General features: G+C 37.7%; 1 pseudogene; it reads right to left on the reverse strand.

The window, feature by feature from the left end:
• Positions 1 to 33,401: 33,401 nt before the first annotated feature.
• Positions 33,402 to 236,332, reverse strand: LOC140628418 (Y-box-binding protein 1-like; annotated as a pseudogene).
• Between the last annotated feature and the right edge of the window lie 52,026 nt (positions 236,333 to 288,358).

The following is a 288,358-nucleotide window of genomic DNA, read 5'->3' on the forward strand; positions in this document are numbered from 1 at the left end:
GATCAAGGGTTAATATCCAAGAGATATAAAGAACTCATACAACTCAACACTAAAAAACAAATAATACAGTTAAAAATGGGTAGAAAACATGAACAAACATTTCCCAAAAGAAGGCATCCAGATGGCCAACAGATACCTGAAAAGATGCTCCACTTCATATATCATCAGGGAAACGTAAATCAAAACCACAATGAGATATCACCTCACACCTGTCAGAATGGCTAAAATCAGAAACAAGAAATAATGAGTGTTGACAAAGATGTGGAGAAAAAGGAACCCTCCTACACTGTTGGTGGGAATGTAGACTGGTGTAGCCACTGTGAAGAAGGAATGGAGTTTCCTCAAAAAATTAAAAATAGAACTACCATGTGATCCAGTACTTCCACTAGTGAATATTTACCAAAGACTGCAAGAATACTAATTTGAAAAGATATATGAACTACTATTTTTTGAAGTATTATTTTCAATAGCCAGACTATGGAAACAGCCCAAGTGTCTATTGATAGATGAATGGATGCGCATACACACACACTGGAATATCACTCTATTAGAAAAGCAGAAATCTTGCTATTTGCAACAACATGGATGGATCTAGAGAGTATAATGCTAAGTGAAATAATTCAGAGAAAGACAAATACCATATAATTTTACTTGTGTGTAGGATTTAGGAAATAAAACAACTGAACAAAGAAAAAAGAGAAAAACCAAGAAACAGACTCTTATCTACAGAGAACAAACCTAAAGGAAGTGGGTAGGGGATAGGTGAAATACGTAAAAAGGTTTAAGAGTACACTTATCCTGATAAGCATCAAGTAGTGTATAGAATTGTTAAATCACTATATTGTACAACTGAAACTAACAATACTACATTAATGATGCTAGATTTAAAATAAAATTAAAAGGACTGATATAGAGGTGTGTAATAGGAGATGAATCTAGAAAGGTAGGTTGGAGATCTGAAGTTGGAAACTTTGAATAGTACACTATGGCATGTGGAATTCTGCAGTCTCTGAGAAATATTTTTCAGATGTTTATAATATATTTCAAACTTCTTAATGATTTGAAAGGATTGGGCTATCTTGAAACACTGTATTTTATCTTTTTTTTCTGGGATTATATCTCAAATTGTACTATAAATCAAGAGAGAAAGAATTATTTTACAAACATCTATTTTGCAGACAACCTTTCAGGAACATGGTATTCTTTAAATGATGTGAATTTAAAATATATTTTAAACTCAAATGTCTTTGAAATGAATCCACAGTTTTGGACTATACTTGCCATGGCTTCCCTTTTAGCAGAGATAATTGACAGTTAACTATATATTAAATAGACAAACTGTCAGCTTGGTACATGATGCCTTACCTCTGACAAACATCTTAAATTATGGTTGCAATTCTTAGGATCCAATGCAGTAATCAACCGTGTCAGTTGTTAGCTATGGCAGGAGAGGGCAATGTGAGTTAGTGGGATGGGGGTGGGGAGAGAATATGAATCACTGAACTACAAAGGAAAGGAACTGGATTCTGGTCTTGCTTTGATTCTGGCTAATTGTGTGATTTTGGAGGAGTCACTTTCCTTTTTTGTTCTTGAGCTTACCCAACTGCAAAATAAACATTTAATTGTAACATTATGTATGGCTTTATTTATGTTAACATTTTTCAACCAACACATCTTTATTTGTTGAGAGAAGATCCTGTTTCTTATGCCAATTTGTTTCTAGTGGGTTATTACCCTGATCACTTGGCCTATTTATTTGGTTCTGATTGGTAAGAACAAAAAAATAGTTATTTTTTTCTATGTAGTGCTTTATTGAAAATGACTCAATTCAGTTCCCAAGATAACTGTCCCCCATTTAGAAACTTTGTTCCAGTCTCCTCCTTATTTCTTTTTATTCATTCTGGTGGGTGATCTAATATACTCTTGCAAAAGATTTCTCAAATCTACATTTTTTAGTTTTGGCCAATTTTGTGAAGTTTGGATTTGAACTTCTAACACCTTTTGGGACATTTTCACTTACTTAGATATCCTGCAGGCACCTCAAACTCAAAAGGTCTCAGAATGAAGTACTCACCCCCAAACAATAAGAATGATGATACAAACAAAACCAAATATAGTTCTCTCCTTATTCCCTAACTCAGTGAATAGTACAGGAAGTACAACTTAACATCACTGGTATCTCCTTCATTTTCCCCAACCCTTAAACCTAATCAGTTACACATGCTTTACAACATCTCTCACTTCTTTCCTCTCCTTTCATCTCCTACTACTCCTGTCCTTAAATAGGCCTCAGTCACCTCTGGTCTGTTGCAGGAGCCCCCTGAATGGCTTTACTCTGTCTACTTCTGTCTGCACTCCACATGCCCATCAGAGTCATCTTGCTAAAGCACAGCTGTCATCATGTCACTCTCCTCTTCACAAACTGCCACTGCATTGTTCATAGAATAAAACCCAAACAACTCGACTTGGCATCTGAAGCCTTCCATAGTCTGGAGGCTTGAGCCTACATTTCCAGTCATTTTCCTCTTGTATCCTATTTTCTGTATTTGAAACCTATCCTATTCTTTCTTGCCTCTATACCTTTGTAGACATATTGCCTTCTACCTGCAATGTATTTCTCTCCAACTCTGCCTGATAAAATCCTTCCCATCCTTTAGCTTGTTATGTGTGCTTTCCTCAAATATTTTGAAATTCTTGGTTATGAAATTCTCTTTATTGATGATATTTCCTACTAGACTATTTACCTACTCCTGTTTATTACTCCATGCCAACCAGCCACAATGACTGTTCAGCTCTAATCCCACACCTCATGCCTATCACCAACAACTACTCATTGGCATTTCCCATCACCAGAAGTATCTACCAGACATTCCTACTGCAAGCAGCCATGCAAGCATCCATTAGCAGTGGCCACATCACTGGTTTCCCCTGGTACCAACTATATTTAGCACACTTCCTTGCTACCACCTTTCCCCTATTATGTCCTTAATTTTCTGGGCTGTTTTTGCTCATACTCATTCCTCTGCCTAGAGTACTTCCACTCTCTTGTCTCTCCCAGGCTCACTCTTCATCTAGATAATACCAACTCACCTTTCATTTCTCAGCTTAATCATTGGCCTCTCATAGTAAGTTAGAACCTCATTTTATTTGTCTTTTATTTTTCCTTCACAGACTATTACATATTTTAATCACTTAATTAATTGCCACCATTTAAGTTCTGTTAGGGTACATTTATATCTTGTTCACTACTGTATCCGTCAAGACCTAGCATAGTTCCTGGCCCATAATCCGTGTTCAAACAATATTTGTTGACTGACTGACAGGCTAGGTCACTCTTTATTCTTCAGCTAGTCCTTCAGAGTGTTCTGATGGTGTGAATTAAATTGAACTTTGAGGTATTTATTTTCCCATTGTCTCCCCACCCATTGGCCAGGGACCTGATATTCCCACTGTTCCTTACTCTTCTGTGTTGAGGCTTTACAGACACCTGTGAAATGCAAAACTAGTGGCCACTGATTATTACCAGCAAAAAGGACTTAGCCTAGATCAGAGCCCTTTGGGATGGACATTAGGCCATAGGTTATGATGGTAGGGGAGGACAGAACTTGGCAGAAAAATCCTACAGCATAAATTCTGGGGAGGGTGTGTGAGAGCAGTGCCCAAGCACTCAGTGCAAGGATATTGATGAACTAGGGTGGGAGTAGGGATGGAGAGAGGCAGTGATGCTATAAACCAGGCTCACTTAGCTTAAGTTAAGATATGTGTACATTATTTTGGTTTCTATATGGGAATTTATTGGCAAAAATTGGGGCTTTTTACGGGAAATAATTCTAACCTTTTATCAAATGACACTGTGAGATTTATAATTAGATAATAGTGGCTGTCTCCTGAGGGGACTGTCAGTTTGCAAATGATTCTCACCAGATTATGGTGAGATCAATAGGAGCTGAATAATTAAAATTCGATACTACTATGTCTCTCTCAATAACACTGTGGAGAATGATGTATGACAGATTTAATTGAATTTGTCAGACACCATGGCTACATGCATAGATCACGGGGGATATTTTTAGAGTTATGTATTTGATTTTCTGATGAAACTTGCAATAGGCCTTTTTAACATTTGAGGTTCCTCCTGAGCCTTGCACTATTGTGCTCTGGGAGTGTTGACAAGGCCAGGGAGCACTGACCTGACTTTGTGCCAAACGTCAAAAAGTCTAAACATAGTGGAAAGGCAGAAGTGGCTGCTAACTACACAGAAAAAGTTGATTTTAGGGGGTAAAATGTCCTAAAAGGCAAACCCCACTTTTTACTCCTAATAATTGTTTTCTCATAGCATTTTATTATTATCCACTGGAGAGAGAATTCTGGAATAACTCAAGTGACTTGAGTTCTAGTTCCAACTTTGACATGCACTAGATCTGTCACTTCCAAAAGTCACCCAAATCTCCCATATGCAGGACGATAGAGTGATGCCATCTGTTTACCTTTTCTCCCTTACAATATTATCAGGGACAAATAAAATAGGAAGTTTTAAAGTGCTTTGTAGACTGTGGTAGACTATGAACATGTAATGTGTTGCATATTATTTTTAACATTTTATTTTAACATTTGTTCATTCATCAATCCATTCATTTCCTTATCCATTTAATCATCCATCCACCATCAATTCAATGGACTTTTACTAAGTGTGAACTGTGCCAAGCTCTGCATAGTCCTTTTTGAGGGACGCCATGTCTAGTGACAGAACAAGCCAATATACGTTAAGTGCTATAAATTGCTACAGGTATTATAACAGAATCATGTACTGGTTGTGGGGCACAAATTAGGCCATGGTGATGACATCAGGAAAGGTTTGAAAGAGAAGTTAGCATGACATGAGTTGTGAATATTGGGTGTGAGTTCACCTGGCAGATGTGGGTGCAGAACATTTAAGGTAGAGGAAGCAGTATAAACAAAGGCACAAAAACATGGAATGTTCTAGTGTGCTTTGGCAACTCCAAATAGTTTGGTGTGTTTGGAGAGCTGAATCTGGAGAAGTAGGTGGGGTCGGTTCATGAAGTACTTTGTGCATCATTTGAGGGTACTGGATCTTTATGTCTAGTGAAGTGGGAAGCCACTGAGGGGCTTTAATTTAAGCAAGGGAGTGAAATAAAGAGATTTGCATTTGAATTAGAATCTTCAGCAGCAGTGTGGAGGGAGTATTAGAAGTGGCAGGGTAGAGACAGTAAGACCAGTTAGAAGCTTATTATGATGGTTCTAGGGAGCAATGCAGTGGTTCTGAATTACAGATTTAATCCCTACATGAATGATGACTTAGTCATTTCAGTGGAGACAATGGGAGGATTTTAGAAAAACTCCTCTTCTGTGACAACTTTTGAATTTCCTTCCAACTCTGGTTCTCTATCCATTATTCACAGTCTGAGATACTGGCTCTATCATTCTTCTATTTGCACAAATCAGAAACGTGCCCCCTTCTAACCCTTGACATCCAATAGTGCTGATTATACCTCCAAAGAACACAAAATAAGCAAGATTAGTATGAAAAGTGTTTGACAATCTTTTTTAAGCTGATGGGAAAAGATAGGATCCATTTTTGGTGCATTAAGTATCCTGGAGACAAGCCAGTTCTTTTTGTCTATTGAAGGTGATAGGGGGTAGTGATTTACAGAATCTTTTTTTTTTAAAGATTTAATTATTTATTTATTCATGAGAGACACACACACAGAGAGAGAGAGAGAGAGAGAGAGAGAGAGAGGCAGAGACACAGGCAGAGGGAGAAGCAGGCTCCATTCATGGAGCCCGACTTGGGACTCGATCCTGGGACTCCAGGATCACACCCTGGGCTGAAGGCGGCGCTAAACCGCTGTGCCACCAGGGCTGCCCTGATTTACAGAATCTTATATCCATACAACTTACTTTGCTTTCTCTTACAGTGTTGAGGTGGGCATGTTTCATCTATTTTTCATTATTATTTTGTTTTTTAAAGATTGTTTATTTTTATTTGAGAGAGAGAGAGAGAAAGAAGGGGCAGGGGGAGAGGGAGAGAGACTCCTCAAGCAGGCTTCCTGCTGAGTGTGGAGCCTGATGCAGGGCTTGTTCCCAGGACAAGCTGGATCATGACCTGAGCTGAAATCAAGAGGCGGTTGCTTAACCAACTGAGCCATTCAGGTGCTTCTCACTTATTTTTAAGTTTAGCAGACACTTTACTCTTTTAAAGAACTTTTTTCTGGTTTACTCACTGTTATGCTTAGGTGCCAAATGCGCTTTACTCATTATCTCATTTATGCTACCCAATTTTTTCTTTTCACAAATGTTTATGGAACTGGCATCTTAAAAACGTAGACAGCTGTGTACATAGTAGGATTTTGCAGACTCATAAGGTGTCAAAACTGGAAGGGACCTTAAGAATTATCTGTGCCAAGGCCCTCAAAACAATGTGGTCAGAAACACAAATCTGGATGAAAATCTCTCTCTTCTACCACACACAAGCTTTACAGATTTATACAAGTCACATAACTGCTCAGAACTAGTGTTCCTTATCTATAAAGTAGGCATTTTAATAACTGCTTTGGAAGATTAAGGGAATGATTGATATAAATAGCCTTGAGCACATTGTCTAACACATGGTAAGAGTCTATAAATTTTAGTTCCTTTGATCTTCCTCTCATTTTATTAATAAAGATACTGAAACTAAGAGAAAAGTGACTTCCCTGAGGTCAAATAGCTAGATAGAGCCCAAATTAGAACACAGGTTTTCTGTTTCCTCATTCATATTTGTAGTTATACTTAGAATCTCCCTGCTCTGGTGTAGGAACAGGTAGAGGGTGGAGGTTGGAAAGACTTTGTGTTGCTGGCCTAGGAGATAGGGACAGAGAGGAGGGAGGCGTGGAAGGGCAGGGAAGCCAGTGAAGACAGACTTCCCCTCCCTCCTAATTTTGCTAAGGGCTCTAAGGGCTGCTTTCATCCTAGAAAATGATGTGGTCTCATTTATCATTAATGATTTCTACTTATGAGTTTGTCTATTGTCAGCACACAGGGCTGCTAGAGATAGGGATACCCCTGATCCCTAGAGGACCTTCCTAGCAACATGTTGCATGCTAGGAGGAGTTAGCTGGAAGGAGCCATTAGCATCTGGGGAATAATTGGGAAATGACTGGATTCCTGAGATTGTTAGAAAAAGACCTATGAATGAATCCCCAACAATTAATAACAGCAGAACTTGACAGTTGTTTCAGAGTGAGCTGCTTTGAGGTCATTCAGATATTTTTTCCATATTTCAAATATAATGCCATTGGGAGACTGAAATTTATTTTAAGAGCCATTATTTACAGCTCAAAGCTACAACAAATGGCAGTGATGTTGGATGTTTCACATTTGGATACTCCTAAGGTTGTTGCTTTCAGACATTTATTGTCTACTCTGTTTACAAATATTTACTTTCATGAACATTATTGCACCATGGCTCAGTTCTTATTTTTCCAATATGAGCAGAGTCAGGGTTATGTCAGTAAACACAATAAAAAACACATCTTGATGTTGTTGACCATGAATCTCTGAGGTCTTAGGTGGAGTAGGCTCTCCTTAATTCACTTTGTTTGCCTACATAAAAGACTCTATTGTTATCCCTCCCTACCTCCTATCTCTCATCTTTTACTGGTGGATTGTAAAATATAGTTGATAACTTGATATCCTTCCTATAGCAAAGTAACAGCGTTGATTTATAGTTAATTAGAAAAGATGTGTCCTTTGAATTGTGTCTCTACTGGTGGGTCATGGGGTTTTTCTGAATCAATCATACTTTTTTTTGGTCGTCTTAGTATCCAGCCATAAATAACTGTCAGATAGCCAGGGTTAGAGTTTAGCCTGTGATTAGTGTTAGGGGCTCAATCTGGGGCCAGGGTTAGTTAGGTGCCAGGGGACACAGTGAAAATAACTGGATTGTTTACCATTGATGGAATGATTAGTTCAAATTGGCCCCAATTGGATTTTTCCTTAAACCCCAAATAACATATACTTACATGATCTGGCACCTGCCACATTCTACTTAGAGCACAACCTTGAGGGAAGAAAGCCAGAACTATAAGGTAGAGGGCAAAGGAAGAAGGAAAGGAAGGTCAGAAGCAAGCCTAGTCTAATTCAACACATAGGTCAGCTGTCACTGTGAGATGCCTGAGGACATCAGATCCTGTCAGGTGGACTACGCAGGAAATGAACATGAAGACTGAGAAATCTCAGAAACAAACCTCACATACTTCACGACTTTTTCTTTCACAACTTCTGTAGAATCTAGCAGTTCTGTCTGGTGGTATTTTAAAAGGAGGCATTTTAGAATATCACATGTGGAATGACATCTGTGATGTTTGTTTTCTCCATCCTTGAAACCATGGGCTACTTTTGGAGTGTTATCCACCTTGAGCAATCTCCTGGTCCCATTGGTAGTCAGGATCTTTGCATGTGAGTACTGATAATCTGGTCACGTAGCATGCTATTTAACCTGGAGGTCTGAGCCTGCTGCCAGGCCTCTCACTTGGGAGAGGACAAATCTTTCACTGGCTGCTGGATGTGATAATCAAAGAAGGTAAAAGGTCTCTGAGGAAAACCCTTTTAAAAGTATGCAACTTTAGTGTCACCACAGATGCCTACTGCAGCTTTGTAAAGAAAACAGTAAATGCCCTTGGTGTCTGCCAGGGGACATATGCTACAACACAGTTGTGATGGCAGCCAATTTTACAATGCTTTGGTGAAGAATTAGGCAGTACAAAAGGATTGTGGCTTAGGAATGCACTAAATAGTGGTTACCAAAACTATCCTAAAAGCTTGTTGAATATGGAAATGGCAGGGCCTTATGTGGAAATTTTGATTCATTCCATCTAGAATGGGACTGGGGAGCCTGTACATTTAACAAGTGCCTCAGGGAGTTCTGATGGTATTGATGCTCAAAACTGTTGCAGTAAGAATTCATTATTTCAAATTCTTGTATTGGGCTTTGTGGTCATTCAGATATGAGTTGAACTGAAACTTCTGTTGGGATCTGTGATGAGAGGGTCACGTTAGCAGTGGAACACTGCAAACAAGTTTAAAACATGGAGAACAGTTTACCTACATAGAATACCCTGATTCTAGGAGAAAGAAACGTTAGCAAGCACTGTCAGATTATTGCTTTTCGTACTAAAAATTACTACTCTGTGTACATTTCTGGTAAATTTTTTTCTTTCTTTGTAGTATATTCCATAAGGGCCTCTTATATACAATCATTTCTTTTCTAAATTTAGGCTAGTATATTTTAGCTTTTATTTATGAGAGAGAGAGAGCAAGTGAGTGAGCAAGCATGGGTAAGAGCAAGGGAGAGGGGCAAGCACCCTTCACACTGAGCATAGAGCCTGATATGAGGCTTGATCTCAGGACCCTGAGATGCTTAACTGACTGAGCCACCCAGGTGTCCCTCCCAGTTTAGGTTAATATTGAATGACAGAATAAAAATCTGCTTCTGGTTTTAAAAAAAAGTCCATAATTAGACTGACTGGATTGACTTCTTCACAGTATAGTAGAATTACAGGTAATGAAGTTGAGAGTATAAAGGGCAGATCAGTAGTTGAATTGAAGGAAAGATTGACTTCAAATAAAGGACTTTTGTGCATCTTGGTATAGAGATCTCTACTAATATCTGCCCCCGCCCCTAGCAAAATCCCATTTTTATCAAGCTCAAAGCATTAAAAGCCAGAAAAGAGGAAAGGAGAAAGGAGGGGTGGGAGTGAGAATGTAAGAGAGAAAGATAATCAAAGGGCTATCTTTTGAGTCTGAACAAGCTTCTGAGGTCTTTGGATTTTTTTGCTTTGGTGTTGTGGACTTCAACTTTCTCCAACACTGACTTCCTGTTACAGTCTAGACATAGGAAGGGGGTATATAGGAATATGGGAAAAGAGGAGCAGCCAGACCAAGCCCAGCAGATCCTCCATAGCCCATTCTTTAGCAGCATCCTGATATTGTCCCTGCACCTGTCCTGGGTGTAGTACTCTTCATATATGGTACCATAATCTGGTTTGCTGACTATTTCCCTGTCCATAAGCTAAAGCTTGCAGGCCCAATCAGCAATTTGTTTTGCATTTGGCAGGGGCAGCGGAGACTAATGTATATATAATTAGCTGGCAGCTAACTTAATTATATGAAATTGTGGTCCCAAAATAGAGAAGCCTGATTGAATAAAAACTAGGGAATTTGGGGACTTAAATAACATAAAGATTATGGAAGGGGCAGGTTGTGGGTTATAGATGATTGGGAAACTACCAAATTTCCTGATTCTCTTGTATCTCCACAAGTACGAGGAATACATAGCAAGGATGTGAGATAGATGGGGAAAATAGACTTTGGTTGTCTATCATAATTGAACAATAAAATTACATTTAGACAGAGAGGCTATAATGGTGCAGACATACATTGTGTAGTGCAGAGGAATAGGAGAGACTTATGAAATAAGGGCTCTGAGGATGGGGTAAACATATGGGCGGGACAATGAAAAGCTGATCTTTGCAGGATAGAAGTCTCATTTGAGGAAATAGATGAAGCTAGGATTGAGTTGGCAACGTGGGGGCATTTCATGGAAGAGAGTCTTGAATGCCGATCTGAGGAGTTTGGGCTTTGTACTGTAAATAAACAATAAATCAATGAAGGATTTTGAGAGAGGAATAACAATCTGGAGGTGGTGCCTTCAAAAGAACTAATCTTACAGCAGTCCATAGGATGGATCAAAGGAAGAGAACCTTAGAGGAAGGTAAAAGATCAATTACAATAAGACAGGATGAGGCCCTGGATCAGGGTGGCAATAGAGTTTGAGAAGCAAGTCATCAGACTGGGAAACAGACTCCGACTGATTGAATGCTCCCCTATGTCTTTCTGCCCCTCCTTTATATCACCTCATTCAGAAGAGGTAAGAGGCTATGGGCCAAATTTATCTCACTAGTGCATTTTTTAAAAGATTTTATTTATTTATTCATGAAAGACACACACACACACACACACACACAGAGAAAGAGAGAGAGAGGCAGAGACATGGGTAGAGGGAGAAGCAGGCTCCATGCAGGGAGCCCAATGTGGGACTTGATCCCGGGTCTCCAGGATCAGGCCCTGGGCTGAAGACGGCTTAAACTACCAAGCCACTCGGGCTGCTCTCACTAGTGCATTTTTGAAGCTCTTGTTAAACTCCTGAAAATCACACTGTGAAATGAGATGGCTACAGTGACCTTGTGGGAGAACATCCCTCTCTTGTATTGCCCGAGGGGCTTAAAGGTGATGTTCTAAATATTATATAAAATTCTGAAAGAATGGGACAAATGGTGGCCAATAAGCCTTGTGAGACAGTAACTACTGCTGAAACACAAGGTCATAGTCAGACCTTGGAGAAGCTAGAAATGAAGAAAGCAATTTAGCCTGGATTTATTTACAAGGTAGGTGTAATTGGAGACCATACAGACAAGAGCTAGGCTATAAATATAGATTTCATCCAGAAGCTATTTGATGACAATACTTGATATGCTGTGGGAATGAAGGGTTAAGAGGAAGAAGTCATTGTGGGTTTGGTCCTTTCAGAATTTGTGAGGCCCTCGCCTGATTGGCCAAATGTTCCTCTGCCCTTTCCAATACCTACATTGTGTCCCCACAGCGTGATAGCATCCTTAGTGTTCGTTTCATTCAGAAAAGTGACATATGGGATCCCTGGGTGGCGCAGCGGTTTGGCGCCTGCCTTTGGCCCAAGGCGCGATCCTGGAGACCCGGGATCGAATCCCACGTCAGGCTCCCGGTGCATGGAGCCTGCTTCTCCCTCTGCCTGTGTCTCTGCCTCTCTCTCTCTCTCTCTGTGACTATCATAAATAAAATTTAAAAAAATTAAAAAAAAAGTGACATATGCCCCTATTCCTGGGCTGCGAATTGAACATGGCACTAAAAATCCTCTTCCTCTGTCTATAAGTCCCTCCCATCATTAATCTGCCATGAGACCTGAAAATGTCCACTATGCAAGTCATTCTGTGAAGGAACACAGGGCCTTGTGAAAAGGTATGTTAAATTAAGAGGAGTTACTTCAATAGAGATTGTTTTTACTATCACCTTAGCATAGAGAGAACCTCAAGGGAATGGGGATATAGGGCAAGTAAGTTGTGGTAACCGGAAGCAGGAAAGTTTTGGGTGATGAGATAGTGTTGGGAAAAGACTCTCTGATATGCATGTAGGTGGTACTAGATAGGTAAGGGCCACTGCTGGGTGTGGAAAGATGAAGGATTTGCATCAACTTACATATGTTCCCAGATCAGCTCATAGAAGCCCCACAGCCAAGGAGCAGAAATCTTGAGAAAGTCTTAAGTTTGAGGTTTGGTAAGTGACAGTTTTCTATTGAGGGGAGGCTGGTGAAATGTGCTGTTTGATAGATATCTTGCCAGGCATTAGACTTTTGTGATAAGAGCGTTAATTCATATCATAACTATATGTTTCTGCTGGGATGAAAAATAACCTGCTAGACCTTAATGAAAGAGATTTACTAAAAAAAAAAAAAAAAAAAAAAGAAATTTACTAACTGTGAGACTAATATATGTGAATATACCTCCCCTAGATTCCTTTGTAGCACTAAGAAGTGGAACTGAGGGGAAATTTTAGACTGTGAACAATGTGAGAGCTCCTATTACCTGGCAGATTCAGCATTTGATAGATGTTTGTTGAATGAATGAATAAATGAACAAAATTCAAATTTAGTGAAGAAAGCACTAAATTTAAAGCTACAAGGTCTGAGTTCAAATTTCTGCACTGCTATTGCATCTGGGGATTTTTTTTCATTCTCTGGGCCTCATTTTCTTAATATTTAAAATGAGAATAATGATACTTGTCCTGCCTCCCTCACACAGTTATTCGAAAAATAGTATATACAAAGAAATTTTCATTTGGAGACCCCTAAAATAGAGGTGGCATGGGCTGATTAAGGATGGCTGTTTGGGTGCTTGCTAAGATAAAACTATCTCTGGAACTCCTTAATGGAAGGTCACTAGAGCTGCCCTCTGCCCCTGTAGGTGTATCTCCTACAAAGAAACCTCTGTGCTGTCCAAAATCCAGTCCTAAACTCCTATGCAATCAGTGTACTAATAAAATTCCTGTTCTGCCTGGCTAGCCTGCTTTCCTGAGTGACAGAGAGCCTGGGGAGCATTGTGGGCTTTGTATGCAACATCATGGGAAAACATCAGCCAGAAAGCTGTGCTGTGTCCTCTGTGGGCACAGTCATCCCTCCAGAGATGAGAAAGTCATCTCGGGATATTTTGTCGATATCCTCAACTGTCTTCATGATGACAGTGTCCCAAGGGAGAGAGTGGGAAGACAAGAATAAGAGAAGAATGGGTCCCTCTTTCTCTTTCTCTTCCTCTCCCCTCACCTTAGGATTCACAAGGAGCAGTTGATTTGACTTTTAATCAGTTTCCTCTTTGTGTCCTTCTTCTTTCATCTGACGTCTCACTCCTCACCTTGGGCTCTGCTCAGTTTATCTCAAAGGAAGCTCCCTCACATTCCCTTTCTTGGACAGATTGTACAGAGCCCCTATTTAAATGGATGCTTTGTTCTCAGGGTTAGGAGAGAGTATGTGGGATGATTTAAAAATCCTGCTCAGAGTCCTTGAGGAAGCAGAGTGGAGTAGTTTGCAGCAGTCAATAGGCTTGTTGTAAGCAGGCCATTGTGTGTTCCAGCACAGACTGCTGAAACAAATCAATTTCAATTTACTTGTCCAGCAAAAGGAGCCATTATTTAGAACTGAATGGCCAGAGCTCCCATAATATATTGTGAAAACTTATTGTAGTTTTTACTGAGAACTAGCTTATGATGAAATTATTTGTTTAGAAGCAAAGTGTAGATGTTTACAGAATATAAATTCTGGAGGTATTGATTAGAGGCGTTTGAAGAATGAGCCACATTTCTTTTCTGAATGTGGTGGCTGGGTGATATTCATCCGACATTGATATCAGAGTACACTGCTGGCTGGAAAGCTGGCAGGATCCTTATTGTGACAACAAGCACAATTAACACTAGGGGAGAGTGTTTGCTAGTTAGGGAGATACGATAGTTAAGGCTGAAGTTCATTCACCTTTAAAGAACGAGTTGGCTCATAAATTTGGCTCCCTTACATTTTCCTTTACAAGAATGTCTGCCCCTGCCTTTATATTTTATGTTAGCTGTATCGCTTTGTATATTACCAGTAAATTGTTGAAACTCCCTGTGAGAGTAACATTTAAGTCTTGATTCACTAAAGTTTTGTGTTTCTCTTTCTGCACAGTTTACATTGAAAACAACAATGCATTCGGTTTGAGATGTGGACATCTCAAATATACCTCTCCTCCAAATTGACTGATGATATATATGTTTTTTAATTTATCAAGTTTTTTTCTGTGCATCTTTTGTAACTTCTGATTACTGCTCCTTTGGAAAGTAGCTACAGTTTTTATTGTATATATATTGTGTTTTTCTGTTGAAGAATGTCTTTATACCTCTTCCACGAGGAGGTTTTCATGTTTTCTACAAAGTTCAGATATATTTACCTTTTGCCATCATTGGGGTCTAGCCAAACTTTGGATCCTGTTTAGTTGACTTCATTGGGTAGGACACTGGGCATAGTAATAACTGATGACAACTAAATACAAAACTCTTAGTATCTGGTGGTAACCTAGAGATTGATTTGCCTTACTTGTAGAATCCTGATTGTGCTCGCCTTTCTCAAGCAGTGGTCCCCATACTAGTTCCCTCAACTGTTCTTCTTGAGTGCTTTATCAATAGTACTTACATAGAACTTGAATTTAGTGAGGACTCAGATGTTTATTAAATGAATGAATGGAAGGATACTTCAAGGGCATAGAGGTAGACAATTTAATATACTAAATGAAACTAACGTAATAATGGAACAGTTATGACTTGGCATGCTCTTTTGCTCAGGTATAATATTGATATTGGTGGGAACTTTAGACACTGTAACTATCCCTAAGGTGGACCATAGCTGTTCTCAAGGTGGCAACAAGATAATATTCCATATGTAAATTACCTGTGTGTGATTCGGACTTGCCCTATTTTCAGGACTTGCCTTTATTTACATACGGACGTTGTTTTGGAAGGGGAATGGAAGGTGGGACAAATGAGCCAGAGTTCAGTCAATACTGGATAGTGAATACATACTCAAAAGCCATGTATTGGTAATCTAAGGTAAATTGGCTACTGTAAACTGTGCTGCTTAATGCTCCAGAAAAAGGCATGATTGATGTGATTCATATCAATTAGAATTTTCAAATCGTAAAGAGCAAGGACTCAGTCACACCATTTTAATATAATGCCAACACAAGTGGCTAATTAAGGCAGCTGAGTGAGCAGACATTGGTGGCAACCCAGTAAAACTGGATATTTGCAACCTATAGAACAATGAAACATAATTGAAAGCCCAGAAATAAGTCCATGCATATACAGTCAACTAATATTTGACAAAGAAGCTAAGGAATACTCAGTGAGGAATGTATAGTGTCTTCAATAAATGGTATTTGGAAAGCTGAATATTTACATGCAAAAGAATGAAATTGGACCCCTGTCTTATATCACTCACAAAAATGAATTCAAAACAGATTAAAGGCTTAAATGTAAGCCCTGAAACAGTAAAACTCCTAGAAGAAAACAGGGGAAAATTTCCTTGATATTTGTCTTGACAATGATTATTTGTATAGAACACCAAAAGTACAAGCAACAAAAGCAACAATAAATCAGTGGGACTACATCAAAACATTGCATTTACATCAAATGAAAAGTTTCGTTTTTTTTGCTTTTGTTTCTTTTGCCTTCCTGGATGTATCTTGCAAGAAGTTACTGTGGCCAAGTTCAAAAAGGGTGTTGCCTGTGTTCTCCTCTAGGATTTTGATGGAATCTTGTCTCACATTTAGATCTTTCATCCATTTTGAGTTTATCTCTGTGTATGGTGCAAGAGAGTGGTCTAGTTTCATTCTTCTGCATGTGGATGTCCAATTTTCCCAGCACCATTTATTGAAGAGACTGTCTTTCTTACAGTGGATAGTCTTTCCTCCTTTATCGAATATTAGTTGATATATATACAATTGCCTTCTCCACTTACTTTGCATTGGAAGAAATCCTTCAGATTTTACCATAATGAACACTCTTGCCAGGATCCACAATCTATTCCATGGCTAAATAATGACAATTACAATGATGGAGTAGGCCAAATAATGAACACAGGCCCCAAATATAGAATATGGATGCCTGTTTATTTTCTTCTATGGAACTATCAAGGTCCAGAATATTAACACAATAAAGTGTTGGGTATTGAGAATGGCAGTTTATAAGTCATCACAAGTCTCTGATAAATGATGAGTCTCATAAATGATAATAACAAAGTTCAATTTTCCTAACTGGAAAATTGTCTCCATGAGTCTTCAGTGTTGAAGGGAATGGGGATGGGTACCCTGGCAGAAAAGTTTCTGTCAGGAAGGCTGCACAATATATATCATGTGTTTCTTCTGGAAACGATCAGTTCTGGAATTGTATTTAATAGTGTGTATGTTTTTAACAGCTTTATTGAGATATAATTCACATACTATATAATTTAACCACTTAATGAGTACAGTTCTGTGTTTTTCAGTATATTCACAGGGTTGTGCAACCATCATCATAATCTAATATTAGAGAACACTTTTATCCTCCCCAAAATAGACCTTGTGCCTCATAGGGTCACTATTCTCCCATAAACTCTGCCTCTAAGCCCTAGGCAGTTATTAATCTACTTTTTGTCTCTTTAGATTTACCTATTCTAGATATTTCATATAAAAATCATTATACAGTATGTGATCTTTAGTTATTAGCTTTTTTCACTTGCCATATGGTTCATCTGGATTAGAGCTTATATCATACTTTATTCCTTTTTATTGTTGAATAAAATAAAATATTCAATTATATGGATATACTGCCTTTTATGTATACACTCATCAGTTGATGAACATTTAGGTTTTTTGTTTTCTAACTTTGGCTATTATGAAAAATACTGCTATGAATATTTGATTACAAGTTTTGGTGTTGATGTATGTTTTCATTTCTTTTGGGTATATAGCTAGAAGTGAAATTGGTGAGTCACTGGGTAATTCTGTATTTAACATTTGAGAAATTGCCAAACTGTTTTCCAAGCAGCAATACCATTTTTACATTATAACCAGCAATGGATGTGGGTTCCAATTTCCACATTGTCACCAAAACTTATCAGCTGCCTTTTTACTTTTAGCTATACCAGTAGTTGGGAAGTGGTATTTCATTATGGTTTTGATTTTCATTTCTCAGCAACTATTGATGTTGTTGTGGACTGAATGTATCCCCCCCCAAATTCACACATTGAAGGCCTAGCCCCTAACATTATGGTATTTGGAAATGGAGACCTTGGGAGGTGATTAGGGTTAAATGAGGTCACAAGTTTGTGGCCTTCATGATGGATTTCATGCCCTCATAAGAAGGTACCAGGGAGCTTTCTGTCTCTCTACATACATGCCCATGCATTTAAGAAAGGACATGTGAGGAAACAGCAAAATGGTGGCCATCTGCAAACCACAAAGAGAGCTCTTACCAGAATCTGGCCATGTTGGCATCTTGATCTTGGACTTCCCAAACTCCAGAACAATGAGAAATAAAGTTCTGTTGTTTAAGCCACCCAGTCTATGGTACTTTGTTATGGCAGCCTAAGCTAAGACAAAGATTGAGCATCTTTTCATATGCTTTTGGATCATTTATGTTTTCTGTGGAGAAATACCTGTTTATGTACTTTGCCCCTTTTTAAATTGGGTTGTTTTTTATTGTTGAGTTATACTAATAATTTATATATTTTATACACAGGTCTATTTCAGTTACATAATTTTCAGATATTTTCTCCCATTCTAAGAGTTGTCTTTTCAACTTTTTTCTTGAAATTAAAGTAATAGTTTATTTTTTTATTTTTTTACATTTATTAAAATTAAAATTTAATTTTTTAAAATTTAAATTTAATTAAAATTTAAATAAAATTTAAATTTAATAAAATTAAATTTAATTTAAAATAAAATTTAAATTCAACATATAGTATAAAACCCAGTGCTCATCCCATCAAGTGCCCTCCTTAGCGCCTGTCACCCAGTGTTTTTTAACTATCTTGATAATGTCCTTTGAAGCACAATGTTTTTAATTTTGAAAAAGTACAATTTATCAATTTTTTTGTTGTTGGTTATGTTTTTAGTGTCATATCTAAGATTTCATTGCCAAATCCAGGGCAATGAGGGTTAATCCCTATGCTTATTCTGAGAGTTTTATGGGATTTGTCTTTTATTCAGATCATTGATGATTTTGAATTAATTTTTATATATGATGCAAGGTAGTGGTCCAGCTTAATTTTTTTGAATGTGGCTATATAGCTGTCCTAGCACTATTGTTGAAGTGATTGTCTTTTCTCCAGTGTATTATCTTGGCACCTTTGGGTCAAAATAACCATAAATGTAAGGTATATTTCTGGGCTGTCATTTCTATTTCATTGATCAGTGTCTATCCTTTCCAATACCATACTCTTTTTAAAAACAGCTTTATTGATGTATAATTGATATACAAAGAATTGTACATATTTAATGTGTACAATTTGATGAGTTTAGATCTATGTACACACATATGATACCATCACCACAAAGTGATAGGCATATCCAACTCTTAGAGTTTTCTTGTGTCCTTGTTGTGTGTGTGTGTGTGTGTGTGTAGTGTATAAGAATACTTAACATGAGCTCTACCTCTTAACAAAATTTTAATTTTCTTAAAATTTTAATATTAGTTAAATTTAATTTCTTAATATTAGTTATAAGAACTATGTTATATAACAGATATCTAGAACTTATTCATCTACCACATATTAGTTATAAGAACTGTGTTATATAACAGATATGTAGAACTTATTCATCTACCACAATGGAATCTTTATACCCGTGTAATAACAATTCCCCATCACCCTCACTCCTAACACCTGGCAATCACTATTATATTCTCTGCTTCTATGAGACTTTGACTATTTTAGATACTTCATATACATGGAATCAAGCAGTATTTGTCCTTCTATGACTGACTTATTTAACTTAGTAGTGTCTGCAAAGTTCACCCATGTTGTTTCAAATGGCAATATTTCCTCCTTTTTGTGGCTGAATAATATTCCATTGCATGTATATGCCACATTTTCTTTATTTATTATCTGTTGATGGAGACCTGAGTTGTTTCTGTGTCTTAGTTATTATGAATAGCACTGCAATGAACATGGTAGTGCAGATATTCTCTTCAAGATACTAATTTTAATTCCTTTGGATATGTCCCAGAAGTGGGGCTTATTTATCCTTTGGATAAATCCCAGAAGTGGGCTTGCTGGTTCATATGGTAGTTTTAATTTTTGAAGAATCTCTATACTGTTGTCTATAGCTGATGCATTCCCAGCAGCAGTGTACAAGGGTTCCAATATTTCCACAATTTTATCAACACTTATCTTTTGGTTTTTAAATAATAGCCATCCTACTAGATGTGAGGTGATATTGCACTGTAGTTTTGATTTGTATTTCCCCAATAATTAATGATGTTGAGCATCATTTCATATACCGTTTGCCATTTGTATGTCTTCTTTTTAGTTTTTTTAGTTTTCTTTTTTTTTAGAGAGAGAGGGAGGGAGAGAATCCTAAGCAGGCTCCACACCCAGCATGGAGCCCAATGTGGAACTCAGTTTCACAACACTGAGATCATGACGTGACCCAAAATCAAGAGTTGGGCACTTAACCAACTGAGCCACCCAGGTCCTCCTCTATATATTCTTTAGAGAAATATCTGTTCAAGTCCTTTGCCTATTTTGAATCTTGTTATTTGCTTTTTTTGTTGTTATTGAGTTGTAGGAGTTCTTGATAGATTTTGTAAATTAACCCCTTATCAGATAGATGGTTTGCAAGTATTTTCTTCCTTTCTGTAGATTGTGTTTTCATTCTGTTGTTTCCTTTGCTGTGCAGAAGCTTAGTTTGATGAAGTCCCACTTATTTATATTTGCTTTTTTTTGCCTATGTTTTTGGTGTTATATCCAAAAAATTATTACAAGATCAGTGTTAAGAAGCTCTTCTATTATGTTTTATTCAAGGATTTATAGCTACTACTTTTACATTTAAGTTTTTTTTTATCCATTTTGAATCAAGTTTTGTATATGGCATAAGGTAGGGATCCAATTTCATTTTTTTCCTTGTGGATATCCAGTTTTCCCAATATAATTTATTAAACAAACTATCCTTTCCTCATTGAGTATTCTTGGTTTCCTTGTCAAATAATAGACTATCTTATCCCCCATTCCCCAAGGGTGTTTTCTTGGCACCCTTGTCAAAGATCACTTGACTCTATATGTGTTGGTTTATTTCTAGGCTCTCTATTTTGTTCTATTGGTTTATATATGTCTTTTTTAAAAGATTTTATTTATTCATGAGATACACACAGAGGGAGGCAGAGACAGGTAGAGGGGAGAAGCAGGTTCCCTGCAGAGAGCCCCACGTGGGACTCGATTCCAGGACCCTAGGATCACAACCTGAGCCAAAGGCAGACGTTCAACCACTGAGCCACCCAGGTGTCCCTATATGTCTGTCTTTATGCCAGACATATGTGGTATATACATGCAATTGAATATTATTCAGCCACAAAAGGAGGAAATATTGTCATTTGCAACAACATGGATGAACCTTGCAGACACTACTAAGTTAAATAAGTCAGTCATAGAAGGATAAATACTGCTTGATTTCATGTATATGAAGTATCTAAAATCAAAGTCTCATAGAAGCAGAGAATATAATAGTGATTGCCAGGGGTTAGGAGTGAAGGTGATAGGGAATTATTATTCAAAAGGTATAAAGAGCACCATGTTCTTTTAATTATATGCTCTTTTAATTACTATAGCTTTATAATATATTTTGAAATCAGGAAGTTTTATGCCTCAGACTTTGTTCTTTCTCAAGATCACTTTGTCTATTTTGGGTCTTTCGTGGTTCCACATGCATTTTAGGACTTAAAAAAATTCTATAAAAAATGCCACTGGGCTTCTGATAGCAATACCATTGAATTGGAATTGTTTATGGTAGTATGGAAATTTAAAAAATATTTAATTTTCCATTTAATGAACATGAGATGTCTTTCCATTTATTTGTGTCATCTTTAATTTCTTTCATCAATATTTTGTAGTTTTTAGTGGACAAGTCTTTTACTGGCTTCGTCAAATTTTTAAAAATAAATGTTATATTCTTTATGATGTTACTTATAAATTGGATAGTTTTCTTAAAATTGTTTTGAGTGGTTTGTTGCTAGTATTTTGTAACTTAATTTTTATATATCATTTTGCAACCTGCAACTTTACTGAACTTGTTTACTAGCTCTAAGAAGTTTTTTGCATTTTTTAGGGTTTTGTACATGTAGGATCATGTCATCTGCAAATAGATAATTATATTTCTTTTTTCCAGTTCAGGTTATTTTTATTTGATTTCTTCTTATCTATTTGTTTTGGCTTGAACCTCTAGTAAAGTGTTGGATAGAAGTGGGAAGAGCAGACATTCTTGTACTTTTCCTGATTTTAGGGGAAAGGTATTCAGTTTGTCATTATAACTTATTATATTAGCTGCACATTTTAGAAAGACCCTCTTGATCAGTTTGGGGCAATCAATCCCTTCTATTCTTGTATGATTAATGATTTTCCATGAAGGGTATTGGACTTCTGAAATGGTTTTCTGCATCTTTGAGGTGATCACGTGGATTTTGTCCTTTATTCTATTAAGTGGTGCATTACATAGGTTTTCATATGTTAAATAAACTTGCATTCTTGGGTTAAATCTCATTTGAGCATGATGTATAATCCTTTTTATATGTTACTGGATTTGCTTTGATAGTATTTTGCTGATGATGTTTGGGTCTATATGTATATCTATATCTATAGATATAGATATTGATAGATATTGGTTTCGGTATATATATATACTGGTTTATACTTCTTTAATGTTATGTTGCCTTGGATAACATGTAAGATCATGTCGTCTGCAAATAGATAATTCTATTTCTTTTTTCCAATTTAGATTATTTTTATTTAATTTCTTCTTATCTATTTGTTTTGGCTTGAACCTCTAGTAAAGTTTTGGTATCAATATAATGCTGGCTCCATTGAATTAGTTGAGACAAATTCTCTTCTCTTTTGTTTTTTGGAAGAACCTGTGAAGGATTGATATTTGTTTGATAATCCCAGTGAATCCATCTGGCCCTGGGCTTTTCTTTGTGGGAATTTTAAAAAATTGCTATTTCAGTTGCTTCACTTGTTATAGATCTATTCAGATTTTCTATTTATTTTTAAGTTTCAGTAGTTCATGTCTTTTTAGAAATTTATCAAATTCATGTAGGTTATCTAATTTGCTGGCATACAGTTGTTATAATCCTTTTGATTTCTGTAAGATCAGTAGTAATCTCCCCTCTTTTATTTCTCATTTTAGTAATTCTTTTTTTGTCTCAAGAGTACTTTAAAAATATTTTATTTATTTATTTATTTATTTATTTATTCATTCATTCATTCATTCGAGACACAGAGAGAGGCACACATATAGGTAGAGAAGCAGGGTCTCTGCAGGGAGCCTAATGCAGGACTTGACCCTGGGACCCGGGATCATGACCTGAGCCAAAGGTAGGCGCTCAACCACTGAGCCACCCAGGTACCCCAAGAGTACTTTTTAAATAATAGAAATTGGATATTTTATTAAATCAATGAAGAAAGATGATTCACTTACAATAATATTTATTTTAGTTATAATTAGAACTTTGTGGATATTCATTCTAACACAATATAGCATAGTTTATATATGGACTTTTAAAGGTGAAGACAAAGTATTTTTGCCTTTCTTTCCTGGTTACCTGAGGTTATGTGTGTCATCTAGATTCTCCTTGGTTGTTTGGACAAGTTTATAGATCCCCTTGTGGTTATGAAATATTTCTACATATTTGGGAACAGTTAGGAAATAAGGGACCTGGTACCTGCATTTGAGGGCTAAAGTAATTAGAAAGAAGATTATTTCAGAGACAGTGGTTACTATCATTTATTATTTCCATCTCACAAATTATAATAATGAGATCAAGGGAAGTAAAGTGACTTTTGCAAGATTTTATAGGAATTTACTGAGAAAAATGAAACTGGAACACAAGCCTTTTACATCTGTAATCACATAACCACAGTTAACTGCATGAATGTTTAGATAATGTATTCCCTGTCCATATTTCAGAAAGAAGAGAAGAGTGGATTTTGATGGACACCTAATAATATCTAACATACTCTGGTAGTTCAAATTAGGAAGGCAAGATAAAAGACATATGGAAGCAGTAGATAAAACAAGGAAAAAGAAGTCTTGATTAAATACTCCAGGATCCTCATAGAATTGTTATGAAAGCATGCATACAATAATAGCTATTATTCATTCAGGCACTTTAGTGCTTTCTATGAATTATCTTATTTGATGCATACAAATTTGTGAGATAGTTACTATTATTATCTACTTCTTAAACATAAGGAATATAAGGTCCAAAGAGATAGGCTACTTATCCAGTTTCACACAGTTCATAGAAAATGAGAGGATGGTTGTGAAGCCAGACCTGTCCAACTCTAATCACTGTGTGCTATTGTATTTTTCTGTATTTTAGTTATAATGCAGGAATGCAAATAAGTATTTGGTGAGAGATTACTTTTGGTTGAGATGCTTAGGGAAAGTTTTATAGAAGAGATAGGGATTGAGCTGTGCCTTGAAGAATGAGTGAGGTTGAAGTTGGAAGAATTTAGTTTTAGGGAATCATAGGGAGAAGAAGCTCATGAGAGCAAAAATTAGTAAGTAAAGAAATATTTGAGAGATAATGAGTGGAGTAAAGAAGTTTTACAGAGGAACATTGGAAAATGAGCCTGGAAAAATTGTGAAGATTTGAATGTTAGACTAAGGAGGACGGACTTGATTCTGTAGACGGTGGGGACAAATGAAGTACTTTGAGAGGGTGTCAACATTATGTTTTTACATATAGACAAGAAAAATTATTTGTGTAACTTGAATGCTAGAAACCCCACTCCTCCCTATTTCCTTACCACTTATAACTTCCTTACCCAACTACTGTATTTCTGAAATTCCAGTATTAGGGATTCACTCCTTAGGTTTATATCCTCTACTCTCTTTTGAAATGCAAACATTCTTAGAAAGAAGAGCATGTTATTAAGCTTTCAGTCGGAAGGTCTTCGTTAGCTCCTTTCATCCCTCAGAGTTGACGTTTTCCCAAAGAGTACAGAAAGTCTGAGCAGGAAGGAGGAAGGTTCTCTGGAGGAGAAAAGAAAGGGAGACTCTTGCCACAAAGCCTCTGCCTGCCTCTGGCTTTGATTACTAACCAATTAGATGACTGCACTTTCTCTTGAAGAGTAGACTAAGAGTTATGTTTTTCTCTCTGCACAAAGGTTTCCTTTTTTTTTCTTAAAGATTTTATTTACTTATTCGTGAGAGACATACAGAGAGAGGCAGAGACATAGACAGAGGGAGAAGCAGACTACCCGTGGGAAGCCTGTTGCCAGACTCAATCCCAGGACCCTAGGACCATGCCCTGCGCCAAAGGCAGACACTCAACCACTGAGCCACCCAGGCATCCCTGCATAAAGGTTTCCTTTGAGAATAAGTCACTATCCACTGTGAGAATCCAAATCCACAGATTGTCCTAATCTTTCTTTCTCTGACTCAGTTCTTAAATTTATTTGCTGTGTAATAGTCATAGAAATAATGCTTATGTCTTTGTATGAATGTATATACATGTATAGTCATCATTTCTATGGCCATATTTCTGTGCCCATGTTTCTATTTTGGGAGTATGTGTGAAAGTATTGCAAGGGTCTAATTAGTTAGCTCTCAACTTTGGTGCTGAGGTAGCTGAGAATTTCTCTCCATTGTTCTTTGAGTGGAAACAGCTCCTCTGCTAAGAGGGATCAGTTTTAGCTTGGAGAGGTAATGGCAGTAGTCACGGAGAAAAGGAGTGATGGGGTGGGATTGTGGGAGTTGGGGTGGATAGTGTGGAAGGAAGATCCTCAGATGTCTTAATCACAATGGGTAGACTACACTGGGAGAGAAGGGAAGGCAGAGTGAAAAAGGGCAATCAGGCAGGGAATTAGACTCTGACGTGTGTCCTCAGGACTCTATTCTAGGAAATAGGGATTTTACAGACCACAGACAGTGCCAGCTCTAAAAACACTGTGTGGTTCCACATGAAAGCCACTGTCTGTGACAGCAAATGCCATGCAGTAACTTTGGGTGACCTTTGAGTGTGTCTCTTGAGTGATAAACTTTAGTAGCTGTCTGAGCTTTTTTTTTTTTTTTTCTCAAATAAAATGTTCTGTTGAGAGAGTGAGAAAAAAAGAATGAATGAGATCTTGAAAACTTTTCTAGTCAAGGAGAGCTGGAGGGCTGGATTTGCTTTGCTAAAAGTTTCTCTATTTTTTTAAAAAAAGATTTTATTTATTTATTCATGAGAGACACACAGAATGAGAGAGAGGCAGAGACACAGGCAGAGAGAGAGAAGCAGGCTCCATGCAGGGAGCCTGACTTGGGACTCAATCCCGGGTCTCCAGGATCACGCCCTGGGCTGAAGATGGCGCTAAACCACTGAGCCACCCGGGCTGCCCTAAAACAGGTTCACAAATGGTAACTATCACTGAATGTGTTAGGGTTGAGAGAATGACAAGAGAGTGTTGTGTACTTAAAACAGCTCTATAGGCATGATCTGGGCAAATGCAAATGTCTCCTCAGTCCATAACAATTTCAGTTGGATTGTCCCCTCTCTTTTCTAGTTGCTGACTCACAATCACAGATTACCATCACTGAAGGAATGTTGCAGCTGTTCATAGGCTGATGGGGTAGATGTAATGGGTGGTGGTATAGGAAGGAGAGAGAAAGATGGCTGAGAATGTATCTATGAAGTGCTGGGATAAGGCAAGTCTTGGGAATCATGTGGCTTTTTTTTAATCCAATCTCACTAGGTGACCTGATAAGCTTTTTTTTTTTTTTTTTTTAAATCCCCCAGGCTAACTGGTCTCAGTTAGAGTTCACATTGTCCCAGGCTAGAGATTCTTTCTTAAGCCCTATGCCCTTGATTCCTAATTACGCCTTTGTTGTGCAGTATGAAGGTCTACAGAATACCTGGAATCTAAAATCTAGTACTTAGTCACTGGAATACATAAGCAAACCTACCTGGAACCTGGGAGGTGAGGAAAGAGCTAGTAGTAATCAAATGGATAATGATCTGTTAGGAAATTTTTGGCCAGCAATAGGATGTTATGAATCACATTTATTCAACCAGATTTTATTACAGTGAGACTAAATGCATACCTCATGCTGAGTTGCTGGGACATGTTCTTTTTTTTTTTTCCAAATTCATTCTCTGCACAGCTGTCAGAGTGATCTAGAACATAAATCAGATTATACCATAGTCTACATATAACCAATTTTCTTATATGTCATTCAAGGACTTTCATGACCTTGCCCCTGCCTATCTCTCCAGCCTCTTTTTAAACATGTTATGGCTCTTATTTAATACTACTTGGAGATGCTCAGCTACACCATTCTGTTTCACGTGTCCATGTCTTTCTTTATTCATTATGACCCCTCTACTTGGAATGCCTTTCCTACCTGTTAACTTTTTTTTTAAAGATTTTATTTATTCATGAGAGAGAGACACACACAGAGACAGAGGCATAGGCAGAGGAAGGAACAGGCTCCCCAGGGAGCCTGTTGTGGGACTGGATCCTAGGACCCTGGGATCATGACCTGAGCCAAAGGCAGATGCTCAACCACTGAGCCACTAAGGTTCTTTTTTCAAATAACATTCTTTGAACCCCCTTTCCCTTCTTCTGCTCTGATGGAACCATAAATTTACCTCTTTTACAAAGTCTTAGCCATATTATATTCAAATAATCTTTAAAATATTATCTCATTATATGTCTATCTGGAATGACCTAATGTGGGCCAGAGACTATGCTACAGAAATTTGAATTGAAACTTTGAGAAAGATCTTGCCTTTGCATGGCTAAATCAGTAATGTATGCTCAAGGATTATCTGGACCTATGCTTTTTTTTTTAATTCATTCATGAGACACACACACACACACACACACACACACACACACACAGAGGAGAGAGGCAGAGACACAGGCACAGAGAGAAGAAGCAGGCTCTCCTGCTTCCCTCAGGGAGCCAGATGTGGGTCTTGATCCTGAGACTCCAGGATCACGCCCTGGGCCAAAGGCAGGAGCTCAACCACTGAGCCACCCAGGCATCTCTGGAACTATGCTTTTTACCATATTGGTCCTCACGGTAGAGAAACTGGTTTGCAAAGAAAGAGGGATAAAAGTCCATTTACTTCGGTCCAGCTATATTTCTCTCAATGGTTCATATAAGATAATTCTATATTCTTTAATTAAGTCACCATTTATACTTAAGCTATTCAAGTGGGTTTCTGTGGTTTGCAACCAGAAGCATCCTAACCACTACAATATAGAACATGATAAGTGCAAGAAGACATTTGTTAAACTAGGCTCAAATGGGAAGTCTTGATTTCTGCCCTAGAGGATCTTCCTATCACTCTCCTTTGGGAAGAAAAAAACATATTCTGCATCAAACAATTGGAAAGCAGTGCATAGCACCATATCATCAAACCTTTATTCGTGGGACATAGACTGTTAGCACCATAAAAATGCAGAGAAAGTTTTGTTTAGGTAGGAGAGGAATTAACTAGGAAAGTTTCATGAAGGTGATAGAATTTGGCTTGGCCTTGAAAAATAGGTAGAGTTTGCCTTTGACCTATGGTGTTCCAAAAGAAAGATTCAATATATATGAATATATATGAATATATGATCCAAATAATTTCGACATCACTAGGGTAAAGATAGGGATCCCCAAATGGGCTAGATCTTGAGTGTCAGAAAGGCCTTCAAACAGAAATGATTTAATGCTGACTAGGCCTAATGGTGATGGATGATTTGGTATACCTTGGGAGAGGCCTTAGGAAGCCAAAAAAAAGGCTTTAGTTATTATTTTATTAACTTCTCTGTGTACCTGGAAGATTATCCTACTGATTCTTAATCTAAATGCTGGGACTAAATAATGGCAGTGGCTAGCTAGGCTTTGCTAACTCAGAATTGGTATCTCTGAGTTTGAAAGTCCCTCTGTAGAAAGAAAAGCTATTTTTGCTTTTCTTTTTTATCTGTCATTAGCTATGCTAGCCCCAATTCCTTCATGTGACCTGAAAGGATGGCATGGAATGCTTGCATGGGCACCAAATGGCTGGTTTGTTCACTGCTGTTAAATTGCATAGTCTATAAAGGCCATTTGCTTTGCCTTCCTTGCCACATGGATTTGAAACCTTAGATGTGAGAAAAAAAGGTCTGTTTGTCCTAGATTTGGCTGTGTCCCAGGGAGACAAAGTTTTATATAGCTTTTCAACCAGCAGCATGAAGGCTTATTAGATGTAAAAAAAACTATGCATTTGCTGTTCTTTCAGTGCAGTTAATGGAGTTACTACATATAAAAATCTTGATAATATTTTCTATTGCTCAGGAAAAAATTCTAAGTATGCAGGTATTACTATACTGTAAATAGTTTATACTCAAACACACACAATATGTGTTCAATTAACTTCAGACATTTAGTGTTTACTTTGTACTAGTTATGTGTTAGGTTTTAGAGGAAAAAGATAAGACAAAAATTCTTGCCTGGAGAATATTCACAGTATGGTAAATGCAATAAAAAGAAAAAGACATACAAAGTTTAGAATAAGCACAGAGGAAGCATGAAGGAACTTTAGGAAATCAGAGAAGACTTCTTTGAAGAGACACCTCTAGCTACTTTTTATGAGTGAGTGGGTATTCAATAGGTATACATGAAGGAGAAGAAGGGAGAAATAATTGATATGACAAGATCCATATATACAAAGGGGCACAGGATCCATATATACAAAGAGGCAAGAAGAAGTAGTAAGTTTTGTTACCAGAACTTTGTATTCAGATTGCTAGAGCATGAGCTGCAAAGGCTTATGTTAGTGAAGATGAGCCTGGAGAGGCATGCAGGAGCCCAATCATGAAGTAAAGTCATATATTCCTTTTTCACATGATAAAGAGCCAGTGATGGGATTTAAAAAATTTGGATTCATTTATTCATTCAGACTGTCAGCCAGTTAATAATTTTTTGAGCTACTACTACGTGCCAAACTCAGTCAGGCACTGTGAGTTTCTCTTGATGGAAGTGAGGAAGACAATTAAGGGAAAAACAAACATAAGTGTGATGAGTGTTCTGAAGGATAAGGGAAAAATGCTATGGGAGCTGATCTAGTCTAAGAGGTGTGGGTTGGGAAGAAGTGGTGAAATACTAGCAGAAGTTAAAAGCAAATGGGGAAGGGAAGAATATCAAAGAAATGAGGGATATATGTAAAATCCCTGAGGAAGGAGCTAATGAGATGTTTCAGGTAAATGAAGGTGTACTAGGATGGCTGAAATGTTAAGGGTCATGGGAAAGAGTAGCAGAAGAGTCTGAGTTGGTTTGTTAGTCTTTGTTTTGGAAGAGTTAGATTGGAAGATTATTCTAGCAGCAGGAAAGGGGATGGGTTGTAGGAGTAGAAACTGGAAGCATCAAATAAAAAGAATATTGTAGTAGTCCAAGGGAGATATGATAAGTAGCTGATTTAGGGTAATGGCAGTGGGAATGATGAGGAGAGAATGGAATGGGAAGTTTTTTTTTTGGTAATAGGGCAAATAGGACTTAATAACTGATTAAGTCTAAGGCTAAGAAAAAGTGGAAGATGACTTGGTTTTCTGATTTGGTTACTGGGGAAATGGTAGTCAACAACCAAGATACAGGGAATATAGTAGGTTGTTTCAACTCTTTATGGCTTCCAGTTGCTGCCTGATTGCAGGACTTTCACGTTCTTGTCTCACTCTGCTGGTCAGCATTGTGCCCTCTATCAAAAAACAAAGCATTTTTATTTAATTAAAAATAGCACACTACTGTAGTAAACTAATTCAAACAGCATAGAAGTGTATAAAAGGGAACTTAAAGTTTTCCTCTTCGTAACTCTTAGTCCAACTCCCCAAAGGTAACCTCTGTTAATATTTCCTTCTCAAAGTATTTTATGTGTCCATTAGCATATGTATATAGTCTTTGTAAATTTGAACAAATAGAATCCTGTAGACTTTTTTTGTACCTAGCTTTTTTTTCATTTTAATATGTCTTAAGAAATCATTCTGTATTAGGATATAGCTCATTTTTTTAAAAATGGCTGTTTAACACCATGGACATTTGGATACTTTTAGTTCTTTGTTCTTATTCTTTAGATATTTATTGAGGAACTACTCTGTGCAAGATATAACTTCTGCCTCTGTGAAGTAAATGGTCCAGTGGAGAACATGGTCATTAATTAAATTACAGAAATAAAGAATTGAGCCATGGTACGTGTTCCAAAGGTGTGATGAGAACCTGTAATAGGGCATTTGACCTAGTCAAGGGGACCAGGAAAGGCTCCCTTGAGGAATTCATACTTGAACTGACTCCTGAAAGTTGAGCAGGAGTTAACAGAGGGGAAAAGAATATTCTAGGTAGGATACAAAGGGTAGATGCATTTTAAAATTTTGGTATGCAACAGGAAATCCTTATTATCTAAGTATTCATTTTCTCAGCCCTCACAGTTACAAGATATTATGGAGAAGCAAAAGTCATTAGAGCACAACAATATTCTTTAGTTAATTGACCACTTAGGAAATGGTTTCTCAGCTAACACTCTCAGCGCTAGAGCCTATCCTTGCCTATCATATAAATATTTTAGACAGTCTATGCAATGAAAAGAGAGTACAAATCAAATGCAAAGTGAAATTTCAAATTTTTTAAAAGACAGAAGACTTACTGAGGTTGATGAAAGTGATAGAGATTTGCTTGACTTCCATAAATCCATTGGCAGGTGAGGACTTGGCAAAGTTAACTTTTGAGGAAAAGAACAAATTTACACAATGACAAGATAGGTAGAATAAAATAGGATAATTGGAATGTCAGGAATCAAGAGAAGTCATTGGGAAAATTGATTAAGCTCTTAAATATTTTGTAAAACTTACTCTTAATGATCCTGCTATGAAATAATGAGAAGGATGCCTTATTGTGCTATGATGCCATTTTTGTCAAAAAAGTCACAGCAAAGAAAGTCACAATTAACATTTGATTTATTTACTGTTTGAGGAATACATACATAGTTGCATTAAAACTTTCTTTAAAAAATAAGATGTAGTAGACTTTTGTAATTGTAATTTATTTTTAAAGATAAAATTCCAACTAAATAAAAAAAAACTATGATATTCTGGTTCTCATTTTAAGTAGATTTCCTTTAAGTGGCTCCCTTTCCAGTAGTGGTTATTCTTAGGTACATGACCTGCCTCTGTTGCCTAATTATTCTCCCCAGAGGTGGGACCAATTTGCATTTCTACTGACAGCCTATGAGAGTTATGAGAGTGCCTATTACTCTTCATCATGGTGAGCTTTTGAATTACTGAGAATCTAATGGCTGAAAAAGGCATCTTCATTGCTGTTTTTATTTATTTCGTTAATCATGAATAAGATTGAACATCTTTTCATGTGTTTAATGGTCATTTATATTTCTTTTTCTGAGAAATGCCTGTTACTATTCTTTGCCTGGTTTTCTTTGGGGTTGTTAATTTTTTAGTTATCGATTTGGAAACCCTTATTGCAAATGAAAGAACATATTTGTTTGTCTGTCATACATGCAGCAACACTTTTCCAGTCTCTTTTGTTTTTGACATTTTCAATAAAAAGTCTTATATTAATTGTAGTCAGTTTTGTCTTTTTGGGTGTTTGGTTTGGTTTGGTTCTGAATCCTGTTTAGAACGTGCTTCTATTTTTTTAAAGATTTATTTATTTATTCATGAGAGACACACAGAGAGTGACAGAGACACAGGCAGAGGGAGAAGCCGTCTTCTTGCAGGGAGCCCAATGTGGGACTTGATCCCAGGACCATGAGATCACGACCTGAGCCAAACGCAGATGCTCAACTGCTGAGCCACCCAGGCGTCCCTAGAAAGTGCTTCTAACTTCAGGTTTATAAATTAATCCCCCTATGTTTGCATTTAGTAATTTCATGGTTTTGTTTTTTATACTGTTGAAATCTTTGATCCATTGAGGATTTATTTTATTGAGGAAGAAATTCAATCTTTTTCTGAAACAGTCACATGTCCCAACATCAGTAATTGAATTATCTATACCTTCTTTGCTTATGTGAAATGCCACCTTTGTCATATGTATATCAGTCTAATTCTAGACTCTATTGGATTCCATTTATCTACCTATTTCTTCTTCATTATTAAACTTCATTATTAAACTCTTTTAGTCTTTGCAGCTTCATAATGCTCTTATACTCCTCTTTTAGAATCGTCCTGACTATTCTTGCCTTTTTTTTTTTTTTTGGTCTATCTCATCTCTCCTAAATGACAGAAATGTGTTAAGATCTACTCCTATTGTTTCTGGATATTTTTCCTTGCATTTTATGTAGTTTATGTTCTGTGTATTCTAATTGTGTTATTTGGCATATGAATATTTATGGCAGTTATATCCTTATTGTAGATGGTGTCCTTTATCAAAACATGATTTTATCCCCTTGAATTCAGTCTTCTCTGATATTAATATCATGACCTCTGCTTTCTTCTTTCATCATTTTTATGGTATATGTTTCATAATTCAGTAATGCTGTTTTGGTTTTCAATTTGTTTTCTTATCTCTGTAGTCCCCCTTTTTATTTTATTTTCCTAATTCCATTGTTTTATCATTTGTCTTTGATGTCTAATTTCAATGACTATGCTCTTGAAATTTTTCTTTAATGGGAAATGTTTACTTTAAGCATGGATTCATTATCTGTATTCCCTTCATTCCTCCTTTCTCTCCCTTGCTCTCTCCTAGTGTTTTTCTGGAGTTGTCATTCTATATCTTTTCATTTATTCATGTTTCACTAAAAGACTTATCCGAGAAATTCTATATATAGTGTTATGAATTCATTTCACTCAATTCTTACTTTGTGTCTCTCTCTTTTTTTAAAGATTTATTTATTTATTTATTCATTCATTCATGAGAGACAGAGAGAGAGAGAGAGAGAGAGAGAGAGGCAGAGACACAGGCAGAGGGAGAAGCAGGCTCCATGCAGGGAGCCCGACATGGGACTCAATCCCCGGACTCCAGGATTACACCCTGGGCCGAAGGCAGCGCTAAACTGCTGAGCCACCCAGGGATTCCCAACTTTGTGTCTCTTTAAAACCTTTGGCTTGACGATGAGGCATTGGATGTTTTAATCATATTTTGCTGACTGAAGGCAATCACAGTTAATGTATGTATCCCTACTTTCATGTCTGTAATTTTCTTCAAGTATCTATAATAAGATTTATTCCACCTAATTCAGTAATTCTCTACCCTCACTATGCACTAAAATCATCTGGGTAAACTTGTTTAACGTACCAGTGCGTGGGCCTTGCCTCTAAAGGTTTTGGCTCACCTTATCTGGGCTGATGCTGACAAAATGGCAATTTTAAGCAGATCCCCAGGTGGTTACTTGAATGCATAGTTAGAACTGGGAGCCATTGACTCAAGTGGCAGCACAATTTATTCCATGTAGATACCATTAGCTCCAGGTTGTCCTCTAACACAAGATAAGCCTAGAACCTTCCCTTCTAATAAATATAATCAATGCTAGGGGAAAAAAATATATGAAACCTTTGGGCTTGGCCATAGTACTTATTTAAATTTTTTTTAGAGGGAGAAAGAGTGTGAGGTGGGGAGGGGCAGAGGGAGAAGGAGAGAATCTTAAGCAAGCTCCACACCCACAATACAGCTCAATGCAGGGCTCCATCTCATACCCTGAGATCATGACCTGAGCTGAAATCAAGAGTTGAATATATGACTAACTGAGCTGCCCAGGTGCGCCTGGCCACAATACTTATCCTGTTTGCTTGTGGGGGAGGGGATTCATCACTGCATGTCCATGTGACTCTTCTTTCTGAGCTTCTCACTCCTCTGAATAATTTTGTCTTATTTAATTTCTTGTTTGTTTTCCATTCTGCCTACTCTCAGCTGTTGCTAGAAAAAAATAGCTGTGGGTGATTATGATTGCTTTGTCTTCTTACTCCAGCATCTGTCCTAGCCTACAAAAACCAAAATGAAGCTGCATAGACTTGCTTGTACTTTTTTCAGTATCCTGGCAAGATACTGAAGTAGTAAAGAGTGACTTCTCCTCTTGTGAAATTTTCAAATCTATTCCTTTCAATCTACTTTCAAGGGTTTTATCCACCCACATTCTCTCCACTGTACTAATTCATGGGATATAGGGGCTTGATGAAAGCTATATCAGATCTGAGAATCTTCTATTTCTCATTTCCCATGGCTGTAATTTTTCAAAGATTGTGGCATGAGTATGAGCCTTTTTTGTTTGATTGCTGCTTGTTTTTTTTTTTGTAATTTTTCTTTATTATTCTTTTTGTTAAAATTTTGGAATAGATTTTGTGTGAAAAAACCTTGTTCCACCATCTAACCCTGAGAGTTCATTTATGTTGTCTTATATATCTAGATTTGTTTGTTTAAGAAGTGCTACAGTCCATGGTCCTGTATTTCTACCTATTCCCATGGTCTAGGGGAGCCCAGAGCTTACATTTTTAATCTGTGATATGGTTAAGAGTACTTATTCCAGTACTAGAATGGCCCTGGTTTGTGAGGATTAGCCACTAGAGATTAAGTTAATAGTATAGAGAGTTCAATTTGTTATTCTGTTATCAAACATAGAAATATCTTATTGCCATATTTTCTAAGTGACTGTATAGGGATGTAAGACACAGAAATACTATCAGGAATTTCTCTGGGCAGAACAAATCTCAAAGATTTGATTTGGGAAGATGAGATATTTCAACTGACATTACAGTGCAGCATAATTCAGACCTGCCACAAGGGAGTTAGAAAAGGGTGAATCTCTCCTTCAAAAGAATTTTTGGACATCTGCTCAGTATGATTTTGATTTTGGGCAGTGATACTGGTTTGGTCATTTGGTCTCAAGGTTAATGTTTCTTGGTATTAGGTGACCAAAAGAGAGTTACATTACATGTTTAGTATGATTTTTTCCTTCGACAAATATTATTGGAAAGCTACTATATGTTAGGCACTATTCTAGAAACGGGATATATAGCAATTTTATCCTAGAGACACAACCTCTGCTCTTTTGGAGCTTATGGTCTAGTAGGGGTGATAGACAAAAACAGATGAATAAATAAAAAATACCATGTTTTTACTGGGTAGTGATCAGTGCTAGAAAACAGATAAAGGCAACTACAGAGATAGATTAGAGTGAAGTTGGGGCTACCCTAGAGAAAATGGTCAGGACAATCTCTCTGAGTAGATACCATTCAAGCAGGACTTGTTTAGGTGGCTGAGGTGTCACATAGGCAAGGATGCTCTATCAAAAAAGAAATGGATAGTTATATAAGTTTGTGAGATGCTACATGCTGTTTTATTCCTGGAGCTTTTAAATAAAGATTAATATAATAAAGGCTCTTGGAAGTTCTGCAGGAAAGAAATCACTTAACTTTGTATAGCTCAGTGTTTCTCAAGCTTACTTGATGACTTTTATCTGTGATTCACAGTCTAGGGAATGAGACATTTGTTTTGGGAAACACAGTATAAAGTTTGATACGATAGGCCATAGTAGATCCTAAATTCAGAGAAGTCCTTTAACTAATGACCAATAATTTAGAACCCATAATTACAGGAAAATCTGTGTTGAATCTTCCCTTCCCACTGGTCATTTGGTCTCAAGGTCATTTGCTCAACCCACTGAGCAAAAAGAGGCAAATGGCAATAAAACAGGCTGAGATAGAGGATATAAAAACATTGAGAATCATTTTAATTTTTTTATTGGAGTTCAATTTGCCAACATATAACAAACATAACAACCAGTACTCATCCCGCCAAGTGCCCACCTCAGTGCCCGTCACCCAGTCACCCAAACCCCCCGCCCACCTCCCTTTCCACTACCCCTTGTTCATTTCCCAGAGTTAGGTTTCTCTCATGTTTTGTCACCCTCACTGATATTTTCATGATTTTCTCTCCTTTCCTTTATTCCCTTTCACTAATTTTTATATTCCCCAAATGAATGAGACCATATAATGTTGTCCTTCTCCGATTGAATTATTTCACTCAGCATAATACCCTCCAGGTCCATCCACGTCGAAGCAAATGGTGGGTATTTGTTGTTTCTAATAGCTGAGTAATATTCCATTGTATACATAGACCACAACTTCTTTATCCATTCATCTTTCATTGGACACCGAGGCTCCTTCCACAGTTTTGCTATTGTGGACATTGCTGCTATACACATCGGGGTGCAGGTGTCCCGGCGTTTCACCGCCTCTGTATGTTTGGGGTAAATCCCCAGCAGTGCAATTGCTGGGTCGTAGGGCAGGTCTATTTTTAACTCTTTGAGGAACCTCCACACAGCTTTCCCGAGTGGCTGCACCAGTTCACATTCCCACCAACAGTGCAAGAGGGTTCCCCTTTCTCCACATCCTCTCCAACGTTTGTTGTTTCCTGTCTTGTTAACTTTCCCCATTCTCACTGGTGTGAGGGGGTATCTCATTGTGGTTTTGATTTGTATTTCCCTGATGGCCAGGGATGTGGAGCATTTTCTCATGTGCTTATTGGCCATGTGTATGTCTTCTTTGGTGAAATTTCCGTTCATGTCTTTTGTCCATTTCATGATTGCATTATTTGTTTCTTTGCTGTTGAGTTTACTAAGTTCTTTATAGATCTTGGATACTAGCCCTTTATCTGATAGGTCTTTGCAACTATCTTCTCCCATTCTGTAGGTTCTCTTTTAGTTTTCTTGACTGTTTCTTTCGCTGTGCAGAAGCTTTTGATCTTGATGAAGTTCCAATAATTCATTTTTGTTTTTGTTTCCCTTGCTTTCATGGATGTATCTTGCAAGAAGTTTCTGTGGCCAAGATCAAAAAGGGTGTTGCCTGTGTTCTCCTCTAGGATTCTTTTTTCCAATGGATAGTCTTTCCTGCTTTCATGAATATTAGTTGACCATAGAGTTGAGGGTCCACTTCTGGATTCTCTATTCTGTTCCATTGATCTATGTGTCTCTTTTTGTGCCATTACCACACTGTCTTAATGATCACAGCTTGGTAGTACAGCTTGAAATCTGTCATTGTGATGCCCCCAGCTCTGGTTTTCTTTTTCAATATTCCCCTGGCTATTCGGGGTCTTTTCTGATTCCACACAACTCTTAAGATGATTTGTTCCAACTCTCTGAAAGAAGTCCATGGTATTTTTTTTTTTGAAGTCCATGGTATTTTGATAGGGATTGCATTAAATGTGTAAATTGTCCTGGGTAGCATTGACATTTTCACAATATTAATTCTTCCAATCCATGAGCATGGAATATTTTTCCATCTCTTTGTGCCTTCCTCAATTTCTTTCAGAAGTGTTCTATACATCTTAGTGTATAGACCCTTCACGTCTTTGGTTAGGTTTATTCCTAGGTATCTTATGCTTTTGGGTGCAATTGTAAATGGGATTGACTCCTTAATTTTCTTTCTTCAGTCTCATTCTTAGTGCATAGAAATGCCACTGATGTCTGGGTATTGATTTTGTATCCTGCCACATTGCCAAATTGCTGAATGAGTTCCAGCCATCTTGGGGTGGAATCTTTTGGGTTTTCTAGGTACAGTATCATGTCATCTGCAAAGATGGAGAGTTTGACTTCTTTGCCAATTTGAATGCCTTTCATTTCTTTTTGCTGCCTGATTGCTGAGGCTAGGACTTCTAGTACTATGTTGAATAGCAGTGGTGAGAGTGGACATCCCTGTCTTGTTCCTGATCTTAGGGGAAAGGCTCCCAGTGTTTCCCCATTGAGAATGATATTTGCTTTGGGCTTTTCGTAGATGGCAATTAAGATGCTGAGGAATGTTCCCTATATCCCTACATTCTGAAGAGTTTTGATTAGGAATGGATGCTGTATTTTTTCAAATGCTTTCTCTGCATGTATTGAGAGGATCATATGGTTCTTGTTTTTTCTCTTGTTGATATGATCTATCACATTGGTTGCTTTACGAATGTAGAACCAGCCTTGCATCCCGGGGATAAATCCCACTTGGTCATGGTGAATAATCTTCTTAATGTACTGTTGGATCCTATTGGCTAGTATCTTATTGAGAATTTTTGTATCTGTGTTCATCAGGGATATTGTTCTATAATTCCCCCTTTTGGTAGGGTCTTTGTCTGGTTTTGGAATTAAGGTGATGCTGGCCTCATAGAATGAGTTTGGAAGTATTCCATCCCTTTTATCTTTCAGAACAGGTTTAGTAGAATAGGGGTTGTTTCTTCTTTAAACGTTTGATAGAATTCCCCTGGGAAGCCATCTGGCCCTGGATCTTGTGTCTTGGGAGGTTTTTGATGACTGCTTCAATTTCCTCCCTAGTTATCAGCCTGTTCATGTTTTCTATTTCTTCCTGTTCCGGTTTTGGTAGTTTGTGATTTTCCAGAAATGCGTCCATTTCTTCTCGATTGCCTAATTTATTGGCATATAGCTGCTCATAATAGGTTTTTAAAATCGTTTGTATTTCCTTGGTATTGGTAGTGATCTCTCCCTTTTCATTCTTGATTTTATTAATTTGAGTCTTTTCTCTCTTCTTTTTAATAAGGCTGGCTAATGGTTTATCTATCTTATTAATTCTTTCTTAGAACCAACTCTTGGTTTTGTGGATATGTTCCACAGTTCTTCTGGTCTCTATTTCATTGAGTTCTGCTCAAATCTTTATTGACTCTCTTTTTATGCTGGGTGTAGGGTCTATTTGTTGTTCTTTCTCCAGTTTCTTTAGGTGTGAGGTTGCTTTTGTATTTGAGTTCTTTCCAGTTTTTTGAGGGAGGCTTGTATCGGGATGTATTTCCCCCTCAGGGCTGCTTTTGCTGTGTCCCAAAGATTTTGAACGGTTGTGTCTTCATTCTCATTAGTTTCCAGGAATCTTTTTATTTCTTCTCTAATTTCCTGGTTGACCCTTTCATCTTTTAGCAGGATGGTCTTTAACCTCCACGTGTTTGAATTCCTTCCAAATTTCTTCTTGTGATTGAGTTCTAGTTTCAAAGCATGGTGGTCTGGAAATATGCAGGGGACAATCCCAAACTTTTGGTATCAGTTAAGACCTGATTTGTGACTCAGGATGTGGTCTATTCTGGAGAAAGTTCGATGCGCACTTGAGAAGACTGTGTATTCAGTTGCGTTTGGATGTAAAGTTCTGTAAATATCTGTGAAATCCATCAGGTCCAGTGTATTATTTAAAGCTCTTGTTTCTTTGGAGATGTTGTGCTTAGAAGATCTATCAATTACAGAAAGCGCCGTGTTCAGGTCTCCCAGTATAAGTCTATTATTATCTAAGAATGTCTTAACTTTGCTTATTAATTGATTGATATACTTGGCAGCTCCCACATTAGGGGCACAAATATTCATGATTGTGAGGTCCTCTTGTAGGATAGATCCTTTAAGTATGATATAGTGTCCCTCTTCTTCTCTTAGTACAGTCTTTGGGATAAACTTTATCTGATATGAGGATGGCTACCCCTGCTTTCTCTTGAGGACCATTTGAATGGTAAATGGTTCTCCAACCTTTTGTTTCCAGGCTGGGGGTGTCCTTAGGTCTAAAATGAGTCTCTTGTAGACAGCAAATAGATAGGTCTTGCTTTTTTATCCAGTCTGAAACTCTGCGTCTTTTGATGGGATCATCCTTATCTTCCTCATTGCCATCTCTCTAGGCTGTCTTTGGTGAGAAGGACCCCTACAGAATCGTGGTCTATAACCTCGGTCCATATTCTGTCTCACTGGTCTCCCTTGTTCTCTTGCACTCTGGTTGTCAGCACCTTGCATCACTTCTCCCTGCACAGGAGGGTTAGAATACTGTGGTAGATGACCATAGGGTCTCCGCATGTAGTAAGGTGGGAAACGTCTCCTGCGGTAGAGCCGGCGCTGTTGGGCCTGGCCTTCGGGAGCACTTTCCAATCTCTCGTTCTTTTCCCCACTCTCACTATTGTGGTAATTCTGCTGGTAATTGCGTGGAGGACCCTTGCAACATGGATAACATCTATGGTTACGGTCTGCTGTGTATTTATTGCCTTGCACTGGAACTCCACCAGGTCCTATAACATTTGCTGCCTCCTCACCCTTTTGTCCTTCAACAACATCAAACTCCACAGTCTCTCCATCTCCTACACTGTGAAGGTACTTCCAGGGGTTATTCTTCTTTATGGCAGTCAGGTGTACAAATACATCTTCCTTGGTATCATTCCTGTTGATGAAACCATATCCATTTCTTACATTGAACCATTTTACTGTTCCCAAACCTTCATTGCGATGAGCTTTTTGTCCCTGTCGGCAGGCACCGCCAATGTGAGGCTGCCCAGGGCACAGCTCCCTGTGCCGCTGCAGATGGTGCCAGGTTTGGTGTCTGCAGCACTGAGGGCAGGGGGGGCGGAGGGGGCAGTGGGCGACTGCTGAGTCTCGGCTTTGCTGCTCACGGTTGCAGTGATGGTGACTGGGGCGGCTGTGGCAGCTGCAGCTCCTCTCGGGGTATGATGGTAACTAGAGTGCACCTATACTTCTCAATGAGTTGACTTATAACCTTCTGCTTGAACCTTTCATTTCCTTTATATCTCGTTAGTTTCACCAGTACAATCCCCATCCTAGAGTATGGTAGAGTATCCTGTATATAGTTGGTTCTCAATAAGAGTGCATTTATTATTAAAGAATGACTAAATTAATGTGTATTGAATACATACTATAAAATGGAATATTAATGGAGTCATTCATAGCTAAAAGTGAGAGAATATATGTGAAAATGCTTAACACAGGGCCTGGTACTCAATACATGCTGTTTTTACAAAGTTTACTTTTTTTAGTCTAAAATGTATTAGAAACATACTTGATAGAAGAGAAGATGCAATCAGAACCTCAAGTTTAATTCCTAACATGATGAGTATTTTCTCCAAAATATTCCAAGACTAATCAGTAAAACCAGGAATCTTGCTATAGGAGTATGAGTAATCTATTTGGTCAGTACCTCAATTAAATTGAAGAAGATCAAATAATCAAATTAAGAACACTTTAGTGACTTATGTACACACACATACATAAATGAACATAAGGGATAGGATTACAAAGGAAAAAGAAAAAAAAGGGATAGGATTACCACCATGAATGTGGACTTAGAACGTAATAAACATGGTTTTCCTTCTTATGGAAAATAAAGATCTTAATATAAATCTGACATCTACATTCAGTTCCCCATATTCTCTTAGGAGGACAGAGTGCAAGCAGTGACCACCATTTGTGCAATGAAAGGGGAAAACGAAAAGTCAAGTGTTCTCTTTTGTCCAATTAGTTGTGGTTTCTGGAAAGAATAGAGATTATAGAGAAAGTAGAGCAAGGTGCAGCCAGGCCAAAGTTCAAACTGAGATATCACTATCATTTTGTTAAGAACAGTCATTTTATATTTGGAGTTTCTCAGACTCTAAAATGATATTCATGTATGTTTCTTCAAAGATCTGGATTTCCTATAGTATTTATTAAAATTTTAAGATAATATAACAATGTTGAAGCACCATAACTTATGTCCAGGTACTAAAATAAAACACCAAACCAGAGACAGATTTTCATGTCTGCTGATTCACTAAACTAATATTTTCATGACCCTAAGATAATGTTAGCTAGTTCCTTCCCTAGTTGTAAAACTGGAAAGATTGATGAGATAAACTTGATGCCTGACCTTGACATTTGTAAGAGTAAGTTAAGTTTAAAGCTTGTCAAAAGACTGACAGTTCCTCTTTAAAATCAATTTCCCAGAATATTAAATGATGTTTTATGCACAAGTGCATTTAATTTGATTTTTGCCATATCATAGAAATTACCAAGCATAGTGTTGGAATTTTTAGGTGGAAAAAAACCTTTCAATCTTTATTCTAAAGTTGAATTCTGAACCCCTGAGGATGGCTCCTTTTGAAATATCTTTCCAGTTATAAATGTATTAAAGGCTTTATTAATAAGTCTGCTTTGAAAGCATAAAATATCTTCCTCTGGCCTTGAATGTAGTGGGCTCTCAAAAAATATTGTTGAAGTGTGCTGTGACTTTGTCTCCTTTTGAAGATTTATTATAAGGGGAAACAATGAGGAAGACCTCTTGACTCCAAAAATTAGAGACTAAGAAGCTTTGACATAGCTTTCCTAGTACACAGTTCAATGGAAGAAGCAAGCTTGCCCTGGAAGAAACAATGCAGGATCTGGCAACTTGTAGCATCAGTGCCAGTATTGATGAACCAGAGGATTCTGAATGGCAGTGCTCCAGGGCTGAGACCTAGAGCCAAATTGGAAGTAAGGAACATAGGAGATGAGATGGGATCTAAAATAAACTAATGTTTGCCTTTTACCTTATTGTCATCCTTGGACCACTACATCAAAATCACCTGGGGAGTTGTTACAAAAAAGATTCCTGAGCTATACCCTAAATCTACTGAACCAGATTCTCGACTGGGGAAATACCTTGCAAATTGCAGTTTTAAGCAATCACCCTCAAGTGATTATTATGAATATCAAAGTTTCAGAACTACTAAACTGATACTTCTGCAAGTGGGCTAACATCCTAAGGTATAGCTCTTCCCAGGATTCTTTGCATTCGAAAAGGAGTTTAACCAACTATATATTCTATCATGAAGCAAAACCTGAAAATAGCAGCCAAGACTGTAGAAATATAGTTGCGTAGACACACAGGAGTGTGGAAAAAAACTTCAGCACCATAGGTTTTCTTCTTTCCATGCACAGAGCTTACATATTACCCAATGTATTTTCAAAGGCTTCTGCCCATTTCAGCAGAGTTCAGCACTGCATCAAAGTAGCCAGCACCAAGGTCACTTGGCCCCACCCACTTAGTGGTCATTTGGCAAAGCTTCTTGGAATCTATTTTGGAAAGAGGGGCTTAGGGTCATTTATGATTTCTAGTTAACTACAGATTAGGCAGAATCTAGATTCAACCTCCAATGTGAAAATATCTTTCTAAACTGTGATTACTTTTCTGTATCTGAAAGAAGTCTAGACTGGTTAATAGAGATGAATTCCTCCTTGAATACACAGAATTCTGCTGCGCCTCAGAGTCTCCTGAACATATCAATGGTCAAAAACACAAGACCATATCTGAATCAGAGATAGAAAACTGGGCTAAAGGGCACCTGGGTGGCTCTATCTGCCTTTTGGTTCAGGTTGTGGTCCCAAGATCCTAGGATCAAGTCCCCCATCTGGCTCCCTGTGGGAAGCCTGCTTCTCTGCCTGTCTCTGCCTCTCTCTGTCTTTCTCATGAATGAATAAATAAAATCTTTAAAAAGAAAAAGAAACCTGGACTAAATTATTCTAGCCCAATGAATTCCATGACAACATAGTTATTGGTTTTATTTTAATTAAAAGAATTCTGGGGAAGCGGGGCAATATGGTGGAAGAGTAGGGTCCCCAAGTCACCTGTCCCTACCAACTTACCTAGATAACTTACAAATCATCCTGAAAACCTACGAATTCGGCCTGAGATTTAAAGAGAGAACAGCTGGAACGCTACAGAGAGAAGAGTTCGCCCATCTATCAAGGTAGGAAGACGGGGAAAAAAATAATAAAACAGCATTCAGTGTGGGAGGGGGCCCCCATGAGGAGCTGGGCTAAAAGGGGTGGCAAGTGCCCCCAGGACAGGAAAGCCCAGCTCCAGAGAAGCAGGAAATTTACCAATCTTCCCCGATGGAAAGGCGCTTGCAGGGAGCTCGGACAGGAAGGATCCCAGGAGGGGCAGTGGAGCCCCCAGGTTCCCAGGGGCACTAACAGAGGAGGGGCGCCCCGGGGGAGAGCGCGCCACACCCCCGTGGGCCAAGCTCCCTGAAGTGCTGCAGCGCGCGCCCGGCAGGGCCCTGGGAGCAGCTCCGGCGGTGGCTCAGACGGTGGCTCCCTGCGGAGGGGGCTGCGTGACCTCAGTAGCACGATTCCAGCGGCGCAGGCCCTGAGCCCAAGGCACCGGAGGACACAGCCCAGGATCCGTTGCTCCCCTTGGGACAGGCGGAGGTGGGAAGGACACAGGGCAGCAAGGACGTTCTCCAAGGAAACAATCCACAAAAACAGGGACTGGATTCATATTATGATGACACTAAATTCATTTCTTTCAATAGTAACTCTGAACGTGAATGGGCTTAATGACTCCATCAAAAGGCACAGGGTTTCAGACTGGAAAAAAAAGTTTCTGTTTCCAGTTTCAGACTGGATGGACCTGGAGGGTATTATGCTGAGTGAAAGTCAATCGGAGAAGGACAAACATTATATGGTCTCATTCATTTGGGGAATATAAATAATAGTGAAAGGGAATAAAGGGGAAAGGAGAAAAAAATGAATGAAAATATCAGTAAGGGTGGCAAAACATGAGAGACTCCTAACTCTGGGAAATGAACAAGGGGTAGGGGAAGGGGAGGTGGGCAGGGGGTTTGGGTGACTGGGTGACGCCGGCACTGAGGGGGGCACTTGGCGGCGGGATGAGCACTGGATGTTTTGCTATGTGTTAGCAAATTGAACTCCAATAAAAGAATAATTAAAATTTAAAAGAAAGTATAGGTACACTTAAATGTACCAGGTATTAGTGTTGTGGAGTGTTTGTGTAAACCTTTGTTTAAAGCAAATACATGATTTTACATTTCCTGTCAGTTTCTGCTGTCTCACCTATCTTCACTCATATATCTACTCACAGTGGTTTACAGATTTTTTCTTTTTTGTAGTGAATTTTGTTAATATAGAATAAGTGGGCCCTGCAAAGCCCAGAAGGAGAACTTTGTGAGGTAGAAATAGGACTTTGGGCCATTTTTCAACAGGAAAGGATGGTCTGTCTTCACATTTTGCTTTAGTGCTCGATGGATATTTTCTCTATCACAAACACTGGAGTTGTGATTAGGAGTTAGTAGTCTGCAAAGTGAAACCCAACTGGGTTGCCGAGAGGCAGGCAACTGCAAAGGAAAGCTCAGGCAATTATGGATTTGCAAGAAGAATAAAAGGTTTCCCTAGTGGTTCAGGATTGTATAATCAAATCTGTGTCTGTCAATTGCTAGAGTCAGATAATGGATTTTGCCTAATCCATTATAATGGATTACATAATCTGAAACAGAGGACCTGTAAAACCCATTAAAAGGGATACTTGAGAGAATGAGCATGGTGCTATACAGACTTTGAAATTGCTTTTCATAAGTTATCTCCAAATAATCAAATCTAGGGAGGAGAGGAATGAAGCAGGAGGTGATAGGTATTTCGCTAAAGAAGAAAATAGGCATTTCTACTTTATTGTTTCTTCCCTGGAATAATGGTGATAATAATAGTAATTTAAAAAAAATCTAGCAGGAGATCTTCCCTCCACCACTCTCAAATGAAAAATCAATAGGTAATGTTTCCTAAAACCTCTACCTTTATTCAAACTCCCAAGTACAACCCCTCATCCCCTTCTGTCTTCTCTCTTCCTTGAACAGATTTTATTAAGGTAACTCTTATTTGGGTTGATGCTGATTTTCATTCCTTCTCTGGATTTTGCTACCTATGCAAAATAGATGTGAGACAGGCGCTATAGATAAGATGGTACCTGGTCTGTTTCTTATCTATTCAGAAGATGAACACATTTATGCTAATAAATGTGTGCATGAGACAGCCACACACTATCCTATAACTTATATCATTGGTTGTTCTGTGCCAAGGAAATTGTTATCTACAACCTATAGAGCCTCACTCTCTCAATCTAAACAAAACTTTTATGATAGCCATATTGGCAAAACATTGCTGACATAAATTTTATGTGGGGATAAAAATATGCTTGCAGGATGTGTAAATTTTATATGGATGTATAGATTTCAGAATTCAAATGTAGCAAATTGATGAGATGGCCAGGGAGAGCTGAATTTTCTTTTTTAAAAGGTGATAAAAATAACCCAAGGGCTACAGACTCAGATAAAAATAAATGCACTATATAATGTATTTGATTTAATTTATGATGTCTTTCCTGTGCCTATTCTTAACAGACTGGGGGTATAATGCCAGTAGGTCAGCAGAGGTGCTGTTGATCCCTTACCAAAAAAGACTCTTCCCCTCGGATGAGTGTAAGAGATGTAGTGGAACCTATGAAGCGCTGTCTTGATCTTCCTTTGAGTAAGGATGCATTGCTCTGCTACTGGGAGTGAGGTTAGAAAGACAGCCTCCAGCTGCAGAGGATCGCCTCACTCCAAGTCGCACTCCTTCCCAGATCATTCATATCCTATGGTGGATGTAAGAATGAAAAAGAATAAAAAGGCCTCTTATCTCAGTCCAATTTGGAACAACTCTGAATAGCCATCCTAGCTCCAGAGGCTCCAGAGTTCCCTGTGGAGACAGCCCAGTCATCCTTGAGCCTGCCTTGCAACTCCGTGTCTACCTCTCCCCTTCCTTTCAATTTCCTTTCTTTTACAAGTGTTGCTACCACAGGCACTTCTTAATAAACATCCTAGATGCTAAATTCTCAGTGTCTGCTTCCCTGGAAACACAATCTGGGACCTATGCCACATTATGACTTTTGTGGGTCCTGTGAACTTTTGCTTTCATTGGCCTCATTCTCCATATAAGAAATATTAAAAATAAGATCCTATGGCTATATTGGTATAAAGATGAATATGTTAATATTTTATGATAAAACTTTTTCTTCTACCTAAAAGTTCATGGTTTTCTTTTAATTCTGAAAGGACGAAAGGCAATTTTTTGGGCCTCAGGCACTGTGGCTATTGTGCCCAATGGGGTAGTCAGCCCTATCTCTGACAGGAGGCAATTATGCATCAAGCACATTAAAAGATTATGAAGTCTGGGAAGACTGCTTTTGTTGCTCTGTCTTCCAACCTTAGATCATCAGGCCCTTCAAATACCTCCTACTTTCCAGGGAAACCAACTAGCAGCTAGCCTTCATTTCGGAAAAGATCATTTGTAGTAAGATGTAAATGATGTAAAGCTGAGGTTTAATTATTTTAACTCTATAAAAAGGTAGTGGTGGATACTTACTTTGTATGACAGAATAGTTTTTGTTACCAGTTGTGTCATTTCCTTTCCACCCCCCATCTTTCTATGTCTACATTTGCTGCTGTTCTGTTAATGCTTCTTCTTTTTTTTTAAGATTCTGTTTATTCATGAGAGACACAGAGAGAGGCAGAGAGACAGGCAGAGGGAGAAGTAGGCTCCATGCAGGGAGCCCGATGCAGGACTGGATCCCAGGACTCCAGGACCACGTGCCAAAGGCAGGTGCTAAACCACTGAGCCATCTAGGGATCCCCAATGCTTCTTAAACATAGATTGAATCTCAAACCTGGAAGGCTCAGATGGCTCTTCTCCATAGCATTATCTATGTGTAGATGAGGTAGGGAGCAGTTGAAAGAGGAGTAAGGGCGGTGCCTAAAGTGAACTAGTTGTCTGCTTCCTCCCACCTCCTTCAAGCCTTTATTCCAGGTTGATCAGCTATCTCTTTTTGTTAAAGATTTAATTTATTTATTCATGAAAGACACACAGAACTACAGAGAGAGTCAGAGACATAGGCAGAGGAAGAAGCAGAAGCAGGCTCCATGCAAGGAGCCCAATGTGGGACTCGATCCCAGGACCCCGGGATCATGCCCTGAACCAAAGGCAGATGCTCAACTGCTGAGCCACCAACGTGTCCCATGGTTGATCAGCTATCTTCTCTTTTAGTTTACTTGGACACTAGAAGGTTCTTTTTATTTGTTTTAAACAATCTAGCAAACATATTTTTGAATGCCTGCTACATACCAAACTGCTTTGGGGTGTTTTATTTACATGATCTCAATTAGGTACAGTAGGATATCCTAGCTCAGCTTGATCTGGATAAATGATCTGACTGTATGCTGAGTCAGTGGCTCACATGGTTTCACAATGCATTAACTAAAGTGTATAGCAGGAAGAAGACCCAAGAGAAATAAGCTTCTCTTCTTAGGGGACTAGAGTCAGAGATAGAGAAGGGTTAAGGGTGAGGACATTATGCCTAGAAAGGCAACAGAGCACTGTAGCAAAGAGCATGGGCTCTGGAGTCAAGCTGCCAGAATTGGAATACTGGCTCTACCGTTTACTTGCTAAGTAACCTTGAGCAAATTACTTAACCTTTCTGTGCCTCTGTTGCCTTACATGTAAAATTGGGATGATAATAAGTACTAGCTTCATCAAATTGTAGAAAGTATTCAAAGTACCAATATATACAAAACATTTAAAACAGTATCTGACATATAGTAGGTGCCTCAAAACATGGAAACTAATGCTATTATGGTGTCTATTACCATCACTGACACTATGGACTGGCTTTATTTGCCCTGGTGGACCTGAAGAGTACAGACAGAAGCCGAAGGGGTTGTTTTTAGAAGGGTCTTTGTGAGATTTATTACCAGTAGCACTGTTCCAGGCTCAGATGACAAAATATAATATGCAGCTGGTGAGAGGGTGTTTGGCACCAGGAGGTGCCATTTGTTATATTAGTGGTTTTGCAGCTTTGTGAACACTAAGAAGTAGCTCCCTAATCAGGGAACTATACTCTTTTTTTTTTGAAGATTTATTTATTTGAGAAGGAGAGTGAGACAAGGGGCAATGGGAGAAAATCTCAAGCACATGCCCCTCTGAGCATGGACCCCAATGCAGGGCTTGATCCCATGACCCATGAGATCATGACCTGAGCCAAAACCAAGAGTCAATTGACTGAGCCACCTGGCACCCCATGCAAGCCACACCCTTATCTGGAATGTGCCTACATGAGTTCAGGAGATAGAGGTAGAAGTGACTCCTAAGTAGTGACAACAAATGATCAGGACAAAATCAAACTGTTTTGGCTTGCCAAGCTCCTTCCAACACTGTCTGCTCTATTTACATGACCCAATGTGATTAGGCCCAGAATCTTGGGTTGGGCAGGGAAAGGCAGCAGTCATTAGTCATCATCTGCTCAGAAACTGTTTGTGGGTGGATCAGATACTTGGCTGCATGGCCCTTTGCTTCCTGGGTACCAGACCCAGTGTAACCAGTGCTGTGGCTCACCTCTCGTGAGTCTCTATTTGGAAACCAATGTTTTCTGAAATTCCTTTACTGTTGAGACCTTGTCATAAACAGACTTATTAGGCAGACAATGGGGGATGAGGAGACCTCAGAGGGGGGGAAATGTAGGGGTCAGTGTTAATTTCAAACAAGCATCTTTGCCAAAATGAAATAATTACTGTATCTAGATAAAGCAGACTAAGTTGGAACAAGCAAATGTTCTTGGCAGGAAGTCAGTCACATGCTGCACACTTCAACTTATGGGCAGCTATGGACAGATTTAAAATATTTTTTGGCTTAATGTGATGTTGAATTATTGAACCCTGTTTTGTTAAACATTAATAATCCAAAAATACCAGCATGTGGATCACCAATTTGTTTGTATTGTTCTTAAATGATCCTTCTTTGTCAACTTTATTTTTCACAATCCATCATTACTAAAGTTCTCAGAAATTAGGGAGCTAGGCTTTTTTCCTATGATTTGCTACTAAGGACTTAGCTTGCCTATTTTCAATAAGACTGCCATAGTGACCTTGAATGAGTTTACAAGCAACAATTAACATGTTTCAGTTTCTTTTATTCTACAAACAAACTCTCTTCCTTCCTTCCCATAGTCCCATTCCTTCTTACTTGTTCTTCTCGTCCTAATTCCTTAGATCACATTCCTTGTCTCCACTTTTACACATCTAGTCCCTCTTCAGTCCACTAAAACCTGGTTTCTGCTGTCATTATCCTTGAAAACTACTCTTGCCAACATCAACACTCTCACTAGTCAATGCCATCCACTCATCACCTATGTGCTGATGATTCCTAGATCTATATTTTTAGTCTCAACATCTCCCTAAAATGTCAAGATTTTATATTCAATGGCCTGCCAGCATTTCCAGCTGGGAATCTCATAGACAATTCAAACGCTTTATGTTCGAAATGGAACTCATCATTTCCCCACTAAACCCATTTTTTCTTTTGATGTCTTTATTTTTTTACCCAATTGAAAAGTCATATTTTATCTTTATTTCACCATGCATCTAATAAATCACTATGTCTAGTTGACTTTATCAAATATTCTTTGGATTTGTCCTTTCTACTCTATCCTTACTGATGCTCTTCATTTTATCTTCATACTGCCACCTGCAAGATCCTTCATAATGAAATCTGATCTCGTCACTTCTATGGTTAAAACCATGCAAAACGTCTCCATTACCTACAGAATAAAGCTCAATCTACCAAATTTGGCATTTAAGGCCTTCCTAGATCTTATGCTGCCTACTTTTCCAGCCTTACTTTGGAAATGTTCTTCATTTCTTCCCTATACATTGCCCGTTTTTGCTTTTATACTTTGCATATACTGTCTACTTTGTCTAGAATGCTTTTATCTCCCTATACCTTCCTGGCCTGTATAATTTAACATATCTTTAACATTCAGCTTAGATCTATCTTCTTTAGGAAATAGTCCCTGTCTGCCCTCTCCATTCCCAGAGTAGGTTAATATGTCTTTTTTGTGGTCCATGATAGTGTAATTGTACACACGTCTCCCATCTTACCTCCTCTATTTAAGTATAATTCTTTGATTATAGGTCTGCTCCTTCCACTAGACTATGACCTCTTTAAGGTTAGGAGCCATGTATTGCTTACAGCTCTATCCTCAGCATTCATTGCCATCTCTAGCATCTAAAAAGGAATGCACTAAATGTTCAATATACAAATGAATGATGACAATAAACACTTATGATTTTATAGCATTGTTCTGTTTGTAAAGTTATTTGCCACATATTGTCTTATTTGAATTGATAGATTGAGTAAAAACAGCTATCCAAAAGGGAGGCAATGTAGCAGGACTAAGAGTTTAGGCTTTGCAATGATACAGCCCTAGCTTAAGTCCTGATTCCACCACTCACTAGGTATATGCTCTTGTGTTAAGTCACTTAACCTTTCAAAGTGTTGTTATCCTCATCCATAAAGATGGAATAACAGTAGTTCCTACTTCATAGAGTTGTTTTGAGGATTATATGAGATAGAGAGTTTATGCAAAAACACAGTGGTTCTATGTATATAGTAAATACCCAGCATTATTATTTGTTATGATTATGATTATTGCTATTATAATAATTATTCTTATCCCTCATCTTTTCCCTATCTGGCTTTTTCCTCTTGACATTTGAACTAGATTACCAGATACTATGTACAGCTCTTAGAACAGTTCCTAGCACATAGTAAGCATTCAAAGCGTGATGCCTATTATAATTATCCTAAAGCAATACTGTTCTCTATATGTGCTGGTTCAAACATAGGACAGAAGAAGAGTTGCTTTGGATTTTAAAGATTTTAAAGATATTTCTCTTTTGCCTTAGGCTGGAATAAAGTAATCAGTTATCTTGTTCAGGTCAACAGAGTCTAGACTATTATTTACTCCAAGTCATTGTCAAGTGCTAAGAAAGAAAAGTTTTCTCAAAGAATTAAGAAATGATGCCGCCCTAAAACTTAAATGCAAAATTGTCTTTATTTTCCTGAAGAAGCTTTAAAAAATCAATTTATTTATTTATTCATCAAGTAGTTATTGGATACTTACCATAGGTCAGGCATTGTGCTGAGAACTGTCCTCCGGGAGCTTAGGGTTTATAGCACAGACCTACTAAGTTAGAGTCTGTGTATGGACCCCAGATTTGAGAACTAGTATATACAGAGATGTATAGTCCCAAGAAAAAGATAGTGTAAACCATAGTTTTACAATGAACATTTAATATGGTCTTGAAAAGTCTTATGTAAATTGATTATCTCTTCTCCACTGATTGACAATGACATTTCAGAGCTAATTTATCTTCATTGCTGATTGATCTTTAGTGGACAAAGTTTTTCTTCCTTTTTTTTAAAAAAAGAATTGACTATGAATCTAACTCCATCAAGAATATTTAAAATGACAAAGAACAGAGCACCTGGGTGGCTCAGTCAGTTATGCATCTGGCTCTTGGTTTCAGCTCAGGTCATGATTCAGGATCCTGGGATGAAGCTCTGCATTGAGCTCTGCACTCAGTGGAGAGTGCGCTTGAGGATTCTTTCTCCCTCTCCCTCAGCCCCTCCTCCCTCCTCTCTCTCTAAAATAAATAAATAAATCTTTAAAAATATGTCAAGGCACTGAGGGAGGCACTTGATGGGATGAGCACTGGGTGTTATGCTATATGTTAGCAAATCGACCTCCAATAAAAAAATATACCAAAAAAATGTCAAAGAACATGTTGGGGAAAATGAATAGATGAGGAAGTCCTGTTTGGCCATACATTTGGGCACACATTATGGACTTCCCCAACTATTGCCATCACAATCCATCTATCCCTCACTGGTTTCATTTCTTCTTTTTATTTGATTTATTAGGTGCATAGTATAATCTATGTTTATCAAATTGAATGGTAGATAATGCCCTTGAGTCTCAGCTGATTCTGCTGCTGTTTCAGCAAAAACTTCAAAGAAAATAATCTTTCTGACCCCTTGGCCTCTTAAGGATGGAAAGCTCAGGCCTGATTATCTAACATATGAGCTACCCTGCCAACCCTTAATACTATAGCTAGTGGTCTGTCTTCCTGATAACACTGTATTACTATGTAAGTTGGGGTTCTGGACTGTAAGGAACACAAACACACTCAGGTTATATTAAACTAAAGGAGACATTTGCAAAGGACATCAGACACTCATATAATTGAAGGAAGGCTGGGAAACCAAGTTTGCAAAGAGCAAAACCTGAAAAAGCTGGAGTGAACACAGTGTCATAGCAGGAACCACTTAGGGCACTGCTGCTGCTGCTGCCACTACTTCTGCCACACTTGTTACCTTCTTTTTCCTTGTTTTTTTTTTTTTAATGAAAAATGCAATTCCTGATAAAACATCTGATTGGCTGAACTTGTCACATGACTGCTTCCTGGCTATATCAGAGGGCTGGTAGAAGCAGGACCAGGATCCCTGGATAATCATAGTGAGAGGTGGGGAATAAGAGGTGAAGCTAACAATTACTTTTCTGCTGAGCCTACTCATAATAGGGGAGAGATTTTTTTCCCCAAACTCGGACTCTAAGAGGACAGGAGATAGATTCCAGACAGCTTTTCTTCTGAACATACTCTAATTAGGCTTTTATACTCCCCTTTTTACTGAAATGATTTATTATGGTCACCAATAATAAATAAATTCCCAAACTCGGTAGTTAATTCTCAGTCCTCATCTTATTTGCCTTTTTAGCAGTATTTGTCATAGCTGATCATTCCTTCTTCCATGGAACAATTTATTCATCTGACTTCCAAGGTATAGATCGATTGTATTTTCTCTTTAGTCACTCATTAGCAATCTTCTTTGCTAGTTCTTCTTTATCTCTATGACTGGTAATTACTGGAGTGTTCTAGGCCCCATTCCTTGGGAATTCGAATACTCCCTAGATGATCTCCTCTAGTTTCATGATTTTGATAACCATCTCTACCCATAAATTTATATCCTTATCTTAGAGTCTTCCATGAAGCCCAGAGTCAAATTAGCTAACTACCTGGTATTAATTTTCACTTGGATTTCTAAAAGGCATCTTCAACTTAAAATATCCAAATATAACTCTTGATCTTGCTCAAAACTTTTCCCTCTTTCTCATTTCAGTAATTTCAGCTCCCATTAGAAATTTCATAACTTATGTTTAAAATATAGCCAGAATCTGACCACATCTCACCACCTCTACTGCTATCATCTTCATCCAAAGCACAATCCATTCTCACCTGGATTATCAAAAGAGCCTATTAATTGGTTTCTCTGCTTCCACCCTTCTGTATGGCCTATTCTCCTTACAACAGTCAATGTGATCTTCTTCGAACATAAGCCAAGTCATAGTACTCTTAGGGTTAAAATTTTTCAGTAGCTGAGTTACTTTTTTTTAATTTATTTATTTATTCATGAGAGACACAAAGAGAGGCAGAGACATAGGCAGAGGGAGAAGCAGGCTCCCTGTGGGGAGCCCGATGTGGGACTCGATCCAAGGACTCCAGGATCATGCCCTGAGCTGAAGGCAGATGCTCAACCACTGAGCCACCCAGGTGCCCCAGTAGCTAAGTTATTTGATCAAGGATTCTCACATAACACTGACTGGGAAGTCTCTAGACAGGTTATGGTACAGAATACTTGCTGCTTAACAAATCTGTTGCTTGGCAAATGGACACATGTTCTTAACAAATGGACTAGGCTCCAGAAAGGCTGATCTAATTCTTTGTTACATTGGTCAGAGAAGGTAAAGAATATACAAAGATATAAAAAATAGCCTTTCTTTTATATAATTGGGGCAGTGAAATGTGTTATGTGTCAGAGACCCAGAGTTTGAGGAGAAAAGGACCTCAGTAGAAATAGAGGTTATGGGGACAGCTGGGTGGTTCAGCAGTTGAGCCCTTTGGCTCAGGGTGTGATCCTAGTCTGGGGATGGAGTCCCGCATTGGGCTCCCTTTGAGAAGCCTGCTTCTTCCTCTGCCTATGTCTCTTCCTCTCTCTCTCTCTCTCTCTCTCTCTCTCTCTGTGTCCCTCATAAATAAATAAAATCTTTAAAAACAGAAATGGAGGTTATGGAAACTGTATAAACAGAATCATTACCAACTAATTAGAGAATTCTGAGAATGCAGAATTTCTGTCTTCGTTTACTCTGGGTTCATTTCCATCTTGAAATAGAACATGTTGCTGTGGAAAGATTCACAGAGGTCATGATATCCAGATGAATGACTAGAAGTAATCTAGCTGAAAATTTACTAAATTGAGTGCACTAACAAGGGCCAGTTGGGGCCTTTATGTTCTGAGTTTACATGTGTACAAGAAAATAATAGGGTTAAAGATAAGTTATGCAGGTCATCAGAGTAGCCACAATTATTGGCTGATGCTGAAAGGAACATGAAAGAAATAGAATTTTCAATAAAAATGTCTAATGAACTTCTTAATTTGAGAACTGAGTTTGGATTTAGAAGATGTGCTTATTATTGGGTGGCAAGCACATAGGCAGAAATGTAGATAATGATCCATACATCCAATATCTTGAGAAAAAGAACATGTGTGAACACAAGTGGGTGAGCAGACAAGACATATAGTAACATTGGAACAAATGATTTCAACAGATTAGGAAATTAAGTATACAGCTGGAAAGGAAAAATTGAATGGAACATTTGTGACACATTTCTGAGACTTTAATCAGGGTGTTACCTAGCTGATGTGTTCACATTAGAAGAGAAAGCTAGAAATTGCTTTTTCTTCTTTTTGATTTATAATGCAACCTGAATTGATTTCTGAATAAACTCCCCAAGAGGCAAGCCTGATAAAATTAATATTGAGGTCATTCACTGACATCAGAAAAAATATTGCTAATTGTTTCCTCATATGGTATCAGTGGGAGAGAAAAACCTTGTCGATGATTAGGTTTCAATAAAGAGAAGGCCACTGGATTTAAAGTGACAGCTTCATTTTTTTTTTTTTGTAGCAATGAAGCAAAGACCAAATAGAAGGAGAGAGCTGCAGATGTCTGTAGTGCATAAGGAGGGAAACAGAATAATTTAATTCTGATAATGGTACTGACTAGTACAACTCAATCTAATACATATTTATTGGGCATCTACTGTGTGATAGGCATCATGTTAGAGGCACCAGGGGATAAAAAAAATGACACAGCTCCTGACTCAAGCTGCTTGCAATTATACTAATGGTAGGGATAATAGCAAAACTAGTTAAATCTGTAGAGTTTATGTGTGACCTGAGGAGTACAAGTTATTGCTGCTGTGTGAACTAAAAGCAGCGTGTAACTGGCAGAAAAGAGGGGTTTCTTCCCACTGATTTCAGCCTGGAGCCTGTGGGGACTGACAGGGAAGATGATAAGGAAGAAACATTTCACGATGGTATGCAGATTGACCAGGCAGCAGTGATGGTATAGAGGTCCTGTGGGAATGTGCAGGAAGGTTGCTGTTTGTCAGTTGCCCAGGGGCATCACTACTCTTCCTGACCCTGAATTTGAGACAGATTGAGAGATCTGGAAGGGCTAGAGTTTCAGTAGACATTGGGATTGTTGTGTTTGTAATTGGGCCTCCCTCTTGTCATCATGCTCAAGGACTGCCTGACTGATTGCTAGCTTATTTCCCAAGGGAATTTTGTGAGGCCTATTGGCTGATACCTTTATTTTTATTTTATTTTTTATTTTGTAGTGCTATTGTGTCCTCAGGCTGATGGTTCTATAAACATTTGGTATATAAGATTTACCCTGTAAAACAGAAATGCAAAAAGTACAGACTCTTCAGAAGCAGAAGTCTTTGCAAATTGCTGTATGGTCATTTAAAATCATTTGTATCTATGTATTAAGGCAAGATTCCTAGTAGGTTGGTGAGTAGCTAGTCATTGTGCCTACTCATGGGTGCTTTCATATGTGTTGTCTATAGCCACTGTCTGTAGGATTGCCCAGGTTACCTTTTTGCTACCTACGGGTAGGTAGAAGATAATAAAGCTAGGGAAATATGATGAAGAAAAGCCAAAGGAAGAAAGAATAGGAGAGGACAAACAGCCCAGAAAGAATAAGGAAAATAAAAGAATATAAAAATTAGGAGCAAGTGATAAGGGAAGGTGGGGTGGTAGAGGTAGCAGTGTGTCTGGGGACATAATCATTTTAAATGGATAGCAGAGTCTTGGATTAAGAAAATAAATACAGGGAGCAAAGAGGGGAGAGGGGAAAACATGGAAGCTACTATGGGAATAAAGGAGATAGAGGCTTGATGATTACCTTGGAGTCTACAGACTAAGGCCCTAAGGCTGAGGTGAAATTGCTAGGTTTCCTTTGAGACCAACAACAGAATTGTAGGGCTCACATACAAACGCTTGAACAGCTCTAGGGATATTCTGATTCAGCTTGCCCATAATATGATTCTTGGATGACAGCTTTTATTCATTTGGGATATTATGCAAGTTCTCAAAAACCCTAGTATAATGGACAATGTTCCTTGATTGTGGCAAAAAATATGTGTCTGGTCCCCCAGGCAGCAGTAACCCTGTGCTGCATGCCAGTTCACAGAGTCAAGAGAGAATATTGTAAATTGCACTTTTGAACTTGGCCTCGCAGCGCTCATCCAGGCAGGCAGGCCAGACTGAAGTGAACATGAGTTCAGCAAAGGCGAATAATGATAAAAAATGTCATGTGCAAGTCTTCTCTGTCAATAACAAAGCTCATCTTTTTGTGCCAGCAAGACATTGCAAGCAGCCCACATTTCAAATTCAGTTAATCTCAAAATAATTCAAAAATCAAAGAGCTTATTCAACCATCAAGATATACCAGATTGACTCACTGTGTATTCATAGAAGAGACTCTGGGGGAGGGGAAGGGAAGACTCCAATATCAGAATCAGTCAAAGCAGCACTAGTTTTTCTTCAATTTAAATTGTTTTCAGACCATACAACTGTACTCTGAATACTAAGAAATATTGCCAAAGAATAGTTGATGATGGCATCATTTATATTCTCAACTAGGAGTAAAATATAGCACCTTGATCTCTGCAATTAAGTGGCCCTTGCCTCTACCTCACACTTGGGTGTTTCTATCTCACTGGTTTCTTCTTTTAGTTCTGAATTTCACACTCTGTCCCTACTACAGCTGCTGTGGCACAAAAAGCTAGTAGAGAGGTAGGCAGAGGCATCCGGTTTGCAATTTGTCACAATACTAATATCTTCAGAGTCGTGTGTGTGTGTGTGTGTGTGTGTGTAGTTAGCACTTTGGTTTGTTCCAATATTCCCCCTCCCTCGTTCTCTTAATTGTCTCTCTCTTAACAGAGGGGAAAGGGCTACTCTTACCTTAACTTGTTGAGCCTCATTTCCCTCATCTATAAAATATAGGCAAGCATCATACCATGCCAGATTCTCACTAAATATTAGCATTTACCCCTAAATTTATGCTTTCCTAGTTTTATGGAAGAGGAACTTGCAACTAAGAGAGGTAAAGGCATTTGCTTAAGGCCACAGGCCTGTAGATGGCAGAGTTGCCAGCTCTACAAATGTACCCCACTGTACTTTGCCTGTGAATGGCATGGGGGAGAAAACTGGCTTCCTTAGAAATTATTTTTCACAGAGGTGCCTGAGTGGCAGGCAATCAGTTAAGCATCCAACTCTTAAAAAAAAAAAAAAAAAAAAGCATCCAACTCTTGATTTTGGCTCAGGTCATGATCTCAAGGCCATAAGATTGAGCACTGGGTCAGGCTCCAAGCTCAGTGGGAAGGTTGCTTGAGATTCTCTCTCTGCCTTTCCCCCTGCTCCTCTCCTCACTTGCACAAGCCCTCCCTCTCTGAAATACATAAATCTTTAAAAATAAATTATTTTGTACAGTGTATGCCCACTACCATAGAGTAATTATTCAATTTTGATGTAAGACACAGAAGGAAAACTTGCCCAAAGAGTTAGAGGAAAATAGTTAATAATGTCTCCCTACCCTGAAAGGGGTGCTGAGGTTAAGGACTGTCCTCCACTCATTTCTTGCCTGCCTGCCTGCTTACCTACCTACCTACCTACCTGTCTTTCCTTCCTTCCTTCCTTCCTTCCTTCCTTCCTTCCTTCCTTCCTTCCTTCCTTCCTTCCTTCCTTCCTTCCTTCCTTTCCTTCCTTTAAAGATTTTATTTATTTATTCTTTTGAGAGAGAGAGAGAAAGAGAGACTCCCTGCTGAGTGCAAAGCAATACAAGTCCACAATCTCCTATCCACAATTAAAATCTGATGTCTGAAAACTGAGCTGTGTGTGTGTGTGTGTTTGTAAATTGGCACCCAAATTCATTTGACAGCAAAATCTTTCCTGGTCTGATTTATGAAGACTTTTATATTCTTTATTAATCTAATTTAGGGTGAATGTTTGTATCACTAGAAATGTATTAATGTATTTGATTATGGGATGCTGCTCCCAATCTTGCTGGGGTGCAATTTACGGTATATGCCCCATATTCTTTCTCAAATCTGAAAAATATTTCTAATTATGAAGTACTTATGGACCCAAAGGTTTTAGATGAGTAATTCTGGACCTATAAATACACATTTAGTACCTTCATATGCCAGGCATTGTGTGAGGTGCTGGGAATGTGATACGGGATGAGAATGATGATGATGCAACTAACACTTTTACAGTACTTGCTCCAAGCTGGGCACTATGAAGTGCTTGTGTGAAGCCTCTTATTTATCATTAATGCTTACAAAATCTTTTGTAGTGGAAATTATGTAAGCCATGCTTCCTACCCTCAAGAAGCTCATAGCCCTAGTAGGGTAATAGTAGCTCTGTGACAGATGCTAAAATAACTCTACAAGGAAAATGTATACACTTGAGCTGCTACTGCTGTCTTGGCCCAGATACCCTGTGGTATCTATTGCCACATACTGGTGTATAATGGAGCAAGAAAAGGCCCAGGACCATAAGGAGAGGAGGCAGAATTGATGGAAAATAAAAGGGTAAGGAAGAGGTGGCAGGGTGACCCAGTGATCCATGATGTATCAAAGGATACATTTAGGAACATAATGTCAGTCAGGTAGGGAATTGAAATGTCAGAATATGTTGCTTGCTATGAAGTTCTGGTCAAGAGCTTTTAATGTCCTAATATAGGTTACTGTGACAGGTAAGAGTTTATTGAACAGCCTGGCATGTTAGCTTTGGAAGAATTAGGGAGGAAGTATTTGAAGATTTCACCTCATATTTCTCAGCAATTCCTTCCAAAAGCATGATTTGAAATGAAACCTCAGGGCTCAAAATTTCCTAAAGGCAGGAGCCTTTAAACCTGTAGCCTAAGGATGGCTGCCCAACCCCTCCTAAGTGAGTATGGCTTTGCCCATGAGTATATTAGATAATGCTTTCCCAAATTGCTGGGCTGGGGTCAACTTTTGAAATATGAGAGAGAATCCAACCTGATGTAGCACCTGCCTGTTTCCAGTGGAACTTTCTTTTTAATTGCTCATACTTAATGTCAATCCTGATCCATGCTGTTCAGGTGACCATCAATTACAGATCTCCCCTGGCAGCAGGCCATGCTCCCTCTGCTCCCTTGGAGGTAATTGATGGGCTGAAGCGATTACCTCCCTTGGAGGTAAGCGATGGGCTGAAGCGATGTGCTATGCTACATCACAACCATCATTCCCATAACTAAGAATACATGAGCACACAAAGCATCCTTAGTTCTTAAATTGATAATTTTCATGAGCTGGCCAGACAGGGGTCATTTATATGTTTATTGCTCACATTTTTCTTTCCTCCCTAGGGCTAGGTACTTCAGCTGGTAGGGCCATTAGCCCCTTGTCCCTGCTGATGAGTTCCAGCTTGGGGCCTGGTTGTTTGTCAGAACAGAAGCCTCGAGCACACAGTAAGTAGTAGGACAGGACAGGCAGGGTGGGGAGGAGATATGAAAACTAGCAGTGTCCAATTGGTGAGACAGAGGCCTGAGGGCTGACCTAACTGTTGGCTATAGGAATGAGCTGAACTAGGCTGGTAGGAAGATAGAAGTAACAATTCTAATAACATTAATGGGGCAGCCTGGGTGGCTCAGTGGTTTAGCGCCACCTTCAGCCCAGGGCCTGATCCTGGAGACCAGGGATCGAGTCCCAGGTTGGGCTCCCTGCATGGAGCCTGCTTCTCCCTCTGCCTGTGTCTCTGCCTCTCTCTCTGTCTCTCACATAAATAAATAAAATCTTTTAAAAAATAACATCAATGGTGTTTATCATTATTGTTAGTTTTCTAATGGATATAATGACAACTAGCATTGCTTAAATACCTATCCTGTGCTAGCGGCTTTATGCTCGTTATTTCATTTAATGGTCTCAAGAACCCTGCATGGTATGACTCATCATCCCTAATTTACCCAACACTACACAGCTGAATTGTTACTGAGTCCAGGATTCAACCTCAGGTCTATTTCTGTCCAAAGCACATTCTCTTTTGACTGTCCATTCAGAAAAGGGTCATGCAATGGAGGTACTGTGCTTGAAATTCTCTGGAAGCAGAATTGGTTTGAGGGACAGACCAACCTGGTACCTGCCAAAGGCATCAGGCTACATTGGGTATTGCTGTAGCACTGGATAATTTGGAAGTGTGGAATTGACTCAGGTTTCCACATGTGAACCCATGTTATTGGTTGGTTATACACCATCCAAAGCAGACATAGGCTTTGAAAGAAAATAAAAACAATCCCTTACCAGGTTTAACATACATCCGTTAAATATTTTTGCATTATACAAGTTGCATGAAGTACCAGAAGCCTTGCCACCAATCCTCAGAAATGCCAGTTGCTTAAAGTGACAGCAGTTGAAAATCTGAAAAAGAATAATATATAGGCTAGTGTTGTATATAAGGAATTAGTGTTACTTTCCTCTCAAAATTTTAAATACTTTTAAAATTACTCACAATAAATTTTCTGGTCCCCAAAATTACATGTAATAAGTTAATTTGAACATAAAGAGGTATTTATTTAATTATTATCTATTTTATTAATAGATATCAGTCACATTTGTTTTTATATTTGTCTATACCATTTTCCTTTTTCTTCTTCCCTTTTGCTCTCTGTCCTCCTCCATCCAGCCTTTCCTCCCCACCACCCACTTCTTCCCCTGCCCTATCTCAGCAGTGTGCCTCAGTATTGTAGCCCCATTAGTAGTTGCTGAGCCTGCTTAATTCTTTGTGTGTATTACTTTGGGCATCTCCATTCTGGGAACTGGTGCAGTTTCCTGCCATGGCAGTGGAAAACCCATGCTGTCTGAATCTTACAGAAGATGAAGGGCCATCATCATGGAAAGAAAATGTATTCTCAGGAAAGGGGCCACCAGCTGCTCCAGTAGCTCCTCATAAAGCAAGGCTTTGATGATGTGAAAGAAAAATGTATGGCCTGTATGTTGCATCTTGAGGGTTTTCTTTCCTTCCTCCATTCTCACCCCAATTCCCCCAGAGATCTTGGCTTGTCAGTAGATGACACTCTTAAAATCCTTTTAGTCACCCATGTGGGTGGTACAACTGGCAAAATGTCAGGAAGTCTGTGTTAGCAATGTTAGCATCCTGATGTGACGCAGTGGCACTTAGTAAAGCCAAGGGACAGGAAGAAAAAGCAATTCTGGTAGCATGGAAAGTGAGAAAGATTGTAAAGAGCCCATACTTTGCAAAACTTATTGAGAATAGAATTATAAACGCTTAGTACTAAAGGACTCTTAGAAATCATTAATCTAACCCCCTGTTTGTATACAAACAGGAGGCTGAGGCTCAGATAGTAAAGAAGTTTATTAGACATATAAAATGAGTGTCTATGCCACAGTAGTCCCTAAACCCTGGTGTCCTAACTTCTAGAGGAGTGTTATTTCCCTACCTTCTGAACATGGACATTATACATGTCTGAAGGGAAGTGAGTGTAACTATCACCTGAAACAGCACCAATTAAAGCCCAGTCCCTTGAACTTCTTTCTATTTTGATATTCTCTGTTCTCCTTAGATCACACGTGATCTAAGTAAATCAATGATCTAGCTAGGAAATTACTTTGCTGTCAAGGATTATTCTAGAATCCAAGTATATAGGATTCAGACAAATGTAACTTTCCCTGCTTTTAAACTGTCATCTCTTAGTAAAAAAAAAAAAAGTATAGAGGGTTTAAACACAAATTGTCTGCTGGTATTTGCAATATTAATGGAATTGAAAAAAGCAATATTAATAAAGACAGTGGCACTTTGGACAGGGATCTGGCTCCACACTTATTGATTTGTCTCTGAGACCCTGCAGATAACAGGGGAAATGGCATTTATCTGACATGATCTTGTTTCATTGTTAAGGCTCTTTCCTCCATATGTTTTAGTTTGTTATATAAAGAGGACTAGGTACTTTTGGCTATTGTGTGGTTAACTATTTAAAAATTCATTTAGTGAATCATGATTGGTCTTTTAATTCCCAGCATTCATTGAAAAAATTCCAGGAGGAGTGTTTTGGGATTTTAGGTTCATTGAATAAAAAAAAAAAAAAAAAATCAGCTGGTAGGGAATTTAAGATTGAACTTTCCTAGGGCTTCATTTAGATAAGAGGACCAGAACCAAGACATGACTTGTTCAGGGTCAAACAATAAGTTAATGCCGAGTCAGGATTAGAACTCAGATCTTGTGATTCCTAGAACAGTTTGCTTCTTTTATTTTTTTTCTGGAGTTCAATTTGCCAAAACAAGCATATAACCCAGTGCTCATCCCGTCAAGTGCCCCCCTCAGTGCCCATCATCCAGTCACCCCAACCCCCTACCCAACTCCCTTTTCACTACCCCTTGTTCATTTCTCAGAGTTAGGAGTCTCTCATATTCTGTCATCCTCACTGATATTTTCACTGATTTTCTCCCCATTCCCCTTTATTCTCTTTCACTATTTTTTATATTCCCCAAATGAATGAGACCATATAATTTTTGTCCTTTTCCAATTGACTTACTTCACTCAGCATAATACCCTCCAGTTCCATCCACGTTAAAGCAAATGGTGGGTATTTGTCGTTTCTAATGGCTGAGTAATATTCCATTGTATACATAGACCACATCTTCTTTATCCATTCATCTTTCGATGGATACTGAAGCTCCTTCCACAGTTGGGCTATTGTGGACATTGCTGCTATAAACATTGGGGTGCAGGTGTTCCAGCACTTCACTGCCTCTGTATCTTTGGGGTAAATCCCCAGCAGTGCAATTGCTGGGTCATAGGGTAGCTCTATTTTTAACTCTTTGAGGAACCTCCACACAGTTTTCCAGAGTGGCTGCACCAGTTCACATTCCCACCAACAGTTGCAAGAGGTTTCCCCTTTCTCCACATCCTCTCCAACATTTGTTGTTTCCTGTCTTATTAGTTTTCCCCATTCTCACTGGTGTGAGGTGGTATCTCATTGCGGTTTTGATTTGTATTTCCCTGATGGCCAGGGATGCGGAGCATTTTCTCATGTGCTTGTTGGCCATGTGTATGTCTTCTTTGGTAAGATTTTTTGCATCCATGTTCATCAGGGATATTGGTCTATAATTCTCCTTTTTGGTGGGGTCTTTGGTTTTGGAATTGAGGTGATGCTGGCCTCATAGAACGAATTTGGAAGTACTCCATCTCTTTCTATCTTTCCAAACAGCTTTAGTAGAATAGGTATGGTTTCTTCTTTAAACTTTGATAGAATACCCCTGGGAAGCCATCGGGCCCTGGACTTTTGTGTCTTGGGAGGTTTTTGATGACTGTTTCAACTTCCTCCCTGGTTATTGGCCTGTTCAGGTTTTCTATTTCTTCCTGTTCCAGTTTTGGTAGTTTGTGGCTTTCCAGGAATGAGTCCATTTCTTCTAGATTGCCTAATTTCTTGGCGTATAGCTGTTCATAATATGTTTTTAAAATTGTTTGTATTTCCTTGGTGTTGGTAGTGATCTCTCCTTTCTCATTCATGATTTTATTAGAGTCTTCTCTGTCTTTTTTTTATTTTTTTATTTTTTATTTTTTCTTCTCTTTTCTTTCTTTCTTTTTTTTTTCTTTTTAATAAGGATGGCTAATGGTTTATCTATCTTATTAATTCTTTCAAAGAACCAACTCCTGGTTTTGTTGATCTGTTCCACAGTTCTTCTGGTCTCGATTTCGTTGAGTTCTGCTTGAATCTTTATTAACTCTCTTCTTCTGCTGGGTGTAGGATCTATTTGCTGTTTTTTCTATAGCTCCTTTATGTGTAAGGTTAGCTTTTATATTTGAGTTGTTTCCAGTTTTTGGATGGATGCTTGTATTGCGATGTATTTCCCCCTCAGGACTGCTTTTGCTGCATCCCAAAGATTTTGAATGGTTGTATCTTCATTCTCATTAGTTTCCATGAATCTTTTAAATTCTTCCTTAATTTCCTGGTTGACCCTTTCATCTTTTAGCAGGATGATCCTTAACCTCCACGTGTTTGAAGTCCTTCCAAACTTCTTGTTGTGCTTTAGTTCTAATTTCAAGGCATTATGGTCTGAGGATATGCAGGGGACGATCCCAATCTTTTGGTATCAGTTCAGACCCGATTTGTGACCCAGTATGTGGTCTATTCTGGAGAAAGTTCCATGTGCAGTTGAGAAGAATGTGTATTCAGTTGAGTTTGGATGTAAAGTTCTGTAGATATCTGTGAAATCCATCTGGTCCAGTGTATCATTTAAAGCTCTCGTTTCTTTGGAGATGTTGTGCTTAGAAGACCTATCGAGTATAGAAAGCGCTAGATTGAAGTCACCAAGTGTAAGTGTATTATTATCTAAGTATTTCTTCACTTTGCTTATTAATTGATTGATATATTTGGCAGCTCCCACATTCGGGGCATATATATTGAGGATTGTTAAGTCCTCTTGATGGATAGATCCTTTAAGTATGATATAGTGTCCCTCTTCATCTCTCACTACAGTCTTCGGGGTAAATTTTAGTTTATCTGATATAAGGATGGCTACCCCTGCTTTCTTTTGAGGACCATTTGAATGGTACATGGTTCTCCAACCTTTTATTTTCAGGCTGGAGGTGTCCTTCTGTCTAAAATGAGTCTCTTGTAGACAGCAAATAGATGGGTTTTGCTTTTTTATCCAGTCTGAAACCCTGCACCTTTTGATGGGGTCATTAAGCCCGTTCACGTTCAGAGTTACTATTGAAAGATATGAGTTTAGTGTCACCATGATATCTATTCAGTCCTTGTTTTTGTGGATCGTTCCATTGGACTTCTTCTTAAAGGGGAATTTTAAGAGTCACCCTTAAAATTTCTTGCAGAGCTGATTTGGAGGTCACATATTGTTTCAGTTCCTGCCTGTCTTGGAAGCTCTTTATCTCTCCTTCCATTCTGAATGAGAGCCTTGCTGGATAAAGTATTCTTGGTTGCATGTTCTTCTCATTTAGGACCCTGAATATATCCTGCCAGCCCTTTCTGGCCTGCCAGGTCTCTGTGGAGAGATCTGCCGTTACCCTAATACTCCTCCCCATAAAAGTCAGGGATTTCTTGTCTCTTGCTGCTTTAAGGATCTTCTCTTTATCTTTGGAATTTGCAAGCTTAACTATTAAATGTCGAGGTGTTGAACGGTTTTTATTGATTTTAGGGGGGGATCTCTGTATTTCCTGGATCTGAATGCCTGTTTGCCTTCCCAGATTAGGAAAGTTTTCAGGTATGATTTGTTCAAATACATATTCTGGACTTCTGTCCCTTTTGGCGCCCTCGGGAACCCCAATGAAACATAGGTTTTTCTTTCTCAGGCTGTCATTTATTTCCCTTAATCTATCCTTATGATCTTTTAATTGTTTGTCTCTTTTTTCCTCAGTTTCCCTCTTTGCCATCAACTTGTCTTCTATGTCACTCACTCGTTCTTCCACCTCGTTAACCCTCGTCGTTAGGACTTCTAGTTTGGATTGCATCTCATTCAATTGATTTTTAATTTCTGCCTGATTGGATCTATATTCTGCAGTCATGAGGTCTCTTGAGTCCTTTATGCTTTTTTCTAGAGCCACCAGTAGCTGTATAATAGTGCTTCTGAATTGGCTTTCTGACATTGAATTGTAATCCAGATTTTGTAACTCTGTGGGAGAGAGGACTGTTTCTGATTCTTTCTTTTGAGGTGAGGTTTTCCTTCTAGTCATTTTGCTCAGTGCAGAGTGGCCAGAAACAAGTTGTTATTGGGAAAAGGAGAAAAAGAGAGGAGAGAAAGAAGGAAAGAAAAGAGAAAAAGAAAAAAGGAAGAAAAAAGAAAAAAAGATAAGAAAAAGAGAAAGAAAAAGAAAGAAAGGAAAGGAAAGGGTGGGGGAAGCAAACAGAAATCAAAAACCAAGAAAAAAAAAGCCCCCCCCAAAAAAATAATCCCACACATGGGGGAGTATCTTCTGATTCTGTATACTTTAAGTCCCTTGATTTCCCCTGGAACTTGTCCGTCTAGCTGGTCTTCTGGGGGAGGTGCCTGTTGTGCTGATTTTCAGGTGTTAGAACTTGGGGGAGATGCTCAGCTCCCTGCCTGGTGCAGGGCTCAGTGTGGGTTGTTTACCCCGTGAGGCCCAAGGAGAAACAACCCCAGGGGCGGCGGCCAGCTCTGGAGTCCTGGATTCAGCTCCCACAGGAACTACAGAGCTCTCCATCTGCAGGGCCTGGAGGCTCCGGGGGCGGGGCCGCTGAAATGCTCAGCTCGGGGCAGGAGCGTCCTTGGGGTCCTGAGCCCTCCTGGCCTCTGCTTGTCCCGGGGAGAGGTCGGATCCTGGGCTGTGTCCCCCTGGCGCCCTGTGCTCCCGGGCCTGGGCTGTTGGATTCGGCTCCCGGCCAAGCAGCCCCCTCCATGCAGAGCCTCCACCCGAGCCCCTCTGAGCTGCTCCTGGGTCCAGCCATGCACGCGCTGCAGCCCTTAGGGAGCTCGGCGCACTCTCCCCGGGGCACAGGTGTCTGTTAGTGTCCCAGGGAGCCTGACGCATCCCCGCCCCTCCTAGTGTCCTGCTCTAACTCCCTGCAAGCCCCTTTCTGTCCAGGAAGATTGGTGAAGCTCCTGCTTCTCTGGGAAGGGGCTTTCCTGTCCTGGGGGCACTCGCCCAAACCTTCGCCCGGCTCCTCACATGGCCCCTCCCCCTTGGATGCCTTTTGTTTCTTTAATTCGGCTCCCCTCTCCGTCTTCCTACCTTGAGAGAAGTGCGAACTCTTCTCACTGTAGCATTCCAGCTGATTTTAAAGCTGATTCCTTTAAATCTCAGGCCGAATTCGTAGATTTTCAGGATGATTTGAAGGTTATCTACGTAATTTGGTGGGGACAGGTGATTTGGGGACCCGACTCTTCTGCCATCTTGCCCCTCCCCCCTAATTTCTTTTTGTGATTGAGTTCTAGTTTCAAATCATCATGGTCTGAAAATGTGCAGGGGACAATCCCAATCTTTTGGTATTGGTTAAGACCTGATTTGTGACCCAGGATGTGGTCTATTCTGGAGAAAGTTCAATATGCACTTGAGAAGACTGTGTATTCAGTTCCCTTTGGATATAAAGTTCTGTAAATATCTGTGAAATCCATCTGGTCCAGTGCATCATTTAAAGCTCTTGTTTCTTTGGAGATGTTGTGCTTAGAAGATCTATCAATTACAGAAAGCGCCGTGTTCAGGTCTCCCAGTATAAGTCTATTATTTTCTAAGTATGTCTTAACTTTGGTTATTAATTGATTGATTTACTTGGCAGCTCCCACATTAGGGGCATAAATATTCATTAATTTGAGGTCCTGTTTTTGGATAGATCCTTTAAGTATGATATAGTGTCCCTCTTCATTTCCTACTGCAGTCTGGGATAAAGTTTAATTTATCTGATATGAGGATGGCTACCCCCGCTTTCTTTTGAGGACCATTTGAATGGTAAATGGTTCTCCAGCCTTTTATTTTCAAGCTGGAGGTGTCCTTAGGTCTAAAATGAGTCTTTTGTAGACAGCAAATAGCTGGGCCTTGCTTTTTTATCCAGTCTGAAACCCTGTGCCTTTTGATGGGATCATTAAGCCCATTCACGTTCAGAGTTACTATTGAAAGATATGAATTTAGTGTCATCGTAATCTGTATTCAATCCCTGTTTCTGTGGATTGTTTCCTTGGACTTCCTCTTTCTTTTCCAGAGTCACCTTTAATATTTCTTACAGAGCTGGTTTGGTGGTCACATATTCTTTCAGTTTCTGTCTATTTTGGGAGCTCTTTATCTCTCCTTCTATTCTGGATGAGAGCCTTGCTGGATAAAGTATTGTTGGCTGCATGTTCTTCTCATTTTGGACCCTGAATATATCCTGCCAGCCTTTTCTGGCCTGCCAGGTCTCTGTGGAGAGGTCTGCTGTTAATCTAATACTTCTCCCCATAAAGTTTAGGGTTTTCTTGTCTCTTTCTGCTTTAAGGATCTTCTCTTCTCTTTGGAATTTCCAAGTTTCACTATGAGATGTCGAGGTGTTGAATGGTTTTCATTGATTTTAGGAAGGGATCTCTCTATCCTCTGGATCTGAATGCCTGTTTCCGTCCCCATATTAGGGAATTTATCAGCTATGATTTGTTCAAATGTGCTTTCTGGTCCTCTGTCCCTCTTGGCGCCCTCGGGAACCCCTATTAAAAGTTGATTTTTCCTTCTGAGGCTGTCCTTTACTTCCCTTAACCCTTCCTCATGGTCTTTTGTTTTTCTCTTTGTCCCTCAGCTTCCTTCCTTGCCATCAACTTGTCTTCTATGTCACTCACTCATTCTTCTACCTCATTATCCCTCATCTTTAGGACCTCTGGTTTGGATTGCATCTCATGTAATTGATTTTTAATTTCAGCCTGATTAGATCTAAATTCTGCAGTCATGAAGTCTCTTGATTCCTTTATGCTTTTTTCCAGAGTGACCAGTAGCTTTATAATTGTGCTTCTGAATTGGCTTTTTCACATCGAAGTGTAATCCAAATTCTGTAACTTTGTGGGAGAGAGTACTGTTTCTGATTCTTTCTTTTGTGGTGAGTTATTCTTTCTAGTCATTTTGCTCAGTGCAGAATGGCTAAAAACAAGTTGCACTGGAAAAAGGAAGAAAAAAAGAAAAAAGGGAAAACAAAGAAGCAAAGAACAAAAAACAAAAACAAAAAGAGAAAAAAAAATAAACAAAAAAACCCCAATACAACAACAACAACAACAAAAACCCAAGAGGTGTATCCTCTGATTCTTTATACTGTAAATCCTTCGACTTCTTCTGGAACTTTCCAGAGCTGCTTGACCAAGAACTTGCTCTTCCCCTGTCCTTCCAGCTGGTCTTCTGGCGGAGGGGCCTGCTGTGCTGATTCTCAGGTGTGTGAACCTGGGGAGCTGCCCCACCCCTTGCGAGGTACATGACTCAGTGGGACCTGTTTACCCCTTGGGGCCTCTGTTCCCTGGGTGCCCTGCTCAGTCCCAGGCATAGGGTGACACCATGAGGAACAACCCCACTGGTGGCGGCCAGGTCTCCAGTCCTGGAGTCAGCTCCTGCAGTAACTACGGCAGCTCACATTCCACAGGGGCCTGAATGTTCCGGGGGCAGGGGGCACTGATCTGCACAGCCTGGGGGTGCCTGACGGCAGGAGAGTCCTCGTTGTCCTGTGTCCTTCCACCCTCCACCTGTCCCAGAGGGAGCGCCAGATCCTGGGCTGTGTCCCCCGGCACCCTGGGCTCCTGGGCCTAGGCCGCCAGAATCACGCTCCCAGACCTGTGCAGCCCCCTCCGTGCGGAGCCTCCGCCTGAGCTGCTCCTGGGCCTGCCCGGCGCTCCAGCCCTTTACTGCGCTTGGCCTGCAGGGTGTGGGGCGCTCTTCCCGGGGCGCTCCTCCTCTGTTAGTGACCCCGGGAACCTGGGGGCTCCATTGCCCCTCCTGTGGTTCTGCCCAAGTTCCCTGGGAGTGCCTTTCTGTTCAGGAAGATTGGTAAAGTTCCTGCTTCTCTGGGGCTTGACTTTCCTGTCCTGGGGGGTACTTGCTGCCGGCCTTAGCCCGGCTCCTCGCGGGGGGGCCCCCTCCCCCTTGGATGCTTTTTATTTCTTTTTCCATCTTCCTACCTTGATAGAAGCGTGAACTCTTCTCACTCTGGCGTTCCAGCTGTTCTCTCTTTAAATCTCAGGCCGAATTCGTAGGTTTTCAGGATGATTTGAAAGTTATCTAGGTAATTTGGTGGGGACAGGTGGCTTGGGGACCCTACACCTCCACTATCTTGCTCTGTCCCCCAACAGTATGCTTCTTGATGCAAGGAAGTGTTTTTGTGATTTTTTGGTAATGGATTTTCACATCATAATTATTCTCAAAATATTCATTGGTTATGTGATTATATTCTATGATGCATTTCTGGAATACTTATTTAGCTCCAGATGCGGGCTTCAATCTTGTCTATTACCAACTTATTGCATGACATTAAGCAAGTCACTTAAGCTCTCTGTGTTTCCTTTCCCTCAGTGGTAAACTAATACCTGTCTCACTGAACTTACCAGATTCTTGGAAGTCTCAAACAAGATGGTGGATGGAAAGGTGTTTTGCAAAGTATAAAATGTTATACAGATGAAATTACAGTAGTATGAATCCCTTTAAAATACCTCTAGATAAGTTTTGCTTTCAGCAATGGAAGATTACTGGCTTTTAGGGCCATGACTTTTGTGAGTTCCAGGCACTTTGCCTTCATTAATTCTTTCCTCCATTAAAAATATTAAATTTCATTTTATAACTGAATTGGTATGATGATTAACATATTAATATTACATATGAAGACATTTTCTCCAATCTAAAAGTTTTCTGCTTTGATTTTAAAAGAAATTAAAGCATTTTATGGTCCCCTAAAAATATTGTGGGTCTTAGGCACAATCTCTACTGTGCCTAGTAAGTCTTGTCCTGCTGGTTTAGACCAGCCTTCCAACTGAGAACAACAAAAAAGTTGTTCAAAATATAAGTAATATTTATTTTAAGATTAAACAAGAGAAGAATTAGTATACCAACATCAAGAGAGAAACTCACAGAGATGACACATTTGGGGCCACATTTCTCATTAGCATATATCATGATTCCAAAAGTGCAGCTGAGAGGCTGAGAAATTGAGCAGAGTTTATAAATCCCAGGTTCTGTGGGACATAATTGAAGGTTAGGACCCATCAAAGAGAAGGGTGTCTGGTAAAGCCCTCAGTTTTGGGTTGACACTGAAGGGCAACATCATAGGTACAAGGGAAAACTGGAGATAGACCAGCCCTTAAAAAGACTGAAGCCTAGCATCTAGTCATTTTAATATCTGATTAGATTAAAATAATCTGGGGTTGTTAGTGCCCTTAGACTATTAATATCTGCCAAAAAACATATGTAAATTCTTTCTGGAGGAAGATAATATCATCAAAATCCTCAAATAAGTTTTATAATTTTCACACATGATGTCTTGGACATTCAGTCAAAAATAATAAGGCATAGAAAGGGATAAAACCTCAGGACCAAAATCAAACATAAACCACAGATAACAGAAACAGACCCACAGGAGCCCCAGATAATGTATTTGTCAGATACAGACTTTAATATTTTAAAGTATGATTTATAGGTTTAAAAAATAGAATGTCTACAGATGGGATGATTTGTTCTAGACTGGAGATGACTTACAGAAATCTTTGTGGATATGTAGGTAGATATTTGTCAGTTCGGAACATCTGCCCTATCCATACCCTATGTGTGGTTTTTATATTTTAGAAGCATGTGTGAGATGTTGCCATCCATGTGACGTTTGGTTTTCCACAGATGCTATGGCTTTCTTGAACGTTTAGGGTCCCATGTTCCTTTCCAGGTGTATACCGTAGTGCTCATTTTGATAAGCCCCCCCCCTTAAAAATTTAGAATTTAAGATCACTTGTAAAACACTGGACTTTGATTATTTTTGCATGTACAAATAGACAGTAAAACAAGATTGTAGGAGGAATGCCAGTCTACTTAAGAAATTAAACTCTTTATCTCAGATAAAGGGCTAGTGTCCAAGATCTATAAAGAACTTATCAAACCCAAAACCCAAAAAACAAATAACCCAATCAAGAAATGGGCAGAAGACATGAGCAGACATTTCTCCAAGGAAGACATACAAATGGCCAACAGTTACATGAAAAAATGCTCCACATCACTTGGCATCAGGGAAATACAAATCAAAACCACAATGAGATACCACCTCACACCAGTCAGAATGGCTAAAATTAACAAATCAGGAAACAAAATTATTGGCGAGGATGCAGAGAAAGGGGAACCCTCTTACACTGTTGGTGGGAGTGCAAGCTGGTATAGCCAATCTTGAAAACAGTATGGAGGTTCCTCAAGAAGTTAAAAATAGAGCTAGCTACCCTATGACCCAGAAATTACACTACTAGGTATTTACCCCAAAGATACAAATGTAGTGATCCAAAGGGGCATCTGCATCCTGATGTTTATAGCAGCAATGTCCACAATAGCCAAACAATGGAAAGAACAAAGATGTCATCCATTGACAGATGAATGGATAAAGAAGATGTGATAGATCGGGGTGTGTGTGTGTATGTGTATGGAACTGGAGGGTATTATGCTACGTGAAATAAATCAATCAGAGAAAAGACAATTATCATTATATGGTTTCACTCATATGAATATAAGAAACAATGCAGTGGGTCATAGAGGAAGGGAGGGGAAAATGGAATGGGAAGAAATCAGAAACCAGAAAGGCAAACCATGGGAAAGAAACTGAGGGTTACTGGAGAGGAGGTAGGTGGGGGGGATGGGGTAACTGGGTGACAGGCATTAAGGAGGGCATGTGATGTGATGAGCACTGGGTGTTATGTGCAACTGGTGAATTACTGAACTCTACATCTGAAACGAATGATGTACTATATATGTAGGCTAATTGAATTTAAATTTAAAAAAGAAATTTGAATTTCTTAAAAAAACAGTTCTTGAAAAGCAGCCTTTTTAATACTGACCTTCATACAAATAATATACCAATTACAAATGAGTCATATCTCTTAGTTAAAATTGGTCCAAGGGAGTCTTTTTACTAAAGCAGTTTATTAGAAGTTAGTTTACATTTAATACTTGGTAGAGTTTCGAAAAGGTAGACTTTACACAAATTTAGATTAATCCTTCTCCTAAATAATCTAATTTGGCAAAGCTTTATTTCTACAAAAGGCAACTCTAAATATCCCTTTTCTTGGATTCCTCCACTGGCCTTTTAACAAAACAGAAAGGATGAACATTATGTTTTAATAGGGTTCAGAATAAATGATAAATATTTTGAGATGTGGTTCCAATTATTCTTCTTAGGATGACTATTCATAGCTAAAGGAATATAATTTGCTTTTTCAGCTTGTTAGACATGAGTGAGCCAGAATGTTAGAAAGGAATTAAGCAGAGGAGAATTTAGAGTTATCACTTCAGAGACTGTTTCAACTGACTGAAATGAAACTATTTCCCATTTGACAAATGACCAAATGATACTCAGTGGACACTAGCAGCACAAGTTTGCCATTCCCCTCTCCTTTCTTCCTTTTACCTCCTCCTGCTTCCAACTTCTTCCTGTTTCTGGTTTTTGAGTTCTCCCTCATCAAGCTGTCCTTAGTTTGAATAATCCTTTTGCTTTCTGAATTATATGCCCTTTCACGGTGTTGTGGCCTCTGATAGGAAAAAAAATTAGCCCTAAGATATATTTCTATGGCTATTTTATTTCTCTCCCAGGAGGCTCACTCATTTTCCCATTGAATGCAACATGAGTACCACTATTCCAATTCAGAAGGAGACCATACCATTAATTCAGGAAGATCTGTATTTTCTGAGCTATTGCTATCTTTCATAAATCATATGCAACTACATTGCTGAAAGTACACTCAGACCTATTGTTAACTGGATATGATACAATTTAGCTCACTACCCTGTCTTCTGGCAAAAATGACCAAGAAATGAATAGCCTTTTACTGAGCATCATTTACATAAGGAATTCACATTAAGAATTAAAGGGAGATATAGAAGAAAGCACAGCAAGGGGTTCTGTCTGTATAGAAGTTTATGACCAAATAGAGGAGAGTGGATACATATAGGGAAATGCCATGAGGCCTTTGCTCTGCTCTATGTTTAGACCTCATCCCTTTAGCTCCCACTGTGCTTAACAGAGTGCCTGGTGTATTTTTGCCACTTAATAAGGGGAGAATTAAATACATTAAAGAAATGAATTAGTATGGGTACTAATTCAGCATAAAGCAATACATACTTCTGAGACAGAGCTCATCCAAGGGGAGTTAATGCAGTACTCATAAGGAGGCAGTGAAATTTGATGGCTCACTGACCCTCAATTCAGCAGTAGGTTTTACCCTTTGATGAAGTCATTTATTCTTTGAGAATATGATAAAATCTATTAACACTTGCTCTAGAAAAATACATGAATGCACATATATACTAACTTTTGAATGCAAGTTAGTCTTTTTGGACATTCCCTCAAAGTCCATAGTTCCCTGCTTAGGAACCCCTTGTCTATCAGGTGCCTATTATGAGTCAGGCACTGTATGCAGCATATACTGGGTGCTGTGAGAAATAATGACTTATTTTCTATTTCATTACTCTTTCTTAATTTTTCCTAGCACATGTCACAATCTGTCATTGTGGTTTTTATTTTATTTACACATTTATTATCAATCCCCCCACTAGAATATAAGTGCCACAAAGGTAAGTGAATTCTAACTGTTGTGTACACTGCTCTCTCCTCAGAATCTGAAACAGTGTTGGCAGACATTCTAAATTATTTGCTACATGGATGAGGGCTTCCTAAGCAGATGGAACAACTTGAACTAAGGCACAGAGGCACAAGAGAGTATGTGAAGACTATGAACAATTCAGCATACCTAGAAGATAAAATGTAAGAGTGAGTGTGATGGCAGATAAGACTGACAAAGAAAGAAGTGTACAGGTCATGGAGAACCTTGTTAAGGCACTTGTACTCTGTAGTTCCACTGTGGAGAGCAAATCCATATGGTCATTCATAGGGACATGATCCTAACTTCTAGGAAAAAAGCTAGGGGTGGAGTGGAACAGGGGACAAAGTAGGATAAAGGAAGTCCAATATAGTCTTAGGATGTTCTGTCATAGGGACCCTACAATTGCTCCTTGCCTGTGACTCTGGTTGGGGTCTCTAACTATTTTGGACTTAAGCTCTGTTAATAAGAATAATGATGATGCTAAAAGTAATAGTTGTGCCAGGTATTGTGAAGCTGTGTTCATAGATTTTTATCATTTCATCCTTTCAATTACCTTATGAAGGAGGTGCTATTGTATCATAATCCCATGATTTAGAAACGGACATTGTATCTCAGGTGAAGTAACTTCTACAGTGTCACACTTCAGCAAATGGAGGAGTAAGAATTTGACACTAGGCAGCCTGAATCCAGAGCCCAATTCTAACTAGTAACCTCCTAGTACTAGTTAGGAGGTTTCCTAGTACTAGACTTCTCTTTCTGCCCTCAGGCTCTGCCCCCTGATCTCAGACAAACTTAGCACGACATCACTGGGCTTCTTGTCCTTAATTTCCATCCTGTATGCCTTAACACTGGCATGTGGGCCTTTATGGCCAACTCCTGATCTGTTCTGTGAAAAAACAACATCACACGAAGCATAAGCAGATCCCTAACAACACTTACTACTGAATTCTCTAGAGGTGCTTTGAGTGGATTAGAAATTATCTGGGCCAAATCTTGCTTTCAAATAAGTATTGATGCTGTCACTTTAAGTGATTTGTTGACAGAAACAGTATCTTTGATTAGCTTGGTCTAGAGAAGACCTTTTCTGTTAAAGCATATACCAGCCTGTGTCAGGGAAAATAGTAACTGGAAGGTCTATGGAAATGTTTCATGATTCAGCCTACATCACAATGAATGTGTAAGGATATAACTATGATAACTATTGCCATTTCTGGGTTGCATACTGTTTACCATGTATTTTTATAGCATTTTTAATGTACTAACTTATTTAATCCATACAAGCTTATGAGATAAGTACCATTATTGTCTTCATTTTACGGATGAGGAAACTAGAACACAAAGAAGTTGTTTCAGCTGCTGAAAATAAAAAGCTAGTAACTTATCACTTCATATTCAACTACAATATGAATACAGACAAGTCTAGCTCCAAAGCCTATTATCTTAACTGGACAGGCTATTCTTTGCAGGGTGGTTTCGTCATGTTGTACAATGAATTTAAATTAAGCTACATGATGTGCATGGCATATTGCTAGGAAATGAATTGGGGTGTCTTCACATAATGTAAGAGATGATGGAAGCTTCAACTAGAGCACTGGAAATAGGTTTGGAATTCAGGGTCAGAAACAAATGACATTTTAGGGATAGAATTAGTAAAGTTTAGGCAAAATTTAGTGACTTTTTGATTGTATGTGGGCAGATGCATGTTTGGAGAGTGGAGGATTAAGGGAAGAATCAAAAATGACTTGGAAATTGTCAGCACCTATGACTAAGAAAATTATGGTCAAATTAACTGAGATGACTAGTAGGTACTTGAAAATCATGTCTGAAGCCCGGAAGAGGGATTAAGACTAGCAGCATAAGAAGGAATGAGCTCAGTTAGGTGAGGAGGATAGAGAAGATAAAGAAGCCAAGGAAAGAACTTTGAGAAACCGCTACATTTAGGGATTGGGCAGAATAAGAGGAGTCAGTGAAGAAGATTCAAAAGAAGTATATCGGGATTTAAGAGGAGAACTAAAGGAAGGTAGAAATTTATAAGTCTTGGGAGGAGTATATGGAGAATACTTGCCAGATGCTCTACAGTGATCAATAGGGTGCATATTGAGAGGAGGCCTTGGGATTCACAATTATGAAAACGCTGTTTACTTTTAGGAGCACATTGGTGTTATGGTGAGAGTAGAAGCTGACTGTGGGGGTAAAGATGTGAACACATAATGAAAAGGAGGCAACAATCTTAGACTATTCTTTCAAGACGTTCAGAAAGGGAATGAAAGAAAATAAATGGTAGCTTGCAGGAGATGTAGATTTGTTTATTTTAAGGTAGGAGGACTTGAGTGAGCCATGTCTGGGTCAGAGGGTATAAGTTCTGGGAGAATGAAAAATGAAGAAGGGGATAATGATGGGAAGAGCAAGCTTATAAGATGATAAGAGATCTAGAAGCACAAAGCAAATTTTAGCCTTACAGCAGTGGAGGACTACATTTATCTTGGAGAAAGGAGAATTATAAATTAAAAATTTAGGGATCTCACATACAATGGATATATTTTTCTTAGTGAAGTAGGAGGCAAAAATTAACTAAGAGTGAGGGGACCCAAAATGCCTTTGACATTTTAAGAACAGATTGAAGAAGAAAATCTGAGAAAAGAAAATTGAAATGCCTGAATGTGAAATTGAAGTATTTTAGTGAGTGATGTCCCTTAGAGTATTGTTCCAAGAGATAATGAGAAAAATGTTTCTAAGGCAAATATGTTGGGAAATTAATCATAGTAGGTCTTTCACATTATATATTAGAATATTGAAGACTCTTAGTAATTTTATTTATTTATTTTAAAATTTTTATTTATTCATGAGAGACACACACACAGAGAGGGAGAGGCAGAAATACAGGCAGAGGGAGAAGTAGGCTCCCTGCAGGGAGCCTGATGCAAGATTCAATCCAAGGATCCTGGGATCATGCCTTGAGCTGAAGGCAGATGCTCAAACACTGAGCCACCCCGGCATCCATAGAAATTTTATAGTAGAGAAATTACCTGTTTATATTTGTCCTGCATTTTCTAACTTATGTATCCATAGTCAGTTTGTCAGTTCTTAACATAGCAACTATCAATGTTCTATGCCCTTAGTGTTCCAATGAACACCTTTTGGGGAATGCTGATACAGAGGATTGACTCGAGACAAATCAAAGAAATGTTGAGTACATTGATAACTCAAGTGCTGTTTCATAAAACACATGTATAATGGAGGTGTTTAGTGCTATGGAATGGCTTCTACAAGCAATACTTTGTAGCCTGGAAGCTGGAACAAAGAAAATGGAGACTTGTGTTTGTTCAGGCTTGGGTCTTGGGAAGGCAAACACAGAAGAAGACAGAGGGGGTAAAATAACTGAAGATCTAGTGGGAGTGCTGTTGATGTGGTTGATGAAGGAGTGCAGGCCACAGAAGAAGGGAAAAGTAACAGAGAGGTAGGAGAAGCTGAGGGCCTTATTGTCTTAATGATGTCAAAGGATATTTCTAGTGGGAAAGATGGAAAGGAGAGGTGAGGAATAGGAAATGGTATGGGAGAAGAGTGTTTTTTTTTAAACAAATAGGATGTGATGAACTATCAAAAGCTGCTGAGAGATTCAATAGGATGAAACTGGAGAAGAGGCTGATGCTTTCAGCAATCAGAAGATAATTAGTTACCTTTGAACAACTTGAACATAGTGGTAAGAGTTAATAAGGTGGTATGTTGTGAAGAGATGTACAAAATAAAATCTATTCATCAATTTTTGTTAGAAACAGGAATGAGAAATGGGAAATTAAGAAGAATGCAGTGTCCAAATAAAGTTTTAAAGATACTGTTATTTTGTTTGCAAGTGTGATGAAGAGGTGAAACCAGAAGCCTGAGGAGTGTTGAAAGGGTTGGGCTAGGCAGTAAGAAGGAAATAAAATAAGTGACCAGAACCACTGAGGGCCCCCCTGAGGAAAGTTAACATGGATTTGTCTCATGGTGTTTCTTTGGTTTGGGCTACCTGGGAGCAGGAGGGTTAGGGGCATCAGGCTGGCAGGGGGAGGGGAATGAAAGCAGGAGAATCCTCACAGATGGGAAAAATGGGTAGAAGTTGAGAGTGGGAGTCATGATCAGGTTAAGGGCTGACTTAGTGGGAGCAAGGGAGCAAAGTAGGTTGTCCCTAGAAGGGAGAGTGTATGTTCTTAGTTTGAGTTCCAGGTGAGGCTGTTACAAATTTTGGTCAAAAGAGAGTGATGCTTGAAAAAAGTGGAAGTGAATATCTTCAGAGCATAAAGAATTAAGTAGTTGCTAAGCCGGGGTGTGATTACACATATAGAAATTGAAAATGTCATTGTGGACAGAAATCTGTGTGGAAGGAAATATTAGAATCACAGAGTGGGGGGTGGGACATGGGGTGAGTGATACTAATATGGAAGATGAGAAGTTGAAGGTATACTTGGACTACAGCAAGAGCTTCAAAAAGTGGCAGATGAAGGAAGGTGATGGAACAATGGAAGGCAGGCAGCTGAGATAAGCAAGGAGAAAGCAAACTGTGGTCTTGCCCTGAGAGAACAAGGAAGAGGGACATCTTCTTGGAATGGTCACAAGGGGGATCCCTGGGTGGCGCAGCGGTTTGGCGCCTGCCTTTGGCCCAGGGCGCGATCCTGGAGACCCGGGATCGAATCCCGCATCGGGCTCCCGGTGCATGGAGCCTGTTTCTCCCTCTGCCTGTGTCTCTGCCTCTCTCTCTCTCTCTCTGTGACTATCATGAATAAATAAATAAAATCTTTAAAAAAAAAAAAAAAAAAAAAGGAATGGTCACAAGGGAAGCAGAGATCTCAGGGGAAAGCCAGCAAGCAGTAGGTAAATCACAGGGCAAAGGGAGTACTCTGGGGGAAAGGTAGAAAATATAATAAATGCTATTGACAGTAAAGAAAAGCTACAGAGGGTACAACAAAATAGACCAGAGAAACTACAGAAAGCAGAGGAATGTGACACAAAAGGGAATGTACCAGGTCAGAGATGGCTGGAAATGAAGCAAAACTAGGTTTGACAGTTTTGTTCTGTGAGTTAGACTGATAGGAATGGGAACGAAGAACACACAACACCAAGACTTCAAACTGGACTCCATTGAGGGAAAGGCAGTTCTTGCCCTAGGAGGAAGGAAACTGGTGTGATTGATAAGAGGAAGCTAGAGATCCCATGAGATCTTGGTGAGACTGAGGGCTGTGCCAGTGTTTAGAAAGGCATTGATATACTTATCTAGGCTCTTGACTAATGATGACAGTACAGCTTTTTTGAGTTTTGACATCCCGCATCAAAGACCTTTATTCAAGGAGAAACGCACAAAGTGTTCTATAATTCCTGGTAATGAATGGATTCCCTATCCCTGTGGATTGGCAGTGCCTCCCAATGCCTTTGTATGAACATAAATAAAAGAGTATTTTCAGAAGTACTAGGGGGGGGAATAGGAATGAGAAAAATGAAGCAAGCTTATTTTAGGTTTCCCTCTGAGCCAGCCTTGGAAAATAGAGACATGGGGCAATTGTTCATCCTACTTGGTATTTCCCTGTCTTTCCTCTAGGTGGCCTCATTGTTGCCTGCCCACACAGTGGCAGGGCCCTCTCACAGTTTCCTGTTTAACCCAAGTTGCTTGTAGTAAGTAACCAGCCCTGCTCCAAACTCTGGCCAGGCTCTGCTCTAAAATTTTTCCCTTCCTTTATTCTAACACTAATTCTTTGCCTTCAAGGCCTTACTCTCTTCCTCCTAGGGTGTTCCTCTGGTAGCTATTAAGTGAATTGGTGCTAGGGGAGTTAAATCTAATAAGAAGTTAATGTCTTCATGGTCCCAGGGGTTTTTCCATTTCACTTACCCTAAAGAAGAAAACTGACTGTAATCATGGGAATTGGAAGCTCTAGAATAGAGGAAGGAAAGTAAGGAAAGGCTTCTTGGACCTCAAATTAAACCAGCAAGACATACAACGGCTGCTAGTTTCATTGAGGTGCAGACCTGATTGTGTTTCCAGAATACTTGGAATTAGCCCTGGTTCCCTGTGGCCTAGAATAAATGACACCCAAAATTTCTTGCTACAACAACTTGAAAGTTTTTGAGTTTTTACTTTCTGGCCCATCCACTTAGGCCTGTGTGAATTGTGCGGTTATTTTTTCTCTTCCTCAGAAACTTTATACTCCAGCCTGCTTGAGGCATAAATAAGCTAAATCTTGCTTTAAAAAGGTACTTCTCCCTAAAGCCAATGAAAAGAAGCCTTGAAAATAGACCCATTAAGTGGTTTTAACTCTGCATGAAAAACTGTATAATCAGATAAATCTAATTCTTGCACAGACTGAAATCTGAGTTTTTCCATCCATTTTATTTCCTCTAGCCAAAGAATTTCAGGTGCTCATTAAGGAATGTAAATACCAAGGTAGGCTTTTTTTGATATGCACCTTCCAGGGAGTAGGGACTGTGTCAATGGCCCTCTTGGTTTCAAGCAGTGTCTGGGGCCCTTGCCAACAATCACCGACCTGAGTGCTCACCATCTGCGGAGTCTAAAGTGGCACAAAGCCTTATCCAGAGCCAGCTAAGCAGAATGGAGATACTTTACTCTTTATTCAGAATATCTACTTAATATCTGTTGCTCAGTGTGCTGTCTCTGTGTTTCCACGTAAGAGTTGTCTGTTCAGAATGGTAAAATCTTAGGAGAATTGTTTCCATCTGTGGATTTCCCAGACTAACTTTTTCCTCGTCCAACTAAAAACCAATTTGACCATCTGCTTCACTTTCCACTTTCAGGCACCTTATACATAGAGACATTTACAAGCACACTGGCCTTTCTTCTTCAAGACACTGAATGCCTTTAGCCACCCCTTAGACAGCTCAGGGACCTCTACCATGTCCCTGGTTATGGATTTATTGTACTGCATGATATTCTGTTCTATCCAAGTATCTGCCTGCTGGCCACTATCATGTTGGAAATCAATCTGGCAAATTAATTTCTGCTTAGGTTCTAATACCTGGTAATTGCCAAAGTATGGCTTTTGTTCTTTCCCTCAGGCATATTTGTATTTGAAAAGAAAAAATTTTAAACCACAAAACCATTTTCCAAGGGATGATTCTTTATGGTATTAATTTTGGACATTGATTCTTTTAATAAATATTTAATACATGCCTACTATGAGTCAGACATTGCATTAGGTACAATAGGTATGATAATAATAAAATGTAGTTCCACTCTAGAAATTTATAGTACAGTATGAGAGATGAACAGTGGCAAAATAATTTCAATGTAGTAAGTGTTATGAGAAAGGTATTTTTAATTAGTTCATTCAACACATACTTATTGACTACCTACCATATGTCAGGCACTGTGCTAGATACCAGAGAAATAGCAGTTAATAAAGGAGGCTGTCCCCTTCCTCGTTGAGCGCCCATTCTCCTGTATACAAAGCAGTCTGGTTCAACACAAAAGGAAATGACTTACCATTCTCCTGTATACAAAGCAGTCTGGTTCAACACAAAAGGAAATGACTTAACTGGGAAGGTCAGGTGGGTTTACACAATGGTCATGGCTTTTGAGCTAGATCTGGAAGGATATAGAAATTCATCAATTCCATGAAATAAAAAAAAGTTGTGGGTGGAAGCAATATCAGGTATAAAAATGCAAAAACATGAAAGATAGATATATTGTATCTTTGAAAAAGGGTGAATCATTTGGGTGTCTGGAAATGCTAAGATTATGTAGCAGAGAATCATGACAATGAGGTTGGGAGGACTGGTTAGGGGAAGTGATAAAGATAGCAGTGATATAACTCTGTGGCTCTGGATCAGATAGAATAGGTTCAAATATAGGTAGCTATGTGACTTTGGGCAAGTTATTTAATCTCTCAATATCTTGGGTTCTCACCTGTATAATAGGGATAATAATTGTATCAACTTCATAAGATTGTAGCAAGATTAATTTAGGTTAGGTATGATTGTCAAGCATTTGGTACAAGGCATGAGACATAGTAAATGCTCAATAAGTTGTAACTATTATTCTTATGTAAAGGAAATTGAATTGTATAGGTAGGCATTGGGGACCTGTTGAACTTGGGTTCCTTTTTTTTAATTTATTTTTTATTGGTGTTCAATTTGCCAACATATAGAATAACACCCAGTGCTCATCCCATCAAGTGCCCCCCTCAGTGCCCATCACCTAGTCACCCCCCACCCACCTCCCCTTCCACCACCCCTAGTTCGTTTCCCAGAGTTAGGAGTTTCTCATGTTCTGTCTCCCTTTCTGATATTTCCCACTCATTTTTTCTCCATTCCCCTTTATTCCCTTTCACTATGTTTTATATTCCCCAAATGAATGAGACCATATAATGTTTGTCCTTCTCTGATTGAACTTGGGTTCTTGAGAAGAGGAATGACTTGATCAGATATGTATACTTTGATTTGAGAGAAGAGTAGAGAATTTAGGGGTTAGAGACTAGAGGTAAAATGCATGGTCAGGAGATTGGTACAACAATTAAGGAAAGAGATAGCAAGGTCTTGGCAAAATTGGAACAGAGTGACAAAGACTTTTTCCCCTTGACCAAACTAGTTAGGCTCCTCTGAGTCCTATCCTTGACTAGGCTTTGATCCTTGGACTTACATGTATATCCTTGCTGAATTTGGTTTTAGCAGGGATTCTGCTAAGTTAGTTTGGAGAGAATCCCTCACCCTTGATATCTGGTTGCCCTGGCCTGTCTTCAGCAAGAATTTCCCCTACCCTTGATGTCTCCTCTTAGTAGTTTCCATCCGTTGAGCCCCTCATTCTGCTCATAGATGGAAACCCCCAGCTGTCTTTGCTGTATTTGGGGGTGAGTCCCATATTTCCCCTTTATTACAGTATCTCTATTGCAGTAGTTTTGAATAAAGTGTCACTTACTGTATTGACAAGTGTCAGAATCATCTTTTATTTAACAAGGAGATGAGGATGGCCTGAGGGAATGGTGTTCAATGGAATTTAGAGGATTGTTTTCTTAGTTCTTGACTCCTAAGTCTAAGAACAATTATGGTCAAAGATGGAATCATAGATGATTCTGAGTAGTTAAAGGGAATGGTGATGTCTTTAACTAAAATGGAGATTGCCAGACTGTGGAATGTTTTTGGTGTGTGTGGAGGTGCTAAGTCTGTTTTAGGAAGTATTGTCAAGTTTGCATGTTTTAATAATATATTTTTACCTCTAGATGTTGGTTTAGCAAACAGAAAGAGGTGGTTGTTGATGAAAATATGGTAGATGAAATAGTACTAGGAGAGATTATCTAACAGGAACATATAAAACTATAAGAAAAGAGGACTGAGAACAGACTCCTGAGGATACCAAAATACTTAACAGATAGACAGGAAAAGAAACAAACTAAGAAAACTTAGTAAGAATAGTTAAAGGCATGGAGTAAAAATAATTAGGGTTATGTGTTATCAGGGCTAAGGAATGAGAATTTTAAGGGTGAAGGAGAGGGAACTAATCTCAAATGCTTAGATTACACAAAGTAATCTTGAATAATCAAGATTGAGAGGTCCAACTCAATTGCAAATTAGGAGGTTCCCAAGAACCTTTCCTAGAGCTGCTTTTATTGGAGAAGTGAAGACAAAAACCACATTGTTTGGGTTGAGATGTAGCCTTGACCTTTCTACACATCCTACTCTATAACAGGCAAACGGGATGAGATTACCATTAATTTGGGAGAAGGAATAAGACTTGGGTCTGGTATACATATGCAATCAAATACTCTACTGCTTTTGTAGTGGGACTGCATCACAGGTACTAAGGCTTGTGGCTTATTTTGATGACCCTTGCAAACAGTGACTCAGTAGTTGTATAGACATATTCTAGAAAAAAATCTAAGAGTTTGAGGGAGGAGAGTTGATCTTTTCAATTTATAATTCAATCAAATCAGAAACCTATTGGTTATCCTTGTTAAAATGTAGTCATAGATTAGTGTATTCTACTTTCCTTCAATGAAATGAAGTTAGCATTTTCATCTCTGAATAATCCTTTATAGAAATTTGCTGCTATATTTGCCTTCCTGAGGAAATCAAAGTTATCTCTTATCTGACTCACACGTGAGGCATAGAAATTCATGTGCAATGTAAAATTTTTCTTTTTTTTGAACATGTATGATTTTTACAGCATCTAGATGCTTGCATAAGAGAGTGTAGACTGTATCCTTCTACCCCACCACCTTGCTATCCTTCCTTCATTTGTATTGAAACAAGATTTCTACTTTTCTTGTCTCTTCATAGTATATTAAAGAATATAAACAGAAGGAAAAAAGAACTTTCTAAAGCTACAACTGCCTTTGCCTAAAAGAGAAACGATTTTGCAAAGGACCATTGTGTAGCCGACTTAAGGTACTTATTATAATAGATTTTGGATATCAGCCTTAAAATTCATTTCTAAAAAGAAATAAAACCACTCAATTCTAGCACTTGTCTGAGAACCCCTAAGCAGAGGGGAAATTGGCCAGCAGATATGCAGATATGGGGGTCTGTGCTACCTAACTGCTGAAGTCTGGGATGGATCTTAATCACAGAGGAAGTTTGTAAGCTATAGAAAAGGCCTCTGTGGAGGCTCTTCAGGTCCCAAAGCTCATTTTACCCTAAGAATATAAGGCCCTGGAGCCTGTGTGTTCACAAGCAGTAAAGCATTCGAATTCTTCCCAAGTTGCTAAAAGAGCACACTAAAAATGATGCCTTCCTCAGCACTTCCTTTCAAATGGTTCAAGAAGAAAAACCATGGCATCTTTTCTAATACCCACATCCTATTTTCAAATCTGCCAAAAATAGTGGCTTTAATTCACAGACTTTAGACAAGAGGGAAAAATGCACTCAAAGGGACAGCTTGATTTTCTGCTAATCTTAACATTTTATAAAAATAAGTTTACTGTGAAGGCAATGGTCTTTGATAGAAAGCAATCTAATTGAGATGCCCAAGATCTTCAATTTGTTTGCTTTATTTTTGTACTTTTTTTTTCAACTGAAGTAGATGTATTTCACCAAACCATCCCCATGTCCTTAGCCCTTTGTGAGCAAAGAATCTGCTTTGCTAAACTATTGAGGGCTGGAAAGAAGGCATGGAAATTAGAAATGAAGAAGATATTGGTGATTGCCAGTTGTTTTTTGTTTTTTTTTTTGCCAGTTGTTTCATTAGCACCTTTGGCATATTTTCTAAAAGACAGTATAAGAGATCTGTAATAGGTGTGTACATTGAACCCTAAACTAGTGTCTCTTGGGCATAGTACATAATGTATATAATGTCAGGAAATTGCTGTTATTTACTGATTAACTGGGACAATGAAAGTGTTTGGGCTTTGCTTCAGGATAGTAGTCAAAGGACAAGCTGAAGAAATTGGCCACCCTGAAGAATATCATTGCTATTGGCCAATAGGGAGAGGCAAAGAATAGAGAAAATTAAGCTATTACCTGTGTGGATCTCAGTTCCCATTTTTCTACTTTAGAACACTATCCACTCCTCTGTTCTGGGGAAGGGGACAACCAGATGCTCCAAGAAGCTTCAAGGCTCATTCTCATAAAATCTTTTCACTGACCTGTGAATGGAACCCTATTGTAAGAGACTGGCCTGGAAGCTGACATCTCTCTCTGGTTGGTGTAGTATTTCTTTCTCAGGATTGTGCAAGATTGGGCTGCCAGACTGGTACTGCAATGTTGACTTGGGGCAACTCTCACACATTGAACACAGGATGAATTTTTTTTAAAGATTTTATTTATTTGAGAGAGAGACATCATGGAGGGTGGGAGGGGCAGAGGGAGAAGCAGACTCCCTGCTTAGCAGGGAGCCCAACTTGGGACTCCATCCTAGGACCCTGGGATCATGACCTGAGCTAAAGGAAGACACTTAACTGATTGAGGCACCCAGGAACCACACAGGATGAATTTAGAGCACTGTTGACCTATGCATTGGTTCTCTACCATCTGCATCTTAACCATGAATCAATTTTCTGCCTATATTACCAGATGGCAGTGAGAGTAGCTGCAGGCATCTTTTGACCCCCTCTGTCACTGCTGGCACCCAAGACAGTCACCCAATCTCTTTCCACAGCCTCTGTGTCATGTGTTACAAAGTTCTCTGTAGATGATCACACCTATTTCCTCTCAGGACTTTTGAGACCATTGATGTGGACTGCAAAATGGTTCTTCCTATTGATGTTCTCTCTTGGCTCTGATTGATTTGGTGATGTCATGTTTTCTGAGGCTGATATTAAGTTTTGTCAGATGAGGGATAGATGTTCTTTGCACGAATGCCACTGTTCTCACTTTTCCTATTGTTCCTGTGCCTATCCTCCAAGTGGTGGGGATATATGAAAATCAGGGGTATAATCAACACTGAAAGCAATCATATTCTAGGAATCCAATAAAGGTGACCTAAAATATTCAAAAGAAGATATGTTTGGAAGATACATTGTTCTATATTCTATAAAATCTCAGATGGTAAAAGTTTAAAAAAAAACAGGAGACAAATCATCATTCATATTTTACTGCATACCCTGGGCAAGCTTTCAATTTGTGGTCTTTATGAAGAAAACACAATAACAATTTCTGAAGGACTATGTGGAAGCCAACATTAATGGGGAGTGGGCCTTGGATGAAACAACATCATGAATAATGATATACTCACCATTAAATAGATGGTATTAGGGAACTGTAGAAACAAGAAGATCTATATCATTTCAATACAAGGAAATTCTGAAGAGCCATGGCACTGTGAATAATAACAGTATTGCTATATTTTTCTCATGGTAGCCAATATGAAGTTAGCCAAAAATGTCATATTTGACAATGAAGCACATGAAGAGATGGAGCCCAAACATTAAGAAGAATCTTCATGTGCATAAATTAGATAATAAATGAATATATAAGTACCGGGATCCCTGGGTGGCGCAGTGGTTTGGCACCTGCCTTTGGCCCAGGGCTCGATCCTGGAGACCCGGGATCGAATCCCACGTCGGGCTCCCGGTGCATGGAGCCTGCTTCTCCCTCTGCCTGTGTCTCTGCCTCTCTCTCTCTCTCTCTCTCTGTGACTATCATAAATGAATAAAAAAATTAAAAAAATAAAAAATCTTTAAAAAAAAGAATATATAAGTACCTATTTTTAGGAGGGCATGTGATGTGATGAACACTGGATGTTATATGCAACCGATAAATTATTAAAACTACATCTGAAACCAATGATATACTCTATGTTGGCTAATTGAATTTAAATTTAAAAAGTACCTATTTTATACCCAGCATTCTAAGTCTTCATTGATAAGTACTATACTTCACATGGACCCATTAATTTTATAACCCATTTTTCATGTTTTTATTAAAATTCCAGTTAGTTAACCTACAGTGTAATATTAGTTTCAGGTGTAGAACTTAGTGATTCATCATTTACATACAACCCCCAGTGCTCATCACAAGTGTTGCCTTAATCCCCATCACCCATTTAACCCATTCTCTCCCCCTACTTTCTCTCCCTGCCCACCTCCCCTTCAGTAATCATCAGTTCATTCTCTATAGTTAAGAGTCTGTTTCTTAGTTTGCCTCTCTTTCCACCTGCTTTGCTCATTTATTTTGTCTCTTAAATTCCACAGATGCATGAAATCATATGGTATTTGTCTTTCTCTGACTTATTTCACTTAGCATAGTATTCTCTAACTCCATCCATGTTGTTGCAAATGGCAAGATTTCATTCTTTTCTTATGGCTGAGTAATATTCCACTGTGTGTGTGTGTGTGTGTGTGTGTGTATACATAAACTACCTCTTCATCCATTTATTAGTTGATGGACATTTGGGCCCTTTCCATAATTTGGCTATTGTAGATGATGATGCTGTGAACATCAGGGTGAATGGATCCCTTCAAATCAGTACTTTTATATCCTTTGGGTAAATACCTCATAGTGTACTTGCTGGATCATAGGGTAGTTCTATTTTTAATTTTTAAAGGTATCTCTATACTGTTTTCCTGAGTGGCCACACCAGTTTGCATTCCTACCAACCGTGTAAGAGGGTTCCCCTTTCTCCACATCCTTACCAGCACCTGTTGTTTCTTGCATTGTTGATTTTAGCCATTCTAACAGGTGTGAGGTGATATCTCATTGTAGTTTTGATTTGCATTTCCCTGATAAAAAGTGATGTTGAGCATCTTTTCATGTGTCTGTTGGCTATCTGTAAGTCTTCTTTTGAAAATATCTATTCATGTCTTCTGCCCATTTTTTATTATTTTTTTCTACCCATTTTTAAATTGGATTATTCATTTTTAGGATGCTGAGTTTTATAAGTTCTTTACAGATTTTGGATATTAGCCCTTTGTCAGAGATGTCATTTGCAAATATCTTCTACCATTCCATGGGCTTTGTTGATTATTTCCTTTGCCATGTAGAAGCTTTTTATTTTGATGAAGTTCCAATAGTTTATAATCCATTTTTAAGTCAAATTGTTCATATAGACAGTCCCATAACAATTTTTTATGTTATATAGATTGCCCCATAACAATTTTTTTCATATATTTTTCTACCCCAAAAGTGGCTCTGACTGAAGAGTTAAGACTTTGACCACTTGTTATCCTCAATACTGCAATTTATTTCCCAAAAGGGTCTTTACCTGCAAAGAGCAGAGTTGAATAAGAAAGTTATAGTTCCTTTAGGTTTGTAAGATATTATCTGGAGCTCAGCCTCAAAACTGGAAACTTAGTTAGGAACTTAGTTATATACTTTAGCAAATAACATAGACTTAAGTTTCATTTTTTTAGGTAAAATCATCTTATGCTTATTTATTCAATAAATTCTGAGCACTTTGTCAAACATTTAGATATATAGTGGTGAACAAAATAAATAAGATCCAAACAAGGACCTCACAGAGCTTAGAGAAGCTGGGCAGGCAGGCATTAAGTAAAAATACAAATATTATTACAAATTTTAATACATTATAAGAAGAAGAAGAGGAAGATTCTTTGTGAGTCAATGATAAAAAGAGTCTTGCTTATATAGGAGGTTGAAGATATTTCTCAAGAAGATGACAAACTGAAACAAGAGAGGCAGGAGAGAAGATATCCTGGCAGAATAAACAGCATGTGCAAAGCACTAAGATGGTTATTTGTAAGGGATGGAAACATTTAAATATTGAAAAGAATGATATAAAATGAGGTTGGAAAGTTTGACAGAAACTAGATCATGTAGTGCTTTGAAGGAGTTTAATTTTGATCCTAAAAGCACTGGTAAACCATTGGAGAGTTTTATGTAGGAGGGAATGTGATCTGATATACATTGTTTGAAGACCACTCTGTGAAAAACTTATAGGGGTGGGACTAAGAATGGAAGTAGGATGACCAGGTAGAGGATTCCTGGATAGGTCCAGATGAGAATGATACAGGTGAGATGGAGAGAAAGAAACCAATTGGGCATATATTTTAGAGATAGAAAATTGACAAGAATTGCTGATGAACTGTATTTCTTTATTCATCTAACAAATATTTGAGTACCTTCTCTGTGTCAAGCATTTTTGTAGGTACTGAGCATACATCAGTGACCAAATATAATTTCTGCCTTCATGAAGCCTGTAGTTTAATGAGAAGATACATACAATAAATAAACAAATAAAATATAATATGTCCAATGGTGATAAAATGGATGGACTTTACTAAAGCAGGGGAAGACATAAAGGGAATATTAGGATGAGTTTGGGGTTCCTGTTTTATAATGAATGGTTAGAGAAAAGCGCTCTGAAAAGGTCACATTTGAATAGATACTTGAAGAAAAATAAGGTAGCAACCTACATGGTTATCAGAGAAAGTATTTTAGGTAAATATAATATCAGGAATCAGGAATGTAGTTGGTAGTTTGAGGGACAGTGGAGAAGCTTGTGTGGCTGGAATAGAATGTATGAGGCTGGGAGTGTTAAGGAATATTAGAGTGGTTCTGCAAAGCTCATGTTGGACTATTTTAAGAGACTTGGTTTCTAAAATAGTGAAATGGGAAGCCCTTGGAGGATTTTGAGCAGAAGAGTCATATAAGGGCTCATATTTCAACAGGAACATTCTGGCTGCTATGTTGATAACAGACTATAAAGGGGCAAGAGAGAAAGCATAGAAATCATATAAGAGGACATTTCAATAATCTAGGCTAGAGATGGTGGTGGCTTGGATTTGGGTGGCAGTAAGTGGAGGTATTATGGAGCAGTTGGATTCTATATTCATTATGGAGGTAAAGTCGATAGAACTTACTGATTCATTACCTGTGAGCATAGAAAACCAAAAAGACTCCACCCCAAGATTGCTAGAACTTGTACAGCAATTCAGCAGCATGGCAGGATACAAAATCAATGCCCAGAAATCAGTGGCATTTCTATACACTAACAATGCGACTGAAGAAAGAGAAATTGGGGAGTCAATCCCATTTACAGTTGCACCCAAAGGCATAAGATACCTAGGAATAAACCTAACCAAAGAGGTAAAGGATCTATGCCCTAAAACATACAAAACACTTCTGAAAGAAATTGAGGAAGACACAAAGAGATGGAAAAATATTCCATGCTTATGGATTGGAAGAATTAATATTGTGAAAATGTCAATGCTACCTAGGGCAATTTACACATTTAATACAATCCCTATCAAAATACCATGTACTTTCTTCAGAGAGTTGGAACAAATCATCTTAAGATTTGTGTGGAATCAGATAAGACCCCGAATAGCCAGGGGAATATTGAAAAAGAAAACCAGAGCTGGGGGCATCACAATGCTGAATTTCAAGCTGTACTACAAAGCTGTGATCATCAAGACAGTATGGTACTGGCACAAAAAGAGACACATAGATCAATGGAACAGAATAGAGAACCTAGAAATGGGCCCTCACCTCTATGGTCAACTAATATTCAACAAAGCAGGAAAGATTATCCACTAGAAAAAGGACAGTCTATTCAATAAATGGTGCTGGGAAAATTGGACAGCCACATGCAGAAGAATGAAACTAGATCATTCTCTTACACCAGACACAAAGATAAACTCAAAATGGATGAAAGATCTAAATGTGAGACAAGGATCCATCAAAATCCTAGAGGAGAACACAGGCAATATCCTTTTTGAACTTGGCCACAGCAACTTCTTGCAAGATACATCTATGAAGACAAGGGAAGCAAAAGCAAAAATGAACTATTGGGACTTCATCAAGATAAGAAGCTTCTGCACAGCAAAAGAAACAGTCAACAAAACTACAAGACAACCTACAGAATGGGAGAAGATATTTGCAAATGACATATCAGATAAAGGGCTAGTATCCAAGATCTATAAAGAACTTACTCAACTCAACAGCAAAGAAACAATCCAATCCTGAAATGGGCAAAAGACATGAAGAGAAATGTCACAGAGGAAGACCTACACGTGGCCAACAAGCACATGAGAAAATGTTCCGCATCACTTGCCATCAGGGAAATACAAATCAAAACCACAATGAGATACCCCCTCACACCAGTGAGAATGGGGAAAGTTAACAAGACAGGAAATAACAAATGCTGGAGAGGATGTGGAGAAAGGGGAACCCTCTTGCACTGTTGGTGGGAATGTGAACTGGTACAGCCACTCTGGAAAACTGTGTGGAGGTTCCTCAAACAGTTAAAAATAGAGCTACCCTATGACCCAGCAATTGCACTGCTGGGGATTTACCCCAAACATACAGAGGCAGTAAAATGCCAGGACACCTGCACCTTGATGTTTATAGCAGCAATGTCCACAATAGCCAAACTGTGGAAGGAGCCTCGGTGTCAATGCAATATTACTCAGCCATTAGAAAAGACAAATACCCACCATTTGCTTTGACATGGATGGAACTGGAGGGTATTTTTCTGAGTGAAGGAAGTGAATCGGAGAAGGACAAACATTATATGGTCTCATTCATTTGTGGGATATAAAAAATAGTGAAAGGGAATAAAGGGGAAAGGAGATAAAATGAGTGGGAAATATCAGTGAGGGTGACAGAACGTGAGAAACACCTAACTCTGGGAAACGAACAAGGGGTAGTGGAAAGGGAGGTGGGCAGGGGGATGGTGTGATTGGGTAATGGGCACTGAGGGGGGGGGCACTTAATGAGATGAGCACTGGGTGTTATGCCGTATTTTGGCAAATCGAACTCCAATAAAAAATATACAAAAAATTACCTGTGAGCTTTAAGACAAAGAAAGGGGTCAAAGATGATTCTATAGTTCAAATAGCTGGAAGAAATTAAAATTGCAATATACTGAGATGCAGGAGGCTAGGAGCAGTGGTTTTGGTGGGCAAGGGTATTAGATTTAGGGAGTGAGGGAAAAGGAAGTATTCAGAGGTCCTCCTGGAATTCTGTCTTGAACAATTGGGTGGATGAGCGTGCAATTTCCATAGGTAGGAAATATAACAGATTTTAAAAATCTAGTTTTACCTCCTTCCTTTGATAGAGCAGCAACTGAAGTCCTGAGAAAATAGCCACTTTGTTCAGTCATTAGAATAGCCTAAATTTGGTTCTCCATATTGAAGGGTCAAGATTCTTGCCTCTTTCTACTCTGATTTTTAAATTTTAAAATCTTTGGAATGGGGAAATTCTAAGTTTCTTAAAGGTAAGAATTGTGCTTTTAGCTACTTTTGTATGTTATGCTGTAGTGGATACCTATTATTTTATGCCCAGACTCCATCCCCTCCTTTTCCATGTTCTCTTCTCCTTACCCTACCCATATCTACAGTTTCCACAGACATCACCACTTTAATACAATATAATCCCACCTCTTGGCTATAGTGGATTGTTTGAGGAATTGGCCCCTGATTCAAGGTGGGCAAATTTCCTCTCCCCATTTATATGAGAAAGAGAGGAAAGATTTTTCTAGGTACTTAGTAAATACGTGATGACCTGAATTGAAGGAAGGGTGAAACTTTTAGAAACCCTGTGTATAAAACTTTTTCAAAACATATGAATTAGGGGATGATTATTACCATTTCAAGAAAAATCTTTGCTCTCCTAGAAGATTGACTGTAATTTTGCTTTAAATAGCAATCTTTCAAGTGCATTCAAGCATTTGTTTATGATCATTAACAACTTGACAGGCTGGGGTTGAAGGGAGAACATTTTCAAGTTAAAGCATCAGAAAATACTTCCCATTAAATTTTCTTGCTTAGGGCCTGGAGCCTGAGCTTTATAAGGGCCTCTACTGAATTATAAGCTCTCAAATGGGTTAGTACTTAGTATCAATATTGGCTAAATAAACTACTCGTGCTTTGAATTGTGAGTTCACCTTAGTATGTTTTATAGGCCACTATGTAAAGATCATTTTAAATATAGAATAAATTAATGAAAAACATTGTGTACACAGAATACTTAGGAGGTGTGTGTGTGTGTGTGTGTGTGTGTGTGTGTGTGTGAGTGTGTGTGTTACATAGTAAGGTTACCAAAGATGTATGAATCAAAACAAGGGTTGCTGATAATAGAGAATGAGAATTAACAAAACTAATTCTGTCACTGATGGGTTCATCAGAAAAAAGATGTCTATCAATGAGCTTCTGCTGGAGGATAAGAGGAGAAAAGTATTGGACACCAGCCTACTGGGCCCTAAGTCCAAAGTCAGATAATCCATGTAGCATATTCAGTAAGCCTATATTTATTCTGTGAAGACAGAGGTGATAAGTAGTCATAACCATATTAATGCCAGATAGCATAAAAAAGTTCAAAGTGGACTTGTTTGAAGAATGGAAAAATGAGGAAGAAAGAAGAGCAGAATGGAAAGGGGAAAGAAGAAAGAAGAAATGATTACTTCATAAACATGTGTAGCTGCTCAAAGCTGTGGAATCCCAACCCCCCCGCTTTATTTTATCCTGCATGGAATTGACCACCCATGCACTCAGGCACTCAATAAATTACTTCCACATGAGTTTGTGAATAAAAACTAAATTAATGTAATGCTATTTGAATGAACTTACATAGCTTGTTGAAGATAATGTCCAAATCTGTACACTGTATCAGTCATACATATGGTAAGTCTCTTTTCATGACTTTGGAATAATTCCTTTATATTTAATAGTTGAAATTAAATCTGTCTAACTTGAGTCCTGCTGACTGAGCATATCACTTTTCTTGGTAGTTTTGGTTTCCAATGGTTTAGTCACAATATAAGAATTAAAATAGTGTTTAAGGTAGTGTCATTGGTATTAGTAAAAAAAAAAAATGTATACTCACTTGGTCTGTTTGACCAAGAGAGCTAACTATCCATGCAGGGTGACCATACATTTTCATTTACCCAGGATAGTCATGGCTTGTGGTGTTTTCATGATGTATTAAAAGTAACTTTTTTCACTTTTGAAAGTGTCCTGATTTGGAAAATCAATTGTGTTTTCCCTACATGTCAGTTCTACAGGTAATCCTGATCCAGCCAACATAGAAAAAAAAATCTACAGGGAACTCAGCTAATTCTCCTGCTTTGTAATGAGGCTTTATACACAGTCCATTTTAATCCTCATTCCTCTAGATGAGAGACCATATCATTAACTCCTACTTCAGTTAAACATTTTGTCAAAGAACTAAAATTGCAGCCAAGTTGTACTGCATTCTGGTGACTTAAGTGAATGGAGATAGTGTAGAAGACCTTGAGGAATGAATGAATAACAAGTCTTTTATTCAGTTCTTGACTATTAGTTGCTTTAACTTGGCTTTTGGCAAGTACTGGATAGATATTGATTTAAACTTGAGCTATCTGACGAATGCCTCAACTGCAGAGATTTTATATTGCTGATTGAAGCAAAATGCTTAAGTTTTAGTTAATGAGAGTTTTTTTTTTTTTAGGATTAGGTCTGGCTACCAGTGGCAGAAAATTCAGATTTTAGGGCTTGAGCAAGATAGCTTATTTCTTACTCACATAAGACATTGGAGCTAGGTGTTACAGAGCTGTTAGGATGTTTCACAGTCTTAAGACCCAGGATCCTTCCATCTTATTGCTCAGTTGTATGCAGTATTTATTTCCAATGTCATTCTATGTTTCTGAGTGGCTGCTTTAGTTCTAGACTATGCATCCTCATTCTGGGCTGCAGGAAGTAGGCAACAGGGAAAGAAGGAAATATTTTTTCCTTTAAGGACACTTACTGAAAGTTTTATATTATGTTTGCTTGGATGCTTTGGCCAGAATGCAGTTGTATGACCCCATTTAACAACAAGGGGGTCTGAGGAATATAATCTTAATTTGGATCTTCATGTACCCAGCAAAAACATAGAAGTATTAAAGGAAGAAGGCAAAAATGGATATTGGGGAACAATTAGTCTCTGTCATAGGACCAAAGATGGCAAAATTGGTATTCTGTAATGAAAAAAATCAAGACTTGAATTATTTGTCCAGATCAAAAAGTCATCCTACCTTTTCCTGATAATGAGTCTGGAAGCATGTTTATCAGCATTTTCCCCTCAAATAAAATTTTTGTTGTGCTTGATGCCATGTAGTACCTCCTTATTTTATAGCTAAATGATTTTTAATAGTATAAAAATTTATGCAAAATAATTGAACTTCTTTAAAAGTTATTGTGGAGCAAATAGACTTGAAATACATAAAATGCTAGACTGTCTTTGGTCAAGGGATGGTTATTTGAATTCCTGCTACCAACACTAGCCTAAATAGGTCCAAGCTTGCCCAGCAGCTATTTGTAGCCACAGTTTACAAGTTATTCTCTAAGAAATGCATCGAATTGTACTTCATGTGTGATGAAGAAAAAAGTTATGAACATAGGAGTTTTCATATGCTTTCCTCTTTCTCTTAGCCCCCCACCCTCCTGGAGACTTTCTTTGGTAGACTGGTTCCTAGATCCTTTGTGAGGCATAGAAGGAGAAGTGATATGAAAAAGCCCTGAGGAGGAGGGGAATACATTATCAAGGGAGGTAAAACCAAGCTATATAATAAAGGACTTGGAGAGAGTCAGAATTTGGGGGAAAATAAAAGCCATGTGAGCTGTGGGGGGTGTGGAAGGAAGTTGTTTTTGGAAGGGATTTTTTTTCTAGTGGTATTGAGAAATAATTGACATTTATCACTGTATAAGTTTAAGAAATATACCATGATGGTTTGATTTACATATATTGTGAAGTGAGTATCACAATAGGTTCAACTGACATCCATTGTTTCACATAGATAAAATAAGAAGAAAAGAAAAAAGAAAAAAAGTATGATGAGAACTCAAAGAATTTATTCTTTTAACACCTTTCCTATATGTCATATAGCAGGGTTAACTGTAGTCATCATGTTGTACATTATAACCTTAGTACTTATTTATCTTCTAACTGGGAGTTTGTTCCTTTTGACCATCTTCTGGAGGAAGTTTTAAATGAGAAGTTCTTAAAGGTGTTGTATAAACTGTGCTTTCAAAATTTCATACCATTTACGGCCTGAACCAACTTGGTCCCACACACATTAGTTAATAAATGGAGTTGTAATTTGGTTATATTTTGGGGTCTTCTTAGAGTTAATTCCTCTAAGAATCTTACCTTATCAAAATATAATTAATTAGACTTAATGAATTTCCTACTGTGATCAACCATTTTGATACTTTATATTTAAACATGTCATTCACTTAAGCACCAAGGGGACACAGTTATCTTGCATTTTCATGGCTTGTGTTCCCTTGGAATTGTTTTGCTTAATTAGAACTATCTTCACAATGATCTCTCTGAGGTTTGCTGGTTCTATTGGACATTAACACACAAGTGTATTGGTAGGTGATTCGGGGCCTCTACAGATGGATATGTTGTTCATTGCATAACTGTAGGTGGTGGTTCTGAATATAGTAAAGGTCAACGTATTTACATTTGCTCCCTAAAGAAAATAAATGGTTCATCATTTTATAGGCAGAGACATTTTTCTTCCTATATAGAATGATCAGGATTATTTTGTCTGAAAAAAAGGTAAAAGAGGCAAAGGTGATACAATTTTAAAAAAGGTGGAGCATCTTATTGATGTGGTACTGAAGGCCACATAAGGGTCAACTGGAAATGGGGGAGAACAGATGGTCTAGAAAATGGAATGAAACGAACTAGGGGTGGTAGAAGGGGAGGAGGGCGGGGGGTGGGAGTGAATGGGTGACGGGCACTGGGTGTTATTCTGTATGTTAGTAAATTGAACACCAATAAAAAATAAATTAAAAAAAATAAAAAAAAAAGAAATAAAATACTATAAAAATAAACGTGCTATATAAAAATGAAAAAAAAAAAAAAAAAAAAAAAGGAAATGCCAGTAGTGTGTGGCAGGTATCCACAGGACTGAATTGTCAGATGTGTGGCAAGTATGGTATCTGGCAAGTATAATGGCAGATAATACTCTGGCATTAAGGTGAGCAATTGGTATCAGAAGTTTCAGCTACAGGTATTAAGGTAGGACTGTCACTGCATGAGAAATTCAGAAATAGGCAAGTTTCAGATTTAGGAATGGTTTGCTTTCTCTTTCATTTGATTGTGAATGTTTTCTTCTAAGTTTTAGTCTTTTTGAGATTGCCTTGCTCTGAGACAATCTTCCTGAAATGATGATTCTTTACATCTTATCTACTATTCTGAGAGTCCAGAGTAACATATGATGTCTGGCTTGATAATCACCAAAGCTCTCTTTTGCTTTGGAAGACTAAGGTTGGGCTTGACTAAACCTTCCTTGCTCATTATACTCCTTCCCTGACCCTCACCAAAGCAAACCAAACAAAACTAAATCACTTATTCTAATTGAGAGCGACTATTGTTTTTCCTATAGGAATACTTCACTACAAAAAACAAATATGTTATATGAAATTCAGATATACAAACAAGGTCAGTGAGGTAAGGGTACAGGGAAGATTGATCCTTATAAAAGCTTTCACAATAGGATTCCCTTAGGCAGAGAGCTCTCTGAGTATATTTCAAATAAGGTTTAATTTGCTAAACTCTGACTTATGTAAAACTCTTCAAAAACACAAAATATATCCCTCTACCTGTTCTTTGGCTATATCTTTGTTCAAGACAGACAGGAAGGGGAAAGACAAAGAGGAACTTACATACCAAGATTTCAATTACAAAACATGTAAAATCAGATATGTTTATACCATGACATATGTGCCATATGAACCTGTAATTGAAGCTTTGCCATGACCCAGCCAGAAGTGCCAGTGAGGTATATAAAGTGTTCTTCACTTTATAAATAAGTGTATAAAAATAAGCTGGTTCTTGGACTTGCCAAACAAAAAATTGCTAATAGTAGTTGATTTGGGTGATGATGGACAAGAAGGGATGATCTTGAATGAGAGTTAGGAAGACACTATGGAATCAGGAGCAGACATGTTGACAGTGAAATAGAAGAGAGATTTCAGTAATAGATCTATGTATGTAATGAACTTTGACATATAACAAAAGTGATATAGCAAGTCACAAGGAAAAAAAAAACTATTTAACAAACGAGACCAAACAAAACCTGCACATATGAGGAAAAATGAAATTTGATGCCTACCTAAACCATAATTAAAAAAAAAACACAGCAAATCAACTTTAGGAAGACCAGGAACTTGACTGCCAAAACCTAAAATTTAAGACTAAAAGAAACTATAGATGATTAATTTTCTGACCCTAGAGTAAGAAAATAAAAAAAGATGAAGTACATAACCCATAAAATGTTGATAAATTAAATCTTTTTTTAAATTAAATATCTTTTGATCATCAATAAATACTACAGACAACATTGAAAGAGGTTACACATTGGGAGAAAGGTATGTATTTGTAACACATAGAACCCAAAAAAGTCTTAGTATAAGAATATATAAAGAAATTCTACAAATAGGACAAAGACAAATATTCCAATAGAAAAATATAGGGAGAAATATAGGACCAGGCATTTCAGAGAAAAGGAAATATATATGGCTAACAAACATAAAGAGATATATAGCTTCACTTATACTCAAGGAAATACAGATTGGAACCACAATAGGATACCAGTTTACATTTATTGATTTGATAAAATTTAGGTAGTCTGAAAATACCAAGTGTTGAAGAGGATGTATATGTCATATTTCTTACATTGATGATGGGAATATAATATGATACAACTGCTTTGGAAAAAAAATTGTCATTATTTTGTAGAGTTGAACATTTGCACAATCTATGACCTAACATCGATATTAGATATATTAAAAGAGAAATTTTAGACTATGTACCCAAGGAGACATGTACTAATTAGACTGTTTGTAGCATTGTTTATAATAGCAAAATTTGAGGGATCACTCAAATGGCCACAAATAAGAAAATGAGTAAATGATTTGTGGAATGTTCACATAATCGAATATTAGTGAAAATGAATGTACTAAACTTACAAACAACAACATGAATAAACTTTACTAATATGATCGTGAAAAAACAACTAGAAAACAGCATAGACTATAGTACTCATTTTGTAAAATGAGTGAACAAGTAAAACAAAACATTTTTAATAAATACATGTATATTTGATAAAATTAATAAAAAGGGAAAGGAATGATAAACATAAAATATGATATAGTGGTTATTTCCAGGGAGTTGTAGGAGGTAGGATAATAGAAAAATATAGGTAATATTCCAGTTTGGGGTTTGGGCACTGGGTTCATGATTGTTTATTAGGATGCTAAAATAAAGAGATGAAAAGAATAATTTATAAAGCAATGATAGTATAATCTGAACCAAGAATTATGATTAATTCAATTCTGTATACATGAAGTTTGAGAAAAATCCAAAACTATAAACACCTTGCTGTAGCCTACAAATTCCTATATGATCTGGCTTTTGACTTCCCTTCTGATTTAATTTCCTGTCTCTCTTATCCTTGTACATTCAGCTTCAGCTACATTGCTTTTTCTGTTAGTCCTTGAACTTTTTAAACATGCTCTTGCCTCAGGGCCTAGAACATTTTTCCCTCAGATATCCACATGTCTTGCTCCCTCATGTCATTCAAGTTTACTCAAATATCTCAGCAAGGCCTTCTTTGAACATCTGTCTAAAGAGCATCCCTATTATGCTGTCTCCACACTCTGCTCTTTCTCTTCATACTAGACACTGATATATGCATATTATTTATTATTTGTCTTTCCCTGTATGGAAGATCCAGGGAGGCAAGTGTTTCACTTTGTCTACTACTCTATTGCTTTTTAGCTGCTTTTTTTACTTGTCCTTTGTCTCAGATCTTATTTCTTCCAGAAAATTTTTTCTGACTCCTCTAGTTTGGATTAATGTTTTTCTTCTGGGCTACACTTTTGCTCCATGATAATACAAAAATGAAACTCCTCACATTTTTTTTTATGGTTGGCTGTTTACCAGTCTGTCTCTTGCTCTAGTTTGGTGCTTGCTTTTAAAACATAGACCCTATTGTGTATGTGTGTATGTATGTAGTTAATCCCAAACATGTTGGTGTCTCCCACATAGTATATGTTCAATGATTATTTCTTAAACAATAAAACAGATGTAAGAATCAGCAAGCAAGTGATCCAGCCTCAGGGCTAAGATGGCTAGCCATATAAATAAAGAGGGAGATTGGCCATGTGAAAACAGTAAATTGTAGTAGAAATAGGAGAAGCTGGATATTTTGGGGGTAAGACTTAGTTGTGTTTCTATAGAAGCCTTTTTATGCAAACTTCGGTGACTTCAGGTCTTTTAATGTAAGGTCTTAAAAGATGCCCCAGGCTGGTTATGTGCATATATCCCATGAGGAATAGAAACCCAGAAACCTTTTAATCATTCAGCATTTCTGCATAGTTATAGTTCAGGGGAAACTTATAGGCATATGATGATGCTGAGATCTTTTGAGATGTTAAAACAAGACTGTATAATCAGGTTCAGATTATCTGCTGCATACATTTCAATCCTAAATATTTGTAATTTTATAATCTATGTAAGGTATATACTTCCCTTTCTATTTACTGAATAAAATTTACCGGGCAAGTCTTTTCCTCTGCCCTGTGACCCTTGTCATGTGAATATCTATGAGTTATCAGTTGCCTACAGATGCTTTTAATAGCTTCATGTTTTCCAAATCGAATTACCCCTTTTCTCTTTCTGGATCAGTCACTATGAGATTACCTTTCCCATCATTATCAGCATTAATGCTCTGCCATAATTATATACACAATTGGATTGTTTATTCACTTGCATAGATAATTTCATCAACATGCCTTCAGTTTTGCCAGCTACCAAATAATGTACCCAATAGCCACATGAGAGTGTGAATAAATTATTGGCACTGATTTACTTCATATGATGGACTAACTTCAAAGTTCATAGTCTGAAGGTAATTTGTTGGTAATTTGAAGGTAGTTTGTGGTAATGTGAGTTGTTCAATAAATGGATGTTACATCTTTTCTGTTTATGAATGGGCTGTGTCTATAGCATCTTCAAACTCCTGGTATGCTTATGGTGGCCTACTCAACCACTAGTACCTAGAAATACTGCTTGGTATATAGATAGTGAAAAGAAAGTACTAATTAAAAGAAGGGAATATAAAAAAAAAGAAGGGAATATATTTTATTTCTGGGGATGAGTGAACCCTTTGTTTCCTAGTCATAAACTGCACTCTTGTTTAAATAGGCTCTCTTGGTGCCAGATAGAGCCTTAACCACAGCCATAACTAAAAGACTGGCAGTTCATGCAGATGAATATAATTAGAGACATCCCTTAAGGACATACTGGCTTGAAAGGCATTGTGACATGATGAAAGAAACTCTAGGAGTAGGAGATATGCCAAAACTCAGATGAATAGGGAGATTGTCTTATCAGAGAGGACTGGTAGATAAAATGTGCTGGGATCACTTCTGGGGTGCAGGAATGGGACTATAGTTTGAGAGCAAGATAGGGCCAAATTTTAGGGTTATCGGGGTTAAGATACAGGGGGAAATAATAGGGGTGATTACTTGAAGTGGGTTATATAGTAGTCTTGGTCATGCACTGGTGTGGTGGAATGGGCTCATACATGAAGGCTGACTTGTGCGCTTCTCTTCCTTTTTTAAAAAAATATTTTATTTATTTTCGAGAGACACACAGAGAGGTAGAGGGAGAAGCAAGCTCCCCACAGAGAGCCTGATGTGGGACTCAATCCCAGAATCCCGGGATCATGCCCTAAGCCAAAGGCAGACACTCAACCCCTGAGCCGCTCAGGTGCCCCTGCAATTCTCTTTCTAACTACATGTTCAGTGACTTCACATTAGTTGTTTGATATCAGCTATGGTATTGAACTTATTTAATTCTTACTATATGTCAGGCACATGCATTATTTTACTTAAGTCTCACATTATTCCTTTTTTTTATTAGGAAATTGAAACAGAGAAGTTTAATAAGAAGTTCAGTTACTAGAATGGGTCCATGTAATCAGAACATGACTAGTAGTAAAGGTGATTCAATGATGGGCTGCTTGACTACTAAACTAGGCTTTATAAATCCTTCCTGATTAGGAAAAGCTTGTGTTCCAGAATTGAGCTTGCAAAAGTAGTAGAGCATGGCCTAGGGAACCAGACTAGTTATACCTGGTAGAATTCTAAGTAGAATGATGTCCTCATTTTACTACATACTCTTGTATAAAGTTTACTCAGGATTCACCAATTGAGGTAGGAGAGCAACAGAATGAGTCTAGGTATTCCTTTACACCAAGCAATGTACTACTTCTAATTCCTTCTCAAGGGCCTCTCTCAGCACCATACTTATGACCCTCTGTGTGACCCTAAGGTTCTAGAAAATAAAATGTATGTACTTTTCACGAAAAAAGCTTGAGAACACATGTTCTTATTTCTCTATGGCACATTCTACATTTTTATTTTATTTTTTTTTTAATTATTAGCATTACCATTTATTTATTTTATTTATTTTTTTTATTGGTGTTCAATTTACCAACATACAGAATAAACCCCAGTGCCCATCACCCAATCACTCCCACCCCCCGCCCTCCTCCCCTTCTACCACCCCTAGTTCGTTTCCCAGAGTTAGCAGTCTTTATAGCCAGAAAGAATCTTCAAGATGGAGCGATTTTGTTTTCTTATAACATGTGGTTTTTAAAAATTCAGTTATTGTAGTCCAGACACATCGCTGGCAACAAGATTGAATTTAATTTGTCTTAAATTTCTTTTCCAACGAGACAAAAATAACCAACCAAAAGAAAAAATATATTAAACTGTATACATCCAAATATACAAATATCTCATAAGTCCTGACCAATTATTGGGAATTATAAATGAGGTTTTGGATTGGCATGTTTGCAAATTAATGTAAATTTTATTTAAAATAACTTATTTTTTGAACCCTAACAATGATTTTCTTTTACTTTACTGTAGCAATTCACAGCAAGTCGACTGCAAGAAGATTTAACAGAGCTTTAATATCATTTCTATTACCTTAGACACAATAGGAAACCCAGCTCTTCCAAGAAATCAGTTTTGCTCTGCATTTGGTCCATAATTTCCTACAGATCTGAGAGAATTTAGAGAAAAAACACATTTTAAGCAGGTGTAGGCTTTGTGTATGTGACATTTGTGTGGGATTTTGATTGATTTGGCATTTTACATACCATGCAAGGCCCTGTGCTATGCAGAGTGAGGATTCAGTTGAGTCTAAAGGAGGTGGTGATATTTAGGTAGCTAAATAAATATGATTTATATTACATAGGTACAAAACATCATTATACTTCTGATGTTTTAAACCTGAAGTCCCAAACCTTCCAAAACCAATGCACGAAAGTTTGAACTCTTCTACTGGAACACAAATGTATATGCATACATGTGTTGGAAGAGGAGGATTTATGACTGAACACTAGAGGTTGAAAACCTCTTTGTATTGGTAAATTACTGGGGCATACCAAACCACCTTATAGATTAGTGGCTTTAAACAACAACCATGCATTACTGATTTTGAGCCAGTGAGTTAGTGGAATAGTTCTTCTGGTCTTGTCTGGTCTCACTTGTGAATTTACAATAATCTGTGGGTCACTTAGGGGCTGGCTTGGTTAGGATGGCCTCAGCTTGGATGACTTGGCTCTTCTTCACATTATCTGGCATTTCTCTGGCAGGGTATTGTGTTGTGTTTGTATAATGATAGGAGGAGTCTAACAGAACAAGTATAAACAAGCAGAGACTCTGCTTATGTCATACTAGCTATCATTCAATTAGGAGAAGGAAGTTACATGTTCAAGCCCAAAATGAAGGGATGGCGAATAACACCTCATGTGGAATGGTAGAATACTGCATAGTCCCATAGCAAAGTTTCTGGATCCACGAATAGGTGAAGAATTTGAGCCATATGTTACAATCCATCTACCATGTTCTTCTAGTATATAGAATCTTTTGAAGCAAAATTGATGATGATCCATGAATGTGATTGCTGGTCTATATATCAGTGAAAATCAGCTTTCATGTTACCTTTAATACACATGAAACTGCTGATACACGGAGAAATGAAGTATGTTACTTTCAAAATGAATGCTACTTGGGTTATAATAGAACTGTAATGTCTAGTACAATGAAAGAAATTATCCTACTGTACTTTGCATTGAGTGTGGTATGCCATTTGTTCATTCTTTCAGATAACATTTATTCTCACATAGTATATACAGTTTAGGAAGGATGTTAGCAAACTAGATCATAACCAGAAGGGGGCAAGAAAATAGTGATAAATCTAAAAACAACTTGGGAGAAATGGTTGAAGAACTTTAGTGACTTTTGGTATGCAGAAGAGAGGACATGGCAGGGATATAAGCAAGGTCTTCAAATATTTAAAGAACTTTCATATAGAAGAGGCATAACATTGATATATGTCATCTTAGAAGGCAGAACAGTCTATTGCCTTTAGAATAAATACCAAGTTCTTGAGTCTGACCTAGAAGGCCTTAACATGATTGGCTTTTGCCAATCTCTTGCCTCATTGCTTACCACTTCTCCTTTTTCACTTGTAGTGCAGCCACATTGGCCTTTATGCTGTTCTTTTTGCACACCAGGTATAATCTTACCTCAGGGCCTTTTTACTTACTTATTTCTCCTTCTTCCATGGAACACTTTTCCCCAAAATAGTTTCATAGTTAGTTTCTTCTATTCAAGTCTCACTTCAAATGTCATCTCCTCAGAGAAGTCTTCCCTGACCAACCAATTTAATATTAACCCCTATGCCTCCTACTTTTCATTATTTATCTCATAACCCCTTTTTTACTTAATTGCACATTTCAGTCTGGAATTATCCTATTTATGTATTTATTTACTTGCTAGCTATTTATTTCCTTACAAATAGAATGTAAGCTCCATGAGAGTAAGGATCTTATCTATCTTGTTTACCATTGTCTCTCCATTATACCTAAAATGGTACCTGGCACATTGTTGGTTCCCAATAACTATATATTTAACAAATTAATAAATTTAATAATTTATATGTACACGTGGACTTTCTTGTGAAGTAATGAGTTTCCCACTCCTGTAAGTGATTAAGTAGAGGTCAAGTAGAGGTAAAATGACTATCAAGGAGCTCCTGCATTAGATGGGAATGTTAACTTGATGACCTCTACAAATCCTTTGAACTCAGATATTTTATGATGTCTGAGATTTAGTAAGAATACTAAATATGTGTAACCTAGCATTCTTAATGATTTATAAAATTCAAAAGGATTTCAAGGTTAGTTATCTCATAGTTTAAAAGGTATGCCATTTTGTCTGTGGAAAACTTTGAGATCAGTGTATCACCACTGATACACTAGACACAGTAGAATGTGTCCACAATTAGGGTTTGTTCACTTTTTCCCAACTTTTGGCTCTCAGAATTGAATTATAACCACCACAACATGAGGCTATAATATTTTGAATAAACTCTGCAGTAGAGGTCCTTTAACCATTATATTATTTCTTTCCTCTTTGAAGGAATATCTTCTTGAGAACATGAGAATGAGCTGGGTCTTGAAGGGTGGGACAGGCTGTGGATCATAGCAGACACTTTAGGCTGGGAGAAGAGCCTGAATTAAGGCATGGATGTGGAAAAGAACATAGGATGTATGCAAAAGGAATGACCAGCTGGATTTTTTTAAGGTTTGGATCTCTTATTTCTTATTTTTTTCAATATTGAGGGAAAATTAGTATATAACATGATATAAATTTCAGGTGTATAACATTATAATGTAATATTTGTATATACTAAAAAGTGATCATAACTATAAATCACTATTGAGTATCATGTTAGCTGTGAGTTTGGGTTTGTCATATATGGCATTTATTATATTGAGGTATGTTCCCTCTATGTCCACTTTTCTGAGGCTTTTTATCCTGAATTTTGTCCAATGCTTGTTCTGCATCTATTGAGATGATCATATGATTTTTGTGTTTCATCTTGTTATGTGGTATATCATGTTAATTGATTTGTGGGTAATAAACTACCTTTGCATCACTGGATTAAATCCCTCTTGCTCATGGTGTATGATCCTTTTAATATATTGTTGAATTTGGTTTGCTAATACTTTGTTAAGGATATTTACATTTATATTCATTCAGGCTATTGGCCTATACTTTTTAAAAAGTTTTTATTTCAATTTCAGTTATTTAACATACGGTGTAATTTTAATCTCAGGTGTACAATACAGTGATTCAACAATTCCATACATATATCACTTGGTGCTTATCATAAGTGCATTCCTAAATCCCCATCACCTATTTCACCCAACCCTCACCCACCTCCCTTCTGGTAACCATCCATTTGTTCTCTATAGTTAAGAGTCTGTTTTTTGGTTTAGCCCCCCACTCTTATTTTTCCATTTGCTCATTTGATTTGTTTCTTAAATTCTACCTATGAGTGAAATCACATGGCATTTGTCTTTCTTTGACTGATTTATTTTGCTTAACATTATACTCTCTAGCTCCATCTGGCCTGTAGTGTGTGTGTGTGTGTGTGTGTGTGTGTATGTTATCTTTATCTGGATTTGGTGTCAGGGTAATGCTGGTCTAGTAAAATGAATTTGGAAGCATTCCTTCTTCAATTCTTTTAAAGAATTTGAAGACAGATATTAAATCTTCTTTGAATATTTGGTGGAATGCAGTAAAGCTGTCTGGTCCTGCACTTTTGTTTGTTGGAAGTTTTTTGATGCCTGATTCAATCTTTGTGCTAATAATCAATCTACTCAGATTTTGTATCTTCATGATTGAGTCTTAAAAGGTTGTATGTTTCTAGGAATTTATCCTTTTCTTCTGGTTGTTCAGTTTGTTGGCATATAATTGTTTGTAGTTGTATCTTACAATTCTTTGTATTTCTTTGGCATCAGTTACAATTTCTCCTTTTATGTCTGATTTTATTTAATTTTTCTTTTTTTATTTTATTTAATTTTAATTAACGTTTCTTTTTTGGTGAGTTTAGATAAAGGTTTATTAATTTTGCTTATGTTTTCAAAAGAACCATTCTTAATTTCATTGATCTTTTCTATTTGTCTCTATTTCATTTATTTTTGCTCTGATCTTTATTATTACCTTGCTTTACTAACTTCGGGCTTCCTTTACTTTTCTAAGGGTACACTTTGTTTAGGTGTAGAATTAGGTTGTTTATTTGAGATTTTTCTTGGTCTTGTAAACAACTCACAATAAAAAAAGAAATATCAAACATCTTCTCTACAATGATATGACACTAGAAATCAATTACAAGAAGAAAATTGGAAAATTCACAAACAAGTGGAGATTAAAATTACTACTGAAGGGATGCCTGGGTCTCTGACACTCAGTGGTTGAGCATCTGCCTTTGCCTCAGGGCATGATCCCGGGATCCGAGGATCGAGTCCCACATCAGGCTCCCTGTGAGGAGCCTGCTTCTCCCTCTGCATGTGGTTCTGCCTCTCTCTCTGTGTTTCTCATGGATAAATAAATAAAATCTTTAAAAAATACTACTGAGGGATCTCTGCGTGGCGCAGCGGTTTGGCGCCTGCCTTTGGCCCAGGGCGCGATCCTGAAGACCCGGGATCGAATCCCACATCGGGCTCCCGGTGCATGGAGCCTGCTTCTCTCTCTGCCTGTGTCTCTGCGCCTCTCTCTCTCTCTCTCTCTCTATCATAAATAAATAAAAAATTTAAAAAAATTAAAAAAAAATAAAAATAAAAATAAAAAAATACTACTGAAAAACCAGTGGATCAATAAAGAAACCAAAGGAGAAATAAAAAAAAAAAACCTGCAGACAATTGACAATAGAAATCCAACAGTCCAAAATATATGGGATGCAGCAATAGCAGTTTTTTTAATAATAAATTTATTTTTTATTGGTGTTCAATTTGCCAACATACAGAATAACACCTAGTGCTCATCCCGTCAAGTGCCCCCCTCAGTGTCCATCACCCATTCACCCCCACCCCCCGCCCTCCTCCCCTTCCATCACCCCTAGTTCGTTTTAAGATGGGAGTTTATAGCTAAGCAGGCTATAACAAGGGTCTTTTGTGGTCCCATAAAAATTTCAGTATTATTTGTTCTAGTTTTGTGAAAAATACTATTGGTATTTTGATAGTGATTGCATTGAATCTGGAGATTCCTCTGGATAGTATGGATATATTTTTAAAAATATTTATTTATTTATGTATATGAGGGAGAGAGGGAAGGAAGGAGGGAGAGAGAGAGAGAACAAACTAGTGGGAGGGATTGAGGAAGGAGAGAGAATCTTAAGCAGACTCCCTGCTGATCATGGAGCCTGATGTGAGGCTTGATCTCAGGACCCTGAGATTATAAACTGTCAGATGCTTAGCTGACTATGCCACCCAGGCATCGTGGGTAGAATGGACATCTTAACAGTATTTTTCCAATCCATGAACATGGACTATATTTCCATTTGTTTGTATCATGACATCTGCAAATAGTAACAGTGAACTTCTTTCTCAATACAGATGCTTATTGTTTCTTTTCTTTTCTTTTTTTTTTTTTTTGTATGATTGCTGTGGCTAAGACTTCCCCAGGGCGTGATCCTGGAGACCCGGGATCGAATCCCACATCGGGCTCTCGGTGCATGGAGCCTGCTTCTCCCTCTGCCTGTGTCTCTGCCTCTCTCTCTCTCTCTCTGTGACTATCATAAATAAATAAAAATTAAAAAAAAAGACTTCCAGTACTATGTTGAAAGTTGTGAGAGTAGACATCCTTGTCTTGTTCTTGATCTTAGAGGAAAATCTTTGTTTTTCACCATTAAGTATGATGTTAGCTGTGGGTTTTTGATATATGGTCTTTATTATGTTGAAATATGTTCCCTTCTAAACTCACTTTGTTGAGAGTTTCTATCATGAATGGGTGTTGAATTTTGTCAAATGCAGGGTACCTGGGTGGCTCGGTTGCTTATGTCTTCCTTCTGCTCAGATCATAATCCTGGGGTCCTGGGATTGAGCACCATATTGGTTTCCCTGCTTTTCCCCCTTTTTCTGCTTTTGTTCTTTTTCTCTCTCAAATAAAATATTTTTAATAAAAATAATTTTGTCAAATGTTTTTTTCTATATCTATTGAGATGATCATGTAACTTTTATCCTTCATTTTTTGATATAGTGTATAACATTGATAGATTAGTGAATATTTACCTGTCCTTGCATCTGCAGAATAAATTCCACGTGATTATGGTGAAAGATCCTTTTAATATATTGTTGAATGCCAATTGCTTATATTTTGTTGAGCATTTTTATATCTCTGTTCATCAGGGATATCAGTCTGTAGTTTTCTTTCTTTTTTTGTGGTATCCTTGTCTAGTTTTGGTATCAGGGTAATGCTGGCCTTGTAGAATATACTTAAAGCTTTCCTCCTTCTAATTTTTGGAGTAGTTTGAGAAGAGTAGGTATAATTCTTCTTTGAATGTTAGAGTTCACCTGGGAATCCATCTTGTGTGGACTTTTAATTTTTGTAGTTTTATGATTACTGATTCAATTTTATTACTAGTAATTGGTATGTTCAGATTTTCTGTTTCTTCCACATTTAATCTTGGAAGATTTTATGTTTCTAGGAATTATCCATTTCTTCTAGGTTGTCCAATTAGTTGGTATATATAATATTTCATATAATTCTCTTATAATCCTTTATATTTATTTGGTATCAGTTACTCTTTTCTTTCTTTCTTTCTTTCTTTCTTTCTTTCTTTCTTTCTTTCTTCTTTCTTTCTTTCTTTCTTCTTTCTTTCTTTCTTCTTTCTTTTTCTTTCTTTCTTTCTTATCCTTTTTATTGATAAGTTGGGCTAAGGGTTTATCAATTTTGTTTATCTTTTCAAAGAACCAGCTGTTGGTTCCATTGATTTTTTTTTGTATTTTTTCTTTTATGTTAGGGTCATATATTTCTGCTTTGATCTTAATATTTCCCTTTTTCTACTCTTGGTTTTGCTTATTCTACTTTTCCCAGTTTCTTTAGGTAAAAGGTTAGGTTGTTTATTTGAGCTTTTTCTATTTCTTGAGGTGGGCCTGTATTGCTATATATTTCCCTCTTAGAACAACTTTCACTGTGTCCTAAAGATTTTGAACCATTGTTTTCTCATTTGTATTTGTCTCTGTGTATTTTTTTATTTCTTCTTTGAATACTTCATCAACCCATTGTTTAGTGTCATGTTGTTTATCCTCGATGTGTTTCTGTGTTTTTTTCCCCCCAGTTTTCTTCTTGTGATTTATTTTAGTTCCAGACCATTGTGTTTGGGAAAAGTGCATGGGATGATTTCAATCTTCTTAAATTTATTGCAACTTGTTTGTGGCCTAATGTGTGATCTCTTTTAGAGAATGTGTATGGTAGGTTCTCTATATATTTGTTACATCTATCTGGTCTTATATGTAATTCAAAGACACCATATCTTTATTGATTTTCTGCCTGGATAATCTTCGATTGATGTAAGTGGGGTGTTAAAGTTCCCTACTATTACTGTATCACCATTAATCTCTCTCTTTATGCTTTTAGGTGAACTGTTTTGGGTGCATAAATATTTATTTATTTTATTTTTTTAAAAGATTTTATTTATTCATGAGAGACAGAGAGAGGGGGTGTGGCAGAGACACAGGCAGAGGGAGAAGCAGGCTCCATGCAGGGTGCCTGATGTGGGACTCAATCCCAGGTCTCCAGGATCAGGCCCTGGGCAGCGCTGAACTGCTGAGCCACCCAGGATACCCGGGTGCACAAATATTTAAAAGTATTATATCCACTTGTTGGATTGATCCCCTTATCATTGTGTAATGCCTTTCTTTGTTTCTTGTTATAATCTTTGTTTTAAAGTCTATTTTGTCTGTTAAGTATTCCTACTCTGGCTTTTGTTCCTACTTCCTTTTGCATAGTAAATGTGTTTCCATTCTTCACTTTTAGTCTTTGTGTGTCTTTAGGTCTGAGGTGAGCCTCTTGTAGGTAGCATATAGGTGATTTTTTTTATTCATTCTGTCTTTTGTTTGGAGCATTTAGGCCATTTACATTTCAAGTAATTATGGATAGGTAAATACTTATTGCCATTTTGTTATTTGTTTTCTGGTTGTTTTTGTAGTTCTTTTCTTGTTCTCTTTGTGATTTTTTGTGTGATTATAATGTTATGTTTTGCTTTCTTTCTCTTTATATTTTTTATATCTAGTATACGTTTTGGGCTCATGGTTAGGATGAACTTCATATATAACATCCTGAGTGTATAGCATTCTATATTAAGTTGGTGGTCATTTAAGTTCAAACACATTCTAAAAGAAAATCTTTCGGGGCATCTGGATGGCTCAGTGATTTGGTGTCTGCCTTTGGCTCAGGTTGTGATCCTGGGGCCCTGGGATGGAGTCCTTCATGAGGATCCCTGCAGGGAGCTGCCTTCTCCCTGTGTCTATGTCTCTGCCTTTCTCTGTGTCTCTTATGAATAAATAAAATCTTTAAAAAAGAAAATCTTTCTTTTTCTTTCTACTCCACTTTTATATATATGCTATCATATTTTACGTCTTTTTATTCCTAATTTTCATATGTCTAATTATGGCTTTTTATTTTCCACTTTTAGAAGTCCTTTTAATATTTGTTGTAAGGCTGGTTTAGTGGTGATAAACTTCTTTGATCTTTTAGCTTGGAAACTCTTCATCTCTCCTTCAAATCTAAATGATAAATTTGCTGGGTAGAGTGTTCTTGGTTGTAGTTGTTTGTTTTTTTTTTTTTTCTGTTCATCATTTTTAATATATCATGCCACTTTCTTCTGGCCTGTAAAATTTCTACTGAAAAATCAGTTGATAGCCTTATAGGTTTTCCCTTGTAGGTAACTTTTTACCTCTCTACTGCTGTTTTTAAAATTTTCTATTTATTTTTAATCTTTGACGTTTTAATTATTGTGTATCATGTTGTGGTCCTCCTTGGGTTCATCTTGTTTGACACTTTCTATTGTCTTGAACCTGGATGTCTATTTCTTTCCCTAAGTTAGGGGAGTTTTCAGCTATTATTTCTTCAAATAAGTTTTACTCCTCTTTTTCTCTTCTTCTTCTGAGGCCCCTGTAATGCTAATATTTATCCAATCGATTTTGTTCAAGGGATCTCTTAGCCTATATTTAAAAAATTTTTTGCTGTTTATCTTTAGTCCTTTCCATTACACTGTCTTCCAGATACCAGATATACTCTTTTGTATTTGCTAGTTTACTGTTGATTCCCTCTAGTGTTTTTTTTAAATTTTAGTTATTGTATTCTTTAACTATGTTTTTTTAAATATTTTCTGTCTCTTTATTGAAGGTCTCATTGAGTTATATACCTTTTTCACCAGCCCAGCATTTTTATGATTAATTATTTTAGATTTTTTATCAGACATATTTTTTATTTCCCACTTCATCTGGTTTCTGAGGTTTTTTCTTTTTCTTTCTTTTGAAGCATATTCCCCTATCTCCCTTTTTTTACTTGACTTTCTGTGTTTCTATAGATTAGATGGAACACCTACTTCTAAACTTGAGGGAATGGTGTTGTATATGGTCATCTACTATATGGATTGTGCACCTGATGAATTTTCTGGCTGACTGGAACTATGACTGGCATGGGTTGGAGGTCCTGGAGCTTTCCACACATTAGGCAGCCTTGTAGGACAGCTAAAGCTCAGTGGACACAAATTGATGTGGTTCCTGTTACCCCACACAGCAGGTTCCCTGACAGGATAGCTAAGGCTAAAGTGGGTACAAGCTGGGGATATCACAAAGGTCTATATACAGAATACCCTTTGGCAGTATAGCTCAAATTTAGATGGGTTTTATCTAGAGCACCCTAGGGCCCTCCACACAGAGGGTGCCCTGGCAGAGTTCTTAGTGCTGAAGTGACATGTGGGCTGGGAGGTCCAGAGGCTTTCCACACAGTGGACAACCTTGGCAGGACAGCTAAAGCTGAGATTGGTGCATGTCAGAGGGTCCCAGTTCCTAAGCACTGAGGGTAACCTGGAAGGACAGGTGAAGGTAAAATGAGTGAATATTGGGTGATCTGGGGTGTCCTGTATTGAGGGTGCCCTGGCAGGGCCACTGAAGAAGAGGTGGTGTGCAGGCCAGGAGGCTTTTTGGTTCTTTATGCATAGGGTACACTGGCAGGACAGCTTAAGGTGAAATGAGTGCTAGCCAGGGGATTTGGTGGCTCTCTGCATAGCAGACATGCTGTCAAGGTAGCTAAACCTGAAGTGGAAAGGGAGGTAGGTGGGGGGATGGGGTGACTGGGTGATGGGCACTGAGGGGAGCACTTGACGGGATGAGCACTGGGTGTTATGCTATACGCTGGCAAATTGAACTCCAATAAAAATATACAAAAAATAAAAACAAATACTTTTCCAGCAAGAAAAAATACTTTAAATGGATGTAGGCTAGAGTTTTTTGGTGTTCTATGTGCTGAGGGAACCCTGGCAAGTCAGGTAAAGCTAGTATTGGTGAAAATAGGGGTTTGGGGTCAATCTGTATAGGGGGTCCCCTGGTAGGGTGACTAGAGCTGAGGCAGTGTGTGAGCCAGAGGTCCCTGAACTCTCTGCTCAGATTTTGCCCTGGCAACATCACTAAAACTAAAGTCAATGCAGGTTGTGGGGTTGTATGCATAGAGGGCATCTCTGCAGGATAGCTGAAACTAAAGTGGATATAAACAGGGGTGTTCTGGTATTCTCTGCATACACGGTTCCCTGAATGAGCAGTTGAGGCCAAGGTAGGATACAGACTGGGAAGTCCTGGACTGCTTCATGCAGGACACCTAAATTTAAAGTGATTACATACTGATATGGTCTAATTTCTTTGTGTAAAATGTGTCCTAGCAGGAAGATAAAGCTGAAGTGGTTGGAAGCTGGGTTTTTCCAGGGCTCCCCACAATGAGTATGAGCTGGCTGGATAGCTGAAGATGAATTGGGTACAAGCCATGGTGTCTGAATGTGTGTTTTGCACAAGGGGTGCCCTGGCTGGGTGGCTAGAGTTGAGGCCACTGTAGGTGGAAGTGTTCTGGGGCATTCTGTGCAGGAGGTGCCCTAGTAGGGTGACTGAAACTGATGCAGGCATGAGTTGAGGGTTCCTGGTGGGACACTCTGCTGGGCTGCTGGATCTGAAGCAGACATCAACCAGGGGTTTCTGGTATTCTGTATCAAGAGTGCCCTAATCAACCACTTGAAGCCAAAGTGGTATGGGCCTGAAATGTTCTGGGGTCCTTTGCTCTTGTGTCACTTTGGCATGAAGGGTGGTGGTGTAGTGAGCTCTAAGCAGGGTGTTCCATATGCACTGCCCTGTAGCTGCCTTGGTGGGTTGGCTGGAGCTGATGTGGGCTAGGGCTCCAGGGCTCACTGAGGTGGCAGGCTGTAGAGAATCTAGACTACTCATTGATATGTGCTTTCAAGGTAGGTGGGGACCATTTGTTGCATCTGTCAGCCCCTCCTACCTGGAGAGGGTTCTAGCATCTCTTCTAAATGGCAGAGTTCTAGGGCTGGCTCTTTTATATGCTAACTGCTCTTTTAAATTGCAGCATTTCTTCTGTGCCCCAGCATGAGCAGGGCTACAAGTGGGCTTGTGGGCCAGGGGCTCACTGAGGTGGCAAGCTGGTTGTGGTGACTGGACCTCACTCTGGTCTAAGCTTTTAAGGTGGAAGGGGAACATAAACCTGTCACTCTTCAGTGCCACTGTTCAGGAGAGTGTTCCTGCAGGTCCTTTGCTCTTTGGCAGCATTCTAGTGCTGTGTTGTAATCTAGTTGCTCTTTTGAAATCATGACTTTTTTCTGTGCCCAAGGATAGAGGAATCTTTTCCTGGTCCCTTATATATTCCTTTCCTAGCATCATGGGTAGAGGTTGTTCTCTTTGTTACCATATCTTTGTCTCTCTTGCTATTCTTTTTTGCTTTTTTCCTCAGTCTTTTCTTGCACAGAATCTGTTTAGTCAGCCCTCAGTTCTAGGTATTGTTCTATAAATAAGAGCAATTTGGTGTGTTTAATGTAAGAGGTAAATTCAGGGTCTTTCTACATTGCCATCTTAGACTGGATGGTAATTATTGATAAGTATATACTTATTACCATTTTGTTGGTTGTTTTCTGGCTGTTTTTGTAGTTTTTCCTGTTCTTTTCTCCTTCTTTTGTCTTCTTCCCATGTGGTTTGGTGATTTTCTTTACTGTTTCTTTATTCTTACTGTTGGATTTCTTTCTTATTTTCTTTTGTGAATATGCCATAGGTTTTTGCTTGTGGTCACCATGAGGTTCAGATATAACATTCTCCATATATAACAGTCTATTTGAAATTGATAGCATCTTAAGTTTGGGTGCATTCTAAAAACTCTGTATTTTTACTACCTCCCAACATATGTTCTGTTTTTTTTTCATATGTTCTGTTTTTTATGTCCTATTTACATCTTTTCGTTTTGTGTATCCTTTAACTCATTATTGTAGCTTTAGTTAATCTTACTTCTTTTGTCTTTTAGCTTTTGTACTAGTTCTCTAAGTAGTTAATCCACTACCTTTCCTATGTATAATTGCATTTACAAGTGAGGTTTTAACTTTTATATTTCCTTATGACTAGTTAGTGCCTTTTCTTTTTCAGCATCAATTAAATCCATTTAACATTTCTTATAAAGCTTGTTTAATGGTGATAAACTCCTTCGGTTTTTGCATGTGTGGAAGACTATCTCTCCTTCAGTTCTGAATAATAATCTTGCCAGGTAAAGGATTCTTGCTTGGAAGTTTTTTCCTTTTAGTGCTTTGAATATATTATGTTACTCTCTTTTTGGCCTGCAAAATTTCCACTAAAATTCAGCTTATAGTCTTATAGGAATTCCTTTGTATGTAATAAGTTATTTGTTTCTTGCTGCTTTTAATATGATTTTTGTCTTTAACTTTTGGGATTTTAATTACAATATTCCTTGATGTGGATCTCTTTGGGTTCATCTTGAGAGTATTCTGTGCTTTCTGGAAATGGAAATCTGTTTTTTCAAGTTTAGGGAAATTTTCAGGCATTATTGCTTTAAATAAGTTTTCTACCCCTTTCCCTCTCTCTTCTTCTGGTGCCCCTATGGTGCAAATGTTATTCTGCTTGATATTATCTTAATGGTAATAAACATAAGTTAATAGACATAAGTCTCATAAGCTATCTTCTTCTTTTTTTTGCTTCTTTGTCTATATGATTTCCACTGTTTGCCTTCCAGCTCACTGATCCATTCTACATCATCTGGTCTACTGTTGAACCCCTGTAGTGTATTTTTGTTTAAATATTGTATTTTTCAGCTCTATGACTTCTGTGTGGTACTTTTTAATGTTTTCTTTCTCTTTGTTGAGGTACTTACTGTGTTCATCTGTTCTTCTCCTTAGTCTGATGCGCATCTTTGTGATCATTATTACCTTGAACTCTTTATCTGGTAGATTACTTACCTTTGTTTCATTAAGGTGTTTTTGTGAAGTTTTATCTTCTTCTTTCATTTGGGACATATTACTCTGTCTCCTTGTTTTGCTTGACTCTGTTTCTATGTCTGAGGCAAAACTGCTATCTCTGCCAATCTTTAAAGAGTGGCTTTGTGTAGGAGATAAACTTTTTAATTCAATCTTGCCTAAGCCTGTGGTTGTTTCTCAAACCTTTATGATTGTCTAAGTAGCCTGATTTATTTTTCATCCCAGTTTTTGAGGGTATGTCAAGACCTGTCAGTGTTCCACAGGGAGAGATCTCAGACAGTGCCTAGTTTTAGGCTAATTATAAGTCAGATCATCAGACAGCAGCATTTAAGGTAGGTAAATATATATAATGTTATAGGCTTGCAGTCATAAACCCTGCTGACTTTTAGATCAGGAGGTCTAGAGGTGTCCCCTAGGCAACAGTTGTAAAAATTGTGGCTTTAGATATATGTATAAACTTTTTTTCTGGGAAGTATTAGTGAACTGTGGCAAGATCAAGGGAAGGTGCTAATATGGTGTCTCCCTTCCTTTGTTCCCTGTGGGTATCTCTGTACCCTCATGATACTTGGCAAACACGAAGCCTGCCCTTCAGGTTGAAGCCCCAGAGCAATAAAAAGGTCTTTTTCTTTTTTCTTTTTATTTTTTTTTTCTTTTTTAAAAAAGATTTTATTTGTTTTAGAGAGAAAGAGACTATGAGTGGGTTGGGGGAGCAAAGGGGTAGGGAAAGGGATAAACAGACTCCATGCTGAGTGTGGAGCCCATTGAGGGACATGATCCCACAATCCTGAGATCACATTCCCAGCTGAAACCAAAGTTAGACACTTAACTGCTTAACCAACTGAGCCACCCAGGTACCCCAGGCCTTTTTCAAATGAATACTGTGGGTAGTTTTCAGTCCACTGTTTGTATAGTGTCCTGAGGGCAGTGGTAGCCTGACAAGGACTATCTCTCTGATTGTTTCAGGTATGCAAGATTGAGAAATGCAATTCCTCAGATGTTCAAGGGGTGTCTCCTTTGTGGGCTGTGTGTGCCCAGTGGCTGTGGTGGAGTGGGCTATGGCTGCAGTGCATGGAAGCTGGGTGTTTGGCCAGCTTGGGTGAAGTGTGGTGGTTTGTGGCTGCAGTGTGCACGGGCAATGTGCTCAGCTACTTAAAAGCCAGCTTAATAAAAACATTATGTTTTTAAGAAAGGTTGAGTGATGGAACAGGACAGACAAGGTTATCTTGAATCACAGAGAAGCTTGAATGGTTTGCATTTTAACCATAGAGAGTAAGATTCTGAATTATGGAAGGGATGTGCATTTGTGAAATAATGGGTAATTCTACTTAAGGATTTTGGATGACTTTAAACCTAACTCTTTATCTCCTTTTTTTTTTGGAGGAGGAAACTGAGATGAAGGGAGGAGAAATAACTTCCCCAAGGGTTACCCAGCCAATTTATAGCATTAACATGGAGATAACGGAAGCTTTCTAATTGCTATTTCAATGTATTTTCTACTATATAATGAAAGTGAGAAAATGACAAAGGTACTTGCATTTTTAGGTATTACATGCTTATTTAAACATGAAGTAATTTGTTCAGATGAATTCCTTACTAATTGATGTTCAGGAGTAACTCCTGAAGGCTTTCAGGGTAACTAATGTCTGGTAGTGACTACTTTGATGAAAAGCAGTACCATAGGGCACTGTGTTCCTTTGCAACTAGAAGACCTTCTATACTGTGCCCACTGTGGGTGGCCCAGCTGGGGAGATGATTAAATTTAGACATTAGATGGGAGTGATCAAGTACCTCTCACCACCTGTTCAGTGGTTTTCTTTAATTTCCAAATGCTGCATTGGCTAGAATCCCTCTGTTTTAATTAATGGCTATTATGTGGCTGCTCAGTGAACTCCATTTCCAAAGGCCATCACTATTCATCACTGTTTTGAGTTAGATTAGATATATTTAGTATTGCTGGAGCTGCCATATTGATTGAGAAATCTAGAATGAAATTATGGGTGACAAGGCAAATGGTCATGCCTGTTTCAAATGCATGATTAATGTTTTCTTGAAGAAAGGAAACTGGAACTATTTCTGATGTACCTTGGGGGTTCTGGAGAACTTATCTCTTATGACATACTTTATTATCCTTCTGTCACTGAATTGCTCTGAATCTAAAAACTTTACTGCTCAAGAGGCTTAGAGTCAGACTTTGTTTCAAATCATTGTTCTACCATTTACTAACTGTAACTTTAGGCAATTGACTAAAATTATTGTTTTCTAAGCTGTGAAATGAGAATAATAATAGTATTGACATAATATGGTTTTGTAAGGTATCAAATGAGATGATATTTCTAAATGTGTGGTGATATAAGGTCAGTATGTTAAAATTGCCAGTATGATTATAGAGATAAATAAAACTGAAATCGAACAACTTTGTTTCAGTGACCCACATTTTCATAATAGTAAGATTAAGTTTATCCTACCAAAGAAAATAGACCCTTGAAAGAAAGAGATGATGGGTGGGTAAATTTAGATAGAATGTAAGAGATAAGTAATACAAGTCTTATTCAAAAGATATTGTCTGGAGAAAGTTTGGATATGGTATCTTATGGAGGCATTAGGTAGTCAGAAAGTATCATGAGGTCATATGTCATGAAGATTTGTGCCTAAAGGGAGATGAGTATAGAGAAGACATAACAAATTCTATTATAAAGGGCTTTTAAAAGTCTAATATATGTCCTATTTTGGGGAGACATCAAGAACACTAGACTGGTATTTATGAGACCTGACAACTAGTCCTGACTCTGTTATTCAGTAGTTTTGTGACTATATACAAGTCACTTGATATCTCTAGACCATAATCTCTTCATCTGTAAAATGAATGTTAGACTAGACCAGGAGTTGGTAAATATGTTTCACAGCTCAACTTTGTTCTTTTTTTTTGTAAAACCTGCAAGATAATAATGGCTTTTAAAAAGCTGTTTAAAAAAAGACAAATATTTGAGGTGGTCCTTAAAGCCTAAAATATTTGCTATCTAGCTCTTTACAAAGTTTGCCAATCCTCAGAATAAATGACCAGGTAGGTCCTTTACAATGTTGACAGTCTATTATTCTAGTCCTTGGTTGATTTATAATTGTTTGAATGGACAGAGCATGTTTTATTTCTCTTTCAACTTTCACATTTACACCAAAATTTGTATAATCCATCAAATAATATATAGTTAGAATTAAAAAGGCCTTTAGAGTTCATTTCATCCACTCCTTTACTTTCAGATGAAGAAATTGAGGGTCAGAGAAGTTACTGTATAACCATCTCTTAAGTTATTAGGGTCAGAACCAAGACCAAAACCTTTCTTATTTAATTTAATTTCTTATTAATCTTTTAATTTCTTATCTAGTCATTTTTATATTACATTCTCATAATTCAATAGCAGCAATTCATAGAGCTTAAGACTTTTTCATCCCCTCACTCTTTTACCCACCAAATCAACTCCTTTCATTTCTGGTGCCACTATATAAATATTGTTATCATCTCAATGGCTTACAAATATTGCTGTAAGAACATGACAGATATGAAAAACTAAATATTTAAATGAAGTTGCTATCATATTAATTTAAAAATTGTATTTATTCATGAGAGACACAGAGACACATAGGCAGAGGGAGAAGCAGGCTCCCTGAGGGGATCCTGATGTAGGACTCAATCCCAAGACCCTGGGATTATGACTTGAGCCAAGGGCAGATGCTCAACTACTGAGCCACTCAGATGCCCCTGTATCACATCACTTTTATAGCTAGCATTACAATATCTTATGATTTTGAGATAAAGTTTTGAACAGAGTAAGGCTAAAGAAAGCTCATGGACTTTGATGGTTAAAGATTGCTTTGGTATGTATTAATATACTCAAGTGATGTTTATACTGGCAAATAACAAGATAGCAAATATATATCATATTGAATTTTACATGGTGACAAAGAGAACAGATTTAGCTCACATGAACTTCTCTGAGATCTGAACACTTCTTGCCCTAGAGAAAATAGCCTGGTAGAAAAATTAAGGAGAGGTTAACCTGGAGGGAGGTATTGAGAGCATCTAAAGTCTCATCTTAAGTCACCATTTTTTGGCAGCCCTGGTGGCTCAGCAGTTTAGCGCCGCCTTCAGCCCAGGGTGTGATCCTAGAGACCCTGGATTGAGTCCCATGTCAGGCTCCCTGTATAGAGCCTGCTTCTCCCTCTGCTTGTGTCTCTGCCTCTCTTTCTGTGTGTCTCTCATGAATAAATAAATAAAATCTTTTTTTTAAAAAAAGTCACCATTTTCCTGTGAAACCACCAAATTTTATTCCTATTTTAGCTCTCTTTCTTCTTTGTTAGATGTCAATTTAATAGCTTTTGGGAGAACTACTGTGAGGCATATGTTCAAAATTCTAGCGATGTCACAAGTGAAATCATGTTACCTTCATAAGATTTTAAGGTTCTTGAAGGCAGAAACAATGCCTTCTTAATACTGTATCCCATAGCACATGCTTTCACTTAGTCCTTGTTTTATATTTGTTGAGTTGAAGTCCATGCAAGTGCAGTACAGAAGGCTTCCCCATAGGGCCTACCTCATTCCATCCATTAGAATTAGACAATTCTAATTCTCTTGAAAATTCCTGGAATACCTGCAACTCTCATTGATCCCTCCCCATCTTCATTTTTTGTCTTTTGCTCAAAAGAGTTGATATCTTGGTGCCTCATCTATAAAATGAAGGAGTTAGATGAGGTGATCACTCAGTGCTTTTTCTAGTTGTGTCATTTGGCGACTAGTTAGTCCCTTTCTAAGTATAAGATATTAGTCAATTTGTGAGCTAAATCTAGCCCAAATGTGTTTTTGTACTGCCTGCAATCAAAGAGTATTTTTTTCACATTTAAAGGTTTATATAAACAAAACAGTAAGAATATACAGTAGAGACCTATATGGTACACAAAGCCTGAATACTTACCATCTGGTCACAAGCAGGAAAAGTTTGCTGACCACTGGCATAAGGGAAATGACCACAGTCTCTCATCTCTGTCCATTTAACAGCTCCATCACCTAAGGTATATTTTGTCATTTTCTGTGCTTCAGTTTCTTTTTCTATAAAATGAGGATACAAGAATACCTACAAATATGGTTGTTGTGAAGATTAAATAAATTTATATTAAAAATTTTTAAAAGGTTCCTGCCATAGAATCCTTCTCAGTAAATATTAGCTGTTAGCATTTTGTATTTCCTTGTAAGAGGTAATCAGCTAGTTGAAGAGAAGGAGTTTATGGAGGGCAAGTAAGAGGACATTGAACTATGACATTTTAGAATTGGAATGGAACTCAAACACCATCTAATCAGCTCATTTTTATTAAAGATGGTATAACTGAGACACAGGGAAATCAAGTAGTTTGTCCAAAATCATATAGTTTTTGACCTGAGCTTGTACACTTTTCTTTTATCAGAGTCACATAATGATTCTTAACCCTAGATCTTGGATCATGGGCTCGTTTATTTTTATCTCTTTATTTTGAAATAAATTCAGACTTACAGAAAAGTTGCAAAAGTAGTACAAAAGTTTCCATGATACCCTTTACTCAGATTTCCCAAATGTTGACATTTTACTGTATTTGTTCTCTCTAAATCTTTCTCTCTTCCTGTACATAGGTACATAAAGACTTTTTTTTTCCCCTCAAACTGTTTGAAAGTAAGTTATGATGTCCATTTACCCCTAAAACTTCAGTTTGTGTTTACTAACATCAAGGGCAATCTCTTATATAACCACAGTACAATTATCAAAATAAAAAAAATACTGACACAGGATTATTTAATCTATAATCCTTATTCAGTGTTGCTGATTGTCTCACTAATGTCCGTTGTAATGAAAACATTTCTTGGTTGGTTCCTTGAGGCTACAAATTTAGTTTTTAATGGGGAACTTGTCCCCAGTAGTTTTTAAGATTCCCTAATGAACTGTCTTTCTAAACTCCTCAACATGCTGACTCCATGCTTTTTACGGACAGAGATGAATTTCCTTTGAAATATCTTTTTTTTTCTTTGTCTTCATCAATCCAAAGCGGTCAGCAAGATACAAGTAACATTTCCTTATAGGCTAGCGGAAGCCATTAGCAAAAGTGACATGTTCCTGGGTTCTTAAGTGGTTCTGTATAGTATGGTCCAACACTTAGATGAATGGTTATTCATATTTAAACCTCAGAGTGAAAATGAAGTAAGAATTTGGCACATTTTACTTCTGCTGGAAGCAGACAAAACTCATACAATCAAGACTTAAATCAAATCTGTTTTAGTTCCTTAGCAAACATGAGGCAGTACCAGTTCTTAGAACACTTTCAGAGGTTTGTCTGAGTCTGATGTAAATGGGGATGTCTAAGAGAAAGGCCCCCTTTTGCATATGTCTTTGATTTATCTTGTTTAGCCATATTCCAATTGGAAATATTTAAGTCTACTATTGTTTATTCAGACAAATGGGAAAAGTACACTTATGTCTTATTCTAGCATGGCCATGGGGGCCCATTATGAAGTGTCACATTATACTATAAACAGGTTCCTTTGATTTGTTGGGTAAAAACCTTTGAGAGGGGTTCTCAGTGCTCCAATGTTATTCTGAGTTAGCTTCACAAGGTACATCTTTCTAGTGGGGGTTCTTCTTGTCTTACAAATGCTATTTGTTTTACAATTATTTTTAAGCAAAATAAGCTAAGATATTGCTGCTTTTCTTTTTTTTATCTCCTTGGTTTGTTTTTTTTTATAATAAATTTATTTTTTATTGGTGTTCAATTTGCCAACTTACAGGATATTGCTGCTTTTAAAGAAGCCTTTCAATCATTAGTATTTGGTACTTCTTTGCTCAGTACCTGGTATTTTCTGCTCTTTTTAAAAAGCAAACAAACCTTTTTTTTTTTTGTAAAATATAATAGACGCAAAATCCAGAGCTCATGTAAACGCTCACATGTAACTACCACAAAGTTCATACCAAGAGATTAAAGACCACCATGCTCTCCAGAAGCCACCTTGCACTCTTTCCAATAACTCATTCCTCCTTACAGATGACCATTCCTTAATTTTCTTTATAGTTTTACCATCTGAATTTTATAATCCTAAAGTCTATAGTATTGCCTATTTTGGACTCTATATAAATGGAATTATATATTATATATTCTTTAGTGTCTTTTTTTCCTCAATAGTATGTTTTTGAGATTCATTCATGTTGTGTGTGTAGTTTGTTCTTTTTTGTTTTTTTGGTGAGTATACCACATTCTCCTACAGTAAGTAGATATTGACTTCCTTCCGTCTTTAGCTATTATCAATAATGCTTCTGTTGTATAAGTGCATGCATTTCTATAATACACATACTTAAGTGTGAGAATTATGGGGTCGTGGGTAGGGCCATTATATCCTGGTTTGCTTAATTCCGTTCTTGTTAATACCCAAGACAGGTATCTTAGCTGCTGTTCTTGCAGCATAGCCTTCCATTCCTAGGTCTGTTGGGAAAGATAAGAAAGCTATTCAGGCATCAATTAGATGCAGTAAGGAAACCAAAACAGTTTGGCCAGACTGAATAGTGAATTGCGGTAACAATTAAAGGATGTTACTGAAGAGAGAATTTCTCTGGAGGTTTCAACTGGAACAGCTTTGACCATTCTCTCATCTATAAGCCAATTGCTATAAATTGCGAATATACCCATTCTTAAGCAGTTTTGGTTTCAAGACAATTTGGAGACCTAAACATTTAGCCTAATGCTTAATTCAACATTAAATTTTATGATTCTATTTTGCCTATATGTTCACCTCCACTTAAGTATCTTTTATTTTTAATTTCACAATAAAAGGGTCAGGATGAAAAAAATCCTATTGTCCTATAATTATTTTTAGTACCCCATTTCATTCTCAAAATCTCTTTGAATGATGAACTAGGACATCATAATCATGGGATATATTTTGAAGGTTCAAATTTAAGATAGATAATGCCAAGTGATTTTTCAACGTAGTTATACCAATTTACATCCATTACCAGTAATGTGATATTTTCTGTTGCTCCTCATCTTCAATGCATGTTTCATTCAGTCTTTTTAATTTTAGCTTTTCTGGTGTGTATGTGGCAGTATTTCATTATGATTTTAATTTTAATTTCCTTGATTACAATTGAGATTGAGTACTTTTTCAAACATTTATTAGCTATTTGGATTTTTGCTTTGTGTTTGTGTAGTGAGAATTATTTGAGTTCTGTCACTTTTGCTTTGTATATTAATGACTGTATTATTATTTAGACTTGTTATATTACTTGTTATTGTTCTTATCTGTAATGTTGTTCTTTGCATAAACATCTATTGTGTTTGCTGAAAATAAAGCTATATCTACTTCCTAGGTTATTGTTTGAATACTATATCTTTTCTAATCATTTTACTTTTCATTAGTTCTGTATCTTTATGTTTTGGGTATGCATCTTGTACATAGTATATAAGTGTTTTAATACAGTCTATGAGTCTTTTTCTTTTAATTGATATGTTGAACTCATTGACAAGTAACTGTAAAAACTGATACATTTGGATTTAAATCCATTATCTTACCGTATGCTTTTTTATTTATTTTTCCTGTTGTATTTTCAATTTTCCTTCATTCTTAAACATACTTTGTGTTGATTGATTTCTTTATTCTTATTTTCCCTTGGTATTTATATATTATTTTGTTATTCTATAGATAATTAACTTAGAAATTATAACATTCAACCTTGACTTACTTTACTGTAGTAAGGATAATTACCTTGAGATTTATCCTCTTAAAAATGTAAGTCTACATCATTATTGACTATCAGTACAATTTTGTGCAGATTTCTAGAGACTATTCATCTTGCTTGGCTAAAATTTTATGTCCATTGACTAGTAACTTCCCATTTATCCCTGCCTTCAGTCACTGGGAACCATTGCACTCTTTTATCAGAGTCACATAATTTATTCCTAAGTATTTTATTGTTTTTAATGCTATTTTAAATGGAATTATTTCTTCCTCTGTGAGATTTCTGTTCATGTCTTTTGCCCATTTCATGATTGGATTGTTTGTTTCTTTGGTGTTGAGTTTAATAAGTTCTTTATAGATCTTGGAAACTAGCCCTTTATCGGATATGTCATTTGCAAATATCTTCTCCCATTCTGTAGGTTGTCTTTGAGTTTTGTTGACTGTATCCTTTGCTGTGCAAAAGCTTCTTATCTTGATGAAGTCCCAATAGTTCATTTTTGCTTTTGTTTCTTTTGCCTTCGTGGATGTATCTTGCAAGAAGTTACTATGGCCGAGTTCAAAAAGGGTGTTGCCCGTGTTCTTCTCTAGGATTTTGATTGAATCTTGTCTCACATTTAGATCTTTCATCCATTTTGAGTTTATCTTTGTGTATGGTGAAAGGAAGTGGTCTAGTTTCATTCTTCTGCATGTGGATGTCCAATTTTCCCAGCACCATTTATTGAAGAGACTGTCTTTCTTCCAATGGATAGTCTTTCCTCCTTTATCGAATATTAGTTGACCATAAAGTTCAGGGTCCACTTCTGGATTCTCTATTCTGTTCCATTGATCTATGCGTCTGTTTTTGTGCCAGTACCACACTGTCTTGATGACCACAGCTTTGTAGTACAACCTGAAATCTAGCATTGTGATGCCCCCAGATATGGCCAACATGCATATGAGAAAATGCTCTGCATCACTTGCCATCAGGGAAATACAAATCAAAACCACAATGAGATACCCCCTCACACCAGTGAGAATGGGGCAAATTAACAAGGCAGGAAACAACAAATGTTGGAGAGGATGCGGAGAAAAGGGAACCCTCTTACACTGCTGGTGGGAATGTGAACTGGTGCAGCCACTCTGGAAAACTGTGTGGAGGTTCCTCAAACAGTTAAAAATATACCTGCCCTAAGACCCAGCAATTGCACTGTTGGGGATTTACCCCAAAGATACAAATGCAATGAAATGCCGGGACACCTGCACCCAGATGTTTATAGCAGCAATGGCCACGATAGCCTAACTGTGGAAGGAGCCTCGGTGTCCAACGAAAGATGAATGGATAAAGAAGATGTGGTTTATGTATACAATGGAATATTACTCAGCTATTAGAAATGACAAATACCCACCATTTGCTTCAATGTGGATGGAACTGGAGGGTATTATGCTGAGTGAAGTAAGTCAGTCGGTGAAGGACAAACATTATATGTTCTCATTCATTTGGGGAATATAAATAATAGTGAAAGGGAATATAAGGGAAGGGAGAAGAAATGTGTGGGAAATATCAGAAAGGGAGACAGAACGTAAAGACTGCTAACTCTGGGAAACAAACTAGGGGTGGTGGAAGGGGAGAAGGGCGGGGGGTGGGAGTGAATGGGTGACGGGCACTGGGGGTTATTCTGTATGTTAGTAAATTGAACACCAATAAAATATAAATTTAAAAAATAAAAAAAATAAATGGAATTATTTTCTATATTTCTTTTTCAGATAGTTGTTAGTATATAGAAACACAAATGATTTTATATGTTGATTTTGTATCCTGCGACGTTACTGACTTTATTAGTTCTAACAGTTTTTTGATGACATCTTTTTGGGTTTTCTAATATATAAGATCATGTTACCTACAAACAGATAATTTTAATTCTTTCTTTCTAGGTTTGGATACCATTTATTTCTTTTTTTTCTTGCCTAATTCCTCTGGATTGGACTTCTAGTACTATGTTGAATCATAATGTTGAGAGTAGGCACCTTTCTTTAGTTCCTGATGTTAGAACACTTTCAATCTTTTACCACTGAATACAATGCAGGCTGTGGGCTTGCTATATATGGTTTTTATTACGTTGTGTTTCTTCAATACCAATTTTGTTGAGATTTTATCATGAAAAAATGTTGAAGTTTGTCATATGTTTTTTCTGCATCTATTGAGATGATCATATGATTTTTGGCTTTGATTATGTTAATGTGTTATATAACATTTATTGATTTACATATGTTGAAATATGTGTGTACCTGAGGGATAAATATCAGTTGATCATGGTGTATAATCCTGTTAATGTGCTGATGAATTCAGTTAGCTATTTTGTTGAGGAATTTTGTATCTGTATTCATCAGGGATATTAGCCTGCAGTTTTCATTTCCTGTAGTGTTCTTTTAAAAAAAAAAAAATTATTTAGGGCAGCCCCGGTGGCGCAGCGGTTTAGCGCCGCCTGCAGCCCGGGGTGTGATCCTGGAGACCCTGGATCGAGTCCCACATCGGGCTTCCTGCATGGAGCCTGCTTCTCCCTCTGCCTGTGTCTCTGCCTCTCTCTCGCTCTCTCTTAATGAATAAATAAATAAATCTTAAAAAAAAATAAATAAAAAAAATTATTTATTTGAGGGAGGGAGCAAGAGAGGAAGCATGAGCAGGAGAGGGATCAGAGGGCAGGGTAGAAGCAGACTCCCCACTGAACAGGGAGCTGGACATGGGGCTCTATCCCTGGACTCCAGGATCATGACCTGTGTCAAAGGCTTAACCAACTGAGCTACCCAGGTACCCCTCCTGTAGTGTTCTTATCTGACTTTGGTAGGTAGGTAATGTTGGTCTCATAAAATGATTTTGGAAGTGTTTCTTCCTCTGTAAATTTTTGGAAGAGTTTTAAGAAGGATTCACATTAACTTTTCTTTGAATGTTTGGTAGAATTTACCCATGATCCCATCTGCTCTTGGGCTTTTCTTTGTTGAGAGGTTTTGGATTATTTCTTCAATCTCTTATTACTGACCTGTTCAGATTTTCTATTTTCTATTTCTTGATGGTTCAGTCTTAGTAAGTTGTATGTTTATAGGAATTTATCCATTTCTTTTAAGTTCTCTAATATATTGCCATATAATTATTCATAGTAGTCTCATGATTCTTTTTAAATTTACTAGTTATAATGTCTCTTTCATTTCTAATTTAATGAATTTTCTCATTTTGTTTATTAGTCTAGCTAACAGTTTGTTAATATTGTTTTACTTTTCAAAAACAAGGTCTTTGTTTCATGGATCTTTTTTATTGTTTTTCTGGTTTCTATTTTATTTATTTCTACTCTGATTTTTGTTATTTCCCTCCTTCTGCTAACTTGGGCATAGTTTATTCTTCTTTTCCAGTTTCTTACTATGAATTTAGGTTATTTATTTGTAATCTTTCTTTTTTAAGGTAGATGTTTATCTCAATAAAATTCTCTTAGAACTGTACCCCATAAGTTTTGGTATATTGTATTTCAATTTTTGTTTGTATCATGATCTTTGGTGATTTCTGTTTTGATTTCTTCTCTTTTATAAGATTTACTTTTTTATTTTAGAGAGAGAAAGACAGCATGCTTAGGAGTGGGGGGAGGGACAAAGGAAGAGGGAGAAGGAGAGAAGCAGACTCTCTGCAGAGTATGGAACCTGATGTGGAGCTTGATTCGAGGACCCTGAGATGATGACCTGAGCTAAGATCATGACCTGAGCTAAAATCAAGAGTCAGGGGCTTAACTAACTGAGCTATCCAGGTATCCCTTGATTTCTTCTTTTATGCACTACTTATTTAGTTCTGTATTGTTTAATTTCCACCTACTTGTGAATTTTCCAGTTTCTCTCCTATTACTGATTCCTAGTTTCATACCTTTGTGGTCAGATGACCTGAGCTAAGATCATGACCTGAGCTAAAATCAAGAGTCAGGGGCTTAACTAACTGAGCTATCCAGGTATCCCTTGATTTCTTCTTTTATGCACTACTTATTTAGTTCTGTATTGTTTAATTTCCACCTACTTGTGAATTTTCCAGTTTCTCTCCTATTACTGATTCCTAGTTTCATACCTTTGTGGTCAGAAGAGATACTTGGTATGATTTCAGTATTCTTAAATTTGCTGAGACTTGTTATGTGATCAAACATATGCTCTATCTTAGAGGACGTTCCATATGTATTTGAGAATAATGTGCATTCTATTGCTGTTGTATGGAATGTTCTATAGATGTCTATTATGCTCATTTGGTCTAAAATGTAGTTCTAGTCCAATATTTTTTTAAATTTTATTTCTGGATGGATCTATACAGGGTTCTAGATGAGGTATTGAAGTCCCATACTATAATTATATTGTTGTTTATTTCTTTTGTAATTTACTCAGTATCTTTAAGTGCTCCAATTTGGGTATATATATCTATTTTTTCAATTGTTACATTCTCTTGATTAATTGACTTCTTTTTCACTATATAATGACCTTCTTTTTGTCTTACAGTTTTTTTTTTAATTTTTATTTATGATAGTCACACAGAGAGAGAGAGAGGCAGAGACATAGGCAGAGGGAGAAGCAGGCTCCATGCACCGGGAGCCCGACGTGGGATTCGATCCTGGGTCTCCAGGATCGCGCCCTGGGCCAAAGGCAGGCGCTAAACCGCTGCGCCACCCAGGGATCCCTGTCTTACAGTTTTTTACTTAAAGTATTTTGTCTCATAAGAATAGCTGTCTTTGTTCTCATTTGGTTTCCATTTGCATGGAATATCTTTTCCATCCCTTCATTTGAAGCCTATGTTATGTCCTTAAAGTTGAAATTAGTCTCGTATATGCAGCACTTAATTAGATCTTATTTTTTTGTTTTGTTTTGTTTTTTCCTTAGTACATTCAGCCATGCCTTTTGACTAGAGAATTTATTCTATTTACATTTAAAGTAATTATTTATATCTAAGGACTTACTAATGATATTTTATTGTTTTCTAGCTATTTTGTAGTTTGTTTGTTTTTTTTCTTTCTGAATTGATGATTTTCCATAGAAGTGTGCTTTTATTGCTTTCTTTTTTCTTTTTTTGTATCTATTATAGGTTTTTGTTTTGAGGTTTCCATGAGGCTTACAAACATAAAATATCTTATACATTTAACTGAGCTAATAACAACTTCAATTGCACTAAAAAACCTTACCCTTTTATTACTCCTTCAGCACTTTTTTTGTTTTTGATGCACAATTTACATCTTTTTATATTGTATATCCATTAACACATTATTTTACCTGTAGTTGTTTTTAATACTTTTGTCCTATAACCTTTATACTAGGATTAAGTGATTAACACAAACCATAGTATGATATTGGAGTATTCTGAATTCAATTATATACTAATTTTTACCAGTGTGTTTTATATTTTTATATTTTTCATGTTACTACTATTTTCCTTTCATTTCAGCTTGAAGAACTCCTATTATCATTTTCTTATAAGTCAGGTAATGAACTCCTTCAGATTTTGTTTGAGAAATTCTTTATCTCACCTTTATTTCTGGACAATTTTGCTGGGTAAAGTATTTTTGGTTGGCAGCTTCAACACTTCAAATATATCAAAGCAGTCTTTCCTAGCCTGCAAGATTTACTGAGAAATTCAACAATAGCCTTATGGATGTTCCCTTGTATATGAGGGATTTTTTTCTCCTGCTGCCTTAAAAAGTCTCATTGTCTTTGTTTTTAGCTGGTTTCATTGTAATGTGTCCTGGAGATCTTTTTCATTTGAAGATTTATGGTGACCTCTAGGGGTTTAATGAATTTAGATGTCCATATCTCCTCTGATTTTGGAAGTTCTCAGCCATTATTTCTTTAAATGTTCCTCTTTTCTACCTCACTTCTCTTTCTGAGACTCCAATAAAGCATAGGTTGTTTATTTTATTTTATTTTATTTTATTTTATTTTATTTTATTTTTTAATTTTTTAAGGTTATTTATTTTAAAGGTATCCCATTCATGTAGGTTTCCTTTGGCCTTTTTTGTTATTTGTTCTTTGTTTTCCTCTGATAGAATAATGTCAGATGTCCTGTCTTGAACTTCATAGAATCCTTCTTTGCTTGATCCATCTTTTTTGTTTTCTTTCTGGGATTCAGCTTTTACATGTGTTAGCTTTCCTTGTGTGTTCTTTATATCTCTTCTCTTATTTGCTTTCCATTTTATCTTTCAATTTGTCTCCTGGAAAGGGTTTTTTAGGATACATTTTCCATTTCATTAATTTATTTTCATCTGTTAAGCTCATACACTGCATCTGTGTATGTATTAGTCATTAGTTCTAGAATTTCTACTTGATTTTTTTCAAGCTTTCGTTGTTTTTAAAAAAATAATTTATTATAATTGTCATTTTTTGTGGTGAGAACACTTGAGATCTACTCTTTTATCTAATTTAATGGTAACAGAAAGTAGAATGGTGGTTACCAGAGGCTGGTGGATGGGGGAAAATGGAAGAAGTTGATTAAAGGGTTCAGACTTTCAGTTATAAGATGAAGAAGTTCCAGAGATCTAACGTACAGCATGATGACTAAACTTAATAGATGGGTGATAAGTATTAAGGAGGCCACTTGTTATGATGAGCACTGGGTATTGTATATAAGTGATGAGTCATTGTTTTATACTCTAGAAACCAATATTGTGCTGTATGTTAGCTACCTAAAATTTAAATACCAAATAATAATGTATACTTTTTATGATGTCAAATTCCTTGCTAAAAGATTCAAGTTGAGTGTTTATTCACATGAGAATATTTTTTACCGAAAGATTTTATTTATTCATGAGAGACACAGAGAGAGACAGAGAGAGGCAGAGACACAGGCAAAGGAAGAAGCAGGCTCCATGCAGGGAGCTTGATGTAGGACTCGAACCTGGGTCTCCAGGATCACACCCTGGGCTGAAGGCAGCACTAAACTGCTAAACCACCCAGGCTGCCCTCACATGAGAATATTAAGCATATTTGTGTTGCACTTTTAATCTTATGTTCTATAAGTTTTGTGAATTTCCTTTTCTATCTGTTGTTTGTGCTGTTTTTCTTTTATGTTGTAATGTCTCTTTTGTGCCTGGTTATCTTTGATGGTTTGCTAGACATTGTATTTTTCAAAAGTTTTAGAATAGTTTTTAACTTTATGGAGAAATTACAAAGATAACATAGTGTTCCTCTATATCCTGTATCTACTATCTCCTATGTTAATATTTTTAATATGATATGTCTGTCACAATTAATGAATCAATTATTGATGCATTATTAACTAATGTCCATACTTTATTTAAACTTTCTTTGTTGTTACCTAATTTCCTTTATCTGTTCCAGCACCCTATCTAGGGTACCATGTTACATTTACTTGTAATGCATCTTTAGGCTCTTATTGGCTGTGACAGTTTCTCAGGCTTTCCTTCCTTTCATGACCTTGACGACTTTGAGGACTACTAGTCAGGCAACTTGTAGAATGCTCATTAGTTAGGATTTGTCTGGATTATGCTATCATGTGGTTTAGATATAGTTATCATAAAAATATCATACTAATTTTGAGGTAAGAAATGATTCTTCAAACAGCTATTATATGAATGAAAGCAAGTCTATCACAAAGAATTAGCAGTTTGTCTGAGGGAGTCAAATTGTGAATAGAAGATGATGATTTTCAGTGGCTATTCTATTTTATTGGATATTTTACTAAATGATACACGTCTTCACATAAGGTGTAGCATTTACCAAGGGGGTCAGTGCTAAAGTTCCTTTCACATGATCAAAATGAGATATAGATATTTGAAGAACAACACTTAAAATTATCAGAAATGGAAGTAAAATCACAAAATACATGATATTTAAGTAGCAACGGTTTTGTGTTGTTATATCTGTGGATAGTGCCATCATTAACTGCTTCTTCAATTGGAGGAACCATTTTGAAATAATATATAGTCAAATATAAGTGTGTTCAATAATAGTAACATTATGGCTAAAGTTAGAATTATGGATAACTGGAAAATATTCAGTATTCAGTATTTTTGGAAAGCCAGTACGTTTTGTATTGAATGAATCTATAGGTGATAATAACTCTCTTTAGCCTCAAGCTTACATTTTCCAACTAATTCTTGAACTAGGACCCTTTCCTGTATCATTTGGGATAACCATTTTCAAAATTTAGGAGCATTAAACTTTTTAAAACTCCAGCCTCTGTTAAAGGAGTTAACCTGAGGAAAAAAGGCCTTCCTGCTATAAGCATTCAAAATGGTGAGGTGATTATAGGCCAGTTTCTCAGAAAAGGAGTTTTTTTATGAAAGAGGATAATGGCATATGAAATTGATGATGCCAATTGAAAAGAAAGAAAGTGGTAATATGATATCAACAAAACACCAAATTAAAACTTAGGAAAACAAAGGATGACAAACTGAGGGGCAAACTACCATCTAACTATGATGGGATCAGCTAGGGTCTCTCAAGCATTTTATTGCTGTACCTCAGCTCATTGTGACCCTCAGGAGGAATAATGACTTTTCCATGACACAGTCAGTGTCCTGTGGTTTCCCTGATTTTCTTCATTACATAATTATGACCAAAAACCTATCTCTTCTAAGGGCAGGTTCTAATTTATCAAAGATAAGCAATGCTAGGTAAATGACAGGTCCTATAAAGGAATGGTAAAATTTTATATTTACCACAGTAAAAGCAGATACTTATTTTTTAAAATGCCCATTATAGTTCTTGAACATGGAAGAGAATTCAGAGATGCTGCGTACCAATACAACATTAACCAAACTGAGTTATTAAGCTGATAGCTGCTGGAATTTTGGGGCTTTTGGGGGGATCATGAACACTGGATTGTTAAAAAAGATATTTGGTAGTGTTGGTAGTTATAATCAAGCTGGTTAATGAAGCCTTATTTCCCCATGCTATTACTATATGCATCCTATTTCGTGAGCCATCAGCTTCTGTTCCTCACCTTTTATGTCCTTATCAATCAAGAGTTAGTCAACAACATTGATGGGACTCTTTAAAAGCATCATTATATTAACCACCTTCATTTCACAGCTTTATATTTGGCCAGACACTTTGCTATTCCTTATCTCATTTGATCCTCAGCATAATACAGAGAAGTATGTTTGACAGAGACTATTTTTTAAATATTTTATTTATTATTCATGAGGCACACACACACACACACAGAGAGAGAGAGAGAGAGAGAGAGAGGCAGAGACACAGGCAGAGGGAGAAGCTCCATGCAGGGAGTCCGACGTGGGACTTGATCCTGGGTCTCCAGGATCAGGTCCTGGGCTGAAGGTGGCACTAAACCGCTCAGCCACCTGGGCTGCCCAGAGACTATTTTTCTTTGTTTAAATGTAGGCTCAGAAAAAAGTTCGATGACTTATGCAAAATTGTATAACTAGTGAGTGGCAGCAATTGGACTATATATCTCCTGACATCTATTTCTGTTCTCTTCCTGCCACACTACGCTTTCATTTTTAAAGTTCTTGCTACTTTGATTCTTCATTTATTATATTTCTTTCTTCTTGTCTTCTTTATAATTTCTCTATTGCTAAGACAGAAACCAAAGCCATATTAGAGATTGGTCTTTTTAAATAACATGGAAATCCCTTGCAAGATGAGTTGCTAAGTTTAACACTGAATTTATGGCTAGATAGAATGGATAAATTACACTATTTACATACATTCATACCTGTATTAATGGATTCCTGATCTCTTGAACTCCAGTCTTTTCCTCCCTTTTCCTTGTTGTTCTGTGTGTATTTGTATGTACAGAAGAGAAAAGACAGTTGGAGAAAGACCAATTTATTACTGTAGATGATTAGGGGATTTTGGATTCCATCTCTTTGAGAGTTAGATATCTTAAAGATTATTAGCTACCATGTATTAATCACCTACTATGTGGCAAACACTGTATTAGGTTTTTGTATATAAAGAACAGTGTGATATTCTAGTTGCAAGGGGCATTCTTCATCCCAGTATTACTCTGACATTTAGGTAACTTCTTTGAAAAGTAGCCTATATTCTTTTAATTAATAATCTCTATAAGAGGTACATTTTTAACAACTAGGCAATCTGAGATTTTTCTTCAGTTATATCAACTTGCTTGTTTGTTGTCTGAAATCAGTACTATGCAGAGGGCTGAGCCTAGATAGGTCAGTGCACATTCCATGAAGCCTGAAGATGACTTCCTTTCCAGCTACAGGAGAAAATGTTTTATATCATTGCCAAAGACATAGAACTTGATTCTTTTGTTTTTTTCCCCTGAGTGACTAATGCCAGGCTTGATGGAAGATCTGGGCAACACACCTTGGAAAACCAGGATAGAATAGAGACCCTGAGTATTTTACAGACCTGGAATATAGCAGAGAGTAGCACTTAAAGGGAGATAGGAAGGTAGGGAAGACACATTTTGATTCCATACATTTTTTTAGAGTCAGTCTCAACTAGAAAAACTGTAGTGCCTTAATTACAGAAGCTGTGAAGAGGATTTCCAAATTTAGGAGAACTAGAATTTCTCCCATATTCACAAAAGTGTATGCTTAGAATCTAACAGGATGAGGCAACATAAAAGGGATGGCCCTACCTTTTATGATATATGACATAAATGAATAGTTTGATTTAATTAAAAATGCTAAAGTTGGTATAACCAATTGAATGATATTGTCATTTACACAAATCCCTTGCAGTACTAAATCTTATTATAATAAGGCTGTCAGAGTTCTCACCATTGCTGAAACTCAGCCTTGGGAATTGCCTTCTGATACTGTGACACAACTTTTTAAATATCCTCCTTTGTGAAAAACCTTATTCTTTAAGGATATATTTAAATATTATACATAAATAAAAGCCATTTAAATGCAAACTTTATGAATAATATATCTGATTAAACTGAATAAATGCCACTTGTGAGTCAATAAAACATGACTTGTGTGCTTATAAAATGGTGCTGAAGTCTCTTTACTAGGCATATTTTAAAAAACAATACTTTGAATGACATTTTTGCAACAAGCTACAGCCTCCCAGTCTGGTCACTTTGAAAGATACCATCCCTATTTGAGAATATTAGTCTTAGTATATCATGGCCATACGTTGCTTAGCTTCCCTTTAAGCTCTTACATTGTAAATTGTCATTATAATCTGTTTGGCTTTACCCATTTCTCATTTCTTACTCTCATATAAATAAGCATGCATTTTCAGCTATGAGTTTTTCTAAGGGAAGCTTAAGTGAGAATAATCAAATTAATACATTTTCATTTGCATTTTAAATAATTCTAGATTAGGGCAGTATTTTCCAACTGCTAGTCTTGAATCCCCATGTTGGCTAATGTGTTCTAGTTAAGTATCCATTTTGTTAAAGGCAATAACAACAGGCATCTGTCTCTCAGTATCTAATTAACAACAATAAAAAAACCACATTAGTTAAAAAAATTTCCCTTCAATACAGTTCAGTTTGAGAGGCATCTAGCATTCACTGAAAGAACATGTCTGGTGATAATCAGATGGGCATGCTCAAGTCCTAGTTTCTGTGTTGGCAATCATTCAGCTCAAATACTGCAAATTTCTAAGATGATTATGATTTTACAATTTTGTTTCTAATTCATATATTTACAGAAATTTATACACTAAATAAAATTGTTAGTTTAAGGCAGGAAGCATCAAAAACACCAACATTAAAATTTAAAATGTCAAAAAAAGAGAATGAATAAATAGTAATATATATATCTTAAGATGCTTTTTTACTAGATTCATAAATTGTCCTCATCTGATGAAATTCTTTTTCCTTAAGATTTATCTATTCACAAGAGACAGAGAGAGAGAGAGGCAGAGACCTAGGCAGAGGGAGAAGCAGGCTCCATGCAGGAAGCCTGATGGGGACCCGATCCCAAGACCCAATCCTGGAATCCCAGGATCATGCCTCCAGCCAAAGGCAGATGCTCAACTGCTGAGCTACCCAGGCATCCCATCTATGAAATTTTTGTTCAGTATATATATATATTTAAATTTATTTATTTGAGAGGGAGTTTACATGTGAGTGTGCAGGGGGGAGGGGGAGAGGAAGAGGGAGAGAGAAACTCAAGCAGACTATGCACTGAGCATGGAGCCCAATGTGGGGCTTGATCTCATGACCCTGAGATCACAGCCTAAGCTGAAACTAAATGTTGGATGCTTAACTGTGCCACCCAGATGCTCCTCTTATTCAATACATTACAAGTTTTTTGAAAGGTAGACTGATATTTTAGTGAAGAAATAAAATATTAATGAAATTCACTTTTTCTTTTTTTTGAGAATGAAGACCACATGCATAGTAAATTATGTGGAGAGAAAAGGTGGTAAATAAAATAGCAAAACTTTCTTCAGTTGTGATTTAGAAAAGGCAACAGAATTATAAAAATAAAGCAGTTCTTTTTGCAAATATAAAATGCAGAAGCTAAAAAATAGTTGTCTATTTTTGATGCTGTAACATTTAGCAACATTTCAACTTTCCTTTATGTAAACATTTGACTCTAATCGGAGAAGGACAAACATTATATGGTCTCATTCATTTGAGGAATATAAAAAATAGTTAAAGGGAATAAAGGGGAAGGGAGAGAAAATGAGTGGGAAATATCAGTGAGGATGACAACATGAGAGACTCCTAACTGTGGGAAACGAACAAGGGGTAGTGGAAAGGGAGGTGGGTGGGGGGTTAGGGTGACTGGGTGACAGGCACTGAGGGGGGCACTTGACGTGATGAGCCCTGGATGATATGCTATATGTTGGCAAACTGAACTCCAATAAAAAAAATTTGACTCCCAAAACAAAAATGACCAATCATTTAGGAATTTATAGTTTGACATTATGCTAATATTACATGAAGTAAATTATCATTCCTTATTAAATTATGATTATTAAACATGTTAGAAACAAATTTTATGTTAATTTGTATAACTATACTGATCAAAAGAGCATTTTTTGACTAAAATATTTTCCTTATTACTTCACAGAAACAACAAAAAATACTTTTTTAGTATTTCCTGAATGATTTCTTATGTCAAAAAAGGGGAGAAAATAATTTTCTAGAAGAAATTGTATAAGAAATTAGTCTGACAAATTGTGTTTTATTTATGTATTTGGTGACTGGAATGTTTTCTGTAATTGAAGTAATATTTGTTCTGAGATGGATGAGGTTTCATTTTATGATGTGAGTCTCTCTTTTTAAAGTTTATTTATTTTGGGGGTGCCTGGGTGGTGCAGTTTGTTAAATGTCTGACTCTTGGTTTTGGCTCAGGTTGTAATTTTGGGATCAGGAGATCGCCTGCATTGGACTCTGCACCCAGCTGGGAGTCGGCTTGGGATTCTCTCTCCCTCTTCCTCTCCACCATTCTCTCTCTCTCTCTCTCTCTCTCTCTCTTTCTCTATCTCTCATAAATAAATAAATAAATCTATCATCTATCTATCTATCTTTAAAAAAATAAAGTTTATTTTTAAGTAGTCTCTACACCCAATATGGGGCTTGAACTCATGACCCCAAAATCAAGGGTCACATGTTCTGACTGAGCCAACCAGGTGCCCTTGAATTTGAGTCTTTTATCAAGGAATCAACATCGAGATTTTTTTTTCCTGTTTCCAAAATGAAATGGAATGGGAGTGAGTACCTAACTTCCTGGACAGAGCACACAGACAAGATTTCTTCCCTATGAGAGCAGAGAGCTGCAAGGTAATAGGATTGATATCTGTGGAATAATAAAATCATTGGAAAGGGGAATCAAGAAATGTTTTGATACTCCCAGAATATTAGACCTCAATGGCCTCCTCTTGTGTCTTGAAAGGTCATTTTAGGGTAAATGAAAGACAAAACTTTAAACAGGGGGAAAAACTTAAGGAACTCATTACACTGACATGTGAATAAGTCAGGGAACATAATCTCAAAAGAGACTTAGGTAAACATTTCAATGATCGATCTAGAATAACTGAGGACAAGAATGTTTCTCACTACGATGAATTTTTAATAATTCATAATATATTTCATTGTATTGTGTGTATTAAGCTGCTTACATTTTTGTGGTTACTGATTTAGATAAATTAAAAAAAATAATTTAGATAAATTTTTACCATCTTATGTTTTATATGTCTACTTTTTCTATGCTTATTTTCTTATCTGTTTTTTGTCTCTTTTGGATTGACTAAATTTTAAAAAAAAATCATTTTGACCCTTCTACTATAGTTCTCCTATATTATTGATTTGCCTTAAAATTTCATCATGTATATTTATCAGTTTCTAAACAGTGTTCCCACGAAAAATATAAAGATGTTAAAGAACTTGAAATTCAAATTCTGATCCTACATACTGTGGTTGTCTACTAATTGTAGACTTTTTAAATCTCCATAATTAGTAATTAATGTTTTTACTGTCTATGCTTAGATTTTTTTTCACTTGTTTACCAATTTATTTATCTTTTTTCTTGTAACTCAGTCATACTTTTGGAATAATGTGCTTTCTTCTTAAAGAGCATCTTTTAGACTTTGTTTTAGTGGGTTGTTTTTAGTGGTAAACATTTTTTTCTTTGAATTTTTGCTCTCATTCTTCAATATAGTTTTATACCTACATAATTCTAGATTGATTGATTTTTCTCAGCAGTTTGTAGATACTGTTTCACTATCTTCTGGAGTTCATTGTTGCTATGGAGAATCCTATTCTCAGTCCGGATATCTTTATAAGTTACCCCTCTCTTCTCTGTAGCTGTATTTAAGATCTTTTCCCTCTTTGATGTTTTACAGTTTCATTATGATGTATTTACTTGTGCGTGGGATATGCCATACTTCCCAAAGCAGAGGATGCATGTCTTTAATTCTGGAATCTTCTCATCCCTTATCTCTTTGAATATTTCATCCATCATTTTCCTCATTCTCTCTTTCTAGAACTTCAATCGGATATATATATATAAAGCCTTTCCATTATATCCTCTGTATCTCTAAATTTCTGGTTCATGGTTTTTTAATTTGTTTCTTTGTATTTTATTCTGGTATTCAAATCTGTTTAGTTTTTCAGTTCACTTATTCTTTTCAGCTTCTCTAATTTGTTTAACCCATCCAGTGAGTTTTAATTTCAGTCACATTTTTAGTTCTAGATATTTTATTTTCCTTTGAAATTTGCCTGTTTTTATCTTGTATCATAAAGTTTTTATATTTGAGATCTTTGATTGACTAAAAAAGTAATTTCTTGTTTCTGCTAATTATAAGCCTGATTTTGCTCTAGCTGAATTAATTTTGTGTGAAGTTTGAGGGTCCAGGTTAAGGGTGCTTTCCACCAGAAGAGATTCGTGTTTTCTTCTTCTAGGTGCCAAGATGTGTTAACAACCTGAGGTGTCTTTAACTTAATTTCTTGGCTTAGGGTTTTCTGACGATGATATAAATAAAAACCCCAGATATAACTGAGGGAAGGCCTATTGTTTCTCATCTCAGAATAGATCATTTATCTATACCTGGAACTATTGAGGAGAGAGGCAGTATTTTTTCTGGGCTTCTGCTACCATCAGGCAAATTTATTTCTAGTGTTAACTAAGGTGTGATCTCCTTCTGGGCTTCAGCAGGTTTTTCAGTTAAGGGGCTCAACTTGCTCTTGCTTTGGCCCAAGGCCTAATTTTTATTACCTAGAACATATGTTAATTCCTCCAAATCTGGGTTTCTGGTACCTTCAGAGCCCCTCATCAAGTCCTGGATTTTTGTTAGGACTCTGTTTTCAGCCTGTCTGTCCTGTTTCTCTGCCTCAGTCTCTCCCTCTCTCTTCTTTAGTTCACTCTGTCTCCTTGCCCCCGACCACCACCCCCAACTCTTAGAGCTTTTCCTTTCTTGCAAACTTGACAATGCATTTACAATTATAAATATTGTTATTTACCTACAGTGTAGGTGTTTTGAAGGAGAAGGGTTTTTTAGATTATCCACTCTTCATACTAATGAAAGTAGAGTCTACTTTTGTGTTAAGTAGTCAATAAATGTTTATTGAATAAAGAAATGTCAAGGAAGACAAGAGATTTTCTTCTGAAGTGGCTTTAAAACTCTGTGCCAGGATTCTGGGATGGATGTATGAGGGGTGGGAATTTTTATTTTTTTTTTCTAGTGTTTTCCCTTAGAATGCATACTTTGTTTCTCTCCTTCTCATTGCTATAAGTTCAGTAAGGAATGTTGAGTACTTTTTAAAAATACTTATCAGAGTATGGAGTTATTTGGAGCAGTATCAGTATGGGGGAAAACCTCAGTCTCCTTAAATTCAAAATAAGACTTATTCTTGATAAGTATTTTTTATTCTTCATATTTTTTTTTTACTTTTAGACTTTGTTATACAAGAAAAGGGAGTTAAGTAAAAGGAAATTCATATTAGCATCCTGAAACAAGTCCTGAAAACCAAAACTATGATAACCAGGAATATCTGTGTCAGATTTTCAGCGACAAAGAAAGAAGGCCAGGATTCTTTTAGAAATCATGAGCTATTATACTTGGTATCAGGTACTGTGGTACATAATTTTTGGAAGCATTGAAAAACTTTATTATTGTTTATGTGATTTCATGACAGTTTTCTTTCCTCTACAAAACCTGTGAGGAAAAAAAAAAGTGGGCCCTGACTGCTGTCTGCTTATTGGGGGCATGACACTCATAAGTAGAACTTGGTGTTCTGTTAAACATGAATTTCTCAGGTTACCAACATCAGATAAGGTCATTCTGTGACCATGAAAGAGCAAGACAAAACAAGACTACTTTGTAATCATGTTTAAACACAGACAAAAACACATTCCAAACCACAAAAATGACCAAACATTTTTGGTCTCCTGTTCTGGTGAATGAGTGACTACTACTTCTTAGCCAATTTTAGTTTTGGCCTCAATGCATTCCCTATACCTCCTGCATGAAAAGTACTGGGTTCAAAACAGAATTACCACTGCTTTCTAAAAGAGCCTAATCCTGAGCAAAACGTTGTATACTGAAGCCATCCCCAGAGTAACGCAACACAAACCCAAATCCTGTAATAAGTTTCTTTCACTAAAATGCCCTCATAGTTATCCCACTGTGTGCTGTCTTCTCATTGCAATGAGCCAATATATTTTAAATTTGTTTAATGACAGGTGTGTTTCTGATGGCCTTTGGCTAGAGGGCATTGACTCCTGGATGACATACAATGGCATTTTTCCCCATTAAGACAGATTTTATCTTATACATTTTATTAAAATTTTTCAACAGGCTTTGAAAGACTGGTTTCAAAAAGCATGAATCTGAACACTTCCATGACTTATTGTCACTAATGATGTACATATGTATGGGAGTGTAATCGTACTCTATCTGTCAAAACAATAGGGAAGAGGTTGAACTTAGACTACTTTTAGGAGATTTAGCTGATTCTGTATTGGTAACACTCTTAGCTGATATTAATTTTCTAGTCTGGTTTTCCATTAGCATTATGGCAGTATTCACAACTGGTTATTGACTTTCATCTGTGCTCATCCTACTCCATTTCCAGATAACTAGGACAATCACTTTAGAACCATCTAGTTCTCTATAAAGCAGAAGAGAAATTAGAATTACACATTTGCCTTTTAAATTTCTAGTAGCATAATCTCATGGGTCAGGTAAAACCAATTTCATGTAAATTTGGAGTGTAATAAATTATGGTTTGTGAACCTTTCAGAGGAAGAAGGAAGTTTGATGTGCTGAGATAGCAAAGGGAACTGTGGAAGTCTGAGTTTATTTCTCGCCCTCACAGCATTCTGCCTCGATTTGTGAAAATGTTACAAATGATGAATGAGCTGTAAGTAGAAGATTTCTCTGTGAGCCATAAACAGTCATAAATGGATTAGACTGAACAGCTGGGAGCAAAATCATGGGCATTATGCAGGCACACAGGACAGGCTGTGGACTGTAACTAGCATCCCACCCTATTGATTAGCTGTTCTGTGGACCATAATAAAACTATCATGGTTAATTGCTAGAAAGAAGCACACACCCAGAAATAGGCAAGTTAAGGTGTCAGCCCTCCAGTTTATTGCTCAAAGTCAACATAATTTGTGTTTCATTATAGCACTTTCACTGCAGGATCTATAGGGTTCAATCAACTCCTCCCTCCACCATGACTTTCTTGGGCACCAGAAAAGTTATTTTATTACATTTTGTTGCCTTCTAGTTATGGATCAGTAACTTTTCTAGCCAGGCCTATTCTGATTTGCAAGCATTCTAAAGAACAGCTTAGATTTTTACAATGTGGTACAGCCTGGGTAATACTGAAAGGGTGTATTCTAATTTCAGGCTACCAATTTTCTTCACCAGGTTAGCTTGTGTTCTTTTAATTTTGTACACATTTTTACTTACACCGAAACCATAAGAACAGCAGTCCTCTAGACCATATAGTTATGAAGGGGAGATTAAGCCTTTTTCGTTATTGTTATTTATACCCGAGGGAAAGTGACAAGTGTTTGATAAGGGACTGTGGAGTTTCTCTTCCATTTAAGACTTGCAGTATATAGAATGGAGAATGTTTTGGTTTATGTCATATAATGTTATAGAAAGGACTAATGGGCCATTTAGTTTTGTGTTCTATCAGAGCCTTCCTGTTTAAAAAGGTGATGCATCTTTTGGGGCTTTATTATAATAAGAAATATGAGGAATATTGGCTATTTCCCTTAATACTTTTACCCTAGAGTGAAGCATATGTGTATGTGCTGGAATCATAGATCACACGTGTCATTGGCACTGGTGGAAATGGATGTGTCTTGCTAATGTGAAATGTGATGTGAAGGGAACTTATTTCCAGATATCATGCATATCTATACCTGACTTACTGCCATATTTTGGAATATATACTCTTCCTTCTGCCAAATTCCTTAGGTTTGCACACTTGGTAGCCAAAAGCACCATTCATTTCATTGGTCATGCATACTCTCATTGATATTTTTGACCCTGTTTTTCTTTTCTTTACTTTATGGCATGGGAAACAAGTTGTTTACTAGTGAGGTACAACTTTTATGAGCACAACCACCTAGCCTGCCTAGAAATCTGGTTTGCAGCTCTGGCCTCTTGGTTCCCTACTCTCACAACTGAGCCTCGAATATGGGCTTAAACACAATAATCTGTGTTTAATTAAGAATTAATATGTATTCATTCAGCACCCACTATATGCCCAACAGCTTGGCATTGACAGACAGCAGACATTATTGGACTCATTATCTAAGCACCTTTACTTTTATTTAGGATGCTAATATCACCATCACACATTCATTTCTTTACTAGTACCATGATATATGTACCCATTAGGAATTTTGTTCTAGTTTTTGTGAAGCAAAACATGAACTTTGGCAAAATAGGTTATGCATCTCTTAGAATCAGAGGGATGGGGCAGGATGCAGATGTAACAGCCTCAAGGACAGAACTCTGGAAAAACTGCATTTTTAGAGTTAGTAACTCTCCCCCTTTAAGAAAGCCTTGGAAGAGTTAAGCCCATAAAAATGAAGAATTCCCCCAAGACAAGGGGATGCATAGCTCTTTGATAAAGAGTAAAAATTTAGTTGTTAAACTGCCTCCACTAAGCAGGTTTATCTTTTTCCTATTGAACATCTCTGAAGTAAATTGAATTGTGTTGCTGAAAACACAGGTCCAGGGGCATCTGGGTAGCTCAGTGGTTGAGTGTCTGCCTTTGGCTCAGGTTGTGATCCTGGGATAGAGTCCTGCATCAGGCTCCCAGTGGGGTAGCCTGCTTCTCCTTCTACCTATGTCTCTGCCTCTCTCTCTGTGTGTCTCTCATGAATAAATAAAATATATTTTATAAAAAAAACATAGGTCCAAATCCTAACTTCCATACCTGTGAATGTGACCTTGCCTGGAAATATGATCTTTGTGGATATAATTAAAGTAAGGATCTTGAGATGACATCATCCTGGGTTGGCCCTAAATCCAGTGCTCAATGTTCTTACAACAAAAAAGGAAGGATTTGAGATACAGAGAGAAGGAAAGTCCATGTGAAGGTGGGAGCAGGGATTCAAGTGTGGAAGCTGCAAACTAAGGAACCCCAAGGGATACTGGCAGCAACCAAAAGCTAGGAGAGAGATATAGAATGGATTCTCTCTCAGAGTTTCTAGAAGGAACCAACCTTGCTAATACCCTGTTTTCAGACTTTTATCCACCAGAACTGTGATAGAATACATTTCTTCATTTTAAATCATCAAGTTATGGTATTTTATTATGGCAGCTCCAGGAAACTAACAACCCCCATGCTTTATTCTATACGAATTTCCCTAGAATGCTTTGAATATGAATAGAGATGGTTTATTACCTTTGGCCAATCAACCTTTACTAGTTTTCTCCTGTGCTGAAGAAATCTAATATCATTTTCTTATATGCCAAACTCTACCAGCAACCTGATCATTATACTATTTGGATTAGATACAAGTATATCATAACAGCAATTTTCTTTTTCTTGTAACTATTACCATTATCAATCTTAGAAACATACAGCACCATTCATTCTGGGCATGATAACATCCTTCTGAAGTGCCTTTCCTCGTCCATATATGTTATGTATATTCAGGTGTTTTTTTAATTGTATTAATAGGAATGCTTGATTTTTAAAAATGAATACTTCTAGAATTCAGATATTAGTGAAATTCTTTCTCCGAGCTGACTCACTAGTCTTGGAATTAGTAAGTCAGACTCTAAGTCCTCTTTTTCATAAAAGCTATGATATTTTGTTGTAAGAGATTCCTTCTTTCTGGCTCTTTTGATAACTTTTTCTTTTCTGGGGCATAGTTTAGAGAAAGGCAAATCATTTATAGTTATGAGGGTACCTTTTGTCTTTGCTGTGGCCCTCCTTATGTGTTTCCCAGAGAGAGCTGGCTTAACTCTCAGCAGGTCATAGATGTCTGTCTTTTGCTTCTTGCTTTAAGTTGGTATACACTCAGTTTAACAGAAAGCAAGAAATATGTCTAGTGTATGATCATTTTGAGTCCACATTTTGGTATACTCTGGAGAGATGTGGCATGAAGTGAAATATTTCCTCTTGAGTATTCTTTCCACTGTTCCCTTATAGGTAATGCATGCTGCTCCCCAGGATGGGACTGCATCCTTAGCTATAATAGGTCATTAGCTTAAGTTTTCCCAGCCCTTTTCATCTAACTTAAGTCTTACCCTGTTGGGCTGCTTATAACAGGATTGGGCTCTTATTGCTTCATCTCCAGCTTCCAAAACTTTATGGGCACATCTTATCTGGGGCATCTTCAAATAAAATGGCAGAGTGCACTGGATCCCTTTTGTGATATTACTGTACAGAAATATGGTAGGGAATTTGAAGACAGAAGTTTATGCAAACTGGTCAAGGCCTGTCAGCAAAAGTGATACAATAAATTTAGTTTTTTTTCAGTCTGTGATGGGAGATTGAAAGTTTGAAAGGTATATTTTGATCAGAATAGGGAAGACCCTGAAAACTGGGTGGAGGAATTTAGAATTAAATGATAGGATTAATGTATTTGTTTATCCTATATATCCGGCCCAATCATTTACAAGAAGGATATAGGTAAACACACATACAAGGGCAATAAAAACAAATTTTCAAAGAGAGATCGACATAGTTATCACTACTTCTCCCCTCTGTAATCCCTGCCCTAGCAATTGTTATTTTGCAACTCTATGTTATTCTCATCTGTAGCCTGCACCACCATTGGTGCATATATTTACTTGTAAATACATACCATATATTTACTTGTTTATTTTGTTTGTTATCTCATTCTCCTAATTGGAATGTGATTTGCATCCAAGTTAGTATTTTTGTCTATTTTGTTCTCTGTGCTATCCTCAGTATCTAGAATGGTGTTGGGTAATAATAGACATCTAAATACTTGTTCTTGAATAAATAACCAAACTAGGAACCAGGAAGGGAGTTTTTCTAGATTATTGAGTCATGACAAAATGAAATAGTTTGAGGGCACTGATAGTGATGATGGTTGGCTAGAACAGGTGAAGCCACTAAGGTGGCACTTGACGTATTTCTGTCCTGTCATGAGCAAACAGAGCCTGGTCCAGGTTGGTAGCAGGAATAATTAGAGCAAAAAAAGGAGAATCCAGAATCAGTGGTGTGACTCCCATCCTCATTTTTCTATAGAATTCTTCCTTTTCCCATCCTTCCTGCCCAAAAGGATATAAGAGAAGGTGGCATAATTAGCTCAGAATGTTTTCCACAACCTACGTTCAGGCAATATGATGTGCAAGATCATCTTATCTGAGTCCTTTTCAGGAGTATGGTGCTTTAATGCTGTGATTTAATCATCTCCAACTTCCAAGCAAAGCTTGCTTTCCTGAAGCAGGAGAGATTCTAAGAGCATTTCTGACTGAGACACATAGACAATAAATAAAGTTGGGTGAATTTGGTTCTAGCACTGTGAGAACAGGGAGGATTTGTAAAACTGATATTTTGGGGCAGCCTGGAGACATGACTCCTTACTCTTTCTTACTAGTAGGCTAACAGTAATCATGCAACAAGCAAGACCATTGTGAACAGAGCAAAGGCAATAGTGGGGAATTTTGCCAGAGACTCATGAGAAACAGATTGATCTATTTACAGCTGAGATCTCTGATACTGTTGTGTTTTCTTGTTTTCATTTCTTCACCTAGTAACTGCTATCACTGAGTTGATGTTCCTGAATTAAAGGGTTTTCCTAGAATTGGAAGTATCTAAATTCGCTTCTCTTCAAGAGCAAATTCTCACCTTTTGAAAGAATGTTTTCCATATGCTTCCTGAGTTGCTGAAAATTTTTATTAGTGGGATTTCTATCATTCTCCCTTGCTGACCTACAGAGCAAAAGAATAAAAGTCTTAAGGAAATAGAATTAATAACTCCATTGTAATGCATCAAGATAAGCCAGTAATTGCAAGGTCAGATGGGCACACACAGATAGATTGTTAGCTGGTTATACTATAATGAAAGAGCAGACCTTTTACATAAGTTTATGAATAATGTTTCTCATAAAGACAGGAGATTGATTATTCCAGAAAAGCTACCCCCTGAACCTGAGACCATCAGCAATTACAATAATGAAATATTAATAACAAATTTGAGAATCTATCAGGAGTAAATTTCATAACCCACTATAATGAGCTTCTTGTTTCTAATTTTGGAGGGGAACTAAATGAAATATTGAAGGCAGAAACAGGAGAATGTATTTTACATTGGGGTTCAAATCAAGATTATTTCATCACAAAGAATATATTTGAAGAGGTAGTGGGTGGGAGAGAACAATAGGAAGTTCAGCTAATTCTCCTATTATCATGTTTACTGCTATTTCCCTTTGTAACTTTATTTTAGTATTTTTTTATTATTTACTTATTGTAACTTAATTTTATTTTCCCATATAGAGATGATTGCATTACTTAATATCCTTTTAGGGAAAATAGTCATTGGATGTCTTTTTTTCTGTAGGAAAATGTAAAATTATACCTTTATACTATAAGAGCTTGAAGAATTATATTTGTTGGTTCCCTAGCAACTATAGGAACTCTGGATTTTACAGCTGGAGATCAAAAATAGAATCCTTAACATAGAAGTAAAATAGATGCTTATTAGTGAAAATACTACACGTGGTAATTTTGAAAGATGACCAGAAAAAAAAAAAAAGGAAAACGATCCCATCAACATGTCTCTATTTTTCTGATCAATATAAAACTATGTGGGTGGCACCTAACACAAATCTAATTTTCAGCTGCTATATTTAGCATACGCATTCAGCTTGCCTTCTTTGTGGTTTTAATTACTCACAGAGACATCTGAATGTATCAGTACCACATAAGTATATTTTCTCTAGGTATAAAAAAAAAGATGGTGTGTCACTTTAATATAAACCAAAAGAACATAATTAAGAACTAGTGCATATGTTACTGCTTTTATATATGTTGATGTTTATAATCTTTTGTACTTTAGGGTGTATCTCCTACAGTAGGGCTAGGCTCATATTGCATACTTTATTTCTCAGTCTTATTTATGACTGAAAGCATTCATCAAAAGGCAGTTGGGAGTGCTCTAAAATTAAACTGTGGTGATGGGTATACAATTCTGTGAATATACTAAAAATCATTGAACTAGCACTTTAAAAGGGATAATTTTATGGTATGTGAAATATATCTCAATAAAGCTGTTAATCTTTATTTTTAAAACAGTTAAAAGGATAACTCAGTCCCTGCAATTCTTATTCCCCATTCTCTTATTCATCACTGCCTCCGGAGGTAGCAGCATCTTCTGACTGGCCTTATGGCCACTCTGATATACCTCATGTAACCTAAGTTTGCCAAAAAGAGAAACAATACATTCAGCTGATACCAGTCCCCAACTTCTATCAAAATTAAGCCTAACTGGAAGAAATTGAGAGGCATTGTTGGCAGGATGAATTTGAGATGCAATGACCAGGTTTTGATGTTTATCACCAGTTATAGAAACAAAATAAAAGTTGAGCACGTGCTGCCCAGAGGTTCTGGAAGTGCCTGTGCACAAGTCAAGAAACTGAGACTGCTGCTGCTGATATACCACAAATTTTCCTATGGTGAGATTGTACATAATGTTTCTTCCAAAAAACTCAGAGTCATTGGACAAAGAGCAGTTTGGCCACTAGTTTCACCAAAGCCAGTACCAGACTGTAGACTGAGAAAAGTGAATAGCAGCTCTCAATTCACAATTTATTTAATGTTATATAGATTACACCATAAATTCCCAAATGAGGCAGATGGCCAGGTCAGGATCAGGATTATTTATAATTTGTGAACACAAAACTAAGATTTATTGTTTCACACAGTAATTAAATTCAGAACTTGGTAGAACCCTGAATTTTGTCCTGTACCTTATAGTTTCCATATTTATAAATGTTGTTTCCTGTTTACACCCAACATACCAACTACTAATACTTTCAAAATATATTTTAAAGATTTTCCATGATTTATGGATTGACCCTAATTGCCAGTGTGATTATCCAAATGAGCTTAATTGATTAAGAGTAACCAAATCTCACAGTTAGCAACCCACTGCTATTCAACTGAATATTTTGTAAATGCCTGGTTAGTGCAATATAGGATGGTAGGCCCTTTGGACAGTTTAGCAATGAGATGAACAGGATTCTGGCCACAAAGACAAAATTTCTAGATGATTTGAATGCAGAGAAGAATCAAATAAATACAAAGTAGAGGAGGTACTTTTTTTCAACCTTGTAACTTAGCTTATGCTTTGACAAATGGAGATAAAATAGAGGAAGCTTTTCAGAGAGATGAAGCAATAAAAGCAAACGCATATAAGTGAGAAAGAAGTAAAAGTGGGACTCTGTAAATGCAATTTGTTATTTTTTGAATGATGTTATTTATTTATTAATGAAGGACACACTGAGGCAGAAACATAGGCAAAGGGAGAAGCAGGCTCCCTGTGGGGGCCCTAGGTGGGACTTGATCCCAGGACCCTGGGGTCATGACCTGAGCCAAAGGCAGATGCTCAACCACTGATCCACCAAGATGCCCCTGCAATTGGTTATTTAAAATGATTGGTCATTTGGCAATAAGTATATGATATATGCAAGGTAGTCTATTGGCACTATAAAGTATCTGAAGGAATATAAATACTATGCTTGAATCCAGCCAAACCTCCAGAAAGCTAAATAGCTTTATGGTCTAAATAGAATGATATTTTATTTTATTTATTTTTTTAGAATGATATTTTTAAAAAAGTTTTTATTTATTCAGTTATTTGAGAGAGAGAGAGAGAGAGATCACAAGTAGGGGGGAGGGATGGAGGGAGAAGCAGACTCCCCACTGGGCAGGGAACCAGATATGGTGCTTGATTCCAGGACCCTGGAAATGTCTGAAGGCAGACGTTTAAACAACTGACCACCCAGACATCCCTAGAATGTTATTTTAAAATGCATAAATTCACCACATATTTATTGAATACTTACTATATTCCAGGTGCTGAGTATACAGTGGTGAATTAAACAAACATAAGACCTGCCCTCAGAGAACTTACAGTCTAGCAGGATATTCAGAAAATATAGGCAAACAAATAAATATGTATAATTTGTATTTTTCCTACTTCCTATTCCCTTTTTATTTTTTTTTTAAAGATTTATTTATTTATTCATGAGAGACACAGAGAGAGAAAGGCAGAGACATAGGCAGAGGGAGAAGCAGGCTCCTTGCAGGATGTGGGACTCAATCCCGGATCCCGGGATCACACCCTGAGCCAAAGGCGTTGAGCCACCCAGGTGTCCCTCGATTCCCTTTTTATATTTATTATTATCTTACTAAATGTGTTATTACTCTAAACTGCCTCTGTGGAATGAAGTAGAATATAAATAAATGCATAAATAAATAACATAGTCTTATGAAAATGTGCTGGGAAAATATATTTTAAGTGAATTTTTAAGTGAATGGAGTCAAATTAGTAGGAATTTATTTTTCTTGAACTAGAAGGATATGTGAGCAGTTATATCAGCTGATGAAATGGAATTTCCAAAGTTAAGATCTTTTGTTCTTAAAGCAGTAGGGAGAAAAGGAAAGCAATTTCTTCATGTATTCTGTCAATTCTTGAGGCATCCCAAGAAAAAAATTACAAACAAAACAAGAATTTCACACTATGCAGTCTAGTCCCATTACAACCTTTTCCACATAAGTGATTTCTATGCCTCTGCCAATGAGGCACTCATTATAATCAAGCCCTGGAATAAAGGATTTGTCCTCCTCTCAAATCATTAAAGTATAAGTGGCAACAGTGTTCTTCACAATATATATAGAATCAAGTGTACAAATCACACTCTCCTCAGTCATAAACTAAAATGAACATGGTTATGGTTGGTGATTCACATTTAAAAGAGGCATTTTTGTGAGGCCATAGTTGGTAGACTAAAATAAGCTGGAGCTATCTTCAACTCTCTGGGACTTACCATTTATTAGGCGGCAGGATCTAGACTAAGTACACAACCAGAAGATAGAGTACCATAAGTGCTCAGTAGTGCTATAAATAAACAAAACAAAACAAAACAAACCTAGAGGTTTTGAGTTTCAGTAGAGGGATCAGGTAAATTTTATGAAGAGGGCATTTGACCTGGGCCTTGAAAAAGGATTATCATTCTGATAAGTGTAGGATGTGGGTATGGGCATTATAACTAGAGGAAACAGCATCGACAAAGGAAAGGAGGCATAAAAGTTTAAACATATAATGTGTATGTAAAAAAATATATAGAAAAAAGTTCAAACACTGGTAAGTAGTCCAGGGTGTTTAGAATAGAGGCTAACAAAAGAATGCCATGGTATATGAAAGTTGGCAATTTTAATGGATCAAAATCATGAAGAACCTTAAATGTAGTGCTAGGGACTTTGGATTTTCAGATGGAATAATAAACACTCAATAATTGAATGAATGAATAAACATATACATCCATAAAAAAATAAATGCCACTTAAGAAATATGGAGATCCTTGTAGATATCATTTTAATCTAATCATTTTTAAGTCTTTGTTGCTTTGATCTTTTGACATTAGTGCAATGAGAGAATAAAATGTAAAAGCTGCAAAAGAGATTTTGATCTCCTGTAGTTTGGAGCAATAAATATTTGGCAGTTGTGATGAAGTGCTGGTTTGCAGTAGGGGGGCTAGATTTAGAGGGGAAGATGTTCAGAGATACACACTGTAAGTTTGGATGCCTTCAAATTGCAGCCTTGGAGATTTAAAGTTCATGTACATGTCTGTAAAAGATCTAAGAAGGACTTGTAAGAAGCTATGGTGAAAGTAGAAATGTACAACGCCAGAGAAATACACAAGAGAAGACTATAATTTATGTTGTAATGCCTGATATTCCTGGAGGGAGTTTCTGATAAAATTTTGTGTGAAAGTCTTTAGCCAATCCATCCTGTGAGGGCCTTGAATGGTGTGTCTTGTTTTTTTTTTTTTTTTTAAACCAGGACCCACCAACCAAGTCCAATCTTGGCAGTCCTATATCTGGAGCTAGTGTGAATGTTATGCAGCTACATATAGAATATGTTGGAAAAGGCCCTAAAAGACTTTTCTGACAAAAACTATCATCGCTCATATGAATCCTGGTCAAGAGCCTGGTCAGCTAGTCAAGTCCTTCATTCAAGGAGTAGTTTCCAGTAAGAGTGACTCATTGTGTGTCACAGTGGTTTTCAGATCTAAATTAACAGTGACAACCTTTCAAAGAAAATTATTCTATACCTCACTACATAAAATGGACAAAAGTGGAGTTTTTCAGCTGAAGCAGAGGAGTACTGAGCTCACTCACTCTTCTAAAACACTCTGTGAAACCAGAGTTCTGAGAAAAATAGATTCCTCCCAGACACCTGAAAAGCATTCTGGAAAGGAATATGATGTTAATTGAGAGAGAAACTTGGAGTTTTGGTATGACATGAAAGGGCCAACTTTCGTGGGACAGTCAGTGGGAACCCTGAGAAATAAGAGGCAGTATACAGATATGATAACCTGCAGGAGTGGGAAGGTTAGGAGGTGACTGTTGATTAGGATATGAACAGATGCTGAAAGTAATAGGGGCCACTATGTGGACTTTCCCCATATCCAAGAAGCTTCTGTCTTGTTTATGTTCCCTCTTCACTCTATTTCCTGCCTGCCCCACATCACCCCACCAACTAAATTTTTCTTTTCTGATGACTTGATTTCTTGCCTCTTTATCCCTATGCTAAAAATATTCTGAACTTTTTTGACAGCAGGAGGCCTGAATGCTTCCTAAAAATTCATAGTTTGATAACCTTTCTTCTTCACCTCAGGTTATATAATTATTCTACATCTTAAATTGCACCTCCTATTTAGGGCTGGCTTATTGTTGCCCTCAGTATATAGACATCTCTGTTTCTAGGCCCTATTTAAGAACATATATTCAGGTGAATTAAAACCATTTATCTGTCTCTTGGCTCTTGTTATCCTGCCTGTATCTTGTGCCTTCTTTAAAACCTTATTTTGAATTGTCTCTTTGATTAGCACTTAGAATTTATTTACCGCTACTTGTGAGGAGGACATTTGGGAGAATAGATGGTTAAGATACATCTACCTGGCAACTGAGAGGACACTTGTTTTCCTTCCTTCATTCATTCTAAACAAATGCTTCAGGCCTGGCCTTGACTTGAGGTAACAGTTTCCATTGAGATTCTCTTTCACTCCCACTTTTGTTGCTTAGCAAGGATTTTCACATCTCTGCAGGGGCTGCTTTCTTGCCCTTGGAATTTCCCATGAACTGGATGCAGCGGACTTGGCCCTGGGTCAGAACCCTCCCTCTACAGTAATGTATACTATTAAGCAAATGGCACTAAGCAATGTTCTCTCCCCAAGTCAAAATGTTCCTATTTAGGTAAAATTTGAGCCTGCTGCTAGCAGTTAGGAGCCAGAACGGCAAAGGGAAATACAATGTAAAAGCAATATGAGTTTGAATGAAATTATGATAAGTGTCAGATGGTACCATTACCCACATCCCCATAGGCAGGCATTAGGGAAGCTCTGTAACAAAATGCTGGAACAGATTCCAATAGTGGAAGGAAGAGTAGCATTCCAAAGTGAAGAAAAAAAACATGTAAACTCCTTGAAGTCCTCTGGGAGTGACAGATATGGAATGAGTGCCCATGATTTGTATGTTGGATGAATGAATGAAGTACTGGAATATTTCTTATTTCTGGATATGCATATTACATATGTTAATTATTATATATAATGTTACTATTATATATATGGTGTATGTGTTTTCTGTTTGAATGTTAGGAAAGGAAGGAATATTAATGTCACATTTATTTTCAATAATTAAACAATGGGTGTTACATATAAATGAATTCCCAGATAACTGAAACTTACTCATTTCAGATGTGAAACTAGTTAACTTGATCATTGTGGGGAGATAACATTCCTAATTAAAAGATTAGGGGCTCCTGGTTGGCTTAGTCGGAGGAGTGTACAACTCTTCATCTTGGGATCATGAGTTAGAGCCCCAAAATGGGTGTAGAGATTACTTAAAATAAATAAAAACCTAAAAAAGTAATTAGATTAATGTGATCCTACCTTAATAAACTGAATATCCCACATATATACTGTTTCTTAATCAGTTAGTTTACCATTTTCTTGGTATATTTTTTATTGGAGTTCGATTTACCAACATATAGTATAACACTCAGTGCTCATTCCGTCCAGTGCCCCCCTCAGTGCCCGTCACACAGTCACCCCATCCCTCCGCCCACTTCCCCTTCCACTACCCCTTGTTCATTTCCCAGAGTTAGGTGTGTCTCATGTTCTGTCACCCTCTTTCATTTTTTCCCACTCATTTTCTCTCCTTTCCCCTTTATTCCCTTTCACTACTTTTTATATTCCCCATATGAGTGACACCATATAATGTTTGTCCTTCTCTGATTGACTTACTTCACTCAGCATAATACCCTCCAATTCCATCCATGTCGAAGCCAATGGTGGGTATTCCTTGTTTCTGATAGCTGAGTAATATTTCATTGTATATATAGACCACATCTTCTTTATCCATTCATCTTTCGATGGACACCGAGGTTCCTTCCACAGTTTGGCTATTGTGGACATTGCTGCTATAAATATTGGGGGGAAGGTGTCTTGGTCTTTCACTGCATTTGTATCTTTGGAGTAAATAAATCCCCAGTAGTGTAATTGCTTAGTCATAGGGTAGCTCTATTTTTAACTGTTTGCAGAACCTCCACAGTTTTCCAGAGCGGCTGTACCAGTTCACATTCCACCAACAGTGCAAGAGGGTTCTCCTTTCTCCACAACCTATCCAAAATTTGTTGTTTCCTGTCTTGTTAATTTTCACCATTCTCTGGTGTGAGGTGGTATCTCATTGTGGTTTTGATTTGTATTTCCCTGATGGCAAGGGATGCAGAGCATTTTCTCATGTGCATGCTGGCAATGTGTAGGTCTTCCTCTGTGAAATTTCTGTTCATGTCTTTTGCCCATTTCAGGATTGGATTGTTTCTTTGCTGTTGAGTTGAATAAGTTCTTTATAGATCTTGGATACTAGCCCTTTATCTGATAGGTCATTTGCAAATATCTTCTCCCATTCTGTAGGTTGTCTTGTAGTTTTGTTGACTGTTTCTTTTATGGTGCAGAAGCTTCTTATCTTGATGAAGTCCCAGTAGTTCATTTTTGCTTTTGTTTCCCTTTCCTTCATAGATGTATCTTGGAAGAAGTTGCTGTGGCCAAGTTCAAAAAGGGTGTAGCCTGTGTTCCCCTCTAGGATTTTGATGGAATCTTGTCTCACATTAAGATCTTTCATCCATTTTGAGTTTATCTTTGTGTATGGTGTAAGAGAGTGGTTTAGTTTCATTCTTCTGCACGTGGCTGTCCGATTTTCCCAGTACCAGTTATTGAAGAGACTGTCCTTTTTCCAGTGGATAGTCTTTCCTGCTTTGTCAAATATTAGCTGACCATAATGTTGAGGGTCGACTTCTAGATTGTCTATTCTGTTCCATTGATCTATGTGTCTGTTTCTGTGCCAGCACCACATTGTCTTGATGACCACAGCTTTGTAGTACAACCTGAAATCCAGCATTGTGATGCCCCTGGCTCTGGTTTTCTTTTTTAATAATCCCCTGGCTATTCAGGGTCTTTTCTGATTCCACACAAATCTTAAGGTTATTTGTTCCAACTCTCTGAAAAAAGTCCATGGTATTTTGATAGGGATCGCATTAACGTGTAAATTGCCCTGGGTAGCATTGACATTTTCACAGTATTAATTCTTCTAATCCATGAGCATGGAATAGTTTTCCGTCTCTTTGTGTCTTCCTTAATTTCTTTCAGAAGTATTCTGTAGTTTTTAGGGTACAAATCCTTTACCACTTTGGTTTGGTTTATTCCTAGGTATCTTATGGTTTTGGGTGGAATTGTAAATGGGATTGACTCCTTAATTTCTCTTTCTTCAGTCTCATTGTTAGTGTATAGAAGTGCCACTGATTTCTGGGCATTGATTTTGTATCCTGCCACACTGCATTGCTGTATGAGTTCTAGCAATCTTGGGGTGGAATCTTTTGGGTTTTCAATGTACAGTATCATGTCATCTGTGAAGAGGGAGAATTTGACTTCTTTGCCAATTTGAATGCCTTTTATTTCTTTTTGTTGTCTGATTGCTGAGACTAGGACTTCTAGTACCGTGTTGAATAGCAATGGTGAGAGTGGACATCCCTGTTGTGTTCCTGATCCTCCGCATTGAGAATAATATTTGCTGTGGGCTTTTTGTAGATGGCTTTTAAGATGCTGAGGCATGTTCCCTCTATCCCTACACTCTGAAGAGTTTTGATCAGGAATGGATGCTGTATGTTGGTATGTTGTCAAATGCTTTCTCTGCATCTATTGAGAGGATCATATGGTTCTTGTTTTTTCTCCTGTTGATATGATCTATCATGTTGATTGTATTGTGAGTGTTGAACCAGCCTTGCAAGCATCCCAGGGATAAATCTGACTTGGTAATTGTGAATAATCTTCTTAATATACTGTTGGACCCTATTGGCTAGTATCTTGTTGAGAATGTTTGCATCTGTGTTCATCAGGGATATTGGTCTATAATTCTCCTTTTTGGTGGAGTCTTTGTCTGGTTTTGGAATTAAGGTGATGCTGGCCTCATAAAACAAGTTTGGAAGTATTCCGTCCCTTTCTGTCTTTTGGAATAGCTTTAATAGAATAGGTATTGTCTTTTCTTTAAATGTTTGATAGAATTCCCCTGGGAAGCCATCTGCCCTAGACTTTTGTGTCTTGGGAGGCTTTTGATGACTGCTTCAATTTCCTCCCTGGTAATTGGCCTGTTCGGATTTTCTATTTCTTCCTGTTCCAGTTTTGGTAATTTGTGGTTTTCTAGAAATGCGTCCATTTCTTCTGGATTGTCTAATATATGGGCATATAGCTGCTCATAATACGTCTTAAAAATTGTTTGTATTTCCTTGGTATTGGTTGTTTTCTCTCTTTTTTCATTCATGATTTTATTAATTTGAGTGTTTTTATTTTTAATAAGGCTGGCTAATGGTTTATCTATCTTATTAATTCTTTCAAAGGATCAAGTCCTGGTTTTGTTTTGTTGATCTGTTCCACAGTTCTTCTGGTATCTATTTCATTGAGTTTTGCTGGAATCTTTATTAACTCTCTTCTTCTGCTTGGTGTAGGTTTTATTAGCTGTTCTTTCTCCAGTTCCTTTAGATGTGAGGTTAGCTTGTGTATTTGATTTTTTTCCAATTTTTTGATGGATGCTTGTATTGCGATGTATTTCCCTCTGAGGGTGGCTTTTGCTGTATCCCAAAGACTTTGAAGAGTTGTATCTTCATTTTCATTAGTTTCCATGAATCTTTTTAATTCTTCTCTAATTTCCTTTTGACCCATTCATCTTTTTTAGCAGGATGCTCTTTAACCTCCATGCGTTTGAGTTTCTTCCAAATTTTTTCTTGTGATTGAGTTCTAGTTTCAAAGCATTGTAGTCTGAAAGTATACAGGGGACAATCCCAGTCTTTTGGTATTGGTTGAGACCTGATTTGTTACCCAGTATGTGGAGCATTATTGAGACAGTTCTATGTGCCCTTGACGAATGTGTATTCAGTTGCATTTGGATGGAAAGTTGTGTATGTATCTGTGTAATGCATCAGGTCCAGTGTATAATTTAAATCCCTTGTTTCTTTGGTGATTTTGTGCTTAGAGGATCTGTTATTGACAGAAAATGAGGTGTTGAAGTCTCCTACTATTAGTGTATTATTATCTAAGCATATCTTTAGTTTGGTTATTATTTGATTGATATACTTGGCAGCCCCCACATTAGGGGCATACATATTCGTGATTGGTAGGTCTTTTTGTTGGATAGACCCTTTAAGTATGATATGGTGTCTTCATCTCTTACTACAGTCTCTTGGATAAAGTTTATCTGATATGAGGATTGCTACCCCTGCTTTCTTTTGAGGACCATTTGAATGGTAAATGGCTCTCCACTCTTTCATTTTCAGGCTGTAGGTGTCCTTAAATCTAAAATGAGTCTCTCTTGTAGACAACAAATAGATGGGTCTTGCTTTTTTATCCAGTCTGAAACCCTGCATCTTTTGATTGGATCATTAAGCCCATTCACGTTTAGGGTAACTATTGAAAGATATGAATTTAGAGTCATCGTAATACCTATTCCTTCCTTGTTTTTGTGGAATATTTCTTTGGGCTTCCTCTTTCTTTTACAGGGTCTTCCTTCATATTTCTTGCAGAGCTGGTTTGGTAGTCACATATTCTTTCAGATTTTGCCTATCTTGGAAGCTCTTTCTCTCTCCTTCTATTCTGAATGAGAGCCTTGCTGGTTAAAGTATACTTGGCTGCATGTTCTTCTCATTTAGGACCCTGAATATATCCTGCCAGCCCGTTCTGGCCTGCCAGGTCTCTATGGAGAAGTCTGCTGTTAATCTAATAGTTCTTCCCATATAATTTAGGAATCTCTTGCTGCTTTAAGGACTTTCTCGTTATCTTTGGAATTTCCAAGTTTCACTATGAAATATCGAGGTGTTGAACATTTTTTATTGATTTTTTGGGGGAACCTCTCTATCTCCTGGATCTGAATGCCTGTTTCCCTCCCCAAATTAGGGAAGTTTTCAGCTATGATTTATTCAAATATCCTTTCTGGCCCTCTGGCCCTCTTAGCATTTTCTTTTTTTTTAATTTATTTTTTATTGGTGTTCAATTTACTAACATACAGAATAACCCCCAGTGCCGTCACCCATTCACTCCCACCCCCCGCCCTCCGCCCCTTCTACCACCCCTAGTTCGTTTCCCAGAGTAAGCAGTCTTTACGTTCAGTCTCCCTTTCTGATATTTCCCACACATTTCTTCTCCCTTCCCTTATATTCCCTTTCACTATTATTTATATTCCCCAAATGAATGAGAACATATAATGATTGTCCTTCAACGACTGACTTACTTCACTCAGCATAATACCCTCCAGTTCCATCCACGTTGAAGCAAATGGTGGGTATTTGTCATTTCTAATAGCTGAGTAATATTCCATTGTATACATAAACCACATCTTCTTTATCCATTCATCTTTCGTTGGACACCGAGGCTCCTTCCACAGTTTGGCTATCGTGGCCATTGCTGCTATAAACATCAGGGTGCAGGTGTCCCAGCGTTTCATTGCATTTGTATCTTTGGGGTAAATCCCCAACAGTGCAATTGCTGGGTCGTAGGGCAGGTATATTTTTAACTGTTTGAGGAACCTCCACACAGTTTTCCAGAGTGGCTGCACCAGTTCACATTCCACCAACAGTGCAAGAGGGTTCTCCTTTCTCCACATCCTCTCCAACATTTGTGGTTTCCTGCCTTGTTAATTTGCCCCATTCTCACTGGTGTGAGGGGGTATCTCATTGTGATTTTGATTTGTATTTCCCTGATGGCAAGTGATGCAGAGCATTTTCTCATATGCATGTTGGCCATGTCTATGTCTTCCTCTGTGAGATTTCTGTTCATGTCTTTTGCCCATTTCATGATTGGATTGTTTGTTTCTTTGGTGTTGAGTTTAATAAGTTCTTTATAGATCTTGGAAACTAGCCCTTTATCTGATATGTCATTTGCAAATATCTTCTCCCATTCTGTAGGTTGTCTTGTAGTTTTGTTGACTGTATCCTTTGCTGTGCAAAAGCTTCTTATCTTGATGAAGTCCCAATAGTTCATTTTTGCTTTTGTTTCTTTTGCCTTCGTGGATGTATCTTGCAAGAAGTTACTATGGCTGAGTTCAAAAAGGGTGTTGCCTGTGTTCTCCTCTAGGATTTTGATGGAATCTTGTCTCACATTTAGATCTTTCATCCATTTTGAGTTTATCTTTGTGTATGGTGAAAGGGAGTGGTCTAGTTTCATTCTTCTGCATGTGGATGTCCAATTTTCCCAGCACCATTTATTGAAGAGACTGTCTTTCTTCCAATGGATAGTCTTTCCTCCTTTATCGAATATTAGTTGACCATAAAGTTCAGGGTCCACTTCTGGATTCTCTATTCTTTTCCACTGATCTATGTGTCTGTTTTTGTGCCAGTACCACACTGTCTTGATGACCACAGCTTTGTAGTACAACCTGAAATCTGGCATTGTGATGGCCCCAGATATGGTTTTCTTTTTTAAAATTCCCCTGGCTATTCGGGGTCTTTTCTGATTCCACACAAATCTTAAAATAATTTGTTCTAACTCTCTGAAGAAAGTCCATGGTATTTTGATAGGGATTGCATTAAACGTGTATATTGCCCTGGGTAACATTGACATTTTCACAATATTAATTCTGCCAATCCATGAGCATGGAATATTTTTCCATCTCTTTGTGTCTTCCTCAATTTCTTTCAGAAGTGTTCTATAGTTTTGAGGGTATAGATCCTTTATCTCTTTGGTTAGGTTTATTCCTAGGTATCTTATGCTTTTGGGTGCAATTGTAAATGGGATTGACTCCTTAATTTCTCTTTCTTCAGTCTCATTGTTAGTGTATAGAAATGCCACTGATTTCTGGGCATTGATTTTGTATCCTGCCACGCTACCGAATTGCTGTGTGAGTTCTAGCAATCTTGGGGTGGAGGCTTTTGGGTTTTCTGTGTAGAGTATCATGTCATCGGCGAAGAGGGAGAGTTTGACTTCTTCTTTGCCAATTTGAATGCCTTTAATGTCTTTTTGTTGTCTGATTGCTGAGGCTAGGACTTCCAGTACTATGTTGAACAGCAGTGGTGAGAGTGGACATCCCTGTCTTGTTCCTGATCTTAGGGGAAAGGCTCCCAGTGCTTCCCCATTGAGAATGATATTTGCTGTGGGCTTTTCATAGATGGCTTTTAAGATGTTGAGGAATGTTCCTTCTATCCCTACACTCTGAAGAGTTTTGATCAGGAATGGATGCTGTATTTTGTCAAATGCTTTCTCTGCATCTAATGAGAGGATCATATGGTTCTTGGTTTTTCCCTTGCTGATATGATGAATCACACTGATGGTTTTATGGGTGTTGAACCAGCCTTGTGTCCCAGGGATAAATCCTACTTGGTCATGGTGAATAATTTTCTTAATGTACTGTTGGATCCTATTGGCCAGTATCTTGTTGAGAATTTTTGCATCCATGTTCATCAGGGATATTGGTCTGTAATTCTCCTTTTTGGTGGGGTCTTTGTCTGGTTTTGGAATTAAGGGGATACTGGCCTCATAGAACGAATTTGGAAGTACTCCATCTCTTTCTATCTTTCCAAAGAGCTTTAGGAGAATAGGTATGGTTTCTTCTTTAAATGTTTGATAAAATTCCCCTGGGAAGCCATCTGGCCCTGGACTCTTGTGTCTTGGGAGGTTTTTGATGACTGCTTCAATTTCCTCCCTGGTTATTGGCCTGTTCAGGTTTTCTATTTCTTCCTGTTCCAGTTTTGGTAGTTTGTGGCTTTCAAGGAATGCATCCATTTCTCCTAGATTGCCTAATTTATTGGCGTATAGCTGTTCATAATATGTTTTTAAAATCGTTTGTATTTCCTTGGTGTTGGTAGTGATCTCTCCTTTCTCATTCATGATTTTATTAATTTGAGTCTTCTCTCTCTTCTTTTTAATAAGGCTGGCTAATGGTTTATCTATCTTATTAATTCTTTCAAAGAACCAACTCCTGGTTCTGTTGATCTGTTCCACAGTTCTTCTGGTCTCGATTTCGTTGAGTTCTGCTCGAATCTTTATTAACTCCCTTCTTGTCTTGGGTGTAGGATCTATTTGCTGTTTTTTCTCTAGCTCCTTTATGTGTAAGGTTAGCTTTTGTATTTGAGTTCTTTCCGGTTTTTGAATGGATGCTTGTATTGCGATGTATTTCCCCCTGAGGACTGCTTTTGCTGCATCCCAAAGATTTTGGATGGTTGTATCTTCATTCTCATTAGTTTCCATGAATCTTTTTAATTCTTCCTTAATTTGCTAGTTGACCCTTTCATCTTTTAGCAGGATGGTCCTTAACCTCCACGTGTTTGAGGTCCTTCCAAACTTCTTGTTGTGATTTAGTTCTAATTTCAAGGCATTATGGTCTGAGAATATGCAGGGGACGATCCCAATCTTTTGGTATCGGTTCAGACCCGAATTTGTGACCCAATATGTGGTCTATTCTGGAGAAAGTTCCATGTGCACTTGAGAAGAATGTGTATTCAGTTGAGTTTGGATGTAAAGTTCTGTAGATATCTGTGAAATCCATCTGGTCCAGTGTATCATTTAAAGCTCTCGTTTCTTTGGAGATGTTGTGCTTAGAAGACCTATCGAGTATAGAAAGAGCTAGATTGAAGTCACCAAGAATAAGTGTATTATTATCTAAGTATTTCTTCACTTTGGTTAATAATTGATTTATATATTTGGCAGCTCCCACATTCGGGGCATATATATTGAGGATTGTTAAGTCCTCTTGTTGAATAGATCCTTTAAGTATGATATAGTGCCCCTCTTCATCTCTCACTACAGTCTTTGGGGTAAATTTTAGTTTATCTGATATAAGGATGGCTACCTCTTCTTTCTTTTGAGGACCATTCGAATGGTAAATGGTTCTCCAACCTTTTATTTTCAGGCTGTAGGTGTCCTTCTGTCTAAAATGAGTCTCTTGTAGACAGCAAATAGATGGGTCCTGCTTTTTTATCCAGTCTGAAACCCTGCGCCTTTTGATGGGGTCATTAAGCCCGTTCACATTCAGAGTTACTATTGAGAGATATGAATTTAGTGTCATCATGATAACTATTCAGTCCTTGTTTTTGTGGAATGTTCCACTGAACTTCTTCTTAAAAGGGAATTTTAAGAGTCCCCCTTAAAATTTCTTGCAGAGCTGGTTTGGAGGTCACATATTCTTTTAGCTGCTGCCTGTCTTGGAAGCTCTTTATCTCTCCTTCCATTTTGAATGAGAGCCTTGCTGGATAAAGTATTCTTGGTTGCATGTTCTTTTCATTTGGGACCCTGAATATATCCTGCCAGCCCTTTCTGGCCTGCCAGGTCTCTGTGGACAGGTCTGCTGTTACCCTAATACTCCTCCCCATAAAAGTCAGGGATTTCTTGTCTCTTGCTGCTTTAAGGATCTTCTCTTTATCTTTGGAATTTGCAAGCTTCACTATTAAATGTCGAGGTGTTGAACGGTTTTTATGGATTTTAGGGGGGGATCTCTCTATTACCTGGATCTGAATGCCTGTTTCCCTTCCCAGATTAGGAAAGTTTTCAGCTAGAATTTGTTCAAATACATATTCTGGCCCTCTGTCCCTTTCGGCGCCCTCGGGAACCCCAATTAAACGTAGGTTTTTCTTTCTCAGGCTGTCGTTTATTTCTCTTAATCTATCTTCATGGTCTTTTAATTGTTTGTCTCTTTTTTCCTCAGTTTCCCTCTTTGCTATCAACTTGTCTTCTATGTCACTCACTCGTTCTTCCACCTCGTCAACCCTCGTCGTTAGGACTTCTAGTTTGGATTGCATCTCATTCAATTGATTTTTAATTTCTGCCTGATTAGCTCTAAATTCTGCAGTCATGAAGTCTCTTGAGTCCTTTATGCTTTTTTCTAGAGCCACCAGTAGCTGTATAATAGTGCTTCTGAATTGGCTTTCTGACCTTGAATTGTAATCCAGATTTTGTAACTCTGTGGGAGAGAGGACTGTTTCTGATTCTTTCTTTTGAGGTGAGGTTTTCCTTCTAGTCATTTTGCTCAGTGCAGAGTGGCCAAAAGCAAGTTGTATTGGGAAAAGGAGAAAAAGAGAGGAGAGAAAGAAGGAAAGAAAAGAGAAAGAGAAAAAAAAGGAAGAAAGAAAAACGAAAAAAAAAAGAAGAAAAAGAGAAAGAAAAAGAAAGAAAGGAGAAAAAAGGGGGGTGGGGGAAGGAAACAAATCAAAAAGCAAAACCAAAAAAAAAAAAAAGAACCACGGGGGAGTATCTTCTGATTCTGTGTACTTTGTCAGTCAGTCTAGCTGGTCTTCTGGGGGAGGGGGCTGCTGTGCTGATTTTCAGGTGTTAGCAGTTGGGGGAGCTGCTGTGCCCCTGCCTGGTGCAGGGCTCAGTGGGGGTTGTTTACCCCGTGAGGCCCCAGGAGCAACAGCCCTAGTGGCGGGGCCAGCTCTGGAAACCTGGATTCAGCCCCCGCAGGAACTCCGGAGCTCTCCGTCTGCAGGGCCTGGAGGCTCCGGGGCGGGGCCGCTGAACTGCTCAGCTCGGGGCAGGAGCGTCCTTGCTGTCCTGGGCCCTCCCGGCCTCTGCCTGTCCCGGGGGAGGCGGGATCCTGGGCTGTGTCCCGGCGCCCTGTGCTCCGGAGCCTGCGCTGGTGGATTCGCGCTCCCGGGCCGCGCAACCCCCTCTGCGGAGCCGCCACAGGAGCCCCTCCGATCTGCTCCGGGTCCCGCCGTGCACGCTGCAGCCCTTAGGGAGCTCGGCGCACTCTCCTGGGCGCGCAGTTGCTGTTCCTGTCCCAGGGAGCCCGAGGGCACCCCCGCCCTCCTGGGTCCTGCTCCAACTCCCCGCGAGCCCCTTTCCGCCCGGGAAGGTCGGTGCAGCTCCTGCCCCTCCGGGACGGGGCTCTCCTGTCCTGGGGACACTCGCCCCGGCCTCAGCCCGGCTCCTCGCGGGGCCCCTCCCCCTTGGAGGCCTTTGTTTCTTTATTTCTTTTTCCCCGTCTTCCTACCTTGATAGAAGCGGGAACTCTTCTCACTGTTGCATTCCAGCTGTTCTCTCTTTAAATCTCAGGCCGAATTCATAGATTTTCAGGAGAATTTGAAGGTTTTCTAGGTAATTTGGTGGAGACAGGTGATTTGGAGACCCTACTCTTCCGCCATCTTGCCCCTCCTCCCCAGCATTTTCTTTAACCCCAATTATGTGTCGATCTTTCTTTCTGTGGCTATCATTTATTTCCCTTAACCTTTCCTCATAGTCTTTTAATTGTTTTTCTCTTTTTTCCTTAGCTTACTTCCTTGCCATCAATTTGTCCTCTGTGTCACTCACTCTTTCTTCTACCTCATTAACCCTCATCATTAGGACCTTCAGTTTGGTTTGCATCTCATTTAATTGATTTTTAATTTTGGCCTGATTAGATCTAAATTCTGCAGTCATGAAGTCTCTTGAATCCTTTATGCTTTTTTCCAGATTGATCAGTAGCTTTATAATTGTGCTTCTGAATTGGCTTTCTGACATTGAATTATAATCCAAATCCTGTAACTCTGTGGGAGAGAGTTCTGTTTCTGATTCTATCTTTTTTGGTGAGTTCTTCCTTCTAGTCATTTTTCTGAGTGCCGAGAGGCTGTATGAGTGGGCTGAGTCAATAATATCAACCACAACCTAAGTATATTTCACCCTAGATGATTCTGATTAGGTCAGAGACCAGAAAATGAAAACAAGATCAGAGCAAAATAAAAGCAAAGGACCACTAAAGTGAAAAAAAAAATTGAAAACAAAGTAGTAAAAAATAAATAGCCATAAATCCGGAAGAAGAAGAAAAGAAGAAACAAGAAAAAAAAGAATGGAAAAAAGCAAAGGTAAATAGGGAAAAAAAAAAGAAAAAAAGGGGGGACTGGGAGATGGTGGTGGTGTAGAAGTTGTAGTAGAGGGAAAATGTAGTCTACCTGAGGGGCCCGTAGCTGGGGATTCTCTTGTTTCTGAGTGTATTAAGTTCTCTATGTTAGAAAATGCTCAGTCCCAAAATTATATAAACCAGTAATACTTGTAGAAACCCCCCAAATTGACCCCAAAATATAAACGAGATAAAAGAGGGGGGCAGAATGGGAATGAAGAGAGACTATAATCACAGAATGAACCAGGATGGTATACCCCTTGGTTCTGGGTACGTGTTGGTCATGTTTTAGAAGGTATTAACTTCTGCCTTTTACAACAAAATGAGGCAGAGGATACAAAAAACACAAAACAAAAAAACATATTTTGTATATCTCCCAAAATTGAGTATGTTGAAGGGAATATAGAAGTGGGAAATATATCTAAGACATGTAATTGTAGAAATATGAAAGTCAAAAAGAGAAAAATGAGGAGGTGGTAAAATATTGTAGTTAAGGTGGGAAAAGAGAAAAATTTTGGAAATTTTTAGTCTGATATAAAAACAAGTTGTACTTGAAAAAGGGGGAGTACTCTCTAGTTCTATATACTATAAATCCCTCAACTTCCCCTGGAGCTTTCCAGCGCTGCTTGATCAAGAACTTGCCCCTGTCCTTCCAGCTGGTCTTCTGGGGGAGGGGCTGCTATGCTGATTCTCAGGTGTGTGTACCTGGGGGAGCTGCCCCGCCCTCTGCCGGGTGCACAGCTCTGAGCTGTTTATCCTGTGAGGCCAGTGTCCCCTGGTGGCCCCGCTCCGTCCCAGGCACAGCGTGACACAAGGAGGAACAACAACACTGGCAGGGGCCAGGTCTCTACCCCTGGAATCCGCTTCCTGCATAACTACCATAGTCTCCCAGTCCGCACTGGCGTAGGTGCTCCCAGGGCAGCACAGGGTGGCACAGGGTGGTACAGGGGCGCTCATCTGCACAGCTCAGGGGCACCTGGTGGCAGAAGCGTCCTCACTGTCCTGTGCCCTCCCAGCTCCACCTGTCCCGGGGGGAGCGCAGGATCCTGGGCTGTGTCCCCAGCGCCCTGGGATCCAGGGCCTGTGCTGCTGGAATCGCACTCCTGGAGCCTCGGCTCCGAAGGCAGCAGGGCACGGATCCCTCGCCAGAAACCTGCCTGATAGTCTGGCTCCTCCCCAAGGCCCCGCAGGGCGAGCGCTCCAGCCCTTTACCGAGCTAGGCCTGTGGGGTGTGGCGTGGTCTCCCCGGGCACACTTCCTCTGTTAGTGACCCTGGGAGACTGGAGGCTCCATTGCCCCTCCTGCGATCTGCCCAAGTTCCCTGCTAAGAGCTTTTTAGTCTGGGAAAGAATCCGGTGCGGATTTTTAAAGTTCCTGCTTCTCCAGGGCTGGGCTTTCCTATCCAGGTAGGCTTTCGCTGCTGGACTGTAGCCTGGCTCTGCATGGGCCCCTCCCCCACTTGATTCTTTTTTATTTTTTTCCGCCTTCCTACCTTGTTAGAAGCACAAACTCTTCTCTCTGTAGCGTTCCAGCTGTTCTCTCTTTAAATCTCAGGTCAAATTCTTAGGTGTTCAGGATGATTTGAAAGTTATCTAGGTAAGTTGGTGGGGACAGGTGACTTGGGGACGCTATTCCTCTGCCATATTGCCCCACACTCTTGTTTACCATCTTAATCAGTAGTATATAGTACTCTTTTGTTGGGGAAGGATTAATCAGGAAAGTGACATTTTTATCTGGGATTTGAATGATGGCTAGAAATTTGCCACACATAGAAGAGGATAGGCAATACGGGCAGAAGGGATAACATGGTCAATAACATAGATGCACAGTATATTTTGAGAAGAATAAGCAGTCTCATGTAACTATGATACATGTATGTGTAGCCCCTAATATAACTAAGGGAATGAAATACCAGAAGAAGAAACTAGAATAGGAATTTGTGATTGAATTATAGAAGGCCTTGTAAGTTATTATAAGAGGTTTGAATTTCAACATATACCATGGTGAGTTATCAAAGGCTTTTTTGCAGAGCAATGATGTGTTCTCCATGTTTCTGTGTTTTTATGTTTATATCACAAGCTGCATTAAGGAGTGTTTGGGAAATACTTAAAACCCCTGTAATTTCCTACAGCCCTTCTCCTGCTTGTAATTTCTGTAATCCAAGGGAAAGTGATATGCAAACAACTTCAAGTCCCTTTCCAATCAGATTACTGTTCCTATACCCCTCCAAAATAGAAATTCTGAAGTTGCCTCTGCTCTATTTTTATATATCCATGTAACTCAATATCTAAAAAGTGTTTTATGTGTGCTTGGCATCACATTCTTCTGTACTTTGTATACATTTCCCTATTTTAATTATTCAGCAATACCACAAAGTATTCATGATTGTTAGGCCCCCATTTGAAAGAGAAGGAAATTGAAGTTCAGAGACATTAGATAACTTATCAATGGTCACATGACTAGTAAGTGGTAGAGCCAGTGCTGAATTCTGTCTGACTCCAAAGCCCACAATTTTGTGGTAGTACAGGCTAAGAATGTGACATAGACTTAAAGCATTTTGCATAGGGTCTAAGCAAGAGTGGTTAATTTTGAGATTATTTCGAAATAAAGAATTTTCTGGGGCGCTTGGGTGGCTCAGTTAGTTAAGCATCTGCCTTTGGCTCAGGTCATGATTCCAGGGTCCTGGGATCAAGCCCCATGTCAGGCTGTCTGCTCAGAGCCTGCTTCTCTCTCTCTCCCTCCGCCTGCTGCTCTGCCTACTTATGCTCTCTCCCTCTCTCTGTGTGTCAAATAAATGAAGAATTAAAAAAAAGAATATTCTTTCAAGATGTCCAAAAATTCATTAGAGCAGTCTGGTAGGACTGTATTATGAATTTTTTCAATGTCTATTTCTAAAGAGATTAGAAAAAAAGCAACTGTTGAAGTCATTCAATTAAGTTATTTTGAAAGCACTAGTAAGAAATTAGATGTTTCTTCTGTGACTTAATTCAGTGTGTGTATGTGTGTGTGTGTAGCCATTGTTAGAGTGCAGACACTATTATTGTTACTGTGTGTACCTAGCAATAATGAGATATGTTATTTTATTTTTTTAAATAGGTTCCATATGCATGCAACATGGGGCTTGATCCCTGAGATCAAGAGTCAGATGGTCTACTGACTGAGCCAGCCAGGTGCCCCAGGAAATATGTTATTTTAAAAACTGTATTATTTAAATTGCAAATTAATTATCCTGGCCACCCAATCCCTATTTGTATTAGTCTGTAAGCTTATGGTCTTTTTTGTCTTTATCTAATCTCACATTTTTCCAGATGTTAACATTTTCAGGATTATTTCATATACATTTTCTTATTTGAATTATACATAGTCATGTAAGTAAATGAGGCTCAGAAGACATTTAATGTCTTAACCTGGGATCCCTGGGTGGCGCAGCGGTTTGGCGCCTGCCTTTGGCCCAGGGCGCGATCCTGGAGACCCGGGATCGAATCCCACGTCGGGCTCCCGGTGCATGGAGCCTGCTTCTCCCTCTGCCTGTGTCTCTGCCTCTCTCTCTCTCTGTGACTATCATAAATAAATAAATAAATAAAATAAAAAAAATAATGTCTTAACCTAAGATGACATAGATAATTAGTGATTGAGCTGACTAGAAGTTTTAGTTCCTGACGCCTAATTCAGTGTACTTTCTACCTAACAATAGGGATAATATTATCCCCAGCATCTAGCCATCTAGCACAGTGCATGGACCATGGACCAGGTAGGTGCTTACTCAATGTTTGTCCAATGGATGAAGAATAAATAGCAGCTAATAATAGTTTTGAGTTATGAAAGAATTGATAATAAATTGCTAATAATTAGTGATTCTTAATGTCCAGAATCATTCCTTATTTTAATGGAACACTAAAGATAGTTTAAGTGAGCCATTGTAGTTAACTTCATTGAGGATAAACTAGAGCTCTATTGATTTTGCAGTAGCTTCCAGGAGTTGTGGTGATGGTTTAAAGTCATTCTTTTGATAAAAAGTAATTATATTTGGTCACACATGAAGGGTAATTTGTGGCATAGAAAGAAGAACAGTAGATCAGAGAACTTGGGTTCAAGTTCCTTGCTCTGTAATTTATTAAATATTGTGACTTTGGGGGAATTATAAAACTTTCTGGGACCCAATTTCTACATTGATCAAATAAGGATAATAATGTATGCATCAGTAGGGCTGCTGTGAAAATCAAATGGGACAATATACATGTGGATATTCTTTGTGAACTATAACGTACTACACAAATTCTATTAGAGGGTTTTGTTATTATTCGATGTTTTAAATGAGATTAAAGAATGTTCCATCACAGCTACCAAGGAAACCGTATAACTCCATTCAGAAGGGTATTCCTGCAAAGATGACCACCACAGCCAATATTAGATTATGTCCTGACAAAGAGAAAGTTGGAAATAAATTATGACTCATTGTTACCAGGCTTACAAAAGGGAATGTTTGTGTGAGGTAGGCATCCCTTTTAAAAATTCTTAGTCAGAGGCATTTCTTGAAACAGCTATGCAGTGAACCCTTTAAATGTGGATTTATTGGAAGGTGATCCACTTCCCAGTTAGGTATCACCTTCTGAAATATGGCTACTTTGGTCAAAAATCTCTGAAGGAGATTGGCTGTAATATCTAACTTATAAGTGTGAAAATCAACAACAGTCAAGTTTAAGGGCCTATGGAGATGTATTTGCTGCTTTGAATTTCTTAGTTGTGCAGGATAGCTCCATTCCAACTTTATTAGAAAACAAATGTCCTCATCTCCCCCAAACAAGCTCCTCTTCTTGATTTTCTTATTACTGTATTCAGCAGTTTTTCAGGTGTATTTTGATTCTATCCTTCTCTCTAGTCAACAAATCTGTTAACTGTTATTTGACAGTGTGTGTATTTCCTCCTTTCAGTAGTCACCACTTCATGCCCTCAATTGTCTCTTTGTATGGTTTAGAGTTTACTAACTTATCTCCCTGCCTCTGTCCACCTCAGTGTATCCTGTCACCTCTCCAGATGAATCTGCCTAAACCGCTGCTATTGATTACTCCATCTCCCTGGTCAGAAGTTTTCGTGGCACTCAGTTGCCAACTGAACATAAACTGGCATTCAAAGTCTGCAACAATCTATCCCAGACCTTATCTGTCCCTCAATCCCCTGTTGGATTTAGTAAAAAAAAAAATTCACACTTTTTAGAATACATCTTGCCTTTTCTTCTCTGTGTGGCTTTATTCAGAATTTTCTTTGTTTATAGAAGCATCTTCCTTATCCCCAGAATAAGGGGGTATCTGACAATAACCTGACAATAACCTTCCCGTCATTTAGGGTGCAGTCCACATGGCATCTCCGCATCTACAAGCTTTGGAGTCATATATGCCATGCTTAAATAATGGCTCTAATACTCCATAACTCTAATATTGATGAATTATCCCATATGTTCTGTGACATTGGGCAAGTTATATAACCTCTCAGAGCCTCAGTTTCCTCATCTGAAAGATGGTGACAGACCTGTAAAGTAGGTACTGTTATTCTTGTGAGGAGCAAATAAACTGATGCATAAAAGACTTAGCATGTACCTTAGCATCCATATAGTCATCACTCAGTAAAAGGTAGCTTTTCATTGTAATTACCTCAACAGAGAAGATGTAACTCCCTTTTGAATTTTGAAAACATTTTGTACTACTCTCAGGGAAATTATCCCATACTAGTTTTTATTAACGTTTTCATGTCTTCTCTCTTTAGAAATTGCAAGCTCCTTGAAGTTGGGAACTTATGTGGTATTGCTATGTGAAGTGCCTGCATAGTAGGCACTCAATAAATGTTTACTGAATGAATGAAAATACTTTAAAAAAGGGGACCATCAGCCTTTCTCCTTTTATTTTTTTGAAGGTCAGTATTTGTAATAATGATAATGTATGCAATGAAATTAGACAAGATTCACAGCATCCTGATGAAAGAAAAAGACCACATCTTTTAGTATATGAAGGAAATGACATTATAAAGGCATTGAAACAATACTGTGACACTTTTTTCTGAGTTAGCAATGGTTGAGAATCTAGTTTCCAGGCCAGTTAACATTATTGTGTTATACTGTTAACTGTGCACTCATTTTCTTGTTAGTTAACGTGCTTCAGATTATAGAAAACCATTCATATCATGTTTGTTTATACAAGAGAAATATAAAATAGAAGATAATTGCATATTTAGTTGAATATTTTTAGGTAAACTTAAATATTTATAGGTAAACCCTATACTTTTTTCCTTTTCAGTCTAGCCTGACTTAAACAACTCTCCAGGGAACTATTCAAATCCTGGCCTCTTTCCTGAGCATTTTCTGAAGTGGCTGAAATAGAGAGAGGATATTAAAAATAAGTGCCCTCCTCCTTGTCCTTGCCCAAGCTGTGTATAATGGGGAAGAGGTGGAGATAACCCCATGACATAGTTAGAGAGCATTCTGACTCTCTAGTCTCAGAGGCAGTATTGATGATGGTGATTCTGGGAGGCTTGGAGAGGGAATTATGTGCAAAGGGGGTAAAAAAGTGAAAAGGCAGGTGAATCCCAATGAGCTCCACCACAATGCCGTGCACAAATAGATGCAAGTCCCTTTCTACTTTTCAGGGCCCACACTCCATTCAGAGCCCAAATGACAGGCACTCTGCCTGCATGTAAGAAAAATCACACGCATCTTATTAGCTAGCTTACTGTTAATTCTAATATGAAAGAAGTAGTGATGTTCAAATAAGCAGGCTTGGGAAACTCAGGGTAGGGTTTGAGTTGAAGGAATACAATAACAACCATTACCTTTAGACAAGAAGAAAAAGGATGGCTTACATCATATGGCCTGCTATCACCCATGTGAAGTGTAGTCAATTGTCAATGTTAATGATCATACCCTCACAAGTGGACCTATCTGTATTATTCTTTTGGCCTAATGCTCTGTACACAGTGGGTACTCGACACTGGATGCTGACAGCCTGGTCAATTTCAACCAGAAGGCAGTACTATGATCTGAGCTTCTATTGTAACCAACTACAATGGATTTGATTCCCCCCTGGAATAGTGGCTGCAATCAATGTGTGAACTGATGGTATACCATCCCCCTGAGATAAAAGTGATGACAACCTTGTTGGGTTCCACGGAAAACTGAGTGAACCTGGCCCACTAAGCTATGGTATTTTGCCTTCAGCACTTCTTTACATATGAATTAACCAGGAAAGATTGTACCTAAAAAGAAATTTACCTAGTGATATGTAATTATAAGTATTATATCATATAACTATTTCAATTTCTTTTTTTGTTGTTGCTTAAGAATGAAATTCTGACAAATGAGAATAAACACAATTGGCTTGTCACAATTTTATGTAGAGCATCAAATTAGATTTTGAGTATTTGCAGTGCAATAGCTCAAGATTGATAGATGGAAATCTGATAATCCACAAACGTGACCCAGCACAATATTGTCCTAATTTGCTTTGTGAGGATTAATTCAACTCTTTTCTGCTTTCATGACAATGAATATACAGTGTGGTACAAATAATGCCATGTAAACAAATTCTGAGCTTCCTTAATCTTTGCAAATGTCTTGAGTTGACCTTTTCTTCGAGTGTCCTTTAGCAGGTTCTAAGATAGAGCCCAAAAGCATGTATGTAAACCATGGAAGAAAGAAGATTCCAATCAAAGAGAATAGTGGTCCATTGGACCCATTGTTCATTCCAGGAGTTCCATTTTTCTGTGATATTTTAAATACAGTAATGACTTGTTGGTAGTTTTTCTTAGCTACAATGACTAAAATACCAGAAGTGAAATTCTACTGCAACGAAATATTTTATACCAGAGCTTCCTATGTTTAATGTGACTCTGTAATTTATTCTAGCAAATGTAAGTAATAATGATGTCAACAGAAGAAATATGGACTGCTAGCTTAGCTGTGGTTTCAAATATAACCTAAGAAATATTCTCTGATTAGGCTTCACAACCTTTCTCAGAGCAGTGGTTTGGGGGCAGGACCACATTGAAAAGCTAAGAAAAGCCAGCCCTGAAAACTTCTCCCCACACAAAGACATGCAGAATTTTACTCACAGCTTCTGGGGTTTATAGATCTTTTGAAGTTTAGCCACTAGAGGTCCATGTTAATCTCTCTTATAAAAGAGAGCCAGAAGACAGTAGTGGTAGCTTCATTATAGCCAGATATTTTTTATTTATATTTATTTATTTTTAAAGATTGTACTTATTTATTTGGGAGAAAGAGAGTGAACTAGTGAGAGAGAGCTCATGAGCAGGGGGAGGAGCAAAGGGAGAGTGAGAATCAGACTCCTCGCTGTGCAGAGAACCCTACATGGGGCTCAATCCCAGGACCCTGGGATCATGACCCAAGCCAAAGGCAGATGCTTAACCGACTGAGCCACCCAGGTGCCCCATCCAGAGATTTTTAAACATTTAAACAATTTTCCAAAATATAACTGATAAACTCTGAGATAATGCAATGAAAGGAACAGGTACCATATAAGAAATCTCTTCTTTCTCCCACCCCTGTTCAATGTTTCTTAGTTTAGTAGCCAATGTTCTATTTTAGTATTTTAGGACTCTCCTGTTTTATGAGCATCCTGTTAATTAGTCGTGTGGTTTCTATAAAATTGTTCCCATAGCATTGGTGGTCACTATCTGAGGCTTCCAGAAAACCCTGACTTTTATAAAATATCCTTACACAAAGAAAGGGCAACATGGTAAGTACTGGATAATGTGTGGTCATGGGGAAACTGAGACTGACAATAAGAATTAAGAGAAAGGGGTTCAAGATCCCAATCCTAATTTAGTGAAATGGGACTGAATAATTGTAACATGCCTTATAAAAATATGTTATGAAGTGGTGTCACAATTTAAAGCACTTTTTCCCTTCTTTGGCTTTATGAAACCCCTTTGGCCATATTGAATAGTTTTGAGGAGGTAATTGTGGATTTTAATGTAAAAGAGGAAAAGTAAAATGTTTGAAAATAAAAGAAGGAAGTTTACCTTAGAATCTAAAGTTTAGATATTTGAGCTGGCCCAGGAGAATGCTCAAAGGAATGGAAGGAAAGACTATACCTAAAATGAGTCAAAAGAAGGAAGGCTTGAAACAAAGGCTGAACTTCAGCATGGCAGAATGGGTTTTGGTGGCCAGTGTGAGAGCTATCTGATCATGGATGCTGCTATGAATGCTGTTTAGCAACCTTTTGTATGTCTCCAGATCACCTTGTTTTAACTCCTATAGCAAATAAATTCCTACCTTCTCTGAATCAAAGCAAATTCTCCTGCTGGGAGGCAGCAGAGTATCAAATTGAAAAGCCTGGGCCATAGGATCAGGCTGTGTTCAATTCCCAGTCCAACTGTTACTGTATGAACTTGGGAAACTTTATTCAACTACTCTGTGCTTTAGTTTCTTCTCCTGTAAAATGGGAATACTAGTTATATCCATGTGCTAGAGTTATTGAGAAGATTAAATGAGCTAATGTCTGTGAATAATTTAAACTCGACATATATTAAGCATCCAATACATGTTAGCTATTGTTGCTATAACTCCATTAGCCCTTTGTTTTTAGTCAGTATAATGGGTTCTAATAGTTAACCTAAGAGATTGTGAATTCATTGGCAGAGGCAATAACTTTATGGTTATTGTAACACCCAGCATAATGTCTGAAAGGTAGTAGGCACACACATACAGAAAACTGACAAATGAATTATGGAACATTTTCAGCAAACAGTGGTCTTAGGTTTAAATGTCATTTATCTAGCACATTTCATTAAACTCAACTCCTATCCCCTATGTATTAACAAACCTTTTTATGATGACTGAAAATCTCATGTTAAATATCAGTTCCATGTACATCAAATATGTCTTGTGTGTAGGAGCTGTGTATTTTCAATTGGCTATGCTCAGACTTGACGAGCTAAGAATGATATCCCCCTGCCCCCTACCAGTTCTTTTTACATTTCATGGTTTGAGTTGTAAAGCTGAGGGTACACCTTCTGCATTTTTCCTGGTAACTTCAAATTCCATCAATACCTTTCCATCTGGCAGAGGTCTGTGGTGGTGTGGGCCAGGAAAAAAAAAACTATTCATCTTCTTTTCCTGTCCAGGCAATTATTGACCTTCTTTCAGTCCTTCTCTTTGATGGTATTTAACCTTGTCCTCCACATGTTTCACTGTCTGATTTCTGATTTTTTAACAGGCACTTAGTACCGCTGCTTCTCTTTTTTTATTTTTATTTATTTTTAAAGATTTATTTATTTATTTATGATAGACATAGAGAGAAAGAGAGGCAGAGACACAGGAGGATGGAGAAGCAGGCTCCATGCCGGGAGCCCAACGTGGGACTCGATCCTGGGACTCCAGGATCATGCCCTGAGCCAAAGGCAGGCGCAAAACCGCTGAGCCACCCAGGGATCCCCAGTACTGCTGAGCCACCCAGGGATTCCCTGTACCACTGCTTCTCAATAACACTTTTGATACTTCAGAGATTGCCAAGTTAGTTCAGCTTTTTCCTAATTTGGACTTTTAATAGTCTTTCTTTTAGACTCTAGAGTTTGCTGGAATTGTGGCTTTGTACACAATTTGAGTAAATTTAATTCAACAAACCAACCCTAAATGCTTGAATTTTGCCAAGTAAGCCTTTTTCTTTCTCCTTTTTTAAAAGTCCACTTTCTGATTCCAAATAGTCCATTGGATTGAGTTTTGGGCCAGGTTTTTTGGGAGAGGGTATGAGATGGGGTCAGGTGGTATGTTATGCTAAGGAACAGAGAGAGCCTTGTGAATGCTTACACAGATGAAAGATATTTTTAGATAATTTTAGGGTACTATTGCTAAGACTATTTTTTTTAGGGTTTGTATCCTTTTCTTAAATCCATAATTGTCCATGAGTAAACTAAAATACATTTGACTCCTCAAAAAAAGATTTGGCGTGGTATTAGTGGTGTCCTAGGCTGGGCAAATGATTTTTGTACTAAGACTTATAATCAGAGTTTATTGGTCTATTTAGATTCATTGTTTACAAATATAGTAATAATAGCCGTTTATATACTGAGTATCTATGATGTACTAGACTGTCCTAGATACTTTATGTGTATTGTCTTATTTAATCCTCACAACTATCTTAGAAATTAGTTATAATTATAATCCCCATTTTACAGATAAGGAAACTGAGTGGTTAAATAACTTTCCCAAGGCTATACAGCTATATAATTCATTGTACTTAGTATGATATAGAGATATGCAAATTTGCACTTAGTTAATTGGTCTTCCACATTGTAAACTTTAGCCATTACTTGTGCTTTGGATGAATAGCACTTTCTCTCTGCTTCTACTGTTTTGCTCTTTATGAAATGAGCACACACAAAGTCACATAAGTAAACAGGCAGCTCTCCCTCATTTTAGTTCTTAGGTTTTATCTTTTTTACTTCCACTGGCTTTGACATTGGAATGACTCAAAGACTTTCGATCCCTTGCACAGCATGGACTTTGGGGTCTAATTTTTTTAAAAAAAAGATTTTATTTATTTATTCATGAAACACACACACAGAGGCAGAGACACAGAGAGAGAAGCAGACTCCATGCAGGGAGCCCAATATGGGATTCGATCCCAGGACTCCAGGACCATGCCCTGGGCCAAAGGCATACGCTCAACCGCTAAGCCACTCAGGTGTCTCTGGGGTCTAATTTTTTAAGGCATCTCTGACTCTGGACATAACCTGTTCCTACTCCACAAAGTATGTCCTCTATCCTCTGTATATTATGGCTTTTTACCCATTGGTCAGCACCTACTTTGGCTTTTATCTTCCAAAACAATGACTTTATCCATTCCTAAGTCACTATGTACCAGAGAAAGGACATTCAGAAACTTAGCCTCTGCTTTTGTCCACACAGAGAAAAGAAAGGATTCCTTAGTTGGAGCACAAGTAGAATGAGTACCAGAGGAAGGGATACTGTCTTCTGAGGACCTTTCTCTTTTGGTCAATTGTCATTACTCCAGGGTACATCCTCTCTGGTTTACAGGACTGTCTTGAAACAATCCTCTGAGCTGAGTCCAACTATAAACATGCAGCATATGCAGAAAATGCTGTGATTGTATGGTTAACTATGTATTATATCTTGTACCAAATCTGACATTTAGGTTTAGCATGTCAGCATTCCATAGTGTTTCATAAAGAGAACTGTGAACTTCAGGTACTCTGCCACCTGAAAAAAAATGATAACACCAGTTTTATAAGTAGAACCCTAGCAGAAAGCTGGGTTAAAGATAATATGACACAAGGCAGGAATGTTTTGATGGGTATAAGGAAAAATTCTAGACTGTAGACATTAGAATACTGAACAAATCTAAATGGCGCATCATAGTGTGGGGCTTTAAGTACCTGAATCACCAAGCCCCTGAGTATCTGGAGTTAGAGTAGAAGATTAAAGCCTAAATCTTAATTCATATATAATTTAGTATTGGTCTGTCACCTTCAAGACAATATTTTAGGGGTGAAACAACCAGGCAGCAAACACCTCCAGACATGGCATGAATAGAACTGAATATCAGCCATGGGGAAATGGTCTAATGACTGTCTTCTTGATTTCTGGCTGTTTTTTTTTTTTTTTTTTTTCAAAACAGGTCACCTACCTCATTACTCCTCTCCCTCTTAAAAATGGGACTTAATAAAACAGTATGTTTTATTAAGCGGGTACATTATCCCAGCTGTGCTATCATGACCACCATTTCCCCTTCAGAGAAGGTAGTGAATTTATTAATGCAGATCCTTTATGAAAACTTAATGAGGCTATCTATCAAGAGTGATGTAATAAATTTGCTTACTCACTGAATTAGTATGGGCCCTCTGTGTATTACTTATTAATATTCTTTTGTTGTGGCCTAACTTCCTTTTAAAGCATATATGCTAGAAAATGGACAGAATGGCCCTCAAGAATGGAATGCCTACACTAAAACAGAATAATTGCCTTTGGAATTTTTTAAGGTATCATCTTAGACCTGATAATTGTGAGCACTGGCAGAGAGCTGAAGGAGGACAGAAAACATGCTGGTAAAAATGGCGAGAAAGGCACAGAGACAGGCCTATCAAGACATAGATCCTCATGTGGAACCACAGGCAAATCCTGCCTCAGACTCATGCTGTATGACTTAATCATGATCAAATGTAAGCTCTCTTTACTAGGAATTGGATTAGCCTCCTGATAGGTTGTGAGGAGGTAAAATTCATGTCCACAGACCATTCACAAAATCTGATCTTCTTGTGCCCCTAACTCAACCATCTTTTAAATTTTATTTCAGTAGCTTCCTATGGCTTCCCACAATGGATGCCTCTCTAATTCTGCCTTCCTACACAGCTTCTCATGTTTAGCCTCTGCCACTTCTTTCTTAAGTACCAGAACCTCTACATCTCTGGAGGTTCTCTGCTTTCAGAGCCTAGGCTGTGGGGATGCTCATCTATGTTTAGAGTCTTTGGGAAATAATAATTTAATAAACAGCTCATTCCTCCCTTTAATATGTTTATTTCAAAGATTTTCTAAAAATTCAGTGATTTACTCAAAGATTTGGATCCTGTTTATATTTGATGCAATATTCTAGAAAAAAAGTATTGTAACTCAAATGAGTAGACCTGTCTGTAAAACATGTTGAGGTTTTATTTGCATGGTCAGGTAGGGGAAGGAACGGAAACTAGCAATATGTCAAGACTACTCTAGGGAGTAGCATCAGTGTCATAATGGAGGGTGAGGGAAAGCTGATGGGTGAAGAAGAACAGCAGGAATCTCAAGGATGTGTTCATATAAAACATATTAATCTATGTTAGAATACTACCCAGGCCAGTCATTGGAGCCATGGATGATTAGGGTCTATCCTTCATGAGAAGGTGCTGGGAAGAGGTAGAAGTCAATCAGGGCCCCAGCTTAGTGGCCTGAGGTTCAGATAGAAGTTCTAAAGGATAAATGCCAGTTAAACAGAAAGCAAGGAATGGGACTAGTCTTATAAATTGTGCCCAAATTGTCAGGATATAGATGTAGCTCACTCTAAGCACCCCTGATTCCAGGATTATGGTTGTCAAATTATTTTCAGATCCTACTTCCTGATAAGGTGGTAACTCTTAATGTGATATTACTTTAGACTGGATTGCCTTCAGGAAGTAGGCTGAGGTACAGGAACAGAAAAAGCAAGGGCTGCAACATGGAATTTTTAGCAAAGCCCCCAACACCACAAATACATCTTATGTCAGTCAACTATTTATTCTACAAACATTTATCAAACACTTGCCATGTACAAAAGACTGTGTGAGACATCAAAATACTGCGTGTTCAGCTTATAACAAGGATAAGTCTGATCTCAGCATGAAAATCTCACTGATTTCCTGAAGGGGTACCTGCATTCCTTTTTCTATCTATACTATGGGGCTGATTCACTAGAAGAAGTATTTTCAGGGGTCAGGGTATCTGGGCTCTAGTTCTAGCCCTACCACTCACTGGCTGTCATCTTCAGTGAATAATATCTCTCCTTGTTTCTTTTTCTTTTTCTTTGAAATTATTTATTTATTTTATATATATGTATTTTTTATTGCAGTTCGATTTGCCACATATAGTATAATGCCCAGGGCTCATCCCGTCAAGATCCCCCCTCAGTGCCCATCTCCCAGTCAACCCATCCCCCTGCCCACCTCCTCTTCCACTACCCCTTGTTCTTTTCCCAGAGTTAGGAGTCTCTCATGTTTTTGTCACCTTCTCTGATTTTTCTCACTCATTGTCTCTCCTTTACCCTATAATCCCTGTCAGTGAAATTATTAAGGCTTTTTTTCTATCTTTTTAAAAAAGATTTTATTTATTTATTCATGAGAGACACACAGAGAGAGAGGCAGAGACATAGGCAGAGAGAGAAGCAGGCTTGATGCAGGGAGCCTGATGTGGGACTCGATCCTGGAACTCCAGGATCATACCCCAAGCCAAAGGTAGATACTCAACTGCTGAGCCACCAAGGTAAGGTGTTGTTGTTGTTCTTGTTGTTCTTTCTTCTTTCTTTCTTTCTTTCTTTCTTTCTTTCTTTCTTTCTTTCTTTCTTTCTTTCTCTTTCTTTCTTTCTTTCTTTTTCTTTCTTTTTTCTTTCTTTCTTCTTTCTTTTTCTTCTTCTTCTTCTTTTTCTTTTTTCTTTCTTTCTTTCTTTCTTTCTTTCTTTCTTTCTTTCTTTTTCTTCTTCCTCCTCCTCCTCCTTCCTCCCCCTCCTCCCTCCTCCTCCTTCTACCTTCTTCCACTTCCTCCTCCTCCTCTTTTTCTTTTTACATTTATTTATTTTTTGTATATTTTTATTGGGGTTCAATTTACCAACATACAGCATAACACCCAGTGCTCATCCCATCAAGTACCCCCGTCAATGCCCATTACACAGTCACCGTAACCCCCCACCCACCTCCCTTTCCCCATCCCTTGTTTTTTTCCCAGAGTTAGGTGTCTCTCATGTTCTGTCACTCTCACTGATATTTCCCACTCATTTTCTCTCTTTTCCCCTTTATTCCCTTTCACTATTTCTTATATTCCCCGAATGAATGAAACCATATGATGGTTGTCCTTCTCCGATTGACTTACTTCACTCAGCATAATACCCTCCAGTTCCATCCACATAGAAACAAATCGTGGGTATTCATCGTTTCTAATGGCCGAGTAATATTCCATTGTATATATAGACCACATCTTCTTTATCCATTCCTCTTTCGATGGACACCAAGGCTCCTTCCACAGTTTGGCTATTGTGGACATTGCTGCTGTAAACATTGGGGTGCAGGTGTCCCGGCGATTCACTGCGTCTGTATCTTTGGGGTAAATCCCCAGCAATGCAATTGCTGGGTCGTAGGGCAGTTCTATTTTTAACTCTTTGAGGAACCTCCACACAGTTTTTCAGAGTGGCTGTATCAGTTCACATTCCCACCAACAGTACAAGAGGGTTCCCTTTTTTCCACATCCTCTCCAACATTTGTTGTTTCTCGTCTTGTTAATTTTCACCATTCTCACTGGTGTGAGGTGGTATCTCATTGTGGTTTTGATGTGTATTTCCCTGATGGCAAGGGATGCGGAGCATTTTCTCATGTGCTTGCTGGCCAAGTGTATGTCTTCTTTGTTGAAATTTCTGTTCATGTCTTTTGCCCATTTTATGATTGGACTGTTTGTTTCTTTACCATTGAGTTTAATAAGTTGTTTATAGATCTTGGATAGTAGCCCTTTATCTGATAGGTCATTTGCAAATACCTTCTCCCATTCTGTAGGTTGTCTTTGAATTTTGTTGATTGTTTCTTTTGCTGTGCAGAAGCTTCTTATCTTGATGAAGTCCCAATAATTCATTTTTGCTTTTGCTTCCCTTGTCTTCATAGATATATATTGCACGAAGTTGCTGTGACCAAGTTCAAAAAGGGTGTTGCCTGTGTTCTCCTCTAGAATTTTGATGGGTTATTTTCTCACATTTAGATCTTTCATCCATTTTGAGTTTATCTTTGTGTCTGGTATAAGAGAATGGTCTCGTTTCATTCTTCTGCACGTGGCTGTCCGATTTTCCCAGTACCAATTATTGAAGAGACTGTCCTTTTTACAGTGGATAGTCTTTCCTGCTTTGTCGAATATTAGTTGACCATAGAGTTGAGGGCCCATTTCTGGGTTTGCTCTTCTGTTCCATTGATCTATGTGTCTGTTTTTGTGACAGTACCATGATGTCTTGATGACCACAGCTTCATAATATAGCTTCAACTCAGGCATTGTGATTTGGTTTTCTTTTTTAACATTCCCTTGACTATTTGGAGTCTTTTCTGATTCCATACAAATCTTAATATTATTTGTTCCAGTTGTGAGAAAAATGTCAATGGTATTTTATCGAATTTGTATTGAATGTGTAATTGCTCTCAATACCATAGGCATTTTAACAATATTTATTCTTCCACTTCATGAAATATTTTTCATCTCTTTCTGTCTTCCACAATTTATTTCATTAGTGTTCTGTAGTTCTCTGAGTACAGATCATTTGATTCTTTGTTTAGGTTTATTCCTAGGTACCTTATGGTATTTGGTGCAGCTGTATATGGGATTGATTACTTAATTTATCTTTCTTCAGTCTCATTGTTAGTAATTAGAAATGCAACTGATTTCTTTGCATGGATTTTTTATCTTTCTATGTTGCTGAATTCCTTTATGAGTTCTAGCAATTTTGGGGTGTATTCTTTTGGGTTTTCGACATACAGTATCATGTCCTCTGCAAAGAGGGAGAGTTTGACTTCTTGCCCATTCTAATGCCTTTTATTTCTTTTTGTTGTCTGGTTGCTGAGACTAGGACTTCTAGTACTATGTTGAATAGCAGTGGTAAGAGTGAAAATCCCTGTTGTGTTTCTGATCTTAGGGTAAAGGCTCCCAATGTTTTCCCATTGAGAATGATATTTGCTGTGGACTTTTCATACATGGCTTTGAAGGTGCTGAGGAATGTTCCCTCTATCCCTACAATTTGATGAGTTTTGATCAGGAATGGATGCTCTGTATCTATTGAGAGGATCATATGGTTCTTGATTTTTCTCTTGTTGACATGATCTATCATGTTGATTGCTTTATGAGTGTTGAACCAGCTTTGCATCCCAGGGATAAATCCCATTTGGTCATGGTCAATAATCTATAAAAGTACTGTTGGATCCTATTGGCTAGTATCTTGTTGAGAATGTTTGCATCTGTGTTCATCAGGGATATTGATCTATAATTCTCCTTTTTGATGGGGTCTTTGTCTGGTTTTGAAATTAAGGTGATGCTGGCCTCACAAAACAAGTTTTGATGTATTCCATCCCTTTCTATCTTTCGGAACAGCTTTAGTAGAATAGGTATTGTCTCTTCTTTAAACGTTTGATATAATTCCCCTGGGAAGCCATCTGGCCCTGGACTTTTGTGTCTTGGGAGGTTTTGGATGACTGCTTCAATTTCCTCCCTGGTTATTGGCCTGTTCAGGTTTTCTATTTCTTCATGTTCCAGTTTTGGTAGTTTTTGGTTTTCCAGAAATGCATCCATTTCTTCTGGATTGCCTAATTTATGGGCAAATAGCTGGTCATAATATGTTTTAAAAATCTTTTGTATTTCCTTGGTATTGGTTGTGATCTCTCTTTTTTCATTCATGATTTTATTAATTAGAGTCTTTTCTCTTTTGTTCTTAATAGGGCTGGCTAATGGTTTATCTATCTTATTAATTCTTTCAAAGAACCAACTCCTGGTTTTGTTGATCTGTTCTATAGTTATTCTGGTCTCTATTTTATTGAATTTGCTCAAATCTTTATTAGCTCTCTTCTTATGCTTGGTGTAGGTTTTATTTGCTGTTATTTCTCCAGTTCCTTTAGGTGTAAGGTAAGCTTGCATATTTGAGTTTTTTCCAATTTCTTGAGTTATGCCTGTAATGTGATGTCTTTCCCTCTCAGGACTGCTTTTGCTGTATCCCAAAGATTTTGAATGGTTATATATTCATTCTCATTAGTTTCCATGAATCTTTTTAATTCTTCTCTAATTTCCTGGTTGACCCTTTCATCTTTGAGCAGGATGGTCTTTAAGCTCCACGTGTTTGAATTTCTTCCAAATTTCTTCTTCTGATTGAGTTCAAGTTTCAAAGCATGGTCTGAAAATATGCAGGGGACAATCCCAATCCTTTGGTATCAGTTGAGACCTGATTTGTGATCTAGTATGTGATCTATTCTGGAGAAAGTTCCATGTGCACTTGAGGAGAATGTGTATTCATTTGTTTGGATGTAAAATTCTGTAAATATCTGTGAAATCCATCTGGTCCAGTGTATCATTTAAAGCTCTTGTTTCTTTGGAGATGTTGTGCTTAGAAAACCTGTCATTTGTAGACAGTGCCGTGTTGAAGTCTCCTAGTACTAGTGTATTATTATCTAAGTATGTCTTAACTTTGGTTATTAATTGATTGTTATACTTGGCAGCTCCCACAATAGGGGTATAAATATTCATGAGTCTTAGGTCCTCTTGTTGGATAGACCCTCTAAGTATGATATAGTGTCCCTCTTCATTTCTTACTACAGTCTTTGGGATAAACTTTGATTTATCTGATATGAGGATTGCTACCCCTGCTTTCTTTTGAGGACCATTTGAATGGTAAATGGTTCTCCAACCTTTTATTTTCAGGGTGTAGTTGTCCTTAGGTCTAAAATGAGTTTCTTGTAGACAGCAAATAGATGGGTGTTGCTTTTTTATCCAGTCTGAAACCCTGCATCTTTTGATGGGATCATTTAGCTCATTCATATCCAGAGTTACTATGGAAAGATATGAATTTAGTGTCATCATAATAGCTATTCACTCCCTGTTTTTGTGGATTATTTCTTTGGACTTCCTCTTTCTTTTACAGAGTCCCCCTTAATATTTCTTGCAGAGCTGGCTTGGTGGTCACATATTCTTTCAGATTCTGCCTATCTTGGGAGCTCTTTATCTCTCCTATGCTGAATAAGAACCTTGCTGGATAAGGTATTCTTGGCTGCAGGTTCTTACAATTTAGGACCCTGAATATATCCTGCCAGGCCTTTCTGGCCTGCCAGGTCTCTATGGAGAGGTCTGCTGTTAATCTAATAGTTCTCTCCATATAAGTTAGAGATCTCTTGTCTCTTTCTGCTTTAAGGATTTTCTCTTTATCTTTGGAATTTGCAAGTTTCATTATTAAATGTCAAGGTGTTTAATGGTTTTTATTGATTTTAGGAAGGGATCGCTCTATCTCCTAGATCTGAATGCCTGTTTCCCTCCCCAAATTAGGTAAGTTCTCAGTTATGATTTGTTTAAATACAGTTTCTGGTCCTCTGTCCCTTTCCGCGCCCTCTGGAACCCCAATTAAAAATAGATTTTTCCTTCTGAGGCTGTTATTTATTTCCTTTAACCTTTCCTCACGATCTTTTAATAATTTTTCTCTTGTTTCCTCAGCTTCCTTCCGTGCCATCTACTTGTCTTCTATGTCATTCACTCGTTCTTCTACCTCATTAACTCTCGTCATTAGGACCTCCAGTTTGGATTGCATTTCATTTAATTGATTTTTAATTTCGGCCTGATTAGATCTAAATTCTTCTGTCATGACGTCTGTTGAATCCTTTATGCTTTTTTCCAGAGTGACCAGTAGCTTTATAATTGTGCTTCTGAATTGGCTTTCTGACATTGAATTATAATCCAAATTCTGTAACTCCATAGCAGAGAGTACTGTTTCTGATTCTTTCTTTTGTGGTGAGTTCTTCTTTCCAGTCATTTTGGTCAGTGCAGAGTGGCTAAAAACAAGTTGTACTGGAAAAATGAAGGAAAAGAGAAAAAAAGGTGGGGAGGGGGAAACAAACAAAAAACAAAAAACAATATGGGTATCCTCTGATTCTATATACTGTAATTCCCTCGACTTCCCCTGGAACTTTCCAGCACTGCTTGGTCAAGAACTTGCTCTTCCCTGTCCTTCCAGCTGGTCTTCTGGGGGAGGGGCCTGCTGTGCTGATTCTCAGGTGTGTGCACCTGGGAGTGCTGCCCCGCCCCCCGCCAGGTGCTGGGCTCAGTGGGAGCTGTTTATCCTGTAAGGCCAGTGTCCCCTGGTGGCCTCGCTCTGTCACAGGCACAGAGTGATACCAGGAGCAACAACCACACTGGCGGCAGCCAGGTCTCCAGCTGTGGAGTCAGCTCCTGCAGTAAGTACCACAGTCTCCCAGTCCGCACTGGCCTGGATGCTCCGTGAGTGGGTGCGCTGATCTGTACAGCTCAGGGTCGCCTGGCAGCAGGAGTGTCCTCACTATCCTGTGCCCTCCCCACTTCTGACTGTCTGGGGGGAGCTCAGGATCTTGGGCTGTATCCCTCGGCACCCTGAGATCTGGGGCCTGTGCTGCTGGAAACGGGATCCCTGGCCGTGGCTCCCGAAAGCAGCAGGGCGTAGCCACCTCCATGGGGAGCCATGGCCTGAGCTGCTCCTGAGGCCCCCAACGGGGCATGCTCCAGCCCTTTACTGAGATCGGCCTGCGGGGTGTGGGCACTCTCCCCCCGGGGTGCCCTTCCTCTGTTAGTGACTGGGAGACTGAGTCTCCACTGCCCCTCCTGCGGTTCTGCCCAAGTTCCCTGCTAAGTGCCTTTCCATGCGGGAAGAATCCAGTGCGGATTTTTAAAGTTTCTGTTTCTCCAGGGCTGGGCTCCTGTCCCAGGAGGCTTTTGCCGCCTGGCCTTAGCCCGGCTCCTTGCGGTGCCCCTCTCCCACTCGATTCTTTTTTTTTTTTTTTTTCCGCCTTCCTACCTTATTAGAAGAGCAAACTCTTCTCTCTGGAGTGTTCTAGCTGTTCTCTATTAACATCTCACGTCAAATTCATAGGTTTTCTGGATGATTTGAAAGTTATCTACTTAAATTGGTGGGGACAGGTGACTTGGGGACCCTATTCCTCTGCCATCTTGCCCCGCCCCCCCCAACCCATCCCCTTTCTTCTGTCTTGATTGATCTTTGGTCACAAGACTTGTTGGCCATAATTTATTCATTTATTCATTCACTGACCAAATACCAGATTTGAAAGGAGAATACATTGAGTATCAAGTGAAGATCCTGAGCAAAAGTGGTTCTTCTTATGGCTTTCATTTCCTGAGTGTCCTTTGAAGGTTTAAATCTCAAGAATGTGAAGATTAAGAATGAGAAACATAGAAATGCCCGAATTAAAACCACAGGAATCCAGGACTTAGTAAAACAAAGGGAGGGAACCCTTATGATAAGTCACTGTTTTTCCACCTAAGGAATAGTTGCTATCTCTAACAAGTCATATCTTAATGAATGCAGTGGATGGTCACCAAACACAATGCTAATCAAATGTCGTGTGGAAAACTGAATGTATGGTAGGAAGCTACCTAGACAATAAAGACTAATATTTCTACCCACCATAAAATTGTCTTTATATCCAGGAAAGTACACTATGGTGTGAGGTAGAAGGTAAACTGAATAAATACTGTGGTGGTCAAGGATGGTTACGGCTGGCTGAAGAGAGGGGAGTAAGAATGGAAACAGGTATGCCTAGCTCCTGAGAGAAGTATGATTTCTGGCTCTTTTTTTTTAACTTTCTTCTGTCTTCTGTGTGATGCTGGTGTATAGAAGAGGGGAGAGATTTGCTAATTTAAGTGTTTAAATGTTCCACTCTCTTGAGGAGTGGGTATAATTTATCTTTGCTCTCTTCTAACAGTTCTCTCTCTAGTTCAGTTGTTTACAGGCAGAGACAGCTTTACTCCCCAGGGAGCATTTGCCTTTGTCTGGAGACATTTGTGGTTGTTACAGCTGGGCAGTGGTGAGTGTGTTTTTATTACTGATATCTACTGTTAGAGATAAGGAGTGCTACTAAACCTTCTGTAATGCACAGCATAGATACCCATAACAACGAATTATCCAGCCCAACATTTTAGTAGTGCTGGGGCTGAGAAACTTTGCTTAGGTTTTTCACATATGACGTCATTTGAGCACTGCTTGTGTTCCAGGCACTGTGTTAGGTGCTGGGGATAGAGTGATAAAAAGACAAACCTGGTGCCTGCTCTCATGGAATTTACAATGGAGGAGACAGAAAATAAACAAGCAGCAATAGGTTCCTTTTATTTATTGCCACAATTCCCCATGCCTGTTCATACAATGGACATTCATTAAGTCTACTCCAAGCCAGATATGTTATTGAGGAGGTGATGACCTTAGTCTAGTGGGAAAAACAGACATGGAAATAAATAATTGCGACAATAGATCATAGGTTTAATAGAGGTATGCCAAAGTGCTATAGGAACATAATTGTAAGTGTGCAGGCTCTCCTGGAAGTGATGATATCAAGTTAAAGCTCTTTATTTATTTTTTTTAAGTTAAAGCTCTTTAGAGAACATGTTCTTACCAGTGGATGTTGAAGAAATATTTTGAATTCACTGGACAGAACTGAGAAAGGCATTTCTGTTAAAGATACCAACATGTACAAATTCATGGAGGGTGAACACTCTTGTCCTTTGGTTAAATGGCCATAGCATGTTGTGTCTAGACTATAGGGAACCTGAATGAGAGTGACTCAGATGAAGCAGAAAGGCAAGCAGGAGCCATAGCAACGAGGGCTTTGTGGGGTCTATTAAGTCCCTTGAATTTTCTTTCTTTTTTTTTCTTTTTTAAAAGATTTTATGTATTTATTCATGAGAGACAGAGACAGAGAGAGAGGCAGAGACATAGGCAGAGGGAGAAGCAGGCCTCCTGTTGGGAGCCTGATGTGGAACTCAATCCCAGGATCCTGGGATCACAGCCTGAACTGAAGGCAAACACTCAACCACTGAGCCACATCAGCATCCCAGGTCCTTGAATTCTCTTTCAGAGGGTAACTGTCGAAATGTTATAAGCAGGGTAGGGATATGGTTACATTGCTACTTAGGTCGCCAGGACTTACCTAAGTCCATCCTATAGCTACTAGTATCACAGTTAATTTTCTCTTATTGTGGTCTCTCCTACACTACCCTCACTCTTCATCAAACGTGTTTTCTGTCACTGATATCTCATTGTTCACTATAACCCCACCAAGCAATTGGGTGCCTAACATGAGCCTGGAGCCCTTAAAATGATAGGTTTCCATTCCCCATTGATTTGGTTCTCCTGATGTCATAGACTATTGTGTTTGGAAAGGATCTTAAAGGAAGGGCAAGCAGAAGGGCCTAGTGTTAATGACTGCTTATTATGCATCTATAACTATGGCTACTTTACTTCCCATATATCTTTAGTGCTTAATGCTTGGTAGAAACTCAGTAAATGTTAAATGTCATCATCATCACATTGTCTCGTGTATTTCTCACAATTCTTTGAGCTAGATGCTACTGTTATTTCCACTTTCTATATGGGAAAACAGAGCTAAAGCTCAAAGTACTTCTGAAACAAGAGACTTCTATTAGGTGGATAGGCAAATGTTAACTGTAGTAACAAAGGAATACAAAAACACGTGAGAAGTAATATGTCCGTTGATGTTTTTGGATACAGACACTGTTGCCTTTCTTTTGAGGGGGACCTTTCTAATTTAAGATTTTTAGTTGGTTCAGGAAGGACTTCAGAGGTAAATGGCTAGGGTATCCATTTTGGTGCCAATCTATTTTGTGATTAAAATCTACCCAATGTTTTTCAAACTTTCAACTGTGGCCCACAGTGAGACATATATTTTATATTCTGATGTAATATACATACATATAACTGAAACAAAAGATTTACTCAACAAAGCTTAACTTTATGTGACACGTTCTTAGCTTTTCCATAGAATATATTCTATTATTTTCCATTCCATTCCATTAAAAAATGCTAGTTCTGACCTATAGTTTAGAAAAACCACTGCTTAAACTATCTTGTACCTGTTCTACATGAGGTTTGGAATCCAAAGGGGCCTCATCTGGATAGGTACTTATCAGTTCTGGGTACAAGACCATGTTGCCTACTAAACCTAGCTGGAATCCTGAGCTCCGTTTTTAGGCAGCATCTGGTCCACAAAGAACATCTTACCAAATCAGGCAAGAAGCTCAAGGGAAGGGTACAATATCCTATAAGCATAGGAAACACATGCAAACTCATATTAAAGCAGGATGAACATATGAAAAGGCATATGAATTATCATGTAATAATTATACTGAACTCAGATACCATCTCAGGGATACACCCATCAAATGCAGCTTTAAGGAGTGATATCAAACCCAAAAAATATGACTGAAAGGTAGGCAGGGTTGTATATAGGTCACTACCTATTCTCTCTTTTGGCGTAAATTTGGATTAGTACTTAAAAACAAAGAACTATTTTGGCCACCTCTTCTTCCAGTCTCTTGGTCTCTAGGCCTCTGTTCCCTCTGTATCTTGCCTCACGCTAGAATCTTACAATCATGTTTTATTTTTTTGAACATCCCATTATTAGGAGTAGAATGTATACTAGGCTCACTAAGTCAAATCTTTCACAGATTTCAAGGCCTTGCTCCAGACCATGTATTACATTGTAATCAGTATGATTCTTTTTTTTTTTAATTTTTTTTAAATTTTTATTTATTTATGATAGTCACAGAGAGAGAAAGAGAGAGAGGCAGAGACATAGGCAGAGGGAGAAGCAGGCTCCATGCACTGGAAGCCCGATGTGGGATTCGATCCCGGGTCTCCAGGATCGCGCCCTGGGCCAAAGGCAGGCGCCAAACCGCTGCGCCACCCAGGGATCCCAGTATGATTCTTGTATGTGCAGAGGAAGGCTTTGTTAGGACTCAATATATTTCCATATTTTGTAGTACTCTGAATGCTGTGGAGAGTGTGATAGTTTATTTTTATATTTCCAGGGTTACTTCTAGTAACAAAACCCTTGGCTGTGAAGCTCCATAATTTGAAGGTTGATGATTAAAAGACAAAACACCAAAGCTCCTATATGTCTTGTGAAACGGTTTGCTTTTTAATCTTAGAACAAAAATATATTGGTTTACTTTATTGTATCCTTACTTCCTACTTCAGTCTTTCCCTTCAGCTGAAGGACATTTTCCAATATACCTAAGTAGGAATGTGTCCTTTTTCTGAACCTTTTTTTTTCTCAGAGACACACTTGTCTGCCTATCCATCCTCATCCCCAGGGGTCCCTCTGCCATTTTGTTGAATAGCCAACCTTTCTCCTTATCCAAACAAGAAGGAACTGATGCCATTCTTTAGAATCTGGGATTTATTGAGAAATTTATCTATTGAGAAGTGTCTCCTTGCCTATAGGTATTTGTAGTTAAAGCTTTTCATTCCACAATGAGCTTTGATGTTTATAAAGGGATTTCAGGCTTCAGCAAGCAATATGGAAATTTTTGGATGAATGAAGAGGACCCACTAAGATCTTTTTAAAAAATTTATTTATTCATGACACACACACACACACAAAGGCAGAGATGTAGGCAGAGGGAGAAGCCGGCTCCATGCAGGAAGCCCAACACGGGACTCGATCCCGGGACTCCAGGATCACGCCCTGGGCCAAGGCGGCGCTAAACCGCTGAGCTACCCCGGCTGCCCCTTAATAGATCTGTAATCCTGTGAAATTGAAGGCAAATCTTAGACGTTTTGAGATTAGAGAAGAGAGAGAAAGAATGGCTTGTGATTGATCCTGATCTATTCACCATCTCTCCCCCTCCATTCCAGCCCATCCCCTGGCACATTGCTCTTCTAAGAAAGATAAGTCCATATTGGCTCTGCTGAGGTTACTGAGGCCTGGACTTGATAGGAAGCAGGAGCAGTGGTGGGGGTGGAATTCATTCTTACTGACTTTCTTCAAAATCAGAAGCCCACTGTGTCCCAGCAGAGTTCTGCCAGAGTACCCCTCCCCTTGCTCCCTGTCAGAGCACTAAACTTAAACCCACTTGTCCTTCACATGTGTACCTATTTTCTGACACCAATTTTATTTCTCGTTTATTGCTTTCTTTATTTCTGACAGAGAGGGATGTATTTTATGCTTCTTATTGTCATTTCTACCACTGGTTGCTACTGTTGACAAGAAAGGCCTTTTCACTTTAGTAATTTCTTTTATTCCATCCATATTTCCTTAACACTTGATGGCCGATACTGGCCCCAGTAGGCTGCCTATTAGATGTTAGATGGTTTTATAGCCCAGTCAACTTTCCTTAACCCCATTTTCAAGAGGCAGAGGTTTTTTCTAATAGCCTAAGATTTTCTGTTTTTAATAATGTTCTTTCATCATTTTCTCTATGATGCTAGTGATTTATGTGCATTATATCACTCATAGCAACCCTATGAGAACAGGTTCAATAATTATCATCCTGTTTTGAATTTGAAGGAACTCAGAGGGTTAAGGATCATGCCAAGGTCATACAGAATATTTTACTCCTAAATCTAGTATGACTGGACATAGGTAGGAGCAGATATAAGAAATGATTGGGCTTAGTCATTAAAATAGTGATTTAAAACAAATGTATTAAAAATAAATAAAACAAATGTATTTTTAGCTCAGGTCTTATACTTTTATGCATAGTGCCTCAAGAACACATAGGCTGGGGGGAGGTTGATGGCATATTAAGTAGTTTTGCTTATGGATTATATCTGAGGAGATATTAAGGCTCTTCACCTTTTGGTTTACAAAAAGCACACTAGAAAACTTGATTAATGCTAATGGGATATGTTGTTGCTTGTAGTGTGGCTAGGACTTTGAGCAGTGTTTTGCCCAGTAGCCAGGGATATGTTGCTCTGAGCTATCTGCATATTCCTACCTGCTCCCTCTGTTGGGAGTTTTCCAAGCTCTTCTCAGCTGATGTCTTCAACCTAATGATTCTGCCAAGCTAGGCTTCTGATCCAATTCTGAACAACACTGCAAAAAATTTCCTGTATGTGCATTATGCCCATGCACATGCCATTGACCTAGGCTGCTTCTTCCCCTCACCAGGTGTGCCCACTGCAGACCTTGATTTCTGATTAGTTCCCTAGCTACCCTGCTAGGGTTTGCATTCTCTAAATTCTACCTCACTTTGTGACCTTTACTGCTTACCTAGTCCAGGTGTTATCCCCTTCCCCTTGGGAGCCAAAACCTGTCACTCAAGTGCTAGTTACTTTAAAAAAAAATAAATTTATTTTTTTATTTTTATTTTTTTAATAATAAATTTATTTTTTATTGGTGTTCAATTTGTCAACATATAGAATAACACCCAGTGCTCATCCCGTCAAGTGCCCACCTCAGTGCCCCTCACTCAGTCACCCCCACCCCCCGCCCACCTCCCTTTCCACCACCCCTAGTTCGTTTCCCAGAGTTAGCAGTCTTTCATGTTCTGTCTCCCTTTCTGATATTTCCCACTTATTTTTCTCCTTTCTCCTTTATTCCCTTTCACTATTTTTTATATTACCCAAATGAATGAGACCATATAATGCTTGTCCTTCCTTCTCCAATTGACTTATTTCATTCAGCATAATACCAGTTCCTTCCACCTTGAAGCAAATGGTGAGTATTTGTCATTTCTAATGGCTGAGTAATATTCCATTGTATACATAAACCACATCTTTATCCATCCATCAAGTGCTAGTTTCTTGGAATCTTTTTTCAAACTGCCTGGAACCATGATTTTTATTGCTATGTGCTTGACTTTGGATATTTCCATTGTATGGAGAGTTCCAACATTGTGCACCATTCTGTAGACCTCACCTTCTGTGATTTCCAAGATAACAACTCCAGCCCAAGTCAAACTGAAGTTTGAAAATTTGATGGACTAGTAAGTACCATCCTACTGCACAACTACAGTTTATGGACTAAGACACATAGCTACGTCCTTTCTTTTTTCTCCTAATTTACCCTATTCCAACCTTCTCTGTTTTCTTACCGATCCTGGCATATCCGGTGTCCAAGTTTTCCAAAATGGACATAGTTGGTTGAATTCAAACATTCACTTCATTAGCATTGTGCTATGTACAACTTACCTACAGGACAAGAAGCTTCCCCTACATCAAAAACAATGTGAGGCTGTGAAACAAAACAATTTATCTCCTAAAGCTCAACTGCCTAGTTTCTGCTGCAAAAGCAGAAGAGGATGGAGAAAAATCCAGCTTCCTTTGCTTCATCTGACTTCTAAGCAGCGCATTAGTATGGCTAGTTAGTTCTTTCCAGTTTATGCCATCAACATTGTAAATTCAGTAGCTTAAGTCTCACAGTGATTTTGGTATAAGCCTTTAATCTTAGTAATGATTCCTTGATCAGCTGTGTCCCTTCCAATACAGAGGTCATTAGAGGTCCCTGTTGAGAACTCCCCAGCTGTTCCAGTTCAGTTCATGTATATTTATTTACATGGCTTTTGAACCATATTTGGGTATGCAGGAATACAGTTCCTTTTAGAGGTTGGCGTTCCAGATCATTTCCTGAAAGTGCACCAGAGCTGGGAGAAAACCAAACCCAAGGTACAGTGTGTCTCTGGTGCTTGAGATTGATTGGCATCTTGCTTTTAACTACCTGAGGGTTAGTAACACATCTGCCAGAATCTCTTTGTTGCTTTCAAATAGGCCAATTGGAGACAAAAGCCATTTTCCAGGTAGGATATCATTTTGTTGAAAAGACAGGACATTGAGACAGGGAAATCGAAATGACCCACTGAAAAGTGAAAATTCAGTCAAACTGTCCATTTGGCATTACTGAGGCCAGGACAAAATGTACTATTTTGATGTATCAGGCTAAAAGTGTTCATATGTGTAGACATGAGTAAAAATACAGAGATTAGTTTCATGTCATAACTCCTCAGTGCAGAAAAATACCCATTTCGGAAGAATTTATGAAAAACTGGCAGCAAATGACACCTAAATGGATTTTAAGGATTAATATGTTTCTCTTAGAAACTTAAAAGTATGCAGCCATGAACTTCTAGAGGTGAAAAAGACATTAGAGATTACCTGGATCGGTCTCCTAAATTTACAGATGACAGAATGGAGAGAACCAGAGAAGGAAAACTGCATTGCCAAAATTCGCATAAGCAAGACAGTGGCAGAGTGAGGATTAAACTCCAGGCACTGATTAAAGTATTGGGGTATTCCTCCACCATTTTAAAACTATAGATACATAGGTGGCAAATTTTACATTATTATTCCAAATTAGGGAGGCAGTAGAGTAGTTGAAAGAGCAAGCCTTTAATGTCATACAGGCATGGGTTATACACTCTGCTCTACTGTTTAAGTAGCTGTTTGAATTTACTTAAATAACTTAATCTCTCTGAGACTCAGTTTTTGCACTTGTGAAATAGAGATAAAGATATCTACCTCAAAAAGTACTTCTGAGAATAAATGTGGTAACACATGTAAATCTCCCTGTGTGATGCATAGGCAGTGATACCAAATGACAGCTGCACCTGTTGATGTTATTATTTTGAAAGGTGTTTTGGGAAATAGGTTTCTTTGTGTCAGGACCCTTTCATTATGTCATTAAATACTGAACTGGGGGGTCAGAAGCAGGCAAAAATCTTCAAGCCTCTATCAGTTGAGGCTAGAGCCCAAATGATGATAAAGCTGCTTTGTGATTATATTGTTTTGCAGGGAAGAAATATAATTTGATTTACAAAAAATTCAATTTAAGGAAGTCTTCTGGAACCTACTTTCATAAAGCAAGGCACATCTGCACAGCAGCGACAACAACAGAGGCACTTCTGTTGAAAAAGTGTCTTCTGGAAATGTGGAAAAATGTACACAGTCTTAGCCTCCAGCTGGGTAGCAAATTTCAGAATATTTCCTGAACAAAGGCTAGTAAGTATGAGGTGTGTCATGTTTGATCATTAGGTAGTTCGGCTGGAATAAAAAAACATACACCAAGACAGCAAGAGCCGTCAGATACTATGTGCAGAGTTTGCAGGATAGGAGCTCTTTTATTTCCTTTTCATATTCTCACTCAAACTTCCTTCAGTTATCCACAGAATGACCTCAGGGATGCCCAGCTGGATTTTATCTCATCTCTTTCCATTAGCTCCCCCATCCTACCACCAGCTTTTCTTTGCCCTAGTGATCAATAGTGAGATCTCTTTCTATGAAAAATAACAAAGCCCTCAGCATTGCCATTCTTCTAGTGGCTGTGGCTGGCGCAGCCCCAGGCCATGAAGTCAGAGTTGTGGCTGTTGATTTGATTACAGTTCTGGGAAGAAAAGAGGGAGGAAAGTTTCTTATACCTCTGTTAGATTATGAACCAGTTGCCATGACTATTCTGGAAACTGAGAACAAAACCAAATAAATGATAGAGAAGGCAGGAATTGAGATATTTATGGCAGGAAAAATGTCAGATTCATGCGTTGTATTGAATAAATCCTTTGATGGTAACTAAGCAGTTCACTAAGGTTTGATTTATGAAGTATACCGTGATTATTTTCTTTGGAAATAAAAGTTAAACTAGATACTTTTAAATGTTCTCTTAGGACCACTAGATCAGCCAGTGAAGAACATGGATAGAGAGTTCACTGCTCTTTGGGGCCCCACGTTTTTAGAGGTAGAAAAAGCTGTGTTCCTTTGAGCTGTTCATAGTTACATTGGGAGAGTTAGAAGTAGGGCAAGTCTGTTCCCCAACCACCTCCAATAAACCACACAAGAAGATACCACCAAAGTGGCATCTCAAAAGGAGGCACCTCCAGAGGAAAAAAAAAAAAAGAAGACAAATCCAATGTCCATGTGCCAAGTAAATTCAGGTGAAAACAATCTCTGAAGTTTTCATTGAACTAGTTTTTTGGGGGCTAAGTTAACTTAGCCCTTCTATTTCCCTGGGCCTTTAGTTAACTATCTGTACCTGAAGTGAATAAAATCATCCTGAGGCTTTGACAAGTTCTAACATGATATGCATCCTAACATAATAGCCACCTTTTACTGAGCAATACTTATGTGCTAAGCAATATGGTCAGCAATTTGCACACCTAACCCCATTTAATCTTTAAAAAAATCCAAAGAAGCAGCTAATATTATAATTCTTGTTTTTAAGATGAGGAACCTGCAACTCAGAGAAGTAATTTATCTAAGATTACAGGGCTAGTAGATGGCAAAGTTGTGTTCCTGGATTTATAGGGTTCTCAGTCTAACTGGCAAACCATTAGGTCCTTTCTTTAGTTCTGACTTAGGGGTCCTCACTGGATAACAAATGACTATGACAGACATGAACCATCCTGCGCCTTGCCCTCCTCTGGTTTCCCTTATGTCCAGGGGAGCTGACATGCAGTACCTCAACAAGTATTACATGAGATTCTAGGTTACTTTGTCAAAAAGTCTCAGCTTACCGAGAAGCATAAATATTCCAATTAGGTGATGAGAGGGTCAGGCTTGGGTGAGAATCTGAGTGGTTAGGACAAAGGTCAACTTAAAGGACATTGGGAAAGTGTGTAAGTAAACTTATAGTCACTACTATAACAGAAAAATTTCCATGTCTTATAGCCATACTACATTCAGAATATATGCCTTTCTCATGTCACTGTCCAGTGCAGGAATGGAGGAGAGCTCTGCTCTACTCAGTCATCAGGATCTTGGTCTCTTTCCATTTAATGGCTCTGCCATCTTCTAGGGCCTCACTATTTTTCACTAGATCCTTCTGACATCTAAAGGGAAGGGTATCCCTGGGTGGCACAGTGGTTTAGCGCCTGCCTTTGGCCCAGAGCGCGATCCTGGAGACCCAGGATCGAATCCCACATCGGGCTCCCGGTGCATGGAGCCTGTTTCTCCCTCTGCCTGTGTCTCTGCCTCTCTCTCATCTCTCTCTGTGTGACTATCATAAATTAAATAAATAAATAAATAAATAAATAAATAAATAAATAAATAAATAAATAAATAAATAAATAAAGGGAGGGCACACAAAGGCACATCTACTCTTAAGCTCTTTGGCCTAGAGGTGACCTATATCACTTCTGCTTATTACTGAGAATTACATGATCCCATGTAGATGCATGGGGCTTGAAAAGTTTAGTCTAGTGGAATACTCAGGAAGAAGAGAAGAATGTAGATCTTGGTGAAAATATACCACTGTCTGCCACAGAGGAAAAGACAAGGTTGGAAGAAGGCAGAATAAAGAAGGTGACAGAGGACTGCCTATAGTAATCATTACTTGATTCCTTTTTATTCTAAAATCAAGGCCTAGGAGGGCATGTGCAATTTCACGGCCTTAGTGCTATACAACTCCAGGCAGCACTATTCACACTATAGTCTATATAAATGGCATCTTCTGGAACACAACCATATGTCTTTGTCTTTTAAAAATGACTTGGGGTTATGTGGAATTCTTGGGATGTATAGATTCTGAAAACACAACCCTTGAACTTCTTCAAATCTTAAACTAGAAAGCAGAATACCAAGAGGCAGAGAACACTGGCGCTACAGTGACAGGATTTGATTTAAGACCAGTGCGACAGATGGTGTATGTTTTCTTAGAAGCAAACCAGGAAACGACAGATTTGCAAACAAATTTTAACTGCCTTCATTCTTCTAATGCCCCATACGAGTAATACAAGCCACTGTGAAGCATAATGCTTCCTGAAGGCAGTTGTCCCTCAAATGTTTTCCTTCCCACCTATGCAGAAGGAGAGGCCTGTAGCAATGTTAATGGAATAATTATACCCCTAATATTATTGGAACTCTGAACTTCACTCTGGCCTCAGAGCAACTGGATTGATCATGTCTATAATGGAAGGGCATGAGCAGAGCATAAGTAACATTTGTAAATCAGTTTGATTTACTTTCTCGGGGTGATGAGATTGGTTTCTGGCCTAAATCCTCACTCTGAAATGCAAGAGGCAAGTACAAATATAACATGCAAATTATAGCAACATTTTTCTACTTAGAATGGCTTTAATCCCATTGAAAAATTTTAAAAAATTCTTATTTATTCATGAGAGACAGAGAGAGTAAGAGGCAGAGACACAGGCAGGGGGAGAAGCAGGCTCCATGAAGGAGCCTGATATGGGATTCGATCCCTGGACCTCGAGATCATGGCCTGAGTTGAAGGCAGATGCTCAACCACTGAGCCACCCAGGCATCTTAATCCCATTGAAATATTTTAAATACCTGTTCACTTTAGGACAACAAGAGAATACAGAAGCACAGCTCACAAATAATTTTCCTTTTTTTCCTGATTGGTCTGTATTCTGGAGGATCATCTAACGCTTGCTCTCTCTCTCTCTCTATCTATACACACACACACACACACACACACACACACACACACTTGGCACAACTCGTGTTTGAGAGTCTATGCCTGACCACTTACTTGTCATTAAATTGTCACCACAGTCTCACTTTGGCTCACAGTGATTGTAGACATCTAGCCATTGTCTTCACGAATTCATTTCAATGAATATACTAGCGAAGAATGTATTCTTGGATATTTAGGCTTGGAGCTTCAATGATCAATACCTATTCAGCTAGCAGGATGAATATATATATATATCAAAGGACATTGTGGCTCTTTCCAAGCTTTTTTTAAAGATATTTATTTATTTGAAAGAGAGTGAGGGAGCATGAGTAGTGGGAGGGGCAGAGGGAGAGGGAGAAGTAGATTCTCTGCTGAGCGAGGAGCTCAATCCCAGGACATCAGTTTATGACCTGAGCTGAAGGCAGATGCTTAACCAACTGAGCCACTCAGGCATCCCTTCCTTTCTACCAGTCTTAATGAACTGGAGGCTCATCATGTTATGCCTGAACGTTTCTTACCTACAGCCCCGTTGCTCTTACTGCGCACTCTAGAATACTTCTCTCTTTCCCCTCTCCCTAATCACTGCCTGTGAAACTTACTCATTCTTCAAATCTCTGCTCAAGTTTTACCTGATCTTTGATGCTTGCTTCTCTGACTCTAAGTTAAAAAGGAATTAATTCTCTGTGTGCCCATAGCATACTGCTGGTACCCATATTGCACATTTATGTTATTTTGCCTCAAATATTGGTTTGTTATTTACAAGCCTGTCACCACTAGTCTGTGAGAGATTGTCAAAGACAAGGGCTGTGTCTTTTCCATCTCTATCTCTACTATAACACATGGAACAGTGACTGGCAGAGAAGAGATACGCAGTGAAAGTCTGGTGACTTGAATTGATAGAGTCCTCAGTTTTCTCCTGTGATACAAGTGGTGATAGGTTACTTATTGTGAGTACAACTACATTTCTGCCAGTGGGGTCAGAAAAGTGGAGTATCAAGCTACTCTCTTCCTGTATTGAAGCGATTAAGATGAAAAAACCAATCCTTAACCTTACTCCTTGAAGCCATCAGGCACTATTTATTGTAAAGTTATTATAAGACCCTCTTGTGTATTGAAAAGGGAAATTTGGGAAAAACTGAAGTCAAAGTGTATCTTCATCAAAGATAGGCCAAAGACAGGAGTCTTCAGATAGAACCAATGAAGTTGTTATGATATAAATTCATCTTGTCACCTGCCAAGCTTCGTTTTGTTTTTTTTTTGTTTTTTTTTTTAATTTATTTTTTTATTGGTGTTCAATTTACTAACATACAGAATAACCCCCAGTGCCCGTCACCCATTCACTCCCACCCCCCACCCTTCTCCCCTTCTACCACCCCTAGTTCGTTTCCCAGAGTTAGCAGTCTTTACGTTCTGTCTCCCTTTCTGATATTTCCCACACACTTCTTCTCCCTTCCCTTATATTCCCTTTGTTTTTATTTTCATTACAACCTCCCACAGGGTCAAATGTATGCTTCATATTTTCTATCTGTACAATATCTCAAATACAAATGGTACTGTTATTTATATGTAGTTGGGGAGATAGAATATGTACATAAGATGATAAATACTACAATATATAGCATAAGAGCTTTGAATCACCAATATATCTTACTAGCTGGGTGATCCTGGAAAAGTTATTTTGTTTCTCTGAAATTCAGATTGCTCATATTTAAGAGCAATTCATTGCTCATATTATTTTGTTTCTCCGAGATTCAGGTTGCTCATACTGTAATAATAGTAGTTAACTGAAAGGTTGGTTATAAGGGTTAAATGAGTTAATATATATATATATATATATATATATATATATATATATATATATATAATTTCTATATATATATATAGAAAGAGCTTAGTAAGTGTTTAAAATGTTAGTTATCATCATCATCATGTAAGAGTACACCATAAGATAATATGGCCGAATGTAATGAACAAAAAGCTGGAAAGTCAGAAGATCTGGGTTGTAGTCTTGACTGCCACTCACTCACCTTGGCCAATGTATATATCCTGATTCTTGGTTTCTTAACTATGAAATGAAGTGTAGAACTAAATATCTAAAGTTTCTTCCAGCTCTAAAGTACTAGTGTTCAATATTGACTATAAGATCCTTCCCCAGTAAAAGATGGTTTATTAAAAAGAAAAAAATAATGTAACTAATATCTGCCAAGAGAGATTTTTTTCCCCTACTCCTTTCATTGGTTTTTGATATCAGAAAAAAATCAAATGTGTAGCAGTTTGATTTTATGCTTCCTATCTTGATTTTTCATGTTTTCCCATCACCATTTCATCAATGCTCAAGAAAATGAAAGATCTCAAAAATAAGGATCCTTAAAGGCCACTGGTTGCAAAACAGCAGAGGTGATTGTATGGTTCAGAGACTCAGCTCAGTGCAGCTTTTCTTGTAGATCATTTCATGTAATTAGAAATGCAATATATCCAAGGAGATAGCAATCTTCTTTGTAGAGAGAAAGCTTTTAAAGCTTTTACTAACTGACTAATTGATATGAAGTTTTAAAGTAACTTTTTTTTGAGACCTGTAAAACAAGATTGAAGTGAGCTTGAATGCAGTTACTATTTGTAAAAATTTAATAGCATCTTGTTATCAGGCCTGATGAGAGAGATCATGCACATTTTATTGATCCCAGGTCCTATTTAGTTAGTACTTTGACAATTCTCTGTCCCTCTACCATCTCTACTCTGTCATAGCAAAAATATGGTCAAAAGATGTGACATTTCCCTAGCATTTACTGCCCCTTGGCTTTTTAAACTAGGCTGATCCACTTGTGAACCATATCTTAAGGGCTCACAGAGGTTGATGGACAGGCACTCCAGCTTAGCATTGGTCCAAATTTCCTGGGCAAGGTAATGGGAAGGCTCAGAGTGATATGACTTTTAGGTACGGAAATGACCTTTGGTTGAGAATATGTTTCATCTTAAAGTTAACATGGTGGCAAGCTATTAGAATGCTGCTTTGTGGGTGAAAATAAATAGATATTGAAATTTAATACAGATTATTCTAATAATAGTTGGGCCTAGACTCAGGTACATACCATTATCCATTCATGCCATTGGTCACTAGCCTTTGGAACTATGGACAGAGACTTAAAGGCAAGGTTTAATGACATCTCTCCAAGTGTTTGTGCATAAGAGTATTATCCATTAATAGAAACTGCCCCACATTCACTATTTTATTCCTTAAATTTTTATTTTAACTTTCTATTTTGTTTCTCTTCTTCTCCTCTGTTATGTCATTTTTTTGCACTCTTGCTGTTACTCTTTCTTTCTCTATGTAAGTATTTAAGAGAGGAGATTAGAATTCTGCTTTCACCACTCACTTCTTACATGATCCTAGGCAAGGAAGCCTCTCTTTTCTTAGTTGGTTTTTTTTTTTTTTGAGATTTTATTTATTCATGAGAGACACAGGGAGAGAGGCAGAGACACAGGCAGAGGGAAAAGCAGGCTCCACACAGGGAGCCCGATGTGGGACTCGACCCCGGGCCTCCAGGATCACGCCCTGAGCTGAAGGTAGAAACTTAACCACTGCACCACCCGGGCGCCCCCTCTCTTTTTTAAAAAATATTTTATTTATTTTTTTGAGAGAGAGAGAGAGAGAGAGTAAGCAAGCATGAGCAGGGAGAGGGGCAGGGGAAAGGGAGAAGCAGACTCCATGCTGAGTGTGGAGTCTGATATAGGGCTCAATGAAAGGCTAGATTCCAGGACCCTGAGATCATGACCTGAGCCAAAGTCAGATGCTTAGCTGACTGACACACTCACGCACGCCAAGACAGTATCTTTCTGCTGTATATTATCCATCTGTAGATTTGGATAATCAATCAAGTTGTTGAAAAGATTATATCAAAATCCTTGAGGAAAACACAGGCAACACCCTTTTTGAACTTGGCCACAGCAACTTCTTGCAAGATACATCCATAAAGGCAAGGGAAACAAAAGCAAAAATGAATTATTGGGACTTCATCAAGATAAAAGCTTCTGCACAGCAAAGGATACAGTCAACAAAACTAAAAGACAACCTACAGACTGGGAGAAGATTTTGCAAATGACATATCAGATAAAGGGCTAGTATCCAAGATCTATAAAGAACTCATTAAACTCAACAGCAAAGAAACAGTCAATCCAATCATGAAATGGGCAAAAGACATGAACAGAAATTTCCCAGAGGAAGACATAGACATGGCCAACACACACATGAGAAAATGCTCTGCATCACTGGCCATCAGGGAAATACAAATCAAAACCACAATGAGATACCACCTCACCCCAGTGAGAATGGGGAAAATTAACAAGACAGGAAACAACAAATGTTGGAAGGATGTGGAGGAAGGGGAACCCTCTTGCACTGTTGGTGGGAATGTGAACTGGTACAGCCACTCTGGAAAACTGTGTGGAGGTTCCTCAAAGAGTTAAAAATAGAACTGCCCTACGACCCAGAAATTGCACTGCTGGGGATTTACCCCAAAGATACAGATGCAGTGAAACGCCGGGACACCTGCACCCTGATATTTATAGCAGCAATGTCCACAATAGCCAAACTGTGGAAGGAGCCTCGGTGTCCATCGAAAGATGAATGGATAAAGAAGCTGTGGTCTGTGTATACAATGGAATATTACTCAGCCATTAGAAATGGCAAATACCCACCATTGGCTTCAACGTGGATGGACCTGGAGGGTATTATGCTGAGTGAAATAAGTCAATCGGAAAAGGACAAACAGTATATGGTCTCATTCATTTGGGGAATATAAAAAATAGTGAAAGGGAATAAAGGAGAAAGGAGACAAAATGAGTGAAAATATCAGTGACAAAACATGAGAGACACCTAACTCTGGGAAATGAACAAGGGGTAGTGGAAATGGAGGTGGGTGGGGGATTGGGGTGACTGGGTGATGCGCACTGAAGGGGACAGTTGGTGGGATGAGCACTGGATGTTATGCTATATGTTGGCAGATTGAACTCTAATAAAAAATAATAATAAAAATTTTTTGAAAAAAAGATTATATGAGCCAATATGCATAAAACATTTAGTTCTGTGGGCTAGTACATGGTAAACACTTAATTTTAGCATTATTATTTTATCCTTCTTCCTTTCATGTTTTATTTATACCTCATAATTTCTTATTTTTTTCCTGAGTTTTGTTCTCTTCAGTATTGAACTCCATCCTTAAGCATTGCTAGTTTTTCTCAGTTACTGTACAGCCACTTGACAACTTGGACTCTGTGATACATTCTTTAATCTCTTTCCTCTAGCCCTGCCTCCATTTGGAAGTCGGACTGATTTTTCTAAAATTCAAATATGACTATGTAATTCTCTGTCTTAAACTTGCCTGTATAATATTAAATCCTTATCATGGAATAAAAGGCCATCCACAGTATGGTTCCTATCATCAATCAGACTTAACCACTGCCACTGAAATAATCTTTAAAAATAAGTCACATACATGGGCTACTTCTCCAGAAACCCACACTTTTTGTTTTTTTCTGAACCGTGGTACATCTTCTCCTACTCTTTTACCTAGCAGACACTAGTGTAGTCATCAAGATCCAGCCACAAATCTTTCCCCAACTCTGTTATCTGGATTTGATTCTTCTTTCTGTTTACATCCACAGAATTTTGTGCAAATTACTATTGCAATGCTTATCACATTCTTTTTTTAAAGATTTTTTTGAAAAAATTTTAATTGAAGTTCGATTTGCCAACATATAGTATAACACCCAGTGCTCATCCCATCAAGTGCCCTCCTCAGTGCCTGTCACCCAGTTACTCCATCTCCCCGCCCGCCTCCCCTTCCACTACCCTTTGTTCATTTCCCAGTTAAGAGTCTCTCATGGTTTGTCACCCACTCTAATTTTTCCCACTCATTTTCCCTCCTTTCTCTTATAGTACCCTTCACTATTTCTTATATTCCTCATATGAATACTACCATATGATGATTGTCCTTCTTTGATTGACTTACTTCACTCAGCATAATACCCTCCAGTTCCATCCATGTCAAAGCAAATGGTGGGCATTTGTCCTTTCTAATGGCTGAGTAATATTCCATTGTGTATACATATATACCACATCATCTTCTTTATCCATTCATCTTTTTATTTTTTTTTTTATCCATTCATCTTTTGATGGGCACCGAGACTCCTTCCAGTTTGGCTATTGTGGGCATTACTACTATAAACATTGGGGTGAATACTGGGGTGCAGGTGTCCCGGCGTTTCACTGCATCTGTATCTTTGGGGTAAATCCTCAGCAGTGCAATTGCTGGGTCGTAGGGCAGTTCTATTTTTAACTCTTTGAGGAACCTCCACACAGTTTTCCAGAGTGGCTGCACCAGTTCACATTCCCACCAACAGTGCAAGAGGGTTCCCCTTTCTCCACATCCTCTCCAACATTTGTTGTTTCCTGCCTTGTTAATTTTCCCCATTCTCACTGGTGTGAGGTGGTATCTCATTGTGGTTTTGATTTGTATTTCCCTGATGGCCAGTGATGCGGAGCATTTTCTCATGTGCTTGTTGGCCATGTGTAGGTCTTCTTTGGTGAAATTTCTATTCATGTCTTCTGCCCATTTCATAATTGAGTTGTTTGTTTCTTTGCTGTTGAGTTTAATAAGTTCTTTATAGACCTTGGATACTAGCCCTTTATCTGATATGTCATTTGCAAATATCTTCTCCCATTCTGTAGGTTGTCTTTTAGTTTTGTTTTATATACTTATTTTAGAGAGTGAGCATGAGCATGGAGAGGGAGGGAGAGGGAGAGAATCTTGAAGCAGACTCCCTGCTGAGTGTGGGGCCTACTGTGTGGGCTCTATCCCATAAGATCATGACTTGAGCCAAAACCAAGAACCGGATGCTTAACTGACTTAGCCGGCCAGATGCTCCATCCTTTCACACTCTAAATATAGATCTCCCCGTATAGATTGTGAGCCCTTAGGGGCAAGGCTCTGTTTTGTTACTCTTTTTTATTTTGGAATCCTATAGTTAAGCCTGTTACTCAACTAAGAAAGATGTTCTATTTCTAAAATATTCTTCTATCAATCTGAATAAGATTTATGTTTGAATTTTTTGTCCATATAGCTAATGTGATTTAAGTCAACTTTCATGAAGATACGGTACATATATACAATAGAATATTACTCAGCCATAAAAAAGTGAAATCTCACCATTTGCAATGACATGGATGGAAGCAGAGGACATTATGCTAAGTGAAATAAATCAGTCAGAGAAAGTCATATGATTTCACTCATATGTGGAGTTTAAGAAACAAAACAGGATCATAGGGTAAGGGAGGGAAAAATAAATAAGACGAAATTAGAGAGGGAGACAAACCATAAGACACTGTTAAGTATAGGAAACAAACAGTGTTTCTGCGGGGGGGGGGGCAGTGGGAGGATGGAGTAACTGGGTGATGGGCATTAAAGATGGCACTTGATGTAATGAGCACTGGGTATTATATGCAACTGATGAATCACTAAACTCTACCACTAAAACTAATAAAAAATAAGTCAACTTTCATGTCTTTGCCTCACTGCAGACAGTCTCATGGAAAAGGTGCATAATAAACCATTATTGAACCATTGAACCATTACTCAACCTTATTGAACCATAATGAACCATTACTGAATCTATCTTTGACAATGGACATGTAATCCTAATATATACAGGACTGTACTGTGTGAAGACCAGGGGGTATACAAGGATGATATTTTATTTTATTAAAATTCTTTTTGGATCTGTCATTTATTCTTTTTTTTTTTTTTAAGTAAGCTCTAAACTCTACGTGGGGCTTGAACTCACAACCCCAGGATCAAGAGTCACTGACTCCTACTGACTGAGACAGCCAGGCACTCCAAGGATTATCTTTTCAGTCCCTTTCTATTTAGCTTTAGGGCTCTATTTTAACAAGCCATAGAATTAGTATGTCTTAGGAAGTGCTTGAAAATTTTGATCAATTATTCTTTTGATTACCTTTCTGAAGTTTTCTGATAATAGGATAAAGATTAAGAGTTCTCTTATGTGTTTCTGATTGGAAGGAAGGCATGGATGAAGGATAGTATTTTTTCAGTTTTGCTCACATATTGGCCTCCCTCTCAGATTTGAAGGGCTGCCCTTTTTGCTTTTATATCTGAGTTATTACCTCACTGGCTTGCAAGTAATTTTCCAATGGAAATTAAATATAATCTCCACTCTATCAGGACTTAAGGAAACAATCCTAAGAAAAAAGAGAGCTATAAACATTTGGGTCAACAAATTTCAAAGCAGATTTATACAGAGATTCCTGGGTTCTAAAGAAAGAGGAGAATCTAGATGTGGGATTGTTGGCTGTCACTGGTGCCAGTAGAAGGTGATAAATTGGAATTAATTTCTGGAGGACATAATGAAGAAGAGAGCTGGGGACAGGGAGAAAGACTTATCTATGTCTCTGGGAGAGATTACAAAATGCCCTTGGAAGTCTGAGCACTGAGACAAATAAAGGCATGGGAGACAAAATGAGAGAAAGGAAATATACATGTTTTTTTTTTTTTTGCTAACCAGTGAGCAATGAAGGGGGAGAAATGAGAAATAAGGAAATGGAAATGTAGGGGTGGGAAAGTACCACCAAACTCCCTGATTTTAATGATGGCATCTACGTAAATTCTCCTAATTCACTTAAACAATCTCCAAGAATTGTGGCACATATATGAACCTGGGCATCCTTAAAAATATATTCATATCAAGAGGAAGGAGAGTATGGTTGACTCATGGAGACACTAATAATTTTGAATGAAATTCTATCTCATCTGGGCAACTGCTACAAACAGGCTAGGCCAATGTTTGCAAAAATGAGCTACATATGAGAATCATAAGACCCAAGACAGTCTTTGTTTTATCAGTTAGTTGCTGTGTGAGCTTGGGCATGTCACTTCTCTCTTTTGTTTTTCTCTCCGTTAAAAATGAAGCACATTAAACTTTTCCCTGTATGCTTCAAGGCTGGTTGTGAGAATCAAATTAGCTGGTAGCGAAAATTATGATTACAGCAGTTTCTGTGAGGTTACTGGGCTCATATACCAGAGATATAAGCTCTATTGCCATTATCTAGAAGTGACACTTTTTCTCCAGAAAGATACTAGAAGACCATCACAAATTCAATAGCAATGGCCTTAATCTCTTCATCTACAAACCAACAGAAACATTGCCAATGGTGTGCATAAGATTGTTCTAAATGTTAGAAATGATAAAGTCATGCATTTCCTATGGTATTTATTATAAAAGCGTTATGCAGCTCAAAGATCGGGACTGGTCTCTATGCACATTCTCTATGGTTCCAGGGTAAATAAAACAAATAAACAAACTCACTAGCCTTAAATTTGTGCTAATCCCAAAATCAAAGTCCTTACAAGTAGAGAGCACAGACTGAACTGCCAGAAGTAAAGTGGGAGGAGGTCTGGAGATGTTTACATTTTGCTGAATAAAGAAAAGATAGTTTGTCTTTTTTTTTTTCCACATACAAAAATGGTGTACTTTGGATTCAGTAGCAATCTTCTGGAACTGGTTTCCTGCTTTTTGTTATCCAGATGAATCTTTGGAATTCCCATTTCAAAAGCTGCTGCCCTCCCACTAGTCCTCTGACATGGTGGTGCAGTGGAACTTATAGTCACATCAACAATTCAGAATAGTAGGGGTGACCTCAGTGGCAGTCTCTACACATTCAAACATCTCTGGAAATAGGATGGGATCTTCAGGGAAGATTTGGAGTGTCTCAATAGCTTAGGTTGGATTTTCTGAAGGAGTGAAATACCTTCCTGGGTCAGAGGGTGGTAACTGACTAATGCCTAATGTATTTCTTATGACTACAAGAGTAATAGGGTTTTGAAGTGCACATTTTTTTTTAAATTTTGTGGTAAGAACACTTAAATTTTTAAGTGAACAGTATAGTGTTGTTGACTATAAGTTTAATGTTGTACAACAGATCTCTAGAGTTTTCATCCTGCTTAAATGAAACTTCATGCCTATTGATTAGTAACTCTCTATTTCCCCCTCCTCTAGCCCTGGCAACTGCTATTCAACACTTTGATTTTGACTATTTTAGATACTTCATTTAAGTGGAATCATGCAGTATTTGTTTTTCTGTGACTGGTTTACTTTACTTAGCATAATGTCCTCAAGGTTCCTCCATGTTTCTATATTTTACAGAATTAGCTTTTTTTTTGAGGCTTAATCATATTACAATTTATGTATATACCACATTTTCTTTTTCTTAAGTTTTATGCCTTTGACAATCAAGGATTAATTCCCATCCACATAACTGTCTATAGATTTTTGAAAGTGGCAACAAGTATATAGGTACCTAACATATAGAGCTTGTTTGGTGAATCTTCATTCTCATTACATTTTCTGGACAATTGCACACAAATATGGAACATACTTTATTACTTTGGCCCAGACAGCTGGTATCAATGTGAACATCTGGAGTTCCCATCTCCTTCATGGCAAATTTCCAGATCCCTTTGAGTGTCTGAGGGGTTTGCTTCTTGAAACCTACTCCATGGATGTGCTTATGAATGTCGATGGTATGTTCTCTGGTCACTACCTCAGTGACGGCAGAATGACTTTTCTTTTTCTTTTTTTTTTAGATTTATTTATTTATTCATGAGAGAGAGAGAGAGAGAGAGAGGCAGAGACACAGGTAGAGGGAGAAGCAGGCTTCATGCAGGGAGCCTGATGTGGGACTTGATTCTGGGACTCCAGGATCACGCTCTAGGCTGAAGGCAGGTACTAAATCGCTGAGCCACCCAGGGATCCCAAGAATGACTTTTCTTCTTGTCACCCATCTTGCAGTAGCCATTCTGTTGGGCCTTGGTTGAAAAGCATACCACAATTTCTTTATTAATTGATCTGTCCATAGACATTTTCACATCTTGGTGATTTTGAGTAGTACCGCAATGAACATGGAAGTGCCAAAATGTCTGAGATTCTGATTTCAGTTCTTTTGGATAAATATCCAGAAATGGATTACTGGCCCATAAGGAAATTATATTTTTAATTTTATGAGAACATTCATACTATTTTACATAGCATTAGCACCAACAGTTTGTAAAGGTTTCAGTTTCTCCACATCCTTGTCAATGGTTCTTGTCTTTTCTATTTTTTATGATAGCCATCCTGATAGATGTGTGATAATATTTCATTGTAGCTTTGATTTGCATTTCCTTGCTGATTAGTAACATTGAGTATTTTTTTCATATACCTATTGGCCTTTTGATATCTTCTTTGGAGAAATATCTGTTCAAGTCCTTAGCCCATTTATAAATTGTATTATTGTTTTTTTTTTTTTAGTTTGTTTTGCTACTGAGTTCCAGTAGTTCCTACATATTTTGAGGATTAACCCCTTATTAGATCAATGTTTTGAAAATATGTTTGCTTCTTTTCCATAAGTTGCCTTATCATTCTTTTTTTTGTTTTGTTTTGTTTTGTTTTGTTTTTGCCTTATCATTCTGATGGTTATTTCCTTTGCTGTGCAGAAGCTTTTTAATTTAATATAGTCCCATTTGTCCACTTTTTTGTTTTTGCTTGAGCTTTTTTTGTTCAATCTATGAAATCATTGCCAAGACCAAGGTCATGATGCTTTCCCCTAGGGTTTCTTCTAAGAGTTTTATAGTTTTGGGTCTTATATTTAAGTCTTTAACTCATTTTGAGTTGATTTTTCTGTCTGGGGTAAGATCAAAATCCAGTTTCATTCTTTTGCATGTGGCTGGCTATCCACTGTTTGCAATGCCATTTTTTTTAAGAGACTATCCTTTGCCCATTGTGTACTTTTGACACCTTTGTCAAAGATCAATTGATTCTATATGCGTGGACTTAACTATGGGCTCTCAATTTGTTTACATTGGGCTCTATGTCTGTTTGTATGCCAGCACAATACTGTTTTGATTACTATAGCCCTGTAATATATTTTGAAATCAGGAAATGTTATGCACCTAGCTTTGTTTTTTCTCAAGATTGATTTGGCTATTCATGGTCTTTTGTGGTTTCATGTAAGTTTTAGAATTATTTCTCCAGTTTTTTAAAAAAATGGTATTTGATAGTGATTTCATTAGATCTATATATTTCTTTGGATAGTATGGATATTTTTGACAATATTAAGCTTTCCTATCTATGATCACAGAATATCTTTCCATTTGTCTATGTCTGTAATTTATCTCATCAAAGTTTTATAATCTGAACAGGTCTATAACTGGTATGGAGTTTGAAGCAGTAATCAAAAACCCCAGTAAATAAAGCCCAGGACCAGATGGTCTTTTGGGTGAATTCTATGAAACATTTAAAGAAGAATTAATGCCAGTCCTTCTCCAAATATTGAAGAGGAAGGAATGCTTCCAAAATCATTACCCTGATACCAAAGCCAAACAAATATGCCACAAGAAAAGAAAACTATATCTCAGTATCTCTAATGAATAGAGATGCAAAAATCTTCAACAAAATACTAGCAAACCAAATCCGATAGCACATTAAAAGGATCATACACCATGACCAAATGGGATTTATCCTTGGTATGCAAGGATATTTCAACATACGACAATTAATGTGATACACATTAACAGAATAAAGAATAAAAATCACATGATTGTCTTAATAGATGCAGCAGACACATCTGACAAAATTCATCACCTGTTCATGATAAGAACTCTTAAATTAGGAATAGAAGGAAAGCATCTCAACATAATAAAGGTCATATATAACCTAAAGCCTACTGATCTATTATACTCAAAAGCAAATAGTGAAAGCTTTTTCTCTAAGATCAGGAATAAGAATAAGACAAAGATGCCCACTCTCACCACTTATATTTAAAATAGTATTGGAAGCCCTAGCCAGAGCAAGTAAACAAGAAAGAAATAAGAAGAACCCAAATAAAAATGATGAAGTAAAATTGTCCCTGTTTGCAGATACCATGGTCTTATATAAAGAAAACTCTGACTCCATTTAAAAAGAACTGTTAGAACTAATAAATTCAGTAAAGTTGAAAGATGAAAAATGAACATATAAAAATTAGTTGCATTTATATACACTAACAATAAACTATCTGGGAAGGAAATTAAGAAACAATCCCATTTACACTAGCATCAAAGAGAATAAAATACTTAATAATTTTTAATGTAGTCAAATTTATAGCTTCTGGATTGAGTTATATTTAGAATTTTTCAGCTAAATTTATAAGTGGATTATTCAAAGTTTTGTCTCAGTTTTTTGTGGTTTATTTAATATTTTAATATTTAATCCATTTGGAGATTATCCTGATATACATATTAAGTATAGTTCCAATTAACCTTGTGTAGATGTCTATTCAGTTGTCTTAGAATCACTTATTGAACAGTTTTTCCCCCATGCATTATGGCTTATTTCTAGACTTTATATTCTGCTCTAATCATCTGCTTATTTGTACCCTGGTATTATACTTTTAATTATCATAGCTTTATAATAACTTTGAATATATGATAGGTCTGTCCCTTACAGTTCTTATTTTTTTCGTTTTTTTTTCTCCTCTGGGGAATATTGTTTATTTAATTTTATATGAATTTGAGAAACTGCTTGTCTAATTTTCCCCATCAAAAAATGCTAACTTTATTCATTCATGTTAAATTTATAAATTAGGAGAATTTGCAATTATAATGAAATTAAGTATACATATTTAAAACACCTTCTGTATGCAAGATTTTGGAATTTTATTATCTCTTTATCTCCTCTAAAATGACATTCTTTAACTATCTGTTCCATTTTCATTTTTTTTTATTTTACTTTTAGGACAATGGAGAGACAGGTCTTTGACAACTTTCCCTAATTCCTTAGTGGAACTCAGCTTATTTGGATTTTTCTCTTTTAGTGTCAGTTTTGATAAATTATGTTTTTATAGAAAATTACTCACTTCATCCTGGCTTTTGTTTTTATTTATGTAAGTGGTCTTATAATTTTTAAAAATCTAATCTTGGGGGCCCTGGGTGGCTCAGTGTCTGAAGCATCTGCCTTCTGCTCAGGTCGTGATCTTGAGGTCCTGTATTCAAGCCCTGTGTAGAGCTCCCTGCTCAGTGGGGAGTCTGCTTCTCCTTCTCCCTCTGCACCCACCCCTGCTCATACCCTCTCTTTCTCTCTCTCTAAAATAAATAAATTCTTTAAAAAAATAAAAAAATGTCTTTTAACAGTTATTTATTTAACAAACTCCAAAATTTTAGTGGTCTAATATAGTAAAAATGTCTACTTATGCAGAGCCCCATATAGGTATTTCTGATCAGTAGGCAGACTTCTGTGTGCTTTTTAAGGCCCCTGATTCCTTCCATTTTGTAGCTTTGCCATTTACTAGGGCTTCTGAGTTTTCAAATAGATCATCTGCCTCTTATTGACAGTTATGGGATGAAAAAATAGGGACACATGGGAGGATTTTGTGGGTTTGTCTCAGGTGTGCTATATATCACTTATACCCAGCATCCATTGTCCAGAACACAATCACATACTCATATTCCAGTGTAAGTAAGCCTTGGAAGTGTAGTCTAGCTTTTTGTCCATAAAGGAAAGGAAATAGATTTTGGTGAACACTTCTCAGTCTCTACCACACTGGTTTCTTTAAAAATTGAGTTTATAAAGTTTTTTGGTTTTATTTTGGTTTTATAATAATTTCTAGGAGGATATATGGGAAGATATTGACATTATGATTCCTTGATGTAATTGGAAATCTATACAACAGTGAATAAGAGAATGGACTTTGATGTAAGACAGACATGGACTCAAATTCCAGTTATACCTCCAACTAGATGATCTTAACCAAGTTGTGTAATAGAATATAGTAATGGAACTTATTTCAAAGTGTTGCTGTGAAGATTCAATGAAAAGCTTAGTGTAAAGTTATTAATTTTGGAACTGACAGTATTATTATTAGTAATAATCATAGCATCATGTTGGTAAGCAGAGCACACATTGGTCTGTGAGAAGTTAGAGGCATGAAAAGTAGACACAGTTTAGATATATATGGGTTGAGATAGGTAAGTGCCAATTCAGAAGTAGCAATTTCAGAGGGCAATGGTTTTCTATAAACCTTTATAACATTGATCAAAATAGTAAGCTGTCTTTTAACCTTCAAAGAGCTTTGGTACTCCCATGCAGTCTTGTTCAGGACTTACTTTTATGCTACAAGATCTATAAAATTTCTGGAATTGCTGCTGTTTGATGCTAGGCCATGTCTCTACCTATGGCACTCCACCAGAGCTCTCTGAGTAGTAATATTCGTAATTCAACATTTTTTTTTCTACCTGATCATATGTTAAAACCACATACTACTCAGTATCACATCATATCCCTTTCCTCCTTTAATCTCTGTATACAGAGTCACATCTCCAGTCAACCTGTCTTGGTTAGTAGCATAGCTATTTGTCTTTCTTTTTTTTAATTTTCTAAATGTTTTTTTAATAATAAATTTATTTTTTATTGGTGTTCAATTTGCCAACATACAGAATAACACCCAGTGCTCATCCTGTCAAGTGCCCCCCTCAGTGCCCACCACCCAGTCACCCTCAACCCCCACCCTCCTCCCCTTCCACCACCCCTACTTCGTTTCCCAGAGTTAGGAGTCTTCCATGTTCTGTCTCCCTTTCTGATATTTCCTACCCATTTCTTCTCCCTTCCCTTCTATTCCCTTTCACTATTATTTATATTCCCCAAATGAATGAGATCATATGTTTGTCCTTCTCCGATTGACTTATTTCACTCAGCATAATACCCTCCAGGTCCATCCACGTCGAAGCAAATGGTGGGTATTTGTCTTTCTCATTGACTGTACTTTTTCTCAGAAAATATTCAGTAGACTTTCTAATTATGCATTTTTCCAGTTCTTGGAGAGGAATAATCAACTTTTTCTTGTATTTATGTATTTAGGCAAAAATTAGATTATCAGGTTCTCAGGGGCATGGACAAGTGAGCTTTTTTATATTCTATTTTCTTTGTACTCTAAAGTACCTAAAATTGATTTTTCATACAGTGGTCATTTGAGGATAAGTTGAGATATTAACTAGTCACTTCATTATATCCCTAGAATACTGCCAACTTCTTCAAAGAAAGATGTAAAAACAGTCCTTGTACTTCCTGTTCCTTCTGTAAAGTAGAGAGAGGTGATAAAAGGCCAAGAATTTGCTGGAAAGTTTCTCAAAACTGCTCACAAATCCTGTGGAAAGTGGTGCCTATTTTAGTCACATGGCTGACCAGCACTCTGAAAAGATGGATAGGAAATTTATTTGGGCTCTCTGGGACCTTGCAAATAAGCAAGTTTGTGTGTAAGTGTGAGGTCACTGTCTGGGCCAGAAACCCCAAGAAGTTATAAGAAATGTTGAAAATTGGCTCCCATCGTAGTAAAACATATTTTGTTCTCTTTGAGTAATTCCACAAAATAGAACAATATGAGTTGGCATTTGTGTAAGTGGAAAGGGTTTGAAAGCCACAGGGAAATCAGTGATTGAGGTTAAAGCTATTACAGAAATGGTGTTTACCATGCTGTTAATTGGGTAGTGGGGAAGAAGGTAACTAGGCAGTCCAGAAAGACATGGTACTTCCAACAAAAGATAATTTGGGTTGCACTAAGCAATGTTTTTCTCTTCTGTGTTATGCAACACTTCTTACCTAATAGATTGACAAGTAGTCATCTTGGATATATTCAAGCCAGCAAAGAAGTGGAGGAGTTCTTAGAGGAGTGTCATTGTGTCCTTTGTAAACTAAGTTGGAATTTCTTACCATTGTAATTGCAGTTCAGCAGACATGTATTGAAGAAATGTTTAATCTATGCTATGCTATGTGTGAGATGATAGATATTCAAAAATGAAGGAAAGAGACATGGCCCCTGACCCTCCAAAAACAAACACACTAATGGCTGACCAGAATTTATCACACTATGAAATATGTCTCCTAAAGGGAAAGGATTTGTGGCACTGACAGGTACTGTCTCCTTTATGGACATTAATAAGCTTTCTCCTTTGTAAATAAAACTTTATAAAAGTAACAAAGGTTAAAAATTTAGAAAATACATAAAATATAATGAAAGAACTTATAATCCTAAAACTAGAGATAATTACTGTTAACATTTTTTATTTCCTTCATTTTATTTGCATGATATAATTCTTTTTTTAACAAATTTATTTTTTATTGGTGTTCAATTTACCAACATACAGAATAACACCCAGTGCTCATCCCGTCAAGTGCCCCCCTCAGTGCCTGTCACCCATTCACCCCCACTCCCTGCCCTCCTCCCCTTCCACCACCCCTAGTTCGTTTCCCAGAGTTAGGAGTCTTTATGTTCTGTCTCCCTTTCTGATATTTCCCACACATTTCTTCTCCCTTCCCTTATATTCCCCAAATGAATGAGAACATATGTTTGTCCTTCTCCAATTGACTTACTTCACTCATCATAATACCCTCCAGTTCCATCCACGTTGAAGCAAATGGTGGGTATTTGTCATTTCTTTTTTTTTTTAATTTTTATTTATTTATGATAGTCACACACAGAGAGAGAGAAGCAGAGACATAGGCAGAAGGAGAAGCAGGCTCCATGCACCGGGAGCCCGATGTGGGATTCGATCCTGGGTCTCCAGGATCGCGCCCTGGGCCAAAGGCAGGCGCTAAACCGCTGCACCACCCAGGGATCCCGGGTATTTGTCATTTCTAATGGCTGAGTAATATTCCATTGTATACATAAACCACATCTTCTTTCTCCATTCATCTTTCGATGGACACTGAGGCTCCTTCCACAGTTGGGCTATTGTGGACATTGCTGCTAGAAACATTGGGGTGCAGGTGTCCCGGCATTTCATTGCATCTGAATCTTTTTTTTTATTGCATCTGAATCTTTGGGGTAAATCCCAAATTTTGGGGTAATCCCCAACAGTGCAATTGCTGGGTCATAGGGCAGGTCTATTTTTAACTCTTTGAGGAACCTCCACACAGTTTTCCAGAGTGGCTGCACCAGTTCACATTCCCACCAACAGTGTAAGAGGGTTCCCTTTTCTCCGCATCCTCTCCAACATTTGTGGTTTCCTGCCTCGTTAATTTTCCCCATTCTCACTGGTGTGAGGTGGTATCTCATTGTGGTTTTGATTTGTATTTCCCTGATGCCAAGTGATGCAGAGCATTTTCTCATGTGTGTGCTGGCCATGTCTATGTCTTCCTCTGTGAGATTTCTCTTCATGTCATAATTCTATGTAAACATACACAATTGATGCACTGTATATAAACTTCCAATCCTGCATTGCCCCAGTAAGTTAGGATCTTTTCTTTTTTTTAAGATTTATTTATTTATTCATGATAGAGAGAGAGAGGCAGAGACACAGGAGGAGGGAGAAGCAGGCTCCATGCTGGGAGCCCGACGCGAGACTCGATCCCAGGATTCCAGGATCGCGCCCTGGGCCAAAGGCAGGCGCTAAACTGCTGAGCCACCCAGGTATCCCCAGAATCTTTTCTTTATGTCATGAAAAACACCATAAACATCACGTTAAAGGCTAAATTGCATTAAGTTGTAGACATACTTGATTTTATTCAATTGTTCTTTAATTGATAGACATTTCCAATAGTACACATTTTTCAAATGTTTGAGATGGATAAACAGTTGAGTTTGGCTGTATTAATGTGGTACTTTAAATGGCCTAATTGGGGAAGCCTGGGTGGCTCAGCGGTTTAGCACCACCTTCAGCCCAGGGTGTGATCCTGGAGATCCAGGATCCATTCCCATGTCAGGCTCCCTGCATGGAGCCTGCTTCACCCTCTGCCTGTGTCTCTGCCTCTTTCTCTGTGTGTGTGTGTTTCTCATGAATAAATAAATAAAATCTTAAAAAAATAAAAGGCCTAATTGACCTTAAAATAAGTAGAGAGGGAGAAAGGGAAGGAGGCAAAGGGTGGGGGTAGGGAGGAAGGGAGGAAGGAGGGAGAGAGAGAGAGAGAGATTGAACGAAAGAATGAGAATGAATGAAAACACCTAGATTTGGCTAAATCTGCTTCTGTGAAATAATGCCTAGGATACATGCCCCCAAGATCTCCTTTGATGGCTACCTGTCAATCAGAGAGCCTGCATTACTATATCATGACCTCAACATCAGGACCTCATTGATAGTGATGGCTGACATCAGGGGGATAGTATTTCCTTTTTGAAGTGGTTCTTAGAATTCATAGCATTTGAGAGTTCGTCTTTGAAGGGATCTGAAAAACCACAGAGTCAAAGTTAGGTATTAAGAAAGGCTGAGAATTTTAGTATGAGAGTGAGAGGGCATGGGAAGCTTAAGGAAGATCTTTCCCTTTCTATGGCTAGGAGAATAGATTACTACAGAGTTTGATGGAACATAGTCTACTAGTATGCCCTCACTTCTGACATCAACTTCAAGTTTGAGGGGTTCCCAAAACCACTCACAATGATTTGCTAAAAGGACTCACAGGACTCACTGAAAATTGTTAAAGATTATGAGTTATTACAGGGAAAGGATTGAGTTTAAAAATAATTCAGGGGAAGAGACACATGAGGCAGAGTCCAGGAAAGCTACAAATACAGAACTTCCAGTTGTTCTTTCCCATGGAGTCATTGGTAGTATTAATTTATCAGCATCAGTATGTGATAATATGCACAGAATATTGTCATCCAGGGAAGATAACCTGAGTCTTGGTGTCTAAATTTTATTAGGGCTCCATGGTTGTCTGCCCACATGATAGACCCTTAGTTTCCAGGCCCTCCAGAGGTAGAACTGATAAGACACAGAAGAACTTTAGTCTCTGTTCCCTCTTGAGGTAAAATGGACACTGCATGGCCCAAAGTCCCAGTCATAAATCACATTCTTAGTCCAGTGTCCAAGACCCCCAGGTAAACAAAGACACTCTTGTCAGGCCTGGTATTCTGGGGGTTTAGAGATTACCTCCCAGAAACCAAGGGCAAAGACCAGACCTCTTTCTGAACAAGATTACCTTCTTTATTCTACGGGTGCATTATTTAGTAGGGCCCTCCCCTTGGTGATTCTGTACCAGCATGTGGTATATACTATGATGGACACCACTGAGGAAGCTGATATTATCTTTATCTCATAGAAGGGAGATAGTGACTTAAGCACATAAAACACTGTTTTAGTGGTCTGGCATCCTAGCACTTTGCTTAGCTTATCCTGTTTTCTCTGTAGGGCTGTCCAGGACCAATCACAAGCAAGATAGGTATTTCTTATGTGTTGTGACATGAAAGACAGACAAAGAAATCCCATAACAACAAACCTTCATATGCCTAAGCCACAGATCAGAATCAAATGATCTTTTAAAGATGATCTAGTTCAGGTGTTGGCAAACTATGTCTTGGGATCAAATCTGGCTCTGCCTGCTTTTGCAAATACATTGTAATTAGAATAGCCATGCCCATTCATTTATGTATTGTTTATGGCTACTTTCATGCTATAGTGGCAGAGTTGAAAAGTTGTGATAGAGACCAGATGGCTGCAAAAATAATTAAATGTCTGGCTACAGAAAAAAGTCTGCTGACCTCTGGACAAGTTCAACTATATCATGATGCAGAAGGAGAAATTGAAGTCCAAATTGGAAAAAAAATTATTAAGTTAGGCAAATAACTACCCTACTTTGTATTGGGCACTTTTGAAGTCACTTGAGATACATCAGTGAACAGAAAAGATAAAAAATGTAGACTAACTATACTAACAATTACACTAATATATTAATTTTAGCAATTTATAATGTCATAGAAAAAGACAAATGGATAGTAGGTTAAAGGGGAATTGGGAGTGTGAGGTGGGAAGAGTCAAAACTTTAAATAGGGTGATGAGAATAGGCTACATTGAGAAGTTGAGATTTTAGGAAAAAAACTGAAAAGGTGAAGGTGAGCCTTGGAGACACCTGGGAGAAAACATTTTCAGGCAGAGGGAACTGTTCATGCAAAGCCTGAAGCAGACATGTTCTAGCAACAGCAAGGAGGCCAGCTTGTGTTAAGTAAAGTGAGTGAGGAGGAAAATAGTAGGAGATGAAGTCAGTGAGGTAATGGAGTACTAGATGCCATTGGGTTTATAATGCCATTGGAAAACTATGAGTAAAATGAACAGATGTAGATTTTGAGCAAAGAAGTGACATTTGACTAGGATTAAGATTTTAGCTCCATTGTTGAAGATAGTTAGGGGGGTAAAAGTAAAAGATCAATGTGATGGTTGATTTTATTTGCCAATTTGACTGTGCTAAGGCATACCCAGATAGCTGGTAAAAAAAAAAAAAAAAAATATATATATATATATATATATATATATATATATATATATATATATATATATATATATTTCTGGGTTTATCTGTGAATATGCCTCAGGAAGAGATTGGCATTTGAATTAGTAGACTAAGTAAAGGTTTGCCTTATCATTGTGGTGGGCATCATCCAATCTGTTGAGAGCCTGAATAAAACAAAAGAACAGAAGAAAGGCAAGTTTGTTTTCTCTGCTTGAGCTAAGTCATTGATCTTCTGCCCTCAGACATTGGCACTCCTGACTCTCAGGCCTTCAAATTTAGTCTGAGACATACACCACTGGTGCTCTGGTTCTCAAGTCTTCAGGTTTGGACTGGAACTACACACCAGATTTCCTGGGCTTCCAGCTTACAAGATCATCCAACTTCTCAACCTCCATAATCAAGTAAGCCAATCCTTCATAGTACGCTTCCTCCTGTATATATTATATATTTCCAGTCTAGAGATGATGTTGGCTTGGACCATCTTGGTAGCAGTGGATGAGATAAGTATCAAATTCTGGATTTATTTTAAACTAAAAAAGATTTGCTAAAGGCTTGAATGCAGGTAGAAGAGAAAGAGAAGATTCCATTCTTTTGGCCTGAACAACTGGAAGGATGGAGTTGTCAAAGTCATACAGGAAGTTTGGTAGAAGAGCAAGGTCTTGAAGCCAAGCCCCTTTAACTCCTTCTGATTCTTCTCTAAATCCAAATTTGATTGTGCCTTCCTGGGGGAATGCTAATATGACTCTTTCAGACAATGGAAACTGGAACAGCAGCAATATGCAAATAATAAATGATAAGTCTCAGAGCTAAATCTTTTACAGAGTATCACTATTACCAGGTTTATCTCTCTGAGTGCAGAAAAGGGAAATTTTCCTTACTATTTAGCTCAAGTTCATTAAAAAGTCTCTCCTTGACTAGCTTTGATAAGGAGTAGAAAACAAACATAATGGCCCTGCTTGAATATCATAAGATAGTAAATATTCCAAGTGAACATAATTGTTTTTAACCTTTATGCCAGGTACAATAAATGTCAAATGGAAAGATAACCTAGCACTCTCCTGAAATAGCTTAAATAATAGGCTCCAGCTTGCTTTAATGGGAACTCACCCAGTAGATACACTCATATAACAAATGAGAAATCCCTAATGAGAGTTGCATTATTTCTATTGGCTTTTATGCTATCCTTAATTGATTGCCATCATGCACGGCTAATTAAGAGCATGATAATCTGACTGAGGTATTTTCAGCCAGTGTAATAGTGCCTGCTTTAAAACAATGACTTTTACAAACCCACATCAAGGTGGCTGGCAGGTTACTCTATAATTGGTGACTGTCCCATTAGAAAGCATGATCCCTCATTGATTAGTCTAACTTGGTACACTCCTGGGGATTTAGTGCCTCAACTGTGGACAGGAACATTGAGACCATCTTTCAATGATGCCAAACGCCCTCCATGATAATGGCCTTTTGTCCTTAGCTTACTGACTAACTTTATTGCTAAGGCCCATTTCTCTCTTTTCTTTGTATATTTTTTTTTACTTGGAGTTCGATTGCCAACATATAGCATAACACCCAGTGCTCATCCCGTCAAGTGCCCCCTTCAGTGCCCGTCACCCAGTCACCCCAACCCCCCACCCACCTCCCTTTCCACCACCCCTTGCTCGTTTCCTGGAGTTAGGAGTCTCTCATGTTCTGTCTCCCTCTCTGATATTTCCCACTCATTCTCTCCTTTCCCCTTGATTCCCTTTTACTATACTATTTTTTATATTCCCCAAATGAATGAGACCATATACTGTTTGTCCTTCTCCAATTGACTTACTTCACTCATCATAATACCCTCCAGGCCCATCCACGTTGAAGCAAATGGTGGGTATTTGTCGTTTCTAATGGCTGAGTAATATTCCATTGTATACATAGACCACATCTTCTTTATCCATTCATCTTTCGATGGACACCAAGGCTCCTTCCACAGTTTGACTATTGTGGACATTGGTGCTATAAACATTGGGGTGCAGGTGTCCCGGCATTTTGCTGCATCTGTATGTTTGGGGTAAATCCCCAGCAGTGCAATTGCTGGATCGTAAGGCAGTTCTATTTTTAACTCTTTGAGGAACCTCCACACAGCTTTCCAGAGTGGCTGTATCAGTTCACATTCCCACCAACAGTGCAAGAGGGTTCCCCTTTCTCCACATCCTCTCCAACATTTGTTGTTTCCTGTCTTGTTAATTTTCCCCATTCTCACTGGTGTGCGGGGGTATCTCACTTTGGTTTTGATTTGTATTTCCCTGATGATCAGTGATGCAGAGCATTTTCTCATGTGTTTATTGGCCATGTGTATGTCTTCTTTTGTGAAATTTCTGTTCATGTCTTTTGCCCATTTCATGATTGGATTGATTGTTTCTTTGCTGTTGAGTTTAATGAGTTCTTTATAGATCTTGGATACTAGCCCTTTATCTGATATGTCATTTGCAAATATCTTCTCCCATTCTCTTATCCACCCCTAACCCCATGTCATAGATTTCCATCCTGAATCTCTTTCACAGGCTTATTCTCAGAGGTTTGGTATATATTGAAAAGGTGACTGGATTTGCATTCTATTCTTAGCTTAACTATAAACTGGATATATGACCTTGAATAGGTCATTTTTATGCTATTTTCTATATATTTTTTCCTACTCAAAAGTGAAGGGTTGGAAGAGGTAAGCTTGCTTTTAGTTTTGCTGTTTATTTATTTTGTGGCCGCATCTTTGTCAAAAACCAGTAGTGTGGTAAAGTTTTGTTAAACGCAGTCTCCATCTTCTGAGACTTTGGAAAAAGGAAAGTTACCTGACCTACATCAAGCACCTCATTTTGTGAGAATTTAAATAAATGTGAAATTAATTTAAAATACTCAAATGCAGACATGTGATCAATATTATTATGTAATAGGATTAATAATGGCCCTTGGTCAGCAAACACAGGATTCATTCCTTCCCACCTATGGGTATTTGTGTAGAGTGCCCCAAGGAATTTGTTAGGGAGTTAAACATTTACGCCTCTAATATTACACATGTCTGATTGAGGCATAAAATTATTTCCTTTAGAAACTAACTTATATAGTGGAGATGCAAGTTAAAATAGCAAAAGGATATCAGTTTGCAATGATCAAATGGGAAAAAATTAAAATCTGTTAATATCAAGCATTGGTAAGTAACTCTTATCTACTCTTGTTGGGAATGTGAATTGGTATAATTTTTTTACTCAGTAAATAAAAACATGTACAAGTAAATGAATGTTCATAGCAGCATCGTTTGTAAGTAGAAAACCTAGAAATAATATGAATGTACATGTAACATGTACAAATATATTGGGGAAAGTCATGCAAAGAATGAAAATGAGTAGGTCACAGCTACATATAACAACATAAATACATCTAAAAATCATGGCATTTACAAAAAATAGCATGGCATAGATTAATACAGATAGTATAATTTTTGTTTTATGAATTTAACAAAATTGACAAAATTAAATGATACATTTTTTAGGGGTATGGATTTGAGTGATAGAACTACTTTTATTTATTTTATTTATTCTTAAAAATATTTTATTTATTTATTAATGAGAGACACAGAGAGAGAGTGAGAGAGAGGCAGAGAGAGAAGCAGGCTCCATGCAGGGAGCCCGATGTGGGATTGATCCTGGGACTCCAGGATCACTCCCTGCAGCAAAGGCAGACACTATACCTCTGAGCCACCCAGGGATCACAGATAGAACTACTTTTATTTATTTTTTCTTTTTTTTTTACTAATAAATGTATTTTTTATTGGTGTTCAATTTGCCAACATACAGAATAACACCTAGTGCTCATCCTGTCAAGTGCCCCCCTCAGTGCCCGTCACCCATTCACCCCCAATCCCTGCCCTCCTTCCCTTCCACCACCCCTAGTTCATTTCCAGAGATAGGAGGCTCTAATGTTCTGTCTCCCTTTCTGATATTTCCTACCCATTTCTTCTCCCTTGCCTTCTATTCCCTTTCACTATTATTTATATTCCCCAAATGAATGAGAACATATAATGTTTGTCCTTCTCCGATTGACTTATTTCACTCAGCATAATACCCTCCAGTTCCATCCACGTTGAAGCAAATGGTGGGTATTTGTCATTTCTAATGGCTGAGTAATATTCCATTGTATACATAAACCACATCTTTTTTATCCATTCATCTTTCGATGGACACCGAGGCTCCTTCCACAGTTGGGCTATTGTGGACATTGCTGCTAGAAACATCGGGATGCAGGTGTCCCGGCATTTCATTGCATCTGCATCTTTGGGGTAAATCCCCAACAGTGCAATTGCTGGGTCATAGGGTAGGTCTATTTTTAACTCTTTGAGGAACCTCCACACAGTTTTCCAGAGGGGCTGCACCAGTTCACATTCCCACCAACAGTGTAAGAGGGTTCCCTTTTCTCCACATCCTCTCCAACATTTGTGGTTTCTTGCCTTGTTAATTTTCCCCATTCTCACTGGGGTGAGGTGGTATCTCATTGTGGTTTTGATTTGTATTTCCCTGATGGCAAGTGACGCAGAGCATTTTCTCATGTGCGTGTTGGCCATGTGTATGTCTTCCTCTGTGAGATTTCTGTTCATGTCTTTTGCCCATTTCATGATTGGATTGTTTGTTTCTTTGGTGTTGAGTTTCATAAGTTCTTTATAGATCTTGGAAACTAGTCCTTTATCTGATTCGTCATTTGCAAATATCTTCTCCCATTCTGTGGGTTGTCTTGTAGTTTTGTTGACTGTATCCTTTGCTGTGCAAAAGCCTCTTATCTTGATGAAGTCCCAATAGTTCATTTTTGCTTTTGTTTCTTTTGCCTTCCTGGATATATCTTGCAAGAAGTTACTGTGACCAAGTTCAAAAAGGGTGTTGCCTGTGTTCTCCTCTAGGATTTTGATGGAATCTTGTCTCCCATTTAGATCTTTCATCCATTTTGAGTTTATCTTTGTGTATGGTGCAAGAGAGTGGTCTAGTTTCATTCTTCTGCATGTGGATGTCCAATTTTCCCAGCACCATTTATTGAAGAGACTGTCTTTCTTCCAGTGGATAGTCTTTCCTCCTTTATCGAATATTAGTTGACCATAAAGTTCAGGGTCCACTTCTGGGTTCTCTATTCTGTTCCATTGATCTATGGGTCTGTTTTTCTGCCAGTACCACACTGTCTTGATGATCACAGCTTTGTAGTACAACCTGAAATCTGTTCACAATCACAGCCTGCATTGTGATGCATCCAGCTATGGTTTTCTTTTTTAAAATTCCCCTGGTTATTCGGGCTCTTTTCTGATTCCACACAAATCTTAAAATAATTTGCTGTAACTGAAGAAAGTCCATGGTATTTTGATAGGGATTGCATCAAACGTGTAAATTGCCCTGGGTAACATTGACATTTTCACAATGTTAATTCTGCCAATCCATGAGCATGGAATATTTTTCCATTTCTTTGTGTCTTCCTGAATTTCTTTCAGAAGTGTTCTATAGTTTTTAGGGTATAGATCCTTAACCTCTCCGGTTTGGTTTTTTCCTAGGTATCTTATGCTTTTGGGTGCAATTGTAAATGGGATTGACTCCTTAATTTCTCTGTCTTAAGTCCCATTGTTAGTGTATAGAAATGCCACTGACTTCTGGGCATTGATTTTGTATCCTGCCACACTGCCAAATTGCTGTATGAGTTCTAGAAATCTTGGGGTGGAGGCTATTGGGTTTTCTATGTAGAGTATCATGTAATCGGTGAAGAGGGAAAGTTTGGCTTCTTCTTTGCCAATTTGAATGCCTTTATTTCTCTTTGTTGTCTGATTGCTGAGGCTAGGACTTCCAGTACTATGTTGAATAGCAGTGGTGAGAGTGGACATCCCTGTCTTGTTCCTGATCTTAAGGGAAAGGCTCCCAGTGTTTCCCCACTGAGAATGGTATTTGCTGTGGGCTTTTCGTAGATGGCTTTTAAGATGTTGAGGAATGTTCCCTCTATCCCTACACTCTGAAGAGTTTTGATCAGGAATGGATGCTGTATTTTGTCAAATGCTTTCTCTGCATCTATTGAGAGGATCATGTGGTTCTTGGTTTTTCTCTTGCTGATATGATGAATCACATTGATTGTTTAATGAGTGTTGAACCAGCCTTCTGTCCCAGGAATAAATCCTACTTGGTCATGGTGAATAGTTTTCTTAATGTACTCTTGGATCCTATTGGCTAGTATCTTGTTGAGAATTTTTGCATCCATGTTCATCAGGGATATTGGTCTGTAATTCTCCTTTTTGGTGGGGTCTTTGCCTGGTTTTGGAATTAAGGTGATGCTGGCCTCATAGAACGAATTTGGAAGTACTCCATCTCTTTCTATCTTTCCAAACAGCTTTAGTAGAATAGGTATGGTTTCTTCTTTAAAGGTTTGATAGAATTCCCCTGGGAAGCCATCTGGCCCTGGACTTTTGTGTCTTGGGAGGTTTTTGATGACTGCTTAATTTCCTCCCTGGTTACTGTCCTGTTCAGGTTTTCTATTTCTTCCTGTTCCAGTTTTGGTAGTTTGTGGCTTTCCAGAAATGCGTACATTTCTTCTAGATTGCCTAATTTATTGGCGTATTCTGTTCATAATATGTTTTTAAAATTCTTTGTATTTCCTTGGTGTTGGTAGTGATCTCTCCTTTCTCATTCATGATTTTATTGAGTCTTCTCTCTCTTCTTTTCAATAAGGCTGGCTAATTAATGGTTTATCTATCTTATTAATTCTTTCAAAGAACCAACTCCTTGTTTTGTTGATCTGTTCCACAGTTCTTCTGGTTTCGATTTCGTTGAGTTCTGCTCGAATCTTTATTAACTCTCTTCTCTGCTGGGTTTAGGATCTATTTGCTGTTTATTCTCTAGCTCCTTTAGGTGTAAGGTTTGCTTTTGTATTTGAGTTCTTTCCAGTTTTTGGATGGATGCTTGTATTGCGATGTATTTCCCCCTCAGGACTGCTTTTGCTGTATTCCAAAGATTTTCAACGGTTGTGTCTTCATTCTGATTAGTTTCCATGAATCTTTTTAATTCTTCTCTAATTTCCTGGTTGACCCTTTCATCTTTTAGCAAGCCCTTCCAAACTTCTTGTTGTGATTTAGTTCTAATTTCAAGGCATTATGGTCTGAGAATATGCAGGGGACTATCCCAATCTTTTGGTATCAGTTCAGACCCGATTTGTGACCCAGTATGTGGTCTATTCTGGAGAAAGTTCCATGTGCACTTGAGAAGAATGTGTATTCAGTTGAGTTTGGATGCAAAGTTCTGTAGATATCTGTGAAATCCATCTGGTCCAGTGTATCATTTAAAGCTCTCGTTTCTTTGGAGATGTTGTGTTTAGAAGACCTACCGCGTGTAGAAAGCAAGCTCTGGAGCCCTGGAGTCCTCTCCCGCAGTAAATACCGCAGCTTTCAGTCCGCAGGGCCTGGATACTCCGGGGGCGGGGCCGCTGATCTACTCAGCTCGGGGCAGGAGCGTCCTTGCTGTCCTGGGCCCTCCCGGCCTCTGCCTGTCCCCGGGGGAGGCCGGATCCTGGGCTGTGTCCCCGGCGTCCTGTGCTCCCAGGCCTGGGCTGTTGGATTCGCGCTCCCGGCCAAGCAGCCCCCTCCGCGGAGCCGCCGCCCCAGCCCCTCCGAGCTGCTCCCAGGTCAAGCCCTGCGCGCGCTGCAGCTCTTAGGGAGCTCGGCACACTCTCCCAGGGAGCAGGTGTCTGTTGTCCCAGGGAGCCTGAGGGCATCCCCGCCATCCTGGGGTCCTGATCTAACTCCTGCTTCTCCGGAACGGGGCTCTCCTGTCCTGGGGACACTCGCCCCGGCCTCAGCCCGGCTCCTCGCGGGGCCCCTCCCCCTTGGAGGCCTTTTGTTTCTTTATTTCTTTTTCCCCGTCTTCCTACCTGATAGAAGCGCGAACTCTTCTCACTGTAGCATTCCAGGTGTTCTCTCTTTAATTCTCAGGCCGAATTCGTAGGTTTTCAGGATGATTTGAATGTTATCTAGGTAATTTGGTGTGGACAGGTGACTTGGGGACCCTACTCTCCCGCCATCTTGCCCCTCCCCTAGAACTACTTTTAAAAAGTGAGAGAATGATTAACAAAATACGTGGGATAGTAAAAGATTTACTCTTAAATTTACTCTGTAAATCTCCGGTGAAAGGATGGAGAGGCAATTAGAACAAACAAAGAGGAGGTTTCAAATATTGGCAATGTGCTCTTTAATTTTAGAAATTTAGAAACTATTATAAAAGCAGTGCATGGTTGTCATAAACTCTGGAACAATACAGAAGAATATAAGATCAGGAAAGTGCTTTCCCTTTTCTACTTCTCTACAATTCCATTTAAGAGATGAAAAGATCGCTGTCAATAATTTGGGATATATCCTTCTAGATCTGTGGTTCTCAGTGGGGTCCCTGGACCAGCACCGTGTGCATCACCTGGGAACTTGTTAGAAATGCAAATTATCTGGCCACATTTCAGAATTACTGATTTAGAAACTAGAGGTATGGCTATGTTATTTGTGTTTTAACAAGTCTCTGGGTGGTTATCAACCCTGGTTGAATAATAATAGAAGCTCCAGAGGAACTATGAAAAGAAATGCCAGTGCCCAGGTCTTACCTCCAGACATTTTTAAAAGCTCCTGCAGTAATTATAATGTGTTGACAGGGTTGAGTCATTGGTTTAGGCTTTCTATATACATATATATACATGTTCATATCCAAAACATATACACAATATTATATTGTATTAGTGAAAAATATAAGATATAGATTTTTCATATATATATATATATATATGACAGTATCTACTGCATCTTTCAGTTTTCAGTAATATTATTCAACAAATATAAATCAATTTTCCTTTTTAGAGCAGTGGTTCTTAACAAGGGATGATTTTGCCCCATAGGGGACATTTGACAATATCTGGAGCCTGTTTTGGTTGCTACTAGCATCTGGTGACAAAAGGCTGGGGATACTGCTAAATATCTTACAGTGGAAGTGGACAGGAAAGGTCCCCACAGTGAATTATCTGGCTCCAAATGTCAACAGTGCTGAGGTTGAGAAATGCTGTTTTAGAGGGACACATAGTGTTTGATTCTAAGACAGTATTAGATTTCATTCAATCTATTCAGTGTGCTTTGCTGACTTCATGTAATACCCACAGGCTCTGAAGAGCTTGAGAGGATGTGAGTTATATGGGTATGGCTTGTCTCTACATACTTTCTCAAAACTCAGTAAAGTAATGTGCATCATTTTTGCTTCTTTTGTGTTGCTGTTATAATCAACACATTTTTGAGTGTGTTAAAAGTATTGAAGAAAATCCTGTTGAATAGAATTGAATCATCTGCAATCCCCACAATATAGTGAAATTCTATGGTATTTGTCTCTGGTTTCTCTTAAGTCCTAGAAATGAAAGCTGAGTGAAATTCTTTCTGTCAATAACAAATGGAATTAACTATAGACTCTCGGGTGTATTGTAGAGTGAATGATTAAAAATCATCGGCAAATAGTAAGCTGTCTGCTGTGACCTTTTAGCTTTTGGTATTTTGACTGACGGTCCCCTCTTTACAGTTTAGTGAAGTTGTAAACAGAGAGACATGAGACCCACTTATGGGCCAGGCAGTCAAATACCGAATATGAAAAGGTCAGCATCAAACTCTGCTTGCTGATATGACTCAGTCTGGCATGGAATTGGGTGGGCCTGTGACACTGTGAATTTGAGCTGTTGATTTAAAGGGAAACAAATATCTGTAGCAAACGGAATGAGAAAATCTTCAATTTGAATTGTATTGGAAGATTGGAAAGAGCTCTGGCTAAAACTTAGGCCTGGTTAAGGCCATGTATATTTCAAGTAGAAAATGCCATGGACCTTTGACTTTTGAAGACTCTGTCTGGAGTGGTGGTGGTGGTGTCTGCTTCTCAATTTTTCTAAGAAGACTTTTTATGGTACCTTGCAGATACTTAACTCTTTCTTGCTCTGGTAACAGGGCTTTCTCTATACCATGCTATTAAATGTAGAGCCCTTGGTTAACTTTTCCAGACTTTGCTCTCTTTTTTCTCCTTTACATGTCTCTCATTTTCATCTTTTCACCTTTGTATTCATTATTTTCTTTTTCCTACATTCTTTATTTCTTTATTTATATTTTTGCTTATTTATTTTTATTTATTTTTATTTTTTATTATTTTTATTGGAGTTCAATTTGCCCACATATACCATAACACCCAGTGCTCATCCCGCCAAGTGCCCCCTCAGTGCCCATCACCCAGTCACCCCCACCTCCCACCCACCACCCTTTCCACCACCTCTTGTTCATTTCCCAGAGTTAGGAGTCTCTCATGTTCTGTCTCCCTTTCTGATATTTCCCACTCATCTTTTCTCCTTTCCCCTTTATTCCCTTTCACTATTTTTATATTCCCCAAATGAATGAGACTGTATAATGTTTGTCCTTCTCTGATTGACTTATTTCACTCAGCATAATACCCTCCAGTTCCATCCACGTCAAAGCTAATGCGTATTTGTCGTTTCTAATGGCTAATATTCCATTGTATACATAGACCACAGCTTCTTTATCCATTCATCTTTCGATGGATACTGAGGCTCCTTCCACAGTTGGGCTATTGTGGACATTGCTGCTATAAACATCAGGGTGCAGGTGTTCTGGCGTTTCACTGCCTCTGTACATTTGGGGTAAATCCCCAGCAGTGCAATTGCTGGGTCGTAGGGCACATCTATTTTTACTCTTTGAGGAACCTCCACACAGTTTTCCAGAGTGGCTGCACCAGTTCACATTCCCACCAACAGTGCAAGAGGGTTCACCTTTCTCCACATCCTCTCCAACATTTGTTGTTTCCTGTCTTGTTAATTTTCCCCATTCTCACTGGTGTGAGGTGGTATCTCATTGTGGTTTTGATTTGTATTTCCCTGATAGCAAGGGATGAAGAGCATTTTCTCATGTGCATGTTGGCCATGTCTATGTCTTCCTCTGTGAGATTTCTCTTCATGTCTTTTGCCCGTTTGATGATTGGATTGTTTGTTTCTTTGCTGTTAATTTTAATAAGTTCTTTATAGATCTTGCATACCAGCCCTTTCTCTGATATGTCATTTGCAATTATCTTCTCCCATTCTATAGGTTCTCTGTTTGGTTGACTGTTTCTTTTACTGTCCAGAAGCTTTTTATCTTGATTAAGTCCCAATAATTCTTTTTTGCTTTTGTTTCCCTTGCCTTTATAGATGTATGTTGCAAGAAGTTGCTGTGGCCAAGTTCAAAAAGAGTGTTGCCTGTGTTCTCCTCTAGGATTTTGATGGATTCTTGTCTCACCTTTAGATCTCTCATCCATTTTGAGTTTATCTTTGTGTATGGTGTAAGAGAATGGTCTAGTTTCATTCTTCTGCACATGGCTGTCCAATTTTCTCAGCACCATTTGTTGATGAGACTGTTCTTTTTCCAGTGGATAGTCTTTCCTGCTTTGTTGAATATTAGTTGACCATAGAGATGAGGGCACAATTCTAGATTCTCTATTCTGTTCCATTGATCTATGTGTCTGTTTTTGTGCCAGTACCACACTGTCTTGATGACCACAGCTTTGTAGTACAACCTGAAATCTGGCATTGTGATTCCCACCCCTCAGCTCTGGTTTTCTTTTTTAATATTCCTGGGACTGGGTATTCGGGGTCTTTTCTGATTCCACACAAATCTTATGATTATTTGTTCCAACTCTGTGAAGAAAGTCCATGTTATTTTGATAGGGATTGCATTAAGTGTGTAAATTGCCCTGGGTAGCATTGACATTTTCACAATAATAATTCTTCCTATCCATGAGCATGGGATATTTTTCCATCTCTTTGTGTCTTCCTCAGTGTCTTTCAGAAGTGTTCTGTAGTTTTTAGGATATAGATGCTTTACCTCTTTGGTTAGGTTTATTCCTAGGTATCTTCTGCTTTTGGGTAATTGTAAATGGGATTGACTCCTTAATTTCTCATTCTTCAGTCTCATTGTTAGTATATAGAAGTGCCTCTGATTTCTGGGCATTGATTTTGTATCCTGCCATACTGCCAAATTGCTGTGTGAGTTCTAGCAATCTTGGGGTGGAGTCTTTTGGGATTTCTACATACAGTATGTCATCTGCAAAGATGGAGAGTTTGACTTCTTCTTTGCCAATTTGAATGCCTTGTACTTCTTTTTGTTGTCTGATTGCTGAGGCTAGGACTTCTAGTACTATGTTGAATAGCAGTGGTGAGAGTGGATATCCCTGTCTTGTTCCTGATCTTAGGGGAAAGGCTCCCAGTGTTTCCCCATTGAGGATGATATTTGCTGTGGGCTTTTCGAGATGGCTTTTAAGATGCTGAGGAATGTTCCCTCTATCCCTACACTCTGAAGAGTTTTGATCAGGAATGGATGCTGTATTTTGTCGAATGCTTTCTCTGCATCTATTGAGAGTTTCATAGGGTTCTTGTTTTCCCTCTTGTTGATATGATCTATCACATTTATTGCTTTATGAGTTTTGAAACAGCCTTGCATCCCAGGGATAAATACCACTTGGTCATGGCCAGTAATCTACTAAAAGTACTGTTGGATCCTATTGGCTAGTATCTTGTTGAGAATGTGTACATCTGTGTTCATTAGGGATATTGGTCTATATATCTTCTTTTTTCGTGGGGTTTTGGTCTGGTTTTGAAATTAAAATGATGCCTGCCTCATAGAATGAGTTTGGAAGTATTCCATCTCTTTGTTTCTTTTGGAACAGCTTTAGTAGAATCGGGGTTGTTTCTTATTGAACGTTTGGTAGAATTAACCTGGGAAGCCATCTGACCCTGGAGTTTTGTGTCTTGCGAGGTTTGGGATGACTGCTTCAATTTCCTCCCAGGTTATCAGGCTGTTTAGGTTTTCTATTTCTTCCTGTTCCAGTGTTGGTGGTTTGCGGTTTTCCAGAAATGCGTCTATTTCTTCTGGATTGCCTAATTTATGGGCGTAGCTCTTCATAATACGTTTTAAAAATTGTTTGTATTTCCTTGGTTTTGGTGGTGATCTCTCCCTTTTCATTTGTGATTTTATCAATTAGAGTCTTTTCTCTTTGTTTTTAATAAGGCTGGCTAATGGTTTATCTATCTTATTAATTCTTTCAAAGAACCAACTCCTGGTTTTGTTAATCTGTTCCATAGTTCTTCTGGTCTCTATTTCATTGAGTTCTGTTCGAATCTTTATTAATTCTCTTCTTCTGCTGGGTATAGGATCTATTTGCTATTTTTTATCCAGCTCCTTTAGGTGCAAGGTTAGCTTTTGCATTTGAGTTCTTTCCAGTTTTTGGATGGATGCTTGTATTGTGATGTATTTCCCCCTCAGGACTGCTTTTCCTGTATGCCAAAGATTTTGAACAGTTGTATCTTCATTCTCATTAGTTTCCATGAATCTTTTTAATTCTTCCCTAATTTCCTGTTTGACCCTTTCATCTTTTATCAGGGTGGTCCTTAACCTCCTTGTGTTTGAAATCCTTCCAAACTTCTTGTGATTTAGTTCTAGTTTCAAAGCATTATGGTTTGAATCTATGCAGGGGACTATCCCAATCTTTTGGTATTCGTTAAGAGCTGATTTGTGACCCAGGATGTGGTCTATTCTGGAGAAAGTTCCATGTGCACTTGAGAAGAATGTGTATTCAGTTGCGTTTGGTTGTAAAGTTCTGTAAATATGTGAAATCCATCTGGTCCAGTGTATCATTAAAAGCTCTTTTTCCTTTGAGTTGTTGTGCTTTGAATATCTGTCGATTCTAGAAAGCGCTACATTCAAGTCACCAAGTATGTGTATTATTATCTAAGTATATCTTAACTTTGGTTATTAATTGATTGATATACTTGGCAGCTCCCATATTCGGGGCATAAATATTCATTACTGTTAGGTCCTTTTGTTGGATAGATCCTTTTAGTATGACATAGTGTCCCCCTTCATCTCTTACTACAGTCTTTGGGATAAACTTTAACTTATCTGATATGAGGATGACTACCCATGCTTTCTTTTGAGGACCATTGGAATGGTATATGGTTCTACAAACTTTTATTTTCAGGCTGGAGGTGTCCTTATGTGTAAAATGAGTCTCTGGTAGACAGCAAATAGATGGGTCTTGCTTTTTTATCCGGTCTGAAACCCTGCACCTTTTGATGGGATCATAAGCCCATTCACGTTCAGACTAACTATTGAAAGATATGAATTTAGTGTCATTATAATACCTATTCTGTCCCTGTTTTTGTGGATTGTTTTCTTGGATTTCCTCTTTCTTTTACAGAGTCCCCCTTAAAATTTCTTTTTTTTTTCTCAATATCATTTATTCTCCAGTGAATGAGCAGCACAATATTAATTTAAACTTGACATTTTCTACCAAAAAATACAGGTCCATTTCTAGCAAATCTGAGTATCCATGAATAATTACAGGCTAACACAGAATTACAAACTACTGTTAACCCAAAAACCATTGTTTGAAGGGTCTAAATTCATGTTCAGCTGGGTTTCTAAAGTGCGGCCCTTATCAAGAAGGTTATTTCTTGCAGAGCTGGTTTGGGGGTTACATATTCTTTCAGTTTCTTCCTATCTTGGAAGTTCTTTATCCCTCCTTCTCTTCTGAATGAGAGCCTTGCTGGATAAAGTATTCTTGGCTGCATGTTCTTGTCATTTAGGACCTGAATATATCCTGCCAGCCCTTTCTGGCCTGCCAGGTCTCTGTGGAGAGGTCTGCTGTTAATGTAATATTTCTCCCCATATGTTTGGTATCTCTTGTCTCTTGCTGTTTTAAGGAATTTTTCTTTATCTTTGGAATTTCCAATTTTCACTATGAAATGTCGAGGTGTTGAATGGTTTTTATTGATTTTAGGAAGGCATCTCTCTATCTCTTAGATCTGAATGCCTGTTTCTCTCTCCACATTAGCGAAATTCTCAGCTATGATTTGTTCAAATATGCTTTTTTGTCCTCTGGCCCTCTCAGTGCCCTCTGGAACCCCAATTAAACATAGATTTTTCCTTCTGAGGCCATTATTTCCCTTAACCTTTTCTCGTGATCTTTTAATTGTTTTTTTTTTCTCTTTTTTCCTCAGATTCCCTCCTTGCCATCAACTTATCTTCTATGTCACTCATTCTTTCTTCTACCTCATTAACCCTCGTACTTAGGACCTCCAGTTTGGATTGCATCTCATTTAATTGATTTTTAATTTTGGCCTGATTAAGTCTAAATTCCGCAGTCATGAAGTCTCTTGAATCCTTTACGCTTTTTTCCCAGAGCGACCAGTAGCTTTATAATTCTGCTTCTGAATTGTCTTTCTGACATTGAACTGTAATCCAAATTCTGTAACCCCGTGGGAGAGTTTCTTTCTGATTCTTTCTTTTGTGGTCAGTTCTTTCTAGTTATTTTGCTCAGTGCAGAGTGGGTAATAATGAGTTGTACTGGAAAAAGGAAGGAAAAAAGAGAAAAGAAATAAGAAAAAACAAAACAACAACAACAAAGAAACAAGGTGGGGTGTCCTCTGGTTGTATATACTGTAAATCCCTTGATGTCCCCTGGAGCTTTCCAGTACTGCTCAGCCAAGAACTTGCTCTTTCCTGTCCTTCCAGATGGTATTCTGGGGGAGGGGCTGCTGTGCTGATTCTCAGGTGTGTGCACCTGGGGGAGCTCCCCTGCCCCCTGCCAGGTGCATGGCTCAGTGGGAGCTGTTTATCCCCGGGGGGCCTCTTTTCCCTGGGGGCCCTGCTCAGTTCCATGAACAGGGTGACACCAGGAGGACCAATCACACTGGCAGCGGCCAGCTCTCCAGCCCTGGAGTTAGCTCCCCCAGTAACTACCACAGTCTCCCAGTCTGCACTGGCCTGGATGCTCCCAGGCGGGGAGCGCTGATATGCACAGCTTGCAGGTACCTGGCAGCAGGAGCTTCTTTGCTGTCCTGTGTCTTCCTGGCCTCCACCTGCTTTGGCGGAGCTCAGGATCCTGGGATCTGTTCCCCGGCACCCTGGGCTCTGGGGTCTGTGCCGCTGGAATCGTGCTCCCGGGGCCACACAGCCCCTTTGTGTGGAGCCGCCGCCTGAGCTGCTCTGGAGACCCCACTGGCAGCTCTCCAGCCCTTTACCACTTGGCCCACGGCATGTGGGGCGCTCTTCCCTGGGGCGCACTTCCTCTGTTAATTACCCTGGAAACCTGGAGGCCCCACTGCTCCTCCTGGGATCCTGCCCGAGTTCCCTGAGAGTGCCTTTCCCTCTGGGAATAATTCCATGTGGGTATTTAAAGTTCCTGCTTCTTTGGGACTGGGCTTTCCTGTTCTGGATGTTTTCTGGCCCCCCTTAGCCTGGCTCATTGTGGGGGTCCCCTACACCCACTTGATTCTTTTTATAATTTATTTATTTTCTGTATTCCTAACTTGTTAGAAGCATGAACTCTTCTCTCTGTAGTGTTCCAGCTCTTCTCTCTTTAAATCTCAGGCCGAATTCATAGGTTTTCAGGATGATTTGACAGTTATCTAGCTAAGTTGGTAGGGACAGGTGACTTGGGGACCCTCCTCTTCCTTCATCTTGCCCTGACCTCTGTGGTATAGTTTTAAATCAGGAAGTGTGATGTCTCTAGTTTTGTTCTTTCTTAGGGTTGCTTTGGCTATTCAGGGTATTTTGTGGTGCCATGCACATTTTAGGAAATTTTTTATTTCTGTGAAGAGTATCATTGGATTTTTAGTAAGGATTATGGTTAATATCTAAAATATATAAATTATAAAATTCAATAAGAACAATAATAACAAAGAAACAATGCAATTAAAAATGGGCAGAGGAACTAAATAGACATTTTTTCCAAGTTAGATATTCAAATGACCAGTGGATACATGAAAAGTTGCTGTCCACAATAGCCAAACTGTGGAAGGAGCCTCAGTGTCCATCAAAAGATGAATGGATAAAGAAGATATGGTCTATGTATACAATGGAATATTATTGAGCCATTAGAAATGACAAATAGCCACCATTTGCCTTGATATGGATGGAACTGGAGGGTATTACGCTGAATGAAATAAGTCAGTCAGAGAAGGACAAACATTATTTATTCATTTATTTGAGGAATATAAAAAATAGTGAAAGGGAATAAAGGGGAAAGGACAAAAATGAGTGGGAAGTATCAGAAAGGGAGACAGAACATGAGAGACTCCTAACTCTGGGAAATGAACAAGGGGTGGTGGAAAGAGAGATGGGCAGGGGGTGGGGGTGACTGGGTGACGGGCACTGAGGGGGCACTTGATGGGATGAGCACTGGGTGTTATTCTATATGTTGGCAAATTGAACACCAATAAAAAATAAATTAAAAAAGTAAAATGAACTAAGAAGCTTTCCAAAAAAAAAAAAAAAAAGAAAAGTTGCTGAACATAACTAATGATCAGAGAAATCTAAATCAAAGTCCCAGTGAGGTATTAACTCACACCTATTAGAATGGCTTAAAATCAAGAAGACAATAGGTATCTTGTATTGGCAAGGATATAGAGGAAGGGAAATTCTTGTATAGTGTAGGTGGAAATGTCAATTGGTTCATTTACCATGAAAAACAACATGGAGTTTCCTTCAAAAAGTAAAAATAGAACTAACTGTATGATCTAGCAATTCCTCTTCTGGGTATGTACCCAAAGGAAATGAAAACAGGATATTGAAGAGACACATGTACTGTCAGGTTCATTGCAGCATTATCTACAATGGGCAAGATATGTAAACAACTTAAGTTCTCATAATGGATGAATTTATAAAGAATGTATTGTATATACATGTACAATGGAATATTATTCAGCCATGAGAAAAAATGAAATTTTGCCATTTGTGACAACATTGATGGACTTTGAGGACATTATACTAAGTGAGATAAATAAGACAAAGACAAATACTGTATTTTTTTACAAATACTGTATCAGTTATATGTGGAATCTATGCAAGCCTATCTTGTAAAAAGGAAAGAGTAAAATGATGGTTACAAGGGGCTGGTGGGTAGGAGAATAGGCGAGATGTTGTTTAAAGGCACAAACTTGCAGCTGGTAGATAAATAAGTTCTGGAGATCTAATGTACAATATAGTGAACATAGACAACAATATTGTATTATAATCATGGAGATTGCTGAGAAACTAGATCTTAATAATTCCCACCACAAACTAAATGATAATTATATGACATGATAGAGACGTTAACTATCACTACAGTGGCAATCATACTACAATATATAAATGCATCAAGTCAACATATTTTACATCTTAAATTTACATGTTATATGTTAAATATATTTCAATTTTAAAAATCACACATGTAATAAAAAATGAAGCGTAAGTGTTCATTGATAGATGAATGGATAAGGAAGATATTAAGGAGGGCACTTGTGATGAGCACCAGGTGTTATAAGTGATGAATCACTAAATTCTACACCTGAAATATTGCACTGTATGTTAACTAGCTGGAATTTAAATAAAAACTTGGGGGAAAAAGGAAGATATGATATGCATATAGAATGGAATATTATGCAGTCACAAGAAGGATATCTTGCCATTTATGACAACATAGATGGACAAAAAGGGTATTATGCTAAATAAGTCAAACTGAAAAAACAAAGAAATATATGATTTAGCTCATATATGGAACCTAGAAAACAAAATAACTGAATAACAAAAGCAGAAATAGACCTATATATACAGATAACAAACTGATGGTGGCTAGAGGTGTTGGGGGATAAGAAAAATGGGTGAGGAGAGTGGGAGTTACAGGTTTCCAGTTATGGAATGAGTAAGTCAGGAATAAGAGGTACAGAATAGGGAATATAGTCAAAGATATTGTAATAGCATTATATGGTGACAAATGGTAGCTACACTTATGATGAGCATAGCATAATGTATATAGATGTTGAATCACTGTGTTGTACACTTGAAGCTGTTGTGACATTGTGTGTCAACTATACACAAATAAAAAAATTAAAGCAAAAAGAAGAAAGATGAAAGAGAACTACATAAGCATATAAAAATGCAGAAAGCTGGAAGAATTGACAGAGGATGTTGCCTAGTGCTATCAAACAGCCTAATGCATTTAGGGAACAGCATAAAGTAGGTGTTGTAAATATTCACTTTCTCACTAAGGAATTGGAGCCTCAGTAAGCATTTTTCCAAAGATCCCACATGTAGTAAATGGAAGAGGTAGAATTTGGATTCAGGTATCCCTATCTTCAAAGTTGATATTCTTAACCTCTAAGCCACACTTCTTTGAAAGGTTTGGTATTTGAAATGAGCATAAAGCCCATGTCAGCATACACATAAGAGGCAATTAATTTGCCTGTGGTGGAGGAAGAGGGTCGGGTGAACCAGAACAATTACTTTGAGGAAAAGAGGACTACATTTGAGATGGGCCTTGAGGTAGATGCAACCACTAGGTTGATAAAACAGCAAAGACATGGGTATAAATTCTTGTTTTGTGGAACCTTAAGGTATCACCAGTAATTTCCAAGATATATATGAAATGTTCAGGAATTTCTCCCTGTGGGCAGCTTCACAAAAATAGCTTTAGCATGTTTTAATTCTCACAAATTGGGACATTCAATAACAGATAGTTTTCTTGGTTTGTTTTTTTTTGCCAGGCACAGTTTTTAAAAAAAAAAATTAAGTTGTCTTCACACCCAGTGTGGAGCCCAACACAGGGCTTGAACTCACGACCCTGAGATCAAGACCTGAACTGAGATCAAGAGTCAAACACTCAACTGACTGAGCCACCCAGGCACCCCTGTAAGACACATTTATTGACAGTCATCTTGATTCTCACAAATAGAATTCTTGGCAACATTTCAGCTTAAACATACATTTGGTGGCACTGTTCTCAAAGGCTGCATGCTGTTTAGTTACCCTTTGTGTATATGCAAACATGCTGTCTCATTCTTTGAATTCCAAATGTTCACCAGGCCTTTGGACTCCTGATAAAAGCCAAGCTTTGTGCCTAACAACCTTTACGAAATGCTTTTCCACTGAGCTTTATTACACAGCACAAAATGGGTAACTTTTCTCAGTATAATATTCTTATATTGATTTTTAGCTAAAACCTTGCATTTAAAAATACAAAATGATTGGAAAATTATGGGAGTTAATTTCAGAATTTATAACCTTTATTTATTTTTTTTTAAATTTTTATTTATTTATGATAGTCTCACAGAGAGAGAGAGAGAGGCAGAGACACAGGCAGAGGGAGAAGCAGGCTCCATGCACCGGGAGCCCGACGTGGGATTCGATCCCGGGTCTCCAGGATCGCGCCCTGGGCCAAAGGCAGGTGCCAAACCGCTGCGCCACCCAGGGATCCCTAGAATTTATAACCTTTAATAGCAATCAGCTTCTCTTTTTGAAGTAGGTACATACAGCATGTTGCAAGGATTTTCTCTTATAAAGCTTAAAGCAATGAGGTAGGAAAACAGTAGGCTGTCTCTTTTCTGGTTTTTACTTTCATCCCCCATTGAGAGAAGTAAACAAAATAAAAACTATTATCTTTTTTTACATGCAGATAAATCATGCTTAATTTTGTTAGTAGATTTTTTTTTTTTACTGCCAATGGTACTTCAGTTTTTTTTCTTACTATCATGGTATGAATGTAAAGCATTTTTGGGCTATGAGTTATTCCATAAAAGTGAATCTTCCAGGCAATTGATATTTATCCTTAGAAGGTTTTGTTGACAGCAGGTGAAATTCTGGCTAATGACAATTGAAGACCAGTGATGCCAGCTGGACTAATCTTTTCTCTACAACCTAATTGCTTGTTTATTGAAGCAATAAACACCATGAGGGCTTTAGTCTTTAGTCAGGCATGTTAACTTATTACTAAATGACTGATAAATTGTATCACTGCTGCTTCTTTTGTTCCCAAGTCTGAGATTTCATGCCATTTTAAAAACAGAAAACTGTACATCATCATAGTGTTTTTCTTTGTATTTCTGGTTAGAATTTGCCTATATACACACATTCTAAAAGGCAGCCTGATGAGCTGATATAGAGTCCTTTATAAGGTATATAATATAAACTTTTTTTCTTTTCATATGGAATGCCATTTTATTTTGTGTCACATTAACTTGCTCCTTATCAGTTACATACTCCATTTTAAAGAGTTATACCTTTTAGAAAGTTATATTAACCAGTTTTGACTATCAGATTAGCACACAATGTCCTTAAGATAGTGTGTTGCAGGTAATAGTCTCCATATTTGGTGTCTGTCTTCTAATCTTTTCTTCCTACAAGCCATTTTTTTCACACTGCAGCCTGAATAATTTTTTAAAAAATGTAAAACTCATCTTGTCATACCCATTCTTATAACTTCTTAATGGTTTGTTTCCCATTATAACCTACCTTTTATCTAAATGTGTACCTATCATAATTTGGCTATTGTAAATAATGCTGCAAAGAACATTTGATCCAGCTATTCCACTTCTGGGTATTTATCTGAAGAATACGAAAATCATAATTCAAGAATATATAGGCTCCCATATGTTCATTGTCACATTATTTATAATAGCACTTGTGACTTTTGAGGTTATCACATTCAATGTTCATTTAGAATTAAGAAATTAAGGTGCACAGAAGTAATGTGACTCAGTCAAGGACATACTGTAAATTAATGGCAGAACTGGGCCTAGGACTAGATCTTGCTACAATCAGTTTATGGACTTTTACATTAAGAAGTTAGAATTTATTAAACTATTATAAATAACTTCTTCAATGAAAGTCCTCATGTTCAAAAGATCCTATTTGGAGAGAGTTATGCTTACCCCAAATGAATGCCATTTTAATAAACAGAACTTTCGTCTTCTAGTGCCTGCATGGAAAAGTTTCTGCAAATACCTTTAAATCATAACACCAACTGTGCCAAACAATTAAATCATTCCTGAGGCTCCACCTCTCTTTGGTGTTATAGCACATTAGTTATTAAAATAAATATTAAAACCAGATACACATAGGTTTGAATATCAGCTCTGCCGTGTGGTCTTATTATTTCCTTGTCATTGTTGGTTTTTCTGGCTGCTTATCCAATATACATTTTTAATAACTATGTTGAGATATAATTCATATATGATAAACTTTGCACATTTAAAATTTAGGTTCAGGGACCCCTGGGTGGCTCAGCAGTTTAGGGCCTGCCTTCGGCCCAGGGTGTGATCCCGGAGTCCAAGGATCGAGTCCCGCATCGGGCTCCCTGCATGGAGTCTGCTTCTCCTTCTGCCTGTGTCTCTGCCTGTCTTTTTGTGTTTCTCATGAATAAATAAAATTAAAAAAAATAAAATTTAGATTCAGTGGCATTTAATAATTTTCAGGGCTGTGCAGCCATACCATAATATAGTTTAAGAGCATTTTTATCAACCAAAAAAGAAACACCAAATAAGCTAGCAGTCACAACCCATTCCATCCTACCCATCTCATCAGTCTTTGTCAACCACTAATCTATTTTCTATATCTGTATATTTGCTTATTCTGAACATTTCATATCAATGGAATCATACAATATGTGATCTTTTGTGACTGGCTTCTTTCCCTTAGTATTATGTTCTTGAGATTGATCCACATTGTAGCATGTAGTAGTAATAATTCATTTCTTTTAATAACTGAATAATATTTCATGTATATGCCACAATTTATCCATTCATCAGCTGACAAACATTTGGGTTGTTTACACTTTTTGGCTATTATGAACAATGCTGCTCTGAACATTTGTGTACAAATTTTTGTGTTAATATGTTTTTAGACTCTTTTGGGTATATATTTAGGAGTGGAATTGCAGGGTCATTGCATATCTCTGCTTTGCTTTATTTTTGATGAACTCTGAAACATTTTTTCAAAGTGGCTGTTTGTTTGTTTGTTTGTTTATTTATTTATTTATGTTAAATTTGCCAACATATAGTATAACACCCAGTGCTTATCCCGTAAATTGCCCCCCTCAATGCCTGTCACCCAGTCACCCCAACCCCCACCCACCTCCCTTTCCATTACCCCTTGTTCGTTTCCCAGAGTTAGAAGTCTCTCAAGTTCTGTCATCCTCTCTGAAAGTCCCACCAGCAGTGTATGAAGCTTTATATTTTTCCACATATTCAACACTTGTTATTATGCATCTTTTTGATAATAGCTACCTTGATGCATAATAAAGTATCTTATTGTGCTTTTGTTTTGCATTTCTCTGATGGCTAATAATAAACATCCTTTAATGTGTTTATTGGTCATTTGCATATCTTCTTCCGAGAGCTATATTCAGATCATATACCTATTTAAAATTTTTTTGTCTTTTTACTACTGAATTATAAGAAAACATTACATATTGTGTATATAAATTCTTTATGTAAATAGATACATGATTTGCAAATATTTTCTCTAATTCTAGGAGTTATATTTTAATGTTCTTGATAATATCCTTTGAACTGCATACATTTTTTAACATACGTGAAGTTTTTGCTTTTTTTCTTTAGTCACTTGTGCCTTTGTTGTCATATCTTTTTTTTTTCTTTTAGTTTCAGAGGTAGTGATTAGTCAGTTGCATATAACACCCAGTGCTCATTACATCAAGGGCCTTCCTTAATGCCAATCACCTAGTTACCCCCTTCCCACATCTACCACTGCTCCAGCAAACTTCAGTTTGTTTTCTGTAGTTAAGAGTCTCTAATAGTTTGTTTTACTCTCTGTTTTTGTCTTATTTTTCCTTCTCTTCCCCTTTTTTCATCTGTTTTATTTCTTAAATAGGAGTGAAGTAATCTGATATTTGTCTTTCTCTGACATATTTCACTTAGCATAATACCCTCTAGCTCCGTCCACATTGTTGCAAATGGTAAGATTTCATTCTTTTTGATGGGTGATTAATATTCCATTATATGTATGTATATATTTTATATATATTATATATATACACCACATCTTTATCCATTCATCTGTCAATGGACATATGGGCTCTTTCCATATTTTGGCTATTGTGGACATTGCTGCTATAAACATTGGGGTGCATTTGCACCTTTGAATCACTATGTTTGTATCCTTTGGACAAATACCTGAAGTTCAGTTGCTAGGTGGTAGGGAAGCTTTTTCTTTAACTTTTTGAGGAATCTCCATATTGTCTTCCAGAGTGGATTTACCAGTTTGCATTCCCACTTTTGGTGTCATATCTAAGAAAACTTTGACTAACTCAAGGTCATGAAGATTTACTCCTCTATTTTCCTTTAAGAGTTTTATAGTTTTGGCTTCTACATTTAGGCCTATGTTGTGTTTTGAGTGAATTTCTGTCTATGGTGTGAAATAAAGGTCCAAAATCATTGCATATCTGGTTGTACCATTTCTTGAAAACGCTATTTCCCACTTAATTGTCTGGGCACCTTCATCAAAAATAAGTAAACTCTAAAGGTAAAGGTTTGTTTCTAGAATTTCAATTCTGTTTCATTGATCTATACGTCTATCCTCATGTAGTACCACACAGTATGATTACTATGAATACTGTAGCTTTGCAGTAAGTTTTGAAGTTAAGAAGTGTTGAGTCCAGCAATATTGTTCTTCTCTTTCAAATTATGTTGGATATTATGTGTACCATGTATTTCCAAATGAGTGTTAGCACCTTCTTATCAATTTCTGCAGAAAAAGACAGCTGGGATTTTGATAGGAGTTGTGTTGAAGCTGTAGATCACTTGGGTAAAAATTGTCATCTTACCAATATTAAGTCTTAAAATCTTTGTACATGGAATCCTTTTCCATTTATATCTTCTTTAATTTCTTTAAACAATGTTTTATGTCTTCAGAATATAACTTTTATATTTTTTGTTAAGTTTATTCCCAAGTACTTTATTCTTTTTGCCACTAATGTAAATAACATTGTTTCCTTAATTTCATTTTTATGTTTTTATTGCTTGTGTATAGAAGTCGTTATATGTTTTTGTATATTTATCTTGTGCCCTGAAATTTTCTTTAACTAGTTAATTATCTCTTGTTTTTTATTTTTGTGGTATCTTTATGGTTTTCTCTATAAAAGATTATGTTATCTGTAAATAGAGATAATTTTACTTTTTTCTTTTCAATCTGGATACTGGTTTTCTCTCTCTCTCTTCAATGGCTAGTACCTCCAGTAAATGTTGTATGGAAATGGGACAAGTAAACATCTTCTGTCCTAATCTTAGAGGCAAAGTCTCAAATCTTTCACCATTAAACATATTAGTTGTGCATTTTTCATTGCCTTTTATCATGTTGAAGTTCCCTCATTGTTGTGCCCAAGATCGCGAATCCGAGAAACCGCCAAGGAGCCGACACCGATGCAATCACACGAGGGTTTATTTACAAGCTCGAGCCTGGGTCCAAGTATACCCGTCGCAGCAGAACAGGGACTTGGACCCCAGACTAAGAGGCTTAGCAACTTTATAGGGGCCAGTGGCCAATGGGATACGCAGAAAGTTGTACAGTCATGCTGGTCCGCTGAGCCGTATTTCTTCCGGTTAGGGTGTGCCCTGGTCTTTGACTAGGGCGGGGTAGTGCCCTAAGTAATAAGCAGGTCAGCACAAGGCAGGTGCAGCCCAAAATAGAGTCAGTCCTGCTCTGCTTGTCCAGGGGTGGGGGGATTTTGTTCAATTTCCTGGGTCCCACACTCATATTCCTAGTTTGTTGAATATATTTTTAATCAAAAAAGGATGTTGCATTTTGTCAAATGCTTTTCCTGTATGAGTTGAGATGATAATATAGTGTTTTCTCCCTTTCATTCTATTAATGTGCATAATCTAGTGCATTGGTTTTTGTATATAAACCATCCTTGCATTCCTGGGATAAATCACTCTTGATCATGGAGTATAATCGTTTTTATATGTAGCTGAGTTTATTTGTAGTGTTTTACTGATTATTTTTAATATCCATATTCATTAGAGATACTTATTTATAGTATTGTGATTTCACCATCTGGGTTTGGTATCAAGGTAATGCTAGCCTCGTAGAATGAGTTGGAAAATAATCACTGGTCTTCTATATTTTTGAGAATACTTTGTGAAGGATTGGTGATAATTTTTATTAAACATTTGGTAGAACCTATCTATAGCCCCATCTGGTCTTGGTCTGTCCTTTGTGAGTATTTTAAAAAAATTATTACTCAACTTGTTTACTTAAAAAAATATTTGTTTACAAGGGAGAGAAAGAGGGGGAGGGGAAGAGGGGAAGATGGGGAGGGGGGAGAGGGAGAGAGAGAGAGAGAGAACCAACGAACATGAGCAGGAGCAGAGGGAGAGGGAGAGAATCAGACTCTCCCACTGAGTGTAGAGTCTGACCCTGAGATCATGAACTGAGCCAATATCAAGATTCAGACACTTGACCGAGCCACCAGGCACCTCCAACTTGTTTACTTTTTAAAACTTTATATGGAACATTTTTCTTGAGTTAGTTTATTTTTTTCTTCTTTTTTTTCACCTGAGTTAGTTTAAGTAGTTTGTTTCTTTCTAGGAATTTGTACATTTCATCTGGGTTATACAATTTGTTGATATACAATTATACATAGTATTCCTTTATAATCAATTATTTTTGTTTCTGTGACATCTGTATTAATTTCCCCTCTTTCATTCATGATTTTAGTAATTTGAGCATTTTCTCTTTTTTTGTGATCAGTCTAGTAAGTTTGATTTGTTGACTTTTCAGAGAACCAACTTTTATTGTTTTCCCTTGTGATTTCTTTTCATCCCATTGGCTATTTATGACTCTGTTGTTCAAATTTCACATATTATGTGAGTTTCCCAAGTTTTCTTCTGTTATTGGCTTCTAATTTCATTCTATTGTGATTGGACAAGATGTTTTATATAATTTCAAGTCATCAATATATTGAGACTTCTTTTATGGTCTGTTACCATATCATCTCTTCTGGAACATGTTCCATGTACACTTGAGAAGAATGTGTATTCTGCTGTTATTGGGTGAAGTGTTCTATTGATGTCTAGTTTACTTGTTTTATAATGTTTAAATATTTGATTTCCTTGTTGATCATCTGCCTGGTTGTTCTATCCATTTCTGAAAGTAGCGTATTGAAGTTTCCAACTATTATTGTTGAATATTCCTTTTCTCCCTTCAATTATGTCAGTTTTTTTCCTCATGTGTCTTTGCGATCTAGTGTCATGTACATTTATATTTATAGTTTTTATGTCTTCTTGATGGATTGACTCATCTATCATCAAGAGATGTCCTTCTTTAAAAAATAAATAACAAATTAAAAAAAGAGATGTCCTTCTTTGTCTCCAGCAACAATTTTTGTCTCAGTCTGTCTTATAGAAATATAGCCACTTCAGCTTTCCTTTGGTTATTATGTGCATAATATATCTTTTCCATTTTTTAACTTTCATTCTATTTGTGTTTTGAATCTAAGTCAGTTTCATATAGACAGCATATAATTGGATTTTTTTAAAGGTTTTATTCATTCATAGAGACAGACAGAGAGAGAGAGAGGCAGAGACACAGGGAGAAGGAGAAGCAGGCTCCACGTGGGGAGCCTGACGTGGGACTCGATCCCAGGTCTCCAGGATCAGGCCCTGGGGTACAGGCGGCGCTAAACCGCTGCGCCACTGGGGCTGCCCTAATTGGATTTTTAAAACTGGTTCTGCCAATCTTCTTCTTTTGGTTGGAATGTTTAATACACTTACGTTCAATGTACATGCTCCTACAAGAGGTTATAAGTCTGCTATTTTGCTCTTCATTTGCTATTTGACATATTTTTTTCTGTATCCATTATTGATTGCTTCTATGTTAAATAGATATTTTGTAATGTACCATTTTAATTACTCCTGTTTCTTTTGGTGGTTTTTTTTAAATATATATTTATTTTTTATTGGTGTTCAATTTGCTAACATATAGAATAACACCCAGTGCTCATCCCATCAAGTGCCCACCTCAGTGCTCGTCACCCAGTCACCCCCATCCCCCACCTACCTCCCCTTCCACCACCCCTAGTTCGTTTCCCAGAGTTAGAAGTCTTTCATGTTCTGTCTCCCTTTCTGATATTTCCCACTCATTTTTCTCCTTTCCCCTTTATTCCCTTTCACTATTATTTATATTCCCCAAATGAATGAGAACATATAATGTTTGTCCTTCTCCGATTGACTTATTTCACTCAGCATAATACCCTTCAGTTCCATCCACATTGAAGCAAATGGTGGGTAATTGTCGTTTCTAATGGCTGAGTAATATTCCATTGTATACATATACCACATCTTCTTTATCCATTCATCTCTCGATGGACACCAAGGCTCCTTCCACAGTTTGGCTATTGTGGACATTGCTGCTATAAACATCGAGGTGCAGGTGTCCCCGCATTTCATTGAATCTGTATCTTTGGGGTAAATCCCCAGCAGTGCAATTGCTGGGTCGTAAGGCAGATCTATTTTTTACTCTTTGAGGAACCTCCACACAGTTGTCCAGAGTGGCTGCACCAGTTCACATTCCCACCAACAGTGCAGGAGGGTTCCCCTTTGTCCACATCCTCTCCAACATTTGTGGTTTCCTGCCTTGTTAACTTTCCCCGTTCTCACTGGTGTGAGGTGGTATCTCACTGTGGTTTTGATTTGTATTTCCCTGATGGCCAGTGATGTGGAGCATTTCCTCATGTGCTTGTTGGCCATGTCTATGTCTTCCTCTATGAGATTTCTGTTCATGTCTTTTGCCCATTTCATGATTGGATTGTTTGTTTCTTTGCTGTTGAGTTTAATAAGTTCTTTATAGATCTTGGAAGCTAGCCCTTTATCTGATACGTCATTTGCAAATATCTTATCCCATTCTGTAGGTTGTCTTTGAGTTTTGTTGATGGTATCTTTTGCTTTGCAAAAGGTGGGTTTTTAAAAAGTTATTTTCTCAGTTATTGCTCTATGTATTAAAAATGGCATCTTTTCATATAACAATCTAGTTTGGATTAATACAACTTAATTTTAATTGTATATAATAAAACTTTGCTCCTATACATGTCCATTCTCTATACCTTTCTTTTTGCTGCAATTGTTATAAAATTACATTTTTATACACTGTATACTTATCAGTCTAGGTTTATAATTATTGCTTTATGTACATGACTTTTAAATTAGGTAGGAGGAAAGAGTTAAAATGTAGTTATATCATCATTTATATTTACCCATGTAGTGATTTTTATCAGTGCTTTTTATTTTGTGATGTGGGTTTGAGTTACTGTCCAGGGTCCTTTCATTTCAGTTGTCAGGACTCCATGGTGTCTGATGAGAAATCATTTATTAATTCTTTTAAAGTTCCTTTATACATGAGGAGTGCTTGTCTCTTGTAGCTTTTCAGATTCTCTCATTATTTTTGGTTTTCACATTTACTATTTGTCCAGATGGGGGTCTCTTTGCATTTATACTGCTTGAAATTTGTTGAGCTTCTTGAATATGTTGATTAATGTTTTACATAAAATTTGGGAAATTTTCAGGCATTATTTCTTTATAATATTCTTTCTACAGTTTTATTTCTTCCCTCTCCTTCTGGAATTTCAATTATGTGTATGTTGGTATGCTTGATGTTGTCCCACAGGTCACTGAGACTCTACAGTTTTCCTAATCATTTTTCTCTTTCTCAGACTGCATAATCTCAATGGATCTATCTTCAAATTCTCTTATTCTTTTGTCTGCCTGCTCAAATCTGTTATTGAACATTTTTAGTGAATTTCTCATTTTAGTTACTTTTCATTTCCAGAATTCATATATATTTTAATAGCTTTTTATTTAAATTTCATTAGCCAACATATAGTATATCATTAATTTCAGATGTAGTGTTCAATAATTTTTCAGTTGTGTTTAGCACCTAGTGCTCATCACATCACATGTGCTCCTTAATGCCCATCACCCAATTACACTGTCTCCCACTCCCCTCCCCTCCAGCTACCCTCTGTTTCCTAGAGTTAAGAATTTCTCATGGTTTGTCTTCGTCTCTGATGACTTCCCATTCAGTTTTTCCTCCCTTTCCCTATGATGCTCTGTGCTGTTTTTTTTATATTCCACATATGAGTGAAACCATATGGTAATTATCTTACTCTGACTGACTTATTTCACTCAGCATAATACCCTCCAGTTCCATTCATGTTGATGTATATGGTAGGTATTCATACTTTCTGATGTTTGAGTAATATTCCATTATATGTATGTATGTATGTGTGTATTGGAATGTGTACATTCCATTATATGTGTATATATATACATATAATACATATCCCATTATATGTATATATATGCTGGGTCATAGGGTAGCTCTATTTTTAACTTCTTGAGGAACCTCCATACTGTCTTCCAGAGTGGCTGTACTGGCTTGGATTCACATCAACAGTGTAAGAGAGTTCCCCTTTCTCCACCTTCTCACCAACATTTGTTGTTTCCTGTCTTGTTAATTTTAGCCGTTCTAACTGGTGTGAGGTGGTATCTCATTGTGGTTTTGATTTGTATTTCCCAATGGTAAGCGATGTGGAGCATTTTTTAATGTGTCTATTGGCCATTTGTATGTCTTTGGAGAAATATCTGTTCATGTCTTCTGCCCATTTCTTGACTGGATTATTTTTTTGGGGGGTGTTGAGTTTGATAAGTTCTTTATATATCTTGGATACTAGCCCTTTATCTGTTATGTCATTTGCAAATATCTTCTCCAATTCTGTAGGTTGACTTTTAGTTTTGTTGACTGTTTCCTTTGCTGTGTAGTTGATTTTTATCTTGATGAAGTCCTAATAGTCCATTTTTGCTTTTATTTACCTTACCTTTATAGATATGTCCAGCAAGAAGTTGCTGTAGCCAAGGTCATAGAGGTTGCTACCTGTATTCTTCTCTAGGATTTTGATGGATTCCTGTCTCACATTAATATCTTCCATCCATTTTGAGTTTATCTTTGTGTATGGTTTAAGAAAATGGTTCAGTTTCATTCTTCTACATGTGGCTGTCCAATTTTCCTTTTTTCCCCCAGTGGTTATTTCTTTCCTGTTTTGTTGAAGATTAGTTGGCCATAGAGTTGAGGGTCCATTTCTGCATTCTCTAATCTGTTCCATTGATCTATTTGTCTGTTTTTGTGCCAGTACCATACTGTCTTGATGACTATAATTCTTAATATAGCTTGAAGTCTGGCATTGTGATGCCGCCAGCTTTGGTTTTCTTTTTCAACATTCCTCTGACTATTCAGGGTCTTCTCTGGTTCCATACAAATTTTAAGATTATTTGTTCCAGTTCTGTGTAGATGGTTAATATTATTTTGATAGGGGTACATTGAATTGTTTAGATTGCTCTAGGTAGCATAGACATTTTAACAATATTAATTCTTCCAACCCATGAGCATGGAATATTTTTTCATTTATTTGTGTCTTCCTCAAATTCTTTCATAAGTGTTCTATAGCTTTTAGAGTACAGATCCTTTATTTCTTTGCTTAGGTTTATTCCTAGATATCTTATGGTTTTTGGTGCAATTGCAAATGGGATTGATTCCTTAATTTCTCTTTCTTTGGTCTCATTGTTAGTGTATAGAAATGTAATTCCCACTCTTCACATATGACATGATACTTTATGTGGAAAACCCAAAAGACTCCACTTCAAAATTGCTAGAACTCAGACAGTAGTTCAGCAACATGGCAGGATATAAAATCAATGCACAGAAATCAGTTGCATTTTTTAATAGTTTTTATCTTCTAATTGATATCTTCTAAGTGGTGAAAGGTTGTTCTCATAACCTTTTTAACTTCTTGAGCATAATGTGCTTTAGTTCTTTAAATGTATTTATAATGGCTGATTTAGTGTTTTTATCTAGTAAGTCTAATACCTAGATTTTTTCAAATATTGTTTCTGTTCACTTCTTTTTGTCCTGTGCATGTGTCATACTTTCTTCTTTCATTGCATGTTATGTGTGTGTGTTGTTGAAAACTGTACATTTTAGATCATGTGAAAACTCTAGAAGTTAATTTTGCCCCTCCCGATGTTTGTTTTTATTGCTAATTGTTGATTTAATTACTTTTCTGAACTAATTCTGTTAAGTTCATTATATATGGGGATTAAAGTTATCTTAGTGATCAGCTAATGATTGGACAGAGATTTCCTTAAATTCCTGGAACCCCTGAGACTCATAGTATTTGCTTATTGGCTCTTGTTTCTATTGAGGCACATCTTCAACACTCAGCCAGGCAGTTTATAACTCCACCTTAGTGTTGTTCACTTGCTGCTTATGCAGAGCCTCAAGGTCATCCAGAAGTGACAATTTAAGGACTTTTCAAGTATTTCTTGAACATGCATACAGCTTTGGACATGTGTATAGACTTATGCATGAGTATGGTCTTGTAGATTTCTGCGAATATATAGTAACTTTTCAAAGCCTTCTGTGGGTATGTAATTCCCTAGTTATTCCTTTTAAGCTTTTCGGTTAGCCTATCATTTGTTTAGCTGTTAACCACTGCATTAGGTAGCTTCAGTATTAAACAATTGCTAATAATAATTTTAAACAAATTCCCCTCAGGAAAAGGCTATTCAAACTGAGTGATGATCTTTTAGTGTTTTAAAGACAAGACTTGCAAATGGGATATTTTAGAATATCACCAAATCAAACAATGATATTTCTCTGGGAATGGGGCTTTGAGGGAGGTCCAACTCCATTCTAGTCTCCCTCTAGTGGCTGTCAGGCTACTGATTTTCATACTGATGATATATTATTGGTTTTAAGGCTAACTGTAGGAGCTGGAGAAAGAGAGATAGAATAGACCAAGTTAAAACACCAAAAACCTTATTGCTCTTATCAATAGTCAACCATTTTTCTTTAGTATATACTCATGAGATTATTGTAGCCATTTGATTAATTTCTAGAGTTGTGAAAAATATTCTTAAAATTTTGCCAATGCTCTCATTTCTTTTGTAGAAGAGAAGATTTTCAAAGGTACTTATTTTTCCATTCCTAATGATGTCATCTTTTTAAAAATTTTAAAGTCATCACTAAACTCAACTTATAGGGTCCAGTCTATACAGTTTCTTGTTCATGCAGCATGGTTACTACTCAAAATATTAACTATGTTACATGACTTGGAATAAATGATTACAAGTAGAAAGTTTCATATTGGGCAATATCAGGAGATACAATATGATATGTAAAATTCAAATTATGAGAGAACAGCACTCACAGATGAAGTCTGCCAAAAACTCCTTTCTCAAAAACACAAGTCAAGGACACTAAAGCATGTGAATAAAGGAAAAGGAAGAAATATAGCTACCTTCAAAAAATCTAGCATCATGCAAATGTATAGTTTCTCAGAACTGTACAAAGCAGAGGTCAGTGAAGGCAGATGTTAGAATTACAAGATGAAATGGAAAACATCAAAGAAGATGGAAAAATTAGTGAAGTATTAAATGAATTTCTTGATTGATTTACAAAAAAGGATAGTAGTCAAATTCCAGCTTTCATTTGCTATTTATATATCATCTTACTGGAATTCAAAGTCAGCATTGCGGGGAAGCTTAAACAAGCCGTGGATATTCAGAACGAACCTTCTTTTCAACCAGATGGTATTAATCCTAGGTTCCCAGCTCAGACTGGAGTCACCTCTCTCAGTGACCATGGGCATTACTTGGAGGGAAAAGACTGTGCTAGCCTAAGCTGCTGCTAGAACAGTTTGAAATACTATGTTGCCATTCTCTGTGCCTTGTCTTGAGATTGTCTTCTGGAAATGAGCTACTCATTTGAGTGAAATTTTAAAACAATGGAAACAACTGATTTTCCATTGAAATGGAGACTTCTATGCGACAGATGTAGAGCTGTGTCAAAGGTTAAAGCAGGAATACCTAATATTTTTTAAAGCAGTGTCCTAACATAAATTCATCATTTAAGAAGTATAAAAAACCTGGTGCAGCCACTCTGGAAAATGTATGGAGGTTCCTCAAGAAGTTGAAAATAGAGCTACCCTGCAATTCAGCAACTGCACTACCATGTTTTACCCCAAAGATACAGATGTAGTGAAACAAAGGGCACTTGCACCCAATTGTTCATAGCAGCAATGTCATTAGCCAAACTGTGGAAGGAGCTGAGATGTCCATTGACAGATGAATGGATAAAGAAGATGTGAGAATATAATATAATATAATATAATATAATATAATATAATATAATATATAATACAATATATATAATATATATATTACTCAACCATTAGAAAGGATGAATACCTACTATTTACATTGACATGAATGGAACTAGAGGGTATTATGCTGAGTGAAATAAATCAATCAGAAAAGGAAAATTATCATATGGTTTCACTCATATGTGGAATATAAGAAATAGTGCAAGGCACCATAAGGGACAGAGAGGAAACTGGGAAAAAATTAGAGAGGATGACAAATCATGAAAGACTCTTAACTCTGGGAAGCAAACTGGGTTGCTGAAGGGTAGTAGGTGAGTGAGTGGATGTGGTAACAGGGTGATGGGCATTGAGCACATGTGATGTGATAAGCACTATTATACTATATGTTGGCAAATTGAATTTAAATAAAGAAAAAAAAAACAGTGACCATATTATATCTCTTTCTAAAGGAACATATGCCACCTTTCCTCTCTATTTGTTTCCTTCATTTCTTCTTTAAATCTTTTTATTATGAACTAGAATTCATACATAGAAATGTACAAAACATGAATGTTCAGCTCAATAAACTCACAGAGCAATATAATAGCCACCCAAGTCAAAAAATAGAACAGTGACAACACCCCAGAGATCCTTCTTGACTATTCTTTTCAGAGTGTGTTGCAATTAATTTTGTTAAGTGATTTTATGATAACTCAAGAAATAAAGATATGAGATATGGTGAGAAAAGGGGTTGTTATGAAACCAGATTTAGAAAATAGTTGATGATAGAAGTTGAAATCAGGAACTAACCTTGGGAACTTATATCTGGTTGTAGAAGAAAATAATCAGTGTGTTGGTAAAAGTGGTGTAAAACCAAAGGAAAGAAAATCTTATATGCAACTGAGTATTGAACTTTCCCTGTCCCACCCCACCCCGGGGAATATTCAGTTTCACACTTGGGAAGCTCAGTAGAAATGTTACAGGCCAACAAAAAAGTAACACTTTCTTAGTCTGAGACATGAGTTAATTAGATTTTACTAATATCTGCTAAAGTACAAGTGGTTGGCCTCTATAAACTCACATAAAATATCTCTAACATTGTATCTGATACACATACATGATCTCAGTTTTAAACAATTTAGCTATCATATTGATAATTAACACTTACCTAGCACATGCTATGAGCCAAGCACTGTTCTAGACATTTTACACATATTAACTCATGTAATGCTCACAGTCCTTTAAGAAAATGGAAAACTGTGTGGAGGTTCCTCAAAGAGTTAAAAATAGATCTGCCCTATGACCCAGCAATTGCACTGTTGGGGATTTACCCCAAAGATACAGATGCAATGAAACACCAGGACACCTGCACCCCGATGTTTCTAGCAGCAATGTCCACAATAGCCAAACTGTGGAAGGAGCCTCAGTGTCCATCGAAAGATGAATGGATAAAGAAGATGTGGTTTATGTATACAATGGAATATTACTCAGCTATTAGAAATGACAAATACCCACCATTTGCTTCAACGTGGATGGAACTGGAGGGTATTATGCTGAGTGAAGTAAGTCAATCGGAGAAGGACAAACATATGTTCTCATTCATTTGGGGAATATAAGGGAAGGGAGAAGAAATGTGTGGGAAATATCAGAAAGGGAGACAGAACATGAAGACTCCTAACTCTGGGAAACGAACTAGGGGTGGTGGAAGGGGAGGAGGGCGGGGGGTGGTGGTGACTGGGTGACATGCACTGAGGGGGGCACTTGACGGGTTGAGCACTGGGTGTTATTCTGTATGTTGGCAAATTGAACACCAATAAAAATAAATTTATTATTTAAAAAAAAGAAAGAAAATGGAGAAAGCAAAGCACAAAGAGGTTAAGAGCATTACCCATGGTCATTCTGGTAGGAGGTGTTAAAGCTGGAACTCAAACTCAGGCTGGCTGGAAGCAGAATCTGTTCTGGGATTATTAAACTATTCTGCCTCCATGGAAAGAATTTGAAAATGGTTGTTCCCTGATATAAACATTGGCCTTTCTTTGGTCATTATCCAAAGCATATGTGGATTTAATAGTTTAATTATAAAGAATTACTCACTGGTAGCATAGCTATGACTATTAACTGTACTTTAATATATAATAGGTGTCCATATAGAGAATATATCTGAGATTACTATTGTGATATGAAAGACACATGGAATTCAAACATGTTTGACAAAGTCAGGAGCATTTTCTCATGGGCCTAAGAATTTTTAATAAAGACAAACTCTTATTTTTCAAGTTTTTTTTGAAAAAGAAGGTATATTGATAAACTTATATAAGCAATATTTATTACTAATATTGTAGCCAGCCCATAGTTAACATAGTACTAATAACAGTTTGGTGCCCCTGCCATGATAAATGTTAAGGGGTCAGTAATTTTATCACCATTGCTTTTGCGACATCCATGAACATGTCAACATTGGGAAAAAGGCAAGGATTATCTTAGTTTAATATGAAAATAGTGTTGACCTTGCAGATTCCAAGAAAAGATTGCAGGAACCACCAGGGATACATGGACCACACTTAAAAAGTACTGCAAACAAAACCATTTATTTTATTTTTGTTCTATTTAGGAACAATTACATTTTTCTAAAATCTTATCTCTCACTTCTGTCTCATGGTCATGACTGACTTGCAGCCATCTGACTCCCTTGTTTTACAATTTTAGTGCTCACATCCAGACGCTATTTGCATGTCCAGAACAAAACAAAAACTGCCCAAGTATAGAAGTTAAGAGCTCCCTGACTCAAGGTTACGTTTTTCTCTTTTTACAACATGGATTTTTTTTCTAGAAACCATTGAAATTCTGCCTCAGCCTGGCCCTGCATCTAGTTATCTGTTAATTTTACTCTCTTCTTCACTTGAAGTTTTCCCAGAAAATTGGGTGAATAGTGGGAAGCAGCTGGTAGGAAGAAATAAGAATTAAGGTTAATAAAATAGGGGATAGTAAAGGTGTCTCCTTGGTCACTTGCTAGAAGGCAAATCCTTCAGTCAGACTGCTCTCTCATTGTGTCAAGGTGAGTTGAATCATTACTAAATTCTTAGCAATCAATGGTTATCTCCTATGAATTTCAGGGATTGGAAATGTTCAGTCATTCTTAGCAGCTTGAACCAATAATGGAAAAAACAAGTGAAAGAAAGCTCAGTTTTTCCTCCTCCCTTAGGCAAGTTTCATGGTGGATAGCTTACTATGACAGATAAATTTGAGGCTGACATTTTTGTTCCATTTCTTATGGCTTTTCACTGTGGTTACAGAATTCCCCTGGGACCAGTTTCCTATTAAGCACTACCAGATGACTGTATTTTGTAGGAAATCTGACCCAGCTAATTCTGACAATGTTAGGGGGTATTAGTAGGACCTTAACTTATAGCAAGCAAAGGGTCTAGGTGGGAAGGAAATCTGAATCTGGGCAAATGATAACCTTTATCCATGGCAGTCTTTTATCATCACCATCATTAGAATCTTTTCTCCATAAAATTTAAAATAAAAAAACCCTTTGTCTTCTTTCTCTTTATAAAAAGAATCCACGGATTTCAAAACTGGCTAAAATTTATTTTTAGATTATTGGAGTTTTTGACTCCCCTAATCAGCTTCAGATTACAGTAAAAGACACTTTTACCTGACTTTTTTAAGATTTACTGTTTGAGGGGGTTGAGGCAGAGAAAGAGGGAGAGAATCCTCTAGCAGACTCTGCTGAGCAAGTAGCCCAATGCTGGGCTTAATCCCAGGACTGAGATAATGACCAGAGCCAAAATCAAGAGCCAGATGCTCAACCAATTGAACCACCCAGGCACCCCAAAATAGTCTTACCTGATTGTTTAATATTTACTATGGCATCAAAATTTTTTAAACATTAATTAAACACTTGCTAGGTGCGAAGGTTTATAGGGACTATGGGAAGCTAAAGAAATAACATATTCCTCCCTCCGCAAATCTCAAAGTGGGGTGGGAGAAAATAGAGAAGGAGAACAGTATTAATTACTTATAGTAGAAATATAGTGAATGCATAATGAGATATAGACTCAGCATGGTACCAGGCTACCACATGGTTCTTTTTTTTTTAAGATTTTTTTTTATTCATGAGAGAGGGAGGGGGAGAGAGAGAGAGAGAGAGAGAGAGAGAGAGAGAGAGAGAGAGAGACTGAGAGAGAAGCAGGCCTCATGCAGGAAGCCTGGTATAGGACTCAATTCTGAGACTCCAGGATCATGCTCTGGGCGGAAGGCAGGTTCTAAACTACTGAGCTACCCAGGTATCCCAACATATGATTCGAATTATGATATTGGTGGTGAAGGGCCTGTCCCAGGTGCATGATGTTCTCCTAATGAGCCCTCCCCAGCCTTTCAGACACAGAGACTGGTGGTTGATGAGGAGCCTCCTTCTCAAGCTCTGACCCAGGTAGAGGGTGTTCACTGTCAATGAATATCACTTAGGCACTCAGATGTAGGCAGCAAGTCTGTGGAGATGAATTTTTGTCTTCCCCACAACTCTCACTTAGAAGTAATAAGTCACCTCTGAGAAGAAGCTACTTATCCTCTCTTGGGCAACATCATTGAAAAATCATTGCAAAAAATGATTGTTAGTTTTAAGGGAAGATCATCAAATCTAAGGATAATCAAGATAATCAAATCAAGGATAATCAGTAATACCAAGTAATTTGCTGGAAAGGATTTTTTTCCCAGTTAGGTAATTAACATCATAAAGTGAGATGGGGATCAAAATCAAGTGTCTCCTTCCTCTTGGAGATAAGAGGCAAGTCAAAAATCAAAGAGGACTTCATCTTCTATCCCACTCAGCTTTGTTTGGAAAGGAGGTAGTTAAGTTACAACATCAAGAAAGTGGCAGTTTTAATGCTTGCCTTCTATTGCATGCTTTTGCAGCAGCAATTACCTCAGCTACAAATCTCATTTACAGAACTCTTTGAAAGTGCTATCTGAACGATGGCAGAATACACTGGAAATCAATGGAGGGTGATTTCATTCCCAAATTGAAGTTGCCATTTAATAGTCAGGGAAAAAAACACACACATGCACACCCCAACCTTCTTCTTACTCATTAATAGATTCCTCAGTAGCAATTATGAGGCTCAACTTTCAAAAATTCAATTACTCCTCAAAAAATATGAATTATAAACACTCTTTACCAATTGAAATGCAACAACATTCTAGTTTCCAGAAGGAAAATAGACAGGAGCTGTTGGAAATGATCCTAATCATGATGCTAATAAGTAACAGCCCAGTACATAGTCTGCAAAGCAGGCCAGTGCCTGCCTCTCTGCACCTATCATTATATGGTATTTTATTTCCCAATTTATAGTATCCTAGCAACCATCATGCATGTTAGTACTAATGGATCTAAAAATGATGCACTGGGAAATCTGTCCCTAAGGGCCTCATGCTCCTGGAGGGATACTTTCTCCTTGGAGGGCATGCCAATAGCTAAATAGATGTTTGGGGTTTAGAGTCATTTTCTTTGCTCTGATATTTTGCTGTCCTTTCTGATACTGTGGAGTCAGAGGGTCTATAATCCAGGTTTAATCTAAATAGATGGCAGTGCTGCCATAAAATCCTAATTCCACATGAATATTCAATAGCATAGTAGAGCAGCCTAAGGATATTGTCTGCTGGAGATGACCTTATGTCTAGCAAAAGTGTTACTTAAAATGGTCCTAAATTTCCACCTTATTTCCTATTCATGGATTTGAGTTAAGACAGGAAGGACATTGTCAAAATTTTCATGTGACCCAGGATTGGTAAGGCTTTAGGTCATTCTCAGCCATTCCCATTTTACTGTGAATTAAGATTAGTTATCAGCTCCATTAAGGCCCTCTGATAGAGGTTAGATCTTTTTTGATATAGAAAATATTTTAAACTAGGGATAGAACCTAAGAGCTGGAGAAAAGTCAAATTAAAAAAAGGCTAGAAAAAAGTCCCCCTGCACTTAATTTTGGCCTAGGTACTCCAAAATCAGTGATCAGATGCTATCAGAGACTTTTCCAGATAAGCCTTGTATGATGAGTTAGATTTTACTTGAAGGAGTAGCAAGTCCATTGTAAAGTTGAATGGTCTATTAGTTTTACACTGTTGTCAAGGAAGAGATGTTACAGCCAAGTAAGACAGTTCTGAGTAATTGAGGGGTCTTTCCATTAGGTCCCTGAACTCACTCACCTAACTTCATAATCCCTTCATTTCATTATAACATATATTCCATCATCACTGTTCCATGATCCTGAATTCTGATCCTCCTCTCTGACCATGATCTGTTGTGCTTCTATGGCTCTTTACCCCTTATGATCCATGGAATGTTCTCTGATTATTTCCATGATCACCTTCAAACCCTTAAGTAATTCCGGTTCTCCCAGTCCTTTACTGCCCATTGTGGTTTGCCTTCATACTCACCTGGGCTCTGTGGGCACTGTTTTGAGGATGTGCTCACTAACATCCCAGAATTCCTTAGCCCCTTAACAATCTGTCGAAGTTGTTGCCTTGTTAATCCAAACCCTGGATAATTTACCAATTTCTTATTTGCTTCTGAGGTGTTGTTTCTAAGGAAAGTCACAAAACCATGATAATATCCCCTATAGCCATATTAGGTAATTTCAGCTGCGACTTCTTGGCTACTCATCTACACTTCTTTTTTACTCATTCCACCTTCTTTTTTTAAAAAAATATTTTATTTATTTATTAGAGAGAGAGAGAATGAGAGTGCAAGCCGGGGGGGAGGTAGGGCAGAGGGACAAGCAGATTCCCTGCTAAGGGGGAGCCCAACTTGGGGCTGGATCCTAGGACCCAAAGATGATGACCTGAGCAAAAGGCAGATGCTTAATTGACTGAGCCACCCAGATACCCTGACTTTGTTACATTTTCAATTGAAAGCCATCAGAGAGTTTTAAGTCCAGTATCTATACTTTGAAAGGATGACTCTAGTGGCTGTGTGGTGGATGTGGAAACAAAGAGACCAGTTAGGATGCTGATAAAAGATTCAGATGAAGAGTGATATTGGCTTGGACTAGGGTCATAGCAATAGAGATGGTGAAAAGCATTTGAATTTCATTATAGAATTCAAATGCTGAAAGATATGCCCAATGTCTAATGAAATGACATTGTACCTTTGCAAATCATATTTAAATAGTCATTTTACTTTGACTATTTGAAGGAGAGGGTATATATTTTCTTTTCTACCCACCCCACCCCACTTTGGTTCTAGCCCTGGTGCAATTGAAAAAAAAAAAGTGCTGTAGGCATCTCTTTTCTCTTTGAGTGCCTTCTTCTTGTCCCTTTCCTGGACTTGCTCTCCTTCAATGCCTAGCACATATTTCTTCCTCCTTCTTTCCAGCATCCAAACTATCCAAGTCTTACTACTTCTGTCCACAGAAGTGATTCCAAAATGAGAATATCAATAACCATGGAATGCTGTAAGGAAAGAGGCTATTGAGCAGAGATGGGGACTAAGAGCATCTCTAAAATCACTCACAGCAAACCACATAGGACTGATCTCAGTGTCTACTATGGAGCACGGTTTCCAAGAAAGTATTTTTAACTATCCTTTTATGTTCAGACATAGAAATACCACACTTCCTGAGGAAAATAGGTTTTCAAAGGAGCCAGCAGATCTCATCATGTTATTTTATACTTACAAGTCACTGAAGAGGTTTATAAGGAAATAGAAAATTGATCCTGATCTGTGTATTTACTCTGAACTTATACCATCTCTTATTTAGCAAGCTCAGGGAAGTGCCAGTGTTAATATATATTACCTTGCTAATCTTGACATCCCTGCTGTGAAGCCACATCAGTAGTCAGATTCCTCATTTTCCAGTTCAATCAGTCAACACAGATATTTTTAAAAGCATATCTAGTTTGAGCAGCCGTGGCCTAGGTTTTGGCCTAAAATACAGATGTGTGAGCCATGATTCCTATATCAGGGATACAAGCTGAATGTATAAGAAACCATTCAAGACCAAAGCACCAATTGATCATGTGCTAACCTGTGTCATATAGATTCTAATTTTAGCATGAGTTAGAAGATAGAAGTGTCAATTTTGATTTAATGTTGAACTTTAGACTGTTAGACCTGGGAGAAAACTTAGAGTCTCATCTGTTCATTTCTAAGTGATCCAGAATCTGAGACCCAGATACATAATGTAAATGAGCCACAGCCACAGGAAAGGCAGTAGTAGAGTCAGGACAGAAACCCAGGTAGTCTCTGAATTCCAGCCCAGTGCTGTTTACATTCCAAGAAACTTTCCTAACCAGTCATGTTCTTAGTGAGCTTCTTTGTTGCTGCATTTTATCAGCCATTTGGCTGTGATTCTATTAATGCAAAGGGACCATCTGCAGTTTCCTTAGCCATTTAAGCACCTCATTCAGGAATGACTTCATTATGGATATTCTAAATCTAGGGCCCAATGTTGTGTGACACAGGTCTCTGAGATATATATTCAGCTTCTCTCAGCATCTATCTGTAACCAGGCTGTGCTCTATGCTTACATAATTAATCAACAAGGGGTTGACAGTCTGCAGCATTTGTGGGTTAGACTCTAAGCTGGGTTGGAGGAGATTTGATTCCTGTTTGCCATAAAAGCTTAGGTTAATGAGGAAGACATACATGCTATTAATGGTAGGAGTCTTACTATAATAGAGATAATATCCTTGATCTTCAAAGGTTTCTGGCTTGATTTAGGAGAAAGAAAACCTAGAAAACATAAACAAACATATAAAACACACATGCATAAATCAAAGTCACATACACACATACCAAATTGTAACATATGTATAATAAATAACTGAAATGAGTAAATCCATGAATTGGGGTTTTATATTGTTATTTTGAAAAATACTATATATATATAATATATATAGTATATATATTATATATATATATATATATCTCCTGGTTATATGAGGCAGCTAGCTGGACTTTAATTTCTCCTACATAATATAGGGTGTGTTAAAATTCAAATGATATTCTCAATTGATGTGGACTCCAATAATTTTGATGGAGACAGATTATTTTTTTTAATTTTTTATTTTATTTTATTTATTTATGATAGCCACACAGTGAGAGAGAGAGAGAGAGAGAGAGAGAGAGGCAGAGGGAGAAGCAGGCTCCATGCACCGGGAGCCCGATGTGGGATTCGATTCCGGGTCTCCAGGATCTCGCCCTGGGCCAAAGGCAGGCGCTAAACCGCTGTGCCACCCAGGGATCCCGGAGACAGATTATTTTACTTAAAACAAATGTTTACTTGACAGTAGGGGTGTTAATGGGAACTTGTTCTTGAATTTCTTTTATATGGATATTATTTAGTGTTTAACCTTGACATGAGAATAAAAATAGGTGTAAGTGGTAAAGAAACTGGTCTTTACTGCGTATCTATTATATACCATATGCTTTATAGAAATTATCTTTAAAACATCTATATGAAATATGTATTATCCCAATATTAACAATGAGATGACAGAGGCTGAGATAGGATTGGAAAGCAGATCTGTCTGAGTCACCTCATGCTCCTACCATGCAATAATATATAGACACTTTGAAGTATTCTGTTTAGATTCTGACCATTGGAGTTAGGTGAGGGAACTGAAGTTCTCCAAAAACCTTGGGCAAAAATTCCAAACAGCTTGATTATTTTTAAACTATTTTGATATATGACAAATATTGTAGATAATGAATAAAGTTTAAGAGAGCAACACATTTAAACAAAGCCAGAATTTGCTTTTAATGAGGGTGTCTGAGGTCTTTAGTTGCTTCTAATCAAAGAGTGGATATTTTGCCTGATTAGTATTCATCAGAGAGCAGTTACTTTGCAGATTTAAACCTCCTTTGGTTGAGTACATGCAATTACTGGGCCTTTATCTAAACCAAGATTTTGGATAAAGATAAGAATAACGGGAAGTCACATAAAGTAGATAGGAACTAAGATTCAGAGAAATTTCTGATTAGTTTCAGGCAATAAGAGTTCTGGTCAAACAGTGAAAATTTGGATTTAAATTTGTAAAAGGCAGCTATAGAGTGTTGATATATTCATCATGAATTATTCTTTGGTAATACACTTTCTTGACTGGTAATGTAAGAGACATCAAATCTTTATGAAGAATACTTACATTATAACATTTAAAATCTTTTCTGCATAGGTGATTTTTCAGTAAACTCTCACTCATCTGTGTTATTCTAGTAAATATAAAATACAAAGTTAGCCTTCTGGAAATTTCTTATGTTAAAGGAGTAAGGAGATTAGATCAAAGAGCAAAGTTACCCCACTCCCTGCTGACAAGGGTATGGTGAGGACATTGGTTTCTGATAGAATATTTTTAACCTGATATTTTCTTTTCTTAGTGTTAGATAATATTATCGGCTGATTTGAATAAGTTACATAGTGAGTTAGTTAATTACAGTCCAATAAAGTATCATTAAATTAAATCCAATTAACTTGGACCCTTAGTTACACAGATTTGTCATTTATTGTCATTATCTGTCCCTTCCTGAAGAAGAAAAATAAGTAAAGTGATGTCATGTCAGGTATTTAGTGAAATAAAAATATCTCTATAGGAAGTCTTGAGCTCAATACAGTCACAATGGTGTCCTGTATCTTCTTTTTCTTCTATGTTCCTAAGGTCCTGGACAGTAAATATGGAAGCTCAGAATGATGACTCTATCTGAACCTGAGGCAAGAAAGAATGATTCAGTTTTATCCTTTAGATTCTAGGTTCTAAACTAGAGAAGGGTACTGAGATCTTATGGAAAGATTTTCCAACAAAAATAAAATAGTGGGAAATATCAGAGAGGGAGACAGAACATGAGAGACCCCTAACTCTGGGAAATGAAAAAAGGGTGGTGGAAAGGGAGATGGGCAGGGGGTGGGGGTGACTGGGTGACGGGCACTGAGGGGGGCACTTGATGGGATGAGCACTGGGTGTTATGCTATATGTTGGCAAATTGAACTCCAATAAAAAAAATAAATGGTGAAATTACAAGGAATTTTCACAGGTATGACAGAATCTTGGCAGGTTAGAATAGTGGACTGAAACTTACAAGATGTTGTATAATTAATGATAACGGAAAGTTCTACACTCAACTTCCTTTCTACCTCCAAAAAGAAAAAGATTCAAGTGAGGAAGCCAAGGCTGAAATGACTGCTTGTGAAAAAAGCCTACGGTTTTTAGTTGGCTATAGTGGCAAAACCAATCAATGCTGATGTTGTAACCAAAAAGCTAATGTAATCTGACAGTACATTGTATATTTTTTGGAAGATTACAGTCACACTATTATCTACGCTAGTCAGATCACTTACATAACACAAACACACTGTTTGTGGGGGACATTTTAAGGAGAATATCAAAGGTGTGATAAGCAAAGGGGAACAGGATGGATAATAGTTTCTATAAGCAAGGGTTAAAGGAACAGTGTTAAACCTGAGTTGAGGGTAGAGGGCATATAGTCTTTTTGCAACTTATTAAGAGCTGACATGTAGAAGACAATAGATCTATTTTGTGTGGCTCCAGAGGCTCTCAGTATGACCAATGGGTTTTAAAAGATAGAAACATTTATGGGTTCTGTGAGATGATTCCTACACTCTGCAGGGAGTTGCATTAGATGATCTTGCCAATTGCTTTAATTTACACCATTCAAACTTCTGAAATGCATCCAGCTGATTGTTAATCCTTTCTACAACTTAAGCATCACTATACAAAATTCATTTGGCTAGAAGAGAATGAAATCATTCCAATTCAGTTTGAGCTGGATTTTTTTTTCACACCAAATGTAGGCATTTCTTCACTCTTCGAGTAACTCTGTTACTTTGTCTTCATAATTTTTATTTTTTCTCTATTTCTTTGTCACTCTTTTTTTGTCCTCTAATTTTAAAATTATTTTTTGGAGGTGCCATTTATCAAATTCTGTGAGACCTAAATTATAATACAGTTATATAGTATTGACAGATGGTCTCTAGTATTCTGGGCTGACTATAGGGACATAAATGTATGAACTATGGATTTCAAAACTTGACTCCCTTTTTTTCCTGTGTGGAAATGAAAGTCTAAGTCCTGGAAGGAGAAACAATAGCCTTTGGGTTGATTTTCAAGATATCTGAAAAAATAGAAGTACAGTTATGAGACTTGAGAAAGTGATTGCTCAAAAACTTCATTATTTTGCAGTTTTATTTATTTATTTTTTTTACTATGAAGTTTTTTTTAATTTATTTTTTATTGGTGTTCAATTTACCAACATACAGAATAACCCCCAGTGCCCGTCACCCATTCACTCCCACCCCCGCCCTCCTCCCCTTCTACCACCCCTAGTTCGTTTCCCAGAGTTAGCAGTCTTTACGTTCTGTCTCCCTTTCTGATATTTCCCACACATTTTTTCTCCCTTCCCTTATATTCCCTTTCACTATTATTTATATTCCCCAAATGAATAAGAACATATAATGTTTGTCCTTCTCCGATTGACTTACTTCACTCAGCATAATACCCTCCAGTATTTTGCAGTTTTAAAGGCAGAAGTGTCATTTGCAAATATCTTCTCCCATTCTGTAGGTTGTCTTTGAGTTTTGTTGACTGTATCCTTTGCTGTGCAAAAGCTTCTTATCTTGATGAAGTCCCAATAGTTCATTTTTGCTTTTGTTTCTTTTGCCTTCGTGGATGTATCTTGCAAGAAGTTACTATGGCCGAGTTCAAAAAGGGTGTTGCCTGTATTCTCCTCTAGGATTTTGATGGAATTTTGTCTCACATTTAGATCTTTCATCCATTTTGAGTTTATCTTTGTGTATGGTGAAAGAGAGTGGTCTAGTTTCATTCTTCTGCATGTGGATGTCCAATTTTCCCAGCACCATTTATTGAAGAGACTGTCTTTCTTCCAGTGGATAGTCTTTCCTGCTTTGTCGAATATTAGTTGACCATAAAGTTCAGGGTCCACTTCTGGATTCTCTATTCTGTTCCATTGATCTATGTGTCTGTTTTTGTGCCAGTACCACACTGTCTTGATGACCACAGCTTTGTAGTACAACCTGAAATCTGGCATTATGATGCCCCCAGCTATGGTTTTCATTTTTAAAATTCCCCTGGCTATTCGGGGTCTTTTCTGATTCCACACAAATCTTAAAATAATTTGTTCTAACTCTCTGAAGAAAGTCCATGGTATTTTTGTTTGTTTGTTTGTTTTTTTTTTTGTTTTGTTTTGTTTTTAGTCCATGGTATTTTGATAGGGATTGCATTAAACGTGAAAATTGCCCTGGGTAACATTGACATTTTCACAATATTAATTCTGCCAATCCATGAACATGGAATATTTTTCCATCTCTTTGTGTTTTCCTCAATTTCTTTCAGAAGTGTTGTATAGTTTTTAGGGTATAGATCCTTTACCTCTTTAGTTAGGTTTATTCCTAGGTATCTTACGTTTTTGGGTGCAATTGTAAATGGGATTGACTCCTTAATTTCTCTTTCTTCAGTCTCATTGTTAGTGTATAGAAATGCCACTGAGTTCTGGGCATTGATTTTGTATCCTGCCACAGTTCCAAATTGCTGTATGAGTTCTAGCAATCTTGGGGTGGAGTAGATCAATCTTTTTAAAACCACTTTATTGGGGCAGCCCGGGTGGCTCAGTGGTTTAGCGCCACCGTCAGTCCAGGGTGTGATCCTGGAGACTCGGAATGGAGTCCCATGTCAGGCTTCCTGCATGGAGCCTGCTTCTCCCTCTGCCTGTGTCTCTGCCTCTCTCTCTCTCTGTCTCTCTCTCTCTGTCTCTCTCTCTCTCTGTCCCTCATGAATTAAAAAAAAAACTAAAACCGTCTTATTGATGTGTTATTTATGACTTTGGAGATAAGTATACATCTGTGAAACTATCACCACAATCAATGCCATAAACATAATCATTGCCTCCAAAAGTATCCTCCTTCCTTTATCTGTCTATCTATCTATCTATCTATCTATCTATCTATCTATCTATCCATCCATTCATCATGGTAGAAACACTTAACATAGGTTCTACTGTGATAGCCTATTTTTCAGTATACAATTCAGTGTTGTTTAAGTATAGGCACTGTGATATATAGTAGATCTGTAGGAATTATTCATCTTGTATAGTAAAAATTTTGTGCCCTTTCACCAACACCTCCTTGTTTCCCATTCCCCTAGCTTTTGGTAACCATCGTTATAGTCCCTGCTTCTGTAAGTTTTATTATTTTAGATTCCTCATATAGGTGTGACTATATAGTATTGTTTCTTTTGTGTCTGGTTTATTTCACTTATCATAATATCCTATAAGGTTCATTCATATTATTGGGACACCTGGGAGGCTCAGTTGGTTAACCATCTGTCTTTGGCTCAGGTCATGATCCCAAGATCCTGGGATCCAGCCCCACATTGGGTTCCTTGCTCAGCAGGGATTCTGCTTCTCCCTCTCCTCCCTGCTTGTGCTCTCTCTCTCTCTCTCTCTCTCTCGCTATTTCTGTCTTTTTCAAATAAATAAATACGTAACATCTTTTTAAAAAATAAATATTTCATCCATGTTTTTGGAAATGACAGGATTTCCTTTTTTTTAAGGCTGACCAAGAGTATACAATGAGGAAAGGATGTTCTCTTCAATAAATTGATTAATCTTACATATACAAGATTGAATGAAAGAAACCAGAACACAGAGAACACTATATACCATATAATTTCATTTACATGAATTTTGAGAACAGCCACTCAAAAACAGTGATTGTCCAGCCTGGGGGTTGTAGTGAGGGATTGACTGGAAAGGGGTAAGAAGAGAATTTTCTTCCTTTGTTGGGATGATAGAAATATTCTATATCTTGATTCTGGTGTGCTCATAGGGATAGATACATTTGTCAAAACTCATTAAATTTGTACCCTTAAGATGTTCATTTCTCTATACATAAATTTTACTTTAATAAAAGCAAAATTTAAAAAATAGAGCAGTAATTAGGAAGTGAAAACTTTCATGTAAAGCAAAGTAAGAACCATGTGCTTAGTAGATTGCTGTGGAGATGCAGCTTTAAGACAGGCTCCCCAGGTAGGCCTTTAACCAGATCACCATACCTAAATCCTCTTATCACACAGAAATTCTAGAGTTGCCACTAGGTTGACTCTTAATGGAAATTAATAGCTGAAAAGAGGACATGATCTTCAGAGGCCAAGACATCCCTGGATGGTCTGGACATTGGGCCATTGAAACATGTATCTAGTCTAAATGGGGATTTAAAGAATAGAGGGAAGTCTCAGAAAGGAACATTTAAAGGGTGGGGAAAGAGCAAAGCTGTTCATGTGGCTTTTTATGGAAGCTATTTGTTAAAGGAAAAAGTATGGCTTTAGAACCAAACAGGCCTTACTTATAATCCATGCCTTTTCACATACTCAGGACTTCATCTATGAAATGGAGCTGATGCCATCTACCATAAATAATTTAAGTTAGAATTATTAATGATAGTTATAAATCATCAAGTTCTGTGGGAAACATCTAGTTCAGTGGCTTTTATGTGGGTAAATAGGAGTTAATATTATCATTGTTCCATCCTCTGCTATTGCCTCCAGAATAGCCTCTACACTTTTATATTTTAAAACTTTTACCTGCTTAAACTATCAGGCCTTCCCTCAATGGAAACTCTCCTTTCCTCTTTAATATACCATTATATGTCTATCATTCAACCTCTGACTCTTTTTAAATTTAAATTCGAATAGCCAACATATAGTACGTCATTAGTTTCAGATGTAACACCCAGTGCTCATCACATCATATGCACTCTTTAATACCCATCACCCAGTTTTCTCATTCCCTTCAGCAACCCTCAGTTTCTTTCCTATAGTTAAGAATCTCTCATGGTTTGTCTCCTCTTTTGAACTTCCCTTTGAAGGGAGCTACTCTTTCCTGTTAGGCTTGGCAAATTCCCAAGAACCTTTTCTTCTGCCTAGTCTTAAAGCTATTTACTTTACAGATATCTTGTAGAGTATTGCAAAATTAGATGGACTTTGAAACCAGACACTCTGTTTTAAATCTTGCCTCTGCCACTAAATAGTTGTGTAACTTTTGGAAGATAACAGAACCTCACTGAGGTTCAGTTTTCTCATCTATAAAAGGAAGATAATAGGATTTACCTCAGAATACTACATTTTATATATATCACCTAGAATGGTGTCTGGCTTATAGTAGCTGCTCTCTAGGCAGTAGCTGTTACTATTAGGCTCAAAGGTCCTAACTTGGTCCATCTGTAGGGAAGACCCATTTGCTTGCACTTGTCCTCCTTTTATTTATTTATTTTTAATTTAAATTCAATTAGCCAACATACAGTACATTATTAGTTTTAGATGTAGTTTTCAATAATTATCAGTTGGGTATATAACACCCAGTGCTCATCACATCACGTGCTCTCCTTAATGCCCATCACCCAGTTACCCCATCCCACAACCACCTACCCTTCAGCAACCCTCAGTTTGTTTCCTAGAGTTGAGTCTCTCATGGTTTGTCTCCCTCTCTGATTTCTTCCCATTCAGTTTTCCCTCCTTCCTTTATGGTCCTCTGCACTATTTCTTATATTCTACATATGAGTGAAACCATATGATAATTGTCTTTCTCTGATTGACTTATTTCACTTAACATAATACCCTCCAATTCCATCCATGTCAATGTAAATGGTAGGTATTCATCCTTTCTGATGGCTAATATTCCACTGTATATGAATATATATATGTATATATATATACACACATACATATTCATATCTTTATCTATCTCTCAATGGACATCTAGCCTCCTTCCAGTTTGGTTATTGTGGACATTGCTGCTATGAACATTGAGGTACAGATGCTCCTTCATTTCACTACGTGTGTATCTTTGGGGTAAATACCCAGTGGGTCCTGGGTAGATATGTTTTTAACTTTTTAAGATACTTCTGTACTGTTTTCCAGAGTGGCTATACCAGCTTGCATTCCCACCAACAGTGTAAGAGGACTCCCCTTTCTCTACATCCTCACCAACATTTGTTGTTTCCTATCTTGTTAATTTTAGCCATTCTCACTGGTGTAATGTGAGATCTTATTGTGGCTTATATTTGTATTTCCCTGATGCCAAGTGATGTGGAGCATTTTTTCATGTACCTGTTGGCCATTTGTATGTCTTCTTTGGAGAAATGTCTGTGTCTTTTGTCGATTTTTTTTTTTTTTAAATTTTATTTATTTATTTATGATAGAGAGAGAGAGAGGCAGAGACATAGGCAGAGGGAGAAGCAGGTTCCATGCACCGGCAGCCCGACGTGGGATTCGATCCCGGGTCTCCAGGATCGCGCCCTGGGCCAAAGGCAGGCGCTAAACCGCTGCGCCACCCAGGGATCCCTTTTGTCGATTTTTTGACTGGATTATTTGTCTTTGGGTGTTGAGTTTGAGAAGTTCTTTATATATCTTGGATATTAGCCCTTTTTTTGGTATGTTATTTGCAAATGTCTTCTCCCATTCTGTAGGTTGCCCAGTGTGCCCAGTGTGAACTAATTGCTCCATTTACACTCAGTCCATGCTATGCCTGGGCCCTTTTGCCTAGTTGAGACTTCTGACTTGCCTCAGGTGGATACCATAGTTATCTGCTTCTTTTTTTAGTTAACATCTAAAATTATGATACGTGCTTTTCCTCTTTGTCAACCTGTGCCCTCTTGACCTAACCCCCTGGCATTCTGACTACTAGCTTGTACCTGTTTGCTATGAACCTAACATGAACTATCTGTGAATTGGTTCAGTGTCCTGACTTTTCTTAGCCTGCCTTGTCTTAGTATAACTCTCAATTCAACACCAACACTGAATTGCTATTTACTCTTCCCAGTGTCTTACATTCCCAAGTATGTCCTATTCTTTGGGGAGGAAAAGGCCGTGATTTTATACATTTGTTGTTCTGTTTAGTGGCAAGTATATGATTAATCAACATGTATTTTTTGGTAACTAAAAAAAGCCAATGCTGCTATACTGTGCAAGATAATAATCACTGTCATATGTGGCTATTTTAATTAAAATTAAAAGCAATTAAAATGAAATAGAATTAAGTGATTCAGTTGTACTAGCCGGCTGTTGTATTGGAAACCTAAAATATGGAGTCTAGACGTGGACATTATAAGATGTGTTTAATTGTAGCACCTTGAAATTTTGTTGGAGAGAGAATGTGGAATGTTAGATGAATTTTCCTCTGGCCTTTTAGCCAAAAAGGGATGAGTATAAGATAGGAATTAAGAGCATGGACATGAGAGCCAGATGACTTAGATTAAAAGCATGCCTCTAATATTTACCAGCTATGTGACCTTGGATAAGTTTCTTAGTTACTCTGTGACTATCTTTCTATCAGTAAAGTTTGGATAGTGCCTGACTCATAGGCAATCTCATGTGAGGATTAGGTGAGAAAAAATATGTATATGTAAACACACACATGCACACACACAGAATTTAGAACAGTACCCAGTGCATAGTAAGTCTTATATATATGTTTGTTTTTGTTGTTGTTGTTGTTGTTATTAGTCTTGTTATAAAATTGGAGGATAGTGTTTTTGTTTTTTTTGTTTTTTTTTTTTTTTTTTAGGATAGTGTTTTTGGAAACTTGATTTTAAGGTAATTGTTTACTAGCAATGCAGTTTTTATAAGTTATAAGCAGCAGAAGCAGTGGATTTAAAAAAACATAGATTTGATGATGATTTGAGGGCAGCCTGGGTGGCTCAGTGGTTTAGCGCCGCCTTCAGCACAGGGCCTGATCCTGGAGACCCGGGATCGAGTCCCATATCAGGCTCCCTGCATGGAGCCTGCTTCTTCTGGCTGTGTCTCTGCCTCTCATTCTCTGTGTGTCTCTTATGAATAAGTAAGTAAAATCTTAAAAAAACAAGGATTTGATGATGATTTCAATACCTGTGATATGTTAGAGGAAAGAGACAAAAATAAGGTAGCATGTTTTACAGTTGGGACTTAGCCTGGCTTTCCTTGGGGAGGAGGAAATGGATATATTTTATTTCCATACTGAGTTTCACATCCTGGGGATATATCCCAAGTGAAAGTGGAATAAAACAGCAAGAAAGTTAGGAATAGGCAGAGGGGAGTATTAGGCTAGAAAATTAGATTGAAAAATAATCTCTTTAAAGATAGCAGTTGCAGCAGGTGGGGAACACCCACTGAAGGATATATTGAGAAAACAGCTGATTTTTAGTAAAGAAAATGAGCTAGAACGAGTGTTGGTTAATGAAAAGCTTAAAGAAATACAAAAAAAGTACAAAGAGATGTTAGAATCCTTTGCTCTTCTCCCTCCTCTTTTCAGTGCTAGCACACTACCTATAAAGACAAGGGGCCCATTCCCATGTTTTAATGAGGGTTAGAAATCTTTGAGCCTCGAAATTTTTATCTTATAGGTCTAACTCAGGATTTGGATTCTTACCATTAAAGAATTTCTTTGAGTTACAGTATTGAGTAAGTGTACTCCAAAACTTTTTGGATAACTCAAGACTAATCTAGTCTAGCTTTTGTTGACTAGGCTGAAAGGCATACTGGGCAGATGTTACTCTTGGTTCCCTTCCTCAAAACAAGTCCATCTAACCTATGATTTCCTACCTTCAGCAAAAACTCCCCAGGCCATTTGAGTTATTTATAATGGCAATGGGTCTGACTGATAAATATGCAGATGGACTCTCCCCAGGAAGAAAATAAAGTAATATATCTGGGTATCCTTGTGTAGTCAAAAACAGTATAGAGTCATTTGGTATTTTATTATATTCACTTAACACTTAAACTGAATCTTAATAAAAACTAAATTACAGTAAACTGTCTCTCTAAAAGTAAAGAAGCAATAGAGCAGTAGTATTATGTATTTAGTGAGACATAAGCAAGTTTCTATGATTCAAGGAAGGGACATAGCAAGGAGGTTGGATCAAGCTGAAAGAGGTGACTTTACAGCCAGGGGCTTAGTTATGAAAAGCATGTTGTACCATGCTTAGAACACAGTTGGCAACACAATAAATATTGATTAAATAAATGAGCATTGGACAGTTGTGATAAGGATTTTAAATTTCATACTGGTGGCGATAAACTATTAGTGGGGAGTTGAAAAGAAAGATTTTAAGAGATAAATATCAGAAAGTGTTGACAAGACTTGATTGTGTTTGACAGAATAAGAGATGGAGGAATGAAGACTGACTCCTACATTTCTGTCACAAACAACTGCATGAATAGTGGTATCTGTCATTCACTGAGAACACTGGGGGAGGAATAAATTTGAGGTGAGGTAGATGATAAGTTTCGATTGAAAAATGTTGATTATAAGTTACCTGTGTGTCATCCTAGTGGAGATTTTCTTTTTTTTTTTCTTTTTCTTTTTTTTTAAGTGGAGATTTTCTATAGGAAGTCAGATAATCAAAGAAGAAACATGTAGTATATCAATATTTAAATGATGGATGAAGTAAAATGAGCTAATGAAGGACAAGGAGGAGAAACAGTATAAGAAATTTGAAAAGAACCAAGACAAAAAAATGGCACTGCAAACATTTACAGAATAATTACTAAAAAATAAACTGATGATCAGTGGAAACATATGGCACATAAAAATCAAAGATTTTTGCATGTAGAGGTAATTACTGAGCTTATTTGAGATAATTTTAATAGCAAGAGTTTTTCAGTAACCAGATTATATACATGTTATATATATATATAATCACACATATATAATAATATATATATATATGTAGATAGATATACAGAGAGAAGACTTTATGTTTGTTGATTGATGGAAAGAGTCTCTTGCTTGGGAGAAGTTGAGAAACTGAGATTGTGGCATTTTCCCTTTTATAGAAAGGACATAGAAATGAAATTTTGACTGAGGTAAAAAATGCTACAATGGTTTTGGAGTGAGCTGTGCCTTAAAATCTCATCTGGTGCATGAGTGATCATTAATTGCCTCCTCTATTGAGCATTAATGAGAAGGCGGTGGTGACCATTAATTAGGAGATGTTTGCAAGATGAGAAAAGAAGTGTTCACTCTTGGGTAGTTCAATGGATGTCATTAAAGGACACTGGCTCCTAACAGGATTAAAGAGAGAGAATTAATGACTTGAAAATTTGAATAAAAAGGTGTCATGAAATGGCATCCAAGCAAGTAAAAGAAATCAGAAAATTCCAACCTTGAAATGGTCACTAAATCTATGTCTAAACAAGCAAAGAGAAATGAACAATTGAAATAATTGTTTTAAAATCTCAAGGTCCTCAACCCTATTATGGAGAATAGATAAATTTATAAGATCACTTAGGACTTCTCAGGAGTATGCAGGGCTCAGGATCTATCCCTGGGGTTTGTGGATCCCAGAAATAGTCACACTACTATCTATCTACCATGTTCTACTGACCTCCTTCCTCCTCTTTATCCAGAAGGAACCACATTGTAGGGAACATGAAATAAAAAACTAAAAGGAAAACCAAATGAAGCAAATTCTTCACAAAGGGCCTTCTTCCCATGGGTATAGTTCCAGGGAGTGGAACAGTTCCTTCATTTTACCTGGGCCATGAGCTTTAAAGACCTATGTATGCATATGAACTTCTGACTTGGTTCCCTTTATTTTAGCACCAGAAGGGATCCATCTTTTACCCTCAACTACAACATTAAGGTCCAATTTCACTTGGGTATTCCCCTCTTTCCTTAAATGTTGCCTGTATGATAATTTAAAGCATAACTGAGATCACTGAGTACTCCTTTAGAATCAGATGAGTGGATCTGCATGGCTTACTGCTTTAGGTAGATTTTGGAGAATTTACCTCAGGACCTGGAGAAGTTCAGTTTCCATTTTTAATTTTTTAATTCTGTCAGAAAATATGTATTAAGCAGCAGCTATGTTCTAGGCACTCTGCTAGTCACTGGAGATATGGCAGTGTATGAGACAGGCCCTGCCTTCTTGAGGATCACATATGGCTGGAAATTTTGGCCGCAGAAGTTCCTCAAGTCTTCACCACTCAGCTTTAGCCTTCGATGTTGCCAGACCCTAAGTTGGACAAAAGACCATTTTTGTCTTGCTCTGTAACTTGACTTCATGCTGACTTATTCAGCCTGCCTGCTCACTGGCTTGCCTCATGTTTGTGTTTAGCCTCATGGGTCCTAGACATGGACCTTGAGACACTTTGCTAGTGCTGCTTTGCAGACCCTGGAGGCGGAGGCACCAGTAGAAGAATGCCATTTATCATCAATCTTGTTTGTGTAGGCTTCATTGCCAAATTTGGAAAGAAGAAACAAGAGAGAATTAGAAAAGGGAGAAAAAGACTGAGGTCAGGTACTGTCTGTTCGCCCCACTGCCTTTGGTAAAGTTTGAGACATTGGGCTAGTGAATGCAATCTCTTCTATATATCTTTAGTTGTACAATAAAAAAGTTAAAGTAGATAAGTGATTATCAGTATTTTCAATGATGAAGGACCCTTTTTATTATCAAAGAATTTCATAGACTGCCATCATAGTAACGTATACTTAATGTATCTGTGAGTTGAATACTTAACAACAGATAGACTATAATGTGAAAATGTTCTTTAATAATTACAGTATCATATGCAGTTTGAAAAGATATAGTACTTTGTTCATTCATTTAGTTATTTATCTACAATTGACTAGCATCTAAGATAAAGCAGGGGCCTTCTTGCTAAGTGGTAGGGAAACAAAGATGAATGAGCCAAGGTCTCTAATTTCAAAGAACCATGGTCCACTCGGGGAGACAGATAAGGTAGTAGACAGTTGTAGGGTGATAGGCAGTGTGGTACAGGTGCAGAGTACTCTGGCAACTTAAAAAAGGAACACCTGATGCAATCTGAGATCGTTAGAGAAGGCTTTCCAGTGGAAGTCATGTCTAAGGCCCAAAACATCAGTAGGAGTTATCCAGGCAAGGAGAGAAGGGGTAAAAGGCATTTCAGCTAAAGGGACAGTTAAGGCATAGTATTTATTCTGACTAAAAATGATCCTAATGCATATAGATTCCTGTGATAGCACCTTGGCTCATGTGTCTTTAGCACATAGAATAGGAACTGCTAGACTAATATTCCTCATAACTCTTAGGATTGATGGTACTACATCTCTATTTTTACATGATTAATACAAGTCCATTAAAAAAGTAAAAAATGAAAATAAACCAAAGGGGTATACTAGTAATTCTAGACAATGGACTTTCAGTGAAGTCATATTTTGTTTGTTTAATTAAATTATGAAGACTTTTGAGATTTCAGTCTGCCCAGTTCCTCTTGAAAGTGCCCTTACTTCATAAGAATATTCACAGGTGCTCTAGCATTATCCTTGTCAAGTGTTCTGCCTCTGCTGCCAAAACTCCTCAGGATTGGTGGCTTTGCTCTATATAGATATGTTCTGCTCATCTCCACTGTTGCTACCTTTACTCCAACCTTGCAAGATATCCCATGTGCCTCGCAACTGATAAAAGGCTAAAGCTTTTGAGAAGCACTGGCTATATAATTTGGGGGGCTCAGTGCAAAAAGAAATTATGAACTCCTTGTTCAAAAACTAAGAATTTCATGGTGGTAGTCACAGAGCATTGAAACAATTGCAGAACCCTTCTAAGTGTGCACTACAGCTGTTACATATTTTTCATGACATTTTACTGAAAGTTTGGAGATATGGAAGGGAAATACAAGATGGAGGGTACTTCACCATCACCACTAGTAGTACATGTGGCTCTCTCATGGCCCATAGGGCCAAATCTATAATCAGGATTTCATGAAAGGCATCTCTCTATGGCTCTTAGCTTGCGTCTGTGGGCAGGAAGTAGCTAACTGCCACTCTCTGCCCCTAGCAACAAATAGTATTAGCATGTTTACACAATGCATTCTAGATTAATCTCCAGCTCCTTCCATGTCCAGAAGGAGGAAAAGTTTCCCATTACCCCCAGGTGAGGACAAACTTCCATGTTCTCATTTCTTCTCCCAAGCCTTGTCATCTTTAAGGATGACTATTAATGGGAATGTCAACTCTTCTGAAAGGGCAACTCCCACTCTCTCTTAGTTGAGGCCTTGTTGAGTTGCACCCTACTCTTTAGCCCTAAAGAGAGTGAAATTAGAAGACTATTTAGTATCAGTACATTTCCCAAAGTTTTGATTATTTGATTTCAAATTAAAAAGTACAATGCATAGAATGCTACTAATCCTATCTAATTTAAGCCACATAAACCTGTTGTGGTTCTCTTTTCATAGGAATTAGAGATATGTAGTAGGTAAGATGACATCTATGCATCTTTTCTATAGTTCTTTAGGTCTCAACTAAAGTTATACACTGAGAAATTGCTGAACACTTCCACATCTTAAGTTTACAAGCAACAATTTAAACATAGTGTAGTTTAAATTCATAGAAAGCCACTACCCTACATCCCCCAAAGCAATAAAGTCTGCAGATACATCCCTAATTCAAGCACAGGTAACAATTTACATTATGGAGGAAAACAATTACTTCTGCATCCAAAATGTCTACATTCAGATTACTCTATAATTTTCTCCAAGAAAAAATACATTTTTAAGATTTGTGTCATAGGGACTGTTGAGGAGACTTTCATCAAAAGCTTTCATCAAGAACAGCTTGACCCCAAAGTGATACCCACCATTTGCTTCAATGTGGATGGAACTGGAGGGTATTATGCTGAGTGAAGTAAGTCAATCGGAGAAGGACAAACATTATATGGTCTCATTCATTTGGGGAATATAAATAATAGTGAAAGGGAAAATAAGGGAAGGGAGAAGAAATGTGTGGGAAATATCAGAAAGGGAGACAGAACACAAAGACTCCTAACTCTGCGAAATGAACTAGGGGTGGTGGAAGGGGACGAGGGCAGGGGGTAGGGGTGAATGGGTGACGAGCACTGAGGGGGGCACTTGACGGAATAAGCACTGGGTGTTATTCTATATGTTGGCAAATTGAACACCAATAAAAAATTAATTTATTATAATAAAAGAGTTCTTATTGTTTGAAAAAGAAAATGGCTATAGTCTTAACATGACAGTTTTTCATTATTGTGCCCATCAAAATAAGGACAACTTTACGTGTCATCACTGAAGAGTTTTGGAGTGTCTTTATCACGTTGTCTTCACTTTTTAAATATTAATTTAAAGTGTACAAGAAAATTATGAATATATACTAGCCACGAATCTTTAATAAAGAATAGAAAGTCCCTCTTGACCCCACCTCTGTCCCACTTTTACTCTCTTCCCTAGAAGTAACTACTAAAAAGAGGTAACTACTGAAAAAGATGATACTCTTTAATATTATTTTATACATTTAGATATATATGTGAAAGTATATACATGTGTAACTAGGATAATACCTAGAACATGAATGCTCAGAGGACACATATTTTTAAATAGTCATAAACACGCCAAATCTCTCTCTAAAACAGCATGACCAATTCACACTACAGTGCATGAAAATGCCCATTGTCTGAATCCTTACCAACATCAGATATTAGTAATTCTTACTTTTTCCAATCTATTTTTATACTCTGCACTAATGCTATAACTGTTTTTATATAAGACAGCTGATTTTAATATATAGTGGGACATGTGCTCCCTCTCTAGGCTTCATTTTTCTCATATGTGAAATGGGACTAATAATGATATCTTCTTCCTAGGGCTGTTGTGAAATTCAGAAAGGTAGGCAGGAGAAGACATGCATAGCCTTTACAGAGTTTGGTAAGGAACCTGTATTTTATTCTAATATGATAGGAATTAAAGAGGGTGTTTTAATACATATGAATGATGTGATTTGATGTATGCTTTAAAAAGTCACTCTGGCTAGGAATATTGGTGCTGATAAAATTAAAAAGAGGCCCGTATACTGGTTTGCTGCCTTCCCTCCCAGAGAAATCTGTGCTGTGATTGTCACAAAGAAAGACAATAGGTAGTAAAGTTGTGAGCTTTAGCAAATAAAAATACAGGATGCTCAGTTAAATCTACATTTCAGATAAATAATGAATAGTTTTTCAGTATATATTTTTCTAATACTCGTGGTATACCTCTATTAAAAACAAGTTATTTATTACTTATGTCAAATTCAATTTGACTAGGCACCCTGTTTTTTACCTGGTAATACTAGCAAGGAAGTTGTTACTATGTAAGCCATCATAACTCCTTTTTTTTCCCTCTTTAAAATACAGATCCAGGGTGGCATAGTCAGTTAAGTGCCTGACTCTTGGTTTTGGCTCAGGTTGTAATGACAGAGTTGTGGGAGCAAGGCCTGCATTGGGCTCCATGCTGGATGTGGAGCCTGCTTAAGATTCTCTCTCTCCCTCTTGCTCTGCCCCTCCCCTCTGTGCTCTCTCTCTTTCAAATAAATAGATAAATCTAAAAAAAAAAAAAAAAACACAGATCCTGTCATTTCTATTTTCTGAATTCTCAGGACCTTTTATCTGTCCCTTACTAAAATAAACTACTTGATAATAGAGCTCATGTCTTAGTAAAATCTGAGAGCAGAGCTCATTCACTGCATGTAGTAGTTACTCAGTAAATAATGGTTGATTAAAAAATAGAGATTTATAGAAATGAGAGGCAGAGGTGACTTGAACAGCTACAGTCTCATTTTTGGTTTCCCTTCTGTATTCCCGAGTCAGAGTAATCTGTGGAGTCTACTGAGAGATGATTCTAATTAGTACATATGATGATTTAGGGAATCTGGGACATTAGGAGGAACTGGTCCCCTTTGATTAAACTTCTAGCCCAAGGATGACACATATTAGTGTAAGAGCTCTATTAGTGAGGTTTCTTAGGCTGTGTGGGCTGTTCCCTTCTCTGTAGCAACACCATTTATTCTCTGGCTGCCTCATTCTACTCTTTTTCCCCCAATGAAGACAAGCTCAAATTTCAAAATAGGACAGTACAGTCTCTTAATTCTTTGTAGTTAATTGTCAAAGTTTTCTTTTTCTTTCTTGAGAGAAGTAAAAGGAAACTTGCTGTTATCCCATGTATTTTGTGAAGTGCTGAATAAGTTAGTGGGTTCTTTTTGTCAGGTGGGGTCAAGAAGCCAATAATAATAAAAGTGGCTCAACTATATTGGGAGGTGGCAGAATGAAGTTTATTCCCTTTCTTTCCCAGAAAAAGTAGTTAATGCTAAATTTCTTGCCTTTGAACTTGATGTCAGGGAGGAATGAGGATGGGACATAGGCTTTCTCTGCAACTCCCATACACCACAATATTTATGTATAACATTTATCAATAAAAATATAATCTATATTATATTATTTATTATATTAATATGTTATATATATAACACATATATGATATATATGTTATATATTATATGTATAAATGTTTACTTGTGCACATATTATGCCATATATATCTAGATATATATCTCTCTATAGGTATATCTCTCTATATATATCTATCCAGGGGGACGCCTGGGTGGCTCATTGGTTGAGCATCTGCCTTCAGACCAGGACGTGGTCCTGGAGTCCCAGAATCAAGTCCCACTTCGGGCTCCCTGCATGAAGCCTGCTTCTCCCTCTGCCTGTGTATCAGGCCTCTGTCTCTGTGTCTCTCATGAATAAATAAATAAAATATTATATATATATACACATATATATATAATTGAGTCATATATATATAATTGAGTTGGATATATATATATATAGGGTATATAATTGGATATATATAGGATTATATATTATATATATTAATATATAAAATATAATATATAATATATTATATCCAATATTATATATTGGATATATAAGTGGATATATATATACAGGTTAAATTTACTGGAAATAACACTAAAAGCTAACTTATAGGAGGAAAAAAATGACACGTGGAGCCTGGGAGATATATGTAGAGGGGAAAGGAAAGTCAAAGGTTGAGAAAGGAGGTGAGGATGTATGGGTCAATTGAAAATACATCAGCATTAATACCAGCCAGAGTTCCATCTCCAGCTCCTTCATGAGTACCTTCATGAATTTTGGAACTTGCTCTTTAAAACTCTCTTTGGGATGAACAGCTTGTAATTAATTTGAGGTTGCCAGTAGCTAAATCTGTCTTCAGAACTGGGATGCCTGATGTTTGAGCTGATGTCTTGACATACACATGCATAAGGCATTCTATCTTTATTTTATGGAAATCACCAATCACTTGTTATTTTGATCTTGATGTATTTTTAGGTTTCTATATCAGTGTCACCTTGGTTTTCCTAGTTTAGTTTTGTTCTATTTTTATTTCTTGAATTATTTGCAGCATCTGAAAAAAGAAGTTCCTTATTTGAAACAACACTGACTAAATACCATGGAGTTTGTATTATGAATTGGATCATAACCAGGGATGTAAGTGAATAGGTAGTTCTTTCTGTGGTTTGTGAGAAACTGCTAAAATACCTTGGTTGCTCACTTTTACCACCCCCTTCCAATATGGGCTTTGACATCCTTTCCACATATGTAAACTTCAGAAGGCACTGTTACTAGGCAAAGAGACATTTCAAATGTGAATCCCAGGTGTGATTGTCTTGGATCCTGTGCTTTAAAGTTCCCCTTCTGGATCACCTGAGTGGACAGCAACTCAAAAGGGAGCTGATAGGGAAGAGAAAGTAAATCTTACAGAATTAGGAGAAATTGAACACTCCACTATTATAGTAAGAATATTTTATATACCTCTCCAATTGATAGACCAAGCATAAAAAACTCAGTAATATAGGTGACTTGATAACAAAATTGATAAGCTTAATCTAGTAGATGTATATAAGTAAAATACTGTTCTCAACTATTAGAGAATAAAGATTCTTTTCAAGCACACAACAAACCAATCAAGTCCGATGCTATAAAACAAATTAAAAAAAACTATAAGAATTAGTATCATACAGGTTATATTCTCTAACCAAAATGCTTTTAGGTAAGAAGTAAGTAACAAAAATGTAACCAACATCCATATATTCGGAAATTTGAAAGCATGTTACTATTTAACCATTGTGTCAAAGAAGAAACCATAGAATTAGAATTCATCTGGAAATTAATAATAAAATAGTGCATATCAAAGTAGAATGGGGGATTACAGAAAAATTGATATTTAAAAAATATGTAGTGTGAAATACTTATATTAGAAATGTTAAAATCCTGAAAAGTAATAAGCTAAACACCCAACTAAAGATTTTCAAAAAACAATAGTAGAGTAATAGCAGAGATAGGATACGTAGAGAAATAAATGTAACAGCAAATGTAACATTTAAGATGCTATATAAAGCAATAGTTCTCAGTATGTATTGGATGATAGGCTCACTGTGGGAGTTTTTATTTTTATTTAATTTATTTTGTTATTTTAATTTCAATGTAGTTAACGGTGTTATATTAGTTTCAGGTGTACAATATAATGATTCAGCAGTTCTATACATTACTCAGTGTTCCTCAAGATAAATGTACTCTTAATCCCCTTCACCCATTTCACACATCCACCCCACACCCCTCCCCTCTGGTAACTATCAGTTTGTCCTCTATAGTTGAGTCTATTTTTTTTTTAATGTTAGACATCTCTTCTATTTTTTTTATTGTTTCTAGGGGTAGAGTTCAGTGATTCATTACTTATATAAACACGAAATGCTCATCACAAGTGCCAATACCCATCACCCATCTAGCTCATCACCACCAACCACCTCCCTCCATCAACCCCCAGTTTGTTCTCTATCATTGACTCTCTTATGGTTTGTTTCCCTTTCTTCATACCCCCCATTCCCCTATGTTTATCTGTTTTCTTTCTTAAATTCCACAGATGAGTAAGATCATATGGCTGTTGTCTTTCTCTGACTGACTTATTTCACTTTGCATAAAGTCTAGCTTCATCCCTGCCATTGCAAATTGCAAGATTTTACTCTTTTTGATAGCTGAGTAATATGCCAGTATCTATTTATATGTATTTATATTTGTGTGTGTGTGTGTGTGTGTGTGTATATATGTGTATATATATATATATATATATATATATATATATATATATATATAGTCACATCTTCACCCATTCATCAATAATTGGACATTTGGGCTCTCTCCATTGTTTGGCTATTATTGATAATGCTGCTATAAATATTGGGATTCATGTACCCTTTCGAATCTCTAGTTTTGTATCTTTTGGGTAAATACCTAGTAATGCAATTTCTGGATCATAGAGTAGTTCTATTTTTAACTTTTTGAGGAACCTCCATACGGTTCTCTAGAGTGGCTGCATCAGTTTGCATTCCCATCAACAATGTAAAAGGATTCCCCTTTCCCCTTATCCTCTCCTTGTTTCTTGTATTGTTATTTGTAACCATTCTAATTGGTGTGAGGAGGTATCTCATTATGGTTTTGATTTGTTTTTCCCGGATGATGAGTGATGTTGAACATCTTTTCCTGTGTCTATTAGCCATCTGGATGTCTTCTATGGAAAATTGTCTATTGATATCTTCTGCCCATTTCTTAACTAGATTATTTATTTTTGGGTGTTGAGCTTAATAAGTTCTTTTAGATTTTGGATACTAGCTCTTTATCAGATATGTTGTTTATAAATATCTTCTCCTATTATGTAGGTTGCCTTTTATTTCTGTTGATTTTTTCCTTTACTGTTAAAGCTTTCTATCTTGGTGAAGATCCAATAGTTCATTTTTGCTTTTGTTTCTCTTGCCTATGGTGATGTGTCTAGTAAGAAGTTGGTACAGCTGTGGTCAAAGAAGTTGCTGTCTGTGTTATCCTCTAGAATTTTGATGATTTCCTGTATTACATTTTGGTCTTTCATCTATTTTTAGTTTATTCTTGTGGATGGTGTAAGAAAGTGATCCAGTTTCACTCTTCTGCATGTGGCTGTCCAGTTTCCCCAGCACCATTTGTTGAAAAGACTGTCTTTTTGACTTTGGATATTCTTTCCTGCTTTGCTGAAGATTATTTGGCCATAGAGTTGAGGGTCCATTTCTGGGTTCTCTATTCTGTTCCATTGATTTTTGTATCTGTTTTTGTGCC

This window comes from Canis lupus, chromosome X (assembly GCF_048164855.1).
Source record: "Canis lupus baileyi chromosome X, mCanLup2.hap1, whole genome shotgun sequence".
Lineage (NCBI taxonomy): Eukaryota > Metazoa > Chordata > Mammalia > Carnivora > Canidae > Canis > Canis lupus.